This window comes from Simochromis diagramma, unplaced genomic scaffold, assembly GCF_900408965.1.
Source record: "Simochromis diagramma unplaced genomic scaffold, fSimDia1.1 OVJJ01000545.1, whole genome shotgun sequence".
Taxonomy (NCBI): domain Eukaryota; kingdom Metazoa; phylum Chordata; class Actinopteri; order Cichliformes; family Cichlidae; genus Simochromis; species Simochromis diagramma.
In genome coordinates this window covers 5,202,073-5,436,457 of record NW_024387371.1, presented here as the reverse complement: position 1 = coordinate 5,436,457, position 234,385 = coordinate 5,202,073, and the positions used below count along the sequence as shown (strand labels likewise).

Below are 234,385 nucleotides of genomic sequence, written 5' to 3'. Positions count from 1 at the left end.
AAGGAGACAATTTATTTAACTTGCACAATCTTTTGTATGAGATAAGTCAAGCAGGAACAAGATGTGACTTAAAAGTCTCTGCTTGCGAAAAAAGAGGCGGGAAAAAGCCTTCATCTCTTTGAGATAGTACTTCCCTGCCATGAATTGCATTCTAAATCCTCATCACATCTTCCTGGTGGCCCATCTCCATCCTCATTACTCACAGCTCCAAAGGCTCCAAGCTTGATTAATTCCCCCGGCTGACAAATAATCTGTGTGCTTTAAACACTCATACTCCGGCTTTCTGATTGTTCCCTGTGTACTCCGTCAGTAAAGCTACATTTGAATCGATGTACTTAGGATCCGACCAATCACAACAAAGCTGTTCAAAACTGAGAGCTTATACTTGGCCTGAATGGCATTCAGTGCAGTTTCCCTCTGCAAAAATATTAAGATTTTTAAACATGTGTCTAAGAGGTGGCCTTAGTCTTCATCCATCTAGGATCAACACCATACCACAGTGATATTAAAGAGCCTGGGACTGACATAAATATGGCACAGTCTTGAACAGCAGACAATACTGAGCTTGTGGTCTCACCACACTGTTCAGTTTAGATTGTTGGAATATCACTGGGCAGTTTTGGTAATGACTGACTCCAGCTGCTTTTATGCAAATTTTATTTAGAAGTACTAAAATGAAACTGGTTTCACCTACTTTTAAGTCCAAATTGTGATATGAGAATTCTAATTACGATACAGGTCTAACTCTAGCCTTCACTCTACATAATAAGGTAAATTCAGACGGAGCAAACCAAGAGTAAAGTACAGTCAAACGTATTGTTTTAACTATTAGAAAGTTTGTTCTAATGCCAAACAAGGTTGCTGCTATCTCTTTTTGCCACTTGTGATTAAATGAAACTCCTACAAGCATCTTCTTATGTTTTTAGAGTGATGTGTATCCCACAGGGTTAATTATTTGACCAGTACTTCAGATTATTAGACTCCCTTGCCATTTGGGATGTCTTTTTCACTATTGATTCCACAAGATGGCAGTAAATTTCCTTGGTTTATAGTCACAGTCTTTTGGAAGAATCAAAGTGAATCCTTTTTTACAGCAAGAATTTCTGACAAAGCTGTGACAAAACATTTGTATAGTTATTAGGCACTCAAGGACAATTCCATGTTTTTCTGGCATTTGACCTCTTGACATTGTGTTGTGACAAAGCCCATTTTCCTACATGTTCAGGTTATGTCTCTTACTTCACTAGTTAAAAATATAGAGTTATTATTAGTTATTTTCTGTTTTACCAAGGGAAACTGTAAAATAAAAATAAAAATAAGTAGTGTGTGTGTGTGTGTGTGTGTGTGTGTGTGTGTGTATCGAGATTTAAACTGTAATTTTCTTCCCCGAATTTCCCATCCACTGAATATTTATTTTACTGGATATGAAAATCACTATATGATGATATGCCCAGGCTATCTTGGTGGGATAAATGAAAAGGGTTCTCAGGAGACTGTAGCTGAGCAATAATCATGCCCACCCTCTGACATGCAATATTAAAAAAGTATTACTGCGCTTAATGAATTCATATTACTTATTGGTCAATTTTATTAGCATTTGCATAGGTTTTATCTAACTGTATTACAATACCGATGATAAATACATGTATGGAAGGGATTGGGATTGCGTCTTTCAGGGAGCTTTTGCTCTTTGAAACATACATTAATATGCAGTGACACTCCTTGACAAATGGCCCTCAAAATGTTGCTTGTTGGGAAAGCATCAAACTACTACAGCATCGTGTATCATCACCTTCTTAACTATTTCTTTCTGAACTAACTCAAAACTTCAAATTCAAAATTAAACGAACCATTGTCCCTAGGAGTCTGCAGTATGCATTCATGCGAGGCTGCTTGCCTCTCTGCATGGCTCCTCCTAATTTTAAAGCACCGTCTACCTTCTGTTCTTGATGTTGTATGACATCTGCACAGCATTTATGACCATGAGATTAGACCCACATTGGCAGTTAACGTAATGCATAATACACCCAATGTTGATATTCTATCAGTATAAACAGCTTGTGACCAAAGCATAGACAAAGGAAAAAGAAAGTGAACAAAGAAGAACAAACTTTTTTTCATGCACTATAAAATTATATAATCCAGATAATTTGTTTTGGATATATGCCAGTTAGCTTGTTGCTAAGCTTTTCTTTTGGTTGTATTTTAAACTCTTGAACTGCTGACCAGACAAATCAAAACATAGAAGTGTCTGAAAAATTGTAGTGGACACTTATATTAGTTTCCAGCATTCTATTCACCATAAAAATAACTCACCAAAAATAATACAGTAATTAGTTGCTTCCTCATTGTCCACATCTCTTAGGATTCCAGAATCAAAGACTTTTTGAATACAGAGTAAAAAAAGTGACTCCGATATTGGCTGCATGGAAAAAAAGTTATAAATGTCATTACACTTGGGTCATTACATGTGAATACACACTATGAGGTCTGCAGTTTTCTGTGTTGACTAATGAGTAAACCATCTCCAGTGGCAAAACCAGCGTACACACGAAGGATATATACACTGATACTAACCAGGACCAGGATATTACTAAAATCCACCCCAAGAAGCAGTTACAGCAGTATTTTGTTCAAGAGAAAAGACAGTCTTGCAATCCTGCTAGAGTTTTATTATGTTGTGCCAATCGCCATATAATAAAGTGGAAAATAGGTTCCTTAACCTCCTAAGACCTGAACTCTTTCATGGCATGCATTTGTAATTTCTCTTTGCTATTTGGGCTGATTGGGACCTGATGGATGTAAAAACAAAGAATTATCTTTTTACCTGATTTTACCCTACAAGGGCCTCATATCCACGTATGAGGACATTCGTTTAAAATTTTGTTAGAACAGTGGCAGTATAATGTCCTCCTAAGTGGATATCAGGCCCTTGTAGAGCAACATTTAGTATTGTGGTCTAGACAACCCAAAATGTGATGTCCACATATGTGAATGCCAGGTCCTAGGAGGTTAACAAGATAAATTCAATAGAAAATTTTCTCTTTATTATTTATATTGCTGGATTATACCAATATGCCTTAATACAGTCCAGTTCGAAACTTTAAGACCACTTGAAAAACGGCAAAAAAAAATCATATTTTGCATGGTTGGATCTTAACAGGGTTCCAAGTAGAGCTTCAACATGCACCAAGTAGAAATGGGAGCGAGACAGAACACTTTTTTGAGCATGCAATTTATTGAAAACAACCCTTAAAGTGAAACAGGCTGTTTTACAGCTGATCAAAAGTTTAGGACCACATGCCTTTATAAGGCCAAATCTGTTCAAAAATTTAGATTAAGTTCATTTTCTGTCAGGTAGTAACACTGTCATGATGGCCAAGTCAAAAAACCTTCCCTTCTTGAATGTGGTTGTTGAACTGCATAAGCAGGGTCTCTTGCAACATGCCAATGTGCTGTGTTGGGATGCAGTAAGTCAGTCATTTGGAATTTCTTAAATGATCCTGAGGGTTATGGAACAAAGTCAAGTGGAAGACCCAAAAAAAAATTTCACCAGCACTGAGCTGGAGGATTTAATTGGCTGTCCGTCAAGACACTGGATGATCTTCGACCCAAATTAAGGCTGTTACTGGTGCCGACTGCTGCACCATCAGACGGCAACTGAGACTGAAGGGCTTCAAAAACAAAAAACGTCTTCAAAGGCCTTGTCTCCTTGAACACCACAGAACTGACTGTTTGGACTTTGCAAGAGAACCCCAAACGTGGGACATTGAAAGGTGGAAGAAGGTTTCCAATGTTTCCAATGTTTCCAATGTTACTGGCATGACAATCAGATCCCACCTAAGATATTTCTACGCGCAACAGTGGAGGGGGTGCCATAATGGTCTGGGGTGCATTTTCCTTCAGTGGAACAATGGAGCTTCAGGAGGTGCAGGGGTGTCAAATGGCCACTGGCTGTGTCCAGATGTTGCAGAGAGCATCCCTCATGATTGAGGGCCCTCGTCTGTGTGGTAATGACTGGGTGTTTCAACAGGACAACGCTACAGTACACATTGGCCGCAGATCAAGGGACTTCTTTCAGGAGAATAACATCACTCTTTTGGACCATCCTGCGTGTTCCCCTGATCTAGATCCAACGGAGAACCTTTTGGGATGGATGGCAAGAGAAGTTTACAGAAATGGACAATAGTTCCAGACAGTAGATGCCCTTAGTGTGGCGGTCTTCACCACTTGGAGAACGCTTGGAAACGCTTGTATCAAGCATGCCGCAATGAATTTTTGAAGTGATCAACAATAATGGTGGAGCTAATCATTACTGAGTTCATGTTTGGGACTTTGATTTCTGTTTTGGGGGGGGGTTTTACGGGGTTTTTTGGAGACTTGGTCCTAAACTTTTGATCAGCTTTAAAACAGTCTGTTTCAGTTTGTGTTGCTGCCAATAGATGGCATGCTCAAATGTTTTGTCTCACTCGAATTTCTTCCTGTTACATCTTGAAGCTATATTTGGAAACTTGTTAAGATCCAACAATGCAAAATGATTTTTGCCATCTTTCAAGTGGTCTTAAACTTGTGATTGGGACTGTAGTTTAGATTATCAATAAATCACAGAGAACAGAAGCTATAAACTTAAAACTATAGAATGCACCCATTTTAATAGCTTATAATTTAGAAAGGACTTTATTGGCAACAGGAAAATAATTTAATTGTGGATACTGATTGTGCTCGTACTATCTTTTCCTAAGCCTGTGCACAGACAAACATTGGCAACCAAATTGCTTTTTCGCTTGGAAAAATGTCCTTTGAATGGATTTGAAGATTTGCAAGGTTTTCCAAAACCAAAATAAAGAAACGACAGCAGAGTATATATGTTTGTTGTTTGTTTTTGTTTTTTTATTATTTTTTAATTTTTTTTTTTTTTTTTTTTTTTAACCATAGTTACAACTTATGTAGCAATTTAAGCTATGATCAAATTGTTGAGACTGTTGCTGGTAATGCCTGGTGTCGTTGACTCCCTATCTCAGCAAATCCTAGTCCATCAACCAACAGAACATGCTTCAGCGAGACCATGATACTTAACCATCCACTTAACAAGATGGCACAGCAGCAGCAATTTAGGAAAAAAAGGGCCGTGAGTGCCTATCAGTCTTTCAACTGCTTCTTAACTGCACTGCAGCAGAGACCCACTAAATACAGAAGATGGTAGATAAGCCATCTGAAGATGTGAGGTCATAAGCTGACCATGTAAAAACTTTACAAGTATAGCTGATTTGTTGAAGTTGTGGGTATAGCAGTGGCCATTGTATTTATTTTTCAATTTTGAATTACTTACAGAGTTATTTTAACTGTCCCATCATATATATTCTTCCATATTAATATGGACAATAAAGTGTGAGAAAACTATGAAATATAAAATCAAAATATAAAATCCAGAACTGTATGCTTAGCCTTTTAGTCATTACTAAATGTTTCTTTCTTTTTTTAAAAAAATAATGGATTTTAATAAAAAAAGAAAATGAATGGGCAAACTGCACTACCCCCACCCTTTCCAACTATATGCTTGAAAGACTACGTTTGAAATGTCCAAGTAAAGGTCATCACTTAGTAATGAAGGTGATTGCAAATTGATTTTTTTTTTTCCAAATCAATTTCTTCCCCTATCACCCAGGGAACCATCAACCCTCCCATTACGGTCCATCTTCTGTTTCATGTTGTAATTTATGTTTTTTTACCATCTTCCATAGCTTGACAATGACTGTATGGCAGATTCTCAGATCTTTTTATGTCAGTCATTTCAAATGTAGGTTATATTGAAGAAGATGGACCCGACATAGGCACACCTCTCAAGACAACGTGTCATTCTCATCCTTTTCCATCATCCTTTTCTCATCTGCCAAAATCCAAAACCGCTGAACCTGCCAAGAAAAAAACTGTTTCAACAGTGCTATCACATCTTCCCCTTGCTCATCTGTCCCTGTTGCAGGTCACAAGGACTGGACCATTCTAACACTTTCTAATCAAGTGGTCACCCTTTATCATCTCCACCTGACAGCTTTAAGTAGCCATAAATAAGCGTGGGCCAAGCTCCTCATTTGTCATGTGAAGCTCTGCTTGCTGTATATCTCTCCCTTTAGTGACCATAGCTCTTCTTTACAGCTCCTTCCTTAAGTAGGCAATGCTGAGGAATGATGGCAAGAAATAATTCCATGATCATAATAGGCCTTTGCTCCTCAATGATGATGAAAGAAACCCCCTCATAAAGGTGCATTTTTAAGCTTTCATTTTATTAAACAACAGAGCCTCCATTAATTTTGGAGAATTTATTTTGTGGTAGGCCACAGTGGGAAATTTACGTCCTGCAGGCATAATTATATTTAATGTCACCTTCTACCTTACTGGAGAAATTTCTTCAGTAAAAATTCAATTTTTATATTCTCTGGTTTCAATTTCTCAGGTGAAGTAAAACCTGCTGTAGTATTAACATCACACAAAACACTTTTTACATCATTTCTGTTTCTCAACCATAATATATAACACACTACGTGAAAATAGAGAAGATAAAGTTAATTAATTTGACCTTTCAACATCCATGCGTCAAAGTTTGTACTATAATGAATTATTACTGTCTGTATAGCATAATTTGGGTATTCTATAAAAATATCACTTAGCACTTGAGGGTTTTTTTTATTAAGCTCCAGCACAACGATTTTTAACTTATAAATTCAGCAGACTAAATTTCACTAGAGTTTTACAGCCAATTTGATTGCTAGTCAAACACACTTGATGCCAGTGACGTCTTTGACTCTTATGTCTTTTTTGGCATTATGGTTCAAATACTGAATATTAGGTTTGTGAAAATTCTCCAAAAGTAATGACCTCTAATGTGGGGCTGTTTTTCTTTTATGCCTCAGTTATTCTTTTGAGGGAAGGGAGGGGAAAAAAAAAAAAAAAAAAAGGGAAACATATCTTTACTGCAGATCATGATTGTACCATGGGCAAAAAAATTAACTTCATTATTCAGATTTATTCAGATGCAGTTCACTTATTACTTGAGTAATGATTGTTATTAATTGTTGTTAAAATGTAACAATACAATTTTAATTAACTTTCTAAAGCTTTCAGATGTGTCCTCTTAATTTTCTATTTAACTTTTCTTAAATACAGTTATAACCCCATAAATAGCCTTAATTTGTAAAGGCAAACTTTCTGTGGTGTAATGATTAGACTGTTTGCTTCCATTGGAAGGTTGCTAGTTTCCAACACAAACTCGGTCTCAGGGAAGGTAGAAATACTAGAAATTAAAATTTTAGTCTTAAGTCAATAAGAATATTGTAATTGTGTGAACATAGGGTTAGGGTTTGGAAACTTTAAACATAGAAATCTCAAAGGGTACAACAACTGTCAAAAGTTGACAACATTCAAAAAGGTATTAATTATATTTTGAACTTTCTTAACTTTTATTCTTCTTTAAATTTTAATGCTAGATCACCAGGAAGCCCAAGTTAATGGTGCCCTGAAGTAAATGCCATTTATCCATCCTGAGTCACAAACAACATGAAACACAGTATAAGGGTCTTTTCCAAAAAGAGGGTTTTGTAAAAGAGCTCTTTAAATCAAAATCCTAGGTAATTATTTTGTTACCCAAGGTCCATCTTTAATATGACTGATTTTATAATCAGTCTTAGATATCTGTCAGAATAGATAAACTGATCTTTCAACATTATAGATTTGTTCTCAAATTAAATGAAGTGCGGAAACCCCCCAAAACAAACACCCAAAACAAAACAAGACAAACACCCAAAACAAAATGGTTTGACTCTAAAAATTGTTGCAAATCACCAAAAGTAATTATTTCATAGTTAAGTCAATAATAATACAATATTACAAAATATTGATATATTAAATGTAAACAGACAATGTTGATGATCAGTGTGTCTGTGTAATGCCAGTGCTGTGTATGATAGTATGTGACTGTATGAGGATTATTGTTTTCCAGAGGCCAAGTTGAAGTGGCTGAAATAAGGATTATGGAGGAAAATGGTAATCATCCAAGACTACAAGACTAGACTGCACCTTCTGTTCTTTTTATGAAGTGGATGGGCCTTAGCCCCATGAAACACCTCTTTAGCATGTACTGCTAATCCTTATTGTAAATTAAAAAGGCAAAAAATGAATCTAAACTTACTTTTACTCTGGCTGTTTCAAAAATCCACAGTACCTTTTACTAAAATAGTTATTTGAAGCTGAATGGCAATACAAAATAAATCTGTTGTTAAATTAAACACGTTATGCATAAACCTATACCTTGGTCGCAACTGGATTTTAATGGAGGTGTCATATTTATGCATCTGCACACAATGTGTCTGGAAATGTTTTGTAGAAAATACTTGGCTTTTATATTTCTAGATGCTACAGATAACTCAAAACAACAATATATCTCCAAGCTGTGTTCCCTTGGGGATTTATTTTTTTTCTTTCATCTAACCAGTGTAAGATATCTTTTTAACCCAATCAACAGCAGAGGAATATTGAAGTAAATGAGACTTGATAAGTTCAGTAGTGTACTGTGATCTTCAATATCTTGGTAAAAGGGGATTCTAATATGACTGAAAGTTTTCCAGGAATCCATGAAAGTATTTCACACCTAATATGAAAAATTTCAGGACAACAAACAAAATAAAAAAATAAAAAAATGCACGGGCTTAACAAAACACACATAATACATTACTTATGGTTATAGTTTGTCAATTCAAAACATCATCAGATAAGTTTTAACCAGTCCATAGTCTAGTTATGATAACATTCATTATGGTTTCCTAACCTTAACTTAGTATTGAAACCACAATTTAATCAACAATATTTACCTAAATTGAAGTTGTTGTTGTTGTTGTTTTTTTTGCAGGTAAACTTTAGCTAAAAAGAACTTGTAAAGAAATTGTTTATCTAATGCCCTTTTCATGCATATTCCCTGGCAACCTTTGGTCACTAGGAAAGAACGTGTGTTCCCAATTTATTGAAGAGTGGTTGCTGGCAGTTGCTGGTTAAAATAGTCACAAAGTAGATGCCGCACCAAAAACCTCCTTGTGAATGCTTTGGTCACTATTAGATTACACGCTTACCAATTGTTAGCCATACAGTTAACCATTCACAAAGTGGAGGGGAACACAAACTTTTCCATAGTGACCACAGGTTACCAGGGGTTTTCTCTATTCCCACATGACCAGAGCTTTAGCAAATGTCATAGCAACTGCTGCCTCCGAAAACCACTCACCAACAGAACAGGGAATGTACATTTGAATGAAATCCATCTGGAAACCAGTGATTGCCAATTGGTCTCTAGGCCAATGTGACTGGGCCTAATGCTGCACCTAATAAGCAAAAAGCCTATTATTGGGAAGTAGCTTCTCATAGAAATCTGCTTTGTTTTCAGATTGTTATAGTCAAAATTTCAATTTCAATGTAATTCATTTGTAATGTGTGATACCAAAGATTCCAAAAGTTCTCATTTCAAATCTGTGTTTTATGGAAGTCACCATGAGCACCACGTCTAGCTTTTAAACATCCACAAAATGCAAAGGTGTGGTGCACAGTCTAATGTTTAACTGTGAATGTGTTTGTTAGTGGATTGTGACAGGACCAAAAGGATGAGTGCGACTCAGTTGCTCATAGTAAAGTTCACAAGTAAGTTCCCTCACTGGAGTTTTTGAGTGGAGGTTAAATGAATTGTGATGGCACTCTACTGACCGGCAGACAAATGCCCCCATCTGTAGGTCAGGTGAAGACATCCTTCAGAATAAATCGACAGAAATTACATGCTGCTGTCAGTCAGTGAGAGCACTTCAGAATCACCAGGGGAATGTGTTTTGTGGCCTCCCTGTCACTTGGAGTGGATGCTTCCTCTACAGCCCATTTACCCCTCATCTTGGTGTGATGAGTTTGAATGCAGACCTAGTTTCAGCAGCATCAGTTTCTTAGGTTACTTGTGTTGAAGCTTAATGCTGATTCATATTTGTGCTGTCAAACATAATGTAGTTTATACTCGAAGCAACAGTCATGAAAAACATGTACCACGGATGGAAATTATTGGTCTGTTTTATGTATATTTAAAGGGGTTTCAGATTACGTACAAAATAATTATACCCATCTTAGGCTGTGACAGGTGGAACTTGTCTGATATAAACCTCATCATCACAACCCATCATCATGTTGGATCTAAAGAAGTCCTAAACTTCAGAGAAAAGGTCTCCAAATTATTTGAAAAAAATAGAATAGATTTTAAATTATTTGACTGGATTCAACAGCATATTCAGCCCAAGAACTTCCAAAAGCAAGATCTGTAAGATAAGTGACTGCAAATAGAATGCAAATCACATTATTACACATTTAATTTGCATGGTATGCCAGGAGTAAACCTCTCCAGTAAGAACATTACAGCAGAACTATACATAAAATAGCCAATAAACACTTAACAAAAGATCAAGCCTTTCAGAAAATGTATGGTAAATGGTAATCATATTTGGTGCAAACAGAGGACAGCTTTTAGGACATGCACTCCGTACTAACGATGAAGTACTATGGTGAAAATATTATGGTTTACAAAGAAAAGCATCTGGACTTCTTTAAGTTGCTTGAAGACGTTTCACCTCTCATCCGAGAAGCTTCTTTAGTTCTAAGGTATGAGAGGTGAAACGTCTTCAAGCAACTTAAAGAAGTCCAGACGCTTTTCTTTTCAAGCTCCTTTGACTACAATGACCTGGATGACTGAGAACCTTCAGACATTATGGTTTACGTTTTCTTTGCTGCTTCAAGGTCTGGACAGCTTGTAGACATTTATTCAAGTATAAATTCTACATCATATCAAAGAGTGTTTAACGATAGTGTGGCCATCTGTTTGAAAGTGTAGGTTTAAGTGAAAGTGGACTTTTCAGGATCATATTGATCCTGTGCACTGCACACTAGCAAGTCAACCAAGAGTTTCACATGAAATATCTTTACTACCAGTGTATGTATGTATGCTGTCATGACAGTTATTTTCCATCTTAATAACATACCATAAAATGGATTTAACATGATTAAAAGGGCAATTGTGATAATCGTCTTAGATAACTCATTAATACTTTGAGACAATAATGTCCGTAAACCAATTCATTGTTTAGAGTTATTGTTGTTTGAGGGTTGTAGTTAATTAACTGTCCTCACCTAAAGCATCCCCTGTGGCTTCACTGACAATTAGTGAAACCCCTCTAAGTAAGCACAAAAAAATACAGAGTGAAAGATCAATAATGATGATGGTATGTGATTCCTCATGCCTTTTCTGTCCAAACAATTTCTAACAAAATCTGTTCTTCAGCCAGATGTAAATTCTGTTTTAGTCAGAAAAGTAAGGCATCTTTCTGTGTGATTTCCCTTCATCTTTGTCTTTTTGTCTGTGTGAAATGTTTAAATACAGATATCTGTATATATGTGTATAAATATTACATTTGTATAAGTAGAGATAAGTGGCATTATGTAAGTCTGTGTGTCCACTTTGTTAAAGATTCAGAAGCTCAAAAACCCTGATGTGACCAAAAATCTATAATAAAGAAAGACCACAATGAAGTAAGCCTGAATTTAACGACAGATGCACTGGAAAGGACAAAAGATTAGAAATGTGGTATCCCCTGCTTACCAGTTTTAAGACCAGGGCCCAACTTTGCTTTTCTAAAAAGAGTTTCTTAATCTGTTCTGACAATGCAATTTACACACTTGACAGCGTAATCCTGACTTCAGTTGTCAACATTGCAAATCTGGTTGTTCCAGAGCAATTTCATTAATAAGCTGACTTAGCCCTTTTGATGTTATCCAGCTTGTCTGATTCTTCTCATAACCATATAAACTATTGTTCATCTCAACCAGTTTCTGGCAGCATCTGTGTCTGTTTTAATTAAACACATGGGTCACTTCAGTTGTTGGTCTGCCAAGCGGGAGAACTTAAGGCCAAAAGGGATAAAAGTAAACTTCTTGTGATTAATGTGGCCTTTTGTAACCTGAGGCAGTGGCATATAGTGGTGTATATTCCCTTGTGTAGTGCTAAATCCATGAATGTGTGAGTTTATCAATGTAAATGAGTGTACTGAAAAATCTTTCTTGTTACAGTATGTTACCGTGTCCCTCATGGTGTCCTGTGCTGGATCTACCAAGGAGATGCTCTGTCCCCACTGCTGTTCTGCATAGGCCTCACTCGGAATATAGAGTATATAGTCACTTATTAAAGACTGTTTTTAGTATTTGTAGCAAAAGCATTGTTTGCATTGCTAGCAGTAAGTCATACTCCTTGGTGGGAGTTGGACTTCCTTCACTGATTCTGTTCATAACTTTTATGGACAGAATTTGCAGGCATAGGTAACTGCTGGGTTTTTGATTTGCTTGTCACAGGATTATGTCTCTGCTTTTTGCAGATGATAGGGTTCTTTTTCTTCAATAGGCTAAGACTTCCAGCTCGCACTGGGCTGATTTGAAGACTACTGTAAATTGATGGTAATGAGAATTAGCACTGCCAGTGGTTCACAGATAGAAAAGGGTCTCGTGCCTACTACAAATCAGTGAAGAGTGGCTGTGTCAAACGAGTTCAAGTATTTCAGTGTCTTGTGCATGAGTGATGAGAGAGTGCCACAACAGACCGATCAACGAATTGATGCGGATTCTCACTGTCTGTTGTTGTAAAGAGAGGGCTGAGCGTGAAAGGGAAGCTGTCAATTTGTTGGTTGATCCATGTCCTTACTGTGACCTGAGGCTATGGCTAGTAATTGAAAGAATAAACTTGTGGATACAAGCAGCGGATGGAGTTTTCTTAGTAGCTTGTCTGTGGTCAGCGTCATTGATAGAGTGAGGAACTCAGAGATTTGGGGGAGGGGGGGGTTGTTGAGGTAGTTTAGGTGTTTTGGACACGTCCTACTGTAAGGAGACCCAGGACAGTTTGGAGCTATTATATCTCTAGGATGGATGCCTGGTTCTGCCGGAGGTTTCTTTCTGTTAAAAGGAAAGTTTTTCCTTCCCACTGTCGCCAAAGTGCTTGCTCATAGGGGGTCATATGATCGTTGGGTTTTCTCTCAGTTTGTACTATTGTAGGGTGTACCTTACAATATATAGTGCCTATATAGGCAGCAGTTGTTGTGATATGGCGCAGTATAAATAAATTTGAATTGAATTGAAAGTTCTTATCGTCACACCTGAAGTATTAGGTTAAAGACTACTGTGGAATACTATAATGGTGTGTAGTCTTAAAAGTTACATACTGGAGAGGCAACATTGCGTATCACACTGTTTTACTCTTTGAATTGAACACTTTCATTTTTTATTGATTTTGCACAGATTGATGCATTTTCTCGCTTCTTAAGGTAGTTTGAAAAAGTCATCAGGTAAAGATACAGATATACATATAATGGTGTGTAAGCAACAGTAAAACCACTGCTTGTTATAATAATGAGCTTGGTTGGCTTATACTACATTAAAAAATGTCTGAGTATTAAAAGTGTGTTCCATCGCAACTGGAAAAAGTCTGTAAAAAGGGAGAATATGTATGTTTTAATACATGCCTGCTGTGAAACCTCACAGCTACTGTTACGTGGTAAGAGTGAGGTGTAAATCTTGTAAAATCAAGTTTACTCATGTGGGAAGAACATTCAGGAGCTTCCTCACAGGCTGACACATGTAAAGCCTCAGGCCATTTTGAAAGCCATTTTGACAACAGAGTGGATTTATATAGAAAGCCATTCATGTGTATAGGACATTCATGTCCATTCTTCACTCAGTGTTGGCAAGACATTACATATTTGGCAGGTGTGCAAAAACTTTCTCCTAAATGTGTAAAACAGAAGTCCTGTCTTTGTTGTCTCAAGATGCACATTGACATAGTTACTTGTAAGGCCTTTGTGTATCTTTGAAAAATGGCTTCTGCTTAACTCTTCAAGGTGACTCCTTTTGAGCCAACCAAAAGAAAATATCTCAGTTGTCACTTCAGTTGTCTTGTTAAAATAAATAAGAAAAGCAATATGCTATTAACTTTTGCTAAAAGAACACAAAGAGACATTTGAGCTGGTGCATCAGGAAGCCTTTTCAAGCTAGATGCTGACTGAAAAGAAACTGCTCCAGAAATGCCTGGTAGCAGCTGACAAGCTGACACGCAGACTTGTGTGACTGCAGCTGAATATGAGTTTGCTTAAGTCAACATTGCTGTTATCTTCAAAGCAAAGAAGCACACCGATGGCCAAAAACCTGTTATTTACTTTCTGGTTTTATTTCCTTCTATGGACATGAGATAAATTACAACATTCTTTATTGCTATGACCACGTCTGTTAGTTGGAAAACAGAATATTTGCACATTTGGATTCTTCATTAATGAAAAACATTTAAAATATAGCTCAGACATTGCTCTCTGGAATCCTCCTGCAAGATGAGGATTTTGTCCGTCCACCTGGTGATTTGAAAAAGTTATGTTGGACTTTGGACCTCCTTTGGACCTCCTGTTTGTGGTTTATGTTCATTACTACCAAACCACTGACTTTCTGACTAGATATCACTGCTCTTTTTTTGTAAGGTAAATGTAAAAGAAATGGTTATTTATAAATTGTACTGCAAGGAAAGTGCCACATATAGACAGATACTGGGGGGACAAAGGGACCTGTCAAAGCATAGTAATGTAAAGAATGAGGAGCACAGAGTACTTTTCATGATGCAGTCTGTGATTTATTGCTGTGAAATCTTTTAGGGCCTTGTAATGCAAAAATACCTGAGAGAAAGTAACCATCTGTCTAACATCTGTAATCCTACAGGCAAGATAATACGGCCAGAAATGAAGGGAAGCCTTTTAAGCTCTTGTCATAGGGGACCTAGAGATGTCATTGCAAGAGGCAACAGTTATCTTTTTTATGCTTTAATCATATTAACCGCTGTGATCTTGCGTACCTGAGGCTGTTTTGGTTTGTTAGTACTGATGCATGAAAGCGTTATGTAATGGTTTCTCATGGGTTCTCATGGGTTCATACTGTAGTTTATTTGTTTTTGTTTCCAATCACTTAAAAGCAACAGTATGCAACAATAACATTTGTATTAATGTGGGATCTACTGTGCATCATTGATGGCCTGAAATATTTATTACAGGGAAGTTTTGTGCTCAGCATTTATTTAGTGCTGTACAAAAATAGCAGCGTCTTCACCGCTTAGATGGGATCATTGGGAGGACTTGTGAGAACCAAATGTTTTGTGCTCACTAACTATTGTTTTACTATTTCTAGTTTCACATCATATTAACATTTGTTATAGAATTATTTATTTCTCAATAGTGATTTTCTTTGCATAGGTTTTATTAATCATATGTTTATGATCCTTGCATAAAATTAACTTTTGCTTCAGAGGATTTTGTTTCATATTCTTTAATAGGGGGGGATTTGCTCTTTTCAGTTTTGATGTATATTCCATCAATATCAAATCCAATCACTTCTTGCATATTTTATGTATTATGCATGACATTCTTTCATTCATTAGGAGAAATGTAATATAAAATATAAAATATTATTTTTTTCCTGTTTGTTTCCATTGAAATGTGATATTGAATTTCAAATCTATTGAAGGAGGTCCTCAAATGTGTTTTTCTAAATGGGTAAATTTATGGGGACCCAGAGCAGATGGTTTATAGCTAAACAGAAATGTCACAGCATGAATATACAGCCATTTTATTGGGGCTGCTGAAATTATATCAAGGGAGAGGAGAGCTGCATTGTTCACTCAGACCAGAGGAGTGAACGTCCAGTGAGCCAGTTTTTCATTCTGTCCTGTGGCACTGTGCACCAGCAGGTTCATAATAGCCCTGCTTAATGAGGGCTATGATATACCTCTGCCACTTTATTGGCAGAAGTTGGATTCTTTCCCTGTGCAGAAAACCGTTATTCACTATAAAAGAAGCCTGGCTCCAAACAAGCCTAATGCACTGCATCTGTGAGGCCAAAGGACCTGACCACATGTATGAAAATAGAAACACAAAATTTAATTTACTCTGTCCTGTTTGTATAGTGTCCAATGGGGGGAAAAAAAAAAAAAAATCAGTACTTGTGCTATGAGATGATGGGTTAGGTGCTGAGTGAGTCACTTGGCTCAGGGGAAGCACAAAGGGTGAATTTTGGAATAAAAACACACCACCTTGGACAAATACTAATGTGTTTAGAGTGATTCTCACTGCTAAAGCCCCATTTAATTTTCAGCTGAACATGCATAGAATAAATTCTTGTGTATAAAAGAACACCTATGTACATTGGAGAGACACTTCATAGTCACAGCAAGTCATTCTGGAAACTGTTTGACTTGGAGCCTGTTCACCTAGCCCCTGGGGGCTGTTTTCTAGGAATTGCATAAAATGTAACTGGTGAATGAATTCCTATTCTCTCAGTTGGTTGCTATTTATGCAAGAAGATCAATTTAAATAAATTAATTAAACGCTAAATAATTGTGAGGCATTAACTTTAGGACTGCATTTCAAAAAATGCAATAACCATTTTCCTCTCAATTTTTAACATGAGTGCAATGACATCATGCTCAAACATGAGTGACTGAAAAGAGATTTTTCATCCCAGCAAGACTAGAAGCAGAAACCAAAAAACTTCTGATACCCCAGATCTTGTCTATTGCCTATATATTTTGAATATATTTCATGCTGATGTGTGCTTAGATTATTATGAAGATTATTATATTAATTGATGCCACAGAATATGAGAAGTTGACGTGTAACATTTTGATGTCCCTTAGCTAGGTTTAGCCAGGTACATGTCTAATTTCTTCTGATGTTGCTGTAGATGTCTTTGCTCCTGTATGCTACTGAGTGCCTTAGGTGCCATATGTGTCTTCATTTGCTGCTGTGCTGTCTTAAGCCTCAGGTAGGTATCCTCTTGTGTGGCATTGTGGGTAGTGTTTGATTTGGCAACATGTGGTAAGACATTTCATCTTCTCATCTTTCCTGGGGTTCAGGGCCAAGACAGGCTTTGCAAACACACACTAATCCACCTCCAGATACACAATGCAGTCCAAGACTTCCTGATCCCTCATATATCCTTTTGAACAACAATAAATTCCAGTTTTTTTCCTCTAAGATTAGACAAAGATTTGTGGAAAAGACTGTAAACCACGTTGTTTCTTTTTCAAGTTCTTTATCTTTTAAAATAGTTTAGTGCTTATATTTTTATTGTGTAGGTAAAAGTAAGACAGAATTACAAAAGGTTAGTTTCATATGTTGAACCAGTGAATTTAATAATGGCTCTTCCTTCCTTTAGTTGTTTGTTGTAACTAATCAAATAATCATTATTCTAATGAAGTCTGACTATAATGTTTAGATTCCATTATCCGTGTTTTTACTGAAACTGTTACACAAGCCCAAACTAATTGAGTTGGAATAGATATAGTATAAAATCTGTAACAGGAATCACATTATGTCTGTTATATATATATATATATGATATATGTATTATATAATTCCCATCTTGTTCTTCAAGCTCGTCTACCAGAGGCCTGGGAGCTTGAGAGTCCTGCGCAGTATCTTTGCTGTTCCTAGGATTGCGTCTTCAGTTCTCTGGTGTTGTTCCTGGAATCTGCTGGACCCACTTGCCTAGCTTGGGGGTCGTCTCACCAAGTGCTCTGATTACCACTGGGACCACTGTTACCTTCACTCTCCACATCTTCTCGAGCTCTTTTCTGAGCCCTTGGTACTTCTTGTGTTCCTTCTTCCTGATGTTGCTGTCATTCAGTATCACTACGTCTATCGCTATGGCCATCTTCCTCTGTTTGTCCACCACTTAGCTCTTAGCTTGGTCATTCTCGACCACCCTAGGGGGCGTCTCCCATGGACTTCCAGGCCATACTCAGCACAGATGTTCCTGTATTCTATGCGGCCACTTGTTTATGGCCTTCAATGTATGCACTGCCTGCTAGCATCTTCCACCCTGTTGTTATGTGCTGGATTGCCTCAGGGGCATCTTTACACAGCCTCCACCTGGGGTCTTGCCTCGTGTGGTAGACCCCAGGCTCTTTGGATCTTATGCTCAGAGCTTGTTCCTGTGCTGCCATGATTAGTGCCTCTGTGCTGTCTTTTAGTCCAACCACTGCTAAGACTTCTGTATGTATTACAACTTCCTAAAGTCACAACAGTTGGACTTTCTGTTTCTGACAGAAACATGGCTCCACCCTGGTGAGTCTATAGCTTTTTCGGAACTGGTTCCTCCTAATTTCTCATTCTTCAGCCTCCCTCGGTCTTCTGGTAGGGGGGGAGGCTTAGCCACAGTGTTCAACGCTCGATTTCATTGCCATCAAACATTACAGCACGACTCATTTTCTAGTTTTGAACTCCAGCTGTTTGAGTTACACCTAAACTCTGCTGCGCCTTTGCTGTGTGCCCTCATATATCGTCCTCCCAAGTTTAATAAGGATTTTATCAGAGTTTTCAGGTTTTTTGGCTGGAATTGTTCTTAAATTCGACAATTTTTTTTAATCCTTGGTGATTTTAACATCCATGTCTGCTGTGACTCTAAACTTTTGGTCAAGGACTTTTTAAATATTATTGACTCTTTTAACTTGACCCAGTGGGTTACTGGTCCCACGCATGAAAAAGGTCACACACTGGACTTGGTGCTCTCCCACGGGCTGGATGTGTGCATCACGGAAATATCAGAGTTGCGCATCTCCGATCATCTTCCTGCGCAGCGTTAGAGTTGTTCACTCTAACGCTGCGCTGCTTGGTAGATAATCCGTACGTCCCAGCGTGCAAAAAGCGAGCGCTTAATGCTCTAACAGCGCCCGCTTTTTCTGCTGCCTTTATGGATTCTGGAATAATAAACTCCAAATGTAAAAGTGTTGAGGACCTTTCGGACATTCTTCATTCTACCTGCACTGATATCTTGGACTCTATTGCGCCGCTCAGGACTGTGCGCGCTAAGCATTTATCAGAGCCATGGCTGAATGAACATACGCGCTCCCTCAGACGTGAGGGAAAGGGGAAGGAAAAAGGACAGATTGCACGTTTCCCTACAGATTTTAAGGACTCGTCTTTCTGCTTACTAAGAAGCTGTAAAAAACTGCAAAGACAAAATTTGTCTCAAACTTAGTGTCAGTAAACAGTCACAGGCCTCAGGTACTTTTTAATGTCCTTAATCGCTTTCTTAGTTCACGTGATAACGCTGGAGTCATTTCTTCACCAAGTATGTGCGATGATTTTTTAGCATTTTTTTTAATGACAAGATTCTGTCGATTAGGGCTCTTGTCTTGTCGTCTGCTGGGATACAGCACGCAGTTTCTCACACTCTTCATTTTGCACTTTATGGCGCTGTTGTAAATGGTGAAAATACTAGTAGTGTTATGAGGGATATATATCCCTCATAGGAATAGGATATACAGACATATAGGATCATTATCAAACATATAAATTCTAAGTCAAGTTACTAATAAATTAAGAATATTTATATTATATTAATATTAATATTAATATATTTTTGAATTGAAGGTCCCATTTACATGATGCCATGATGCCACACTGCAAATATAATGATTTGGTTGCAATTATCAGCATCCAATTGCAGCAGTCACATCTGTTTCTTATGGTTTGCCTTCTTTCCTGTGTAATTTCAGTATACAGTGTTACCACACAGTATTCTTTGGCAGATTGTGTCATGCTGAGAAGCATCAGACAGTTGTCACTTCCTCCCTCCTGCTGGTAAAGCATGTGGAGAAGGTTTACTATTTTCAAATGCTTGTAACAGATGCACTAAAAATAGATGGATACACATACTGTAAGTTTCTTTATTAGTACACAGAATACTAGTTTGATGTCAAAGAAAATGAAATTTTAATTTATTTTCTAAAAAATACAACCCCCCCTCCTTTTATAACTATCCTAAAAAACTGGAATTGTTTAATACCCTCCAGTTTCAGAGACAAAGGTTTGAACTAAGTTGCTCTTGGCAGAATGACTGTGTGATTTGTGTAGCACAGTTTCTCTTGTTTTCTTTGTTCCTTTGTAATTGTGTTTGGCATTTCTTTCCGGAAGGCACAATGATGCTTAACATGTGAAAATTATTTCCATTTATTGAAAGTGAAGATTCCCTAGTCATTTTTCTGCAAGCGTATTGCAAACCCATTGGCTTTCAGGCCTGTCCTGCTTATCCCAGCTGTCATATGGCAAGAGGCAGGGTACATCCTTAACAGGTTGCCCATTAGTTGCTGGGCTAACATAGAGAGACAGGCAGTTATTCATACTCATATTCACACCTACGTCCACTCTATACTACAAAATGGTACTAGGCAAATGCCTATAATACTATTATACCCAATCACTTATAAGCCAGATATTTTTATTTTTTTTGCAAGTACTTGAGGTTAACTAGTAAAGCCTTTTGTCAGCAGAACAAAGGTTAGTCATTGCCTTCTTTCTGTTGACGCAGCACCATGATTGCTACAGTTTCACACTGACTACAGGTGCCAAAATATATTGAGAAATAATCTTCAGGATAAACTCATTTTGCTTTAATATAGATATGTCAGCATAGCAGTGATGGGACAGGTGGCAAACTGTTTCACTGGATCGCAGCCACACAACTTACATGCAAGCTGTTGCATGCTGACATGAGTAACTGTGGCATACACCAGCACTCCAACAGGATTTTTCTTTTGTTTTTTGTGGTTGGCCATAATTTTCTTTTTGATTCTTTTTGGCTCATTTATTTCCCTTTTTCATTTCAATTATTATCAGATGAAAATAGTACTTCTGCTAATAACTAGTTTGGACCACAGAATCCCACTGGTAAGAGAATTACTAAACATAAAGATAGTGGCTAGCTGTGGCAGCAGATGCTTTGTGGAGAAACGGAAAGAGCAATGGATGTGGAAAGGATGACGTTACTGTGTGTTTATCTCTACACATTAACAACCATGATTTTATGCAGAAAACACTCATATTGGTACATAAAAAGTTAACACGATGCAGGAAATGAGTGTCTGATGCTCAGCATGCTGATAGAGGACCTACAAACACCCTGTTAAATGTATCCCTTCAGTTTGCAAGCTGAAACCTACACTTGTATTTTCCATTTGTGTTTGACATTCAGTCACATTCAGCTGGATGTTCACTTATCCTCAGTTTTTTTTTTTTTTTTTTTTTTTTTTTTACTTTCACTATCGATGCTTTGAACAAATTTTAAGTACAAAAAACTTTGTTTTTCAACAAGATAAATATCGGCAAGATAAGTATTTAAACATGTTATAATAAATGAATATATAAACAAAGATGGAATTATAACTTTATTCATCATTTAGTCCTGAAATATAATAGATTTTAGGTAAAACACTCAATTCTTTTGTTAATTACCACAGAAATTGCTACTTTTCCATGATATTAAACCTCACTCTGCCATGAAACACGGGCAGAAAAGATCCAAGTGAAGGCTCATGGGAAGACTGAAGTAAGCACAAGGCAAGTCATTATTATAGCTTGTGTAGATCCAGAATAAATAAATATAAAATTTCAGGGAAACACACCTGGCACAAATGAAGCTGGGACACAGTGTGACTCAATAAGGCACTAAGCCAAACTGGAGGCTTTAAATAATTTAGATCCAGGAGGTTACTAGATAGAGTGGACACACCAGGGTAAAACTAAAAACAAAAGAGAAGATTCAAAGGACTACCAAAATCAAACAGGAAGTAATTAACAGAGAATAACTAATGGAAACAGACACTTGGCAAGACACAAACAGATTCTGGGAAGGATAGAATAATGACAAAGGATCAAAACATAAATGCATAACTATACAGAAAACCAGATTACAAGGTAGCAAGAACAAAAAAATCAAGACAAGAGGTACAGTACCTGAAGGTTATATCCAAAAACTGGAACTGGTAACTAAAACTCAAAATACTAAAAAATATACATGAAGAAGAAAGGGTAATCAATGAATAAACTAGGAACCAAACAGAAAATACTAGACCATCATAAATTTAACAGTTCAAAACTCTGGATCTAGGATCATGACATCATAATCCCGCAAGGTTTAATTTCCAGGCTGTTCAAAAAATTAGACGCAGCCAAAGTTTAATACAAGTCTAGATATTGTGTACCAGTTAATGGATTGGGCTGTCGGTGACATAAAGTGAGAGGAAAAGTTTGATAAAAAGAATATGATGATGAAGAAACTAGCTTTTCCACACTGATGGGTAACAATATTTACACCACCTGCCTAATACTGAGATGGTGTCCCTCTTCCCGCCAAAGCTTTGCTCTATTGGGGGAAGGTGAGATGCACTGTTTTCCACTTGGAGTCCAATGAAATTAGAAAGTGTTGTTGCAACAAAGGTGTTGTCTTTGCTCTGCACTAATGCTTACTTGGGTGGTGCATGTCGCCTAAACATGAATCCTAGAACCTAAGGATTCCCACTAGGACATGGCATTGTAACACAGTTATAAATATTATACACATCACCTGTCAGTGGTTTTAATTTGGTGGCTGATAAGTTTATCTTTCACATACACTGAGATTCTTTGGTGAAGGTAAGTCCTTTATGTGGTTGTGGCAGGACCACAGCCTTCATCCACTGATCCAAATGGTTGGAGGCTGCTCATTAATATAGATGGGGTTTTTATAGGAATGGCTGTTATGTTAAATTATTTAGCGGGTTCAGGGAGACATATGGGCTAGCCCCTTCAGTAGCACAGCCAACTGAACACGTAAATACCTACTGTGGGGCAGGTGAATAAGAGGAACGAGCAAAGAATCTGGTGTATATGAGAAGAGGAATGGCATAGAGCCTTGACACTCCTAAATCAAAAGCTGTAATAGTGTCACCGGGATAGCAGCAACCACATAAACGAACACGCACACAAGTGTTGTTACAGTTGCAAATTGAAGAAGACTTATTTATGTAAATGCACATGTGATGCTTGCATATTATTGCATGATTCAGTGTGTGTTTCTGTTGCCAAATAAAATTGTATGTACACCATCATTTTTGCATTGTTTTTTAACTTTAGCATTGGTAATATTTTGTCCATTCAAAAATAAAGTAAAGTGGGAAACAAAATATTCTTAAAAGTTGTGCGCTATGATTTCAAAACCAGGTTTCAGGTTTGTTAATGTAGGAGATACAATAGTTGAGCAATAATGCAAACATGCTACAGTGCGTCAGAGTTCCAGCTGTTGACAATGTTAATTATAAATAAGAAAGTTAAATACTTTATCTGAGTCTCTTTTTTTTTTTTTTTTTTTTTTTTTTTTTAACAGTTAGCTTCATTAAGGAAATGCCCAAACTTAACAGTGTAAATGTCCTTCCTCTTTTATGTTGCTTTATTTTAACTAATGGCTTAAAGTGGTTAGGAGAAACTGAAACAGTATTACGATGAGACTTACAAAGAATGTGGGGCAGGTGTAAAGGAGGGTGTCAGTGAAGTTTATTTCACCTATTAGCAAGCCTGGAACTTTGGAGAAATGTATCATAGGGTTTATTTTTGTCATATTTCGGATAGTAAATGATTATTAAAACCTCTTATACATTTTCCACTTATACATTTTTCATGTATTTTTAGTTCCACTCTTGATATATTTTCAACTGTGACAGACAGGAGATTTTTAATGGCTGCATAAACTTGCACACGTTTTTCTCTGCAGTTTTAAAGTCGAAGCCAAGTGTGTTGCTGATTGCATATTTATCTTTTCTCAACTGGGTTCCATTATGCTGTCATGCAGTTTATGATTATTTGAGGTCCAAGAAAATGCTGCTATGATGCATAATGAGTTTCTTCCCAGGTGGTTTAAATGTTTGCAGTAGATATGTGCTTGTTTGAATTTCAATGATCAGATATCAGAGTAGAGACTTCCTCAACCTGATTGTTTGATGGAGCATGACCATAAACTCAACTTCTCAGGAATAAACACAGTAAAGTTGCTCTACACAAATAATGTATTCTAAAATCCTACGTGTCATCTTAAGATGTACAAGCCCTTTAAACATTCATAAAGCCACACACCAATGCTCATGTTCAAACAAACTGATCAAGCAGTTCTTCATGACAGGGGGCTTTTAGGATATGCATGAACCGTACAACGAATTTCCTGAAGCTGAATCCCTAATCTATGTGAATGTTATTGAGGTGTTACTGCTGTTGAGCAAAAACATTCATGTTGGGCTACAGTAACTGTCTTATCAACACACATTGCATAATTGTTGAGCTTCTCCACTTTATGTTACATGATGGTTAGAAGTATAGCATGGTATTTTTAAATTGGAGGTTGCTGATCTAGCTGTTTATTGTCACACACATATATGTGCCTGCTGGTGCATGTGAGAATTTAACAGTGATTGCCTGTTATTCTTATCCTCAGCAGATAAATTTGTTATTGCATAAAGTAATTATTACTGATACTGATCTAACTTATTTGCACAAGCATTTAGCACTGGAAAAATATATTTGGTTGTTTGATGGAATTTTTCAGTAATGAATCATGAGTTAATAAGAAATGTGCCAGGAACAGATCACAATTTTAATTTGTGCCTTGAATAGAATTCTGGTGGAAATCCATCTGGAACTGGAGCCTTTTCATTGGGTGTGCTTTTCAGGGCTTTCTGGAGTTCCCTTGACGTCAGCAGTAAATCCAGGGCCACTGGTTGACATTCTTATATTTTTGGAAGGGTTATGTTATCAAGAAACGGATCAATTTTGTCTTTATATGGGTTTATCTGTGGTGAATATTAAGTTTTGTAAAAGTCCCTGAAAGTGGTGTTTTTTTTTTTTTTTGTTTTCTTTAAGGATCATATTTTGTATTTTGTATGTCTTTAACAGCACATATAGTAGTTTTTTCTTTATTAATTTTAACTGGTTAGCTACAAATCAAAGTCTTTGTACTAAGAATTACATTTAATTCTAGTTGTGCTTGACGTATTTTGCTCAGCATTTTCTGTTCCTCAGAGGACGCATAGGGTTCTTCTAAGGATGTAATGGATTTCCTCTAATTTCTGAATAGGTTTGTTGTTATGTGATGAAATTATTTTACCTCCCATCACAGTTTTACCTTTCCTCCCAGATTCTGATGTTCCAGGCAGGTCATTACAGTCTAAATATAAAACCCATTATTTTTTAACAAATATTTAATAAAAATCTTCATCTTTAAGCTATGATGTATTAAGTTTCCAGTTTTTACTTAGGGAATGACCTTCTTATTTATTAGAATTAAAGACACAGGAGCATGATCGCTAACAGCTATAGGTTGTATCTCAGTGTCTGAAATGTCACTCAGCAGGGAGCTGCTGACAAGGAAATAATCCAGACAGAGTAAGAGTGGTGGACATGTGAGAAGTAAGTATATTTCCTGCATTTGGGGTGAAGAGATCGCCGTGTGTTGCAAAATCTGCCAATTGTGCTGAGTTCCAGCTGCACTGAGCCTGTCCATTTCTTCATTTAGTCCAAAGTTGAGGTCGCCCCCAAGAACAAGTGAGCAATCTAGGTGTTCCTACAGTGCGGTTTTAAAAAAAAAAAAAAAAAAAAAAAAAAAAGCGTGTAAGAATGAGGTGTCATCAACATTTGGGCCATATACACACAACTTCGTTACGTATGGATAGTTTAATTATTAGAAATCTACCCTCTGGATCTATAACTGTGTTGAGTACTGTGAAATTAACATTTTTATATATTAAAATTGCTACTCCCAGAGTTATAGCAGGCTGAGAACTCATTAAGAAACTCAGGTGTTTTAAGTTCAGCTGTAATTGTGGCAGGCCTTTGAGACTCTTGTAGTAAGACGTCTGCCTGTAGATTTTTAAGCTGGTTAAAAGTCTTTAACCTCTTCTCTCTGGAGCCAGCTCCGATCACATTCCTTGGGATAAACTTTAATGTGTCCATAGTTGTGTCTATCAAGCGTAGAAAGTGTGGTGAGATGTGCCATAAAAGTGCAATACATAGACCCGAGTGGTGCTTGGTGTCTGATTATGTGTGCACATTAACTTAAATGAGCAAATGGATGTGCTGACGCTGAGAGTATCACATCTGTGCATGATCATGCTGTGCAGGTGAAATAATCATTATACAAAGATTGAAAGGAAAACTCATTGAGAACAAAAGAGTAACCCATAATCTTAAAGAAAAGTTGCCTGTGACGACCCACTGCACAAAGTCATGGCAGAGTGACGCTCTTTAGGAGTCCATTTTTGGACGTACAGTTTTGGTCTACTGATGTGTTGTTTTGTAACTGCTACTGAACTTCTACAGTTGACGTCCATAGGACCTCCGTGTAAGGGCTATTTATAGTCCAAATGTAGTTGTTGTAGATGTCTTTTCAATGTCAAACTTTTTAGACATTGCTTTTATAACGCTTCTACATGTATAGGCTCTGTAGTCGCATCTTTCTAGAGGGTGGAGGAATGCTGAGTGATCAGCGGACCTTTCCAAATGATGCAAGCTCTTGAGCTAAAACAAAAGTGAGCAGCCGCGTGATGGATTTCGGAGCAGCAGTGTCCTCAGCTTCTCACAGTCAGTTTGCAAAGTGTGTGCATCGACAAAGACTGTTGAGCAGATAGTCCAGTTCATACATACTCACTCACACAAACTTGTACTTTCCATCCAAACTTCTCTCAGAGCAAGCTAATGATCACAACTACATTCACTTCCTCCTACAAAGTGCTTTACAATAACACAAGACACCAACCTCACTAAAATAAAATCAAACTATATATAATTGAAATGTTCTTTTAAACTTATTATACACATTATACTCCTTTTTAAAAGAATTCCCACACTTTTCTAAATACTTTAACCATTTTACATTTTAACATTGATTTTAACTTTTTTAATATTTCAAACAAAATTTAATAAATGACAGTTTTAACCTGGTTACAAACAAATAAGTTAATTAAAATAAGTAAACTAGGAAAATCTAAAATAAAATTAAAAAAACGTGCTGAATAAATCATTAGGTTAACACATAATAAAAACTGTTTGTTTATAAATAATCTGTATTCATATGTATCATGTTGATAACAACAATGCTAATATTGTTAAATTTAAAAAATGAATTTATTAATCTAGTAAATTCCCTGCAGCTCTAATGGACGTCCACAAAATTACTATTGAAGGTTTGAAAGTGAGGTTATTTGCCAGGAAGATCAAACAATTCAAGAGTTTGATAGTTATCATTCATAGTCATTTGGAAGCAGAACTGTATCACAGGTCCCTAAGAAAAAAAAAATAGTTTTCTCCAACTGGTTTGATGTGTGGTCGCTGTAGCTTGCTGGCAGTCGCTGTGAAATTGATTGCTAAAGCCGCAGTCACACATGCCTAGAGACTGATCAGTGATAAGCCGGTTGGCCGTGGCATCTGTTGTGACGCTTACACCTTTAATGAAGACTCACAAGTGGTAGCTTTATTTTGATACCAAGATGGTTATTACAGAATTTTTAATTGCAATGAAATACTAAATTTATTTTTGGCATGCGATTTCAACACAGGAACCTCAAAAAGAACCCTGGGGGTTTAGATGCCGAGGTAGCTATGTCACTAGTTTCTTCTAGGTATGTGTGTTAATTATGAATTGGTGCTAATGGTAGAATAATTTTTGTTCAGGAGGCTGCCATTTGCAGTTTTAAATAAAAATGATCAGCTAAAGTCAATCATTGTTAACCTAAGGTCTTTTAAATTTTGTTAAAACTTACACTGCTTTCATATTGTCCAGGCAACAATCACTCAGAAGAAATTAGAATCAAACAAATTCATAATTTCATAGTAATTACTACTACTTTCTCTGAGTCAGGTCACGGGAGGTCCAAATTAAATTGCTGCCACAGGCTTTCAGTAATGGGGCACACATATGTATAGGCTGTCATCATGATTTATTGTACTACACAAGAAATTTTCCCCCCTTCCAGTCTTGTCTTATTTTTTTCCTTTTTAAAGAGCTTTGCTAAAAAAGTTGTGTATGTGGCATAAACATTTCTGTGATTTCATAAAAGAAATATAATGAAAGAAATAAGAAAAAAATGTTGTTATTTTTAACATTCAATGCAGAGTTGCAACATTATTTTTATGCATCAAAATATGTTATATATTATTCATGTCAAGAAAGAATGCAGGCTTGATCCCCTTTGTCATTTAAAACTTGCTGCCTTCCATCTTCATCATTTACACTAAACCCTTGTGCAGTGATGGGAAGTAAAAAAGTACAAATACTTGTACTTTTACTCCCTGCATTTTTACACTAATATCTACTCCTTTGTTTGTTTTGTTTGTTTTTAAGTGCAGGTGTTCCAATTTGTGGTCATGGTACTCCACCCTTAGTGAGCATATAGGGAGTAAAGACTTTTAGGTGGCATTTAATTTCAAATGCAAGGTTTCTTATAGCTCAACAACTATCATCAAACATTCAAAGCGTTTGTGTGCAGCTTTCCCACACATTGTCTTCTAGCTAAACATTCAGCTGCTGTATTTCCCAGGGAGAGAAATGATTGAGAGATAACTTTACTCAGAGATAGAGAAAGATTAATAAAAAAATAAAAAAAAGACGGTTCAGGAGAGGAAGAAGAGAGGTTTCATTTAAAGGTAAGGACTGCTTAGTAGTATTTGATGAACTGAGATTTAAAGTTTACATGTAAGTTCTCATTTTTTGAAATTGAATATTGGATCTTTTTCTACGTTCATGTTCCACACAATTAATTCAAGCTAAGTACATTTAATAGAATTAGAATTTAGACTGACTGAAATAAGGTTTTATCCCCATGTACTAATGTAGTTTTATTGCACTAATATAGGACAATGTTCACTTAGCTTCTTCCAAAAATAGCTGGTCAAGACATCCTCAAAAGAGGTCCTTACTTTGAGCACATTTCAGAGACTGTATTTTTTCATTTACCACAGTATTTCTTTAACAGAAGTATCTGTACATCTACTTAAGTACAGAATATTTGTACTTTTGCCACCTCTGTCCTTGTGTAATGCCTGCATTAGCTCACAGAAACTGCATCAGTCACACAGAGTCCAACACGTGGGCAACACCACATATAGCTATTTGGACACCCTGAAAATATTTGAGCAAAAATAAGCTACTATCAACTTTCTGACCACAAATGTAAACAAATAACAATTTAAAAAAAAAAAAAAAAAAAAAAAAAAAAGTTGATGTCATTCCTCCAGCACTGCACCACAGGGTCTACACTGCATCTTATACATTTGTGTCTCCGGCACATTTAGAAAGAAACAAGCACCTCAGCAATATTTAACGCTTTTCTCTTGGGTACAAAATGAAATACCCACTCACTGGTTAGAGCAGCCAAGTGGAAATATTAACGTGATATTTCAAATGAGAAACACCTTTTTATTTTCAGCATGTATTCCCCCAGTTGTCTCATGAGCAGTAGTCTATTCATTAATTTGAACACTGGAAATGTTAAAGCAGTTATAATATTGTTAATGGGGAAATATTTAAATGACTTGGCTTTTCTTAATTATTTAGATGAAATAAGCATTAGAAATGGAACAAAAAAACCCCCCAATTACAAATCTCTGCGTCCTCGGTGAGTAGCATAAATGGTTGATAGCTAGGGATAACAGAGGTATAGAAATTATGCAGCAGTGCCGGGTAATTTGAAAGCCATCATCTTACATACAACAAACAAACGGGTAACACTTAAAATTAACTTAAAATTATATCTTTAAAATACTTTCTTCTTGCCTACGGTATACACTACTCTACAGAAGTCTCAAAACACTGTTTACTTCTTTATGTTTTGCTTCCAAGGACTCAGACTTTCTGTTAATGTTTAAAGTAGCCTTGAACAATAGTTTCCCAGGTTGTAGTTATTTGAACATTTTTCACAAGCTTTCAGTCTTGGCCTTTCTCAGTTCAGTTTTAAAATTTTTTTTTTTTTTTTTTTTTTTTTTTTTTTTTTTTTTTTACTAATTTCAAGCACAACAAAGGCACGTAAGTGAAGGGACGAACCAGTGTTGTGTCTACATCTAATAGGGAATTTTGTGTTAACAGACCACTCTGCATTGAATCATACTTATACTCTGGCTTTCCTCCACATCATGTCTTTTGTCCTCTCTTCTTTCTCTCACCCCAACTGGCTGCAGTAGATGGCCACCCCTCCCTAGGCGTGGTTCTGCTGATTTCTTCCTCTTAAAAGGGAGTTTTTCCTTCCCACTGTTGCCAAAGTGCTTGCACATAGGGGGTTATACAGGGAGTGCAGAATTATTAGGCAAGTTGTATTTTTGAGTAATAATTTTATTATTGAACAACAACCATGTTCTCAATGAACCCAAAAAACTCATTAATATCAAAGCTGAATGTTTTTGGAAGTAGTTTTTAGTTTGTTTTTAGTTTTAGCTATTTTAGGGGGATATCTGTGTGTGCAGGTGACTATTACTGTGCATAATTATTAGGCAACTTAACAAAAAACAAATATATACCCATTTCAATTATTTATTTTTACCAGTGAAACCAATATAACATCTCCACATTCACAAATATACATTTCTGACATTCAAAAACAAAACAAAAACAAATCAGCGACCAATATAGCCACCTTTCTTTGCAAGGACACTCAAAAGCCTGCCATCCATGGATTCTGTCAGTGTTTTGATCTGTTCACTATCAACATTGCGTGCAGCAGCAACCACAGCCTCCCAGACACTGTTCAGAGAGGTATACTGTTTTCCCTCCTTGTAAATCTCACATTTGATGATGGACCACAGGTTCTCAATGGGGTTCAGATCAGGTGAACAAGGTGGCCATGTCATTAGTTTTTCTTCTTTTATACCCTTTCTTGCCAGCCACGCTGTGGAGTACTTGGACGCGTGTGATGGAGCATTGTCCTGCATGAAAATCATGTTTTTCTTGAAGGATGCAGACTTCTTCCTGTACCACTGCTTGAAGAAGGTGTCTTCCAGAAACTGGCAGTAGGACTGGGAGTTGAGCTTGACTCCATCCTCAACCCGAAAAGGCCCCACAAGCTCATCTTTGATGATACCAGCCCAAACCAGTACTCCACCTCCACCTTGCTGGCGTCTGAGTCGGACTGGAGCTCTCTGCCCTTTACCAATCCAGCCACGGGCCCATCCATCTGGCCCATCAAGACTCACTCTCATTTCATCAGTCCATAAAACCTTAGAAAAATCAGTCTTGAGATATTTCTTGGCCCAGTCTTGACGTTTCAGCTTGTGTGTCTTGTTCAGTGGTGGTCGTCTTTCAGCCTTTCTTACCTTGGCCATGTCTCTGAGTATTGCACACCTTGTGCTTTTGGGCACTCCAGTGATGTTGCAGCTCTGAAATATGGCCAAACTGGTGGCAAGTGGCATCTTGGCAGCTGCACGCTTGACTTTTCTCAGTTCATGGGCAGTTATTTTGCGCCTTGGTTTTTCCACACGCTTCTTGCGACCCTGTTGCCTATTTTGAATGAAAGGCTTGATTGTTCGATGATCACGCTTCAGAAGCTTTGCAATTTTGAGACTGCTGCATCCCTCTGCAAGATATCTCACTATTTTTGACTTTTCTGAGCCCGTCAAGTCCTTCTTTTGACCCATTTTGCCAAAGGAAAGGACGTTGCCTAATAATTATGCACACCTGATATAGGGTGTTGATGTCATTAGACCACACCCCTTCTCATTACAGAGATGCACATCACCTAATATGCTTAATTGGTAGTAGGCTTTCAAGCCTATACAGCTTGGAGTAAGACAACATGCATGAAGAGGATGATGTGGACAAAATACTCATTTGCCTAATAATTCTGCACTCCCTGTATGATTGTTGGGTTTTTTTTCTGTATGTATTATTGTAGTCAGACTTTGATCGCTTGGAGAAAGGTTCCGTCAATTAACAGTTTGTGCAACTGCCTTGTGATTAGAAAGTGGTTATCCACAGGTTGTTAGTGTTGGATTTACAACCTCTGTCCTATTTTTTACTATATTGTGACTGAACCATAAGTAGGCATTCATTTAATCTAGAAGATAACAGAATACTCATAAAAATAATTTTAAATGTTGCTTTCTTTGCTAAGGAAATGCTCACTAAGAAGACACACCAACAACGTGTTAACAAAACAATCTTTTTATTAGAAATATCTTGTATAAAAATGAACATGCTCTACACAGCTTATTTTTTTTTATAGATAGTTCATAAATATCCAGGCACTGTAACTGTTTTTTTTTTCTTTTTTTTTTAATAATTTGGTACATAAAGCAGACATGATCAATCAATTTTAATAACATACATTAACTTGCCATTTAATTTCAGTCAGCAATTACATATTCTATTTTGTAACACAGACAGTGTTTTTAGAAAAATAAAAGTAGGTGGGGAGGGGGGTCGTGGCAAAAAAGCAGTAAAATGATCATATTCACAAACACAAACAATCCCACAAACAATACTTTATCAAATGAGAAAACAACATTTGCGCAACACCTTAGACTCGTTGAAGCTGAGAGCTGAGAGAATCATTGATCAAAAAGCAAAATATTTGTAAGTTATAATCCTCTGCAGTAGTCTGGACTTTATGCCTTTCTCTCCAATTTTTCCACACGACTTTCTTATGGGTTTTGACATGCAACATACAATTTTTGCATTACTGAGGATAACATTTAATGAGACAAAAAATCCAGAGAATACTGTTATTAGTAATATTTTAGAGAATGGAAACAGTAATGGTGTTTACACATTTTAAATTGTACACTGAATTCTTCCGTAATAATGTTTAAACTGAACAACTGAAAGGTAATACTGGCAACACAAACATGATGAAAGAACTATGGAACATTTAGCAGAAGTAGTTTAATGGATATGAGGCACAGAATGAAGGCAGTGGCCCTTATTTATCAAGCAAGTATTCATACCTTTGATTTTTTTTTTATGTTCAGTACTGTGAAAACCAATTAATTAGTAGGCATGGAGCAGTGATGTATCACTGTAGAGATTTAAAGCGGTACTTAGAGACTCTTGATCACTAGGGGGCAGAAATACTTCAAAGTAAACCTGAGAAACTACCGGCTGGTTAACAGTTAAACAAACAGTTCTTTTTGCACATCCTTTATACACAAACAAAGAAGTGTATCCTGCTGGTGTCATGTTTATGGCCTTTTGTCTATATTTGGGTTTCCAGCAATTTCTGTGGAAAAAAAAATAGGTGGGTCTTGTTAAACACAAAGTCAAATTGTTTGCTGGAAGCAAGAAATAATTAAGATAGCTGCCAAGTGGAAGGTGAACTTGCTACTACTTAGTACAGCGTGGCTGTATCTTTTATTGATATATAAAAATCAGACAATGGACTGAATGTTAATTTAAATTGTTACAATATATGTTGAAACAATATATCATATTGCTAATTATGTTTGAACTTTTTGACCAGTTGTCTGAACTAAGTCAATACCTTTTCAAAATTGGTATTAACGCCGGCTAGCTACTTGAGCCTTGTTTTAAATAAAAAAAAAAAAAAAGATTTTAAAAATATAATTTATCATTTCCACTTCAGGCTTGAAATCCAAGACCCAGAAGAGGAATGCATTTTTTCCATAAAAATCTTTTGCAAGCACACAAATTAGTCTTGTAGTGCATTTCTTCTATCCCATTTATCATATGTTGTCAGGCTTTAATAACAATATGTCTGGCATGACAACAGCTTGTTGTTGTCTTTTTTTCTTTAAAAATCTACTATATCACAATACCCTGCATTAAGGTACAGAGTATACAGTCTTTATTACAATCAAAACTCTTTTAGGCTAAATTTGTCAATTACTTTCAACGCTGCAAGTGAAATTTTGACAGTCTTTCAAAAGGCTTCAATAGGTGCATGATAAATAAGAGCCCCTTAATCTCAGATGTTTACAGTCAAGTGTCCAAGTCCTGACTGACATTTATGGAATGTGATGTCAACCATAGAGCTATTGCATGGCAATTTGTGTTTGGTTTGTTTGACTTATTTTCGTTCAGCAGAGGGATACCCCAAAAAATGACATCTCCACTGTGAATGACAATGATGACAAATGTTGCATTCCATAGACGTTGACAACACAGCACAGTACACGTGATGCTCCCATAAGCATGCTCTGGGACTGTACACTAGGATTGCCAAAATGGTGGTGTCCTCATTATTATGAAACAGTAAAAAAAAAAAAAACTACTGGGGAGACCCACTGCTTTATTTTCATGTGTTTCAGATATATTTAGTTCATGTAGGAATACTGAGTGTACTGTCGTAAGGCATGTACAGTCTGAAGAGTACTGCAGCTTTCAACTCCAAATACACCTGTAACCAAAAATAACTACTACATTTTTTTACACCACTTCATTTCATCAGCTGCATTTGATAAAAACAGAATGCTTTCCCCTGTTTTTACTGAAATGAGACAAACAATTCAGTATCAGAGAGAACTGAACTTGTGCTCTATACACTTCAGAAAAAAAAATAAAAAATCTGTAGGCTCCAGGTGGTTCATTCAGCCTGCATCTGGAAACGTCACTGATCAATGCTCAGGGTGGGAAGAGGAAAATTAACTGCCCAAGCTCCCTTACATCTCTTCTCTCCCTCCTACAAGCTACTAATTTATCATAAAATTTGCATCCAAGCCTTTACATGATTCCATAAAAAAAATATGACATCCTTTGGAGTGACAAATTCCCATCTTTCCACCCCAATCCTCTGATGTAGCAGCTTGAAAGTTCTCCAGTGTATCCCCAATATGCCCCCAGAATCAGGTGATTTCTCCTCAGGCAGGCCTTTTCTCCTCTTCCACGACTCATCTCGGTCTTAGATGGCATGGTTACTGTAGCTTATGTATGTCTGCTTTGAGGCCAACACTGTAGTAATAGGGAAGAAGAAAGAAGGGTTAAAAATGCAATGGGTGAGATTCAAATAGGCAATCATAGTGTTGGAATTTTGATTTTTGTAAAGTTCTCCTTATGAACGACTCAAGTAAACAAGCACAAGTGAAACTAATTTTAATAGCTTGATGCTAATGTTAAATTAGCTTAATGTCTCGCATGCTCACGTCTAAGATACAAAATAAACTGTTAGTGATGTGTAAAATGCACAAATTCAACAATATCTGTAATAACAGCCCATCTAATAAAAGCTGCAACCAAAATAAATATATATCATAAAAGAGGAACAGCTTGTTTTTATCTAACTAGCTGTCCGTTTCTTCTTTTTTGGATGGTAATAAATGTTCCCTTGTTTATGGAGGATGTGCTGGTTTCTATAGAAGAGGTTCTGTTCATTTTCTTATGGCGTATATAACGTTTGGGCTCAGTTATCCAAATGATTCGTTACTGTTAATCTTTTGATTTCTTTTTTTAATTAAAATAACAATAGTTTGAAAATATTTAGTAAAATTACTTTTATATTAAAAAGTAATATCTGTTAAATGTAAAAGGAATCCTCATCTAAAATCCTTTAAACCTCCAAATGACATTATTAGATCTAGTCTAAAAAGCCAAAAAATATATAATGTACATATGACGTGAAATGGAATTGTCCTCACATTTTACAGGTATATTATTTATTTTTGGTAACTGTATTCATTTAATGTATTAATTTGTATTATCATTTCTTTCAACAGAGTTTATCATGTCACCTTTCTCAACACAGCAGACACTGTAGTTTGAATGCATCATGGAATCTGTGATTTTCATTGGTATTACATTGGTATTGATATGTCATATTACTCTTTCATTGTTCACTTTTGATGCCATGTGCTTTATTTTTAGAGTTGACCACCACAAATACTCATCTTGGTTTTAGGCAGGAAAACTGCTTTGTTAGAATTTGGGTTAAAATACTACAGCAGCTTTTTTTTTTTTTTTTTTTCCAGTGCTTTGTTGTTAGTTTGGCATGGGTGCCTTGAGGGGTCACGAAAACATCTGTGGTGCCAGTATAAAACCATCTTCCAACGCTGACAGTAAATAAAAATGTAACAATTCCTGCCTGTGTATACATACAGATGCATCATATTTCCATGTTTTCCTCTTGTTTTCCCATGAGATAAGTCTGTCTGGTAATATTGCAGACATTTTAAAAACATAGTATCATAAGATTTGACAACAATGCAAAATTATTCAGAGTCACTTGAGTTTTGCACTCATATGTACCTGGTTCTACAGCATAGTAAAATCAGGAAAACGCTCTATTTTTTTTAGATTATACTATTAAATTGCAATTCCAAAATACAAACTACTAAACTACCAAGCAGTTCACAGCAGTAGCATAAAATACGGGAGTAACCATTCAAATGCAAGTATTTTAGTGCATGCAACGATCTGTGGTTTCTATGTGCATCAAGCAAAGCATGCAGCAGTCAATGTATTACCATTCTTAACTGTGGTGTTTTAAATGTAAAATACAATTAAGGCAATATGTGATCTGTCCCGGCCGTATAGCTTTTGCTATCAAAGTTTGATAAAGGTTCTAATTATTCTTTTCATTGTTTGTGGAAATTTGTGAGCTGTGAATGAAGCACATAAGTCGGATGACCAGAGGGCAGACCACAGCAATCATAACAAACCCAAACAACTGGTCAAATGTGACTGTCATACATACAGTACCTATGAGTATGTGTGCAGTCATGCTTGTCTGCACACATATGTCTGTGCAAATGTGAGTGTATGTGTAATTTTTAAAAGTAAAACTGTCCTCAGCGAGCATGCTCAGTGGTGGTAATCACACTACCAATCTGCCAATCTGCCTACAGCAGCCTTGGCTGATTGAATATGTCAGAAGGGATGAATCCAATCAGAAGACGGCTGAAAGCCAGAGTAGGGGCAAAAGTGCTGCAGAGGAGAGATGTGCAATGGTAAACGCTTCTGGTATATTTGTCAGGGCCATACTGGGTGGGTGAATGGGGGCGGTATTCTTGCCATTTCATCCAAAGCATATCTTCCAAGAAAAGCATTGATAAATGAACCTTATTTGAATATTTATATGCTGCGAGGCCAAGATAAAGAATAGATGGTCCAGAAAGAATTGGAGCTGGCAGACCCATCTGTCTTTTCCTGTTCACTCTTATTGTTGTTGTTGTCCCATTACCACAAATTCCTTCTTTTGTCAACAGGGAAACAAATTACAGGGGACACATGGCTATCGCTTGTCTCCTCTCCGGCAGAGGGTTGTCATCTTCTCACATTAACAGGCTTTACCATGCTGATTGGCCATTTTACAGCACCACACACCAATATTGTTTATCCAAGTTAATATCCCTTGGTCCAGGGTGGATTTGTGACTGTGTGATTAATGCTTTATGTCATTCAGGGTGCTGAATTTTAGCAGGGATGCTTTTTTGCATTGTGTAGGCAGGCACAGGGTGTTGTGAACATTAGCAGAAATTAACAGGAAAAAGTGCTCATGGATAACAGAAGAGCAAAGTTATTTTCTAATCAGGTTACCTGAGAGTCTAAAGTCCCTCACAAGGCTCCCCTCCCTCAACACAATCTGACATATAAGCACAAAGAGCAGTTGTTAGATTCACAGTTTAAACCAGAGGTTAAGTCTCAGCACCTATAAATGGGTTCTGTAATTGGATAAGATATACTGTAACAATTCCCTTTCAAGATAGGAAGAAAACATACACGTAAGTGTAAGTTGTCTTTTTTTTTTAGTCTGGATATATATCATGGTATATTGTTCAGCTTGTCAGAGTAAAAAAAATCAGTACTTTAAGTAATCACAACATGTGGGGGTGCTTGACTGGATTTATTCCTGCCCCCACACAGGCACTGCCTGTTCATACCATTTGTCTTGGTGATTGAAATATCCTCATCTCCAACACTGAGCTATCCTTGCTTTTATCCCTTTCAGAATAGTATGGGCCCCCTGCCACACCTTCTGACTGGCAAATCCAGTATCAATATAGTTTTTGAAAATTAAACTATTTTGCTATTGCATACTATAAAATTAAAAAAATAATCCTTCAAGTATAGAAAATTAACTTCCAGTCTTTTTTGAAGGGAACACTTAAATACTACTTCACTTATGTGCAAGTGAGAAGCTAATGTGACACAACCCCTATCACTTCTAATTATTCCCATCGTTCTGTTTGTCAACTGTTAAGCAAAAATGTAATCTTCACTTAAAAGGAGTTCATTATTTTCTGCATACAGTGTGCATTAACAGATGCTGGTTGACCTGTCTTTCCTTTGTTGCATGGATGGATGTCATCGTGTGATACCAACCTTGTGTTTCAAGACTTTCACAAAGTTCAGATTTGGCCTCTCCGTTGGGCCTCAGGCCACCTTTAGGGTTGAACTTGTTGGACATGGTGGCTGCAGTGACCACAGCCTTTAGGCTGCGTTTGCGCTTGGGTACGTTCTGCTCTGGATGGAAAAGAACCACGTAGACTTTGGGCATGTAGAGCATACCCAGAGAGACCGATGCACTGAGGCTTATAGAGATGGTTAGGGTTGTAGTCTGGATGTACATCTGTATTATAAAAGAGATAACAGAGACAAAATAATAATTTTTTTGGAAGCACTGTGTCATGGAAAGAAATGCTATAGTCTCAAATTAAACTGCGTACATAACAAGACCGAGTGTTGCTCAGAGCCTTCCCAGTTCAAGCTACAGAATGAAGTCACTCTCCTTTAGCTAAAAGGAAGTTTAGTGGACGATATTTCTATATTTCACATCTTATATAGCAAATTGTGATGGAACACAGGAACATTTATGTAAACTGGTGACTCCTGACTTCTACCGTCATTTCAGGGTTTGTTTATTTTATGATATGCATATAAAAAAAAAAGCCCCCCTGATGCATAGATGTTTTTACCCTGAGGTTTTAGACAACATCATTGTGTGTTTTCTGAAGCCAGTGACAGCTGCTACTCACAGCTGGGTAGCAGATACATAGCTATAGGCAACAACTGGGGAGTGGAAAGAAACATCCTACAGCATAATAAAAAGGCCTATGTCATAAATTTTTCATTTATGATAATCACCCTAGAACTCATACACAGTACATCTCTAATTTGTTACTGTAGAGAATGCGACGAGTCAGTGCAGATGTTAGTAGGTAGACAACATTTGGCATTGATTAATTTTTATGACATGCTTTAAATTTCTGGTTAAGGTGCAAAACCAGTGCAAAATATGAAAATACAGTGTCCTCGATTTAAATGTTAGTTTCATGAATTTAATAAAGAAACTGTGATCCCATCTTTTTCCCAATATCATTGTGTGAAAACCTTAATTGAATAAAGGGGAAGTAGAGAACAGCTTACTTTGCCTCTCTAAAGTTGATGAACACAAGGCAGTAAGTGTACAGTGAAACACAGCTGAGAAACATCCTTCAAAGAGATTTGCCCAAGGTTTTGTTTGACATTACATTTGCAGACATCACAAATGACTGAGCTGTTTGACATGGGAATAGCCAAAAGGGCTCTTGTCAACAGTTATAGATGATGTTTCCCAACATACAGTTGTGACATTCTCCAATCAGCCATAACATTAAAACCTCTGGCCTTATATCCACTAGATCCCTCTCATGCTGCCAAAATAACTGAACAATTGAGGCATAGTCCACAAGACCCCTGAAAATGTCCCATGGTATCTGGCACTAAGACATTAGTAGCAGTCTTTAAGCTCTGTAAGTTTGTGATGTGGGGCCTGAATGAATCACACTTCCTTTTTTTATTGTAGGGGTTTTGGTGTTATTCTTTTTTAGTTATTCTTATGTTATTTGTTCTGTACTTGTATTAGATTATATTAATATATTGTGTAAATGTTATTAATATCAATTTAATAATGTAGTAAACCAAGAAAAGAGGTGGCTCGGAGATTTTAGGGTGTTTTCCTATGGGCTACAGCCACCCCTGTGTAGTGTGCGCATTGCTTAATGTTGCTCTCTTTGTATGGTTTCTTTAGGAAAAGAAAATTACTCTGAAAATCTGGACTGCCCTTGCAATTTATTTCATCTCCATAAACCTCAAACCATATGGTTGCTAAAAAATGGTTTTCACACCCTGAAAACCCTTGAGAGACCCAGTTGTCTAGTCATCAGAGTTGTGTCAAAGGGCTTTACACTCATCCAGTTCTTCTGCTCACAACCTTTCTCTTACAGAATTTTAACTAGTCCAATGGCCATCAGTACAACTAGATGTCAGTGTTGTAGCACAAGACAAAAATAACATTGGAAGTTACAAGGTGGTTTGTGTAGCATCAATGAGTGTTTTGTTTGGATTCTATAGGTATTATATTGTAGAGTGTTCAGTTAGTTCAAGTGGAAAGGCAATGCCATGTCATGTTGATGTAAAAAAAACAAAATGTAGAGAAGCTCTGTTGAAATTAAGCTGCCTAAAGCCATGTCAGAAAAAAAGATGTCAGTGGAAGATGGAGGTGATAGAGCTTTGTGCTCCATCATTACTGCAAACAGCACACGAGCATTCCCTGGTGATAGAGGGGGAGTGTTGTAATCTCCTGAGAAGATTACACATGGCCTAGGGTGAGTTTGGAACCCTAGGCCTCTAGAGTACAGAGTGGAGTTACTCTGTGAGGGCAGCCAAGACCCCTGTCCACTTCTATCAGCCTTTATGACATAAATTTTCCCTGACGTGCCGAAATGGTCTTCACCACAATCTTCACCATTGGCACAGTGAAAGAACAGGACCAGACATAGAAAGCATTATGAACTTTCATTGAAGTCAGATTGCTCCTTTTTGTTTTTATGCATTCCTTGTCCAGAGGTAACCCTACCTATTTGTGACCCATGTGAACACGATCACTGGATCACACTCCCACAAAGTTGCCAAGCCTTGGTAAACTGTTCAGGCTTTTTGGTTTAGTTATATATTTATTTTTCTAGACTTTTGTGAAAGCAACTAAAATTATTTTTAACAAAAAACTCTCCAGGTGAAATACACAGACAATACCCACTGCTACTACTTCAGATAGGCCATCCATCTGCTGTGGTGACTCTTTGTGAATAAGGGAGCAGCCTAAAGAAGCTTTTACCTTCTTGAAAAATGCTCTTAATCAGTAGACTTCATTTGAAACATGCAGCTCTATGGTCTTTTCATCCCAAACCATATTCTAACTTAGGTTGTTTCCCACCAGCCTTTGTGTTTAAGACTTTAGGCTTTGGCTGTGAATATATCAAATTTAATGTTTTAATATGTCTGGTCTAATACTCATTCTTTTATGACAGGCCCATCCAGCGACAGCTTTGAGGGCTCCATTGTCTGCCGGTAGTAGCAGCTATACCAGGACAAAGCTGGATGGCAAGCCTCTTCTCTCATGAATAGGGAAAATGCATACTGACACATAATGAAAGGAACAGACTTGTTTCATGGCAGACATTTTGACGTCATTTTGAATCTCAGTAGGGAAAGCATAGGTGTGATAAAGATGGCTTAGTTCAGTGTAAAGAGCCAGCATAAGCACTTTCAGTGGAATTATACCACCTAAGTCCAATGCAGCGATCATTAACGGATCTAAACTGTGACAAGTTAAGATTTCAGCTGCAAAAAATTGTTAAATCTCTTCCTTAGAGATAACTGTGCTGTTACTAAGGCACTTTTTGTTGCTCTCTCCTTGTATTCATTTAAAAATAATGAAATTAAGAGCAGCATTATTCAACAAATCTTCCTATTACATAATATAAAAAATTGTAGGGTGAAGCTACAGCTGATAATGTATTTATGCAAAGTGAGAATCAGTTATAAATTTATATATAATGGGTGTAATTAGAATAATATTCGCTGAATAAATAAAACAGTTCATCTGTTGATCACTGTTAAAGTGAATGGCTGGCGAATACAACAATGTATGTGAAGGGCCTTTTTCATCAGTCGTCATAGTTTGTGATGCTTTTTTTGTTTTGTTTTTTTACTGTTAGACTGTCCAAAGATTTAGCTTGCGGTGTAAATCAATATGACCTTCAGTCGTAGAACATGCCTTTGATTTGTATATGTGCCAGTTCAATTTAATTAAAACCCCTAATACAGAGAATAATTTCTCCTATCATTTCATCCACCTGCTTTTCACTGTTGGACATACAAATGAAGGCCAGAAATGATTTTCACCTTGGCTGCCTCATCAGCGGCTGTGTTTACGTTCATGAATTACCATAGCAAATGGCAGCAAGTATGTTCACAAAAAAACTGCTATCCATTGTAAGACAACCATATATTTCTTTTTTTCAAACCAAACTAAGGAGCTTTTTTTCCAAAAAACTCCAGATGTTACTATCAGAATATTGGTAGCCAATGTTCATGCAAATTTATTCCCACCTTTTTATGATATTAACAACCCAAAGGCTGCTATTATGGCTATAGTACTCCCATATTGAAGCTTCTGTTGCAATTGGTGGTTTGACTTTTCCACTCTCTGCTTTTTAGATGTACATCTGCGCTGTGCAACCTCAAAATTAGCACTTGTAAGAGCTAATTTGCGATTCACTTTCAACTGACAAGCAACATCAACAGCCACAGTAATTTTATGCTACTTCTCAAACATGCGTTATCTATTTCTGTGTGCATGAATGTGCAGTGATTGATTCAGCTTCACTGGGTGCAAATACTGAGCAGTCAAACACACATAGAAAGACAATTAAAGAAAACATATCCAAGCAAACTTGAGGTGAATGAATTATTCTCAAGCCCACTTTAAAAGTCTTGTAATCCCACAGTGGAGCACAAAGCCCATCAGCTCATGATGAATAGCTCCACATATATACAGACACAAGGAGCTGATGCTTTACAACAAACAGTTTGAGTGGCCATTTTCTTCATAATAAAAAGCACAGGAAATATAAAAGAACTACAAATGGAAAACTGACACATGAACATGCACAAGTGAATTCACTAGACTATTGTAGCCTTAAATAGAGAACTGCTGTTGAAAGCATACAGACTGCACTGGCATCATACCATTCTAAACAAGTTACACAACTGGGACAAATTCAATTTGTGACCTTACTCTTCTAGCAAATTTAAAATTTGATATTTACCTTTTCCGCTGATTGTGAGGTCCCGAAGAAGATGGGGATAAAGGCAAGCCACACAATGCAGGTGGTGTACATTGTGAAGCCGATAGGCTTGGCCTCGTTGAATGTCTCTGGAACCCCTCTAGTCTTGATGGCGTAAACTGTGCAGGTGACCATCAGAAGCATGCTATAACCCAGCAGACAGATGAGAGACAGGTCTGATATATCACATTTCAAAACGCCACGGGCCATGTCGGGATTTGCTGTACGCTGGTCTTCATAGTCTATGATGGCTTGTGATGGGTCAACACCAAACCAGATGCACACTCCAAGGAGCTGCACTGATATCAGACTAAATGTGATAACTAACTGCGAGGCTGGGGAGATAAATCGAGGGGCACTGACCGACATCTTGCCCTGCTCAAAAATCCTGTAGATCCTATTTGTCTTGGTAAGCAGTGCTGCATAGCTTATACTCATACCCAGACCAAGGAAAATCCTTCGCAGTGAGCATACGAACACATCAGGAGCAGAGATCATAAGGAATGTTGTAGCATAGCACAGAAAGATACCTGTCAGCAACACATAGCTAAGCTCTCGACCAGATGCCTTAACAATTGGTGTATCATTGTAACGCACAAAGGTTACAACCACTAACAGAGTGGCCATAATCCCAAAGACTGCAATGAGGACAGGTATCACGGCCCATGGTGAGCTCCACTCTAGCTTGACAATGGGAATGGGAACGCAGCCAGTGTGGTTGTCATTGGGACGCAAATCAAAGCGGCACATCTTGCAGGTGTAATTGTCTGCCTGATACTGATAACCATCACAATTCTCGCAGTGCCAACAACAAGGAATTCCCTTCACTGTCTTCTTGCGCTGCCCGGGACGACAGGGTTGACTGCATATAGAGGAAGGGACTTCTTGTGTTTCACCAGGCCACTGCATGTCATTAGTCTAGATGGAAATGTGAAAGGAAAAAAAGAGCTTTAGTAACTCTGTCTACACAAAACATTTTTTCACATTTGTGTGTTTTTTAATCTATTTCCTATCTATATACTTGGCTTTTTCAAATGTAGTAGACACAGAATATGCATGAGTATTGTGTATTTTATTGACATAATTTACTATATCTTCCTATATTTTAATCATATAATTGTAAATATTTTCAGTTATTCATTATAGTACAATTGAAAGTACATTGAAAGGGTTATTATTGAAAGAATATTGACAATATTTATTAATAAAATAATTAAGATATTAAGACACTTACTACATGATATATGAGTTACATTGAGACTATTATTTTTAGTTATTAGCATGGTTTCATTGCATCTAAGTTGAGTTTTATTAACTTAAATGGGTGTGGAAATGGACAGGAAAGTTTAATTCAAACACCCAAATAGTTAAATGATTGTTCTGACATTTCAAAAATTATGGTATTTCTTATTCTTCTTAGAGCTCTCAGCTACTGATGTTGGTGAGCTGGTGTTGTGTGTACTGCCATAACTCAGCTTCTTGATGTCTATAATAATCCAAAATCCTATCTACAGTATGCATGTAAACAAAATAAGAACACACAGAAGGAGACTTATGAATCATTTATAGCAAAACATGATGGATACATGTTTTTCCTCAGAGGGTTTGGCATTTAAAATATAGTAGTTTTGACACTGCAGATTCTGTGCACTATGTATACATTAAAAAGGAAATTGGTATTATTGTGTAAAGAATTTCAGCAAATGTCAAAATAAGGTTGATGCAAATAGTTGAGTAAAAATGTTGTTTACTCCATTACACACCTACTGCTATCGCCAAGATTTTGAGTGTAAATGTGGTCACGCTGCATAATACTGTCTTTTGACCCAAAGCATCTGTTTCTATAAATTCTTGAGATTTGAGTCACTATTGTGTTGAATGATTCCCTATAAAGCTGCATATAAGCAAGATGTATTTAGCATAGTTTTGGATATTAGGGATAAGTTATGAGGAAGTGCATAAATTAAGCTTTACTACATATGGGTTTTCTGTTGCTGTAAATGTCACATGTAATGACCACAAGTTTAGAGACTGGTTTAGCATTGTTGGGATGGGTTTAATCCAAATGACACTATAAATTTTACAGTTACTTTAGTTTTTAGTTATTTATGTTAAGGCCCCAGTCACATAGGCCTAGAGACCAGTCACTACAGAAACTTTCCATCAGTAGGTATTTGCTGTTGATGGGAAGTGATTGCTGGCTATTGCCAGATGAAATTTTTCACATAGAGGACACCAAAAAAACCTTGTGATTGCTTCTGGAAGTCGCCTATAGTTTGCATGGAAGAGATTCACTAACTACTGAAGAGACCCAGGTCACTGAATAGTAGTGAAAATTAAAAAGTATGATGCAATAAAAAAAGGGAGACTTTGGAAAAAAAACAAACAAAAAAAAAAACAGTGCCTTTTTCCTTTCCTTCAAAATAAAATTCACAACTTTTACTCTGAAGGTGCCGAAAGCAACACATTTCAAAAGGTGCAACTTTTACTTTGAAAGCTAATGGGTTCTGGTTTGAATTAAAGCACCAGTATTCCATCCATTTTGTGGTCGCTTCATGTGAAACTGCTATATGGTGACACATTTAAGGTGCAGGTATCCACTGCAGTATTCTTCTGAAAGATAGATGTTGCCATTCAGGCAATACCGCCACATCAGCGCTGATACGGGGAAACCAGAAGCAAAGATTTGGAAAAACAGAGTGGGGATATATATATATATATTTTTTTAAAGCTTTCCACAAAGACACATGATTTCAAACTGTTGCAGCAACATCTTCCAATGTATTACCTCTATAATCTTTAAGGTTATGTGCTAATATATTATTAAAATGGCGGTAAAAAAAAAAGATGTGATTGCACACTTGTATTTTCAACCCAGCTGCTGCGGCACCGGTCCAACGCACCAGGTTACAAAAATAGAGAAATGAACGATTGTTCAAAGCTAAAAATTATGTCACATCTGTTGGTGTGCACTGCCATTGTGGTGTCGCTTGGACCGGCAGTGTGACTTGGTATACGGTTAGCATAAAAGTGTCTCACACACCAAAGTCTCAGTACAGTTTAGCAAGTAGTTGGTGGGTGTTTGTGGACAAATTAACATCTTCCATGAACACTACAGGTGACCAAGGCAATTTTCTATCAACCAAACCAATCATATGGAGGTTTTTAGTATATCACATATAACTTTGAAGTCAACTGCCAGCAAGCACTTGCAAACAGTGTTCACAATGTGGAATTTTTTTTCAGTGTCTCAGTCTGTCCAGTAGTTGAAACAAGTGATTATAGTTTTAAAGCCATGTGTTTTTGTTTTTTTTTTAACTTCAACTTTAAAAATTGAACTTTAATGTTAACCCATACTTTGTAGAACTTTTAAAAGTTCAATTATTAATGAAACTTTGAAATATTGCTTCTTTGAATCAGTTAAAATTCAGTTGGTTATCAGTTAACTGGGACATGACCACACAAAATCTAATCAGAAGAAAGCATACGATATTTCAGACATACCTAACAGTTTAAAAATACATACGTCTAGGTGGAGTTGATCTGTCCAGTGACCAATGATTTTGTATTCTGTGGTGTTTTTTGTTATCTGGTATTGGTAGATTTCATAACGACCAGGAGCATCTCCATTCTCATTGAAGACCACAGGGGTGCCAGCAATTCCTAAAGAAGATAAAGGCAAAAAAAGCAGTGTAGTTATTTTGTTTTAAAGAGGATACTGTTAAAGCTGAAATCCAGTGTTGAACATTGCCATAAAAATTCAAGGTTTGATTTTCATGCCCTGAAATTAAATGAGGTTGCAAGGGGAACTTCAACTTTGTGCTGCTATAGTGTTAATGACGGCAGCAAAATAGATGTTGACAGGCATGTTTTCCAGGTCCTCTGAGAAGGGCCTGGGCTGCTGTCTGTTCATGTTCCCATATCATTTCACACTCTTTCATTCTGCTTATTGCCCCATTGAGTGTTATCCACTAGGTCCCCACTCAGAGTGCTAACGAATGACAGCACTGATTTTGATTACCACTTTGAGGTCTCTCTCGTGTCCCTGCTTTTCTTTCCGAGCCAACCTACAATCCCCTCTTGAGCTTCAACTTGTTATAAAATTGTGTTTTAAGGAGTTGAAGATTTACAGAATTAGTGATGAGAGCCCGCCACCTCACTTATGAATGAACCAATAATGGTATCTCAGTTTGGCTGTTTGGTATACCATATTTGTTTTTTCTCATTTAATGAAATCTGACACTAGTCAGAAATTCTTTAACATATAACATAAAAATCATGCAGACACTTGACAGCGTTTTCCAGCGCTAGTGGGAGTTTATCATGTTCCACAAGTATTGACTGTACTGTCCTCTGTGATAACCAAAAAGGGAATTGTTTGTTTGAGTGTTTTGTTCTTTTTTTAATAAGTCACACTATTGATTGTTGATTGTTGTTTGAACCTGTGAGCCAGATTTGGAAACCTGTGAGTCAAGCCTTTCAACCAGATGTATTCTCTCCACCAGTGCAGATTTGTGTTTGTCAGAGGTCTCATCAAAATCCATAGAACGTAATTGCATTAGTGTCATTCTGGTGTATCATCCAGAGAGCATGTCTGAGACAACAGCAGGCAGTAATTGCAATTATGAAGATTTTCTTGCTCACCTCAGCAATAGAAGAAATTTGAGTAGGATGTGTATTTCCACTAATTTGATTGCCTTAATCAATTAGTTTCACATCTTGGGAGATCTACATTTTGAGGAAACTGAAGACTGAGTCTAAGTGTTTCTTACTAACATGGAGATCAAATGGATAATACATTAATGCATGGGCATGATTAACAAGTACTCACATTGCAGGTCATTTGAAACGTGGGCAGTATCCAAATATTTGACCATTCCAATATTCTTTTGTTGTGTCACTATGACGTTTGCATTTTTGGCATTAAATGCTTGGCGTCGTTGATGCCATCTTAGTGAACTTTATTTCTTGCTTCATCTTTTTTTAAATCACATTACAAAAAAAATCTAAGGACAGTACTGCTTTCCAGTTGCATGGCTTTCTGTACTGCAAGAACTGACGCTACAGTTCCAAGACCTCCTTTCCATGGTTATTATCGAATCAATTTGCCAGATTTAGGGCCCCAAGGTGTTGCTGATCATCTTTTCAGTATTTACTCTTCAGCTTTTATTGTCTTTTATGACACTGGGCTCAAGAATAATGTAGTCTTTCAAATAGTATCAGACCATCACAGTTTGGTGTTTTGCTTATAATCTGTTATTATGGTATATACACACTGCAAGCTTAAATTTGTTATATTTGAACATTTTTAAGAATACGATCCAGATCAACACTACATATGATTTGCTCCACATCTACAGTATGTTTTGTGAAATTTGTCATGCCTAGTGTTGGTGTATTCTGGCTAATAAACAAACAGAAAAATGAGCAGTCTAAGCATACATCAGTGAAGTTTAAAATTCCCTCCATACCACGCATGAACGTCAGTCCTGGATTCAGAGTAATATATTACTGTTTGTGATATTTTCTGGAATATATAAAGATATAAAATTTCCCAAGTTTTCGTATTTTAACTTGATATGTCGCTCTGAAGATATGAGACATGCTTTATCTGACAGTGGTAAAAAAATCCTCCCAAAAACTCATAAACTTCTGCATAATCCTATTTGCACCGACTAAACCTCCTAACAAATAGCATTTTGGTGAGGAATATCGACAGAGAGTCACTTCTCTTAATCTTTTGCTTTTAACATTCTCTTGTTCCTGGTTGCAATATTGTAACCAGAAGGTAGCTGTTCGGCCCTAGTGTATATGAAAATTTGACCTTTTCACCTTTGTGTTATTTGTTTATTTATTTGATTTTGTTACTCCACTGTTGACTTCCAGACCCTTGATACCATTGTCTCTGTTTAACACCGACATGTAAATAATACCCTCCACTGACTGTTGTGCCCTCCCATCCTCTTATGTGTCAGTGTAAATGCAATGCCTGTTGACTGCTTTTGGGTTATCTTTTCTTCCCAGACCCACTCTCTGGGCTGTTAATAGACACACCACCACAGGAGACCGTAAGAAACAGAACTTGGAGTAATTCCTTTGACAATTTGAAACATACTGTATAAATAGCTATGTTGAAACCCCAGACTAAAAGACAAATATTTAATTATGACATTGTTAATATTACTTACCTACTATCAGATTTATGGGCTGCAAGGTTTACTTTATAACGCTAAACGGAAAAATAGTATTAAACAGAATTAAGTTTGGACTTTTTCTTAAATCTAACCAATATCAATTTATTTCACTTTATAGTAGATAATAATCATGGATCAAAAAGTATCAATTTCATGTACAATATTTGTAAAGTTTTGGGTATCCTTTAGTCAGCATGTATGTCTATAGAAAATTCCCATAATACACAGGGATCATATGGATGCTGACATTGTTCAGAGCTTTTAGTCTCCGATTCTGTGAACTGAAAGACTCTTAAAAGCAAAGCGAGCTAGGCAGGATTCCGGTAATGTGAAGCATTGATTTTCTAGCCATTGCTGTTGAAAATTCGATGGCTTCAGTGCTGACAAACCTTCCAGTAACATAAAACCATGAATAAAATAATGCATAAAGATTTGAAGAACACTAATTTTGTACTGCACATCTATACATATAGCATTGCTGATTAAAGTTTTATGGTGCTATGAGGATTGATCTTTTAGAACTAACCAAAGATGACTCCTGGATACAAATCTAAACAATGTCTTTACTATTTCCTGAGTTCTGCAGTGTTTCCTTTCAGTGTCCATTAGGGATGAAAACTGAAAGCTGCAAACACAAGAGTCAAGTTAAACTTTACTATCCTTGACAAGAACGATTGAGTTCATGTTTGCTTAAGTCAAACAGACACAAAATTTAGGCCCTGACTAATCACTGGACAGTTGGATGCCTGTCTGGTATATCATATAATTTTGTCATCTGTTTTACAGATGGAGCAGATTGTTGGTCTTTTATAACTGCTGTTTGCTACTGTGTTTACAGTAGGAGGCTAAGGGGGTGTTTTGTGTTTAAAATCCTTACTTTGTACTTGGTTGAGTCAAGAAAAGGTTGTTAAAAGCAAATAATGGTTGTCTGTAGGAAATAAAAAAACAAACCAAGGACTTACATTCCTTTCTTTGGGGAATTTGGAGGCCAGGTTAACACCTTGAACTCTTTTTCATTTTTCTGAAACAATTCCTGAACAATTTTGCAGTATGGCAAATTCCATTACAAACAGGCAACTGCCATCAGAGAACACGTATGTAGTTATTAGGTAAAAATCACATAATGCATGGAAGGGAATCTGGCAAATCAGGAGACAGGTACAGCGAAAGGTCATACACTTGAAATTAAGGCTGGAATACTGTACCATTTAGAGCACAAAAACAATTGAGCAGCTACGACAAAAATACACTTGCCGGCCACTTTATTAAGTACACCCACCCAACTGCTTGTCAATGCGAATATCTAATAACCCAATTGCATAGCAGCAACTCATTGCATTTAGACATGCTCAAAATGAACTGCTGAAGTTAAAACTCATCATAAGAATGGGAAAGAAAGATTATTTTGCCTGGAGCTTGGACTCACAGCCTGGGTATTTCAGGAAATGCTCATCTACTGTGATCTTTCTGCACAACAAATTCTACAATAAAGATTATGGTCTGAAAATCATCTAGTAAAGGGAATTGTTCTGCTGTCACCAGATGTGAACAGAATGAGAAGAAGAGAATGCCTTTAAACTTAGATTCTTCTTTACTTTGATTTGCATCATCAGTTTACAGTGGTACATTATTTTTAGTTTACTATACATGGCATCCTTTATCTATTTTCCATTATCTAGGAATTCTCTGTGCGAAATACCTCACTGATATCTGCTTTGATAGGACAGGAAGACAAAATGAACTTAAATAACTACTTGTTACAATCAATGTAGGCGGAAGAGCATCTCTGAGAACACAACACATCAAAGCTTGAAGGATTAAAGCCGCAGAAGACCACACTAGATGTTACTTATGTCAGCTGTGAACAGGAAACAGAGCTCAGCAACAGGAGATTGGAAACATGTTGCCTTGACTGATGAGTTTCAGTTTTTGCTGCAACATTTGAATGGTAGGGTGTAAACAACGTGAAAGCATGGATCCATCATACTTTGTATCAACTGTATGTTTTGGTGGTTCTGGTAGAATGTTGTGTGTTATATGTTCTTAATACATTTTAGTACTAAAATAGTAGTAGTAAAGATTAAAGAAAGCCCCGAGTAGTGTTTCTGACAATGTTTATGACCACAGTGTACCTATCTTCTGACTGGCTTTTCCAGCGAGATAACGTGCATGTCACAAAGCTCAAATCATCTTAAACAGGTTTCTTGAACATGACAGTGAAGTCTCTAGTTTCCAAATCGCCTTTGGGGTGAGGTGGAATGGTAAATTCGTGTCATAAATGTGAAAAATATTGTGTCAAAATAGAACAAAATCTCACACTGTTTTGACTCTATGCCATGAACAATTAAAGCAGTTCTGAAGGTAAAAGAAGTCAAATTCTCTAGTAAGTGATTTTGCTGATGTGACACAGGTGCTCCTGACAATTGGTGAGAAAATAAATAATGGGTTGAGGTAAAAATGATTTGGTATATGTGGTCGGCAGCAATATTTATATAATCCACATGCCTCATGCCACATGCCAGGACCCAGAGTTTACCAGAAGGAGATTATCCAGAATATCACACTGCCACAGTCAGCTTACCTTTTTTGCAGTGCATCCTACAGCTATCTCTTGCCCAAGGTTTTCATTAAAATTTTATGGTGTGCAATAGTCCCAGCCTTTCCATCCTTTATCATTTATTGAATCTTGGGTGCTCATGACCCTGTAGCCAGTTGGACTTATTTTTAAAGGTAGTTGCCAAACTTGGTACTTCCAAGATAAGGAAAACCTAAGAATATCTTTATCTAGCTTTTAGAATCCGGTCCTTGTCAGTGCTGTTCAGATATTTATGCTTGCTCATTTTTTCTTCTTCCAACACATTAACTTAAAAAATGCGTATTTATTCCCCACCCCTTGAGAGGAATTATTTATAATACACGGCGGTGTTGTTTACTTCATTTGTAAGTGATTGAAATGTGTAACTGAACTGTGTAATTCCTACAGCCACTAGAGGTCTATGTGAATTGAATGTAAGCATTTTATGTGTGAAAGCATCCCGCTTATGAACACTAAGAGTAGGATTCATCGAAGCTACTGGCCAAGCTCCAGACAGATACGTTAGCAACTGACGTCTAGATTCCAAAGAAGTGGAGCAGATGTCTTTTGCTTCATCGACAACTTTCTTAATTGTGTAATTTACTGTATATTATTCTTGTCACATACTTAGCTGTAGAATGATTATCCCTGACCGAAAGATCCCACTCTATAATTGTCATAGAAATAAATGTGTCCATTACTATATAATTATCTGTGAGGGTGGAGCAGGTGGAGACTGTGTCAGACCACTCATGTTGCATTCTGCTTGATTGCATGGCCCTCTTCTCTTGTCATATAATTAACTCAAGCTGTTATAACTACTTACACTGACCTAAGGTAGACCTCAAATTTTCATATGTTGTTTATTCAATCTTTGCAAACTACAAGATTATCTTCATGCCCATGCTGTGTATATATGTACCTTTTTTTAATACGGTAAGGTCAGGTCTACTTCATAGTGTCATTATACAGGCTTTTGTGAAATTATGCAAATAACAGTGGCAGTTTTAATCACATGCTGAAACCAGATGGAATCCATTTTTTGTCTTGGGTCAGCTAGTGGTAAACAGTATTCCTCTAAGTTGAAGTATTACAGTTTTATAAAGAGACAGAGAGAAGCTGAACTTCTGAGTTTGAGAAAAAGCTACTTTATTAGCTGCTCCCTTCCTGATGAAAGGATTTGTTTCCCTGGCTAGACCTGATTCAGCAACCTTTCACTTGTTAAATGAATATGTTAACCACTACACTATGGAGGCAGTAGGTTGAGAAGTAAGAACAACTCGATGAAATATGTATTGACATTTGCTTACTAAAGTCTGAAAAATTCCAGTTTTTGTGACCTTTATAAAGTTTTATAAGCACAACATGATTTCCCTCAAATCATACACCGTCACAGTTCAGGGATAGTCATGAAGCTACGTTAAATGTAATCAACTCATATCTCTTTCTGTCTCAGAGACAGAAAGCATCCTGTTTTTGCCAGTGACACTTTACATTGGACAACTACTGGAAAACTACCGATGCCCATTTCTGTTGTGCCTTATGTTAACGTGCTTCCCACTCTCATTTACATATAATTTTAAGCAGCAAGTGTACTTAAAGCAGCAGATCTTCTGTGTGGGCAATTCAATGCTTACATGATAAGGCAGGAAATCTCACAAAGCGCAGTTCCTGCACATCATCAACCATGATAAAACATGCTGTTCTGCTGGTGATTGTCAATCCTCCTACGGATCTCAGCCTCAGTACTTGCTGGAAATAATTTACTTTCAGACGCCTGATAAGTTGAGACCACTGCATAGTATATGACTAAAGGCTCTGCACAAATATGCTAGTGAACCCAAAAATGCACCAAAAAGTTGTGTACTACTCACATCTATAAGGTATTCTGGTCCTGTTTTGATGGTTGACAGATATATTGACACATCCCTATGATAAATATTGTTTATAAGGAAAGACATTTCATTCCATTTGATACTTTAGCTGAAAATACTTCCCAGACTTTTTTGTCCATCTTGTTTTCACATGGCAAAATGGGTTAGGGTTATGTGCTTTATCAGAAGTAGGAATACATACCTGTAAAGTTGACACTGCGGATATATTTGAGAAGCAGTGTGCCATTGATAGTGTCCATCTTGGAGCAAAGGCCAACTTTTCCAGGACAGAGGTCTTTGTGCATATTATGTAGAGCGTGAGCCATTGCGTACACTGCATCTATAACAAACTGAACCTTCCCCTCCTGTTCATAGGATGAATCTTTTCCGATCCGCTCATGGTCTAAAAGAAAACAATAACAAGATAAAAAAATAAGGATTTGTTAAATCCAAACCTAAAACTAACTCCATAAATGTGTGTGTGTTTTTTAAAACCCAAGTTGATTATGCTCACTGCTTATTTTAATTTATGTTTTGCTTAGGTTTCCATGCTGTGTTTTACTGGCTGAGTAGCTGCAATCTTGAAAGACAGTCATGACTAGAATCTTTGATATGAAAAACCATCATATTTAGAACAAAAGAGCTGCTTGGCAATCAGTGGAAAAAATAAAATAAGAATGATTGCTAATGTTTAAATCAAGCAAATGATAACCTTTCAAGAAGCCGGAATGCTCAATTGTGAAAGAGTCTGTTTTCCACTGGATGGATTTTGAAAGAGATTGGCACTGAATTGTGCGTGTTAACCCTTAATTGTATAACATTTCTTATAAACATCAATCACAGAATCTCTTTCCACAGAATCCAAAATGCTCTCTTGTGAAGCCTTTCTCTTTACGGCCTGTTGATCACTGATTAAACCAACTCAGGAATATTCGGCAAGACTCGTATAACCTCATCTGCCTTTTGCACTGCTTTAAATAGACTTTGCATCATGCAAAGATGTTAATTGAAATGAGTTTTATCTTTTAAACTAAGGAAAAGTTTATGTTGCTTGATAAGGCAAGGTATGTTGCAGTTGTTTATCCATATGTTTTCTTAGTGTTTATCCCCACAACATTATATGTTACCTATTGCACATTAATCATGCGTTCAGAGTGGTTGAGTGGCAGGGAAGGAAAGGTAGAGATGGCAAGAGAGTCCTAATCATTCTTTAGTTTTAATGCAATTAGTTATGACGGGTGTATATCAATCATAACTAAGGTTGTTGTCTTCTCTGTAAGTAAGATTTCAGTTAGCAGCTTAATCCTTTTTATCATATTGATTGTAAATAAGGTTAGCACGTTGTTAAAGCAGGCCATACAAAAGGCGTCATACGTTTTGTTCATTACAAAGCTCATTACAAAACAAAGACAGCTTCTTCGTTAGCCCTCATGCCATCTCTTTTCAACACCAAAAATATTACTCAAGAGGACAGCAGCTGAAATACTACAAAGTAGGTCAAGCATAAAAAAAATAGCAGTTAGACACTGTTGCTGTTTTAAGTGAAGTGTGCAACAATCAGAATGTACAGGGGTTTAATTGCAAGGTTTAGAGTTTGAACCTTTAAAGGTATCGTGAGAGAAAAAAGTGAGTTTACAGCACATTAGCTTGTTTATCATTAAAGTTTTATGCAAATATCATGGAAGAAGCCTGTTGATAACTGTTATATTGCCTTGAGGTATGTGTCTTTGTTATGGGGTAACAGGGGAGCCAAATGTCTTACATTCACCTGCAAATCTAAAACTAACCCTCTAAACTTCTGTCCGAGCTGTTATTTAATTTTTAAGATGTGAAAATTGTGCGAGAATTGGGGAAATGGGAAGAAGACAAAGAGTCACAGGTCTCACATTTTGTTCCAATAGATTTTAGTGCTGCTCCGAAGAAGAGAGTTGATAGACATACCTCGTGTGCACTAATTTAACCAGCCGTTTATTTGAAACACATTTGAGCACATCTTTTCTCTTTGTGATGGCTGGTAATTTTCTGCTGCCTACGATTGAAGGAGGATTACTGTCTGAATTTTAACAACCTGAAATTAATTGTGTGCAGTGTAATTGTCCTCACCTGCACAGAATGTGACAAATATCTTTTAGGAGATGCTCAGCTTTTAAAAGAACATGAATTAGAGCGTATTGCAAAACAATCTCAGAAAATATGACAGGAAAGAAAAGTGACTGTTGAAAGTACGTATAACATGACACTTTATTTTTCTTTGTGGTGACAGCTTGTTCAAATCACACTGAAACCTGACAACCTTTAGTAGAGGTTCATTTTCATTAGCTCAGTAGATGGTTTGTGTCACCCCGTCTCTTTATGTTTTGAAAGGTTAATGCATTTTTTACAACAATTAGATCTTCTGGTTTTGAATTCTGCTCAGCATGAGAAGAAAATGTTTTTCAATCTCTTCTCGAAAAAGACTTCAAAGTATAATTCCCACTAATGGCTAATGACAACAACACATAATGTGGAAAATTAGCAAAAAAGTAATAATCAATTAGAGTTGCAAATGTGTGTGCTGCGCATTTGCAAGCTGTTTCACAATCACAGAAGAGTTGTTTTTGCTCTGACATTTGATAATAATTACATCAAAAATCTAATTTGAATTATCTGCTCGCAATCATTAAAGGAGAGGACTTTGTATACTTTGCGACATTTCTTTCAATTGTGGTTAAAGCACATCCAAGGAGGAGTGTCAAAAAAGTCACAGTTCTCTTATTTTAAGCTATTAATCATTATTATGCCTTATATTTTAAAAACCAATTAAGTAATCTAAAGATTATGATTATGGATCCAAGTAGTCATATTGTAGGAACACTATAGTAATTGTTTCTAATACTAAGTGCTTGTGCAAAAAAAAAAAAAAAAAAGTTTTTAAATTCCCAGACTCTAAAAGTTGTACCCATAGGTAATGCTGTAATAAGTAAGTTCCAAAACCTTTCTAACTTGTAATCAACAGTTTTTATGATTTGCTCCACTGTCTCCTAACTGCAGTACTTGCTAAAATATTTTCTCTTTGAAGGAGGTAAATGTTAATAGTTCAGTCTTGGTCGACCCTGACCATTGCTACTTGCAGCTATGTTTTACATGTTGATTCTGTGCTTTCATACTTTGTTCATACATTTCTAGAGGAGATTTGCAAATAATGAAAAAGGGATTGGAAAATGTATCTCTTCAAATGTGTGGGCATGGTATGTGTGCCTTATGTGATTTATGCAGTTTGAGCGGTGTTTTTCTGTGTGCACTCAGTGCAAAATATACACATAGTGATGTGTGATATGACACACATTACTATGTAGAGGACTGACTGTAATATTCCTATAATATGTTACAGTTTTTTTGTGATTTTTTTTTTTTTTTTTTTTTTTTTTTTTTTTTTTGGGGGGGGGGAATCACGTTAAAAATAGAGATTAATGGAGAATGTAGAGTTTTAAACAAAACAAAGACTTCTAAGTATTTTTTTACTGAAGTGAGAGGTAAAGCCATATGCTTAGTTTGTGGAGAGCAGATGGTTGTGTTTAAGGATTTGATTCAACATTATGAGACTGAACACACAGAGAAAAACAAGAACTTTATTGATGTAGAGCAGGAACGGACATCTAAACCTTTTCCTGCAAAGCTGCAGAAGCAACAAGGACAACAAGTTTTACACATCCAGGGATGGAGTGCTCAAGACCAACTATGTAATTTCCAACAAAATTACACAAAATACTGAGCTATTGTTAATGGGGAGCTGATCAGAGAATGTTTAGCGAACTGTGAAAAGTGTGCTGAGGAAAAAAAAAAAACAAGCATTTATGAATGTGCCCCTCCAGGTGAAAAATAGCTAGATGTAAAGATCTGGAACTTCAGCTGAAAAACTAAGTGGACAGTTTAAACTTTTCCTTCCTGGCTCTGCGATAATGTGTGCAATAAAAGAAAATTCTGCATGCAAGTTCAAGAAAGTAGCTGCATGCTTGGATAAGCTAAGGCTGAAAATGGTAGGTGTTACTACAAATGGTTTTTAAAGCAGAAATGACTAAAATGAGAAGTTAAATTGATATGTTTGTACTGTATTATACACCAGGTTTTCTGTTAGTGCTAAAATTTAACCATGTGATTGATGTAACTAAAATAGCTAACTTCGTCAGTGTAATAGCACTGCGTTACAGACAGTTTGTTGCATGTAATTATGAAACAGCTTGCATGGAGACATAGGCTACCATACAGCTGTCAGGTGATAAAATGCTAAAAAACCAAAAACAAATATATGCAACCTGAGAGCAGGAATTTAAGAGCTTTGTGAGAAGAAAGCCATTGACATTTCTCAGCTCTCAGATTGAAGGTAAATCACTGATTTGTTACTGATGTGCACTAATGAAGCAGTTAAATACCAAACTGATAGACAAGGGCTGCACATCAAACGTACAGCTTAGGCAAGGTTTTCATGAGAAAGTTGCCGTTTCTGTCAAGCCTGTTGGGCAGCAACATTCTTACTTGCATATCAACAGTGAAAGAAGCCATACCATTGGCTGATCACCACGGCTGGTACTGTTTTACGTTAGGAGCCCTTCTTGATGAGATTTCATGGGGATTTGAAGACTTCAAAACAGTTGAGAGTGAAATGCACATGATTTCCTCTCCCTTCACTTGCAGTGTGGATAATGCATCCAGTAATGTTATGCAAGACCTCATCGACCTGTAGTCAGAGTCACTGCTGGCAGAGCATTTTGAGCCAGGATCGCTGTTGGATTTTCATTCTTCTTTCATAGAGGAAAACTTTCCTTATGTAAGAACAAATGCACAGAATATGTTTTTTTTTGTTTTCTCTTTGGAAATAAACAAACATTCTGAGGAATGAAACAAATACAAATGCAGATACAGAGTCTCTAACAGTGACAATCATTTGTCCGCTGTCCTTCACTGAGCCTGAGTTTAAACAGACTCTCACTGAACAGGGAAAAAAAGAACTGAAGTAATTAACCTACAAACAAAACAGCAACAGCACTTTGTATAAAGTTAAGTCTTGCAATGGTTTTTGTAAATGTTGATTTTTACTATGCCTATTTTACATTTTCATTGCCTTACCAATAGTTTATAAAGAGATAAAGTTAACATTGAGCAAACTTGAGGTCAGTTTATTGGTGCTGCCCTCCAAAACAGTCACAGTTTCTCATGTGGCAACTTTGGAAAAAATCAATCAAAAATCAATTGCCCATTCCTGATTTAAATGGTTAATATAATGTATATTATATAAAGTCTGTTGGGGAAATTGCTTCCAAGTTCACTATCAGATCAATGAGTTGCTCACTGACATCTTTCTTTGTAATTTGGAAAGCGCAAATACTCACACATTAATTATTATCACAAAATAACTAAGTAATGTTATTGTTATCCATATTGCTATTGGTTAAAGCTGTTTGAACTGTCTGGGTAAAACTATTTGGGGAACTCATTTATGTCTCATTAGTCCCATCTATATAGAAATCCTTAATAAGGTAGCATATTTGATCTTACTTTAACAGATACCATTCCTTCACAAATATTATGATGTTTACTTTTAAGTTTTAGGCAGCTTTTCTGACTAAAAATTGAGGGGAAATCAGTAACTGCATGTTGAGTTGTGCAGCAGTAAGGTCACCAGTGCAAAACAAGCATTAATGCGAATGAAGATAAAACCTTGCAACTGTATCCTTTAATCAGTGCTTGAGGAGTTTCTATAAAGGCAAACCCTGAAATTCTGAAAGAATATTACTCAAGAAAGCTCCAGATCATCCTGTATGCTCTTGCTCACAATGTGCTTTTGATTAAGGGTAAATTTTCTTTTTTTGTCCTCTTTCATTCCAGGTGAAGGCTAAAGCAAAAATCTGATTTTTATGATCTGCTTTCTTTCATTATCATGCTAGTCATTAGTTGGGATATCTGCCCAACTAATGTACTTATTGTGCTTTCTTGCAAGGATACAGTGCTGCCCGCTATATATATTAAATATAAAGCTTTACAATTCAAGCAGCTTTAGTGCTACATTACTGTCTATATAGGATACATTTGTTTTTACTCTTTTAGCTACATTAGAGTACAAGTTATTAATTATGTCGCTTTTGTTTCTTGCAGATTTCTGCCCACAACACACAAAACAGCTGAAAAATGAAAGAATGAGAATGTATACAAATTTTGATGGCTTAATATAAACCACATGCTCCCACTCTAAAGTCTGACACAACACAGAACTCTTGGATTTCTTGCTTTTTTTCTTATATAGTTACTAACTGTATAGGTGTTGGGTGACTGAGGCATGTATTCCCTTGGAACTTATAGTCACTGTATAGGCTGCTGAGATCATTCGGTACTATTACGTTGTGTAAATGCAGTGTTTCACAGACTAAGAGTATTTGTAGTGGCAGTGAGGCATAGGCACACAAACATACTTGAACATGTGTGCAAAACAAGGCACACACACTCTTTTAAATGATCTAGCTCCAGCTCCAATGCCAACATATTGGACTGCAGCTGGCGACAGTAGTTATTGTTCTGCTCTGCAGCCTTGATGAGGTACAGCATAGCAGCACCATATTTCCATCAGGGGAGCACAAAAAAACTGAGATGCAACTCATACCTGGATGAACTAAAAACTAAAACATTGCTACCATGACAGTTTGAGGGTTTTCAGATTTGTTAATGTACCACAGACAGATAGTAAACCTAAATATTAGTTGGTTTTCAGTCATTTTTGTTTTTTCATGTCGCAGATACCCAGTTTTTAGTATCTTGGATATAACAAAAAAGTATCATAACAGTAGCTATCACATTTCTTTTCTAATCTAGTGTATTGCCACCCTCCTTATCTTAAAATATAGACTATATCTCGAAAAATGGCAATGTCCATGAAGGATTACAAACCTCTGCCAATTTCCTGTTCTAATTAAAAAGCATTGTCGTAATCACCAAATCACTGCCGCAGCTGCAATCAGTGGATATTGTAGTTCTCCCTCCCTATCATTCTTTTAAACAATAATTCAATATAACAAATTTGTATAAAAATGTGGATAAATTAAATTATTTATAAAATAGGATATCCCCTTTGGTTGTTTCTGAGCTAGTCAATATTTTCTCGACAGAGAGAAAAAAAAAAAAAAAAATTTGTTCCTGTACTTGATCTTTAATCCAAAGCTTGGCATTTGCCTATGACCCCAAGACAATCAAAGAGCTGTCACACACTGTTTAGTTGTATTGTGTGTTCTTGATGTTTTCATCGAGCAATGGAATTCAGACAATTGAGCAGGCAGGCAGGCAGGCAGACATGTATTTGTGGCTGCTAGCCTTGATGACTCATGTCTGCAGGGATACAAAGCAATAGAATGACTCAAGCCAGTTTGCCTCACTCCAACTGTGACCCTCAACATGTGCTGAAATGACGTCAAGAAGAAGCAGTGCACCTGCAGAAGCTGTTATCTTTGCCAAAAGCTCACTAAGAAAGAAAACATTAATTAGTGGAAATGCTGAATAAAATGTCTTAACTGTTTAAACACACAGACACACATACACACACACACACACACACACACACACACACACACACACACACATATAAAGTGTATATATTCACATACACTCTATTTCAGGTCTTGTGCAACTGCTACAGTTGTTTCTTTAGCTCCTAGGACTTGGAAGTGCATTAGGATTGCCACATCTATCACAACTGCGGTTTTCTGCTCCTTGACAACTGCTGCTAGATATCAGGTAGAGACATCCATGCACTGTGAGGAGTTTTCATGCCTTCACATCAGTGGCCTCCATCTCCTCTTGTAGCCAGTTTATTCTTCCACTGGGGTATCTGATTACTGGTAGAGTGTATGTATTGATGGCTTGGATCTTATTCGTACCAAAGACTTTCGGGAAGTATTTGGCTGTGACTGACCTTTGTACATCTTTATCATAGTTCCCACTGGCCTGTGGGATACTCAAATATGTTTAGATGTCCTGTCTATCTGCTCTTCTGCATTCTAGTAGCTTCGTCCCTTCAGTCCAAATCACCTCCACTTTCTTTGCAACCATTCAGCCACACATATCCTGTCCAAATGACATCCTGATGTACTTGCTGTAGATCCTTGTGAGCTGAGTCAATATCTCACTTCTGGAATGCAGCTTGATGTCATCCATGTGCAGGATGTGGCTGATGGTGACTCCACTCCTAATTCTATATCAGTATCCACTCTTAGCGATGACCTGACTTACGGGGTTAACGCCTATGCAGAACAGCAATGGGGGCAGTGCATCACCTTGGTATATTCAACTCTTGATGGTAACTTGTACCTTGGAGTTGTACAAGACAACAACTGTGTTTTATTTCACAGTTCCTGTTGAATGGATTGAAGCACTCTAATATACATGTGTGGGACATTGAATCATAGGCTTTCTTGTAGGAAATCCAGGCAGTGCTCTGGTTAGTTTGTCTGGTTGGACCTGGAGGGAGGTTACTGTGGTCTGCTTGAACATCTGCTTTATTCCAGATGTTCAACCAATATTGCTCAGTTTCAGCTCTGCCCTTGTATTAGTGTTCCCTTGTAGTTGAGAGTGCTTTTTGGAGGACAGGTCATTTATTCTGTTGACCTCAGCTTCTCTGGCATATCTCTTCAGCCTTGTGCCCAAAGCTGTGAGCCTTGGTTTGCCAGTTTCTTGAGTCTCAGTTTTGGACATCTTGTACCTCTTTTTCATCCTGGACCAATCTCTGGGCTTCCCTGACTTTAGCTTCCAGCGTTCTGATTTAACACCTTTCTACTCAATTTGAGCTTTTCACTCTTCAAGTCTTCTTCACACTGATGGATGCATCAGGTTCAACTTAGGGTTCAGTATCTTGCCCAGGGACTTAGCAAATAGACAAGTAAAGAAACAGTGCTGTGTCATGGCTTTGTAACAGTATTTGTGGCAGATTTGAGGACTAGAGTGTCTGTTCACCCTAAAGAAATTATGATTCATATTTCCCTGCTCATTACTGGTAAGTATAACTGTATCATACTGTGCAGTGTCTCTCTGCTATGACTGACTTGTCTCCTTTCACAAGTCTATGCTTTTTCACAGCCATTTCTTGTTCATCCTGCTCTGCAAAACAGGATCATGTTTTATGGTTCACTAGCATGAAATACTGTTAAGTACAGTGAAGTGTGAATAGCTCAGAAGGCAAAGTTGAATTCTGCACATTCAGCATTTCACATGTGAACCTTTCAGATTTCCTATGGGGTCTAATTAGTTTCTGTAACTGGGAGTATTATGGTGCTTTTTATGGTTGTGTGCAAAACAAACAACCCCCCCCCCCCCCCACACACACACACACACACACACACACACACACACACACACACACACACACACACACACACACACACACACACACACACAAAAAAAAAAACCAAAAAAAAAAAACTGTCCAAACTTTTAGTAAGATTTTTTTTTTTAAACTGGTGATTATAAAAATACAGAACCCTATGAAAGAGGATAAATGTGACCTAAAACGTATTCAAGTTTTGTGGAGACTGTAAAAAAAACAAACTAAACTGCAGCAAAATGTGTGCTTTTCCTCTTTCTGCGATATTGTTTTGAAGATTTTCAAGAATTGTGGCTGGTTAAATTTTCTATTGTCTGCCAACATCATTTTAAACTGCATTCTGTCAGCACAGATTGTTTTTCTATCTGCTGTAATTTATATTTGGTGGTATGGCGCTGTTCTGGGACCTCCAAGTATCAGTGACACCAAACATGGAACTGATAATGGCAGAAACAGTGGGAAACTGGAGGACAGTATAGTCTCAGTTTATCGGCTGTTTACAGGTAGCTTTCTATAAGGCTTTGTTGTTGAATGTAACAGTAAAATGACCTGTGGCTCGGAGGTGACAATGTGGATCTGAAGCTGCAAAATAAACCTTGTCCTTTGTGGCAACAGATACAAGAACACTGGGAATGAGGACAGCAGTAGAATGTGAATCATACCTACACTCTCCGTTGTTTTCCCTGCACACTAACTCAAATATCCTTTAATGCTTTGGTTGTGGAAGATGACCTACTACTACCCTGCTGTTATGGTACATAAATCACTTGTCAGTAACTTGCATTGTGTGATTAAATGCTTTGATATCATACAAATGGGATAATTACATGCTCAACTAATCATATTGATGGTTGGTTGGTTATTTTTTCACAGATCTTTTTTGAGTGATATCACATAGCTCCAATTTATAAAAAGCAGTCACAGGAACAACGGGGTTTTAAGGGTTAAATTATTTCCTTTTGTTTGTTGTAAGATGTTTCTTGATAACTCACACATGTTGATATGTTACAGTTGAGTGTTCCAGTGACTAAGAAACTCTTGAAGTGGGAACAGGAAATGATCGTTCTTGCAAAAGTAACAATGGGTAGTAGTGACAGTACTTACAAAAGAATCTGAGTGAAATTACTGCAACTCTTGCCCGTAAAATTTGCTGTACCTTGGAGGCTACTCAGAGGAAGAAAGGGGCAGCAGCAATTTAGCTCAACAACAGCCATCATGACAACAGATAAATACAGAAATCTCATGAAAGTGTGGATTGTTTGAAGCATCTCTCTGTTTTACCAAGAACACAGTGTTGTTAAGAGACTAGAAATAAGTCACCGTGGTACTGTTTAACTTACATGTTCAAGCTCATGTTCTGTTTTACTAATTTAGTGTTTTCCTTTGTTATTTGGTGGCATTTTGAGGTTGCTGCGTTCTACATCACCTGGAATTAAGACAAAAGCAGTCATCGCCTGGTGGGAGGGAAAATCCTGAAATTATATTGTTGAACTTTACTGTAACCACACACTTTAGAAATAGGTAGTTATGCATTATACTGCTAATGAAATACAATAATGAAATAACGAAATACAAAAATGCAGCTGTAACAAAGTTACATACTTTACAAAAAAGCATAAACTGTCTTTATCTTTCCAAATGAAAGAATTGTGTTTAGCTTGCAAAACGCTGACAGTCACTTTTTTCTGCAGAAAGCAGTCACAGAATGCATAATTGTGACCACGCAGGCATCTCGTCCAGAACAATTTACTGTATATGACATGTTTAGCATACTTCTAAATGAGGTGACCAATGTTTTAGACATTAATCTGAATTGTTATTGTTAAACTGATGCAATGAAAATAGGATAAGACGTGTCTACGTAATACATGAGTCTAATTTTGAATCTTGGTGCCATAACAGACACTTTTCAGTTCGTCATTTATAAAGAACCATCATTAATGTCCTGAAATTTGGTGGCTCTGAATTTGATTTTTCTCATGCACATTACAGTATTGAGATTACCCAGCTTCTGCCTTTTCCTGGTAATGGCACCTGACATGAATACAACCATTAAACTGACATTAGCATGAGACTGTTTCTATGTCAGATCTTGAGTCATTGATTCCACTGAGAATCTGATTGTGCTAGAATGAATTTTCCTCCTTCTTCTTTTTTTAGCATCCAGTTTTATATCAAATTACCTTCTCATTTTCCCTCACTCATACAAGTTTTTGGTTGCACTGCACTGATTATTTGCTAGAAGTTAAGGCAGTGTTTTTGCTGATTTTTTTTTTTACCTTGTTGTAGTCAAAGTCCTATATATCCTATGTTCTATACCATTCTATAACCTATAACCAATTCTACTGAATAAATTGTGATTCTTCATAACTTGTTTCTAAGGAAACGAGTCACATTTAATTAGGTAGTGACCATGCCTAGGACATATTTGATCACAATATAGAATTAATTGATCATTAGAAAACTACTGTTTTAAGAATAGTGAAAATGAACAAAACACAAGCTTGATTTAAAAAAAAAAAAAAAAAAAAAAGTGGAGGTTTTTCTCTGTGGGTTTATCAGGTTTCACATTTTGTCATTGTTCTAATGTTGTCATATGAAAATATCAGTTGAAGCTGATTAATAGGTTGGATTTACATCCAAGCTCTAAGCAGTTTATATATAAGTGGACTAGAAGTGTATTATGCTTACAAACAATTATTTTGTATGATGTATTGATCTATCAAAAGGGGACAGTGTTGTTCCAAGCAGGTACATCTTAAGGAGATTTGTAGGTTAAATGACAATAAAAATTTTTGGTTTTACAATTTTTTGGAGGTCATTTAGAGTGTTGCTGTAAATAAGAAACACGACAATTTTTTTTCTGTAATGAGAGAAAGAAAATGATCTTGTAAGAGACACTGAAACCATGATAATTTCACGCCGTCACACAGCTGGCCAATCACTGGGTAAAGGGGAGTTAATGTAATATTGCCTGTTTTAAAAGGAAATGACAAGACACAGCCCTCATTTTCTATCCCCAGCAGCAATTATCACTCACAGAGTGTCTTTAGTCATCAAGGCTCAATAGATGGGCATTGAACATATCTCAGTTGTACAGAACAGTCAGCCTTTTTAGTAATGGTTTTTTGTGTTTGATTATGTAAGATCCTTTAATATATAGGCAGCTATTTCAGAAACTGATTGCCTACAAGCATTAAAAGTGCCAGATTTAAACTACTTCTTTTCTGTGGCAAACAGGCCTGGATAACCTACTGATTTTAATGACCTGAAAGCTTGTTTCTAATGGGACAACTGGATTTAGTATTGATTATATTTTCAGCACATCTGGTGGTATAGCTTTGTGATTGCCATTGTCGCTCACTGCAGATTGAACTAGCCAGCCACATTAATTTCTGTTGGAAAATTAGAGATTCCCATTCACTTATCAACACCCATTACATTTAGCCTAAATTAGAAGAGTCTGATTGCATTCTCCCTGATGACAAATAAATTTAGCAGTGCATGCTACACACACACACACACACGCGCGCGCACACACACACAAACGCACAATGTATTCACAGCAGAACCAGTCAATAAACTTGGTCATTGATCAAGTGCTGTACATTGACAGAGTGCCCTCTCTGCCAATAAATGTTGACTCACTTGTACATTTTTTGATACCAGATCCTTTCTTCATAGCATGACGACTGAGCTTGCACTGGAAGTTATTCTCCCAAAACTCTGCAAACCAGATATTTCTTCTGTTATTCTCTAGCGTTCGGCTGATGAAGTAGCGATCGAAACCTGAAATCAAATCCAACAGCAACAGTGCAAATTCAGTTAATGGTAATCCAAAATTTTTCAAAAGTGAACATTAAGAGTTAACCTTTTACTGAGGTGACAAAGGCAATTATCAACACTGTCAAGCCCTGATTTTAAAAATTGTTTTTGTCAAATCTGGTATCTTCAAGGTAGAATGGAGATTACTAAAGGAGGCAAACATACACCAACAATATGCAGTAAAGTGCAAGTATTAATACAGAATTTACTTCAAACTAAGATTTTCTTCAAAGAAAATTGAATATTTTGAGCACTGAGGTAGAGTTTGGCAGTGCAAATACCTTTGATGGACTGTCGTTTGGGTAGAATGGTGACAGCACCCTCTGCCATCTCTTCTTGGTGCAGTATTGGTGAAATTTTGGATCCCCAGCTGTCTGAACCTACCCAGATGAAATGGCCTGTCTGATTGGCCTTCTTAGCTGCTTGAAGGAGACGCCTTTGAAACAAACAAAAAAATAAAGTAATGTTTACTTGTTCCATAGAAATAATGCTGTTCTCTGCTATATTTCCTACACATATGTTCATACTGTGTTTAATCAGGCTGTTTCATGACTAGAGTATTCTAAGACAAAGTTTTATACTCAGGCAGTTTAGCAAAATTGAAAAGCCATCATAGAATCACTATTCCTTCCCAGTGCAGTGGAATTCTTCTTGGCTGTGGCAGAATGATACCCCTGCCACATTTGTCCAGGCTTGTTGCCAATGGATGTAAGTTTGGGGAGTCATAAAAAACTGCCAATAAGCTCTGCTGCAGCAGCAGAGTTGCATCGAGAAAGCATAGTGACATAAAATTTAAGCACAGCCACCTGGCATGTGGAAAACTACCAACTCTTACACCAGCCCTTATATTGCACAAAAAGTGTCCACCAGCTTACTCAGATTTTCACATAGTGCATGTTGTTTTTGTATGAATTCAAGTTGAAGTAAAACTAAGGTATAATGTTAGCATTTTTTTTACTTTTGTAAAAAATTGACTTGGCAAGCAGTGACTCATCCATCTAACTTTATGTTTCTTTACTTTAGCTTTATGACTGCAAGGTTTTATGTTTGACTGGTAATGATTTTTTCTGAGTCTGGTCTCCCAACATTTAGTGAAATGAGCTTGTCTTAAAATGCAATTATGCCCACCATGTAGAAAAAAGAAAGAGAAATCTATTTTTTTTTTTCACTGTCAGGAGATTACAGTAATGGTGATATGAATACACAGACTGAGAAGTATAATATAAAATAATGCAGTATGAAGTAAGAGGCACTGATTCGTGATCATGAATGAGCACCTACACTTCCTATTTATTTTCACAATCCAGGTTCAGTTCTAAACTCAATTTAAATGGTATTTACAAGGTCTAAAATCTGAATTATGTTGAAGTAAAAATCTTTATATAGCTAGTTTGCTAACAAATCTGATATTTTGGTTGTTTATTCTTTGTTACTTGCATTTCTTGCTTTTTGATCACTTGGTCACATTTTACATTAAACACTGCCGTTTAATTTAGTGCTGATGTAAACATATTTATTATAGAAGCACTGCAATTTTATTTACCTGTGGTAAAGTCAAACATAAATTTCAGGTGTTGAAAATGACAAAATGGTGCACAAACTAACCAATTAAAAAAATTCAATGTTACATTTTTACAGTGACAATTAATTTTATTAGTTTTATATGTATGTATTTATTACATAGGTCACGTTATTTCCACACAGAGTAATCTCTGTATTGTGCAAGCATACCTACCTATCTAGACTGTGAAAGGCTACCCAGCAAATATTATTTCTTATACTTCTATGACCTTGAAATAGCAGTGTAATATAATTATTGTATCATATTAAAGGGCTTCATCAAAACAGCACAGTCTCCTATACCTTCTTTGTAGGCAATTTTGGGTTCCTATTAGTCTTCTGAAGGCTCACACTGCCTGAGTTCAAGGATAGAGAAGGCATGCCGTACTGTGATCCCTCTGGCTTTCTGTAATTACTATATATCCAGACTATTACCTGTTATCAGGACCGGATTAAGTCAATGAGCACTGGGACGTCTGCCCCGGTCATTATCAAGAGACTGCCCCAAATCACTGCCCTTTTCCACTGTGAATACACTGGCCTACTGAATGGTTGCAGGGAAACATTTCCCCTTACAAAGCCACAAGTTTTTTTTCTTTCTTAATTCAGCCTACAGCAATTTATTTCATTTAATTCATCTTGATAGTAGATAATACATTGTAATTGATACATTTGTTTCCCTGCAAATAAAAGCGGGGACACTTTTAACATTACTGTTGTATACTGTAATAGTTGGGGACAGCAGAACAGATGCCAAATTGGATTAAAGTTCTTTACCAGGATAGAAGGGATATGGGTGATTGGACGAAATATTCAAAATTATTTTGAAAATATTATCATAAAATGAAGTAAAGTAATCAATCCCTCCCTGACACACTAAGTATATAAGTACTTGTGATACAGAATCACCATTCATTGCTGCATTAACAAACCTGACTGGTTTTGTTGGGTATGCTGTATGTTGTTTTCCCTTTATATAGAAACTCTGGGCTTGCAAAGTAACCTGTACCTGAAAGGGATAAATAAACGTAGCTGGATAAAAAACATTTTGCTGTGAAAGGTGAATATATCTTTTTTAGTAAACATATATAATATTTAGATGTACAGACTTATTCTTGATAAAAAACTTTGGTGATTCAATACATTTTTACAGTTTACAATTTTACAATTTTCTCCTTCTATGTTTTTTTTTTTTTTCAGTCAAAACAATTCTCTGAAAAAAAGTGCTCCAAGTTACTTTACAGAGCCATTTGTTCAAATACGATTTAATTAAAAATGAATTTCACTTTATCTAACAAATTTTACATGTTACGGCTTGCTCTATAATTACATCTCCAACATGGTTTTTGATGTTGGTGTTAGTACCCACCGTGTGCAGCTTTTTTGTGTATCTCAAACAGCGCTGTGTGAGCTCAGTACATCATGTACGAGTTGGAGCTAATAAATGTTAAACACCAATTACTTTAAATTAAACTATTACAACACAATAAAGAGTGAGGATTGACTGAGTTTATACATAGATTGGCAGAGAGTTGAAAATGAGGAAACAGCAGAGGCTACTCTAAGCAATTATCGGCTACTGCATTAGCATTTTACAGCTGCCAGATACAATTACAGCCCTTTGCATGTTACATTTGTAATATCTTGTTTATATTTAATCACGAGCTTACACAGCATTTTGCTGCTGAGTGGAACAGTTAAGTTGATGTGGTCTGAATGGAGGCAATGCAGTAGTAATGTTTCTGGCCAGGTGCATGCTAGCTACGGCGGATCAATAGTCAATTGAATATACACTCAGCTGAATGGGCTGTAACTGGTCATGGCTGATCAGCTAAAAAACATCTGATTCTGGTAACTAGCAAGTTATTTCATGTATTTCTATTTTAAAATCAGCCATCAGCCATTATATTTTACCAAAATTCTCGAATAAATGTAGATACTCATGATTAGATTTTGTTTTAACTATTTCATTTGTCTTTTGTAGCTATGACAGCATTGGTATAAGACCAAGGGTACTGAGGGACCTCTGATGTTGCACTCCACACCTCTCTGATCCTGTCCTCTATTTCACTTCCTGTGCATTTGAAAATCAGTAATGCATGTCATTAACTTTGCCTTCTTTTTGTGCTTTGCCCTGTTTGCTGATTCTCTATGCTGTTTATTTTCTTCTCTTAGCTATTCCATTCTGACCAGACACAGAGGAAGTTTGTGCTCCCTCACCCACAGTCTGTGAGATTTTTCCTGCTAAAAGTGTGTGTGGGGGGTTTCCCATTCCTCACTATCGCCAAATGTTTTCTAATAGGCTCTCAGTCTGGTGAGCTATACAAAAAAAAAATAGAATTTTGTTGAACTGAGCATATTCAAGTATAACCAGATTTCAGATTTGTAACTCATAAATATCAACATCTGAGTAGGACATTATATTTAGAAAGGTAATATAATCAATAAATCTATAACACACATTCTAATACAGTCTGCAGTATTTAACACAGTGGTTCCCAAACTTTTTTTGCTGGGCCGCCTTTGTTTCACAAGAAAAATCCCCCCCAGCACAAACCCTCCAACCACACACACCCATATTTTATTTTCAAACTCCATTGCGGTTTATTTCACAACCCAAACATTTAGTAAACAATTAAACAAATAAAAGTAAACTGCAATAAATTACAGGTAGCAATATAATAAACTACTAACTCTTTCACGCTACGTCCACACCTACACAGGTATTTTTGAAAGTGCAGCTGTTTTTATGCGTTTGGGCCTTTCGTCCACACGTAAACGACATTTCGAATCAATTTCGAATCAAATTACTTTACTGTATAAAGAGTAGGGGTGCAACAATACTCGTATCAATATTGAACAAAATGTTTTATTTATTTTATCAACTTGTCTTCTGACGATGCTGTCTGTGTTGAGCGCTCAGTGGATCTGCGTTCGACTACTCCGCCTAGGCTGCACTGTCGAGCACAGATCCACTGAGCGCAGTGCAAGCTAGCAAGACAGAAGCTAAACTCGTTGCAACATGGCAACTGCCTCAACGCTACCCGAAATTGAACCCTCCCCCCCACCCTCATTCAGATCTGGCGTTTGGAACTATCTTGGTTTTCATGTGAAGCATGACCCTGATGGTAAGCGCGTCATGGACAAAAGTAAAACAGTATATGTCAGATGTGCCACGCAATGCTCAATTGGTGGGAACTAGTGCGTTAGCGCAGTTAGCTTGTTAACGTGTTGTCGCCGTCCAGCCCCAAGCACGGGGCAATCCGTGGTAACTCGTTAACGGAGATTTGCCGCATTATGGCGTTAATGTCATTTTAACGAGATTAACGCTGACAGCACTAGTGGGAACAAAACGAATATGACTGCACATTTACGCCGACATCATCCTAGTGCAAAGACAAGTGGAAGCAGACAAAAACAACAAGCACGCATGCTACAAACTTTACCCGCGTCATTTAGACAGCCGTTAGCACATTATTCTCCTTATGGGGACATGATATGTTTAATATGCTGCTGAGAATATAGCCCAGAAGAAGCGTATAGTATAGCTTTTATTTTGGAAAGAGCCATTTCTCTGTAATAAACTCTCTTTTCCAAAGATGAGTGATTTCTCCATCAGATTTTTTTTTATTATTATTATTTTGTTGTTTCAGCAACATTAAATTTAAAAACTGTACTTTTGAGTTAAAATATAAATATTTCTAATTTTAATAAATGACAAATTAAAAAGACATGAACATTTTTTTTGTATCGAAAAAATATCGAACCGTGACACCAAAGTATCGAGCCGAACCGTGAATTTTGTGTATCGTTGCACCCCTAATAAAGAGCTAACATCTCCAAAATGTCAGGAGTAGTTAGTAATTACAAGAAGTGTTTGTGAACTAAAAATCAAGAATGTGGGATTCTGTAGGTCCGTGATTTGGAGAGCCCAGTGCGTGCTCCCAACGGGCCCCATACTTTGGGAACCTCTGATTTATTAATAATAATAATAATAATAATAATGATATATACTTTATTGATCCCCGTGGGGAAATTACTTGTTTTTCTCTGCATTTCACCCATTCACTCAGTGAAGCAGTGGGCAGCCACTAAGCAGGCGCCCGGGGAGCAGTGTGTAGGGACGGTACCTTGCTCAGGGGTACCTCAGGGTAGCCGTTCAGTGGATTCAAACCCCCGACCTTCCAATCATGGGGCGGCCACTGTACCTACTGAGCTACCCACTAATTAGCCCGCTGATTTAACACATGCCTGCTCGTCGTGCAGCTTTGAATTTCTTGAAGAACTATATCTCATTTAAATTTATTTCCCATGACATAAAAATAGGTATGTGGTGTTAAGCAAGTGTTAAAAACAGTAGTTGAGATAAGTCTGGATAAACATTATGTTACTTGACAGTACTCAGGATTCTGCTGTACTCACCTGATGTCATCCTCATTGGCAAAGATAATGACTACTCGAGCATTGGGGTTCTCACTCAGCCTCCGGATAATCTTGTCAAACTCTCCAGATCTTGGTTCACGTGGTATTTTCACTGACTGGGAAATGCACAAACCACCTGATTGAAAGAAAACAAACAAAACAAAAACAATGTTTCCAAATGTTTCATTAGGAGAACATGTTTACGATGCAATTTAACTCAAATTTTGCCTTTGTCGTCTTTTAACCCATATCTTTTTTCAATCTTCTGGACTTTTTTTATGATAAATGCACTATTAAATGTGCACTGGTGCAATATTTCACGGAATGAGGGATGCAAGGCATTAAAAAAAAGGTTTTCCTTGGACAAAAAAAAAAGGCATTTTGGAGACGGGACTAACCATCAATTCAGGTTATGATTCTGACAGTGAGACCAGGGGGGCAGTAGCATTTGCTACTACACAAATTTTCTAACTGGGAACTGTTTCCTTTTGTTCTTGCATTTTTTTTTTTCTATTACATGGATTGTTTCAATTTAAAAAAAAAAAAAATAAAAAATCTGGTACTTGTCCCAGGATTGTACCACGTTTGAAAGGGAAGTAGAAAAAAAGAAACAGAAATGAAATACGTTACTTCAATTTCCAATTCAGTTAGTCAGATAATTGCTTCGGGGTAATATACAAGATTGTCCTGTGATATTGATTAATTATCTATTTAGATAATGACCAGCAGCAACAGCAACTAGCAAATTCCGGCCGTTATATTTTAGGCATAGTGAAGCGGAAAACTGAAACGCTGTTTCAAAATTGGATGCAGTATTGAAATTTGCATCGCTGACTCTTTGAAGCTAATAATTTGAAAAATCCCATTAGCTTATTGAAGTTTTGGCCAATTTGGCCTTTATTTCATCCTAGAAAACAACAGTTTTAATAAAAAAGTTTTAACCACTGAATACATTTCACGGGTAGAAATTTTGCAGTAAATTTCAAACTCTTTTCACTCCTCATTTATTTACTTTATTTATTTAAAAAATGTGGACTGTCTTGGTTCTACGTAAAACAAGATAACTGTAATGACACAGTACATGATGCTCTAACGGTTGAATGACAGTGCAGCTGCTTAGTGCTGTGCAGGTGGAAGGATTATTCTTTTACCACTTGGACACATACAAATAGTTTAATGAAATTTCCCCTTGTGGGACTAATAAAGGTATCTTATCTTATTTTAACATTCAACTGGTGACAATTTGTTCCTGTGTAATTTGGTGATTTTCATGTGTTAAATGCACAAAGATTTTTTTTCTATCCTTGGCTCAACTCTCTCATGCTGGTGTACACCCTGTCATCAATTTTTTTTTTTAATGTCATTTTTTGACAGGTTACCAGAGTGACAGATAACCACTTATTGTCACACCAACATTTTTTTAGAATCACTAATCAACCTAATAAAGAGGCCTTTCTCAGATTCAGACCTTCTTGCTATGAGACGTTCAGTCTCACAGCAGATTTAAACCATGTAACTAGACTATCACATTAGTTTGGTTTGTTAGTTAGTAACAGCTTTCCCTTTCCTAGTTTATTCCATGGTAAATGGATTATAATATAATGTTTTATTACTCCGACAGCACTTGAAACGCTTTCTGCTCTACAAGCTGCAATCACAGACACATGCACACATGCAAACCCAAATGGATGAATAAAGCGCTACTTGTGTTTCTTTATCTTGCCCGAAGACACTTTAACATAAATTATAGATGTAGAAACTGGGGATCAAACCACTAACCTTCTTAACAGCAAACAACACACTCTAAATTCTGAGGCACCAAAAATAAAAAAATAAAATCAAAGAAAAGAGATTTATGAGATTAGAATTGTGTATTAACTGAGGACTGTAAAGGGTGAATCCATTTCATCAGCAGCCATGATGAAATTGCAACAATGTGGGAATGGCTGATGGGTTTTGCCAAGGAAATTATCATGAAAGAATATATGTACCAATTTATAGCTACAGCAATTCTCCATGGATCAATTTAAAGAGCATCCACACCTTCTTACATTCTATTGAACACAAATCTAAAGGCAAGAGGGGATGTCCCCTGGTTACCAACAAGCTAAGGCTGTTTAACTCCCAATGCAACATTTCAGGATAACTGTTTTGTCACCCTGCCAAAATGCCACAGAGAATATGCACATGCTAATGAATTTCCCTTTCGGGACCCAGTACAAAGCCCGCCCAATGAGCAATCAATGCAGAAATAATACCCCCCTAGTCCAGTTCATGGCAGCCATACTCACACCATAAAACAAAGCCTGCCCCTGCTCAGTTACTAATAGGTTGTGAAAGTGGAAATATCAGTAAAAAATAGAGGATGCCACGAAATGAATGACGTTGGGCTACTTGACTCATGGTTACAAAAAGTCACATTTGGTTAAGTCAAACGGGAGATAAGTCAGTGGCTTGCACTACTGTTTTATTTTATCCTGGAGGAAATATAACAATGCTGTTCTACTGAAACTGTTTCTTGTTTTTCATGTATAGATTTCTGCTGGTCATGTATGTCATGAGTGCAACACAGCAGTTCCGGCTTACATTTAAATTCCCTTTTCAGTAAATGGATTAGAAGTTCTTTTACTGGAGAAACAGATTCATCCTGTTGTGTGCACTGGTTGATGTCTTGTTGTTAAGTAATGTTTCCTTCTGCACTCAAGCAATAGTTCAATCAAATCTGAACATCTAATTTACTTGTTTTTATATGCCAAAAAAGCACAACTTGAATATCACAATTAACCGAGTCATCATTTAGTAATCTGGAATTTCAAAGCTTCCAAAGCACATGGCATTATACTCCACATCATCATAACACTCCTAATTTATATTTTAGGCAGGTGAAGTTAAGTTTATTTATTTTACGCTTTGGCTTTTGAGCACGTTGTAAGGTAGGTTTCTCTGTGAAGAGTAATGATTACTCAGGCAAGGTGGCATAGGCATGTTTTCAAAGCCATCTGTTTGCTGTCTGGTGTTGCAAGATTACACAACAAATTACTTTATCAAGCCAATAAAACTTTGTGAGCAGTTAGAGCACACTGCTCACAAAGTGATCTGGAAGACTTTCTTTAAACACGTTTCACATAGTTGTTCAATATTGATTATAGTAGCGAGCAATACTGGCTGTTCTGTTGTTGCCAAAATCTGATGTGAAGTTATGATATTGTAATATTTCTGAAAATGTCTTCTCAGTAAGCCTTGTTAACCAAACTGTCATCAGTCTGTTTAGTCAGTATAACTGCAGTCCTAGAAGTAAATCTTGTAGATAACCACTGGGCAAGGTTAGTGTACTAGCCTGAATAAAAGGGCGAGTTCATTATGTAATAGTGGAGTGACAGATCTGTGTTTAGATGTGTTTAAGGAGAGGATTTGGAGTTTGTAGTAATGTTGACAGGTTGTCAGTCCATTTTGGTCCATTTATAGTTTGTCTTTAAGAGTAGGTTTTCACTAAAAGTAGTTAGTGTTCTGAATCTGCAGGAGATTCAGATGGCTCCTGCTATGTGTTTTACTGTCATGGAGGAAATGCATTCTTTATGAGCATGAAGAAACCTGACTGTTGCCGATGATGAGCTCTGTCCTCAGTTTTAACAAAAAGACAGAGAGTCAGAGTTACACTATGCAATTTTAAAACCTGAAGTGGCATTGCTGGCTTCAATCAGTACTGAAAGTAGTGAACCATGAACCTCTAATGGTTATTCACCGTCTCTCTTTGTGCTTCCCATCCTGTAGTTTTAATCATGGATCTACAAAGGTTAATGCGTGTAAATCTAGGGTTGTTTTAGTGAACGGTAAGTGGAATTAAATATTTAGAAGTATGTAGGAAAGGTTGTACAGTATGTTATAAGTCATGATATTTGCGTATCTTTTTACAAAATAAAAGCTCCTGACGGTTCAGTCTTTGATTAAAGTGAAACAGAGGTTTATCTGCGTAACTCGCTGTCGTTACACTCACATCACATGGGAAATTTTGCAGCAGCTCGGCTCTCAGAGACTCTATCAATCATTAGACTCTATGTCTTTGCCTCACTGGTACTTCAGTCCCCCATTCCCACAACATCTGCTATATCGAAGCAGAGCACTCATCCCTTCCTTTTCTTCTCTTCTCACATCACGGCGGCAGGCTGCAGCATTGTTTAACTTGCACAGAGAATACCAGAAGGACCGGATGTGCACAAAACTGGGTCCTCCACGGGACCACTGGTGTAACTCTGTTAGCGCTAGGGTACACATGGCAGTTTATTTCACCGCTGATTTATCTATGCATTTGATTTTTTTCCTCTTTATTTTTCTTTTTACTACTGTTATATAACATGACTAAAGATATGGTTATTTGACTAATGGACATTAGTCAAATAACCATATCTTTAGTCATGGCTCAAATCCTAAGACGGAAGCAGCCACTGAGCAAGATACTTTTTTTTTTTTCCTTTCCAAAAAGACTATAGACTAATGCAGAAAAATATATTTATATATAAATATATGATTCAGCTATGCCAGGCAGTTCATGAATGGCATTTTTACACAATCTAAGTGGCTTTTAATTGGCCTAATTATAGGTCTTGCTTATTGCAAATTTTATATTAATATTATTAAATTAGACCAGTCTCTACAAGAATCAGATTTTTCAATAAACTACTCGCCTGATTCCATCTTGCTATCAGACAGGATGTAGTTAGAGGGATGCCTTGAAGGACTGGCCCCTTCTTATCTGTACACCACTTTTCAACACTTTCCTTAAACTCAGCAAGCTGACCAACAACATGCAGAGACAGTTATGAAATAACTAAATGCAACTGTAGAGTAATCCTATGAAAACGATGAAATGTACTTCTCCAGGTACATATTGAATTATAGTTACATTTTATTGTTGGCTACATTAAAACTACCTGTACAATAACAATCAGTGAAAGAGCGAAAGAGACTGAGCTGCTGGGTTTCAACACCAAACACTGATCTTCAGTGTTGTAACTGTCCTGATGAATCTTTCAAATTTTCAAATACATGCCAGATGCAATGCTCCTACTTTTGATGCAGCTACTGTGAAAACCTTCAAGAGCTGTATGTGTTTCCTAACACTTATCCTATACAATTCTCAACTTCTGAGCCAAATTGAAAAATCACCTCTAAAAATATCCGTTGCTCAGGAGACTGCTGATCTCCTCTTGTGTCTTCCACTGTCAGCTCCGGTCTCTGTTCCCTTAATAGTTCGGAACACTAATATTCCCTCTCATTTGACACCCGTGGGAAAAACGTTGCTCCCATGAACATTAAATATTCCCCACCATCATAGCTGATTGCAGCTCAGCTCATGTGGCTGGTGAAGAGTAGCACAGAAGCGCACAAAATAGCCCCAGGCTGGCAGCGTGACAAAGATGCAGGTACATAAATACTAAGTTTATTGGGATGCCCTAACCAAACAGACATCATTTTCATATGGAGGATAGAAATACACAAGGAAAATAGAGAGAAATATCACCAAACTAATTTTTCTTCTATAGTTTTAACGTTGAGCCAATTTCTATCAATGGATACTTGACATTTTTTTCAGTGTTAAATGAATACATCAACACCCTGGGTGCTTTGTTGCATGGCAGCAAATTATTTATTAGGCTTCATACACAATCAGTTAATAATTACAAAACCAGCTTGAGTTTCTCAGAGCTTTGAAATCCCATCTGCTTTGAACAGCAGTGTTGTTCCATTATTAGTTCTCTGTACAGCTATGGTGCTGACCAGTAGTCTCTAAAGATCAGCAATGCTCAGCCTCCGTAGTGTGATCAAGGTGGTTTACGTCAACCAGATAATGGCACATGAGATCAAAGAATTAAGAAACTTAAAAAAAAACAAAAAACAAAACCAGCCCATGGTGATACCTGTACACAGAGATAAAAAAAATATACCCCATTGATTTAGTAAATTGTAAACAACATGATTTATGCAAATCAGTTCACCAAAAGCCTGCTATAAACTGGCAAATTGTCCTGCTTTTAAACCGGTGCAGTGAGAGAAAATGGATGGATGGAATTGGTTCTAAGCTAGAAAAAGAAGAGCACAGGTAGAATCGTGACCATTCAGTGGTGTAAAATGTTACTATAAATGAGCTGCAGCGCTTTGTTATTGGTACATTATCTGTTTTTACAGATAATGTTTCTCCTGTCTTATCAGAATGCAGTGAGTGAGTGTGAGGGAGAGAAGCACTGGGAAGAGAAAGAGGGAAACCTCGCACTGAAATCATTAAAGGGACTGACCCTGCTTGAAAAGGCTCACATTCAGTCCCATGTTAGAGCAACCACCATGCTAAAGTGTCCTGGAGCAAGACTCTAAATCTCCCACCCCAAAGTCCCTGAGGTGCTTTTCTGTCACTGATGCTGTGCACTCACCTCAGTGTGCAGGTCTGACGGGATGAAAGGAAATGAATTTCTCTTCAGGGGTTCAATTACAGTATAATATCCCATTATAATTATTATATACTGCAGAGCCGCAGAGATGGCCCAGACTAACAGATTTCTTCCATTTTTGCTATTTTCAGTAGATTGGGTGAATTAAAGACGACTCCTGCCTGTACCAGGTGTAAAACATTACAAAGGAACAACATGTTGACTAAGTGTATACGCGGTACATGATAGAGACTGCACATGAACATGAATGGCTTTTTTATTTGGGGGAAGAAGATGAATGGCCCCTATTCCCTATCTATCAATGCAATTTGTCTTGATTATGGCAAGCATCTGTGCCATTTTTCATATCTAAAGCTTTTATCTGCCCCATTTCATAAAAGCAGTCTCAGTTATTATACCTATATGTGGTTGTACTGTATGTGTGTGCATATACACATTGGTACACATTGGTAGGTTCCTGGACTCCCCAGGAACCTACGCCAGGATCCTGTTTGTGGACTTCAGCTCTGCCTTCAACACCATCCTTCCAGACCATCTCCAAGGCAAGCTTTCCCAGATGAATGTGCCTGATCCCATCTGCCGGTGGATCACTGACTTCCTGACGGACAGGAAGCAGCATGTGAGGCTGGGAAAGAATGTCTCGGACTCCCGGACCATCAGCACCGGCTCCCCTCAGGGCTGTGTTCTTTCTCCTCTGCTCTTCTCCCTGTACACCAACTGCTGCACCTCCACCCACCAGTCTGTCAAGCTAATCAAGTTTGCAGATGACACCACCGTTATCGGACTCATCTCGGACGGGGATGAGTCTGCCTACAGGAGGGAGGTTGAACGTCTGGTGTCCTGGTGCAGCCACAACAACCTGGTGCTAAATGCCCAGAAGACAGTGGAGATTATTGTGGACTTCAGGAAGCACACAGCTCCACTCCCCCCCATCATCCTGACTGACACCCCCATCACCTCTGTGGACTCGTTCCGCTTCCTGGGTACCACCATCACCCAGGACCTGAAGTGGGAGCCCACCATCACTTCCGTCATTAAAAAAGCCCAGCAGAGGATGTACTTCCTGAGGCAGCTGAAGAAATTCAACCTGCCAACACGGACGATGATGCAGTTCTACACTGCAATCATCGAGTCCATCCTCACCTCCTCCATCACTGTGTGGTACGCTGGAGCCACTATCAGGGACAAACAGAGACTGCAGCGTGTTGTGCGCTCTGCTGAGAAGGTGATTGGCTGCAGACTCCCATCTCTGCAGGACCTGTACACCTCCAGGACACTGCGGCGTGCAGCTCGGATCTCAGCTGACCCTTCTCACCCTGGACACAGTCTGTTTGACCTGCTCCCCTCAGGCAGGAGGCTCCGGTCCATTCGCACCAGAACCTCTCGCCATAAGAACAGTTTCTTCCCCTCTGCTGTCGGACACATGAACAATAACCGTATGACTGTTCCCACCACTAACACATGACCCTACGCTGTGTTCACTGCATCATTCCATGTTTGGCACTGATCACCACCTGCACTCATGTATATATCATGTATATATCTATCCACTTAGCACTTTTAATTCTTATTCTTATTTTTATATTTTTATGACAGTATGTTGCACTGAAGCACCGCAGCAATTTCCTAATGTTGTAAACCTCCTCAACATCTGGCAATAAACCCCTTTCTGATTCTGATTCTGATTGTTTCTTCTTTTAAAATTCATTTCAGATGCAATGATGTCTTTTTGCTCAGCCTGGATAACTCATCAGGGATTTGGTGAGTCTATAGGTTATTATCGGGGAGCAGCTTTGGGCTAGATTTTGTGACGAGTCCTGGCTTCACCATTGTGTACTGCTGGGAAAATTAGGCTGAACTGTTTTTTGTGTGAAGCTCGTGCGAATCAAGTTCCCCCTCTCAGATGTCAGTGAACACATGCTGTCTGTCTGACTTTTCTGTCAGAGTAGATAAATATCTATACTGGAGAACAGTATAGCAGTAGAACACTATACTGGAGAACAGTAGATATGTGCTAAGAGACCATAAAAATAGACAGTCCTGTACTGTAGATATTTTATACAAATATGTCCCAGAGTGCCCTGGGCCAGGACTTTCCAGGAACAGTGCCAGGGCACCTGGCCCAGGGCACTGTTCACATAGAGCAAAGTGAATACATTAGTCAAACAAACTGAACTTTGGGGGTCAAATGTGCTTGGACGCTGCACACATACCCTAGTGTGAGTACACCCACAGTTTCTTTAAGCCAGCCATAACAACTGGCAAATATGATTAAAAGGTCTACACACAGTACAGAGTTTGCTATGTCTGTGCCATAGGACAGTTTTCCATTACCTAGCTTTTTAAAACACTTTAAAACACAATCTTTTAGTTCAGGTATAACTTGGATAGATGAAACGATGCCGTGTACTCCCTGGCCAAAGTCTTCCAGAGAAAACATGTCATTTGAGACATGATGGACATGTCAGCTTGGACTTATGTTAAAATATCAGTCCAAACCCTGAAGCATCATGTTGATTCAATTAAGTAGCAGAAGCCACAGCAGCGTGCCAGGTCTTTTTAACATTTTGAGTTCTTGATTTTTCGGTTTTAAATCAACAACCCAGTAGCAATAGAGTTGCTAATCTATGCCATGTTACTAAAATGGTACTGTTGGATATTTGGGTATCAAAGAAGCATAAGATGAAACAAAATGATAGAAAGCAATTTCCCAGATTGCTGTGTAGTCTTATAATGGGTTTCAAACATACTCAAGGGGATATGCTCTGATGTTAATTAGAAAGACATCTGCATGGTGGTGTGTGAAATTAGATTGGATTAAAGAAGACTGTGGTGTATCTTCCTGTGTTATGTACTTTCTATAATGATAGTATACCACAAGACACCCCAAATAAAATATGTTGTAATCTAAATGGGATTTATCAAAAAGCTATATTCACATGCCACATATAGATACCGAAACATGTTTTTAAAAAAGCCTATATGAATTTATTCATGTAATGTTGGCCAGTACATTCTACTTTCACGTGACAGATCTGGCAGCATTTGTACTGGAGATCAGTTTTGTTTTTTTACAGAAACTATTTGATGTATTTGATGGCTGTAGTTATGTTTGATGTTGCATGCTTTTCCTTTTTGTAACAACGCAAAATCGAACCCTGCCACACATTTATTGTTAGAATTGTAGTCAGCAATGAAATGTGTCCTCCTTTTCTTTTAATGGTTACTTAGGCACGTTATAAAGTATTATATGCTGTTAAAAAAGAAAAAATAAATAAGAAATTGTAACATAAACTAGTTTTTATGTTATAATATCCATTAGAATATTTTTTTGGGGGTGAATTCAATTTGGTGAAACAGCAGAGGGATGTTCTGAAATAACTTTGACCAACTGCATGACAAAAATTAGAATTAAAACGTTTTGCACACCATGTCGAATCAACATGTTGCCCCTTTGATTCACTTAATTCATGATATTCCATTTAACTGGTGCTGTGCATCATATCGGTTATCAAAATTCATACACTAAATGGTCTAAACTAAGATGATTAACCTGGTACAGGTACAGATATATATTTTATTTCCTAAATATCAAAAAGAAGGTATAGAAAGAACCAATTTGCAGGGGCTGTACTCTCAACTAGTGGCTAAATTGACTGCAAGGCTCTAATCTTTGGCCTCTATTACAACGACAACAACAAAAAAGGTCCACTCAAACTTGTATTGATGAATCTGCTAACAATCTGTGAAAGTAGTATTATAAGGCCACAGCATGGTGGAACTTTTGTTACACTCCGGCCTCTAAGCTGATGGATCAACTGAAAGTATTTGTTGACATGGCTATTTTCTTAAGCCAAATGACAACCAGTACTGGTCCAACATCTGTCAGCAACTTTGCTCTGATATCAGCACACTGTAAGTCCCGGAGGGAAGTGGACACACTCTATATTTATCTCCACAGTGCAGGGGAAGCTCATGGAGGGCAAGAGGGCAGCAGTGACAGAACATGCTATTTTGTACATATTATTCATCCCACACTGTTTCTTCAAGTTAGTGCGTGCTGTAAACATGCAGTGCCTCCACTGCAGTGTACTTTTTAAAGAAAGCACAAGATGTTATAAAGGGTGGGAGGTATAAACATGGACGAAAAACACTTTGACCTTGTTCAATAAAAGCATCATTGAAATAACTTATTAATGCCTTTATTCATTATTTATAAGTAGGTTATTCAGTGTTTAGGGTCAATGTTAGTGGTGTACCCACTGAATCAGAAAGATGTGCAACAAAAGGAAGATGTACTGCTAAAAATATTTATTTTATTTTCCTCTGCATTCGTTTTACATTATTTATGAAATCATGTAATCACAGCACTTGCAATGTCAAGTCAATTTAGTAACAATTATCAGATATCAAATATTTTGTGGTAGGGCTTTTGATCTATTTGAAATTTAAAATATATTCATAAGAACCCTAGTTTTACATTTCAGCACATCCATTCTTTTTAGAAATATGTTTTGAAATGTTATTGCTACTGGAACAAGAGAGAGCACTGTTTATTGACTACCATGACATACATTAAAATGATTATTTCAACTCGGTGGTGTAAGCACAAATGATTTGTCTGCGTCAGCAGGAGGTTGAGAAATCCAACACTGTCCTATTTTTCAGCAACTGTGAAGTTCTAAATTGTATCAATCTGAGGGGGTTTTTGGTTTTGTTTTGTTTTTTTTCCATATGCAGCTGACAATTTGACCGAAGGTTGCATAAATCCATACGTAGATATTTGGGTAATGTGTTTCTACTCTTTAGAAAAGAACTTTGTCTTATTTTTAATTAAGCAGTTTTGCTGAATAGCATGTCGTCTAGTGAGTACCCAGATCTTGAATAAAAAGGCTCTGGGGTAACTATGAGTTAGATTTGAGAATGACTGAATGACATTTTCTTTCTGAGTGCAAATGATTTATAAATCAAAGGCAGGCCTCTAAGCACTGTGAAATGAGGTTTTCTGCACTGTGGTAAAATGAGTCACCTGACAAACGCGGGACTTTCCTCTTACTAAGGAGAATCTGCATAGCATGTCTCTTAATGTGAATATATCTCTAAGCCAAAGATGAAGAGTTTAAAGTATGCACTGCCTCCTCTTGCAAGGCAAACATTAATGGTGCTCTCTAATCATGAGTGGGTTTGGGTGAAGAGCTACAGAAGGCCTTGAGGGGCATATTCTTATATTTTCCAAGAATTTCTGAAAATGATCCTGCACCTACACACACTGTTAGACTATGTAATCGGTACACGCTTCAAAATGAAATAGTGGTTGACATTCTATCTTTTGGCATATAATCGTAGGTTATTTTGATCCTTTGGATGTCATAAATGGTGTGTTTGCTTTGCTTTGCTTTTTAGGAGCAGGTGCAGCACATTTTCATTGGTTAATTTGTCTATAAATTGTGGATTTCTTTTCTACTAAATTACACTATTTCTGATAAGAATTAGATACAGAAGGACTAGAGGCACAGTAATTAGTAAAGTGCTTGATTATTAGACAATACATTGACACTGTTCTGTGTTAAATGTGACTGAGTTTGTATAGGGTTTGGCTATGAGAAAGCACGGCTTGTTTTTAACAGTTTTCTCCAAGACACAATTACTAATAAACAAGATTTCTAATGAATAAAAAAAGGTCCTCTCCTACTTCCTGAAGAGTTAGCCTTATATTCAGTATTACTAAGTATTCACATTAACAGAAAATTTTACATGATAAAGTACTGTGTTACATTTGCAGTTCTATTTTCCCCAAGAAAAGATAAGAGGAATCAACACACGTATCATGATAGTATTAAAAAGCACAGATGTACTGTAGGTTTAGACATGTCTTTGAATTAGTTACTTAAAAGCAAATCAGGTTTCTACCCTTGAGTAAATGCATTATATTTTGTAGCTGCTCTTATAAATAGTGCAAAGTGCTCTTTTGTAAGAGATTTCAGTCTGAGAACATCAGTGAAAAGTGATATAATCAGAGATCTGCTTCTGGTTTGGTACATAAGCCCATTACAAATGGTCAAATATTTTCAGAATTATATTTCAAGTGACAGAAAATGTTACATATCCTTGCTTCTTTCAGAAATGTGCAGAGCTATTAAAGTATGTTATGGTTCAAAAGTATACCCTACACTGCAGCAGGACCCATCTACCTCATCTTTTTTGTAATTAAGCAGCTTTACTTTATATTGGCTCAGCCCTAGACTTGCACCTTCTCCGTGATGCAGTGATAAACAATTCTCAGATGAGTATACCCCATTTTTTAAATTTGCTTTAGCATCAGCATATTGGTCTAAATCTTTATACTTTCACAATGTGGAAAATGTTAAATTTCTCCATGAACAATTGGTATCTCTTTATTAACTCACTCACTCATTTTTAATAAAATCCACAAAATGTGTTCGTTTGCCAATTATGCAAACTTCTAAACTTTTAAATGCAAGTCCAGAAAAATTTTGTGAATTGCACAACTTCACTTTCAGTGCCAGGAACTTTAACCCGATAAAGAGAACCGACAGATTGAGTTTTGTGGCATCAGTGAAAGTTTGAGATATTCTGCAATGCAGGGTTGGCAATTCTCTGTGACATGATAGAGATAAAGCACATTATGCAAATACAAGATCAGTGGCAAAGTCTTGACAATCGTTCTCTCTCTGCGCACCTGCAGCTAAAACCCTTCATTGATTTTCAGTCTGAGGAATCAAGTTCCAGGTGGTTGAAAGTAACATAAAGCATCCTTTGAAAATGTAGTTGTGACAGCTGTAAAGGCATGAAACCATTTGCAAAGTGGTGCAAAGTGCTAATCAAACAAGGTAATGAACAGTGGAAAATAGGGAAGTGCTAAGTAGACAGAACAGCATAACGATGTAACTAAATTAAAATTGTCAAAAGCATTTGGAAATCCATCAAAATGTTACTGTATGAGTTTAATGAAATTAGATAACTTCATTTCTATATCTGTTCAACATGATTTATGTATGAATCCTGAAATCTAAATGTAGCTTTTGAATGGTTCTGTGGCCTCTAGTCTTGTTGTCTTTGGCCATTTAGTGCTGATAAGGTAGTTTAAATAATTTCAGTAAGTGAACAGTGCTGGGGTTTCAAGTATAATACCAAGGACATGGGTGGATGTACAGTTTACGAGAAAAATCCCCTAACGTTTTCTTTAACCCTCGGAAGCCCAATATGGCACTCATCAGAACTTAACAAGGCCTGAAGTGGAAGGAGCAGCTGTCTAAGTCCTCTTAAGGATTTCCTGTGTTTGACATGTTAAACCGGGGGTGCAGGAACACGTTCCTCCCTTGCGTCTTTTCTTCCTTCCTGTCTTCTGACTTCCTTTCTTTCACACATTGTATAATTGGAATAGTACACTTTATAATGTAAAGCTATAAATTTACATAATGCTGTCATCTGTTTTTGTGAATTGATTACCCGTTCTAGTAATTCTTACTATCACAGCAAAACAAAGCTGTATTAATAAGAATCAATTTGTTAAACAGACTATAGTATTCTGTCTTTGTCATAGTGATAGCTTAATTATAGCCATAGTATCATAAAATCATAAGGTGAATTTACATAAGTAAGTAATAGCCTGTGTTTATTGAAACATTTTCAATATTATTGAAAAACTCTTCTGACAATATTTTTCTCACGGCTTTTCAGGTTAATGAGTATTCAAATCACTCCTCTTGACATTTCCCTCATGACAAAGGGTGCAGTACGCAACTCTCATTTCTAACATTTGCATAATCTCCCTGTCATCCTGCGCCGTGCTATATTTGCTGCCCTTTTCCTCTGCTTCAACTGTCATTTGCAAGGAAATCTGATTAATTACAATTTTATACTATCCATTCAATTAATTGCAGATTGCAATGTCAGTGTCCAAATTTAGGAAAAGTAAAGCCCCCAGCCAAATGGGGGGCGGGGGGAAGAAAGGTTGTCATACTGACATTTAAGGTTTCGTCTTGTAGGCTTGCTTCAGATGAAAAACAAAATAATCACCTTTCATTTCAAATACTGGGACCGTCTGATTCCATAATACTCACTAAACTTGATTATATAAAGGATACAATAAATAGGTATACAATATCCACTGAAAGAAAATGGCACTTCTTTTCACAAGGTGAGAATAAACTGACACAGACTGCACCTTCCATTACTGTAGAAGACCTGCGCTCTCTAATAAGGACACTAGAGGAATAGCAGCTTTTCGGACAGAATCACAAACACAACAAAATCTTGTGAAGGACCAAAGACTTGTGCATCAAGGACGGTCTTGCATTTCAATTGTGTCTATAACAAGGCACCGTACTTTTATCCCTCTTTTCTTTTAATCATTTTCCATAATGACACTCCAGCCTGAATCCCAGGAGGCAGTTTGAGAGAAAGGATATGCCCAAATGAAAACAGCTTTTGGAAAACAGCTCTGTGTCTGAAATGATGGAAGTTTTCATTCACAGTCCAGCAACAGCAGATGAAATGGTTGCCTGACAGGCTGTCATTTGACAAACTGTCCTGATGATGACACTGTTTATCATGCCCCACATGATAAACAGGGGCTGACATAGTTAGGAGCCTCATGCAAACAGGTCCTGCATGTGACATTTGAATAGTCTAGCGTTAATATTTTATGCCTGAATCTTTCTTCTGCTGTGTCTCCTTACAGTGAAAATAAAGTAGTGAAAAAAAACAAAAGCTTTCTTCTTCTTTTATTATATTATTTGTCATTTCAGAATATAATGTATTTCAGCATGACTAAACAAATTCCTGAGTGGCCTTACTTTGCAGAAACTGTGAGTTACTCTTTGTTCAAAATTAAACTTTGAGATTTTAACCAAATGTGGTCTAAAATTTGCTCTTCATAACTTTTAAAGAAGTGCCATGGTTACATGAAGGGAAATAGCCTAGTTTGAAGCTGCTTAGGAACTATTTCCCCTAGTGCAGTTAATCTAGGAAGAGTAATATGTGTTGGTTGGTAAACAACAAATATTTCAACAGCTACTGGGTGGATTAGCACAAATCCACTGTCATCATTGGAGTGAAACCCACTCACGCTGGCAATCTCCATACTTAACATTTATTATTATATTGTGGTTGATACTTGTAGGAAAATCTTGACAACTATTTTAGTGAGTGCAATGAAATTTTTATTAGATATTTATGTCGTCTGTGTATGAATCCCAATAACTTTGGTCATGATCTCACTTCTCATTTCTTTGGACTGGCATCAATTTAGTCAGGGGCGTAATTTCAAGGGGGGTTAGGGGGTAATCAGACCCAACCAATATAAACCCCCCCCCCCCCACCCCCCAAATAAAATTATGAATTATCTTGCATAAATAGGCAGTTGTTTTTCTTTACTCATTCCAGGTATTACCAGATTATAATTATATTATATCGCCGATGAATTTAGTTGATTACCAGATTGCCTAGCATAAATAGTATTGACAACACTGTATAGTGGTTTATTTATGTAATGGTTTTTAATTTTTATTCTAAGAAGCATGAAATAATCACAGAATGGCTAGCATAGCTGAAGCTTGATAAAGTCAACATATTTCGTGTGCTCAATCAGAAATTGCATTACTGTAACTAACAAGGTTTCACATCAATGTAACACAAAACAAAATAAGGAGTAATTCACAAGTTCCAACATGTTTTTAGTATCTACAATTCTTACCTATGAAAAATAGAAGTCATGGTCTTTAATAATACTATTTCTCATTCAATGCAATTGTAATAGAGATCTTTAACTTTCTATTGATTACTTTCACAATTATACATGAATCATCCCAAAGAATCTTACAGTGAAATTACCTGGACCCCAGAAAGGATATAGAAATACTCATGATGTTTGAATGATAGAACAGTAAATGTGCCTCTCTTTTAGAGGTTGTGTTACCAAAGTGAGAGAAGGATTTGCAAATGTGTTGTGTGGTTGTTAAAAATTGACTTCATGATGCCTTTTTGAAGAAGAAAAAATGTTGGAAGTAGTAGACGCTGAAAGGAGAGCTGATATGTATCCAATATGGTTTTGACTGCGTAGATGATCTGTATGCAATAGATGCAATAAATGCAAACTACTGGAAAAGCTACTGGAAATTACTTTTTTTAACACAGTAAAAACAAACAAACAAACAAACATAGAAAACTAAAAAAACAACAACCCATTAGCATTAGCAGCTGTGTATATTCTATAATCTTCACTTTGATTTCAGACTTCTGGGCCATCTGGAAAGGATTGGTCTTCTTGTATATTAGCGTCATTAGGCATGTAGTAAACAATCGCATGCATTTACCTGTATTGCCCTGCATTGGCAGAGTGTTATTCTTTGATTTGTTGCGACAGAAGCAGAACTCTAAAGAGGCTGTTCAAACTGAATATAGGAGACTCATACTTGATAAAGAAAGTCTAGATATTTCATGTGAAACTGAACAGTCAGTTTGAAGTTTGTTGTGAAATTGAATTTTGTTCGATTCAGTTGTAAATTTTGCCTAGTAATACTAAAACGATGCTGTATTTTGAAACTGTTTTTAAGGCACCTTTTTATTTTGTTAGTGGCATAGTGACAGGAAATGAGGGAGGTAGACCAGCAGGATAACACACAGCAAATGACCCCCAGGGAGATATTTGATCAGTGGTTACATCAATAAAGGGATATGCACACATGTGGTATATACCCTAACCGCTCTGCTATTGGAACCACAAGAAGCATTTCAACCCATCTCAACTCAGTTCTCATCTTACTGTACAAAGAAGGCCAAGGTTAGGTGAAATACATGCCCATTCTTGAGGATCTCTTAGTTGTGCTCACCCGCTTGTAGTTCATGCTTGCTTTCACAGAAACAGTAAAGGTTATTTCCTTTCTGATAAGTCCAGCCAGTCTGATCAAATGCTGTGTGAAATCAGTTTAATTCAGTTTCCTCTTGAAAGTTCAGTGAGCTTGGATCAATGATACCAGATTATTTCACAGTAGGACCTTGTGTTATCAAACATCTAACACAACACTTTAACACCTGTGCCGCTGCTTCCAGCTCTGCCAAATCACCCAACACACACGCACGCACACACACACACACACACACACACACACACACACACGCACACACACACACACAGTAATCCCAGGACTTACACTCCTTTGAATACCAAACAGCAATGCATTCGTTCACTTCTATTTTGCTTGGAAGCAAACAAACATACAGTAAAGCTCTGCAGATATATAAATGGCCGAACTACTTTTTGTCGCATTATGGTGGAACTTTTTACAGTTGTCCTCCAGCTAGTCTTAAACAGAATCATAAAACAGCAGGGTACTGCTAGAGAAAAATTATAAATATCCATTTATGAGGCTGAAACTTGCTCGAGACTCAGTAGAGATATAACTGTCTGAACCACACCACAGAAACATCTGGAGCGTGTTGACAAGAGGACCTTAACATCATACAGCTTGAGGGTCAACACAACTGCCTGATTCTCATCAACATCATAATTAGCAATATTCTCAATGAAAAAGTAGTACTGGGCATAAGTTTCAATTCTACTCAGATTTTATGTATGAAACCTGATGGTTTTGTTGTTTTAACAGAATAAACAACTAATTCTAGTAATTGAAATTTTATGAATCCAGTGATTGTGTAAGCCTAATAAAAGAATATTTTCATTTTTATTCAATAGGACTACACTTTATTTTTAACCTCCTTCAGCATGGAAAATGTTAGAGGAAAAAAGCTGATTTTCTCCACACAAAACAGCACAGCAAAGGGCCACAGTGACATTAGGCAGGGGAGACTGTTGCTCAGTATGGCCTTTGGCTGTTTAATGAGACAGAACATTTGGCCAGTTGTGATCTGGCTATTTTATTATGTGAGCAGACAACTGCAGAACCCATTTAGCAACCAAATACCTGTGGATTTGATTTTGACAGAGCTGTCTGCTTCTCCTCTGTCTGTCTCGCTCACATAATCACTCAAAGACCTGAACTGGACCAAAGGATTGGATTCAACAATTCTTTAAAAGCCGACATGTAAAAGTTTTGCTCCAGTCCAATTTAAAGCGTATAGATGGGCTGACTTGACAGGACTTTTCATGCATAAAATATATAAAAATATAAAATATATAAAAATAGATCATTTGGAGTCAATGAAAAGAGCAGTACTTGTCTTTAAACACTGATTTTGTGTGCGTGCTTGATGGTTTCTGTCACACGCTGTCTCTTAGGTGGTTAAATCAAGTGACAGTTGAATTTGAGAAGGTGTTTCAAAAAAATGAAAGTCAAAGTCACCCCCTTTCAGTTCCTTCAGCAAAAACAGTAACACAAGGTTTTTTTGGATGCCGCACAAAATGTCTGCAAAGACAGATGTTGCAGATGTTCTTTCTCTTGACATGTCTTAACTCTCAGTGACGTTTGTGACATCAAAGTACACAAGACTAAGAATCAAAGAATTCAAATTTATATAAGAATAAACGCTTCTTTTTTTTAAACACAAGTGGTACTGTAGATCTACATCAGTGCATATACATGGATATATAGAACAATGATAGTTGAACGCAACTTGAATATAACCAACTTGGAACAGGTTAGTTAATCTTTAGGCCTAAAAAAATGTTGATATAATAGCATTTTACCAGTTCAGGTAATGTCTGTTCACAAATTATCAGTTGTTATCAGTTATTACAGTTGTTTAAAACAATCATTGCTCTAGACTATTGTCTGTTCCACTGTGATAGCCTGTCTTCTATCATTGTAGTGTATTTGATAAATGAGCCAGTTGTCTCAGTGTTTGAACTGTTTTTACGACAAAGAGTGATTGAGAGCAATCCTACCGATGAAAGTTAAAAGATATAGATTGAAATCTGAAGCAGCAGAATGACAGTTCTGATAGGCTGTTAGCTGATAAACCTGTCTGTTCCCTCTGAGAAACAGAATGCTTGCCCATACCATGTGGTTCAGGTTCCAGCTGAAGTACCAATATTCCTAAAAGACTTGTTAATGTGCTTCGGGAATGATGCAAAACAAGATTACACTTGAGCACTGAAGATGTGGCAACAGTGGAAATGGTTTCCTCAAGACAGTGCAAAGTAGCCTCAAGACTGTTTATATTGTTTTTCATATGACAGCTGTTAATAAAAAGTGTTTCAGTTAAACCAAGATGGTGTAAATTTAAAAAAATAAAATAAAATAAAAAAAAAAAAAGATTTCAGAAGGCTATCATTTTGATTATGTAGATTAATATAGATCATGGATTACTTAAGATTCTTTCAGTATATTATCAAGTATATGTTAGTATATTCAAAATGTCATTTCACATGACATAAATTACAGGTTTCATTCATTATGTTTCATATCATAAACTCAGAATCCCAAAGATTTATAAAATAGGTTTTTCTAATATAGGAAAAACCAATTTTATGTTAACACATTGAAGCTAATCATTTACACCAGCTTGTGCTCAACATATTATCATGTGCAAGAACATTTCTCTGAGATTCATTTTCCATTCATTTAGAGCATGATTCCACTCTTGGCATGACTTCAGAACTCATTGCCTCTTTTTATGTGTAGTCTGGGATTTTAAAAGATGTAATATGTTTTTTTTTTTAAGCTGATACAGTGTATGTGCAAGGTCAGTATTAAGTAGTATTAAACACATAATTTAAAGTATGTGGGGAAAAAACATCATTTTCCAAAAAAGAAGAGGAAAAGTTTAAATCTCCCTGTGGGGCTTTGATTCCCCCTTTGTGTGGACTGTTCAAAGAGGTAGCTGAGCCGGACACACAGGGGGCTCTGCTGTCGGTGCCTTTCCAGGAAGACTGATGATAGGCAGCAGCTTGAATCTGGCAGAAACTGAATGGACGCAGTGGCACAGAGAGTACTGGACATGTCTGTAGTGATTACATTCTGCTACAGAAGAAGTTCAGGGGTCAGGCTGACTGTGTACCGGCAGCTTGCTGCACCAAACTGACTGTATTCCCAGCACTGTGCAGTGCTATCTCCTTATGATGCCTCAGGCTAGCTCTGCAGGTTCACTGCCACTCCGTTGAGCCTTCTCAGAATTTGATAATCAAAATTAATTCCCTCAGTGCTCTGACTGCACACCTGTGTAGCTCCTATTATTCCATGGAGATAACAGTTGCAAACGCAGATTTCGCTGAAATGGTTCAAATTTACAGCATTAGCCATTAGCCATCTCTGCTTAAGATAATCAGCTAGTTAGTGGTAAAGCCAAAACAAGAAAATTGAAGCCAGACTCTTGATCCTGTCTGAGAACTATTTTCAGATCATTTTGACAGCATTCATTCAGTTTAAGAAATCGAAATAACCAGTTCAAACCTTACCCTGTTTTATGAACATCTCTCAATAGCACGCAACACAAAGAATAATGCAACAGCAACAAAACCAGCTTCTGTGTGAAAATGATCATGTTTAAAATCAATCTTTAAAGTCAGCAGTTTTTTTAAAAAGTTTTAAATATCATACTGTTTAAAATTTCAGACTTCAGAGGCTGAATTTCTTTCTCACTCAAACGGAAACACTTTTGGTGGTTGACAAAATGAGATTCAAAAACGAGAACCACTTTAACATAATTTTAAATACCTGTGGATGCTTGTGGAAATGTTTGAAGAAGGACTTACCGTCCTCTCGGGACTTCTGAATAAATGCATCAACCCCGCTTTCTCCATAGTTTCCCTCTGAAGCGACAGTAGAGACATAGTTCCAGTTCATAGCTTTGACAATGTCCACCATCGCCTGTGCCTGGTATGTGTCTGGAGGCACCACACGGGAAAAGAAGTCGTAGCGGGTGTTGTCACTCAGCTCTGGAGCTGTAGAAGCGTAGCTCACCTGAGGGATCTGCGAGAGAGGAAGAGAAGATAAAGAAATGTGATGGTTATGCATGATGAAATATATAAATAATATACTGTGTGCAAATTAATTATATATACAGCAAAAAGGTTCCACAGTTTTGTGTACAAAAAAAACAAACTGCTGAATAATATGACACCTAACATCTGCTGATATCTCTCATGTACTTATTGTAGATTATTCTCCCTCGGCAGTTCGCACACTGTTGCTTTAAATAGTCCTGATGATCACAGGCTTAGCTACAATACTTTCTGAAAATTATTTTCCACACCAGTCAAGCAACACTAATCTCTTCATGACTTCACAGCAAGATTTATTTTGGTGTTGAAAAACATATAAGCACAAAAGCAAAGGTGTTGTCTCCAGAGCTGAAATAATACCCCATGTTCTTGTCAGTTTCCATAAAGATATTATTGTTTCTTAGTATAGTTTACAAGTAGAAAACGAGGTGTGGGTGTAGCTCAGTAGAGGGAAGATAATCAAAAGGAAGTCAAGCTCATTATTGTGATGGAAACAGCTTTGGTTTATCTTGAGATAGTTATTAAAAGAAATGATTATGTTCTTTAATAAATATCCTTTAAAACATCCAGGACACATAATAAGAGCTTATACTGGCAAGTGCAATTTTCAGAGTCTCTACATGCGTCTCTTCCGAAATGTATCTTTGTTCTTAGTTGCACTACAGAAGTCTTTTTGCCGCCTCTAGCAGAAAACTCTTAGTCTCAACTTTTGCTTGCTCAAGTTATTTCAGATTTGTGGCTGTCATAGCTTGTGTGATCTTCTTATAGGATCTGTGCTGCACAGTTTGAAAGTTAACTGACCAGATTTTATGGCATTCAGTAATGTGGGTCCATTTCAAATATGGACACTCTTTTAATGTTGCTCCATTTTTCCCTCATTGTGATCGAATCGGCTTGTAGATGCAAAAAGCATCATTACATTTGCTGAAGGCCAAAACAGTGTTTAATTACATTTTCCTACATCCAGTGCCAAAGTAGAGCGCATGTCCTAAGGTCAGCTCTGCCTATTTAAGTAGTCTTAATACAGGAAGTATTTTACATAAAACCCCCACACAAAATGTCAAGATAATAAAATAATACACAACCAAAAGATCCGAATGTTGACAAATCAATGCGATATTGCATAATTTTATAATTATAATAAGTGAATACATTTCTATTTTAATAAAGATTAACCGCAAAAAACATTCATTTTCAGTGAAAGTTGGGAGGTAAAAATATCTGAATTTGACTGACACCTGAATAAAATGTCATTCTTTCCAAATACTGTTTGAATGCTATGCTGGGGTACCATGGGACCTCAGCGTAGCTCTGGGGAGTCTAACAAATCATGACACTCTTGAGCATTCCTAATGACATGAAAGGATGCACAGATGGAGGGATAACCTGACACCAACCACTTAAAACCATGTAGTATTTAAGAACATAAAATAGTTACTGCTTTAACTTAATGATAGCTTTTTTAAAAATTGTTTATGTTAACTATCCACCTATAGTCCTACTTCTTATGTTCTGATGCGCTTGTGTTCTGACAGTGCTACATGAAAGTAAACGTTACCAGCTGAAAGTCCTGTTTTACCAATATTTGCTCCACAAACTGGAGTAAGACTGCTGTGGGAGTCATACTGTCCCTTCCTCTCTCCCTTCCTTCCCACAGCTGAGGCCTTTGATGTGGTCAGCTGCAGCGTTGCACTGATTCTGCTTCCACTGTGCGCCCTGCTTGTAGCTGCAGCCTGTGCTAGGAGTACAGCTGTTCAATCTGTGCCCGTGACCTACAGCTCCTAGCAACTCATTTTACTCCACAATGACTTTACTTTTGTTCGTTTGTTTTTTGTTGGTAAAACTGGAACGAGAGGTGCATTAAATCTGCCTACCTGATAAGCTCAGAACAGACTGTATTCTGTGCAGACCTGGCTTTAGGAAGTGAATTGTGATGCAGCAAGCGAGCCACTCAAAACAGCCTTGTTAAGTTGATTTTCTTCAAAGAGGAGAACATGCAGAAAAGGGAAGTCTGTGTTGGTTTATAATGGACTGTCTGTGTGTGTTGCATGTTAGCCTCCTGGAATTCATTTGTCCTAAGCTATCACACTGTGTCTTGTCTTCAGAACATTTCTATGTCACTTGTCTTGTGTCGAGTTAGTATTGCTTGTAGAAACTGCCCTGCCCCACAAGTTCTGATCACTGAATAAATGTTAGAGACTAACATGCGACTTACATGTGTTTCTGCCCTCTTGTAGTATTTGGCTATTGAGTCTGCACCCTGCAGACTGGCAGCCCTTTGTTGCTGTAACATAAGCAGGTCAGTGTACTTTTAACCACTAAGTCTGTTCTCTTCACTTTTTTTCCACCTTTGTGTTTCTCTCCCTCTTGGAAAAAATAATCGTGTGAATCATATTTTTTTTGTCTCTCACTCTTTTGACGTCATGAGACGACAGGCGAGATTCAGCAGGATGAAAGTTAAGTGTTGTACAAAGGTGTTTGGAAGGTGTTAATGATGCCTTGTTTTAGATTATTTTAGTGCTCTAACATACAGCGAAAATGAGCTTTTTAGCCATTCACACCCCAAATTTGCTCCCCGAGTTATGTGTCAGAGTGATAGATGTTATATCTTAATAATTTTCCTAACACAGTATGTCCTTCCAGAATAAAATATGAGGTGATAACACATGTATCATACTGCCTCTGGCATCTGCCTTATAGTATCCTGTCTCTTTTAAGCTCGTTTTCCAGATGTTTCATTTAAAACTCAGATTGCATCTAATCAACCATCTCCTGCTGACATTTATGGCCGTACCTGCTATTTATGCTCTTGCTGTTACTGTATTTTCCAACTGATGTTTAGTCTTCTTAGAAGAAGCTGACATAAAAAGCTAATTTTCTAAAGATAAAATGCCAATTTTGAAGCTAATTTGCTGAACTGAGGAAGTCTTATAGCAGAAAACAATAACATATATGGATCTTATGAATAGTATATGAAAATTGGATTTCAAAGAAGGTCTTTTAATTTTGCTGTTCCCATGTATTGCAGTGCTGTTGTGACATGTCCAGACTCCTATCTGCCAAATAAGTGTGAGGTGCTGTGAAGCTACGCTGTTGTATTTTTCACCTGAGGGATTTTCACTCCTGTAACAATCACACAATTTCAGCGTTCTGTCAAGATTCAGGAGAGGCAGAGCTTATCGTGTTTGTCTTGCCAAGATTTCTTGCTCACTGGACTACAGCGATGGTCCTGAACAGTGTGCTCCCTCTAATAGAACAGAGTCGCTTCTTAGCATCCGCCGAAGAAATTAAATTCTTCGGCACAGGTGCCGCCTGATGTACCTCCAGTGAATCAAAGATACCGGGAGGAAAAAATACAAACGTGATGTGTGGCGCTTTGATGGGGGTTTTGACGTAAGAAAGGGGTTTGCTCTGAGCAGATGAATTCAGCATGGATTACTACACTCGTAAACACATTCAGTGATAAAGATCTTAGTAGGTTGTTTAAAAATGACTTGGTTCTAGTAATGCTGTGTACACTTACCATCTGTTCAGGCTGAGATGAAAGCGGCTGAACTTGCTGTCCTCTCAGATGAGCTTTTTGTGATTCAGTCAGTATAAGGAATGCCAGTACATTATTCCCTCCTCTCCAAGTTTATAGAACTCTTTTAATCAGCACCTACCCTACCCCACCACTATCCATTTAATTTCTAATGGGCTTAGGAAATATGTTTAATTGCTGTGATGTGAGTCTCAAGAAGATATTTGATGCAGATTTAATGTTCAAATCACTTGCTTTAAATAACTGTGCCTTTTTAAAAATTCAATGAGCTCATTTGGCACTGCATCAATGCAGGAGTAATGATGCTCATTAGAACTGTACAGAAATATTATACATCTACAGTGTTTGCTGGGGAAGAAAAATCAAAAGCTTTAGTCGGGCTTTGGAAATGTTTCTGCAAATACTTCCTATGAAAATGTAAAAGGAGTATATTTTTAATCTATGAAAGCAGAAAAAAGGTTTCAGTTCACAGGAAGAGTCCATATTTAGGATTGGTGTTACTGTGTACGAGGTGTTGATGTATTATTAAAATGTATTTTCACTAAGCGAAGAAAACAAGAAGAGAAAAATAAGATAAAAACAATGGTTCCAGATACATTTGCAGGTTTAACTACTAATTTCAACTAAAAACATCCGTCGTCTAATTAACTTGTCACCAGAATCCTATGAACAGTTTGTTTACTTAAAAGGTGCAATAGATATTAATTAAATGAACACTTATATTCATAATATAATATGCAAGATTTAATGATGTGTAAGCTAATTTTCCTCTTCAGTGTTAGTCGAGTCAAACCTTAGCAACCGAGACAATGAACAACAGGCCTCTCAAGCCTTAAATGATGCGTGCGTGGTTGCAATGACTTATTTTTCCAAAACTAAATACATTTTTTCACTATAAAACATGACAAAAAAGGTGATAAACCTTATGTAAGCATGCTTGGTTCATTAGTTAACGGACACAAATCCCTTAGAGCTTGTGTCAGAAAGAGCAATAAGTATGTAAAATGCATGTACAGTGGGGCAAAAAAGTATTTAGTCAGCCACCGATTGTGCAAGTTCCCCCACTTAAAATGATGACAGAGGTCAGTAATTTGCACCAGAGGTACACTTCAACTGTGAGAGACAGAATGTGAAAAAAAAAAATCCATGAATTCACATGGTAGGATTTGTAAAGAATTTATTCGTAAATCAGGGTGGAAAATAAGTATTTGGTCACCTCAAACAAGGAAAATCTCTGGCTCTCACAGACCTGTAACGTCTTCTGTAAGAAGCTTTTCTGTCCCCCACTCGTTACCTGTATGAATGGCACCTGTTTGAACTCATCATCTGTATAAAAGACACCTGTCCACAGCCTCAAACAGTCAGACTCCAAACTCCTCCATGGCCAAGACCAAAGAGCTTTCGAAGGACACCAGGAAAAGTATTGTAGACCTGCACCAGACTGGGAAGAGTGAATCTACAATAGGCAAGCAGCTTGGTGTGAAAAAATCAACTGTGGGAGCAATCATCAGAAAATGGAAGACATACAAGACCACTGATAATCTCCCTCGATCTGGGGCTCCACGCAAGATCTCATCCCGTGGGGTCAAAATGATCATGAGAACGGTGAGCAAAGATCCCAGAACCACACGGGGGGACCTGGTGAATGACCTGCAGAGAGCTGGGACCAAAGTAACAAAGGTCACCATCAGTAACACACTACAACGGCAGGGAATCAAATCCCGCAGTGCCAGACGTGTTCCGCTGCTGAAGCCAGTGCATGTCCAGGCCCGTCTGAAGTTTGCCAGAGAGCACATGGATGATACAGCAGAGGATTGGGAGAATGTCATGTGGTCAGATGAAACCAAAGTAGAACTTTTTGGTATAAACTCAACTCGTCGTGTTTGGAGGAAGAAGAATACTGAGTTGCATCCCAAGAACACCATACCTACTGTGAAGCATGGGGGTGGAAACATCATGCTATGGGGCTGTTGTTCTGCCAAGGGGACAGGACGACTGATCCGTGTTAAGGACAGAATGAATGGGGCCATGTATCGTGAGATTTTGAGCCAAAACCTCCTTCCATCAGTGAGAACTTTTGAAGATGAAACGAGGCTGGGTCTTCCAACATGACAATGATCCAAAACACACCGCCCGGGCAACAAAGGAGTGGCTCCGTAAGAAGCATTTGAAAGTCCTGGAGTGGCCTAGCCAGTCTCCAGACCTCAACCCCATAGAAAATCTGTGGCGGGAGTTGAAAGTCCGTGTTGCTCGGCGACAGCCCCAAAACATCACTGCTCTCGAGAAGATCTGCATGGAGGAATGGGCCAAAATACCAGCTACTGTGTGTGCAAACCTGGTAAAGACCTATAGTAAACGTTTGACCTCTGTTATTGCCAACAAAGGTTATGTTACAAAGTATTGAGTTGTATTTTTGTTATTGACCAAATACTTATTTTCCACCCTGATTTACGAATAAATTCTTTACAAATCCTACCATGTGGATTCATGGATTTTTTTTTTTCACATTCTGTCTCTCACAGTTGAAGTGTACCTCTGGTGCAAATTACTGACCTCTGTCATCATTTTAGGTGGGGGAACTTGCACAATCGGTGGCTGACTAAATACTTTTTTGCCCCACTGTATGTACATGTTTATGTATGCGCTGTGTTGACCTCTTATGAACAAGGGAGTGGCTGAAACTAGCTTCGTAATCAAAACCAAGGCAATTCTTATAAACTAGCAAAACATGTACTGATTAAAATAAGAAAATAAAGGACACTAATTGAGAACAAATATATTTGATGTGTGGGAATTATGATGACTGGAATTTAGAATATATATTGATGTAATGCATATCTACCTAGAAAATTAGTCTAAAATATATTATTATGGCATAAAAAATTTTTATGTAATTCTCAGACAAGTTTTCAGCTATCTAGCTAGATAGCTACAGCTGATATAATCTGATTTTCATTTTAGGCCTCGGTCACACAGGCCATGAGACCCTTTGGAAAAACTATGGCCAACCAATCAGTGTATTCCCTAACTAGAGAATGACTGGTTGCTCGGTGAAATTGGGCATAAATTTTTGTACCAAAAACCTCCTTCTGATTGCTTTGGTTGGAGGCAGATTGGTGTGATCACCTGTAATTTACATGGAAGGCGCAGTGACACTTGAAAAAGGGAAATGCAAACCAGAGAGGGAGAACATTTCCCTCTCAAAGTAATAGTCGTGACTTACCGCTGAAACCAACGTATTTCAAAAGGCACAGCTTTTATTTTAAAGTTTCCAGTTTCCATATTGCAGCTATGCCCTAAATTGTGCTGTTGTCTCTAATTTACAAAACACTTTTGCCTCTACCTGCATATAAAGAGTTTTGTAAATGTAGTTACTGTGTTGTTTCACAGATGCTCTTGAGAGCCATAGCACCTTTAGGCATACAGCTGTAGTCTTCAATTAAAAAATAGCTGAACATAACACTGGATGTCATCCAAGGTGAAGCATCCAGTCAGTAAATCCTGTCATAGTAGATTTCCATTCTTAGCCAATGGTATGTTAAGCAGTAGTGTCATGCTTAGTGACAGATATTGCTGTGCTAATGACATTTATATGCTTTCTAATATTCAGTTACTTTTCTTATCATTAAGACACCTTTCCTGCCAGGGAAAAAAAACGTTATCTATAAAGCTTGGCTTGACCCTGTGAATAACTACTGGACGAATCTGCTGAGTCATAAAGCCCGCTGAGATCTTTCCACCCATTGTTACTGAGATCAATATAGTGAGTATAAAGAGAACAATGCAAGCTCCACATAGATGCTTGTGCCCAGGATCAAAATCGGATCCGATACTACAGGTGCTTAATCACTTCTACTCTTTATAGTTTGCCAAGTATTTTTCTCAACAACATATAAGCGGACTCTGTATTGCCTTTTACTAACTCAATTTTACATAGAATCTTAACAATGAGGGTAATTATCTGAAGAAATTTTGTAACCCTTCACCCTCGGCGACAGTATTTCCCCCAGATTAACTGCTTTGGTTTCAGTAGGAGTGGAGAGAAACTAGAGAAAAATCCCCACTGTCTGTTTTGCTCTATTTTGATATGGATCAGTTTAGTCAGTCTGCAGTTTCGTATCAAAGTGGTCAGAGCAAACATGAATGTTGTTTTTGTGTGTGTTTGTATTTGTCTTGCATGGGTCTGATGTAAATGAGGTAAATGCTGATGTGAAACTATCTGTCTACCCATCCATCATGTTTTTTTAACCAGTTACCCTGGTCTATGTTCTATGGAGTCTAAGCAGACTTGGCCTCCCTCTCCTCCGCCACCAGCTCTTCTGGGATATGCCAAGCCAGCAATCCCCCCCAGCATGTCCTGGATCTGCCTCAAGGTCTCATCCCAGTTGAACATGCCTGATATGCCTCACCTAGGAGGCACCCAGGAGGCATCTTGGCCAAGTGCCTGAACATTATCAACTGGCTCCTTTCAATGCAGAGGAGCAACAGCACTGCTCTCGGTCCTTTCTGGATGAATGAGTTCCTCACATTGTTAGGCTGAGCTGGATACTAGGACCACATCCTGGACCCAACCCTGGGGCAGAGGCTTGTTGGTGAACACCTGGTAGGCAGGCGTTAGCTCATCAGACCACATAGATCCATCCTCTTGTGGACCTAACACCCACAAGACCCACAAGTCCAGTGCTTTGTGACTTATGCAACAGTCGACACTTTATAATTGCCACAGTGTCTGCTGCACTCTTGGCAAGGTCGCTCTTGTGAGTCTGATTTTGAATTTCAGTGATAGTTTTACTTGGATAAAAGATATAAAAACACTATGTTTTAAAAATAATTTTTAAAAATTGGTTTTTTTGTGTGTTTCTGTCATAAAAAAATGAATACACAGGAAAAAAAATGTGTTATGCAATAATAATAAAAAATTCCTGCTTAAAAGAAACTTTAATTGGATTTAGAGCAGCTAGAATGTTAAAGGAAAAAATGGCACTGGCAAGTCCAATCAGCAGCAAGGTAATTAAAGCAATTGTCAACTAACACCTGCATTGAGCAGATTGGCTTGCTAGCATCTCAGTATTTGTAATTTTAATATACTAGATTCAGACCACTGAAAATCCCAAGATAGACAGAAACTGTCAGACATTTCTATCCAGTAGGGCACTCATTGCTCTCAAGAGATGGAAGCAAAAACAGACATTAAGAGCTGTGTAAGAATACTTTGGCACTGCTCCTAGCTTCAGTTCACAGGAAGAGTCCATTGATAACTCACATTATATAAAAAGTTCTGATTTTTTGTCTTAAAGTTTGAATGAAGCAGTCTCACCTGCTACTAACCTTACATTGATTTATACAACACCACCCGTGTTGTTATATACTAGGCTCAAATAGTATAATGTATATTGTTTCCGTATGATAAGGTGCTTTATGTGAATTACATGGGTGAATACTGATAATACTGAGATTGAAGTTATGAGTATTTCATATTCAACATATATATTTTATATGACGAAACGTGCTGCCCATGTAAAACCTGTAAGCAATGATCTTAGTTTAAATAATGTGGAAACACAAAATAATGTGTCTTGATGCATGCTCAGTCATCCAGGTAAGGAAATCCCAAAAAGTTGATTCTGTTCATCTCGACATAACGTTTTCAGTGGGAGAAGTAACAGCACATTTGCGTAATGACTGAAACTAGCACCACTGACGAATAATGGGCTGTGAGCTCAGTTTCATGATTGTTAATAAATACATTGTAATGACGATTGATCAACAACCTGATCAATGACAATTGACAATTTTGTCGATGCTCAGTGAAAAAAATACTTACGAGCCGCTGAAACAAGATTGTCTGAGGCAGTTAGAACAAGACAATGCTATTGACTGGACCTCACACTACAGGTCATATCCAGGGGAAGCTACGCCAAGTCTGTATGGTTCACCAAAGATACATAAACAGCGTGTACCTGAAAGATCAATTGTTTGTATGATCAACTTGGTCATCTATAACATTTCAAAGTTTCTGGCTTTGATGGTAGGCAGCTCTGAACACCACATCCAGAACACTTTTTTTGAGAAGGTGAAAGATGTCATTATGCAGGCAGATGAAACAATGGTCTCATATGATATTACATGTTACTTGCTGAATAAATGAGCTCCTTAGCCAGTCTTTGACGATGGCTCCAGAACCTTCAGAAGTAACTTGCTTCCCTTCCTTGGTTCAATGATCAGTTACTTTTTTCAGTTACTACCCATAATTTGTGGCTATAGGTGAGGATAGTAATATCGATTTGCCAGTAAATCGATAACTTTACTTGCGTGCTCAGCCATGAGTTCACCACAACAGAACCGCACAGCACCTGCATCACTGCAGATGCTGCACTAATCCATCTGTCAATCTCCCATTCCACTCTCATGAACACTACTTAAACCCATCAACTTGAGGCAGCAACTCATCTGCGATCTGAAGTGGGCAACTGCCTTTTCTGACTGAAAACCATGCCCTTGGACTTGGAAGCATCAATTCTCATCCCAGCCACTCCACACTTGGCTGCAAAACTCTCGAGTGCAAGGTGGAGGTCATTACTCTTTGAAGCCACCTGGACCACATGAAAATCAAAGGTTTGATCATCAGACCATCAAACTGGATGCCCTCTATCATTTCTCCTATAAATTATGTCCACAAACTTATGAGCAGAATCTGTGACAGCTAATCAATATTTAATCATGCTGAATTTAAGGAAGTTGTTTTAAAGAAAATTACATTTAAATAAAACATCAGACAAGTACGGAAGTAATTCCTGCATATGTTAGTGTAGAATACTTCCACTGCCTTTATCACATCCTGGGCTATTACTAATTTTTCCATGCTGTCGCTGATAGCTAAGAAATGTAGGAACTGGTTCGTAGGTTAATTTTTGAGAATGAGAGTTGCCAGTATTTTATGTTAAGGAGCCAAACCTTACAGCATAAATCTTTCCAATTTTTGCCAGGTTAGTTGTTTCCTGCAGAACCCAAAGGTAATTAAAAATAACACTGGGCTGCTCCACAGTGCAGGGTTGCATAAAGTTGTTATGGGGAAACAGCTTTTGAAAATACTTTTCCTTCAAGAAGTGGAGCAATATGGGGGGCTTCTATATACCTGAATACTTTATGGAGATCAACAAATTTAGAATTTTTTCATTTTTAGTTTAATAGATTAATTGCAAGACACTTTCTAAGCTCGACTTTATTTTGCACCATAACTAGCAACAGTGTCACTAATTGGTTTGCATTTTAGAACCAAACATTTCTTTCTATTTTAGTGTTCCAGGACCTGATTTACAGGTTTTTCAGTGGTGAAAGCCCTGGATCTGACATGATATACAAACCAGTCTACACAACTCGTTTTGTCATTGTTCGTTTATTCAATTCGAAACTCACATGCACACATGCAAGCACCCACTCACTCGTGCATGTGCGTACACACACACACGTACAAACACACATGGGTGTAAAACCCATAGATGCACAAACACACCAAACCCAGTGCAAAACAGTAGCCAGAGGCTATTTCTGCATTGTTACAGTTTGCATAAATCTTTGTATCTCTGAAAAAAAAATAGAGCAGGCAGGCAATACTAGATAAGAGTGTATTTCCCATTCTTGCAGAGGTGGGCCGTTCCACTCCATTTGCAGCCTTTTGTCAAAATAGGTAGCTAATTTTTCATACTTTGCCTTAGCAAAAACAATACGAAAAATCTTGCAGCCAAATTAAATATTTGATGGGCCTCAACACTTGTTGTTTACTCCCTGTTTCGAAAGGCACTCTGTGTTCCTACACGTGGCTTTTGTTCTATTTGTTAAGCAGTGGCAATCATTAATTTGAGCAGTGGCAACTGTGATTAATTATCTCATTACAAATTGAATTATTACTTGCGTTAAACATGCAAATGAGCTCAACTAAAGGTTGAGAATGTTGTGAGATTTGAACTAAATGACATTTGTGATTAATGACTCATTGCATAAACAACAATGCACTTGTTTACCACAAAAATTGAAGGAAGTTGTATAAAGTGCAATTAATGCTCAGGTTTTGACTAATCTTCCCCTGGGTTATAATGAATTAGCATGATAACCCCAGCATTAACAACCACATAAAAAAGATGAATGTGTGATCAAAATACCTAACTGATGCTTCATCAAGTATTGCCTAGCTATGAAAAGCCAGAGTATTTTATGAGAGCTCTGGAAGATGTAGAACAGATGTTAAAAATTGTAATATTATGAAATGTCTGGGTGTCTTCACAGTTAGCACAATGGATATCCCTTTTGTATTCAGCAATCCTGAACTGGTGCTCTCCTCTGTCTCCTCTTCTAAGGCAACTAATACATACCGCATTGGTGCAGAAGACATCAGTGAAGTGAAAAAGGGATATTCTTAGCAGTGCCTTGGGATAGAAATGGATTTAATATCTCTGGGAAGGTTCACAATAAGTCTTGCACGTCACATCGTATTCAGAGTTTATTCACTGATCTCGCTCAATCTCAAGTGTCTTAAAGACCATGAGGTCAGTGGTGTACAGGCCTGCAGTGTATTGTGATGCCTGTTGTTTCTGCATTAAAAAGAAATATCATTATTGGACAGCTCTACTCAATATTTACTGCAATGCTTCACACCAGTGATGGAGCCACACCAGAAACAGCCAGGGAGAGAGCCAATAACTGCTTGTTTTTGTATTTATTTATTTATTTATTTATTTGGGGGGGGGTTCCCTCTGGGCCAGTTCACAACTTCTTTGTATAATTATATGCCCAATTCATTCTTCTGCATCACTGAATCATGACCTAAAAGGATTTCAGCCCAAGACACTTCATTAAAGCTTTTGTATTCAGAACTCTTGTTGGCAGCAGCCATAAAAAATTATCAGGAGGCACAAATGTGACAGACACCAGTGTTAGCAGTAAAACTGGTGATAACGGACTGAGAAGATGGAGCTAACTAAAAATAATGAGTTCATAATAAATCTAGTTTTCCTGAGAGGAAACCGTAACCTGAAGGGAAATATCATGTTTAAAATAAACGTGATTCATTTACAGTATTTCATTTCAATGCGATTTATTTGACCAATTCTTTTTCCTGATAACCATGAAATGTATGTTTTATTACATTCCTTTATAAGAAAGGAAGACTAAATGAAAAAAAAAATAAAGAACAGTAACTTGAAAAATTAGCTGCCATTTTTTAAGTATTATGATCAATCAGAAAAAGTCACCAAAAAAAAGCTAATTTGATTGTTCATTGTAATGAATATGTAACTTGTGTATATAATTTTTTTTTTTTCAGTTTTCTAAAGAAAATAAAAAACCTGCACTGTATGTATGTTGTCAGTGCCATGGCTTTGGTTCTAGATGGAAAGAACTCATGATACATAATAGACAAGAAAACCAAGGCTATTGTCATTTTTTCCTAGCATTGCTCTGTGCTCTGTGGCACTTTTGGTCTGTCACTTTGGTCTAGATTAAATCTCTGGATTTGCAATGTATTGCTATTAATTTTTGCAGACATTCATAGAGGAACTGCCATAAATTATAGTATTTAATATTTATGTTCAACTATAGAATTTATATTTTTTGCAATGCCATATTAGCATTTCATTAGCATTTACCTTAAAGTATTTTTTGTCATCATGGCTGTAGAAATAAAATGTATACAAATACATTAGTACCACATTACGGATGTGTAATGCATTCACTTGATGAATAAACTCAGAGAAATCTTTTCATTTAACAAAAATCTGAATTAATGAGATAATTATCAGGGAAACTACAAGAAAACGTCCCCCTGCTCAGTTTCAATACCACTTTCTTTTGGCTTACTTTTAAAACAGTGAGAGATACAGGCATCTCTCTCTTGATTTCTTTTTTTCTTTTTCTTTTTTTCTACATGCATCGTCATATATCCTGAAACCCTCCTGGTTCCAATGATCAAGGAAAATCCTGTAACACCGGGAGACAAACATTACCATTTGTATTAGTTAAAGATGCCAGTATCTCTCAGTGCATCTCCCTAATGTACGTTAATGGTGGGGCCATTATTGCTCATGAAATTAGACTTTCAAGTCAACAGAGCATCTTTGGGGATTATAACTTATGTCATTAATTCAGAAAAACAGAGCAACATTTTTGCAATTAAAGAAATGCTCCTATGCAGTTATCTCATCTCACAATTATCTCAAAACAAATAATTTGAAGACCAAAATTTAACAGCTTTTTGTAGAAACTATGATTTCTGTTTATTATTTAAGATGTAAATTATGTTATGATGGCCTACGTGCATCTCAATCTAAAGCCATTGGGAATTCAATCAAGCATTCCCTGTGGGTGCACTACTGGAAGACACTCCCAAAATTATCTCATCAGCTCCATTTACAGAGGGTACTTCCCAAATCTTTCACCACTGCTCTCATTCCCTTCCCTCTAGTTATTCTGCTTCAAGAATCAAGCTGTGTGAGAAGTAGTGAAACAGAATGTAAAACTGAGCGAGACTAGATGTACTTATCAGCTTTAGCATGAAAGATAAAAAATCAATTAATTATGACTGCTTCTAAGGGTTTTTAATATGATTATTTATTTATCATTGTTCAGTACTGATATATTAAGGTAATTTTGCTTTATTTTCAGGCTAGTCGGTCTGATTTAGATTATCCAATTTAAATATAATCACACACTTGTAAATGCATTCTAAAGTTCTTCATAACCATCTTCCTCATCATATTGATAAGGAGTGTCTCCCAGTAGTGCACCCTCAGGGAATGCTCTTAAACAACAAAATACAACAAGGTATCTGAGCAGGTATTACTCATATGTACATGCAAGCAATATTAAAATTTCATACAAATAGTACAAATACAGTAGATTTGGGATTATTTGCGAATTTAAGCTCCATCTTAACACTTCCCAGTTGGCCAATTACTGAGTTTCACGTTCCCTGCTAATGGTCAGAAAATATGAATACTGAAATGGTCTTTCTCTGCAAGCATATTCTGTTTATTCAGCATGCTTTAGTCAGCCAAATTTATCACCCTTGAAACTGGGTAAACATGTAATAAAATGTGTCAGTGAAGCATTTCCATTGAGGAATAAGGAATCTAGTGGGGATAAAAGGGCTTATTTCAGAAGGACTAGAGATGAATAGAGGTCAGAGAGACCGCTGGTGCCCAGTTGTTTTGCTCTCAAAGTCAAAATAAAAAGCCAAGCAAAATTGAAGCCAGTGTGTAACATAAAGAGTTGTCCCGAGTGAACAAGGTAAACAAGCGTTGTTGATGTGAAGAGCAGAAATTGGAGCTCGCTTCTATCAAACAGCAAGCCAACCTAGCAAAGTTCAAGCATCTCTAAGTAAAACAGTATCAGGCAGGGAAATTAAAAGCCCAGTGGAACACCTGCGAAAACTGAGGGGGGAAAAAGAAGAAGATAGGAGATAGGGCGCTGACTTAATTATTCCCATCAGTGGAAAACCAGCACAGAAGTGACATATTAGATATTTCTGTCATTTCTTGCTTACTAGTAGAGACCATGACAGAGAGTACTAAGGTTGAGTGTGACAGATGAGGTGAAGCAATGCACTCTCTTTCATGTGCTGATATCTGAAAAGGTTGATTACTACATGCCTTATGGTGCCATGTGTAGATCTGAAAGAGAGCAAAGAACACAGTTTTGATCTAATTCCATTCCATTAATATGTAAAAACTTACTAGTTGACAACTTCTTGCTCCTTTAAGCTTAAAGTGTGCTTGTTTTGCACTCTGGTAACCCTTAACGTTGGTAATTAAGGAGTTTGTTCAAGAGAAGCTGTTTATTCCTGCCTACTGCCTACTGCACTGTATTAGTGTACATTTCTGGACAGTATAGCCCCACTCATAATTTTGGTTTATCCCCCAAAGAATTATACACTGTTGTTTATTGTAGGGTCTTTACCTGACAATATGAAGTGCTTTGAGGTAACTGAAAAGAGAGAATTTGTATTCATTGAATGTAATCCTATGACAAATTGTTTTGTTTTTTTTAATCTTTTCTTGAATACATGTATGCTTAAGAAACAGCCCAGAACCAGAGCACAAGGCTTTGTAACAGCTTAATGGCTAATATATATTTATAAAGTTATGAAAATTTTAAATAGCTTTTAATTAATATCAAACACATGAAATGGGTGTGTAAAGTTGATCCGAGCAGAGGCCAGGAGGCAGAAGGGAAGGTGGGTAATGTTTTCTGCTCCTCTGATTGGTGAATGTTAGCCAAGTTCATTTTAAGGATGATTAAAAGCATCGTCACTTTTGAATAAAAGACTTTTTAGTCAAGTCAGACTTCCTTTTCTTGCTGTGCTAATGGGATGTGATATTTCTAATTAAAATTACTACTGCCAGTGCAATTACAACTACTAGTACAACTAGTTATATTAGTAAGGCTGGCAATTCTGTTATTTATACTGCAATTGCTGTCACTCTGGACATTGCTCCAGGGTAACATCTATTACACTGTAATTACACATCTTTTAAAACAAGCACAGGTTATAATCAAGTACAAGAAGTTTCTTCCTAGGCATTAAGAAAACAAGTCACCAGGTATACTTGGGTTGCCTAACTGAGTAGCCTGTATGTGGGGAAACTCTAATAGCAACTGTACATGCATTACTGATAAACTCTCAAAATCTCAAAGTCAAAGTGTTCAAGGACAGAACAGTTTGTTGTTTTTATTGTGTGTTCATTAGTTCACTTTGTACTTTTGATACTGATATTTATGCTTGCTAAGAGACATTATGTATGGTATGATTACCCAATATTACAGTCCTCTTTGTGTGAAAACAGACAAATGTGCATCTTCTACGTCCTCTATTTACAATGCAAAGAAAACCAAAACCTATCCATACAGTCAATTTCTGTCTCTAACTCACAGGATATTAGTATTAGTAATAGTCAGTGTGCTTCAGTCAGTATAATTTGGTATCATTATCTACTTCTATACCTTTTTACTCTTCTTGGTATAAGGCCACAGTCTTTAAGCACTATTTCGTATGAGATGATGCAAATTTTTTACAGCTTGTGTTTGCAAGCTACCTGGTCCCTTGTGTTTCAGTCCCAACAACTAAACCCTAAACTGTGACCCTATATTATTGCTTGGGACTTCTTATTAATATTACATTGAGCTGCTTGATACTCTTGGGCACTGCCCTTTATTGCATTTTTACTCCATTTTTTAAACTCTAGTAACTTAGAGTTCGATTTTTATAGGATTTTTGGTGTACTTTTACCTGTGGTAAATCAACCTTTTCGTTTACATATATTCCTATGTGTCTATTATATATGTTCTCTATAAGAAACAAAAATACATTGCAGTCCATGACTCATAGTGAGAGTAAGAACTGAGCTCTGTGGGGTTCTAACAATAATTAATCAACTATGGAAAAGAGTATTAGTAATGCATAATCATTTAACAATACGGAAATGAAACCTTTTCTCTGAGTTTTAGTCTTTCTATTCAAGAGCTGGCTGATCAATACTGAATAAATCAACACTGAATTGAGTCTAACTCCCAGCAGTTTTCAACAAAGAAGCCTTGTGTTATAGACCAACAGATGCAGTTACTTCATGCAACCAAAATATTTTTAGTGTATTATGTTCAATTTTGCTTTCAACACTAACAAAACATTTCCTTTACCTCAGATGTGACTCATTGTGTTTGCTGTCAAATTTAGTGTATCAGCAGGCTGAGAGTATCAGGGATTACTGCTGTTTTATGGTGAAATATTTTCATGCTCTTCAGACACTCCATAGCATGCAAATATCAGCAAATGATATATCTTTATACAGATGAACTATTCACACCTCTGAGGCTTTTCAATTCGGGAGAAATGCCTTAGCTCAGCAAAAGCCAGCTGAGATATGGCTGTAAATAAGAAAGTGATGCAGAAACTGGGAGGATGGATAAGTGCTGATGGGCAAGCACAACTGTCTTCTTACAAGACAGTTCATTAAACACCTTTCACGGCCACCGTGGCGCTGTGCCTGAAATACAAAGTGCAATATGAGCGTATTCAGGTCAAGGGGTCAGTGCTGTAAAAGTTTCAATGCTGAGACAGGAGCAGGGAGTAAATAGTCACGGACAGTGTGTCCTAAAGTCATCAGAGAAACAGTACTGACCACTTTATCTCCACTCCAGAGATCTGGCACTCTTGAAACAAAGCGCAGTAATGAAGACAGATATTAATGGAGTATTAACAATGTGGAGTGGCAACACTAAGTAGATTGTCTGTGGGAGGTAATGCACGACAGTGAGCTATTCCCCCAAGATAAGGTAGCTTTGCCCTATTTTTCAGAGCTGTCAGATTTAAAATGCTGTGAGTGTGAACAATGTTGAGTGTAATTAAATTTTGTCTGAAACTGAAACATAAGAGAAAAATAAAAGGGTCATCTGTCTCATGTGCTCCTTAAATTTGTCAGGACACTGTAATTAAACGACCTCTTTCTAATGAGAATCCATGCGGCTATAATTTCTAATGTAGCAAATGTAGCCATAAAGATAAGCAGCCAGCAAGTTTTGATGGACTTTTTGTGGGGCATACCACTGACAGAGAGGCAAATTAATGACCTCCCTGGAGAGTAGGATTGGTGTATGGGGAGGCTTATAAATAGAGCAGTGGTATGATGGAAAGTCTCTGTGATATATCTGTGTGACTGACTGATTCTAGATGACCTAACATGAGTGGAAAAAGAGATTTTAGGCTGAAGCAGGTGTGTATTGTCTCAGACCTGTTTAAGCCAGGCACACATTTAACAACTGCGAGGAGGCTGTAAGTGCAAATGATAACTGATATCTCTAGTTGGGCTCAGTCAGTGTTTACAGTCATGTAGGTTGTAAAAGCTAGTAACTGTAAGGTGTTGTCATAAAAATTCAAAGAGAAAAGTTTAATATTTGCATTGCCAGCAATTGATGTTGTTACTGTTGCCCAGGAGACAGTAAACTGATGGAAGCTGGAAAAGTAAACAAACAAAGCGTATACACAGGAATAGTGAGGGGAGGGGGGAAGAAGTATTGCACTATTACACTGGATAACTGAAAATAAATAATGATGTTGAGATGCTCTATGGAGCTGTACAGAAGAATGATGCTTATCACAGCAATTCCATTTTCTGTCCTCCTGTGTACATTTTGGTCATGTTATGGACGAACAGGTGTAATCAAAAAGTTCTGGGAATGGGCCTATAAAAGTGATAAACCTGACCTGATTAAAATTTGGCTGATCTACTTTTCGAGATCTTCTTCTCTTTATCTTTATCTTCATCTTCTCATGGACTTCTGGACCACATTCAGTGTGGCTGCTATATTTAATTCACACTCTAATCCCACTGCCTGGCAGTGGCCCTATGTCTGAAACAAGACATTTTAGCCCCTTCGTCTTCTCTTTAACATAGTTGTATTGTGATTGGCTATCCCACCTGTCTTCCGTTTGTCTTCAAACAGAAGGCAGGTGGATGGGGCGTCTGTGCTCAAAGCCAGAGCTTTGTGCCTGAGATGATTATATCATAGACACAAGCAAAGTGAATCAGCCCACTCCTAAAGTGCAGTGGACTGATTCAGTTATTAGGCTTGGGCTCATCTCTGGAGACTTGTTTTTTTGGGGGGGGTTTTTTAAGAATCCCGTGTCACATCTTTAAATGTTTTAACTCAGACATGAAGTATGTGCCTACTTTTAGTTTGCTAAAAAAAAAAAACCAACAACAACCTTAATTTAGATTGCTGTTAATCTCAAAGTTTTAGAGATGACAAAGAGAGAGTTGATAACATGGGTACATCTGTGTTTATTTTCAAATGTGAAAAGTCTACATAGTCTCTATAAGAGAGCTGTTGAGTGTGAAAAGCACTCATATTTCTTGCCTGGCTTGTCTATTTGCAGTGAGCTCACCAGCCTCATCACACAGATGAATCACACTGCTGGTAGGACGGCACAGATGTATTTGTTTCTGTCTCATCAGTTGTTATTTGAGTATAAACTACATGTTTGAATGTGAAGATTTATAAGCAGTTGAATTCAGATAGCCAGTTCTACTCTACTGTGAAGTTCCAAAAATCTTTAATGAAGTGCTTTTCATTAAAAATAAGAACACTCGACACTCCTCTTTAGCACTTGACTTGAATCCCAAAAGTCTAAAACAATCTAGCCAAGCAACCTAAGCCTCGACGGAGGCACAATTCTTGTGATGAATCAATATACTTACAGATGGAGGACAGCAACAAGGTGAGTTCCAGTTATTAGGAACAAGAAATAAAAGTCTCCTTAAGTACCTCTGTATGCAACACCACTAAAGTGGTCCCTGAAGAAAGTTTATTTCATCAACTATTCTCTGCCTTATTTGACAGCTTGAGAGAGTTTTACTAATTGTCTTAATCATTAATATGTATATGTAGCTCACTAATTCATGGTTTGCATTCATTAGATAGAAACAACATCACTGCGTATAATTTGATTTGTGCTTTATAAAAATGACAGGTGAACAATTTTTGGCTTCTTTGTTCTGGATCTGTTTTGGTTGCACAAAATGTACTGTCTTTAGTACACTTTACTGGTAGAAAGACAAATTTGAATAAGCACCTTTGAAAATGTTCTTTCTTTTTCTCTTGTTTCATTGAATAAATGTTTTTTAATAGATAATTGTTCACGAAAAACTCTCCTATTAGCGCTGCTAGTCTGTACTTGTTCAAAGTGCAACGGCACAATGGAAATTAGTCATGTCAAAGCAAGTGTTGGTGATAGATATGAAATAGGTGTTGCTTATTTCATTTCTAGGTGTCATATGAGTGAAATGGTATTGGCTTTCTGGTTATTTCTGTCATTAGTTGCACCTGAAAAAGGTTTCAAATTGTTCTCTGGCAACAATATTCCTCTTTATCCAACATGCAAAAAACAAAGGAGCACAATAATGATAGTTTTTGTGCTGAGAGTATAATATATGGAATTAAAAAAACAACAACTTCTCTAATTAAATCTTTGTTCAATTTGATTAAACAAGGTTCTATTTGATATTTACTTGCCTAATATTGGAATGGATCAAGGCTGGCATAAACCACTTGCAAGTCATTAAACATGACCTTTTCTTCAAACCGAAATCAATCCTCTCAAAGTCACTGCCCTGCCTTATTGACACTTTAAACAAAGTATACCATCCACTACCAAGCAGTTTTCTATGGACCCCAGTTATTTAAGTAATGTTACTGTTGTTTATTGCTGTATTTAACATAAAAAAAAGTCAATGTGTGATCAGTGCGACTTCAGGAAATAATGCACACATAATTCACCACCACATATTACTGGGCTGTCTGTCAATAAATAGTAACTCAGGATTGTGTAAGGTAGGCGGGGGTACCCTGAGATACAACACACTAGATGGATTAGAAAACCACAAATCACAATGAAAGGCAGGACATACTTAAATGATGTTGATTAAGGTTGCAGATGATTACATGATGTGGGACCTACACTTTGTAATCACAGCCAGGAAATATAAAAAAAACAGAAGGTAGACTCAATCTGCTATGTGTGATTTTGAAAGCAAAGTTATTAACCATGACTGTGTTCATCACAGCTCAGGCAATCATTGTATTTGGATTACATGTGCTTTTGACACCTTTCCATCAGTAAACAGAAAATTTGCAACGAAAATCAGAACCTATAATCCTGCCAGTCTTTTATAACTCACTGATCCTTAATGGAAGAGACCTTCGTGTGAACCTCGGAACGTTTTCCTTTCCTATTCATTTCACATGACTGCACTTCAGCCAGTAATATCCCTTGATATGGTAATTGACCGTTGGTAAACATTATTTATCATGCAGCTCTGCTGGGAAATTGCAATTTGAGAAAATCCTTCTCTTTAAAAATCTGTTTTCATTGTACAGATTTTAGCGGGCGAGAAATCACTGAGCTTCAAATGAAGTTAAAAACCCCTCTGCATTTAGAAAGTATGATGACAGAAACGACGTCTTTCCCTACTATTCCTTTTGGAAGTGTTAACTACTTGCAGCAAAGTTTTTTCTTTCTTTCCTGCCCTGTCTGACTTTAGGGGATCATCGTTTTCGTTTTTTTCCTGAAGTGTTAAAGGGAAACTTAAACTAGAGTACTGATACAGGCTTTGTCATGGTTCCTGATTTTGGTCTGTGGATTTTGAGTTTGTTTATACTATTTGGGTTCATGTTAAGCATCCATCCACTTCCACTTATCTTTTTTCAGGGTCGCGGGGGACGCTGGAGCCTATCCCAGCTGTCTTAGGGCGAGAGGCGGGGGACATGCTGGACTGGACAGGTCGGCAGTTTATCGCAGGGCTAACACAAAGACAGAGACAACCAGCTGCACTCACACTCCCCCATTCACACCTATGGGGAATTTAGTGTTTCCAATTAACCTAACCCCACTAACTGCATGTCTTTGGACTGTGGGAGGAAGCCGGAGTAACCGGGGAGAAGCCACGCAGACACGGGGAGAACATGCAAACTCCACACAGAAAGACCCCTGCCTGATGGTGGAATTGAACTTAGGACCTTCTTCCTGTGAGGCAACAGTGAAGGAATTCAAATTTAAGCTTTTCTAATAGCAAGTTTGAAGTATTTTATTCTTTTTTTATTTATTTTTTTATTTTTAAACCTGATGAGTTTTCCAATAATTTTCTGGTTTGGGTTTTGTTTTAATCTTTTGCTAGTATATTGGCTTGAACCTTAGACCCCGCCACCATCCTGTTCTGGAGCAGGTTAGGTTACTTTGGCAGTATGCCCCAATTAAGAAGTGAACCACCTTAATAGTTCAGAAAATCCATCATTAACACTGAATGTTCCTGGATAAGCACAAAGCCTGCTTCGCAGTATAGGCCTCTGTTCTCGTTCTCAGCTTCATTAGCAGGAGGTGTTATTTCACTAGAATTAAGAAGAACAAATATAGACAGACACATAATATGATTGCTAAAATCTCTTATATATATATATATAACTACGATATACAGCATATAACATTCAAATAAATATTGATAAAAAATCAATTGTACAAAAAAAACAGCTGAATTTATTAAATTAACTATGCAAAGTATGAGTCAGACAATGAGTCAGAAGCAATCAAAGTTACAAATGGGCATTTGTTTTATTGGAAATCTAATCTTGGAGTTTATTCACATTTATTTGTGTATGCCAGATCCATTGCTGTTCAAGTACAGTAGTTAGGAGTTTGAAGAAAGTGACTGGTCACATATTAAATCCCCAAAGCAGACATTTAGCAAAGAAATGGGAGGCAGGCAGGAAATTTGCAGTGAACCAATACTTACAGAAATCACCATGGTAGATTTCACATACTCACAGGATGTTTACACTGTACATGAAGCATCCATTTTTTTCAGTCACTGATTTTTCCTCCGTGTGATGGAACAAATTTCCTCCATTTCCACCAGGCAGCTGTCTATACCAGGTGTGTAATGACTTGCACTCCAACTCAGTTTCTCAGTCTATTTGTCTTTCACTTACATTTGGCTCTCTATTTGAAATATCAGGAAAGTAAAGTATTGCAGTCAAAATATAGGCAGCTTACTTTTTCTTCCATGGACATCCTTGAAATGTTCTTTCAAAATTGACCAAGGGGATACACAATTTCTTGAAGGAAATAGCTCTTTTGTTGTGGGCTAGAGAAACATGTTTCCTTCAGATCACTTCCACATAATGTTCCCTGACTGAGACTCATTGCCCTACAGTTATCCCAATGTCCAGCCAATGTGTGTGTATCTATCTGCCGTTGATTCCCGTCTCTCTTTCTCTCATCTGTTAAATCAAGGCAAATAAAAACGTTAAAAGTTTTTAGTATTTGTAGTATCTTAGAAATGGAAGTGTTGTTAATCAATACACGTCCATGATTCCATGTTCCCTTGAGTCATAATGCATAGTAATGTATTCTTGGTATTGATGTGCTCAAAGCATTCCACATATAGCAGATACTGACAGCAGCAAGCTGTCTGTCTCGGTTGTGTCGAGCAGCTAAGTGATGCTGTCCTTGGTTACGCTATTATCTCAGGCACTGAAACCATATGTTCTGCACATGCTCTGTATCATTAACATGTTAAGAACAGACACGTCATGACATGATGGATTCTTTTTTTAACAGTAGTTGTATCATGCACCAAGAGTAAAGCTTGAAAAATACAGTGTACCAAAATGACAATGTGACAGTGTGAAAGGGATTACTTGGAGTGTTGAGTCCACAGAGCTTTTTTTTTTTTTTTTTTCAGTTCAGTGCTTAGCTGTTTGGTCTACTACTTTGCTGTTCTGGTTATCTTTCTCTCACTATTGATGTTGGCTGCAGCAGATAGATGTTTTCAGTGAAAAAGTTCAGAACTTGAAATTTGCAGTGCAATTGATAGATAACTAGTTGGTGAGCATACAGAAGTCAAGTAAAGATATATATATTTTTTAAAAATAAGCTGTAAATAGGGCGAATAATTGAATTACGTTAGCCGTTAATAACAGCAACAAAATGAAAGAGATAAAAGATTTGCTAGTAGGTTCACTGTATTAATTTAGAAGATATTGAAAATGCTTTGTTCATAAGTTGTTCACACCGCTTGGCCAAAATAAAATTAATTCAAGCGTTAAAAAAAATAAAGGTGCTTTTTTCATATTTATAGAAAAGTACTTTCTACCTAATGTGAGCTTTACTCAAAAAGACAAAAATAAATATTTTATCAAAGGGAGCAATAAAGTGGCTCCCTCATTCACTTTTCTGGTCTAACCTCCCTGTGACCTTAATTACTCTGACTGTTGTGTCATTGTTTATGGAGCGATGAAGGGGAGAGACAGAAGGAAAGACAGAGAGAGAGCGAGTAAGAGAATTGGGTACTGCAAGTCTGTGGTTAGAGAGATCCCTCTACAGCTACAAAGAGCAATGACATGTTTGATTACATTTATGTTTGATTGAGTTTAGTGCTCCCTTAAGCTAGCTTGGAGAAAATGAGATTTCCCCTCCCAAAATATTACTCTGCATCCTTCTTCCAAGTTATCCATCAAGGTCCTATACAGTTTACCACTTTGCCAGTTTTTACAGATCCCACAGGGCGCTCTCTGCTTTACCTCTTACCTCTCCCACACATTGCACTCATCTAACCAAAATAAGGCACTAAGACATTCTAATGATTGTGTTTCAGTCAATGAAATCATTGGAGCAAGCTCATGCTGCGATACCAGCTTTCCACAGGTTCTCGAGCACTGCAACAAACACAGCTCTTTAATTATTTATATAGCAACATAAATTTTAGTAGTAACAAGACACTGCGCACGTACAGATCAGCAGAAATGCATTCTGCCGGCCCGCAGCAATACATTACATTACAGTGTAGTAGCAATGTGATACAGTTTGAATAAGGCACCCTACTCACAACAAATAGCAAGAACCACCTCATACTGGCTATCTATCATTCAAATGAGCAAGGAAAATGGTGTTTTTCAGCTCATGTGGTGTATATTTTTTTTTATTTGCACTTTGTTTGGCTCTTGAACTGTGATGAGCAAAAGAAGAGACACAGATATATTGCCTTTGATTGCATCAGACTATGTAAGTGTTCCCAATCTGTCAAATTTATTGTAAACATCCATCAGTGTCTAATGGCATGGATGCCGATTGGATGTTTCTTTATTTTATGTAGTAGTGCACATGCTGGGTAAGTACACTATATTTTACCTTGCTTAAGTGTTAATTGATTCTTCAGTTTTACAAATGTGTTTTTGTTACATCATTGTGTTAAACTGTACTCATCTGATGCTGACTCCAACAAGTAGCCATGAGTGCAAATTAACACCTGATTTTGCATTCAAACACCAGAAATTGTCACTGGCGTGATAATCAGCACCCATTTGCTTCTGGCTTTGTCTCGCTTTAGCATTGTTCCCCCACAGCAGAGGATAATTTATTCAACAGTACTGTTGCTTTTTATCAAACCACGTAATTGCATATATGCATATAGGACTGTGCAAAAGTCTTGAGCCACACCTTGTTTACTTATATATTTTTTTTTATGATGAAAGGAAATGGGTAGAGAGATTTATGGAAACACATACAAAAATACATGGAAATGCAGTATTTTGTATGACTGTCTTTAATCTTTAATGCAACCTGAACTCTCTTAGGCAAATTTTCTTGCAATTTCTTTAAACAGTCTTCAGGAATAGTTCTCCAGGCTTCCTGAAGTACACTCAAAGCTCCTCCTTAGAGGTTGGCTGCTTGTGTTCTGTTCTCTGTCAACATCATCCCACTCTGCTACAATAATTATACAGTCCTGACCGGAGATGGGCAGTAACGCGTTACTTGTAACGCATTACTGTAATCTGATTACTTTTTTCAAGTAACGAGTAAAGTAAGGGATTACTATTGCAAAAACGGTAATTAGATTACCGTTACTTTCCCGTAGTAACGCTGCGTTACTGCGTTACTAAAACCGTGATTTTTTGCGAGAATGTCAACATGACAACAGCTGTGTGCAGATCAACAATGGATCACATATCGATTGTGGGAGAGAGTATGAGCGTGCAGCGTTTAAAGCGTGGAAGTACTGACCTTACTTTGAGTTTGATTCCATAAAAAGTGACAAAAACATTAGCGTCCATCGTGCGTGGGAAGAAAACTTCTTTTTACAGCGAAAAAAAACCCCTAAACTTCCAAGCAAGCACCGAGTGCGCAACGACGTAATGGGAAACTCACAGAGAAACTCGCGGATACTTCAACTGACCGCGGCACGCCTGCACCAGGGTAAACCTCCGCCTACCACAGTCCTGCTTTACAAGTGAAAATAGAGCAAAAGGGACCGCTATTCTTTGACTTTATTTATTTTCTGCTGTGTTTTACTTGCATCTATTTGAAAGAGTGAGTGTAAACACAAAAAATATTTTATTTTATGTGCTGGACTGTGTAGAAAATAGGTTTAAATGTTAAACTAATTTATTCAAGTCAGAGAATGTTGCATATAATTAAATTTTTGCTTGATGCATAAAGTTAAAAGATTAAAACTGATAAAACAAGTTTTAAAAATAGACTTTTCCATTTGATTACATTTTGTATGATGGATTATGTAGAAAAAGTAGAATTGGGCTGAAAGATCTATCGCTTTATCACCTCTTCAGGTTGTAAATCGTGTTTTTAAAAAGTAACTAAGTAATTAATTACTTTTGAAAAATAAGTAATCAGTAAAGTAACGGGATTACTTTTTTGGGGAAGTAATCAGTAATTAGTTACTGATTACTTTTTTCAAGTAACTTGACCAACACTGGTCCTGACTGTGGGGAGGCCAATACAGGCATACATTGTGGGTTTTTCTTTCCAGATATGCTTTTGCTGCACTAGCAGTGAGTTTGGAATCCTTGTCATACTGAACAAAACACAATTGGATGGTATTGCAATGGTGGACAAACATCTCATGGTACTGCATTCATAATTCCATTAGTTTTGACAAGATCCTGAGCACCATTGGCTGTAATTCATACAAAACCTCCAATATGTTGCCCTCTTGCGCACACACTGATGACAATTTGAACCAAAGATTTTAAACTGGGATGGATTGCTTTATAAGATCTGTTGCCACTGAGTTTCAGTCCGTAATGTGGCATACCTCAGTCTTTTCTCCCTGTTTCCCCCTCCTTTGTGACAGCCACCCTTCCACTGAGACCATTTCTGCTTTTACTAAAGCATCTACTGTTTGACTTCAGCAAACAGTACATCGATCAACTGAAGGCCAGATGCATCTGTCAAGTCCAGTTTCAGGTCTTTGCTGGAATTTTCTTTATTTCTCAAGGATGTGCTTTTCAGACACATCTGGTGTCATCTCCTTGGAAGCAAAATATAAAGGAATGAGAGTTGCCGCAAGACTTTTGCACATTCGTTTTTGCCAATATGTGATTGATCTCTTTACCTAGCAATGATTTATTGTCCCATATGTGTATGGCTTTTATGACGCAATGCTGACATTTTTGGCGTTTCCCAATAATCTGTTATTAAACAAAAGGAAATAAAAAGACAGGCACTAAAGAAAATCTAACATAGCCACATTTACTTTTTGATACTCATTTTGATACAAGTTAAAAAACCTTCTGGCCAAGTAAAATCAGTGGTGAAAAAACAGGAAGAACTCTAATTGAAAAGGCTCAATGGCGTGTTGGACTGATATCTAACATGAACTCTCAGTTGGATTGCCCATCTCGGCTCTGTTCTTTCTAGCCCAGTGCGTCTCTCTCCACCCATAAAGCTGGATGCTGTTGGTTACCTTGACATGAAGGACGTACATAAAAAACACATTAGTCTGGGTTATTGGTGTCTGTTCTCTTTGCTACTGCAGGAAGTGTCATTCTGACATTAAGCCTCAAAAGATTTTCTTCACATGAATCAAATCTAAAAAAAAGTCTTACCTTTCGGTAATATAAAAAAGGAGCAGTAATTGTGCTCGGCAGTTATGGTACAAATTACTGGATAATAAGCAGACCTGACAGTGCCAGTAGCGTCACGATCCTTTGTAAAAATAACAAAACAAACTGACATCAGTTTTAAGTTGAAAACAAGAGCAGTCATTATGCAGTAAATCACTTTCTTGTTTTTTAGATAAAAACTACAAATTGGGTCTCTCATGGACCCCTCTTTTCATCCCTGGTGATTGGTGAGTTTGTTGTGGTGCAGCTCCCCTACCTCTTTACAGCAACCCATTTTGAATTCTTTTATCATGTTCTCAGCTGAGGCTCCTTGGCTTTTTGCTAGAGATGCTCACAGATTGCCATCATACTGTATACCAACTCCATCTGGACTACTTTGGCAGAGAAATTGATTATCTTATAATCTGTGTGAAAACTGCCATGCAAGTTGGTGTGATTATGCCACAGTGCAGCAACAGCCCTGGGTGACATTAGAGAGGAACGATCAGATGCAGCCCACATGCTACAGTATAATCTTTCCACTGCCACTAACATCTGATGTTTACAGTCAAGTCAAGACTTTTAATTAGCCTGTTTTTCTACAGAAATAACACTGACATTTATTTCCGAAAACCTATATGAGTTTGAGAAAGCAAAGCCCACACAAATTTTATTTCCTCAGAATCAGCTTTAACATTGTAAGTCGTCCTATTAATCATATCCAATTCCCGTTCTGTTATTTTACACTTCTACAGAGGCGAAGTAGCACACACAAGACAGACTGGGTAAACAAATGACTGTAAATTATGCAATCTATCAATACAAGAGGGACCTGCAAATACCAAGCTGTCAGATCCAAATGAAAGCCATTAGTTTGCAGCGATCAGAGGCTTTGACTACTTCCAACACAGACAACCTGCTGTAGTGCAGTCAGCAGCTATTCTATTAATAACAGCGATGATGGCACCTGCCACAAAGAGACAAAATCAAGGTCATGGAGCTTACAGGTGTTCGCTGTAATCTGTTATTCAGACTGTCTCTCAATTCCACACATATATTAATTCTCATTTATTGCTGAAACACTGGCAAAGTGGCAAAACTAAGTGTACTCAAATGTCCATATGCATACTGACATGGAGGCTGGAAAAAGACATATTTATGGATACCATCATTGAGAAACTCTTTAAACTTTGAAAAGAGCACACAGTTGATCTTTAAGCTATATCGCACAGCTTTTATAGTAAAATAGAGAGCGACGAAAATAATTTAGAATGGCCGGTGGTCGATAGTCACTTAAGTTAAAGCCTGCAAAAACATGTAACATGCAGACACTGAACATAAATTCAAAGCACATCCTAATTGAAATATCTACTCCTTTTAGGGCAGCGAACCTCTTCATATGGCTAGCTTTGTTATCTGTAATATCTAAAGCTTACATTGTTAAAACATCAAATATGATGCACGTTGCACTACTGGAAATTTTTATCTAAAAATGTAAACCTATAAGTTTGGCAGTGGAAGCCATTGGATTCCACTGTGGATTTTGGGGTGGGGCTTCTGTAGATTGGGTTTGTGCTGGCAAATCCTGCAGTGTGTGTGTGTGTGTGTTTGTACCATGTTTACATATCTTTGTGGGGAGCAAAATTTTGGAATGTTACTATATTTGCGGGGACCAACAGTCCTTATGGGGACAAAATTCCTGTCCCCACAAGTTTGAAGGCATGTTTGAGACTCAAATGTGTTTTTAGTGTCAGGGTTATAATTAGGTTATGGTTAGGTCTAGGCATTCATTTTTGATGGTTAGGATAAGCAGCTAGGGAAAGCATTATGTCAATTGCATGTCCCCACTAAGATATGAAAACATGTGTGTGTGTGTGTGTGTGTGTGTGTGTGTGTGTGTGTGTGTGTGTAAGGAAATGTGTATCTGGTCAATTATTTCTTTGTTGTTCTTGGCAATAAATCTTATACCGTTGGACTGGGTACATTTTTAATCTGCAATCACATTAGATTTTATTGGTAAGGCAATAATGTAAAGCTTTATGATATTCAGTAATTACATTACATTTACAATAATTAAGTGACTTGCATTACAAAGGTTCTTTAGTTATCTGCATGACTGGCAGATAGAAACAAAATACATGTTTGATGTTTTTTTGTTTCTGCACATTTGCCTACAGTCAGTTTATTACAGTCCATGTGCACAGAAAAGTAAAATAAGAGAGCAAGATGCAATGTTTGAGTAGTGGAATTACAGACAATACTTTTATACTACTTTTTAAGACCATGATGGGTAGTCCCAACTGTCCCCCAATCAGAAACAATTATACTACTAACACAACATCAGCTATTCAAGCTAATCAAGCATCTTTACAGAGAGCATACTAACACAAAACTAGCAAGAGCCAGAATGATGTTAAACCTGAGTGTGCCTGCTGACCCCATGCCAGCAGCAAGACCCTGATCTTTAACAAGTAACAAAGGCGATGATGAGCCTCCATTTCTAGAGGTGCTTTTCTTTGAAGTCTCTTTGGGCTTGTTTTCAGATTTGCTTTGTGTTGTCAACTGTTCATATTCCTCACTAGGATGGAGATTTGTACAGGTATGGGACTGTAGCCTGGGGTTTATCGTGTTAAATGTTAATTGTGTGACAATCCATTTGAGAACATGAAATGGAATTACAATACCTTTGTGTACATAAAAGTAATCTAATGAGTAATGCAATGTACTACTTTCTCCAGGGAGCATTTAAGAAAGGCGTGGCAAAGTCTCCCTGGGACACTGCTCTTGGAAAATGCTGATGGTTTGCAGATTGCGTTGTATTGTTGTGGCTGATTAGGTGTATCAACTATGTATTATCGAGAGATGAATTCGATTAATGTTATATTTAGGAAAATCTTTTTTTGTTTGTGTAGATGTTCTATCTTTGAATTAAGAGGTTATGTGCCAATTGACCAGTACAAACATTGATATTAGTATAAAGTCATCAAGTATTGATTTACAAATCAGCTATATATTGTATACTGATAATGATGAATGAAGGAGTTCCTGTAAAAACAGCAACCTGTTTTGCTTGTCAGTGTTTGTTCATTATTTTTTGTCCTAAAATGTGAAATGGGAAAAAGTATGATGTTATTTGAACTCATCTAAATAAGAGCACAAGTATTTTAGGAGATTAAGTAGAAGAATCAAGTGCGAAATTTTTATTTTTGTTAATTGAGTGTTAATTTGATAAAACTCTGTATTTCAAAGCAACTTTTAACTCCCCGCATAGTCTATAAAAATCTACCATCACCCAGATATCCTCCTAAGTGTGGATCTTAAATGTCTCCTGGGCTTTGCTGTTCAGTATCCAGTTCACCATTCTGAGCTTCTCGTCTAACTGAGCTCCTATTTTCTTTCCACGTTGTTTGATTTAATTATGTTATCTATATTTGTCTTGTCTGGATTTTTGTGTGTGCGCTGCAGAAGATAGATTCTTTGTTAAACTAGGGCACCTCTCTCATTATATTCTCCCAGGGAAAAAAAAACTGCAAGAGAGTTTTGCACTTTATTATCATTCTTAACAACAAGAAAGTACTCTTCTTTTTTCCTAAATGATTAAGGGGTCCTCTCTGGCTCAGCGTATTTAACTGCACCACTTTCAGCTGGTTGTTGTGAAGCCATTAGAAGAGGAGGAGAAAAAGTAAAGCTTACATTTAAACGAAAATGGTACACACTTATAGCACCATGTTGTCTGTTTCACCATTGGTTTTCACATTTTTTTTATGACTCTCACACTGCAGTCCCCCAATGCATTCCATTTAATAGAACAAACACAACTGACACGAGCTGTAATTACAGCACTTATGATTCCAATTTATTTCTCATTTAATGAGCAAACTGTTGGCATAAAAAAAAACAAGAAAAATAAAATCCCCTGTGAATGATTCCTCAATGCAAAGGGTTATGTTAAAAACACTGGTAGAGGATGGAAGGAGAATTTTAATTTCAGTGTGAGCCTACTGGCTCTTGTTTCATGAAATCATCAAATTCATCCTCAAAGTCAACCACAGTTTGCTCTTTCTATGTGTCAGACCAAGACAAAAATAAAATACTGAACCAAATTCAAAATCTTACTTCTGTGGCTCGTTAAAGAAAGAACTACTATGGTAGGCAATTTTCATTTTTAACTAGTGCTGTCAATAGTCAAAAAAATAACAAATTAATCTCACAATTTTCTGTAATTAATCACGATTAATCGCAATTACTTGATCAATAGCCTGGCTGCAATTACACTTTTTCAACTTTATATTTAAGCTTGTAACAGACATTACGCAATATAATGAAGTAAATGGAGAATAAACACAAAGAATGTATGCTTAAATTCAAAGACAATTTGAATTGTTTTCTTCAATCTTTTAGCACAGGTTATCTCCTGTGAAATGCAACTTTTTAAAAAACCTGTATACTAATAGGTAAGTATACACTAATATACAGGGTGGGCCATTTATATGGATACGCCGTAATAAAATGGGAATGGTTGGTGATATTAAAGTCCTGTTTGTGGCACATTAGTATATGTGAGGGGGCAAACTCCTCAAGATGGGTGGTGACCATGGTGGCTATTTAGAAGTCGGCCATCTTGGATACAACTTTTGTTTTTTCAATAGGAAGAGGGCCATGTGACACATCAGACCTATTGGTAATGTCACAAGAAAAACAATGGTGTGCTTGGTTTCAACGTAACTTTATTCTTTCATGAGTTATTTACAAGTTTCTCTGTGTTCACAGCCATTGACATGTCGAAGAGCTTAACACGTGAGGAGTGGATCGAAATTGTGTTGATATCTGGTGAACGCAGTAATTGCAGCAGATTTCAATGCAAGACACCCTGGATTTGCCAAAATGTGGACGCAAGAAAACTGTCACTAATGAAGAAACATCAGTGGCTGTCCTAGCTTCATTCAGCAAGAGCCCACAGCGTAGCACTCAGCGCATGTCACTGGAAAGTGGCATTAGTCTTCTTCAGAAGACTTAGAGACTTCCATCTGCCACTGAAGGTGCTCAAGAACTTCTACTCCTGCACCATCGAGAGCGTCCTGACGGCAAACATCTGCACCTGGTTTGGGAACAGCACCAAGCAGGACAGACGAGATCTGCAAAGGGTGGTGCGCTCGGCAGAACGCATCATTCAATCAGAGCTCCCTGACCTGCTGTCCATCTACACCAAGCGGTGCAAGTCCAAAGCTAGGAAGATTATGATGGACCTCTCCCATCCCAACAATGGACTCTTCTCACTGTTGAGGTCTGGGAAGCGCTTCCGCTCCCTTAAGGCCAAAACAGAGAGAATGAAGAGGAGCTTCTTCCCCCAGGCTATTCGGGGCCTGAACCAGGTGTAGGACTGGACTCTCCCAAACACGTCACTATAAGACTGGACTCTCACACACGTCACCACACGCACCACCACACATTTCCTATAATCCTATAATTCCTATAATTTATAATCCTTATCTTTATAATCTCTTCTGCTATTTGCACATTCTTTACTGTAAATTCCTAAGTTAATTTGTCAATTTTTGTAGTAAACTGTAAATTGTAAATATTGTAAAACTTTTCTTCTGTCATTTAATGGTTGGGCATTGTACAGCTACAAGCATTTCACCCCCATGTCATACTGTGTATGGTTGTGTGTGTGTGTGACAAATAAAATTTGAATTTGAATTTGAATTTAGTCGAACATCCCTTCTGCAGATATTAGCTACTCACAAATGGCACCCTTACAAACTCCAGCTACTGCAGCATCTCAACGAGGATGACCCAGATCAGCGCACAGAATTTGCAGAATGGGCAAAACAAAAATTGGAGCAGGACCCTCAGTTCACGCAGAAGATTTTGTTCAGTGATGAGGCAAACTTTTAGGTGAATGGTGAAGTTAACAAACAAAACCACTGCTATTGGTCTGACACTAACCCACACTGGATGGATCCCTCCAAGACTGTTGGAACAACAAAGTGATGGTTTGGTGTGGTATATGGGGTACAACGATAGTGGGTCCATTCTTCATCAATGGAAACCTCAAGGCCACTGGATATTTGAAATTGCTACATGATGATGTGTTTTCCTCTTTATGCACTGAAGCTGGCACGTTCCCTGAGTTTTTCCAGCAAGATGGTGCACCACCACATTATGGGTGCCAGGTCCAAGCATTCCTAGATGAACAGTTGGAAAGTGGATTCGTCGTCATGGGCCAGTTGAATGGCCCCCAAGGTCTCCCGATCTGACCCCCTTAGACTTTTATCTTTGGGGTCATCTGAAGGCAATTGTCTATGGTGTGAAGATACGAGATGTGCAGCACCTGAAACTACGGATACTGGATGCCCGTGCTGGCATTTCTGCTGTGGTGTTGCTATCAGTGTGTGAAGAGTGGGAGAAGAGGGTTGCACTGACAATCCAACACAATTGGCAGCACATTGAACACATTTTATGAGTGGTCGGAAACTTGTAAATAACTCATGAAAGAATTCATGAAAGAATTCATTTTTAATCTATATAAATGGTATTTCATTTTGCATGAGCAAACAGACTCTGGGGGGGAATATATGCACTTAACATCTTTATTGAACATCTTGAACATTCATGTTAACAAAAAATTCTGCAAGCATTTATCCACTCTCTCTCTCTGTCACTCTTTGGGAGGCACTTCAAGTCCTTGAGACGAGGAACCAAAACTATGTAAAGCGCATGTTCTCAACGATATTAATAGGTCTGCAGTTTGTTGCAATCCACTTGGCATTGTGTCAGTCAGTATGTCCGAGGTAGACTTACTGAGTCCCCAGTGCTCCGTGATTTGTTTATAGCAAGCTGGGTGATGTGTTAGCTAAAGTGCTAGCAGCATCCCTGGCTAACGTATGCATTGCGTCAATGTGATATTTTAAGCTGGAGGTGCTTCGGTGAAAAGAAAAGAAAATTCCTTCTTGCGCAATGCGCTTAATACTTTTTTTTTTTAGTCAACTGTTCCGTCTTGTTATTTTTTTAATACACAAATTTCCCATCGAGAGGGCCAATGTGCATTTATCATCTTCCAGATTGAGTTGATTGGTTCAGCTGCCCGTCACTACCAGATTAACTGCCCATTTGAGCATGTGCAAAGGTAACTCTACTTGGACAACTACCCGAAATGTGTTGACGGAAACATTTCAGGGATTTTAAGTCATTCTGCACTCCAGATGCATTAATAGCATTAAATTTTATGCTTGACATTAACAGGTTATGCTCAGTTCTGGTTTTCAGTCAGTTTTGTTTTTTTGTCTTCCCAGTAGCATATCCAAAGTGTGATATGTGGATGTTCGCTGTCTTAATTACTGATGCCATCAAATAAAGTTGTACAGGGAAGTAAGAGCAGTGCAACATCTGCTGCACAGTAAGGAATTTGCATGCAATTGGGTGGTTTTGCAGAAAATGTAGAAATGTCGTTTTGATCCATGCTAAAATTTTACAATTTCCTTGGACAAAAAAAACTGAAGTGATTTGTAAATCTCATTCGTTAGGTTTATGGGACAGTGTCAGACTTGAACGCACCTGTTCATCACCTGATCCACTGGAAATGTCTCTTCAGTGCCTGAATGAAAAAGCCTGAGTTAACAAAGTTGATAATCACAGTCGTGTGTTGCCCTTGAATAGGGGTTTTGATTTTGTTGAGCCAGTCAAAGTAGCAAAAGTCTACCTATGTCAAACCTGCTTTGTAGTACACCCGTCAGGCTTCCTTTTTAGTTTTTAGTGGAAGCTCTAGTTTGTTCATGTGTCAGCAACTCTACTGGTCATTCTCATTATAATGTGTGATCTAGTGGATATTTATTGAGAGGTGACGAAGTTACAGAACTCAGCAGAACAGCAGTTTGAGCAGAACTTCAGCTTTCCCAATGGTATAACCCAAACAGGAAACAACCTAATTAACAGTAGAAGATGATAAATAAACTCTTGGTGAATAAAGCATTGTGTCTTCCGTAAGATTTGTGCTGTGTTTATTAATTATGACTGACATGAACACCAGTCTGAGAAACTAAAGCCAGTTTCTTATGAAGCGTCATCCTCGATGTCCTCTGAAGATTTCCTACTTTGCGTTGAGCAATGTTGAGCCAGAGGGCACACAGCGAAAAGTTACTGCAACGAGGGCCTTATAGTAACTCTATGTGGAACTGATACTTCACACAGCAGCACCCAGGGCTACAGAGACTGGCTGCTGGATCAAAGCAACCCTGTCTCAAACTGCGCTCCAGGACATCCATCCCCTAAGCCACATATCCCAAGCATATCCAAGCTAATGGGACTTCCCAGACAGAATCATGTGAGTTTGAAAATCTCTAAATGATGGGAGAAGCAGGGCCACTGCACTGCCGTCTAAAAGGTTTAGATCTTGGCTCCAGCAGAGATTTAAATTCCAGCAACGGCAGCGTGCTGAGTCAAAGAAATGCCTGAGTAGCAGTTGCTGTTATCTGAACTTTGGTAATACCCTGTGACTGTAATTTAAAATGTATCTTATGTATTTTTTTTTCCACATTTCTTTCATCATACTGTGTGTATCATGAGGTCTTTTACTGCATATTTTTAGATAGGGATATCTCTGGGGCAGACAAAATGAAGAGCATACATTCATTTCCTTTTGATATGCTATCTCTGAGTCTATCTGAGTGACAGATCCTGTTGTGAGAGGGTAAGTACTGTGGCTAGGGGAAATGACACACAAAATATGCAATATATGCTATACATTGCAGCGAATTTTTTATCTATGTAGTGCAACATGTTCTTACCCTTTTCTTTTTTAGTTATTGGGCACTCCTTCCTGAGTACTAAACCAGAATCACTGAATTAAAAAAGAACTGGTAGCAGTACATAAAAAAACAACCATCATCTGCAGATTTAGGAAAGATTTAAGACTACATGTTTAGTTTACGTGTTTACTCTATTAGGAATAGCAGGACGGGCAAAAAATATTCAGTTAACAGCCATCCAGTGTGCAAAAGTGCCTCATTATGTACAGGTCATAGGAGTATGGCAAGACCTCTATTAAGGATTCAAGTAAGAGCACAGAGGCATTTAATCCCAAACACTGCTTGCAACTTTGGTATTCATGACTCATCAAATATGTTTGTTTTTTTTGGGTTTTTTTACCATGTCCCACAGGGACCAAGGCTCAGCAAGCCCCAGACCCAGGCCCAGCCATGTACAGACACACACACAGACACCATTCACCATGCACACACATTGTCGTATGTGGATAGGCATTCGTTTAGAGCTGTGGAACTTCACTGACACACTATATTCATGTGCTTAATTGCAATCAAACAGCACCAACAAACTAACTGTAAAACTGGCATGCCACTGACAACCATCATATGATGCAATGCAGAACTCTGTGGTTAAATAACAGTGGAGATTCGTGTTTATGAGTTGGACCAAAGAGCAGCATATCACAAAAAGCAATGACAGGGTGGATGTTTGCAGTAGGTAGTGAGTATGAAAGTGGAACATGACCTTAAGTTTAAAGTCCCATACAATAGCAAAATGTTGATAGCATAGGAGAAAACTAACAGTGACATGCTATCAGCCACTTTTTGATTTCGAAGTATAGAAACACTGGAGCTAATCTCTTTACAGCAATAGTTCAAATTTTTTTAAAGGGGTGCCTTCAGCAGGAAAACCTGCTCTGTCATGAGTAGCCCAGAGGTATTGCTTCTCGGTGCTTATTATAAGGTCAGCTCCTTTGTTGCACAGTGCTGTATACTGCAGTAAAAGGAACGAAGTGATTCTCAAGAGTGTATCTGTTGATAAATCAGTCTGTATTTAGAAAATCTGCTTTTATGTGAAAGTGTTGACCTAAAAGAAAATCACACTGAGCAAATGAAGATTTATAAGAATATTAATGCTGCTATTTTGTTTAGAAATTGAAATGCTGCAGATGGATGAAACGTTCAGTTACTTCTAGATGCTAGAGGATTTTATCATGGCTGACGCAGCCACCTCCCAGAAATCCTCAGAAGCCCTGCAATGTTTGTCACAAGGTTTGCTTGTTGTTGTGTGAAAAATGTATTTTAAATGTATTTTTAATACTGCATGATGCAATGGTTTTCAAGTGGTTTATAGTGATGTATGTGTCATTATGTATGTATTCTTTCCAAACTTTTCAGGCTAAACATAACCTCCTTGTCACAAGCAAAATCTCAATTGATCATATAATACTGTGTGTTTGTAGTTGTCAATGCTAGAAAAATGAAAGAAAAAATGAAGAATTGTTCTTCTTCAATGCATGTTTCAAACCAAAATGCACCACATTTTAACCCCAGATTTATATTCAGCACACCCAAATAAGAAAAAAAAATATTCTTGATTAAATTTTTATTCATCTCCATACACAGATTTTGTGTTTGAGGTTACAGAATTTAACCAAGGCTAAATCATTTTTCAGTTGCATTTCTGTTTGAGTACCTCTGTATGACTATGAGGACTTTCTTCACTAAACTGTGTTTGTTATTTGATTAATTGATTTAGATAAAGAGATTTACTTCCTCCCAGCTGGTAAATAGTGCACCGGGGAGGGGAGGAAAACAAACGATAGCTCTGCTGATATTTCTGCTGAAGGGTAGAGAATATAAATCCCTTCTTTGGAATGCATGACTGCGCATTTATTTCAAATCATAACTCAGCGCTGTTTACATTTGTTGAACATTGCTATACGCTCATCAATAATGCTAAAGGAAACATTCATTTATGAAAATGAGCTGATTATCTGTGAACGAGCAAGTCATTATTGTATTTTAGAACTGAACCTTCTGCAAACGCTGCAAATAGATTTTTCTCATTTATTTGCTGACAGGTATTGGGTTTTGTATTTGGTGCCTTTGGTATGTTACAGGTGCCTCAAAAGGTGATTTTCTTTTGCACTAAAGCTCCTACCCATCTGCCAATAATCAACATATTACTCAACGAGGAGTAAACAATATTGTCACAGTGTACTGAGTGTTTACCAGTCTCAGTTCAGCTGAAAACTGCCTCTCAAATAGTGGAAAAACAAATTTCTATCATTGTCACTGATTAAGCCCCACAGGGGTGGGAGGTCTGTTCATCAGTGCCATTGTAACTGCAACTTTTTTTAGCATTTGTCCAAAACAAAAGCAAAATCACTGAATTAGCAACAGAAACAAAACTGTGGAGTGGTGAGATTGCATTCATGTGTGCTACTTTCCTTTTTTTAATATCAAGACTTGGAATTCTCTAATATTCTGCATTTTTCCATTAGCCAGCTATAGATAGTATGTCTGCTGTGTTCTCCTTTCTAAATTTTAAATCTTTGCTGCGGGTATGTAAACAGTGATGAAATCATGTCTTATTCGGTGAAATAGATTTTGTACCATGTTCCGTAGTGTTACACCCTTTGAAATACTAAGATCCCTATCTCGAGAGCCTGTTATGTCTGAAAGACACTTATATTAGCTTTCTGATGTGAGAATCTTCAGCTCACTACTTGTTGTATGTGCTTATTTATTTTTTTTATTTCATGATTTATGAAACTGAGTTTACATGTAGTACCTGCAGAAATGTGGGACAAAAAATATCTTTTGCTTCCACAGCTTAAATGTTGGCTTCAAAGTGAAAGGAATAATTATTATAATTTTATCTTACTCTGTTGAACTATTGTCAAAACAGTACAAGAGGGTAAATTATAATTCTTCCAGTAGTTTTGGTTGTGAGTGCAGTGATTATCGCTGATGCTATCAGCATAAAAGGTGTATGTTGGAGCACGTCTGGAGCCTTTCTGTGTGGAGCTGCATGTTCCTGCAGGTGCTCCGATTACCTCCCACCGACCAAAGACATGATTGTTTAATTTAAGTTTAATTATTGATTAGAAATTGGCTATGGGCACTGTTTGAGTGTGTGAATGTTTATCTGTCTCTTTTTGTTTGCCCTGTGATGAACTGGCCACCTGTCTGGGGTGTACCCTGCCATTTGTCCAAAGTCATCTGAAATAGCCTCCAGCCCCTGCAATCCTAGTAGAATAAGCAGTTAAGGGAATGAATGGGTGGACTTTTTACTTTGTGGCCATGTACATACCTGTAAAATTAATGAAAAACAGAATCGGCTGCATTTTCTGTGCAAAGCTTAACTGTTTGGCACACAAACTTTGAGCACAGCTATGCCCAAATCGCTTTGTTACTGCACCAGAGCATACAAAAGAGACATAGACAACAACAAAAAAGCGCAAACAAAAGCATAGCTGACAGCTTTCTTCATCAATGAAGCATGTTGAGCTGGTCTGCTGCTAACAATATTGCCTCTGCATCTGAGTGTAATGAGCCTTGAGTTAAGCAAACATCAGATCACAGCCCATGCAGTGCAACAGAGGTGTGTGTGCTGCCATGCCAACAGATGTCCGGAGCCAAAGCCAGGTACTTTTATAGTGATAATTATAAAGATGAGGATGATGATGAGCAGCTTCAAAACATGATAAATGGCATTGTATCTATTCATATTCATTGAAGAGTATCATTAGTTTTTCAAGTTGGATGAACGACTCCAGGGTTGATGCACAGCTGTTACTTTGTACCTTTGGTCCTTTTATTCAAACACAGCTCTGAACAAGTTTGAAGTTAACAACTTAAAATATTGCATTGGCAAAGGGGGCAGCTATAAAAAAGAGCTGTACATTATTAATCATGAAAAAAAACTGCTACAGGACATTCAGCCCAGATGTTATTTGTAATGAAGACCATCTCCCACAAGCCTATCACACTAACATGATGTCAGGCATACAGTTGACCGTGCGTCCATGACCTTTTGAAAACTTCACACTAGCCATATCATTTGTTATGGTGGAAGTTTTTAATATAAGGTATTATATAAAATATTACACTCGCTATCTCGGTGGAATCGCTATCTCAATTTGTCCTTTTAAATGTGTGTGCGTAGGAGTTGTGCACTTTAAAACAGAATAAAACATGAGACTTAGAAGAGATTGCAATTTCCTGAGCAAAATTATGTTGGTGGGTTGCCATTTTCTGTATATGCATATGAACACCTGTGAAAACACTTGTATAACATACTCTCTTGTGGAAGCATCAACCCAGAAATTATATTTTTTAAAGATGAAAATCAAGATATGTCTCAAGTGAGACATTTTACAGATGACAAATAAATTAGTCAGTGCTGCCAGGTGAACAAAACTTAGTAATGCAGCAAATGTTCCTAGCTTCCCTTAAACCAACTTTGGCCTTTCTAAATTAGTTTTTAATTACTTACCAGCTGACATTTTTAAGCCTGCTTTTCATTGTAATTGTAATAGGGAAATTCTATGATCTAGTGATCTGAGACATTGACCTAGGGTATAGACTAAAAGTTTCTTATTTTTTCCACTGGATCGCCAGTCCAGCAATTTGCAGTCCCGAAAAATAACTTGATTATTACATAAAATAATCAAGTCTTTATCAGGTTTTAAAATTAGGTAAATGAAACCTTAGATGAAGTACAAGACATGGCATGTCATTCTTTAGTCAACAAAAATTAAGCCAACACGTAGAAGCAGTCTATAACTGTGACCACCTCTGTGAAAGTTTTAGCAGTTTGTTGATCTGGAGAGTTTAGGTATGTGTCAAAAACATCAGCATTAATCTTAAGAAAGCAATTGTTGCTGCCCATCTATCTGAGAAGGGTTTTAAGATCATTTCCAAACATTGTTTCCATCATTCTATAGTGAAAATGTTATTCACAAGTGGAAAACATTCAACAGAATTGCCAAACAGACAAGCAAATTAATCGAAGGTAAGATCATGTAATGCTTAGAGAATTTTCTATGAATTAATAAATAAGGATAAATAAGAACTGTATCTCAGAATATAGGACCTCATCTAGCATGCTAAATGTTAAAGTTAAGGACAGTAAAAGAAGAAAAGAAAGTACGGTTTGTTTGAATGTTGCCAGGAGAAAGTGTCTTCTCTCTAAAAAGAACATGGCAACACAGTTTAGGTTTGCAAATAGACATCTGAACAAACCTCAAGACTTCTAGAACAATGTCTTATGGATAGATGAGACTAAACACAAGAGGTTTGGCCATAATGCCCAATGCCATGTTGCATACCAGCAACACCTCACATGGTGGTAGAGCGCTGATGACTTTGGTTGTTTTGCAGCCATAGGACATCAGCACCTTGTAGTCATCGAGTTGATCAAGAACTCCTCAGTATATCAAAATAACCATTTAAAACTCATGTTGCAATGGTCCAGTCAAAGCCCAGACAACAACCTGATTTGAATCCTGTTGCACACTACCCTCAGTGAGCTGAAGAACATTCTGAAGAAGAGGCCAAATTCCTCCACAGCATTGTGAGATGCTGATAAAGTCATACAGAAAATGATTACTTGTGGTTACTTCAAGCATTAAGCTAACTCTTTATAAGATAACTCTTTGATGTCATTGCACAGTCATACATAGTATACTAGTACAATGAAATTGGAAAACTGTCCTACGTTGGAACTACATATAACACAACACGACCCGATACGACACATCACAATGCAACACAACACAGTATAATAACTATATATATAATAACTATTTGTATTACACACTGTTATTATTGCACATTAATTGTTATTGCACCTTGTTATGAATATAAATATTATTATTGTGACTGTTTTTACTGTTGTTACCTCCCCCCCAAGAAGTCCAGGTAGGTAGCCAGTCAGGTCAGCTACAGTATTTACATTGATCAGGGCTGTTGCCCTGTTGTAAAAGCTGTCCTTGAGTCTATTTGTTCTGGACCTCAGCAGCCTGAACCTCCTGCCAGACGGCAGCAGCTTAAACACCCGGTGTCCTGGGTGTGTACCGTCCCCTAGGATGCTGCGTGCCCTCTTGAGACAGCGAGTGCTGTACAGGTCCTTCAGGGAGGAAAGAGGATGTCCAATGATTTTTTGGGCCATATTGATGACCCTCTGGAGTGCCTTTCTGTGTGCTGTGGTGCAGCTGGAGAACCACACCCCGATGCAATATGTCAGCACACTTTCAATGGAGCAGCGGTAGAAGACGGTCAGCAGCTCCTTCTTCAGGTCCATTTTTCTGAGGATTCTCAGAAAGTGGAGATGCTGTTGGGCCTTCTTTAAAACCGCAGAGATGTTAGAGCTCCATTGGAGGTCTGTGTCTATGTGCTCACCCAGAAACTTGAAACTGGAGACCCTTTCCACACACTCGCCATTGATGCTGACAGGCAGCAGCTCAGACTTCCTCCTTCTGAAGTCAACTACCAGTTCTTTTGTCTTGGTGGTATTGAGGCTCAGGTTGTTAATTAGCCGCTAAACGTAGTTCTACAAATTCTTGAGTCATAGGGTGTCCTAAGTTTTTCCACACACCAATTCTACATTTTGACTGTTTGTAAAATAAGCAATGGCAGCTGTAATATGCCATGTGCTGTTCTTGAATTGAGGTTGTATTTACCTAATTTTAAGACATTTTTGTGGCATCCGGACATGCTTGGCCAGCCAAACCTATTTTTAATATTAACTGGTTAATTTCAGTATGTCACTAAATTAAAAGATCATGGACAGGAACCATTCTGCTTACGAAGCATCAGCAGGTTACCTTTGTTGTCATGGACATTGTGTTATTCTCCTGCTCACATATTTCTAAAGCACTGTGCCTCAGTACAGCCTCCCTGAGCTGCCAGCAGGGCAGGAGCCTCGTTGTATTGTTTTAATTTGTCACTTTTCAAAATTTATGAAAGGGAATAGTAAATCACTTCAGTACCCCTTTAATTAGGATTTGACCTCCTCTCTCGTTAGTTCATCCATCACATAACATAATGTCTGCCATAATTGTTATTTAATTCTGATGAAAGTTTTACAACCAGAAAATCAGCAAAGCCAAGTGTAAGCATTATATATCTTATTAATAGTAGCATTTAAGTATTAGATTCTTAGCTGTGCATTGCAGACAGTCTGTTTTATTTGTTTTTTTTCTGTATTTCATAAAGAAGCGCATCTACTGAATAAAGATTAGCATTTGGGAAACATGCACCCTGAAATGACTCTTTCCTGAATTTAAAACCATATATTCTGTTTACTAAGCATGAGAGAGATTGGAATTTATTATGCTTCCTCCGAGAATAAGCCTGTGCGATTCATCAGACAGGGTATCCCTTCCTTTTGATTATATAAACTATCAACTGTGAGCAATCCACAGTCAGCCTCACTACAGTCTAATTCCTACTCACCTCGTCCCTGATACAGTTTTATCTGAAATAAAACCAAAAATCTTAGCATTAGAACACTTTGTTCTGAAACTCAGAAAACAAATTTGTGAATGCATAACTTCCTTAAATGTGCATCCGCTGATGAACTGAGAAGCACAAGGTTTATTATGAGGTTTTATTCATGAGGCAATAGTAGCGTTTGCGTTCTGTCCATAACAGATGCAACATTGAAGACTATGCATATCCTAACAATGATCAAACCCTGTACCAGAACAATGTCATCCATCTGCTTATAGTATGAGTTTAAAACTACTGTATGTCTCCCACTTCCAGTTCCACATCTACTCTACTATATGTTGGCAAATACAACCTCAGATGAACTAAACTACTATATGCTGTAGTATTGTTGACAAGAACATCAGCGCTAATTAGCGGCAGAGGGCTGCTTAGGCCCCAGTGTTTACCTGCAGGTTAGCAGGATCTTTCAGGTTCCTTCACAACAAAGTATCCATATTTCTCCAGCTGTGAAGTTGCAGTGACTGAAGTGACTAAAATCTTCACAAAGAATTAATGAGAAGTACCAACTTCATCTGGCTATAATCTGTAGTATAAATATACCAATGTTCTTAGCGTTGAAATGTCAGGACCAAAGCTTGTCTCTTTGGGAAGCTAAAACTCTTCAAGCCTGCTTTTTTATGTAACTGGTGTCATGGGGTGAGAGGCCATATACACCTTGCCAATCCATCACAGGCTCAACATAAAGGGATGATCTCACACTTTAACATTCCTATGGCAACAGTTATGCTAGTTGTTAGGTGTGTGGTGGAAACCCAAGCACACGTACAGGGTGATCGTACAGAAAGGCTGACCGTAATGTTTGAACCCACAACCTTCTTGCTATGAATAAAAAAAGACCAAGAGTGCTAACCACTGCACATAACCAAGGATTTTTCCTTTGTTTTGCTCAAAAAGACTGAATAAGTATGGCTTATTTGAAAGGGTTGGAAGATTGTAATAATAACATGGCAGCACAGCTCAAGTTTGCAGGACCAGCACAATAGTGGTGGGATGATGATTTGACCTTGTTTTGCAATCACACGACCTGGACACCTTGCAGTCATTGAGTCGACCATGAACTCATCTATATACCAACATAATCTGGAGTCAAATGTGAGGCACTCTCTCAGACGGCTAAAGCTTGACCGAAATTTGGCCATGCAACAGGACAATAATCCTAAACATACTAGCAAATCTACAACAGATAGAAAGAATAAAAGAATCACGGTGCTGTGATGGCCTAGTCAAAGTTTAGACCTCAATCCAACAGAAATGCTGTAGCGGGACCTTGAGAGAGCTGTGTATAAATGAATGCCCACAAATTTCAATGAACTGAAGCGACATTATAAAGAAGAGTGGGCCAACATTCCTTCACATCAATGTGAAAGACCAATCGAGCCATGCAGAAAATGATTACTTCAAGTAATTGCTACTAAAGGTGGTTCTACAAGCTACTGAATCATGGGGTGCACTTCGTTTTTCACAGTACTACACAGGGCGCTTTGAAAAACAGTACCTAAAATGAAATTGACTGTGAGATTATACACAGGATTTTGTTAGTAATGGTTTATTGGCTTGAACGTCTAGCAAAGTAAGAAATTCTTCTGTCAGATTATGAGGACCACCTCAGTGACTTTTTTGAATATGATTGGTAAATGCAGGAGCTAATACTGATTGCCTGATGGAGAGCATGATTGCAATGTTCTGCCTGAACAAATCCAATGCTCCATTTCACTCAGAAGCGGTTGAATTCTCTGCTCTCTGAGAGACTTTCTCAATGAATCCAAGCTTGTTTTTTTGTGGATTATGTAGTGAGCACAATAGAAAGCACCAAACAAAACATTGTTCTGTCTCTTGAGTTCGCAAAGGTGCACACTAGACACAATCTCAACAACAGAGCCAATACCACAGCCCAGTGCTTTAGACTGGAACAAGTATAGTCATTCTTGGATGCTTATGAATCTTTTCTCACTTAAAGTTCGAGCTCAGCAAACATACTGGACGCCCTCAGTGGTCGGGATTGCAGCAGTATAATTATTCAAGGGAGACTTTCTGAACAACTTTTGAGCTTAGTTGCCAGTTTGCGATTCAAGTGTTACACAGAATGTTAAGTGGTCTCAAGCATGATACCTGAAAGCCACTCTGTGTTACCACATGTTTCTGTCTTGTTCACTCTTTGCATTCTTTCTCAGTCACAAGTGGGCTAAGTAGAGCTGAGAATGTACACAAAGCACATTAAGGACACATTAACATCGCATTATACACAAATCTCTTTGGTCACATTACATTCCTGCATTGAAAAGAGGTTAGAAAAAGTTGTGTAATAAGGCAAGAAAAGTATAATTTTCTAAAAAGAACTAATAGCTTGTTTCTCCATTAGAAATCACAAATATAGTAGTATAGTTTAGACATTTAAATAACTAGCCTGTTTGCATTTTCATTAAACCTAAATTAACCACTGCCGGGACTTCCAACAACATATGCTTTCAATGTAATCATATCTGTCCAAATAACAAGACCACAGTGACCAGACAAATGCTTCATGTTGTTACATTTCTTTTTACGCCATTATTATATGAACCCTTAAAGTCATATTTACTCATCTTAATATCAAAATTAGTCAAATGTTTTGTTTTCTTATTTTTCAAAGAAACACCACCAGTTATATTGAGAATCTTTAATTGCCCTTTTTGTATAACACTCGTTTTGCTTTATAAGACCACATTGGTTTAATAAAAGCAAATGTAATAAATCTACATTGACGTTGCTGGATACTGTATTTTTAACATTGGGCTATTATTAGGTCATTAACTGATGGTGAAATGTTTAAGTAAAAATAAGCCCTTAAAAAGGAGTGTGCAGTCTTTAATCACCGATCCAGATGTCATTGTTTCAATTGACAAGCTGGGACTGAATAATAATTGTAGGTAACGATATTTTCCAAGGTTGTCATTTTCTTAGTTTTTCAGTATGTTTTCTGCTTGTTACCTGTTACTGTTTTCCTAAGCTGTGTTTAGAAACCTGCATTTTTTTGTTCTGCCTAGCCCTTGTGGATACAGGGGCCTTACTGTGACATACTCCCATTTTGATCTACTTGTTCTGCCCCCGTTTCAGCATTTTGGTCGTTTATTCCAACATCCATACACACAACTGCCACACACTCTCCATATTATACTCATACTGTTATGAAACTGAAAGTTAGCAACTGTGTCAATATATCCAAAGGCTAAGTCATGTCATGGCAATGTTTGATATGTTGTCACAATTGTGTGAAGGTACAAACAGACTTAACTATCATGAGTTTTAAATAGGTTTTCAATGATGAATCCAAGGTCTGTCCAATCTGACGTCACAGTACAGTACAGTACAGGAGGAGGCCAATTCTCTGTTTTATTTTTTAGCTAACACTATGAATAATGCACACATTGAGATGACACAAATTTAAAAAAAATAATAAAAAATTGAACTGAGTTGGTCTTCATCAGGATTGATGTAGCTCTAAGACCGACAGACTGATGATTCATGCTGTTTTTTTTTTTTTTTTAAATGTGAGTGAGTCACACTAAGCACCGTGTAACAGGCACAGGTTAAATGGGGCGGTTGAGGCTGCTTTTCCCAGCAGTCTTTATTAAAGGTCCTGGTGTGTGCCCATATGGAAAAGAACTAGTAAAATCATAAACAACTCTGTTTTTTCTTCTTTCTTTTTTTTTTCCAGATGGGTAATGGATTAAAGGGGAAGTGCTGTCTTCTATGAGTTTCAGTGTTTAAGGTCCAATTCATGTGTGGCTGTCACTGGAGCTGGATAATGAGCAGTGTCCAGTGCCTGAAGCAGACATTTATGACTGAACAAGGCCTTGATATAATGAAAGGTCACTGGCTTAAAGTAATCCAAGTGTGGACTCTTGGCTTCTTAGCCGGTGTCGCGACAGCCGCTGACAGCGACTTAATTAGTTACAGCGGCATGTAACAATGTAGTATTGAGAAGCAAAACTAGAAACGGCACGAGTGTCACAAGGCATCAGCGGGGTTAGTTTGTGCTCTCACATTTTAGAGATGTGAGATATTAAAAAATTGAGTTGGTGACTATCAGCGTCATCTGGCAGTGATCACATGCCTTCATTGTTTATCCCTCTGAGCTTCCAGGACCACAGAGATGTTTTAAGTCAGCGTTAAAGCTGGCAGTGATTTCTGATGTCACTTCCTTCAATAAAGATCCCAGTGAGATGCTGCCCTGCGTTGTTTACCAGAAGCTTTCTATTTGATAAACTCCAATTCATATACATGGGCAAGCCCGTAATACAGTATTCCACAAGGCTTCATCACGTCAACAAAGTCAGCATAAAACTGTCTGTTTTTATGTAATAGAGGAGTTTATTTTCAGGCATGTTTATATCTAGATGGTAATTATTAATAATTCTAATTGTAATTCTTATTTTTAAATCAGAATTCTTATTCAATATGTATGACATTGTTTGTTTCTTCTTTTAACTCCAGCAAAAACAGCAACTTTTCTCCTGAAAGTTTGGCAAGGTGTCTTAGAAACAAATACTAGCTGGGGGATGATTTTACGGCATTGTCTTTGAGAAGCACCTTCACACTTTGAATCCTAGGTGTGCTGCTATTTCACATTTTAAAAAGACAAAACAAAGCTTGACACAGTATGACTGAAACCGTTTGTAAAAACCTGTCGTTTGTCAGTGGACTTAAAACTCCATGAAAGTGTAATTTCACATTGTTAGTTTTATTATGTAACTGTGTCTTCAGTGGTGTGGTGGTCCCTTATAGTATCAATAGTAGTAACTATCAGATAATTCTGGTATTTTAGCTTTGTTATGAAGAGCTGATTGAAGGAAGGAAACCAGTATGCCCACACATGTAGAACAAAATGATAATGGAAAATTTAGTAGGTTTTCTGTTTTATACAGCCAGGCACTTAAAAGTATGAAAATGCACAGTCTTTCCGAGCTACAGATAAATTTGTGACGGTTTTTCAGGTTGTCTTTTAGCTCTGTGTGGGCAGTGCTCAGCGTGGACTCGAGGACTTGAGATTTTTTTGTGACATAAATTTCCTTTTCAGCTCATTCACTGCATGCATGAATGTGAATTTTAAGTGATGTTCTGTGCTAACAATTGAAACTGTATTGTCAATATAATATTGATGGCATGCAATTTTTTTTAACAAAGCCACAGAACACAAGCTGACAACATCTCATATTAGATGATGCTCTGCTGGAGAAACAGTTATGTAGATTCAAAGAAGCATTAATAAAGATAAAATGTCAATGAACAGCTTGATCTTTTTTTATATTTTAATATCAGCTATCATTGAATACATTAGTAGCTGGCAGTAGAAAGCAATGGACACCCAGGAGTTTCTAGTGCACATTTCTATGTTTTTGTTTAAAAACAATCCATTGATGCATTTTTAAAAATGATGTATTACACTGTATGTATAATGATGCATTAAAATATGTATACACAAGAGGTCCAATGTGGGCCAAGAAAATATAATCTACACCACTACACTACCAACATCAGCCTGAACCTGGACCCATGCTTTCATGTGTTTACACCAATTCTACCCCATTATCCAAATGTTGCTGCAGATATTGAGCTTCATCAGACAATTTTACAATCTGTTGTGTAATTTTGGTGAGTCAACATGGATTGTAGCCTTCGTCTCCTGTTCTCAGATGATAGGAGTGGCACCCGGTCTGGTCTTCTTTTGCTGCTGCCTATGTGCTTCAAAGGTGTTTAGAAATGCTCTTCTGCATACCGTGGCTGTAGCAAGTTAGTTACTGTTTACATCCTATCAGCTAGAAACACTGGCATTCTCCTCTAACTTTAGAGAGACTTGCCACTTATTGGATTTTTTGTCTTTTTCAGAACTTCAGCATGTTATCTTAACCATGCATACATGCACATTGTGAGTTGCTACCATGTGAATGAATGATTAGATATTCTCATTCTGAACTGGTCATATCTGATTCCTTACCTTGTTCTGCCAGGGGTTTCTACCCGTTAAAAAGGAATGTTTCCCTTCATCTGTGATTAAATGCTAACTGATACGGGGATAACATAAAGTGCCTTCAGGCCGCTGGTCTTGTGAGTTGGCACTATATAAAATTGAATTGAATATTTGGATTACAGGTGTACCTAATAAAATGGCTGGTGAGTGCAGACGTAATTTGTTTCATTGGTATTCACAGATCAGCAGATATTGTTGTCCCACTTTCCTTCCATTACAACAAACATAAACTTTATTTCAAGCATCAAATGTTTTTCATACAGTTTTAACTGAAGTCATTACTGATATACTGGCAGGTAGTATACAATAACTGCCAATTTTTAATTAAAACTGGTACACCTGGCTGGATTTTGCATGCAAAAGTTCCCATACTCCTGTAGCCACAAACTAATGTTAAATCCTCTTTGGCCAGCTTGCTACCATTCTTTAACACCCTTGGGTTTGCCACTGTTGCTGCCCTAAATTATACTCACAGTGGACCACTATGCCAGGGGGCATATCAGTAACAGTCTAACTTGCAAGCGGAATACATAGGCCTCACATGAAGACAAAGAAACTCTAAAATATGCAGTTCCTTCTCAACCATGATATCACTGGCACCAGCACTCTAATCCATTACCCCAGACGCCTACACTGGAAGGGATCTGTGGATGCCTGATAAACAAAAACAGAAACAAAGCCTGAAGACTCTGCCCACATTTACTCTATGTTTTTCTAGCCATTATCACTCAGTGGTTAGGAGGAGGTGAAATACATGACATTATATACACCCTCCTTTTCTTAGAAGAATTCGGGGTTATGTGACCCCGGGAAGCTATTTCACAGGCTGCTTAAGCTCGAGTTTTAAGGACTTGCAGGTGGCTCCATTGAGCATTTTGCCCTTTTCCCCCTGCACCACCGCAGCACATCCATCTCTTCAAAGTCATCCACTTTCTCTCCCCTTTTATTTGACTCGCCTGTTCTCTGACAAATAACTTCTCTAAGACGGCCTCAAGCAACAAACAATTGAGTCTCCCTTTCTCGCCTTTTCTGACACAACTAATTTTCCAACCACTTTATAATTGGTCAAGAGCCATTACAGATAGCTAATAAAAGTGGAAGTTGATAATTACTGTTCTGCCTCGGAGTATCTGAAAATTAGGGATAGTTGTGGTTTGGAGATGGTAAAATGGAACATAAGATTCCTACTAAGGTTCAGAATAATTAGATGTGGTCTCCCAGAGCTCTAGCTGGCAGCTCTGTATGACCCATTCTTTTGGAATAAATAGGAAAAGGTGTTAACTTGAGTAGAACTGAGTGCATATCATATAGCTACAGTGGCATTTCATATAGCAAATTTAGTTTATTTTTTAAGGGGTTATTGTTACATGAATTAACTTATGTAACAATATGAAGTAGCTATAACCAGCTTTGAGGTAAACACTAGAATCAAGAAAAAATGTGCAGCTGCAACCGACATCCTGTAAAAATAACAGAAGCTCTTACCCAGTGCACTGCTCTTGATGACAAGCTGTAGATAATATGGTACTTTGTCATCTGCTCAGCGTACAGGAAAGTATGAGCTGTCACCGTATCACAGAAACCGTACTATCAAAGTCACACAATGTTGTAAAAAAAAAAAAAAAAAAAGCCCATGCGTATGTTTGCCGGGCATTTCAGCCATCAGCTTCACTATTGATGTTGTGACTAGCAGTGTCAGTATAATGTCTCTCATCAGTTTAACTGTGCAGTGGAGAAAGTCCTTCTACATGCAAAACACTTTTGGGGTTCGCGTGCAGGCCAAGCAAGGGGAGGCGTGTTTGATGATATCCTTCATGATCAACTGGGGATAGATTCCCTAGCCTGCTGAGTGTCGCTCAAACCTTCCAGCTTTTAACAAGGTTCTTAGAAATGTTGCAGATGAGATGAGATCAAAGTGGGACTCAAAATAGGTGGGCATTTTAAATGCTCCATCTTAGCCTTTTCACACCTGGAAGACATTCGGGTGCAGATCAACCAGCCTATTAAAAGACTGCTGCAACAAGACATTTCAACACACTGCAACAGCACTTACTGCATGCTACAGACCCTTATTGAGGACAGCACCATAAGTACTCATATTGGAGGTTGTTCATAAAAAGTACTCGGATATAAGTACTTGCACTTGGCCTAACAAAACATGGTAGCAGTACCTACTTACTCAAGGGTACACGGAGAGGTTTTGCCTTTCTTCATTCTTGAACACTTGCCCATTTACACCCTGCATTTCATTCACTGTGAAAGAGAGTTGGAGTTGCAGAGTGCAGAAAAGCTCACTTTCTTTACGGTTTAACTTGTAACAGGCATTCTTAATTGTAGGAAGAAATATGTAGTCGAGTCTAGTCATTTTTCTATAAGCACATTTCAAAACAACATGGGCTGACTAAAGTGCCGCACAGCTAAGCAATAAAGTGTCAAGACCACAAAGTTCTGTTCCAACTGTTTTAATGCACTTTTTCATGTTATGTATGAAGAAACTCAATTGTAAATCTGAGTGCATCGGAAACCCGGAGAATAAAACATGGCAACAAGGGCGCCGGGTCAGCTCACTGCATTGAGCAGCTGACCCAATCTGCCATGAAGCAAATGCAGAGGCTCGGGTTTGGGGCCATTCGCTAGGTGTCTTTCTCCCAGCTTTCTTGTGTTCTCGTCACTGTGGCATCACAAGAAAACCTAAAAAGCCCCCCAGTGAATGTGAAAAAAACATGATCTGAAGCGTGTGGCTTAGAGGCTGCCCTTGAGGCTTACCATCCAATGGCAAGACATAAAAATAACAGCAGATGATAACCTTGCTTAAATTATTACACGAGTCAAACATAATTCTGTTATGTTTCCTACATTGTTTACTTCTGCGACTGCTGCTTCTCTTGTCATGTCATCTCCATTGCAACAGAACCCTAATATGTATTGTAGTTTTGGGGACAGAAAGCTATGGTTTACAGTAACTACTACAGCTATATATAGAGTTTATGACTATCCCCTCTACAATGAATAACATAATCTGAACTGTCTCTTGGTTTTTGCATCTTATCTTATTTCAGAAGCAGAACATTCAGTTTTGTTTTTATTCCATTTGGCTTCTTTTAGATTCTTCTCGAAGATTTAAGCCAAATTCCTGTCTCTTTTGTTGCATTCTTTAGCTAAAATCTGCGTTCCTGGTACAACCTGCTTGTTATTAAAAAGGGAAAACGAACTGCTCATGACTGCAAATACACTTGCCATTATGTTACATTCAATGTCAGAAACAGGAAACTTGGAGTCCCATATTCCATTAGCTAACAGCAGATTGGCCCTCAAGAGAAGAGAATCATTTAAAAAATTCATAATCAAACTGTGTACCTTATGGTCGATGAACATCAGTAAATAACTGAGGTGGATAATCTTATGTCTATAACTATGCAGAAAATAAAGATCAGTTGATCTTAACTGCATCATGAAGCACTGCTTGCTCCAGTCAGTATACTTTCAAAAATAAAAGAGCACACTCGTATTTATTTATTGTGTGCTTTTCACACTTATAAATTCCTTGTTTTGAGCACATCTATAATCTATTATCTGCGCAATTTACCTTCGCTTTTTCTCCAGATGCTGTATCCTTCTTATATGCCCCCTTTTGGCTATATCTTTTTCTTACATCCTTTTCTTTCACTTGTAATGTGCAGTTTTCTCCACACTGCTCAGCCTCCATACACTAACTAATACAACCACTCACTTTTGGTTGTGGGGCAGAAAGCATGCCATCAAGTTAAAAGCGGGCGAGGCAGCTGACGGTCCACATTTTACACATTTCATTTTTCATTTCTAACACGGGCCTGACTTTCAGCAGCATTAGTGACATTCTCTATGTGGCCTAGTAATAACACATTTGAGTCCTTATTTGTTAAAAACCCAAAGCACCTCAGGAAAATCAGTCTGCTCCCGCATGCTTATCCTGCCATTTGCAGAAATCTGTCACGTCGACAGGAATCCTTGCTTTACGCTGCACTGTCATGACCTCGACAACATTCTCAACCTCATTCTAATGCAGACATGTGGAGCCTTGGACAGTGCAAAACATATAATGTAGTGTGAGGACTGACAATAGGCTGCAACTTGGTAGACCTTTTTTCTCCTCAATCGACCAGTTTATTTTATTTTTTTCTAAAAGTAGTGATTGTATGAGATTTTTGGGGGGTTACCTGTAATTGCCGCTTGATAATACATTGCACTGTAGCTGTACTGTATCTGTTCTATGATTCACTTTAAAGTAACACCTGGATTTATTCCTATTAATTTTTGTAATTCTAGGCAAAGAAATACAATCTCTCTGGAAAACATAACAGTTGCATTCATTGTGTGAAATGTGTCTTCATTTCAGTAGCCCAATGGCTGCAGAACCTTGTTAACAGCTGATGAGTCCTGGGCCCATCTTGGTGTTTATTTGTGTGTCTTACTTATTCTTGTCATTAGGTTGCCAAACGTGTGAACTGATTGCTGTAATTGACCTGAATGCAGTTTAGCTACAGGCATTTTTTACATGTGGCAAGGCTTCCCCTTTGTCTGCCTGGGCAGTTAACACAATCCTCCCACGTGTTTCTAACTAGAATGAAATTGGCCTGGCATCTGTTTTTGTTTTCATTTGAATATGATGATGATTAGTTTGTCTGTTGCACTGGCAAATATTAAAAATTGTAGTATTGTCAACACCGTAGTGTTTATTTAAAACTGATTTTCTTTGAAATTTATTCTTTTTAATAGGGGGACTATATATTTAGCATATTTGTATTTATATTTGTCTTTTTTTGAGTGATAATACTGACAGATGAAAAGTTATGAGTAAAACATATCTGTCCAAGTACTTAACATCTGCTCTTTTGAATGTAACGATGTAAACAGTCCTGTCAGCGCAAAGGAGGCTGACAAATTCACCACACCACTGAATAATTCAAAACACTCAAAGATTCCATTCATCCTGCCAGCTTTTAAACCTTCTGACTTCACTATTGATCTGTGTACTTTAGCTGTACCCCATTGAATGCATGCTGAATGACCCCAGGCAAATGAACAAGACTGTTGAGGACAAAGGAAAAGTTTAATCTTTAATGCAACCTTACTAAAGACTCACTGTAGTCCGATTAAAAGTTTCTCAGCTAAAACCTACGTAGGCCATGTGTTGTCATTCGGTATCTCTTAGCAGAATCTAGGGTAAGTTCATCTGTTCTTTTAATGTTATGGGATTGAGTCGCCTCTAAATATCCCTTAATGGCAAAATAAGGAACTTTAGGCGAACACATGTCGACACTGTTTCCACGTAGGATGGAGGACCGCAATGTACAGTAGTGAATGTAGTGGACATCCAAATAATGTCTTCTAATAATAATAATAATAATGGATTGCATTTATATAGCGCTTTTCGGGGCCCTCAAAGCGCTTTACAATTCCACTATTCATTCACTCTCACATTCATACACTGGTGGAGGCAGCTACAGTTGTAGCCACAGCTGCCCTGGGGCAGACTGACAGAAGCGAGGCTGCCATATCGCACCATCGGCCCCTCTGGCCATCACCAGTAGGCGGTAGGTGAAGTGTCTTGGCAAAGGACACAACGACTGAGACTGTCCGAGCCGGGACTCGAATCGGCAACCTTCCGGTTACAAGACGAACTGCCAACTCTTTGAGCCACGATTCTCCATATAGACAGACGAGTACGTGTTCAAAAACACTTTTTGTACATTTACATGTATTTCAGTTGTTGGACTGTGAACTTAACACATCAGATTCTTACAATTATCTCTGTCTGTGTTGTCAGTATAATAAACTCTGTTATTTATATATGAAGTCAGTTACCTCAGTAGGTTAAATGATGCCCCCCCAAATGTAAAGTTGTGCGTTTGAGGCACCAGGGAGGTTTGTGTTTCTTTTTTAACTCTCATTCGTTTTCTTTTAAAATTTGTTGTATTGTGAACCAACATGGCTTTTCGACCGTAAATAGACTAGACATTAAGAAAAGACTGTCAGCCAATGGCTATTCAACATCGATATAAAATGCCTAATTATGGGGTCGTACCTTTATCTCCCATGGTAGACTGTGAGAAACTGTTTTACTGTACATTAAAGAAGGGAGTCTTTAAGTTGGTTTATGGATCAGATTTTTAATGTCACATCAATGTGAGCACTTGCAGTATGAACCAAATGAAATGGGAACGAATTACATTTCTTTATGGCTTCAAATGCTTTGAGAATTATGACCGTTGTGTGTTCATGGTGTCTTGTATGGGCTCGTCTGCCAGCAAATAAGTGTTGAATTACTCAAAAGTAATCCAAATAAATATCCCATTTGCATATATTGCTTAATGAAATTAGAGCCCATCCCACAGAGTCTTGTTCAATAGAATTTTCTGGCAGCTTTATCTCAACAGCTGAAACAATAATGTAAACAAGTGGGTGATGGCCCACTCTCAGTGGCTCAGCTCGTGTTACCTCAGCCAGAATATGTCATAAAAATCCTAATTAAGTCACACCGTGATTTGTTAGCATGAATTAAAACCAAGGTTAACCTACACTTAAATGTTTGACTTGTAGATAAGGAACAAACAGGCACTCCCCTTCAAACTCCAATAGTTGGATTGTAAATATTTCATTACTGCTTTTTTCCAGCTTAACTTGCAGAAAAGAGAAGTGGGGCAGTGAAAAGCATTGATAGCACATGCAGTGTGCAGCAGTTATGAGACAACAGAGTGGTTTGAGTGAGTGTGCCTGCAGTCTCTCCTGCTCAAAATCAAGCTGTGCCTAGCTAATGTCTGTAAGCAGTGCAGCCTGATTGCCTGAGTGTTTCAATCTAGTCGTTCCTGTGTGTACTTTGACATTGATGCCAACAGACAGCTAACTTCTCCATGTGTAAGCAAACCGGGTTTTTTTTTCCCGAGGCAGATCTTTGAAGTTTAGGACCTGCAAATGGAAATAAAAAGAAACATGGGGGTAATACTCGTGATGTGGCTTTTACAAAGACTGATGGCAACATGAAATATTTATAACAAAGCAAATTTGCTGAAAACCATAAAACTCCACAAACCCTCACAGGATTGTTTGAAAGTTTCAACTGATTAAGTATTTTAACAAAACTGTTCCAGTTCACAGTTTACTCCTGTTTGATAACTTTGCTTTTCATCGTAATAGTTGCAGTGATATAATACTCAGTAATAGTTGTGCTAGTTATGCTTTCAGCACACTGCCGAATACACTAAGAGTACTTAATGGCAGACACAGCACTTAAAGAGACACTAGTGGGCTGCTGAAGGCCTCATTTAACATTGATATTCATTAAAGCTAAAGATAATGGACATTGCCCTAACTCCACTTCCCTTTTTAAAGCTCACATTGGGGCATATAAACCATTTTCCCTTTAGAAACAGTGACACACAGTACACAAAAAGTAGCCAATAAATTTTGTTTTCATTTGTGCTGCTCAATGCCAAAAAAGTTTTGTGAAAAAATAAGGCATCTGAGCATGACAAATTAATTCCCCTTAGAGAAGGAAATAACTATAGATGGCTTCATTTCACATGCGCATCATATAGTTTATTATGCAGCAATAACCAACCAGGTAACCAGAAGCATTTCCAAAGAAAATGAGTCTGTTATATATAATACCAACTAAAAATGTTACTTTTAGACTATTCTAGGAACTATTTTTTCCAAGATTTTTCATTGAAGACACGACATTAATATAATTTTGTCTGACCACAGTTGTCTTTTATGCTTTTAAAAAATTTAACAGTGAGGTAAAACAAAAAAAGCACTCCATTCTAGCTTCAAAATCACTTAAGGTCCGTGTCAGGATCTGACGTCTCCATTAACTCTGACTAGTTGATTAACAGCAGAACAGGAGACGGGCAGTTTACCGAGTCGACAGTTGTGGTTTTCACACAGTGTCACTCTGTGTACAGGTTATTCTGTTTACACATGCTGTTTGAAGATGAGTGACTGGATACATTTGCTTTTCTAGAGCAAAGTCTGCCTTTGCTGTTTAAATATTTTTCTCTTACAGTAAGTGACTCATATTGTAAAAAAAAAACAACAAAAAACAGATATAAACCATGTGATCCTCCTCATTCAGTCTATGACCTTTTTCCTGATGATTCAACAGTAAGAAGACGCACAGTGATTAAACTTAACGTTTCCTCAGGGTTTATCTGGGGGGGGAAAATCCAAGCACCACTGAAACTAATTTCTGTTTGTGTAAAAGTAAGTTTCACACTCACATTGGGCATAATTACCTACTTTCTTTAATTTAATATAATTATCTGAAGCTTTCCCCCCTTGGCTGCCTAATTGCTTATCAAGAGGGATATTTTCAGTTATACCATAAGAGGTGTTACTCTCATTTATGAGAAACATGCTGAGGGAAAGGGTTTTTTTTTTGCTTTCTATATTCTGCTTTCAACAAAAGTCTGAATGTGAACTTAGAAATGTTCTAATACATAAATAAAGGGCAAACACAGGGAATAAATACGGAGTGTGTCTCTCTTTCTTCTAAGGCACTTAACAGATTGTTTGACACACTTTCTATGAACAACATTTGTATTCTACACATGTCAATGCCAGAATTGATAGAGAGTTTAATTTGTAATGCTCATTCACACATATTGATTTCTCTCACACAAATTGCACTATCATCTAATGGCACAACATCACTGAATGACTTTGGAACAAGTCCACCCACCCACTATATTCATCTCCATGTCAATACTCTTCAGGTTTTAAGTAATGTGACACTCCAGCAGGGGTCAATGGGATATTGTGGATTTACCATCTGTACTCTTGACATTGCAATGTCATTGAGACAACGAATACAGTAAATCCAGGGTCAAACGAAAGACACAAAGTTGTATTATTAAATGTAGTAAATCCTCTTCCGCATTTAGAAAGGCATGTATGACAAAATAAGGAAAGTGACTTTGTTAATGGGATTAAACTGCTGCTCTGTTGACATTTCATTTACTACAAATCAGCACTGTTGTGAGCTTCCAGTGGCTCATAACAGAGGCCATGGCTCGTGCCTCAGTTTATGTCTTGAGTTTTATTGAGGAGTTCAGTGGGTTAGAGATCTCTGCCCTGAGATGATATCAAGGTATATGAAGGCACTAAAACCAGCTTGAGTTGTGTAGCTGCAGCATCCTTCACAATGACCCCAGTTGCCTCTGCAGTCAAATCTGTATAACCTGCAAAAGTCACGTGCAAACAGGCAGAAACTCAAAGTGAAATCAATTAAATGTTATGCAGTGACAGAATTATAATACGCAATGATAATTTTAACTACCAAAACTGTTTTGTATTTATGTAATATATAGGTGAACATGTTTGATAATACAAAAAAGCTTGCTTTTTGCATAACTGCAGTAAGTAACAGAAGTAACAGGAAAAAAAACACTGTTAGTTGTTTATCTTCAAATGGCAAATCCCACCAGCTAGTCAGAGGGGAAAATGTGAAAAAGCCATTCATTCTTTAAAAGAAGTAGTTGAATGTGCTTCAAAAACACTGGAATCGAGAATGCTGTTTACTGGCCTTTTTAAAATAAGAGAGTCAAGGTTGGTTTATCTAAGTGGCAAACATTTAGTGATTTTGAAAGGCACAGACCTATAATGGAATCAGGTCAGGAAAAAATGTACCTATTGAAAGATAAATAAAATGCAAAACAACACTGGAAGCAACTGTTTTATTAAATACTTTATTGCATTTTTCTGAACTGAATATTCAGAGATAAAATGGTAGCACACCCACACACACACAAACAGACACGCTTCGGGACAAAGTTAACTAATTTCAATGTCATCATTTAACTTAAATTATTATGTCATTGTGTTTAAATTTAAATTAATATAAGCGTCAGTCACATAGGTTGAGAGACTGGTTAAAAGCCCCCTGGCAAACTCTGGTTGCTAGGGGAAAATGCGTATTCCCTGATTGGTTGGCGAGTGATTGCTGGAGGTTTCTACTTGTTGCATAGCAATAATGTCTTTCTGTACTGCAGAGAAGGCATCAACTTATCTGCCAATATTCTCTAACTAACCAAAAAACAGTAGTGAAACTTAAAAAAGGAGATATAACTTCCAAAAAAAAATGTATCACTTAGTGTGTAGCTGGCAGATGTTTGCAGACAAGTCAAAATCTTCTGGGCAAACGTGGCAATCTCCAAGTGAACTGCAAGGAGGTTTTCAATGCAGCTGCATATACCTTGTTGCAATCAATCATTCAACCCAAATGCCATTTTTGCTGTAGAATAATGACACTTGATTACCTGTCGAAAGGTTTCCATACTTAATTTATTTTGCTATTTGGCAGTACTTTTTTTTAAAATGTTTTATCTCATTTTACAGAAAAGCGTATTCTAAGTATTGTAACCACAAACAATGTCTAGTTAAAGGAACAATTACCTATCTTAGATTGCAACTCATATCACTTAGGCACAGATAAAGCACTTCCATATTTCAGAGTGAGCCATGAGTGCAAAACTGTCATCTATATCTGTAATGTAGTAAAACTAAGATTAGATAAGGTGACCTACAAGATATCTTGCATCACGGGGCAAACTGTATATTTAACTGCAACAAATGGTATAATATGAGACAGATAAGCAGTGACTAACACAAAGCACCTGAGGATACAAAACAATGCTTTAACATGAAATGGAAAACACTGGTGCCTCAGAACCACATTTCATAAAGAATCTGTGGATGAAAAGCCTCATGAGAGATGACTGTCTTTCCTTCATATTAATATTCTTATTAGTGTTTCTGTCAGAACTGAAGAAACGCAACTATATGGGAAGAGCCTGCTTCCGTCACAGACAGATTATATAAGAACAGATCCAGTCGTACACTGAGCTATAGAATAAATGTTTTCTGGTGAACCGCTTCATAATAAAGCACACGGGTTAGGAAGCTGGCCTCAAGGGACAAAGATGTTTGTCATTGTTATGTAATTTAATAAAGACAGGGTGAGACAATAAGGTGTTATCATATTGAAAATGTGTTTTGCACAGTTATTAACATTGGGCTTGAAAATGCGACATAAGTTGACATAAGTTTAATATTAAAAATAAATAATATACATTCTTATTCAAATTTAAAAAGAAATAACAGCAATCTGTTTCAATTTAGTACAAAGCGCACCCTCTGTCAGATAGTCCTGATACCTCACAGGACTATCTGGTCGTTACCACATCAGAAAATTTGGTAAATACAACCTGACAGCCACATATAACCAAAATACAGAAGCAGGGTATGAAAAAGTAAATATACCCCACTACTGTGGAACCTCCTTTTTTTCCATGGCAGCTTTTAGCCAAAGACGTACAAGATAAATATGTGAGTAAATGAGGCATGTTGTCACACCAGCTTGACAACAGTGGGTCAATATCCAGGTGCCGGATTGTAATGGAAGGCCATCAAATTTTGATAGCTTAATGACTGAAGGTTAAAGAAACAAGGTGATGATGGTGACAAACAGACAGCTAGTCTGTAAGGATTTATTCTGTTTTTACTGAGTGAGGAAGCTCTTGAGACGATAATTAGCCTGTAAATGAGAATTGATCCTCATGTGCCAGCTGGTAATCCGAATGTGTGTAAATATTTGGAGAGCGTCTATCTTTGGCTATATTTACAGCTACTTTGTACACTAATTTTAGATATCGGCTGATTTCATAAAATGAGAACCACTGTAAAATCATGTAAATAATGCATTTTTTCCTAGACGATAGCGATCCACCTTTGCACTGACAATGTTTGAGGGTATCACAGTATAAGAGAAACATAATCAAATTCATGAGACTAGTGCGACCATCTGGTGTAAGAACATTAGACATGCATGCTAGAGCTTTAGAAACCAAGACCCAAGGAGTAAAACTGTTTTTAAACAGCTTTAAAAAGCTGAACAGATGAGTAGTGTACTGCCAGTATATTTTTCCCAATACTTTCATTTATCCTTATTCCATTTTTGCCTGTTAGCATAAATAAATATCAGCTGTCACAGTCACTAAAAACATCTAAGTCGTGCTGTTCTGTGTCTGCTCGGTTTGCATCTATCACTATTTTGTCAGCAAAACAACCCCTCAATTGCTTCTCTTGGCATGGATCTGAAAAATGACCTCTCTTTCCCATAACAAATTTTCTGGAGCTAATCAATGCCAACTGATCACACTAGCCTGCTGTGTTGGGGAAAAAAAAGTCTCTGGAACAAGTAAAATTGTTGTAATAATTTGCATTTTTTTCTACATGTAATATAATGGAGATAATTGTACAAATTCACAAGATGAGTATTTGTGTGTTAAGCCTAGCATGGCAAAATAAACTTGAGCTCTTGTTAAAGAAAAAGAAACAAACAAAGGCATTGGTAGAGCATGCTAATCACACTCAGAAAGGCCACCATGTTGGTTTTGCTTGTAAGGAAAACATGCATAGCTTTCTAATTAACTTTAATTACACACCATGTGAAGCTAAATATGTTCAGTGCACAGCTACTAAGGCAACCAGGCTCATACGCATACTTCCTATTTTCTCATAACAAATATGAGTGACAGCTTGTTTGATGGATTATAGTGAATATACAGGGAGTGCAGAATTATTAGGCAAGTTGTATTTTTGAGGAATAATTTTATTATTGAACAACAACCATGTTCTCAATGAACCCAAAAAACTCATTAATATCAAAGCTGAATGTTTTTGGAAATAGTTTTTAGTTTGTTTTTAGTTTTAGCTATTTTAGGGGGATATCTGTGTGTGCAGGTGACTATTACTGTGCATAATTATTAGACAACTTAACAAAAAACAAATATATACCCATTTCAATTATTTATTTTTACCAGTGACACCAATATAACATCTCCACATTCACAAATATACATTTCTGACATTCAAAAACAAAACAAAAACAAATCAGCGACCAATATAGCCACCTTTCTTTGCAAGGACACTCAAAAGCCTGCCATCCATGGATTCTGTCAGTGTTTTGATCTGTTCACCATCAACATTGCGTGCAGCAGCAACCACAGCCTCCCAGACACTGTTCAGAGAGATGTACTGTTTTCCCTCCTTGTAAATCTCACATTTGATGATGGACCACAGGTTCTCAATGGGGTTCAGATCAGGTGAACAAGGAGGCCATGTCATTAGTTTTTCTTCTTTTATACCCTTTCTTGCCAGCCACGCTGTGGAGTACTTGGACGCGTGTGATGGAGCATTGTCCTGCATGAAAATCATGTTTTTCTTGAAGGATGCAGACTTCTTCCTGTACCACTGCTTGAAGAAGGTGTCTTCCAGAAACTGGCAGTAGGACTGGGAGTTGAGCTTGACTCCATCCTCAACCCGAAAAGGCCCCACAAGCTCATCTTTGATGATACCAGCCCAAACCAGTACTCCACCTCCACCTTGCTGGCGTCTGAGTCGGACTGGAGCTCTCTGCCCTTTACCAATCCAGCCACGGGCCCATCCATCTGGCCCATCAAGACTCACTCTCATTTCATCAGTCCATAAAACCTTAGAAAAATCAGTCTTGAGATATTTCTTGGCCCAGTCTTGACGTTTCAGCTTGTGTGTCTTGTTCAGTGGTGGTCGTCTTTCAGCCTTTCTTACCTTGGCCATGTCTCTGAGTATTGCACACCTTGTGCTTTTGGGCACTCCAGTGATGTTGCAGCTCTGAAATATGGCCAAACTGGTGGCAAGTGGCATCTTGGCAGCTGCACGCTTGACTTTTCTCAGTTCATGGGCAGTTATTTTGCGCCTTGGTTTTTCCACACGCTTCTTGCGACCCTGTTGACTATTTTGAATGAAACGCTTGATTGTTCGATGATCACGCTTCAGAAGCTTTACAATTTTGAGACTGCTGCATCCCTCTGCAAGATATCTCACTATTTTTGACTTTTCTGAGCCCGTCAAGTCCTTCTTTTGACCCATTTTGCCAAAGGAAAGGACGTTGCCTAATAATTATGCACACCTGATATAGGGTGTTGATGTCATTAGACCACACCCCTTCTCATTACAGAGATGCACATCACCTAATATGCTTAATTGGTAGTAGGCTTTCGAGCCTATACAGCTTGGAGTAAGACAACATGCATGAAGAGGATGATGTGGACAAAATACTCATTTGCCTAATAATTCTGCACTCCCTGTATAAACCTTCATATCCATTATTACAACTATTACATGATTAATACGCTGAGAGTGTGGTGGTGTCTCCCAAGGCACCTGGTATTAAATACAGCCATAGAAGGGCACTGTTATAAAAGGGCTTGTGTGGTTCATGCTTAGCCAGCTACATCAATGGTCTCATCACACACGACAACAACATCTTAACATATGGGAAGAGGTTTCTCTAGAGAGAAATATATATTATGTTATATATGTTGATGATTTGTTTATATGACAGCATTTTCTAATTATAATGTTGTTGTAAATACCATAAATGGTCACATCATATTGTTCAAGGTGATACAACATAAAATGTGATTGTCACCAAAAGAAAGTTGGAAAAGAGTAGTGACATTCAGCACAGCACAAAGCTGATATAACCAAAAAGGCTTTCTTAGTTACTGCCTGGTGCCAACATACTACCAAAAGTGTAGTGGTACTGCATTCTGGAATTGGGTAGATTTTGTCAGTAAAGAGTTCTGCTGCTTTCAGATGGCTATGGGATTTAATGTACGGAGCTAAAACCTCTTCATGCAGCTGGGCACGGGTACCGTACTCAACTGGCTAGAGGGCAGTGAGTAATTTAAATGGCAAATTAAATTTTAGGTGTTATTGTGTTATTGCTTTTTATTTAGTTGGCTTTCGTTGACAAAGTGGCTATATTGGGAGTAGAGTCGCCTTGTGCCAGAAAGACACGTGGTTTTGGGGTGCGTGTTCTCGGGGATTTCACCAAAATAATAGCAACTCATTTCGCACAGCTACATCTGCATGAACCACCAGCCTATTTGCTCATGTCAGTGACTCACCATGAAAAAACACAGGCCATATTTATTTTTCTTTAATGCAAAATAATGATCGAACACACTATTTTGCAGAAAAAGTACAAATAGAAAAAAAAAATATGTCTCAAGATTTTGATTCCTCTCCTTGTCATTTGAGTATGACAGTGCTTGACACAAGGCAGAATCACAACTTTCCCTAGTCCTGTTTATTTCTCAATTATAGCTTGAATATACTCTTTTCATGGTAAATCCCAACTGTCCCTGAACAGAAAGCGAGTCCTTTTGTGTGACACAGCAGTGACTCACGAGGAGCTCCATGTTGTCTCATGTGTTAGAAGGCTGGATGATGTCCAAGCTGCTTAGCCTGAAGACGGCCAGACTTTTTCTTTCCATCCCTGCTGGAGGGTAGTCTGAGGATATCGCCTGGCATTAGGCTGACAGAACAATTCCTTTAAGATCTCAGGCAACTTTACAGTGGCTCTATGAAAATTTTATTATATTGACCTTTTCTTCCTCATATGTTTTATATTTATTAGTCTGTGGAAGCTGCTGTGCTGAAATTAATAAATAACTGAGCTCTCTGTTCAGTCATATCTCAGCAGCTGACAATGTCACTTTGCCTCCTCAAAATAAAATAATAAAAAAAAAATTGCTCTCCCACAATCAATAAGGAAGCTGTCATGGTGCTATTGATTACTCTTCATTTAAAGCTGCTTGAGTTACTTAAGATTTTCTGTTTTCTCGTTTTTGTAGCTTTAAACCTTTGTTAAAGTCTGAGTAAATTTTAAGCAGCGCTGCCTCACACAGCAGGACAGTGATGGACTGGTGGGCTGATGGTGAGATTATGCAGGTGAGACAGCTCCGAGCCTTTTATCCCACGCTCTTTTCAAGAAAACTATTTGATGGCTGTGCTCTATTTGTGGTGCTCTGTGTGAAGATGTGAGGTTTTGTAAACTTTTATAGAAAAGCCAGAGCAGGGAACAGACACATTAAAAAGCTAGAAATCGGGATTTTGCAACCACTAAGGTATGGTGACAGTTCTAACACGGAGAACATAAGCAAACCCCGCTGGTATTTATATTGCGCTTTTCATTGTCAGTCTTGGCTTCTGGATTTTTTTCAGCAGTGCTCAGCAGAATAAAATGATACATTTAAAAAAGAAACAGCATTTTTTCCCTCCTCCTGCTGTTATTTCCTCAGTAGGTCTGCTGGTGCACACTAATTAAAGGAGAGTAATTAATTTGAGTGAAACCTAACATATCACCAAAAAAAAATGCACAAGAACAGACAGCCACACAGTAGCTTTTTTGTCACTGTGCTCTGTGATTACCAGCGGTGGTTCGTGTTTCCTGCAGAGGGATTTTCAAACAGCAGGAGGACGGGGATAAAGTACTGCCAGGAATAAAACACAAGGTTCTGGGCAGCCTTCACTCATGAATGTCCTGGGAATTGACCGCTTGGGCTTGGGTGAACAAAGTGAGTTGAGTTGGAACTAATCCCGAACTAAAGGAGCTGCTCCTCTGTTGTTAGAGCATGGTGGATGGTGGACGTCTGCAATCTGGGGTCAAGAAAGACGGCTTCACAGATTTGATTTGCCCAGTTGTAAAAGCCAAGTTGAAGGGTGTGCAAAAAAAGAAAACATGGAAAGCTCACTGGTCTTTGGACACATTCAGAAACATTGCTTCCTGTTTGTTTTTAAGGCAGTTCACCTTTCTTTTGGTTTGTGTTGGTTAGAGTTTAAGGATGCATCGAATTAGTGCATGAGATTTGCTGGGTGCGGATGTGTGGATTTCAAGGAAAAGGGCCGCGTGAATAAGCGAATATACTGTGTTGTGCAGCAAATTACCCTCGGAGGTGCATGAGAGCGAGTTTAGTCAGAATGAGTTCTCGTGTTCAAAGCCTTCTCTTCTTAATCATCACCTAGTTCCAGGATGTTGAGCCTCAGGGAATTTGTCAAGGCACACCTGAGGCTGCCCGCGAAATAAAGCACTGACAAGTCAAAGTGTCACATGTAGCCATACCACTATTATTTTGTGGGATGACTTATTACACCAAGGTTCCCATTAATTTCAGGCATTTAAACCATTCTCATTATAAAACCATCAAGCGCTGAGAGAGTCATCTTGTCCATCAAGTTAGAGACATCCTACGTTTCCCTAATCATTGTGTTATTTGAGCAGTGGGTCAAATGGCTACGGTAATGTGAAATGGGTAAGTTGTAGTGATAAACCCTCACAGAAAGGTCACCATGCTATAAAGGAAAACTTCATAACAGTCACATCTTGTCCTCCCAAGAAAAAAAATAGCAATTTTATGGAGCATTTACTAACTAAATAGCAAATTATGTCCAGTGGCAATGAAGCAGAATCAGGTGCTTCTCAACGCTATAGGTCAAACTGTCAAAGGAGGAAAGAAGGTGGAGTACACTGATTCAAACAGGCTGATGTTTCACAGTTACTCTCTCCTTGAGATTTATTATTATTAATACATTCAATTTCCTGTTTAACCAATTATAACCTGGTGGAGAACAGCTTATTATTAAATGTTTCACTTTAAGAGCTGCTAGAGGCGCCATATTTTTACTGAAGCTTTTATTTAGAATAGAATTTATCATATTCTTTTAGTGCAATATAGATTCTTTGCTGTACTAATATGTTATGTAAATGGCCTGTATTTGTATAGCGCTTCACACATCCAGTCATCCACCCATTCACACACTGGTGATGGCAAGCTACATTGTAGCCACAGCCACCCTTGGGCGCACTGACAGAGGCGAGGCTGCCGGACACTGGCGCCACCGGGCCCTCTGACCACCACCAGTAGGCAACGGGTGAAGTGTCTTGCCCAAGGACACAACAACCGAGACCGTCCAAGCCGGGGCTCGAACCGGCAACCTTCCAATTACAAGGCAAACTCCCAACTGTTGAGCTACATTATGTGTTAAGCCATATCTTACTAATACCACTAAATGATGCCCAGCTGTACAAACGGTAGGTGTCGCATAAGGTTGGTGGTGCAGAAAATGCATATCTTTTCATGCTTGGTCTTGTTTACACAGTTGGAAATGCATATATATAATAGAGCACAGATTAGAACACCAGTTTCCTTTGTAGTCTTATTTATCATCAAGAATATCTTTTCAGTCAACATAAGAAATTTTACTTCAATCTGATGACAAGTTACCGTGATTTCCAGATCTCGTCTATTAGGATGGAGGCTGTGGAAACTGAATGTACTAAGTAGCCCGCTCTGTTTAAATATATAAAATAAAGTTTCAAACCTCCAATGTGTAGCTGTCATATTAGAAAAAAGTTGTATCACTGAAAGCACACCAAGCAGTAAAATAAATATAAAATCTTGAGATTTATTTTGTCCATTTTAGTTGTGATGATCACATGATTCACATGATTTTCTGCAGCATTACCAATTTGTCTTATTTGTTGCACACTGTTTGTTTGTTTTTTACTGTTTTCATAGATGAATATCACCTGTTCCTAATAACGTCTATGATTGGAGTAGGCAGTGCTCAGCTTGATTTGGGGCAGACAAAGAGTCAAATGACATGTAAAATGCTTTTTTATGTGAGCGCACACAGAGGCAAAAGCAGAAAGCCTGGGTTTATAACCACCACTGTGATACCAATTATCTTTCGATGGGGTCAACTTTTTTTATCAACCCAGCTGACACAAAGAAAGCCTGGCTTTGTTGAACTTGCTTTATACCCCTCAGGTATGGATTGTCACAAATGGTTTGCTATGGTCTCCAGTGTGACTGATGATGATATAGTGGTGTCTCAGCCTTTTTGCACAAATAAAGGCTTTAAATTTGTGTGCGCTCCTTTTCGTCTAAAATATGTGTAAATAATATTTTCACTTACAGCTCGTCTTAACATAACAGATTAATCCATTATTAACATACAATACCGATTTTTTTTAATGCCATTTTTATTCAGGTCCGACAGTGACATTAATAAATAATATATACATTAATGTCTGGATGAATAGACGGGCCATTAACAAGAGAAAGTAAAAAGCACGTGCAGATTTTTGAGATCCTTTAAAGCTTTCAGCCTATCGTCACTGTGGGCTGATTGGGTAATCCAATAAGAGCCCTGTCTCAACAGTGAAATGCTGAGGGGGAGTAAGGCACTGTGCCTGAGGGGCTCTGCCTCTAATGAGGGAGGAGAGAGGCGGATGCAAGGTCTCTGCTTCACAGACAGCACAACAGGCAGCTGCAGAAGGATGACAAATTACAGGAAAAACCAACATAAAATATTTTAGTAGCAGCTTGAGTTTGCCTGGTACTGATTTTTGTCAAGTATGTCGACTGAACTCTGCTTAAGGAATGGACCACCATCCTTCCAAAAGATATTCTATCGTTTGATGTTTTGCTAATGATGGTGAAGAGTGCTTTCTAAGAAACTGGTGAAAAGCATTTCCCATCAGTAAACCATTTAGTGACACCTGTGCATTCTATGGATTGGGTCATAGTTATACTGACAAAGGTCACTCCCTTAATGATACTTCCCAATAACTCAACAAATAGCAATGATCCGTCGGTTTAAACTGATTTATGGTGATTCAAACTATTCAAGGAAAATGCCCCACACAATATAAAAATCATCAGATCCCCTCACTAAAAGGGTCAAGGATTCCGGTTATTCCCTTGATTTGTCACCTGTCAGTAGATAACCTTCTTCTTTGAGCTGCTTTCGCAGTATACCCAGCTAACGCCTCTGCTCTCTTCCTTCCATCTGTCTCCACTGTTCCAAACTCACATCTCCACCATGGAAAGTACTCCAGACTGACTGTGCTTGCTTGTACCTAATTTAGAGAGCTGCTGTGCGGAAGTTGCCCAAGCTTCCCCCTCTTTGTCTAAAAGCTTATGATTGTCTCAGCAAGTCAGCTTCTATACCTGAAACAAGGTGCATGCTCCTGCAGTTTCTGACTGCAGCAACTATATTCCTCAAGCCAGTCAGTGGGGCTGTTTTTCATGATGTATAAGAGATACAATCAAAAGCCTGGGGCTTTAATTACACACAGTCTGTCTTGAGTATCATAAGCAACCAACCACTAATTATTTTCAAGTGCTGGTGCACTTTGCTCCTGCTTATATGGTAATATAAAGACCCGACAGATGAAAACACACCAAGAGCTAGACCCAGTGATGAGGGAATGAATAGAGAGAGCTTTCAACCCCAATCCCTGGGCGTAAATTACGTAACAATATAGTAAAATATTCATGGAGCACCATGGGGACGGAATCCTGGCTGCTCTGAAGTGCTGAGCAAACACTACACCCTCAGCCACTCCTCCACTAAGGAGGATAAGGAAAAACCCATAAGCAACGAGCTGAGAAACAATTGCAGTGATCAAGATTGCAAGCAGCACCGGTTCCAATATGTTGAGTCTGCATTCTTTCATTTGTGTGCCCTGTCAATCAAATTATTAGGAGAACGCGATGAAATAACTTGAGTTACACATAAAGCCGAAAGTAGCTTCTGAAATGATCACTCATACACCAATGTACACGCTGTACTGGAGGTCAAAGGGACTCATCAGCATCATCATTCAGCTTCAGCCCAACATCTCAGGTGAACATAAAAGAAATAAGCTGAAAGAAGCTACACCGAGTGTTTGAAGTCAGCAGAAATGGTGATGTGGAACCTTCCTTACCACACAAAGGTGCCCCACTTGTATTTTTATGTGACGTTAATGATGGAGAAAACAGTCTGAATGTGACGAGCAGTGCTGTGCGAAAGTACTACGTTAGCTTTACTTACCAGTAGTCTATATCCTTAAAGGAAGAAAGAGAGTGGCTTCCGATGGACCTCAATAACTTTTACACCCTGATTTTCAACAGTTTAAAACACAAATAGTATTTGTTCGAAAAAGCTATGATGAAAGTTTATAGTTGCAGGTTTTTAATAGAACAACCAGCCTATGGCATACATACATGTTGCTACATGTTACATACATACTGTTTCTGCACCTGTTTTTATTTTTTAACTACAATCCCACAAACTGAATTGTCCACATCTGCCTTAATTAATTATTGCCTGCATGTCCCACACAATGCCTTTGAACAACTTTCGGGCAATGAGATTATTTTTTAGGGGTTTTCTTTTCCACTGGCACTATGAGAACATGAAAACCAATGTTTCTTAAATTGCTCTACTTTGCCTTTAATCTTGTTTTAGCCACAGTAGTAGTACCTTGGAGCAAGTATCAATTTTAGATACTATACATTTGTATTATTTACGCAGACAAATATGCTAAAATTCAGATCAACTGTTTTATTATACTATAACTTGCTTTATTTAGCTAACCATCAGTTAACAGAGGAATCAAGTAATATACTGCAGGGAAGTATTAAAGAGGATGGTGGATATGATGGAGTAAAATAGGAACATCCTGCTAAAATCATTTAAGTATTAAACACAAACATTGTTTAATACTTATATATAAGTATTAAACAGAGAGAGAGAGAGAGAGAGAGAGAAAGAGAGACATATGCAAAACCATTTTGTGATCTGGTGTAGTGTTAATATTTTTCAAAATATTAAACCCTGTGTTATTTTTTTTCACCTGGGGCCACTTCTGGGCCCCCTACAAATCACATTTCCATGGCTTCCTGTTTCTCTATCAGTGTGATTCATGAAAATTTGTTCCGCCTGTCAAGTACAAAATAGAAGATGATTAAAGGCTTTTAAGTCTTCCCAGTTCTCTACAATATATATTTGAAATGCTATACACAGGAATATATTTAACAAAAAACTTTAAGAAGCTTTGCCACTATTATTGAAAGAAACTTTTCTTTTTTTTTAAATTTGCAGCTCCTATAAAGCATTTGGTGGGGGGATAAGCATCATCAAAGACAGAAACACAACCCAAGGGGAAAACCATATTTACCTGTTGTTTCTGTTATATATATATATATATTTATATATATATATTTCTAATTTAGTCACACTGATCAGTGCCTATTTTCCAGACTGTCTTTCAGTGTGCTTAACTATCTGCCATATTTAAGGTAAATACAAAAATAATAATAATAGTAATAATTGTCCCTATAATTGATCAGAGATGATCCAACATGTAAAAGGATTACAAACAAATCAAATCAATCAATTCGTTACTTATCTGCACTCTGTTTCCTTTTCTATGAAGTAACAGCCCTATGATCAGCCTGTTTACTTCCCATGTTTTTTGTTTTTTTTAAATAAAGCAGGAAATGCAGTGATAGAACACCTCCTTGTTTTTTTGCCCGTTAGTCGATGACTATTGAAGGCTGACGCATTCACATGTGTTCCATTACCTAAAAGCTTTCTCTCTTCCCATTTGGTTCTACTGCCATAACAGAGAGCTGCACTAGAGTAGGTCATGGTAATTCAGCGTCAGCACTGTGATATACATAACATGCTCAGCTAATAGCTGCTCCCAATACCTCACATTACATGCACCATGTCAAGGACAGACTGGAGATTCTAGGAATGCACATAAAAGTGGATTTGGCCATTCAGTGCTTGTGTGAGCATTTAAAGATAATTTCCTTGTGTAGGAAAATACAGTAAAATACAATATACAAACTCTGTAATATGTCCACTGCTCTGTTTCCAGCTGCCTTTGTTATAGACATGTTTGTCTTTTTCAAATATCAAAGTGTATGTCTTATTATCTTTGCAATGATTTTTCTGTAAAAAGGTTGTTTTTATCAGCCATCTCTTGAAATATTGTATAGTGTTTGCTACTTGAAGTGCACTAGCAGCATTCTGTAGTGTTCTCCTCTGCCCCTTAGAGGGATTTGCCAAGTCATTCTCAAGGCCCTGTCAAGGAGGCTGTTCGAGCCCACTGGGCAGATACCTTTAAGGCCATTGTCCGTCAAAAAGGATTGCTGCTTATTCTGGCTTAAGCCTCTAGGGTAAATAATTTGTCCACCCCAGCCCATCCAAGACCTATCAAAAATATGAGTTGCACTACACTCAGAGGAAACTCTTTGCCCAAGAACACTGTGTTTTGGATGGTGCAGCTCTATGCCCTTTAGAGGAGGAAAAAAGGAAAAGGCAAAATAATTTATTCCCACAACAGGATTTGGCATGCAATTTGGAACACACAACATCTCACTGGCAAACTCCTGTCCAAACACAAGCTTGCCAATTAGCTGTGTGAAGACGTCTCACAAGCCTGTGAGTGGACAGGCCCTCCTCTGGCAGTTCGTGCGCCCTCCACAAGGAGTCCTGGCAGCCTTGTTTGGTGGGAAATTTGCTATTGGAGAGCTGTAGAGCAGCATGAGGTGCAGCAGTCATTGGAGGCTTTTTGGCCTCCCTGGATACACATCTTAGCTACGTCTTGAAAACTGTGTCTGGTGTCTTTGTGCTTGCCATCTTGCCCTCTGCATGAAGTTTAAAGGTGCATGTGTTGGTGTATTTCAGCTCTTGCTTTTCAGTGTTTGTGCTCTCTGCTAAGAAATGTCTCATAGTTGTCGTGTTTTGGCTTGAGCAGAAAGGATGATGATGAGTGCTGTGGTAACATCTCATATTGACTCAGTGCGTACAGAATGGAGTCCTGTACAGGCTGAACTGATGTTGACACATGTCGTAGGCTGTTGGGGCAGTGTACTCACCAAGCTGTGTTGACTGCTTTCCTCTGCCTTGCTGTGCAGTAACACAGTTCCTGTGTGAGCTGTGTCACCAACTTCATATTGCTCAGTGGGTACAATAATTACAAGGTTTTGTGACAGATTTTAGCATGGCACCAGAAAAAGAAGAAGAAGAAGTCACTCCAGAACTTTGGAGAATTTGGAGTCTCATTCTTTGACACCAATCAGGCTTCTTTAGGATGGAATATTGTACTATGCACCTTTCTACTCTTTCTGTTGAGACATTCGTTGACCTTGGCGGCTGGCTGGTAGAACTTAAAAGAAGTTAAATCAGTGTCACAGCAGGTGTTACTGACCTGATCTTCTTTTAACAGATAAAGTCTGTGTGAATATCACAAAGGCTATCTAAAGTATTACCTATAATTTGAACAACAGTGGAAGCTCTAACTATCTTCTCTGCTCCTCAATAGTCTCTAAAAGCTTAAAGGATAAGGAAAAGGAAAAGTAAGCCCCTCATATAGTATATGTTCAGTCCTCAGACAGTTACAATCATACAGATTGACTTGCAAATTGTTAGTCAGTGAATTCATGAATAACTAATTAGAGATCCTCACTTGTCTTCATAGACTGAGGGTTTCAATGCATAACCACTGTTTTCTCACTGCTACCAAGTCTAAAACAAAGACGCAATCCTTATGCTCATTAGTTTGGATGTCGCCTGTAGTTTGGTTTGACAGCATTAAGCAGGTATTATATAAACTTTGTCAAATATTGTTTATGTTTTGTTCTCATTCGCACATTTCACATCTGTTAACCCAAAAAAATGCAGAGTCTCATTTTATACTCTATGTCCAATAGTAGTGCAGGGAGCTCACGATGCCATGCATGGCTTCCCTGAATTAATTAGAAGAGGGCTGACTGACGACCATTGGCAAATTAATGTCATTAGTGAGCAGAATTATGGTATAATGATTAGCGCCTAGTTTTCTGGACAGTAGGAAAATGTTTGAAACTGATGTCAGTTAGACTTGTGAAGAAAAGACAGATAGGAAAGCAGGAGGAACATGGCCTAGGAGAGGTTGTGTTTACTTTTTTATACTATATTTACAGGGTGGTGATGCTGATGTGGTGTAATATTGGTTATACTGTTTTTCATTGAAAGTTTAGTGAAGTTTGCTGCACAGGATATGTTTTTGAGGTGTTCCATGTAAAAAGCACTTTCCAAACATGATTAGAAAAAGGAAAATAGGAAGTATATACTGAAGAGCAAACTGACCTTGAAGAGACGCAAAATGTTGGCTACCATGATTGACACGGAGCTGGCAGATGCACCAATTACTCCCACCACTCTCTCGGGCTTAGTGATGATGGGCGGCCCTCCGCTGAGACATTTGACATCAGTTGAGTCTTTCTCAATCAGTGCCTGAACAAATGTCAGTGACTGTTCCAGAGCGTGGGTGTCCCGTGAGCAGGTGTCTAGTATGCGTGCCCCCAGAGTGATATTAGGCAGCAGCTCATTGTCATTATTGATACGATCCAGGGCAAATAACATGGCCTCCAGCCTATGGATTCCTTTCTCCTTCTTCAGCTCTCCACAAGCTTTGCCGTCATTTCCTCTCGCGTGCACCGGAAACAGCCCGCCTAGGGATATGTCCCCATCAATGCGTATTGAGTTTAGGTGTGTATGGCCCGGCATTTTCGGTTTGGCAGCCAAGGAGATCAAGACATAACAAGCCAGCAGCAACACCCAGCAGCAGACACCTTTGTGGCAGCCAATCCATGCTCTCTCAAAGCCTCTTTGCAGAGTCATAATGAAAGGCTAAATCCGCATCCAAATACAAATTCAAGTCCTTTGAAAATGAAAGAGGTGTGCACACATATACCCACACACACATACAAATGTCCTGAAGGTTTAGCCGCAATATTTTTCAGAGCACAGTTGTCTTCAGAAGTCTCTTCTCATGGTTTCTAGCTCTGCAACAAATTCGCTAATACTAATTATGCAGCTGTGCTCTCTTTATCTCTTACCCTTTCTTCTTTCCTCTTTGTGTTTCACTCACTTTTCCTGCACCTTAGAGTTGTGGATACATGCAGTAACTAAACAGTACAGAGTGTTCTGAGGTGGAGTCCACAGAGAGCAGCTCTCATAAGGCAAGAACAAAGGTGGGAAGCTTGCCTCTCTTCTCTGGTTCTCCAGAATCACTCAGGTGCATTTAGCTTTCCTCTTGGTGTGTCAAACAGGCAGAAAGTTACAAGGCCAGCCAGTGGGCTCCACAGTGGGTGCCTGCAAAGAGAGAGAAGAGGTGTCAGAGGCCCTGAAGAAAAGAGCAGGAAAAGCCACTTTTGGAAATAAAAGGAAATGAAAGATGGAATGGAATCTCAGTCATTAAATTTCAATAAAGATGGCTTTATGCAGGGTTTGGCCTTTTATTAGTGTCAGTCAATGTTAAGGTTTTCTCTTTGTAGAATCTCCTAGAAAAGGCACACTTTATGGTTAGTGTGTGTTAGAGAAGCTGCAATGTCACGCACGCTTTTTTAATTGACATCATATTCAAAGGGGCACATAATGCTAGCTTTGGACAGCCAAAGCTCTAGTCTAGTTTGTAGATTCTTAGATTCAAGCAGAAATAATACCAGAACCCAGCACTATACACAGGAAATCTATTCTGTGTTGCACCCATGCCTCAACTGCTTTCAGAGTACTGCAATGAATTATTTCTATGTGCCTTGAGCATAACTGATTTGCTCCTGGTTGGCAGTGTTCCATAGGCTTTATAACGGCACACTGCTCTCTTCATGTAGATCGTCTCCAGAGCGTTATACCAAAGGTTATGAAACACGCTAGCAAATTAAGAGCACATGATTCTGAAAATCAAAAACCACATTCTTTGACTTGTGAACTTATTCACTCTTTGCACATCTTATCCCTCATAGCCTTTCCAATCCTTTGTATCAGCTGTACTCTATTTATATATGTGTGTATGTTTGTGTCTGTGTGTGTCCTTGTATATTCTTTCAAAGACAACTGGCTTCCTCCACAGCGCCAGACTAATAGAGCAATGGATCTGGACACAGTGGGAGAAGCCTGCAGTTGTCCCTCTCTCTCAATTGACCATCACACACACACACATATCTGTCAGACTTTCCTTCATGCTGGTTTTGTATGCTAACATACAGCCCCCTGCTGTGTTTCAGCCTGTAACAGAGGACACAAAGGGCAAAAATTCTCTTAGGATCACAAAGTTGCGCTACAATGCACCAGCTGTCAGACCATCACTTCCGATTGGTGATATCTGAAGTTATTTTAATGCAAATGGAAGTGTAGTGTAGTAACAGCTGTTTTTTATTTTAACATTTTTCTCTAATTTTGCAAAAAAAATTGGCTAGCTGTCTCAGAAGTGGAGGGGTCAAGAGATTTGCTGTGTATCGTGAATTATAGACAGCCTTGTTTGTGCTCGTCGCATGTTTGTGTTGCTTTCTTTTACTTTAGACTTCATATCAAATTATAAAGATACAGCGCTAACGCTGAACAGTGGCCTATCTTGTTCTGCCTCTCCCATCCTGCTGGGAACCAAAAGGAGATATTTATATCATTCTGCACAGATCATCCTTCTAAAACATAGCATTCATAATGGATGAAAGCCTACCAGTCACTGCAAAACATCCCATTCTGGGGGAAAGCCTCGAAGAGAAGGCAGAGGGAAAGGTAGCTACATGGGTTTAAATATGAAAAGAGTTGAAAATAGACAAATAGGTGGAAAAGTAACCTGACAAACAGTTTAAAATGGGGGTAAGGATAATGATGATGGAGTAATGCCTGCTTTTTCACCACTATTAACATGCATATTTTGCACATTTTTATCACCTTTTTATCAGCCATATCAATATATTAATATCAAGTTTTCTTCCACATTCTTTTATGTCTGTATTTGGGTCTACTATTCACAATTCATACAGTCTGCTTCGACACACTGTGACAGAACGAGCTGACCATGTTGGACACAGACTTTCAAAATAAAACAGGAAACAGCATGGAACGACATAGACATGATAGCGCAAGCTTGACAACATGAACAAGAAGACAAGAAACATGACAGACTAACACAGAAGAGTGAAACATAGCTAGACTTAACTTAAGGCAACCAAATGATAATCCTATTACTCAACATATTTCAAGGAATAACTTAAGAACTCAAAATATAAACTGGAAACGCTGGGTCAGAGACCCATGATCGTGACAATTTTTAAAAGATTTTAAGCATTGGTGGCCCAAAATTCAACAACTGTATTTATCTTTGTTATATTGTAAAACAAAATTCCATGTACCACCCCATAAAGTGGGGACAAAAGCTCCAGGCTGGGAACTTCTTATTTTAAATCAGCCCATCCAATTATCATTTTGATTACACACTAAGCAGCCACAATCAAGATAATTACAGTGCACCTCTCCACAAAACAACCAGATAAATGCCTTGAGAGCTGGACAATACTCTGGTAATTGAGTCACATTCTAAGAATAAGCCTTGAGATGTGAAGATGAAGTCCTGCCTACCTCTCAAGATCTTTTTAGAAGAGGTGGACAGCAGTACCTTCACTGTCATCACTCTGGAACACGGCATACACAGTGGCAGCTTTACCAGATGTTTAGTCACAAGGCCCAGATGGGCAGAGCAGACAAACATCAGCTGTCTGCTCAGAGTATGAGTTGGGGGTAAAATGCAGAATCCACATAGCGACTGTCTCCCCTCGCTGCTATGAGGAGGAGCTGTGGTTTCCTCTGCACTCAACCAGAGTCCCCTGCTGCTGTAAGCATTACCACACTGACAGCTGACAGGGCTAAGGTTTTACTCCAGTAAAAGTTTCACTTAAATGGAATTACACATTTCTATGGACTAATTTGTAGACAATATTTACTGAAGTGTGTCTCCAATTCAAAAGACAATGAAGCTTTGTGAAATGTGCAATGTACTGTGCAGAAGCCACCCCTCATTTCTTTATATTTTGCTAGGAAAATGGGAAATGGGTGCAGTGTTTTATTGAAATGTGCAAACATACCTGGAAATACAGGGTTTGTTCAATTCTAACAAGTTTGAAAGTTAGTACTTGGTATGATCACCTTTATTCTTCAGCACAGCCTGAAACCTCTTTGGCAGGCTTGTAATTTCTTCAGGAATAGTTCCCTAAGCTTCTTGAAGGACATTCAAAGCTCTTCTTTGAATGTTGGCTGCCTTTTGTTTCAATCTCTGTCAAGATGATCCCACGCTGTTTCAACAATGTTAAGGTTTGGACTCTGGGGAGGCCAGTCCATGACTGACAGCGTTACACTATTTGCTTTTCTATCCAGGTATGCTCTTACTGCACTGACAATGTGTTCAGGAATATTTTCATCCTGACAAATGAAACTGTTGACAGTCCGACACTTTCCACTGGTACTGCTTGACCGAAATCTAACTTTTCTGCACTCATAATTCCATCACTTCTGACATGATGCACAACACCACCAAATGAAATGCAGCCCCAAACCATGACAGAGTCGCCACTGTGTTTTACTCACTGCTGTACTCCTCTATACACACTTACAATGATCTGAAGAAAAAATGTAATTATTTTTAGTAATTTTAGTGCAGTTGATGTTTTGTATGGCTTACTTCAATTTAATCTGCCTGTTTCACTTCCTTAAGACTGGACTCTTGTTAGCCACCGTTCCTCTGAGACCATTTCTTTTGAGACCATTTCTGATGATAGATGGATCAACTGAAGAGCCAAATGCATCTCTCAGCTCATGTGGCAGGTCATTGCTGGATTTTCTTTTTCCTGATTCTTAAGAACATGACTGTCAGATACTGTTTATCTGTTGTAGATAGTTATTTTTTGACCTACAACTTCTTTCTTTTCTCCTTCCCGTAGCTAGTTACCTCAAACCTTTTAAGAAGACAGTGACCACCATGCCAAAATATGCCAAGCTTTTATCCAATAGCTCTTTAGGAATCATCTTGTTGGTGCAAAAATACTGTTTTTGCCATTTCAGCTAAAGAAATGGAAATAAATTACAGGCTGCCAGTAAGATCAGGATCACTTTAATAAATAAAAGAAAGTCTGGTTCATAGAATCAAAGAATAATGAAATGAGGGGTAACTCAAGACTATTGCACATTATTATAAATAAAGCAATAATTTTAAAACAATTTAAACCCTAACTTCCAAAGTTTTATTGTTTTTAAATTGGCTTAAGGGTAAGTAAAGGTAATGGAAAGGGTTATCATTTTTTGTTTTCAAGTCATTTCGTTTTCAAGTCATTACAAAATTATAGATTTTGGCTGCCATCAAATGACACTTAGGACTATTTGATGATGTCACATATTTATTTATTTATTTAGTTATTAGTGGTTGAATTTTACTGACATTTGTTATGCAGCAAATGTCGGGGAACTGAGTTGCTCTTGATTTAAGTAATGAAGAGCTGCAAAAGGATTAAATACTAAAACGGAGGGACTCATATACACTGTCTCAGAAATAGTTTGGAAAAGTACAAATGGCCAAACGATCAAAGATTGTCAACAGCAATTCAAAATTTTGAATCAGCCGTTGGCTACTTGCCAGCCACGACAAAGCCAGACTGACAAGCAAACTCCCACTGAGCCAGACTGTTTGAGGAAGCACAGCCAAATCAGCAAATGCCTTGCTATAAAAAGATCTTTGTTTGTCTAATTTTTAAACCAAGTCTGGCATTAGCCGTAGTTTGAGTTTCACTTCGCACTTTATACACGAAAAAGACATCACCGGGATTATAACAGCCACACACAACCGCACCTTCCCACCCCGAAACCACATTCACAGTTAAAATGCAGCTTTCAAATCGTGTGAATAACATTTCAGCTATTCATAATAGCTGAAAAACCACTGCCGCTGGTGAACCTGTCACATGTCTTGAGTTTGTGTTGCATGGCCTTTTTATTAAATAATGATCTCCAGTTTTACTATTGTTCAGCTTCTTTGAACATCCTGTAAAGCTCAAAAGAAATGCAGCGAGACACAGGCTCAATTTTGCATTCAGTTGTAACTGCGAAGCCTCACAAAAACATGCAACCTGCTAATAGGTCTGTCAAAGCTGTACTGGGCACTGCCTGACAGTGATATCCTAATCCAACGTGGAACTGCTGTTTTGGCCGTTATGCTTCAGCAGAGGAGATACTTAGGCCCAAAAGACCAATATGATCACAGCCGAGAGTAGCGATAAAGTCCTCAGAATGGAGAACGTCACACTCTCTGCATGTCTGTGGGTTGGTTTGCTCAAAGTGTTTTTTTCGAGCCCTTTGTTTATACCTATTTACATCATCTCAACTGTGTTTTTTACAGTAATGTTTTTCAACTGTGCATATAAATGTGGCTGCTTGAGAAGGATTGTTTTCACATTTTCGCTGGTGACAAATGTTATCACTTGCTCGCTTATTTTCAGAGGCAACATTTTTACACTAGAAGTGATTAAAGTCCTTCCTCTTTGAACCACAAATTATAAGGAGCTGGTTGGGATGGATGGAAGACATATAAAGCCCAAAGACTTTGAGAATCATGTCTATAAGTTGGCTCTAGAGTTACATCTGTGATTTTTTTTTAGGCACTATTGTTAAGGTTACATCTACTATATTGAACTACACCACAATCTTATTCTACTCCTACCAAAGGGCTGCTAGTACCAAAGCGCAATTATAATTTCAAATAATGTTGGATATTAGCCTGGACTATTTGACGCATACGTTTGGTACAAAACAATTTTTGCAACTTCCTAGGTACATATTCGAAAGCTTTCCTCTTTTACAAAACATAATCTGTTCCACCTTATGTTTCCTTCAAAACATGTAGGAATTTAGCTTCTTGCGACAAAGCGTTTGAAAGCTGTTTTTAGGTTTTTAATCGTCTTTTCAACAGGAGTCCATTAGAGGAGAGAATTTCTTTAGCTCTCTCTCTTCCTCACTCTTTTATGACACTAACATTTTCTACATTAGTTTCTGCTGAAAAACTGTACAAAATAAACATGAGCCTAATGGTTATTGACGTCAGCCTCTAATACCTATTGTTTTTTGACAATAAAGGCACTGGCAGAAAAACAGCCTCTGCTTTTGCAGAGCAGAGTAAAAACTGATCTTCTAAAAACAAAATCTCATTAGTTATGGTTTTCATGATGAAACTAGTTTATTTACACCTCAATCTATGATAAGAGGCGCATGTTAGGACTTGTTAAATAGTCTCATAAAAAAAAGAAAATTGATTGTATTGTCTTGTGCTGAGTTTACTTCTTTGTGCCATTTTACTCTTGCACAAAAATACTCAGTATCCCCTTGTTAAAAGCTGCTATACACAGTAAATAAAGTTGTTCTGTTCTTTTCTTTTCAGAACCTAAAAATACGTGTATCGTGTCCACGTGTTTAGATTTTATAAATTGTGACTCTGAGAAGGAGCCGACACTGACTCAAATTGTGGCCATTGGGCATTATGGGTTTTAATACCTTAATTGTCTTTCTTCTCACGCAGTATCCCCGCTTGACTCCCCACCCCCCTAACTCTGCTTCACAGTTTGAAAACCTCTGTGCAAGATGATGGGACAGATAGAGCATAACTAGTTTCCTAGTAAGAGTACAGAATAACCTTTGTGGAAAATGTTACACAAATCTCTACAGGTGCATCATAATTTGAATAAGTGTCACATTAATTCAGAGTGAAATGTTCCCTGGAAGATGAGTCATTGAAGGAAGAAGACAAAAACAAGGGTACAAGAGTGCAGGGCCATAGAAAGTGCTTGAAAGAACTAGAAAGCAGAGGGAAGCAAGCACGAAGCTTCATTACATGCATAGTAACTTTATATAGTAGGCTATCTGCATTCATTCCCTCTTTATAACAGACATCAGACACCCACCTCAAAGCTAATTCCTCTTTGCTCCACTACCTCCTTACCCCTCTCCAGGGTACTGTCCATTAGCTCACTCCAACAGAGCTGGAGATTCACCGATTCACGCTCGCTCATTAACACTTTCTCCATGCAATATGCAGATTCCATTAATAAACAGTCTATGTTGCTGTCCTGGGGTAAAAGGGAAGATGTGGAGATCTGTGGAGAATATCTAACAGGAAAAATGCAGAACGGGACACAACAATTCTTTAAAGAGGTCATAGTTGGATAATAATGAGGTTTAAGATTCGCAGGTCTGTTTCTTTCCTGTTTCTACTGCACTGATCTGGCAAAATAGCATCTTTGTTATGAAAATGTTGTGATTTATTTATTTATACATTTACACATCAGTGCAGACTGCATGTAGACACTCACACACAAAAAAATCTCTGGTCTGGTCTGAAAATAGTGAGTAATATCCTTCTCTCAGCTAGAACCTCTTTGCTGTCTCTGAAAATCAAGACGATCCCTGAAGAGAATCCCCGAATTAAACTGTTTGTCAGTTGTAGCACTGCAGTAGTTAAATACCCTTTATACTTAAATGGGTTACAAGATGCAATTTCTCGTACATGTCATTTTAAGCCATGTCATGTATGTAAAATCTGAATTATTCATGACCAAATTCTTCAAAGCTCAACACACACACGTACACACGAGCAATTAATCCTGGCGGGATTGTAGTCGTATAGAAATGATAAGACTTTGTCCTTGTGTTTCAGTTATATCTAATTCAAAACAGATTTTTCTTCAAGAGAAGGAAAGATAAGAAATGCGTGTATAAGAGCCAGCTGAGGCTTTGTGTGTGTCCCATTTTGCTTGAACTAATTTTTCATGACACGCTGCAGTTTACAACATCAACAGACAAAAAGCAGCCTTTGAGCTTTCCTGTTGAGGAGCTAAGCGCGGTATTTTGTAAGTGCTTGAGTCAGAATGTCCTTAATGTGCTAAACGAGACAGACAGAAGGACTGGACAGTATGAAGATTTAACTGCAGCTTAACTCGATTTACTCAAAACAAGGGTGCAGACACTCAAATAGCAACTCGCAAAGCAATCTATAAAATCACTGCGCTATAATGCATCCCACTTCAAAAGTGATCTTTAACCAAGTGAGAATGAGCACAAGTGATTGAACTTATAGATAAGGAAAGCTGTGACACTTGTGCTGCAGATCAATGCACTATTCATTCAGGGCGAGATGAATAAGAGACAGAAAAAAAGCTAAATTTGAAATATATTGTTCTCAGTAAGGACTCAGTCTAAGCCTTTTTGGTAGTTAGTACATTAACATTCTTTCTCCTGCCCAAAGTGGAAATTAGATGACAGCGAAAAAGCTAAAAACTAAGCTAACCGGCCAATTTCTTTTTGTCTTGATAACAAAATGAAACATTTCTTGTGTCTGCTACATAGTAATCAAATGAAGGAAGACTCTGGCAGCTGCCATGTTAAGCGCTGTCTGAATCCAATAAATCTCTCCCCAAGAGCAGCACCCTAATAGTCAAGTAATAGCTGGCTAACAGAGCTGAGCACATTTCAGAGTGTGCAGACGAGAGAGTTTTGTCACCAAAAGCAAATGCTCCAAATGTACCTCCTTCTGTGGCAACAATAGGAGGGCAAAGACGTATTTGTGAAGAATCACATATTTCAAATCACACATTGAGCTTCTAAGTATAGCCTGGGTTTATCTGCGCTCCCGGAGACAGAAGCTATGAATACTGCATCCCTCTGCTTGCTGCCACCCTGTCAAAGAGGGTTTCAATGTTGAGGCATGCTTGAATGGTTAAAGTGGAATTTTTATCATGAGAACACCAGTCACTTCTCCTGTGCATTTCTTTACATACAGGCGTGGGATGCAGAGGGGAGCTGACTGTTCCAGGGGGACTCAAAGGCAACATCATAGTTGAAAAAGATAAAGGATAAACAAAAGCATTTTAAGCTCTCTGAAATTTTTACAGCCAAAAGTTATGTATGATCCATCAGGTGAAAGTCACAGTTAAAATGAGGTTTCAGTGTTCAACGGGGGAATCAGGACAGGAGGCTGTTGGCTTACTGCTTTTTTCCTTCAGCTGTTAGAACCTTGTCATTTGTGCTGTATTCTTTAAACCAAGGTTGTCCTTGTAATTCCTGGTTTAAAAAGACACAAGCAAACAGAGCTTCACCCATTCAACAAGGAACAGCTCTGCATCCCTGCCATGATTTCACTGTGGAACACCTGGACCCCATTTTCACTGGCGCTGCTGTGGTGGAAATAATCTTGCATCACTTTCTGATATATGATTTATTTGAGGAAATGTAGGATGAACTCCAAACCTAACTGGCACAATTATGCTTCGTGCCAGATGGGTGTGGTTTCCACACCATTTACGTTTGGCTCTAAAAATGGCACAGGCTGCATGTGACAGGATGGAACATTGGCTTGTGTGCTGCAACATATTCCATGTGAAGCAAACAATGGCAGACACTAAAATGTAGTAAATACATTTATTCCACTCCTTGAATATATGCCAACATTTGGAGACTGCATTGTAAGACTTAAATACCTCATATTTATGATAGCAACCTAATACTTCATGCAACCTCTTTGCTTTAAGAAGTGCTCTCAGTGCTTTGGCCAAATAACCTGAGATTTTAATGATTTTTCTGGCTCAATGGCATTCAGTGTAATATCTGGCACTTGTAGTCTATGTAGCTCTCTAACTCTGTCACTGCACAGTGTGTGGGATGCTAGCAAGGCCAAATAGACTACACCCTGACTGATTTGAATAAGTGTCAGCAGGTCACAGTAGCACAACCGTAATAACACATTTTCCCCAGTGTGCAGAACAACGTATTGATGCTCTGGTTTGATTTGTCCTCAGTGGAGGAACCTCGGCTGAACTGTCATGAATTTTAATTTCTGGCTTTGTACTGTGGTTTAAAGTTTTACTGTTTCCTTTTCACAAACAACTGGCTTTTATGGATGTAATTGATTTTTTTAAGTGTTATAGTTTCATCTGAAATGCTTGCTGTGTTTTGTAACCTATGCAGTTTTGTCCTCGAATATTCTGTTTGCTGTTTGTTTTTGTTTACTTTTATTTTTTATAAAAAACAAACAAAAAACAAGTAATGTGTTGAAGGTGTCAGTGGGCCATGCCATCATGAAATATGAACTCATTTATAGTAATATGTATTAACCTGCCTATTGGATTTAAATGCTTATAAACTGAGGATGCCAGAAAACCATTCAGGTTAATTCCCGCCCACTTTAACACCTGAATACTTCCTTGTTAAACAGCAATTTTCAGTTTTGCATTTACATCATTATTACTATTATAATCATTCTATGAATTATAAAAACGTGGGCTTTAGAGGGACTTCTATGCTGTTTTTGTTATGTTTGGAAAGACCCAGGTTAGCTGTTTCCCTCTCATGCTTATCTTTATGATAAAGGTAATAATTTAAATACAAAGATATAGCAGCTATACCAGCTCTGTCTATCACATCTCAGCAGTAAATAACCTCAAAAAAATTGTAAAAAGCTCCCTTAGCTACAGACAGCAACCCAAGCGCTCTTTCACTAACTTGGTTACCATTTGTGCTAAAGACAAAATTGGTTTCAGAAAGATATTTGGTGTATCACAGTAGCACAAAGCATTCACAAAATATCAGCCCCACATACCAATTACCACGAGCGCTTTCTCTACCTTAACTCTGCTACCTTAACTCCTTGACCGTTTCATTTTGGGCTGGAGAGAAAATTCCCTAGAAAAACTCTGGTATGCACGGCCCTGCCTTTTGTATGCCTACTATCCCACACATCCACCTTCAACTTCGAAGAGTCAGTAAGTGCTGGAACAAGAATACAATCCATGCAACACGGCTGTAATGAAAATAAAGAAGTTGTGTTTATATCACTGCGTATTTCTTCTAATATAATTTCCTTTAGTCAGGCTTCTGCAGACGTGATTCTTAGAGAATGCGCACGATTAGTTGCAGCACACTAACTCCACTGTGTGTTGGACAATCTTTGATGTTGGACTTTTGGCACATCAGGCTACATACTTGTTGACACTCCTGAAGGGTCCCTATCATTAAAAACCATATACCCTCTTAGGTACACTCTCTTCCTCACGCTGTCATTTTTACTTTTTAGTGGCATTATTACTAAAAAAAGAAGAAGAAAAGAAGAAGAAGAAGCAAAGCCCAGTTTGTTTAATGCTATTTGCCAACACTGAAATCTCTTCTATTTTGCCATTCATCTCTTCTTAGAGGGATCTATCCAGCTTCAAAGGGTATCCCGTCAGCCTTTGGTCTGATGACACGGATTTAATCCCCAGACTAAAGATTTTATAAAAGTGATTTTTTTTTACCCTTCTCCTTGTCAGATGTGCATGCTGGGCAGCTGGAGTGTGGCTGAAAGAGCGTGTTATGATACTGCCAAGAGGAGCGGGATTGAGGATAGAATACAGGAACACAAACAGCGAATCAAAGGGTATTAGGTTGTAAGCTTTGCATCATTGGTAATTGGGTTGCCAGAGCAATTTATTAAAATCTGACACTTTTTCCCCTGTTCCAAGCAGTTTTCTGTGATATTTAACAGATGGTGTCTTGCAAACCAATAACTAGGTATAGCCAAGCTCAGATACAGGCAAATGAATATTTCAGTAGCTTGAAGAAAGTATTTGTGTATCACCCAAAAGAGACACAAACTAACTAACAAAGGAATAAGAGAAATTTTAACATTCTGTAATTGCTTAATCTGTGCTGGTATACCTATGACAATTTTCTCTTCCCTTTTTTTAATCTTAAGTGATTTGTTTGAAAGCAGTATTCAATGCTTCTAAAGGGGTATATATATATCTCAGTTTAAGCATTAAACTCTTGTTCTTGTACTATTTAAATTAGATACATTATTTCGAAATCAGTGCATTACATTTTTTTTTGCAGTTACTGTAGAGAGATTCCCAATTTTCATGAAACAGGACTGGAGATTTGCCTTGACTTGCCTTAGCTGTGAACTCAAAACCTAAAATTTGACCTTACAGCTGTTTTTAAATTCAAGGAGAGCTGAAGTCAGTCATAATGCATACATATATCTCTTAGAGCTGGTCTAACACATGGCTTTGTGACAGTTGCCCCAAGCTTTGCTACAGGGCCTGTCCACTGTGATCCTGCTGCCTTTAGAAGCCTCTGACCTGTTCTCCTACTGGGGCTGTTTGAGGACTGAAAAGTAGTGGCTCTGACTTTTGGGTGATGGGGGACCTTCTTACAGTAAGCTAAGAATTAGTAGTGAGGTACAAAGACTGGATGTGTTAAACTCCAAATGAGATGATGATGGCCTGTCCAGCTGTCCATCAATCACTCAAGTTCCAAGAGCTGAATAGCAGTATTAATTAGTAGGCAGTGTGTGTTTCTTTTTGTTTTGCCATTTTCTGCCTTTTTTATGCTAATAGAGTGGACAAAGATATGAAATATGGTAAAAGAGAAGGGCAATGAAACGCAGCAAATGGTTTACCCAGCAACAAATCGAACATTAAATCCACACTTAGAGTAAACTAAGCCTTGCAGTTTTGCAGTGAGACTGCTGAACATAACACTAAAATGACTTAAGATGTATGACAACAAATACCTTAAGACAACAATTTTGATAAATTTTTACTGAAACAGAGCTTTTACCTGACTTGATGAGTACTTTACAAGTATATGTACATTTTTCTTTGTAAAAAACCCCAAACTTTGCTGCACACTTTTTAGTGTAATGCTAAGAAGACAAAGAAACACACACACACACACACACACACATATCATAATCTAATCATGGCAGCACAGGAACACAGAAAGAGGAACAAGCTCTGAGCACAAGATCCATAGAAGCTGGGATCTACCAAACCAGGCAAGACCCGAGATGTAAGCTGTGTAAAGATGCCCCAGCACATAACAGCAAGGTGCAAGATGCTACCAGGTAGGACATGCGTGGAACGCCATAACCAAGTGGTCCGGCATAGTATGCAGGAACATCTGTGCTGAATATGGCCTGGAAGCCCCGAGGTCAAAATGGGAGATGCCCCCTAGGCTGGTCCAGAATGACCGAGCTAAGATCCTGTAGGACTTCCAGATACAGACGGACAAACTGGTCATGGCTAACCAACGGAACATGGTAGTGGTGGACAAGCAGATGAAGATGGCTGTAGTGATAGACAAGCGATACGGAATGACAGCAACATCAGGAAGAAGGAACACGAGAAGTTGTGGAGGGTGAAGTGGTCCCAGAGGTAATCGGAGCGCTAGGTGCAGTGTCTCCCAAGCGAGGTGAGTGGCTCCAGCAGATCCCAGCAACAACATCCGAGATCTCTGTCCAGAAGAGCGCAGTCTTTGGAACAGCAAAGATACTGCGCAGGACCCTCAGGTGGAAGAACAGACCGACCGCAGGGGTGAAGAGGAATTTTTTATATCACTGTATACTAAATAGTAAATATATAATAAATAGTGATATAATTCAAATATAATGTATAATTAATGTATTTAAATGTAAAAAATAATAATATGATCAACATAAATCTATGTTTTAAAACATGGCTTGGCAAAAATTGCCCACAGGGCAGGTGTTTGCCATTAATTATTAAATGGTAAATTTGAAATGTAAACATTCGCCCATATTTTAAGATTATAATAGCAAATTAAATATTCAAGCAACAGTGAATCAAGAAATTATTTAACAGATGCATAAGCAATGCAAATCACTATTTGTTGTTACTACTGTGCATATTTTAACATCTTACAAATAATTGTGGTTTTAGGCCAGTAGCTAAGTGTGCAGATCTCAGGAATTCACTTTTCTTTAAATTAAAAGTACAAGAAAGTCACTAACAAACATTCCAAGATGTTCTTTATGTGCCTGCTCTAGTTTGTCAGAGTCATTTTCCATAACAAAGCCTGAAATGAGATGACTCACTGTACTCCCCCACTGACTGCAATAGAATAGTAAGTATGTCTTCCATGTCAATACACAGTACCACTACAGCACCCTAGGCACGGCCTTGTGCCTCCTCTGTAGCTTTCAGCAGGAAACATATTCTTCCTGTATAGTCTCGACACAGTTAAATCCACATGTCTGAACTTCAAGGTCTTTGTCTCACAAACATCATTTTCCCAAGGATAAAAGAAGCCACCTGAAAATTTGACAGACTTAAATTTTGAAATGCTGTGATTCTTCTCCCCCCCAACCCCTCTCTCTCTATGCAGCATCTGTATTTACAGGCATCCTCTGTGCATCCTGGGGTTTTACAATTGGATACAAGTAATTAATAATTCACCCTTCCCTGTTCTGTCTTTACTCGTCTTTATCCCTCCCTTCAGTCTCTTTCGCTGAACTATCAGTAGATAGTTGGAGAATATGAACCGCTCTTTGTAGCAAAGCTTAGTACAAACCAAGCTCACTTTGTTTAAGACCGTGCTTTAAGTGAAGCGTGGGACCTCATAATTGTTCTTTTCATGTGTCTTGTTATTTTTTTTAAACAAAGTAGTTGATCACTGATTGCGAACCAGAGTTGGGCAGGAGAGCAACCCCACATCACTGCCATCTCTGCTTGGAGATCAAAGCAAAATATTTTTTGCGATAGATGTTAACAGTCCCCAAAAAATCACCCTGCTGTGCACAAAAGCGCCAAAACACAGTTTCAACAAAAACCTGTGCAGGTTTCCAGGCCTCGTGTGCACCTCTGCAGTGATCTTACAAAGCTGATTTAATTTTTTTTGTTCCAGTAACTGTGGTTAAAAATTAATGCAAGTTTTGAGAGCCGGTCTAGTGCTGGCATTCATCATGTTCTGACAGCTTCCACTGAAGATTAAGCATTCACCCTCAACGCCAGAGGAAAACAGGGAGGTGCCCAGATGAGAAACGGTCATTAACTTTAGGCTCCTCGACGGAAATAGGTGTCTGATTGCGCAATTGGGATTTTCTCTGAAGAAACCTTTGAGATAGACTTTGATCCATAAAGTAATCATGCAAAAGATTTGTCTGAGTGTCTCTGTGGAATATGGGACAGCTGAATACTGGATGTGAAACAGGAGTGACGATTAGCACGGGAGCACTATTTGTCTCCTTGTGATGCACTGATCTTTTGGCTCTTGATGAGGAAACAAAAGCTGATCACTAAACCCATCAGGTGCTGCCTAAGGGCTAATCTCAGGTGGTTTTAAATAGATTCATTACACAGCTGCTTATTGGTCTAATGTTGCAGTCGACTTATTCAGGAGATAAGCTGTTCGAGAGTGGAATGATGACACTTGAAACAAGTACTTTCATTTTTTCACATTGGAAGAGACGAGTATTCAAATTAATGCAGGATTTAAGAAGCACTTTTTCTGACTTTGCTCTCAAACATTTACCAAATCTTGTCCACGTTTTTTCATTAGGTCTTTTTAAAAGCTGTTTTTCTGAGTATCTCACCAAGGAACAATTAAAGTGTTCCTCTAATTAAATATGAAGGAGACAATAACAATTATGTTTTTATCCCTGTTGGATTATGAAGATGATTTGTATTCATAGCAATCACGTACCCTAAGTCGAGACTGAGGAAAGGGTGGCTTGGCTAAAATATCAAATTAAGTAGTGTACTGAGTTATGGATGTATTGCTTTATAAAGTTAAATAAACAAGTAGGTACTCCAGAAACCTAATCACAGTGTTAAAAGCTGAACACAAATCTAACTTTACTTCACTTTCAGTCTGTTGTGCTACACATTTGGACTTGAAGTCTATCAGCACCCACAGCATGTTTTTATAATGAAAAAAAGATTTCAGTATCACATTTTACTGCACATGTACCTCTATTTTCTCAGTTTGCAGGTTAGATGAGTATGTATGCTTTTTTTTTTTTAGCTATGCTGCAGCACACTCTCACACTTGCACACAGTGACAGCTGGATTCTGCTCGGTACACTCAGAGTTTTATCTATTGGTCACTGGGCAGCCTCACTGGAACCGTAGCTCTTGCTCCTATTACATTTGAAAGTAAAACCTTGAAAGTAAAACAACTTAACACAGAAAATTCCATGTAGCTTTTTCACAGGGTTGCTGTTGTCATCAGATATTTTGCAGAATGGCAAGATTTCTAACAAATGCAAACCTTATTGCATCTAAATGTAAAGCAGTCATTGCAATCACTTTTGGTTCTATACTAAGGTGCATTCTAGCATGCAGTAGGTATGGAGTTCAGTGGGCACTTGGACGCAAACAGAGTGAGATTCAAACCTACAGGCAGCTTTGACTTTCCAGCTCACCTAATCTGCATGTCTTTGCGATCTCAGCATACAAAGGTAGCTTCAAAAACTAAAGCCGATGGCTTCATTTTTGATTAAGCTTATAGTTCCAGCTAAATGAGGTGACGCTGAAGCTCCCAGGGGATATTAATGCATGTCATTAAGTGTTTACTTGTCTCCTGTAGTTGTTGGTTTTCTTTGTCTGTTATTCGTTTTCTCTCTCCATGCTTCTTTTCTATCTTCTCATTCTCCTCAACTTCAACAGGCCGGTCCTCCCTGAGCATGGTTCTGCCAGAGGTGTCTTCCTGTTAATAGGAATTCTACCTTCCCGCCTTGACTCAACCTCTTAAGAACCTCGCTCTTAAAGATCATCAGATTCTCTCTTTAATACCGTTGTCGCTTTGCAGTTGTTCCCTTAAATATAAATGCCTTGACATAATTGCTGTTGTGAACTGGTGCAATAAAACAACACCACAACAAGTCCATAGCTCATCAAAGGTAAATATAGGTTTACCCGACAGGATATTGATCACAGGGTGATGATGCACATCTTTGCCCAGGCAAGCTGTTAGAGCAATATACTTTATTTTTTTCTTGATTTCAGCGGTTAGTTCCTCAAATATGCAGTTGATGTACTGATGATAGTAGATAGATACACCAAAGGCAACAGCGAAACCTAGCCCTCCAGTTGCAGAAGGTAATTAAACAAAAACAGCCAAAGCTCCTGGTAAATGTTTTTTTAGAATTAGGAAATATATTCAGTGTTTTTGTTGGACCTCTGGGGTATAAGGTAAGCTTTTACTCTCAGGTTAGAAATATAACTAGAACTGCATTTTACAATTATAAATTTTGCCCACGTGTAACAATTGTTTTCTGAGGACAACACAGAAAGGCTTATTCATACTTTTAATGTTAGCAGACTTTATAACTGCACCGATGCATCATTAAAAAAACTTCAGAGGATCCAAAATACAGCAACACATCTTCCCATGAAACCTAAATTGAGAGAAGGAAAGATTTTGCTCGGGGTCCTGACTCTCTGTCTGATTGGCTAATATAGTACGCTCATTTTACATCACAAAGATCTGCTAAATTTAGTCTCTTAAAGCTTCCCTGTATAGAACTAAAACATATTGGCAAACGAGCATATGCTCTATTATTGGTCCTCATCTCTGTTATAGGCAAAAGGGATTAGTATCCAGTTCAAGAGATCAATTTAAATAACACATCAAAACACATTTTGTAAGGCTTAAGTTATAAACATTTTTTTTAATTCTTTGATATCACTTATTTTCTTAGTTATATGGCTTTTTATTATTATTATTTGGTAGTTTATATCATTTTTACTTTGTTCTCACACACTTTATTTACCAATGCTGTCTTGTCTTCATTATTATTATTAAGCACTTTGAGTTGCAATAAAGCCATTACTATTATAATGTAATAATTTGCTTTTGATGAGGAGCATATCACAACTCGTAGGAGTCTTTTAAATGTAGGCCACAATGTACAGAAAAGCATGTGTGTAATTCAGCAGAGAATTTTAACACACACGAGTTCACATTTTGAATAAATTAGCCCCATTTGTGAATGCTGAAAACCAGTCACGGAGTGTGGAAATGAGTTTGGCTGCACTCTGGCTTTGTCTCTTAATATACGGTACTGTATAAGTTTCATTGCTAATAAAAGTCCTGTCAAGCTCTATGTTTGCCAGGGGGCTGCTTTGCTGTGCCAGTGCATAATTGTACAGGTCTCCCTTGTCAACTCTCCAAAGCTCCCTGGGCTCAACATGAGGCATCACAGCAGGAGAACAAGGGTCACAACCACTCGACATATCATTAATCACACAATCTTGGGGTTTTAGCCTGGGATTATCCATCCCTTGGGGGACTGAGTCAGTTATGGAGTCGCCCATAGGTGCAGCAGCTACAGGGAAATGTCAGTCTAGTGATGCCTGATAGACTCTGCCCTGGTTGAGGCAATCTGCAGAGAGGATGAAAGGGCTGGAACATTGATTTCAGCTGAAGAAGAAGGTGAGAGGAAAGGGGAAGGGAGTGATTCTGAAGGCCTTTAAAATAGCAGCCTAACCCCAGTTGAGGGAAATACACATAAAGTATGGCAATTCATGTGTGGGTTCGGGAAAAAAGACCTGCAGTTAAAATGATTTTAGTTCACTTCTACCTCTTTTTTTTTTCTTTCATTAACCTTGCAGTTTGAAGTAAGGGGGAGCAGCTGTAAAGCTGTTTTTAGTGTTGAATAATTTTGGTAGATTTGTAGAAAATGTTTGCTGTTTACAGGGTACAGAAAGGATTTGGCTTCTACTGGAATCCTTATTTTCATGTGGGAGTATCAAAATCGAAATCATGCTGTAATAAGGATTACAAAGCTATACATATTTAAAAAGAATTAACTTTCAGACCCAGAGCTACTTTCATAAACACCTTTCTCTGCTTGCATGCAAGAGACCCCCTGCTTCCTCCTCCCACTTGGTAGTTAAAAGGTAAAAATGGACAGGAATTGTTGAGAGTTTAGAGAAAAAATATAAAACAGAATCATAATCTTCATACTTGACGGCGTTTTAATGCTCCAGGTGGATTCGACAAGTGCCTGGGACAAGAAGAACAAGTGACCGGTTTTCTGACCCCATCCCCTAAAGAGAGGGGGGGTCAACTGCCCCCGAGGCTGTTGTCTTAACCTGTGTAATTAATGGTGCATTAACGAGATGGCAGGTCTTTGAGCACATCGTGGCTCTTGCATTGCCCCTGCATTATTAATGCCAGCACAAAGAGCCTGTTTAATGAGCCCGAACTCTCTCAGTGGATGTTGATTAGGCATGCGATTGGTGTAAAGGCTCAGGCTTCTAAATCTATGTACATTTTAGGGGGAAACAAAAACTCAGCAGTTTAACTCTGCAGTTATAATAGATATATAGATATATAAATATACTCTATATATGCAGCATCTTTAGCTAGGTCACAGGATTTCCAATTAACTTTTGTCTCAGTGTAGCTAATGATTGTGTGGGCTTATAATATGCATTTTCATATGATAGTTAAGCTTGGTGTAATCAAGGCTGACTCAATTAGGTTTGTTTCACAAAAGGAACATGTTTTATTTTGTCTGTACATATCATACAACTGGTTTTGGTCACAGTGTTTGAGTTAGTTTGGAGGTTTGGGATTCTTATCTTTTATTAAGTGTTCTCTGTGGTTTCACTGCCCTTCTGGTGAGTTTTTGAATATTGTTAGGCTTTAAATTCCCTTCTTTGATTTCATCATCATTTTTCTAGTATTCTGAGTAATACTGGAGTGTTTTGTATCAAGTCCTAGTTTTGGTCTCTTTTGTTCGTTTCAATCTTTGGGCTCTTTGGTCTTTATTTAGCTTCAGTTTCTATTCCGAGTTTGTTATTTTTATGTGTTTAGTTCCCTTAGTGTTTCACTATCTGCCTGCCCCATCCTCAGTCTCCTCTGTTTTTCCATCCTTTTGCTTTTTATCATTTTGGTATTCCCCTGTCTCTGTCTTCATGTTCAGAGGACTTTTCCGATTTCTTAAATAATGGATCTTTTTTGAATGTGTCAAAAAATGGTTTTGATTATTTTCACCTGTGTCTCATTCACCTTCTGTTCCTCATTCTCAGTCAGCCTTCTCTGTATAATTGGTCCCATTATTTCTATTTATCCGGTCTGTTGTAACACCTGTTTTCTATACTGCAAGTTCCCTGTGAGGTGAGCTTTTGTACCCTTTGAATCCATTCCTTTATTAGACTTTTATTATCACTTTTAATGAAAGCTTGTCTTTTGTTTTACTCACATCTTCTATATTTGGGTCCATCTAAGAACTGAACCTTAACAAATATAGCTGGAAAGGCAAATATCTCTTTTTAATGGACTCATAGAAAGTTGAGAACATCTTCCACACATTTATTTGACACTCAGTAAATATTAGTGATTTGTCGGCGTTAATAGAAAAAAAAACTGTGCGGTCCTTGTGTAATTTCCAAATCTGTAGCAATTCATTTTCCAATGATTAAAATAAGATAGATTTTTTTTTCCTCTGCTGTCACTTAGTCTTTATATGATGATGTATTTGTAGTGATACAGCACGGCTGCATAGCTGGTTTATAATATTTTTCTGATGGTGCCAGACGATTGATTTAACTTGGTTGGCTTTGCTTCTGTAAGGTTAGTAAAACATGATTCCAGCCAGGCCAGATAATGTGTGCCATCTCATTATCTCTGAGGCTCTGACAGGAACAGCGTGGGAGGGAGACCCACAGGCATGGTAATCACTGTCATTGACCAGCAATATCAATTTCACAAGGCAAGATGCAGGTCGCTACTAGCTTTTCACAAGAAAGGCTTAAAGGTATACTTGGTAGTGAACAAATTGCATTGTGCTGCTATTTCTTCTGTAACCCAAAATCCATAGACTTCATGCAAATTACTCCTTCGCTTGAAATGATCAGAATTTCTTTCTGGAGAAGATTAGCATATTTTTTGTCACGCAACATAATTTGGCAGCATCTGTGCAACAATGCAAAAGCTTTGAGTGCAGAACAATGAGCAGTTTCTAGGGGGAACGTTCCAGTACAACTCAACAAATGAATTCATAAAGCAACAATTACTTTGACCGGCTGTTATTATCCTTTCAAACAGCAGCAATGTTGCAACAAAGGTAGCAATTAAGAAACATTCTCCTTAAAGACTAGGGTACATTTCTGAATAGCTCTAATTACCACAGAGAATGAACCTGTTCTATCTGTGGCGCTCCCATCGAAGGTACACACTGTCGTAACTGCTGTGAGGGCTAGAAAGGTTTTCACATCACAGTAATAACTTTAATTTCTGTTAATAATCAGCATAATCAGAGCTCTCTCTAGTTTTCATGTAACAAGGTTAGGGAGGAACAAGACCTCTCCCTGTGTCAAGTAATTCTACGTTACTGACAATGTAATAATTACAATCGTTTTCCTTGATGAATACAGTCTGAGTTGTGTTAAAAATCTGAATTCAGCAACAATCTCACCCTGTATTGTTCTCTGGGGCTTTATTAATGGCCCACTGATGATGCTGAAAATCTGAACGAGGCGGGCACGGTGGCAAAAGTGACAAAAGAGCTCCAAGCGTCATTGTCCATCTCTTTGAAGTGAGGTTGTTAGCGATTCTCAGCTCTTAATGGGTTCTCTTGTCCTTAAGCATATGGGCCACAGCAATGTTTTTCTCTTTTGTCACTTTTCACTGGACACTTGAATCATACTGTCAGACTCAGTGATTACAGCAGATGGATCAACCAATCTGTGCCAGACACAATGAAAAACCAAAATGCTTCCCCAGTCAACTAGCAGACCTCAAATCTGTCAGTGTGTATGTGCTTGTGTATGCATTTGCTTGTGATATGTATCTCTGCCTTTTGGAAAAATCCATACACGCAGTATATGTAGCAGTGGGTACATATACCTAATATAATGCTGTGCAACAGCAATACACACACAAATAAGGATTGTTTTTTTTACCTTTTAATAATAAACAATTCACTCAGACAATGTTAATTTTTGGTGTTTTGTTTCGTTTTTTTACTTCGAACCTAAATTAGAAAATGACTGATAAATAAAGATCGATGACAGGACAAAGTGTAAACTATCAGTGATAAAAGACACAACCGCATATATACATGATACTAAATTGTAATATTACCACAGATTAAGCAGTATGTTACATCATATTAACATGTTTCAATTTTGAAGCATAAATAGTTTGATTAGAATAAGCGATGGTCCTTGTGCAGCACAATGAGCACAACTAGTACTTTTAGTTTATCGGCACAAATTTGGTATTTTCAGTAACACTCTAAATGTGCGTGCCAGTGGAAAAACTGCTGTTTTTCAGTGACAGTTTTGCCTTCAGCAGGGAAGTGCAACAATAAAGGCCTGTTGGAGGGATGCATTAACTGGTAATGTTAGTGTTACTTGTCCTGTGTTTATATCTTGCCTCTGGAAACAGAATCCATTAATAGTTAATTTTTATATCTTCCAAAATCTTCCACAGAATAACAACATAATAGACACTCTTTTGTCATCAACAATTTTTATTTATTTCATTTTAAACTTCAATAACAGAACTTAAGAATAACTACATAAATAAATAGTTTAAAAAACAAACAAACAAACAACATAATAGACACTCTTATAGTGCCAGATTGCAACTACAGCAAAGAAATTGAAATGTACTAAATTGAGTGTTATCTGAGCACAGATATTCTTAATCATTTATCCAGCTTAGTAGGAGCTGAAGCCTACAACAGGTGACAGAGGGTGAAGTTTCCCAGCTGAGACGACATGATCTCACATCCACATCTACTACCAATATCATCCATTAACATAAAAAGCATGTACCTGGACTGTGGGGTTTAAACTTGCAAAGGGAACATGTAAAAACCGCTAAACAGGGTCAAACCTGAGAATCTTGAGCTGTGAGTGGACAGTGATAACCGCTGCACTGGCATGATATACAGTATATAGTATCAACTGGTAATATCTATAAACTTGAGGTGATGAAGTAAACTTTCCATTTATGTTATGTTTGAGGGTCAAAAGTCACAGTGGATAAGTGGGAAAAGTTTCCTGTGTTGAAAATCAGCTGTCATGTTGCATCTCTGGTGAAAGGAGCCCCTGTTTTGAAGACCTCTAATGCAACGTACAATTTTCAGGCAGCCTTTTACACAGCTGTCCAGACAATTTATCTCAGGATGGGAGTGTTTCAGTGACTTGAAGCAGGTGTGTAATTAGAGAACGAAGTGAGCTAGGACAAGGGGAGCCGGGTACACACACTAACCAGCATGCACATGGTAAAAACACTGGAGATAAAGTTATTTGGAAAGATTCTTTTTTTTTTTTTTTGCAAATGGATTTGTCTTTATTATAAATGTCTTTATTCATTTTTCTGACTAAAGTATTTTGGATATTTTCAGTGAAAATAATCTTTACTCAAAAATAAAAGATCATTAAATCATACATCGGATCTTAATGAACAAAATATTCAAGCTGAAACCCTTTACTGCCTACTGGTTTTATGCATTCAAAATAACTTATGGGTATTCTCCTGATGAGATGGTTGATGTTGTCCTGGGGGATCTCCCCTAGATTTTGATCAGGGCATCAGTGTGCCACTGGTGAGTCCGTGACACTGTTTGGCAGAATGAGATGCACTGAAACAAAATGTTCCAGAGGTTTTTAATCGGATTCAGGTCCGGGGAACATGAGTGCCAGTAAGTGGCACCAGTGCCTTCATCATCAAGAAGTTGCCTAGACACTTTGGCCATATCAGGCCAAGCATTTTCCTACACCAGGAAGAATCCAGTGCCCACTGTATCATAAATTTATGCAATAGGTTTGAGGACTTCCAGCACGATACCTTGCAGCGTTCATGTTCCTGTTGGCTTATACATGGTGCTCTGTGTGACTCTCCAAGGATATGCCTCCCCATTCTATCACTGACTCGCTGCCAAATTGGTTATGCCGAATGATGTTGCAGGCAGCATAAGGTGCACCGCAGCATCTCCAGACTCTCTCATGCCTGTCACATGTACTCAGTGTGAACCTGCTCTCATCTGTGAAGAGAGTGCGGTACCAGTGACAAAACTCCCAGTTCGAGTGTTCTCTGGCAAATGTCTGGCGATCTGCACAGCACTGGTCTGTGAGCACAGGTCCCACAGAGCGACGTTGGCCTTTGTGCCACCGTCATGAAGTCTGATTCTGATAGTTTGGTCAGAAACACGCACACGAGCAGCCGCTCTGGCAGCGCTTCTCCTGTCGCTCTTCGCACAAAGGAGCAGATAGCAGTTCAGGTGCTGGATTTACACCCTTCTGCAGCTCTCTCCAGGTCTCCTCATGTAAAGGCCAATCTCCTGGCTCCTCTTCAACACTCTTGAGACTGTGCTGGGAGACACAGCAAACCTTCTTACACAAATAGTTGTGCAATTCTAAAAGAGCTGGACTACTTGTCTAGCCTGAAATGGTGCAGTTGCCCCCTTCTTTTGCTAGGAGCACCCCAAAAATTCCCTTCTGGGGTTGTCTTGTTGCTGTTTCTCCTTTGCGCTTGTAGTCACTTTCATTTGTGCCAAAGCAGATGAAACTGGTTCAGAATCACTTATGTTTCTTAACTGCACAGATTGATACGCCGTAAGTTTAAATGACTACTGTGATGATCAAGTGCTCTCCTCTGGGTTTATAAATCTGTCAAAGTCATGACATCCCATCATTCAGACATGAGTCACTCTCACTGTAATGTTCCTCATGACTTCATTCAGACATTGCCATAGCATGGACAGCGTGAGCCACAGAACTTTATTCCTTAATATGCCTGCATGCTTTCATATTTTTGCTGTGTTGAAAAAGGGCTTAACGTTGGTGGGTCTAAGCTTTACTGTTATTCAAAAATGTTACTTTACCAATTAGCGTTGGATTAATTGCTTTCACTGTAGTCAGATTATCAAAAAAGTTTTTCTCAAGACTATAAAGATTTCACATCAATATACAAGTGCCCCTGTTACATCAAGGAATAACTGGGTCTATGGGGAAATACAATAATGTGGGATACAAATATAGGTAAAGCAATAAAATGTGACATGTATTCTCCCTATCCACAGAGGAACTGTATCTTCTAGTTTCAAAAATTACACACTTAGCGCTCGCGGGGTTTAAAAATGAGGTTCAAATCATGGATCATACATTTAGCATTAGCCCGCTCTCCACAGAGACTTGAAGCACTCGCTGAGACTTCAGCGTTTCATCAGATTCTATCTATCTTAGCATGTTCTGGGAGAAGCCACGCGCTCATGGGGATACTGTGGAGGACAGACGCGCTCTTAAAATACATCAATAAGTATCAGAAGCCTAGCTTGGCATGCTATAACATGGAGAATGTTATTTACACGGATTCCTGGTTATTAGCATACTGACATTTGACAGTAGCAGAGAGCTAATGTGCTCACAGTAACATTTCCCGGTGGACCTGTCAGATGAATTCTCCTATCCCCTTTAGCTTTTCTCATCTCTGAGAGTGCTGCTAAAGTGAGGGTCAGGTCACTTCTCTCCTTATCTGTCTCAGAGACACGGGATGATTGAAATAGGCAAACACAAAAACGATTCTCTGGGTCTTTGTGTTAGGGAGCTACTGTTTTACTGGACAGCTTTCACAGGATTTGTGACTTCTGTCGAAGGGACAAAAATGTAGTGTTTTGTGAACAAAAACTGTCTCTATAGCAACAAAAAACCCACGATTTGATTAGGTAATTCTCAACAACTAATCTGCTCGTGAAAGTAAAAACACAGTGTCTATTTTTTGAGTTTTGCCAAGGAATCAGCGAGACTAGAAGCTTTTGACCCAGAAAATGAAATATCCACATCCCTGTAAGAGCACTGTCACTATCTTTGTGTGACCTCACAGTTCTCAACAGAGGTGACAAATCGTGTGCTCTGGAAGGCCAAGAGGGTGCTGACTTTACTTCCACCGCCACTGCACCATGGCTAGTATTCACACAGCATTGTGTGAGTAGTGAAATCCAGAAAAAAATCATCTTAAATGGAGATCAGCTCCTACTGAATATGAAAGTCCTATTGAGATAACAGTGCAGGACTTAAGACTTCTTACAATGCAAGCAACTTTCAGGAGTCGTTAAGAGGACGTTTTTTTAATCTGTAGATCTTTGTAAAGATAGGAGAAACTGGCTGACCACAGAAAACTGCATCAAACCCTGAGAAGCAAGTTTGAACTTCATCTCATTAGAGATGAGTTTGGATTTCTCACTCAATAAATCAATATCGTTACACCATTAACACTGTTCTAAAGCTTCAATTAATTTCATTACTAGACAATTTATCCATCTTGCGAGTGAATGAAGCTCCATTAATGGGTATAACAGACTTCTCAAGTGTTGCAAAAATCATTGATCGGATATACGTCTGCATCATTAGATGATGAACATATTTATAGTAGCTTGCCATTTACAGGCAATAAAACATTTAATACGGGTAAACTTTTGACCTTCTTTCTTACCTTCTTACATAAGAACTATAATTATATGTCTATCAGAACCACAGAGGCCATATCATCCTGTGTGCGCTGCAGGTTCGAGATACTTGCAAAAGGGTCTTATGTGTAGTTTCTTTTTGTGAAGAAAATAATCTGGATTGATCATCTTGACAAACTAATAAAGTGACTACACAGCTTCACCTTTGTCTAACTGAATCAGCTTTTTGCAATGGAGCACACTCAATGGCAACTGAGCCTATGAAACATATATACTTCCTCGTTAAACACTTATCAGAATCCGTTAAGTTTGTTGTAAATAACAGGCTGTTGAGCTCTTCACCCAATGTCCAGAGCTCATAAAGGCTACCATTAGTACTGGAATGAACAGATTTGTACTAGCAACAAACTAGAGATACTATTCAACTAAAGAGTGTAGGTTTGTATTTTAAGCATTTAATATAATGTTTATTTTGTCTGAATAGAGGTTTTTGTTCATATTTTGTATAAAAAAAAAATGCATTATGCTTGCACTTTCCCTTGACCGTGTCACAGATCGCTTTTTCATACAGCATCAGCCTTGGATGAGTAACTAAAGCAGGTTTCATTGACAAAGTAACTTGCTTACAACTACTGTTAAACAGAAACATAAAGATGTATTTGTGGACTACAAGTAAAGGCAATTTTTTTATTTGGATGCATTTACAATTTTTGAATGTAAGGTTGCAATCCAGTGTAAATGGGGTCTTATATGAAAATTGGGTATATTTTTAAGTTAGTTATTCTTTTTGAATGCATGAATTTCCCAAGGTACGCTGATTAAGCCTTGTTTGCTATTATGCAACCACACTGACGACGCTAACGGCGTCAACGCGTTAGCATGGTTAGGTCTTTGACGCATTAGTGCGTCCAGCCCCACGGACGGGGTGATCCGCGTTAATTCGCTAACGGAGATTTGAAGTGTTAATGTGGTTATGGCTGGTTAACGCTGACAGCACTAATTAACATATATACAGAAAAAGTCGCACTGATCAAGTGAGAAGTCCAGCCTTCAAGAGAGCAGTGATGTTTTGGGGCTGTCGCCGAGCAACATGGACTTTCAACTCCCGCCACAGATTTTCTATGGGGTTGAGGTCTGGAGACTGGCTAGGCCACTCCAGGACTTTCAAATGCTTCTTACGGAGCCACTCCTTTGTTGCCCGGGCGGTGTGTTTTGGATCATTGTCATGTTGGAAGACCCAGCCTCGTTTCATCTTCAAAGTTCTCACTGATGGAAGGAGGTTTTGGCTCAAAATCTCACGATACATGGCCCCATTCATTCTGTCCTTAACATGGATCAGTCGTCCTGTCCCCTTGGCAGAAAAACAGCCCCATAGCATGATGTTTCCACCCCCATGCTTCACAGTAGGTATGGTGTTCTTGGGATGCAACTCAGTATTCTTCTTCCTCCAAACACGACGAGTTGAGTTTATACCAAAAAGTTCTACTTTGGTTTCATCTGACCACATGACATTCTCCCAATCCTCTGCTGTATCATCCATGTGCTCTCTGGCAAACTTCAGACGGGCCTGGACATGCACTGGCTTCAGCAGCGGAACACGTCTGGCACTGCGGGATTTGATTCCCTGCCGTTGTAGTGTGTTACTGATGGTGACCTTTGTTACTTTGGTCCCAGCTCTCTGCAGGTCATTCACCAGGTCCCCCCGTGTGGTTCTGGGATCTTTGCTCACCGTTCTCATGATCATTTTGACCCCACGGGATGAGATCTTGCGTGGAGCCCCAGATCGAGGGAGATTATCAGTGGTCTTGTATGTCTTCCATTTTCTGATGATTGCTCCCACAGTTGATTTTTTCACACCAAGCTGCTTGCCTATTGTAGATTCACTCTTCCCAGTCTGGTGCAGGTCTACAATACTTTTCCTGGTGTCCTTCGAAAGCTTCTTGGTCTTGGCCATGGCGGAGTTTGGAGTCTGACTGTTTGAGGCTGTGGACAGGTGTCTTTTATACAGATGATGAGTTCAAACAGGTGCCATTCATACAGGTAACGAGTGGGGGACAGAAAAGCTTCTTACAGAAGATGTTACAGGTCTGTGAGAGCCAGAGATTTTCCTTGTTTGAGGTGACCAAATACTTATTTTCCACCCTGATTTACGAATAAATTCTTTACAAATCCTACCATGTGGATTCATGGATTTTTTTTTCACATTCTGTCTCTCACAGTTGAAGTGTACCTCTGGTGCAAATTACTGACCTCTGTCATCATTTTAAGTGGGGGAACTTGCACAATCGGTGGCTGACTAAATACTTTTTTGCCCCACTGTATATATAAACTAACTGAAATAAAAGTATAAAAGTTAATGTCCTAAATAATCTCTTAGCTATAGTCTTAGCAGTGACTATTGGTAGAGTTTTTCATGCCAAGGTCTCTATGAAATTATTCCAATTGTTTGTGAATTCCCTTCCAAATGACTCATTCGTTGCTCCCTCCTCTCTCTTCATCCACTCATCCTTTCAGTACAATCACCAGGTATAATCTGAAAACTCCCTGCCCTTCATGGTACATTATGTGATATGTCTTGGACTCTGTAGTCTAGTTTTTTAGTCTGTTGTTTTTTTTTTTTTTTAGCTGCAGCAGTGTTCGCGTGGAAAGAAGAAGTGGAAAGAAGTTCTCCTGGGAAATGCTTTAGGAAGTCTGAGGCATTGTTACTTTGCATTTCCACATCACGCTATGCATTCTCATAGCATGCTATGATGTCTCAAAGTGTGTACTGCGGAGGAGCTCTGTTAGTTTAATATTTGATATTTCCTATGGGGTCCACTGTGTGATGATCAAAGATGGAGACAACCTTGAAATGCCTCCCTCAATTTACACATGGAGCGTATCAGTGAGAGAAAGTAGGCTGAAACTATGGAGGCAGAAAGAGATTATAGTAAAGACAGCCTGTATTAAAACTGAGAAAAAGGAGAGGCAGAAACTAGGGAAGAGAGTGAGTTGTGTCTAAAGAGTGGGGGGAGGATTCACAACCTCAGACCCCATACTGACAGCTAATTAAAGCTGTTAGGTCCATGATTATCACTTTTTGATTTTCACTATAAGGCTTTCAGCAAAATGTAGTCTTTTTCAATCCGGTTGGTCACGCTGATCATCCTTACTGAAACAAAAACACACTGTCTTTGACACATAAACTTAAGGACCCATGTAGAAGTTCTTCTGCCTTCTGCATGAGCATTAGTTTGCGCATATTGATGGAATTTGAGCTATGACTTATTCATCCTGGTTCATCTCCTAAAAAACACACAGTAATAGAGTTCTATGACCCGCTAGTGTTTGCTGAAAAGTGCAAATTTCCAAATTAGCTGAAATTTGGCAGGGCTATTTATATAGGATGAGGGCTTTCAAAGCTATGAAAATAATTCAGTTAAATCGACAAAAGTATGTCTGAATGAAACTGGTTTTCCCATTGAAAAAGGTCTACTGATGATTGTTTGAATGAGGGGCACGGTGGCGCAGTGGTTTGGACTGTCTCACAGCAATACATGAGTTAAGATCACTCGTCTTTTCTGTGAGGTGTCTGCATGTTCTCCCCCTTCTTCTGAAGTAGATAAAGTAATAAAGTAGGCCTTATTCAGACATGGAAAAATGCACATTACACATCTCTTTAAGTAAGGCTTGTTGATATATAATCAAAGTTTTTTTTATAAATATATAACATAATTTAAACATAACACCAGCCATTTCAAATAGTTCTCTGGGAGGATATTCATAATGTTGAACTGAGTTTTTGAGACGGAAATTGACAAAAACAGCTCAAACTCTGTTCCCCGTCTGCCCCCTTGCAGAGGCAGTACGTTGGTGTGAACTAGTAGGAGTGATTGTAACTAAAAGTAAAGGAATTATTGTGCCGCAGTCCTGAAGTTTTGAGAGAAGGTGATTCCGACGGTATTCAATCATCCAACAAGCAATTCTAAAGAAGTGTACTAACTGCTTATAGGAGTTCCCGAGTATATATTAAAGGAACGACGTGCTCACACGGTGTTTGACATCTGGCAGGCAATTGTACAGAACAGCGGGGAGTAAAGAGTAGGATATTCTTACGAGTCCTCACACGGGTTGTATAACTGATGGATTTACAAGTTGAAAAATTACCATTGTGGGAATAAGGCACACACGCCCACCTCTTATAGCAGCTTTTATATGTTTTTGCATCAGTTACCTCACTTCCTATAGAATACTGCTGCCTGTGTTTACAGTGCCCTAAGGACTGACAAGTGATGAATTCCAATTTGTTTTTTTACATATTCACTTTTTAATGCAGTTCACACGAATAAAAATGTATATATGCAGTACTATGCCAAAGTCTTGAACCTTTTTATTTTATTTTATATTATATCTTTATATTATGCTTCCAAAGAGCCAAAATTTCTATTTATTTTAAAGTGGTCTCGAGCACTTTTTCAGACTATCTGAAGTTTTTTCTTTGGCTCCTTTTTCACTCATTTGCAGTCCAGTCCTTGTACTTTACCATTTCCATATGAAGCTTTTGTGTTTGTATTCAAGCATTTTTTTGTATCATTCAAGCAAGTTGTTCCAAAATCCAAAAATACCAAATATAACAGGTTGACGGTCATAAATATATATTTTTTGTTTTATTATAGTAGCCACTTATAGGATTTTAAGTTCAGTTTTGTGTGTTCAGTTTAGTATTTATAAATGATAATGATCATTAATGATTATTCGTGATCATAAGGTGTTACCGAGACATTTGTTAACCTAGTCATGCAAACAACGCATGACCTTAATTTATCTACATTTTGCTCCAGTCTCTTTTATGTTAATCAGATTTGTTTGCCAGTACATTTATGCAATTAGTGCATGTCTAATAAGCGGCTCTGCCTTATTATGCTGCTGTGTCTATGCTATGATTTTTCTTAATTAATTATTTATTTTGTAGAGTTTAAAATTTGCATCACCGCTCTCCAACTAAAATATATCGATTACCTGGTAAGGAACTGAACTGACATTTTACTTCAGTCCTCTGAATGCCAAGTTCTGCAGAAGTGTGTGTGCCATGTGTAGTGAGATGTTTGACCTTCCTTAGAGAAAGAAAGCTTCCAGCTGTTTGCAGAATGAAGTAGGTGGGTCTCTGCTTTACACTCTGCACTCAAGAACATCTCATAAAGGTTTCATGCGGTTGTGGAGTTCACAAGAGCCGTTTCACTTCATCTTGGTGTTTGTGAAGGTACTGCAGAATTTGCTTTGTAGTGTGAATGGTGACATTTTCTTAGGCGACATGAACATTATGAGCAAAGAATGTGTCTAGGACTACTTCTGCTTGCTGTTGTAAAAATGCCTAATCATCTTTGGCTTGTACTATGTCACTAAGCTAAACAGCCAGTCTGACTAAACGGCTGCCCATCATAGATCCAGCGCTGTTTTTAACTTTCTGCATATTATGGTTTCAAATCATTTTTCTTCTTGTAACTCTAAACCCTGTGCAGTAGCTTTTTGTTCCTACTGTTAAATGATCCAGATGTTTCGCTTCATACACGCATTCACATTCAGTGATTGCAAAGCAGTTTTTAAATCGCTGCCATTTGGTTGGAACCAACTTTGAGTAACTCGTGTTTATAGTATGTTGCAATTTCTGTTCAGTTTTTGTTCATAGTGTAACAAACAGGTGCTGTTTAAATTCTGTGTTGTTTGGCGGACAGGTTATGGGCTGTCCTGCCATTTCTGCAATTTTTTAAACAAAATGTTATGACTCCTTTTAAGTTATTAAGTTTATTCATGTTTAACCCTTCATTTTCCTGATCAGCTGATGCAACCATGCCACAGTGTTAGTTTTTATTAGATCTGTAGATGTAGAACTGTCCTTTAGACACACTTTATTAGAGTCAAAGTAGCTTGCAAAGAAAAGCGTCTGGACTTCTTTAAGTTGCTTGAAGACGTTTCACCACTCATCCGAGAAGCTTCTTCAGTTCTAAAGTCAAATGGTGGGGAGTCCCAGATTTAAACCTAGTGGGAGTATCCCCCCACAGAGGGACAAAAGGACCCCCTGATGATCCTCTAATCGCCTGAGCCAAGGTGTGAAACTGGGTGTGGGTCCCAATCAGCCAGGGTTTCGGGTGAGCTCATTGTGAAACCTGGCCCCACTTTATCATGCGAATTCCTGAGATCAGATGGCCCAGGATGTGAGTGGGCATTAAGGCGTCTGGGGAGGGATCTCAAAACTGGATTATAGATGGCAGACAGTTGGTGTCCTAAACCACCGCCTCTGTTCAGTGACTGAGAGCCTTCACAGACACAATTTATTAGAGTTAAATCAATTGTTTCAGTGTGGATGGAGTGATATTTTGGAAATTTATCTGTTGGAAACTGGCGTATAGGTTGCTGCCCATATAGTTCATCCTAACGCATGGTTCCAGTGAACAGGATGCCTCTTAAACCTGAATTAAAGTCAGATTATGTCAATACAGTAATTACTCCAAACTTGCAGGGCGTCATCTCCCAAGCCTTCATATTATTGCTGCACAATCACTGTCTTTATCAATATCTGTTAATTAAGAGATGAATCAAAAGTGTTGGTGGAAATGAGCAGTCAACTCAACAGGAAAACATACTTTGATCAAAATATATTCCACCTGCACAGTTGTGCATTGGTTAGCACTGTTGTCTCACAGCAAGAAGGTGCTGAATTCAGATTTAAAGGCTGACTGGGACCCTTCTGTGGGTATTTTGCATGTTCTCCCCCCGTCTATGCGGATTCTCCCTGGGTACTTTAGCCTCCTTTACTCAAATATCCTCCACAGTCATCAGATCTGAATCCAATAGAGTGCCTTTGGGATGTGGTGAAGCAGGAGATTCACTACATGGATGTACAGGCAACAAATCTGCAGGCCCCGTGTGATGGTGTTGTGTCAATATGGACTAAAATCTCTGAGGAATGTTTTCAGCACCACAAACTGAAACAGCTGTTTCAACCACTCACCTTAAGATGGAAACACTTTCTTTTTTTACTTTCACTAATGATTTTCACTGGATCTGCACTTTCACTGTGCAGTTGTATCACCAGATATGAGATATCCCAGGAACATAAATACTTGTGATCTATGGCACAGCTGAAGTGCATTTGCTGCAGACACCAGAGCTCTTCAAACGAACAAGTAACGAATAAAAATGTTGAAAAGTTGCCTGCCGCCACTTTAATTGGACTCATCTGTAAGTCAGGGTAGAGGATTTATTTAGTTTAAAAGTCAAAACATTTCTCATCTGACGTATTTCACCCTCCCTATTCTGCTGGCGACCAGATGCAGCATAATTAAATGTTAATCTCTCAAACACTTCTAATGCAATATGCTTTAATATAAGCCCTTTAGTTAGGAGAAACAATAGTGCTTTCACACAGTAAATATCCCTTGCTGAAACTTCTTATTGTATTAAAATGGAAATGCCTTTGAAAAGATAAAAATCCTTAAATCTAACATCAAATAAAAATAACATTTTGGAACAATAACCGACTATATGCTGTGAATGGGGCTAACAAATGTAGGAGTGACAAATACAGTGTTTTCAAACTTTTTACTTGCTTGTTTCACAGTTCCACAGTGAATAAATGAATGTATCTGCCGACTATAAATGGAGCAAACAGATTATGGCAGAGTAGAGAGAGAGCAAGACAGGCAATGTCTTTCGACTTTTAACCAGCGTAGCAAATAGCTCTGTCTCCGTGGCACCTCTGAAAAGCTAGACTCAATCCATTAAACTGGCAGTTTGGTGAACTCTGCACAGCCCTTCAGAGCTTCAAAGCAAAAGATATATCCTGATGCTCCCTCATGGCTCAGATCCCATGCCTGAAGTGAAGAGCTGGTGCTTATCCTTAAAGACTTCGAGTAAGTTGAAGACGCTGGATCCTCCAAATACAAATAATACGAGACTCACACTGTGCGCATTCAGGAAATCACTCCACTAATTTAATTAGAGTGTAAAACAATAAAGAGCACAAAGAATCAGTCCACAGAGAAGCTCTGTTATTACATGATAACGGCACAATCCATCCCTTGGATAGGCATAATCGCTTCATTAGTGTCAGATCTCTCAGTGTTAATTTGCAACTCTGGCTGTTATGAAGACTGTGTGAGGGAGAGGAAGCAGCATTTTTTTTATAAATTAAAAAAAAAAATCGACATCTGCCTACAAGTGAACATGACATTATACCCTCGAGTGGTTCTGGTTGAGGGTTTAGCTGTCTTGCCATTTTTACTCACTGTAGGTGGCTGGGTGGAGAGAGGTGACAGACTACCATGGACTCACGGTGCACTCTCACTGCTCCCGGCCAGCCATTCAAGATGACAAGTGTCACTGCGCCATACTGATCTCTTTTTCCCCAAAAACAACAGCCTTGACCGCCTACAGGGAATATTGTCCAATTTGGTTATTTTATCAAGTTCTTTATTGTAAAGATGAGTAAAGACACAGAAGAGACTATCACACCTTATTATCCCTTAAGTACCTCTTTGACCTGTGTTGCAGTATACTCTGGCTCTTTGTACAAAAGAGCTGCATCTGCAGCATCTCTTGCTTTTGTCAGACCGTTGTTTGCGATCCTGGTCATTAAATCTTGTGTAAGTGATTTTCATTCTAAGCCTTTTCCTTGTAACCCCAGGTTTTCTTTCTTGGCACTTACTCAGAGGAAGAGAGGAGGGTCTCTTGTGTTGGCCAAACCTCTGGTGACAAGCCTCATTACATAACCACTGGCAAAAAGTAAAATATGCAGCAATAGGAGAGAGGCAAATATGCTGCAGTGAAAATGGCCTTTGATATGTCAGACATGTGATATAATGTTTCTGTGATTTTGTGTATCATTGGATTCATATTAGATTTTGTAGTTGTGACATTATTTTTTTTGATTAATGCTTTGATGTTGTTGTTTTCCTTTTTGTCTTGATCCTTTTTTAAGTCAGTTGAAATGTGTCTTTTAACTACATTCTCATCTATATCACATTGTTGATGGCTATTGAAGGTACAGACAGTTAGTTATACTAATGGCCTAAATAATTAAATGCCCACTTTAGCCTAATATTGTTCCTTTTGTTCAGTTTTCTCTGCCTCATAGGCAGCTCAGTGATAGTACTATTGCAGCTAATGTCCTCACTTCAACCCACTGCATCAAGTTCATCCTTTCAGTCCTCCTCTTTTTCTTTTTCTTCTTCCTGCCCTTCTTTCTTTGGAATATTTTGATCTTTGTAAATCTAATTTGGATTTTATTTTAGGTCAACTTAAACTGAAATTTTAACAGTAATAGTAATATTTTTGAAGCAGAGACTTACCAAAACATTGCACTGCTGCAAGATCAGTGCTTACTTTAGAGATGACTAATGACATTTTCACTACTAAAAGCTGTTGTGAAATTTAAAGACTACACTCTATATGAAGCCAGTCCCCAAGAGTGATATGAATACAGTGCTTGAGTCGGTCCCCTCTGTCATTGTTTCTACTAACTGCTAATTAATCTCTTCTTTCCCTGAAAAAATGTAAAGCATAACCAGTTTGACGAAATCACATTTGACTGCATACGGGCATAAAAACAGCTTTTGTGCATCCAGTGATAATCCCTTAAATGTCTGAGTAATGCGAGTCAGTGTCAGTTGAACCAAGCAGCAACTTGCAGAGTTAGAAAACTAAACCAGTGTGGAAATATCAAAACCTACAGTTCCTTGAATTTCTTCAAAAAGCCAACCCCAAGTGGCTTACATACCTTTGTTAAAAGGTCCAGCTATGCTGCAGATATACCGTGTTTACAGCCAAGCAGAAAACATAGTTTTGGTTTAAAGATTGCACAAACCACCGGGTGACATGATGGTGGCTTGGTCCATTTTTTTATACACAGTCCACTTTAGCTCTGGCAGAAGACTACAAGTTTGTGCCTGCAGAAATCTGGGAGTGTGAATAAACTAAATTAAGCAAAACTCTGGGAAATAGCTGTATGCATGCAGTACAAAAGCTGCTTTTATGTTACTAAACTAGCTACCAGCCATGTAAGTAAGCATACACATTCTTTGCAGGCACACTCATGTACTGCGTGCCAGATTTTTGCTTGCTTAAATATTGCAGGTAGTGAATAACTGAATCATGTTTTCCCATCCCCTTTAAGCCAGAAATGCAGAACAGACTCTCTGACACTCTGAGGCATAAGGGTTTATCAGTTTTGTTACTGTACCAAAGTTAGGTGATAGATTCAGTACTTGTTATCTTGTCAGCCTGTAGATATAACTGCTGATTCCTGATTCATGCAGCCTGCAGACTTTAGAGAAATCCTCTGCTGAAGTTACACACTTTTTTGTGCTGTTAGTTGTACCTTTTTTCAGTTTGCTTAAATATTGAGTTCAATAAAAGAGCAATTGGATATATTAAATCTCTCGAGTACCGTTGATGATATGATGATATAGATGAAAAAAATGCACAAAATACAACAATGAAGTTTAACCGCTGGTGCAGTTCCAGCATTCAGACAACAGTCTAAGCTTTAGGCTATGATATGTACAATTAGCACCCTTTTGATTTGGTGGCAAGATCAAAATATTGGCTCCTTGTTTGTTAATTAGGACAGTTGCCTCAGAGGAACAGAGCTATTAAATCAAGATAATTATCAGACAGTGCCCCATGACGAAGAGGAATGACAAAGGAACTTGTGGCCAGTAACCTTGGCAATGGATGAAGCAGCCCGTTGTGGTCAACAGGCAGGTTTTTTTTTCCTTTAATGATGTCATACCTGTGTATTCGTCTTTAAATTCAGCATCCTGTCTGCAGAAGCGTAGCTCAAAAATGTATCTTGTGTGTAATTTAATAAGGTCAGGCGAAAGTAATGAGCCCTTCTTTCTTTTTGAAAAGCCATTGCTTTCCCCCAGAGAACCATTTTTAGCTGCAGATGAGTTAAAAAAAAAACAAAAAAAAAAACTTTATAGTGCAGGTGTGATAATGGCATATGACTAATTCAAATACTCTACACGGATGCCTGAAATGAACAGAAGAGTGTTTTTATGAGCGGTGCTGACTGGCTGATTCATAAGATTAATGTGACAAGGACAAAAAAGAGAAACAAGAAACAGATAAGAAAAACATAACAACGAGAATTTTCTTTCAGAAGGCTCATGACCTTTAAATTGAATATTCCACATGACAACATCGTGATATTTTGAACTTTTCAGTTCCATTATAACTGTAATTTACTGTCAGTGTTGGCAAGATACGCACATGGTCCTCCTGGGGTGCGCTCTAGTGTTGTTATCTTTAAAAGAATATTAAGTGTTGTTACTGTTGCAGATGAGGTAAAAAAAATGTAATGACCCAAATCTGGGGAAGACCTTTGATTGTAAAGAACAAAGGAAGGAAAAGGAGCAGAGAAGAGAGAAGCAGTGCAATCCTTCTCTGTTTTCAGCCAGGAACTCACAGAGGAAGTGTCAATCTGTCAGAGGCTGGATATAATCTTCTACATTGTGACGCATGGGGAGATCATGGTGCCCTGTCACCGGTAGTCCTTGTCGTTGATTAAGGCTTTTCATCCTCCATTGGGCTAAGCTCTGGGCCGCCCGCACTTTGTCTTGTGACATGCGTAATTTCCTCCTCACAGTCTCCCCATCTTGATAGTGAGCTAATAGAAACTCTGTCCAGATCCACTTCTAATGAAGACAGATCCTCAGATGGCCAAGCAGTCTCATTTATATTACTAGTCTTTCAACTTGTTTTAAGTAGATTAGACATGTTCTATGCGACAACCAAAGAGAGAAGGGTGGGGGGTGTAAGTGTAGGAAAAATAATTCATAAAGGGATTTCACAGCGCTTCATCATTTAAGCAACAACATAGCTTGGCTAAGAGTTTGCTTGATGTCTTTACAATTACGAGGGCTGTCATAAGAGATTGTAAATGTAATCAGAGAGTTGTAGATGTTCATGGAGCAGATCAGTTTAGTGTGGCTCAGTAGTTGAGAGAATTGTAGAGGTGAAAAGTTACAATTATCATCACGACTGACGCCACATTAGCCTCACATTAAAATATCTAGCACATCTTTTTTGAGGGTAGAATGAGGAAGTGGGCAGCATATTCTTCTTCGACTTTGAATAAATGATTATTCTTATTTTTAAATAGGTGTTGATTAATTTTCCTGGTGTCCTGCAAACACTTTCAGAACTGTTTTGGGTTTGTTTTTTTTTAAAATAAGATGAGAAAATACTGAGATCAGTCATCTAATAACATTTCCTACGGACTGTAGATTTTTGTGTAGGTGGTAGATAGAAAAACATATAACAGCACAAATATAGATAAAATCCTACACAAGTTATCTAAAGCTTGGCATGTTGTGCTTTAAGGTTGTATTTTTCCATTACTGCAGCAACTGACCTCAACCAGACTTACATTAGCCTCTAATGATCCTGTGCATCCCACTCGAGGCTCGGGGGAACGGGCAGCTCTCTGTCACAGACACTCTGGTTTAATGAGTTTGTTAACCAGTATTGCAATTAATAATTAAGTACAGCAGGTTTTAGATAAATCTTTGTATAAAAAGTATCTTCGCTGTAAAACAAACAAATTATACTAGATGACTAATCTGGTAGTCATTAGTAATGTTGCAGTTTTTTTGTGATTTGTACTCAGCTTTGCAAATTTTTTGGTCATTCCATTGAATTGTATCCAGACATCTGGATGTTTAGACATTGTGCTGAGCCTATCACCTTGTCGCTGTTCCATTATCAGTGCTGTGATGCCATAAGATCAAACGTTCTTATTTAAAAATATCTAATGAAAATGTAAGTTTGTCTAAAATAATCTAAGTCTAGACAACTGTATTTGTGTTGGCAGAATCTATTTTCTAAACAAATCTGATGGTGTGCTCAAAGTCCTCAAAAATTTGGACTCAAACAGTCCTGTAAAAATCATTATCGGATTGGTCTGACAATGTCAACGCTATCAGCCTCAGAGAAAACTGATGAAACAGATGTGATTTCTTCAGACTCTTAACCTGTGGATTAAAAGCTGTCACGAGATTACTCTGAAGTGTACTGCAAGAAAACTAAGAGTAAGACAGAAGTAAAACATACCCATTTACACCTTAAACATCAAAATGTGGAATCTGAGAAGATTAAGAGGAAATATCTTTTTGGTTGAAGTGCCCTGAAAACCTGGACATCCAAAATATGACAAGGGACCCTTCTAAGGTGTTACAAGCCAGAAAGACCAGAATCCAAAATTTATAGATATATGCCCAGTTGTCGTACTTGTGTTTTTTCATATAAAACTTTTTGATCTGAAAAGAGATCTATAAAGGTGTCAAGTGCAGACTACCAGCATGGATTGGAATTAAAAAGAGATAATCAAGTAACCCAAAAGTTATACATACATGTAGTTTTTTATATGCTTTGGAGAAAAGTTGGTACTAATAAGGAGATTTACGGTTACTAAAATGTATTACTCATTAACTTGTATGTTGAGGTTTGCAAGCTAATATTTTTGGTTCTCCGTGTTGTCACATTGGATGGCCCAAGTAGCTCTAAAGTTGCAATTTATTTTGTACCTTGTAGGCAAATACACTGGTCTAAATTCCAATAAACATCTAAGCTATTCCATTACATGCAGCACCACCAATCTGTCGGTGGAGATTATTCCAGAATTCAACCCTGTGGTCATTTATGAAGGGTGCAGCTTTAGAGGAAATGTGTTGTGCATTGGACTGGTGGATGCTAAACCCCGCAAACACATTAACATCAAAGAAAACTAAACTCACCAATACATATGCATTAAACATTAGCCACTGATCTTTAGTTATCATTGCTGCTACAGAGAGAAGGCCACCAAACAAGGTGGTGAAATTACCCAGGAAAACATGCTGAACTCCATGGGGGAAAAAAATCTATAAAATGGAAAATAATGAAATGACTTTCTGGTGAAGTTTCAGAAGTAACCCCCTTCCTCCTCATAATTAAAACAATGCAGCAGGATAGCAGAAGTCAGTGGCATATAATGTATACCAGAGCAATGAATGTATAAGGTGTAATAGATTGTGAAAGGAGCAGTCTGATGACAGAGATGGAGCATTTCATTAGAAAGGTCTGAATCAAGTCTGTACAGGTGGGTTTAGTGCGACGCTTTGATGGAAGACTGGAAGTTAAGAGTGCCTACACAGTACACCTGGAAGATGGCCTTTGGTTCACACAATTAGAGTTCCTTAGAGTCAGCACTATTTTGCATATTATTTAAATTTGGGGGGGGAAATAGCCAGACTTGTTCCTAGTGTTCAAAATTCTAATATAATCCATTGTTGTCTACTATTGTTCTTAGTATGCAGAGATATACAAAATACCAATACAGCCATTCATTTAAATATCTAATTCAGTTCAGGTAGGAGGAACTGACTGTGGACTCAAGTGGAGACACCAAGGAAAAGGCAGCTGAAGATCTGCAAGTGAAAACAGCACAAAACGGATTCATATAGGAACAGAAGTCATGTCACTTTGGCTAAAAGCATTTCTTTTCTGTACTGTGCAGGAACTTGGTTACTATTGATATGCAAGTAAAAGCCTAACTGACAATTATGAGAGCTGACCTTAGTGCATTATTGGTTCAGATTATATCAAATATGTTATAATGACTTCCTACCTTCTTATACATGGGTTTTAGAAACTGAACATTTTAATTCAAAGAGAAGACTGGTTTCATGTCTGTTTGTAGTTTCATGGCTTTTTGGTTAAAAAAAACAAAAACAATTTCTTGTTTCAATTTCTTTAAGAAGTAATTTCTTTTCGAAATAGTTCTTGATGCTTTGTGATGCTTCATACATATTGACATTATTTTGAACCAAACACTCAAAATTCAATAAGACCTGTAGCCACTTTGTTGTTGTGTAATTTGGCATACCTCAGCCACCCGTCCGCTCAAACCATTTCTGATGAGGCTTCGGCGAACAATAGCTGGATCAGCTGAAGGGCCAGATGTATCTCCCAGGTCCTGTGTCAGGTCTTTGCTTTGTTAGGCCTGACACTTTTGCTTTTGTCACCTACTTTTTTGGTTTCTCTAAAATTTTTAATGGCATGCCATTCCAAGATATGCCAAGGTTTTGGCCAACAGCTCTTTAGGAATCATCTTGTTGGTGCAAAAATCCTATTTTATGCCTGTCAAACTGTGTTATGTTTGGCATTTTTCATAGATTCAATGAAAGAAATGAGAGCAAATTATATGTTTTTCCCAAAGGCTACTAAGAAGAAAGTGTCTAAAGATACTATTTAAATGGGTACTTTGCCAAGTTGTCTGTTATGTGTAGACACAACACTGATAACATCCCTGAGATGGGTGGATTTTTTATGCTTTAATGAAAGATCAGCATCAGTGGTTCAACAGATAAAAAGAAACTGAAAATGGTCAGGTACAAAGACTGGACTGAAAATTATGGACAAAGCAGCCAATGTTGAAAGAAATACTTTGAAAGACCTTCAAAACTAATGCCCAAGAACGCTTTAAAAATGACAAGTCTGTGTCTTTAGAAGCAAATTATAAAGGAATAAAAAAGAAGAAGCATTATAAAGAAATAAAGGTGGCTCAAGACTTTTGCACAGTACTGTATGTCCTCCAAAACAAAACTAGAGCAACTTGTACAGAATTTGCCTTTTATGTGCCTTTTTATGCTTGTTTGTTTTTTCAGAAAGACGATGTATATTTTTATTCTTACAATCGAGTATGTTGGTGGAACCAGTAGTACTTAATCTAGCGGAACACCCAAATATATCAAATGCACTGCATGCCACGCACCGATATTTCTCTACATGGGTAAGACATCCAGAAAAGAAAAGCCTAAGGCATTCTAACAGTACCACTGAATGTGTGTGTGTGTTTCGAGTATTGCTCATATTATGGGGACCTAAATCTGTTTGCACAGTCAGATAATAGGAACAAGAAAGCAAGTAGTGTAGATAATTAAACTTTAATGTGAAGCCATGCCCACTGGGGTAATATTAGGCTATGGTAACGTTAAGTTATCAGTAGTTAGGGTTAAAGTTAGACTAAGTCTCCATCATACATCAGTGCAATGTCTTAAGAGATAACAGACACACAGCTGTGTACGTGCATTGTTCGGCTTCATGCTGCTGAGTTGTGAAGCAGCTGGGGTCTGGAATAGTGTTTGTATTGACTGAGGAGAGTCTACAGTGCCCCCATTAAAGTTGTGCTGTAAACAAAGACAGGACACGGTGTGTAAGTCAGATGAATTTCAGGTATCTTGAATCGTGAAACTGCCCACTGAAAATGCAACACACACCTGTGTACAAATCTGTAGACCTTCTTGTAGTAAGCAAGGAGTTTCCTAAAATAAACAGTAGGTGGGCATCTTTTTAAAACATTTAAGCACTGTTATTACAGTATAAGTAAATATGTCATATTTCCTTTATATTTACATGGGATGTTAGGCAATTAGGCATCTTAATTAAATGCTCGAACCAAGTAGAGTGGCTGCTTTTGACATAGAGAGCAGCTCTACTCCAAGGCCCTCTTGAATCACTGAACTCCTCACCATATCTCTAAGGGAGAGGCCAGCCACCCTTTGGAGAAAGATCATTTCTGCCGCTTGTATCTCCAAGCGGTTATCTGCAATCACTACCCAGAGCTCGTGACCATAGGTAAGGGTAGGGACGTAGATTGACTGCTAAATCGACAGTTTGCTTTTGTGCTCAGCTCACTCTTCACCACAACTGACCAGAACAGTGTCTGCATCACTGCAACCGCAACCTCAATCCGTCTGTTAATCTCTTGCTCCCCTAACTCATGAACAAGACCCAAGATACTTAAAGGAAAAACAGACCAGAACCTCCGCCAGATGTTCCCAGCACACCTTCATTATAGGTTTGGGTGTGCCAGGTCTTTCCAGCATCCTTCCCCATCACCTGATCCAACTCACCACCAGGTGGTGATCAGTTAACAGCTCAGCTTCTCTCTCTCTTACTCAGTTGTCCAGAACGATTGGAAAATCAATCATTGACCCGCAATATTGGGTGTCTTGGTCCCACGTGCACTTATGGAGATGCTTATGTTTGAACACAGTGTTTGGACGAACTGTGGTTTGTAGAGAAGTCCAATAACAATACACCAGTCAGGTTCAGTGCCATTGATCACATGAGCATTGAAGTCTCCCAGTAGCATGATGGAGTCACTGAATGGAGCACACTCAAGCACACCATTGCTATGACCGCACAGACTTATTAGGGCAGCTAGTTAACAAAGGCACCAGCTGCACATGCTTCCTCCAAATGGACTAGGAAGTAGAGCAAAAGGAACAACTGGGCCTACCTGATGCTGAAGCTGTCCGCAAGGGAATATACTCCTGGCCTGAATCTCCAACCATCGTCTGTAGAAGACATGAATGAAATTACTTACTTATTCCTTTCTTCTTTTTCTTATTTTCAGGAGATAAAATCAGGAGGTCCAGTTCTTTGTGTGTGTTTTAAAAATTAATTTACCCGACACATAGATATTATACATGAAAGCTGGGACTAGTTGACATGGTATTCCTTGTGTTGCTTCTGCTTTAGTAATCAGGACTTGGTGTAGATACAGACATCTCATTACCAGTGAACTGAAGTGTCATATTCAGGAAGGGCAGGGGCAATGACAAGGATTCTCTGACTAATGGCTTCTAAAAGATCAAAACACCATTAAGTGGACCTGCAGCGCACATAGTAGCCCTACAGACCCATTATGAAGAAAAACACAACAAGTGAAACAACTAAAGTCTCTAATGGCAGCCTGCCTTTACAGTTTAATGTTGTTAAACACAGCTCTATGGATGTTGTTGGAGGGTGCAATATGATTGCTGCGCTGAACTGTTGACAAAGAGTGCGGGAGACGTTGAATAAAACATCATCCAACATGTTTGTTTTTTTGATTGCTTGCATGTTTTACTTGAGCTCATTTGCACCAGCCAATCAACTGTGAGCTGAGGTAGCTTGCATGCACTTCTGCAAAGTCAATATGTTAATGCATTTTGCTCAGAAGCAATACTACTGTGCTGCCTCATACTTATCCTAAGCTTCCTGTCTTGCTTCGTTTATATTAGATTGTGGAGATTTGACTTAGGCAAAACAAGCAGAGCGGGGGATTGCAAATAAATCATTTCCACTGTCTGCTATCATTATACCTATGTTGGTCTTTGAAGGAGCGTAGGGTATAGGATGAGCGCTTTTTACGTCTGCCTTCCTATGAGGCATTTTCAGGCTAATTAGAAAATTTGATCTGAATGGTGGATCTATAAGCATTCCCTGTAGAACAGAACAGGAGCAAAAGGAATTAGTGCTTGGTTTGCAATCTTTTTGCAAGATTCGCTATGACTTAACAATTTGTCACGTCATGAAAACTGGCCAAAATCAGAACTATTTTTAAAAATCTTTTTTGACATTAAATGAATTTAGAATTTTCTCAGTCGCTGCAAAAGGCTCATCCATCCCACCCCGCTACGCACATAATTGAATATCTCCTTGTGGTTCTTTCTTTGGAGCCAGTCACTGTGGCACACAAATTGTAATCAAGGCCAGGAATAGTTCACATAGAGATGGGTGGCTGTTGACTGCAGGATTTAGGAACTCATCTGAGCCTTCCCACTGCTGCTGGCAAGAGATTTCTAGCTGGCGCTGGTGTGCAGAACAAGGACTAATCTGTAGTGGTCTGTTGCAGCTAAAAGGAACTGGCCCTGAAGTCATGTATTATGGAAAGAGTGGGGATCATTTTTCCCACTCATTTCTTCAATCATCTGCTGTAGACTTATTGTATCTAGAACATTTATACTGAATACATTTATGTTTGGATTTTATTAATTTTATTGTTTGGTTTAAGATCAGTTTGACTGTGCAAAAGAATTTAGTTTTTAAGGCTCATGGGGGAGTTTGTAGACTAAAAGTCTTTAGTCTAAAATATGCTCATACATATTCATGAGTAGTGGGCAGGCTTCGACAGACTAACAAAGAAAGCGGGAAAATTCCTCAACTCACGCATTGTGAATATCAATGAAAAATGCAGAAGCAGCCCTCCTTATTAAACACAAGCCTTGTGTGCCTTTTTAAGAGCATAAAAACAGGGCACAGCAGAGGGTTAATGTCTTGAATGCAACAAAGATTATGAAACCATATAAGGAAAAAAGCCTTGTTATAATTGCCCACGAAGCAGCATCACAACCTCTGGCCTCCATGTCAAAGTTTTACAGATTGTGAACTAGCCTCTTACCTCTATTATGCTTGCATGTTAGAACTAATACAATTAAATAGGGAATGTGGAAAAGGAAGCGGCATGTCCAGTGTTACAAAAACTCCTAACCAAAATACCATTAAAGCTGATATTTCTGCTCTAAGCAAATAAAGTCAAGAAGATTCAAATGACCTGAAGACATCATACCAAACAACAGGTTAAGTGCTGACTAAGGCTGCTAAAAGAAAAGATGAAATAATTCCCATGGACTCTGTGATTGAAATTAAAATTGAAAATTGAAAAACAGCGCAGCTTCACCGCACGCAGCCGAACAGGTAACCGATTAAAAGTTTGTTTAGTTCATGCTGACTGCTGGGAGAGCATGAATAAAAACATGGTTTGTCAATGTTACTCACACCAAACAACAAGCTGATTACTGACACTGTCCTTCCAAGAAAAACAACAGTAGCACTCACTCAGCAAAATAACATTTGTTTAGATTCTAGTGACATAGTTTCCTGTTGCTCGTGTCTAAGGCAAGGACGATAATACTGGGTTATTTCTCTAAAGCCACAAAGGCTGCAGAGGAGGAAGTCGGATAGACAGGACAACAAAACGCTGAACTTAAGCACCCTAGATTATGTTTGTTTTCCTTTTTGCACTGACATTTGACATAGGTTTTTATGTAATCTTACCAAAGCTAAAAACAAGCGTTTTATTACCCAGATGGCTAAGGTCCTAAATCTCCTCTCCTGGTACTGATTAAATCCCTGAAAACTCATCTCTGTTCATCAGAAATACATATTTAGAAGGTTTTTTTATTTCAATCAAAATTATCCCTTGATGCTTTCAAATGGCTTAGATGTAATGCCACGCCTTTCCCTCTTTTAGTATGCACAGATCTATAAATATGCAAATTGGTCACTGCCTGCAAGCTCGAGTATACCTGTTTATCTTCCGCTCCGCTCACACGTTAAGGGTACAAACACATAAATACGTTTTCCTTTTAAAACTTGTAGCTTTTACTACTTTTATGACTGGTGCTCATTCCACGACCCCCAAAAACCCAGCTGACAACGTTTTGGTATTCAGACTACAGCAATGAGCTCCTGTGTAGTTGGACAGATTACAGAAGAGACTTTTGTAAATATCAATGCAAACATCCATGTTTTCTTACTGACAGTGTCTTATAAGTCACAAAACCTTTATAGCTAGGCTTACATAGCCAAACAAGATTTTAACTGGGGGTACCACCCAGTTATATTAATGCCCACTTAAGTATGAATATAAATCTTTTTTTTTATCTGTCCGAGTCCTAGGCCATTTGTGATTGGTTTACTAGTGGACAATCTTCTCACTCTCACTATGAAGCTGACGCTTTCTTTCTCATATTTACCCTCCAACAAGCTCGATCGTTGTGGCACTCCAAAGAGTCTCTCACCCCTCGGTCAGAAGAATTCCAAATAAACCATCTTGGATGGCACTTGGTGACAGTAGGTCTGCTGCTTTAAAGATCTGATATGAGCTGGAATACCATTTTAGCCGGAACCTGCACCTAGTGAAGAAGCAGCTCATCTGCTGCATCGAGTTTACTGGGGCTGCTGAACATAATTATTATCACCATGAACATAACTCTCTCCAACATGGGGGAGCAGGTGTCTAACCACGAGATAGGATACACTCAGAAGAGGTAGGTGATTAGTGCTTCATTGTTTATTTGTCACAAAGTAGAGCTACTTATATTTGCCAAGGAGTGGTTCATTATGTATGTGTGAAATCCTGCCTGTGTGAGGCATGTTACATTTCTACACTGTACCCTGCTTCATGCACCATATCAGCAAGTCATGGGACTGACTCCAGCCCTTCCACGACTCTGACTGGAACAGCTAAGAAAATGTATGGATGAATAATAACAGCAGCTACACAAATAAAATGATGAAGACGAGACAAGATAGCCTTTAAGGTTAAACAAATGCAGGATCTGCACATCGTTTGTGCGCATCACACTGTCCCAATTATGTGTGTCAGTGCATGTAAACGCGAGACTGCAAATCTTTGTCAGAATGATTTCCATGTGCATGTGAGTTGGTGTCAGTTACTTAAACAGATTTATTTCTTTACAGTGAAGGGCCATTTCCTAAACAGTGAATTGTAAGGACAGGACAAATGATGTCCTGACGACACATCGGAACAGTTGCATGTTATAAGCGCTAACTGTAGATTGTGTGTGTGTGGCTAAAATGAGGAAATAGACATATTTATTTTTTGGTGTCAACAACCTGATTAATTATAGCATCCACCTAAATCTGTAGTCATAACAGCTAAATATGAGATGTTCTAGATGCTTGGTTAATTTAACGCTATCACTTACAGTTTGCCTAACAAGTGAAAGATGCCCAGTTCGATCCCAGGGGGAGACCCCTCAGGAAGGGCATCCTGCAGAACACTCTGCCAAATCAAACATGCACAGCTACCTGCTGTAATGACCCCTCTTGAATAAGTGAGCAGCCAAAAGTAGCTTCTTTTTACTTTCAGTTTAGAGCGTGTCCTAATCTTTGTCTGTCCTTTATTTCTGTGATTTGGATTTAGGTGTTTGGAATATGCTGTGAAAAACTCAGCCAAATCTTCCCCCGTGAAATTACACTTTAATCCAACACTAATCAACAAATCTGTCAATTATACATCATAACCGATGCCCAAGGAAGAGCACCATGTCCTACTTGGAAAACATGAGTGTGACGAAACCATTTGCAGCCCTAGTTTCATAGAAGTTGCGTAAAATATAGGCTAAAAAGGAATACAAGGGAGGGAGAAAGAAAAATATGAGAGAGGAGTCCAAAAGTTTCGAGAAGTTAAAATCCCACTTTAAGCAAAAAAAAAAAAAGCATTTTTGGTTTCAGAACTACAATAATTGGTCTCTGCAGAGTCTTGGAAAAGAAGGTGATACCACGCAGAGGAAACGCACCTCCGTTCCAACATTCATTAAATTCAAAGTGAGCAGTTATTTTTCAAATAAAAAACAAAACCAGCCATCATTGTTGAGAATTATTTATCAATTTATTAAAAGAGTGTTATTAAAACACATATATTATACTATTAATTGTTATTCACAGTGTTCCACAAAGACATGAAAGGTACCGCTGTTTGTGTGTTTTTACGCTTTGTTCAGCAATAATGGTGACATAAGGATCACAACACATTTTCAGAATAATTAGTGCTGAATCGATGATCAGTCCAAAGAGTTTGTGAATGTTTTCTTGCAACTTTAATCAACTTAACTGATTTTTTTTTTTTTTAAAGGCCTTGATGACTCTACGTTTAAGTTGGATCATGAGCAATTCTTCATCTTATGACTCTGAAGGCTAAATCGAAACCCTGTTGTCTGAGTCATAACAAGTGCGTTGTGATATGGATCCATTATGCTCTTGACTTATTTGAATGAGTTCCTCCTGTCAAGGGGAACAAATTTAAGCATCAGTTTAAACTGCAGTTTGATGCCAGTTTTGCTGAGGCCAGCAAGTGGCATTACAACATTTGATAAGAACAAAGATTAATTCGATGCCTTGTCAAATACGTCTCCATTATGAACAACACGCTTGCTGGAATGGAAAGATTATTTCCTTTATTGTTTGTGTTGTAAATCTTGTAAATTAACCAGAGTGTCAGTGGCTGTCATCTCTGATTAGTGTCAACAGGCTTCTAATGAAGATGTTCCAACTGTAGGCGGGTTATAGCTCTTACGCACACATTCTGTGCTAAGACAGTTTACTTATAGCATGGTGGTTTTACACAAGAGCACCTGGACTATAAAATATCATCAAGAAAAGTACGCAAAGCTTGCGACAAAACTATTTTTTACCAGACAAGACACACGTGGAAGAAATGAGACAAAAACCAGAAAGCTTGTTAAAAGATCGTAGAGAAGAAGAAGCAGCAGTTTAGAAAATAGGAATGTGTGAGGAATGGCTCTGCTGTTGTTTTGGAGATCATCAGACTGTGGTCAGCACAGCGAGGCCACACAGACGGCCCCCCGATGAACAGATGGACAGCCAGGAGGAAAAGCAGAGGAGGTGATCCAGAATGTAGACACTCCGTGATCAAGAAGCAGTGATAAGGAACAACAGTGAAATGGATATCTAAAAGTCTTCCAACAGGCAGAGAGAAGCGTTGTCTGCCTGCCTCATCTTGTCTGTCGGTCTCTATGCACTGCTGGATGTGAATTTCAGCGCTGACGTACGCTCTTGCTTTCAGCACAGTGTGAAAAGGAAAAGGAAGAGAAGCCAGTGAGGAAAATGATTTTCTCTGCCCCGTTCCTCTAATGTCATGCTAACTCCTAGCAGCATGAAAAATTAATTAACATAAGATGAGGGAAATGACAGTAAACATGTCCTGGATGATTTTCTGGGTATAAAGGCAACATTATCAGATCTGAAACACTTAAAGTACAAGAAAGCCCATTTGGATGTAAAGTTTGAAACTAACAGGTTTTATATAACCAGTGAGCTTTTTAGTTGAGTTTCTCTGGGATTTCGATCTAAATTAGAGGAGTTTCTGTGTGTTAATGAGTGGAAATACTGGATGTTGTCTCGCACCATTAAACATGCATACTCTGAAAGTGAAGTGTAAAAAATATAGATGTTTTTAGATTTTTTTTTCTTTTTTTCTTTGGAAAGCAAGCTTTTTTAAACTGCCAAATGTGTGAAGGAATTGTTCTTTCGCTGGGGTTGGCTTCTGGCACGGCACGTCTTCGGTTGCATTAAAATTTCACATCTGATTGGTAACCCCCAACTTGAACAGTGAATTCTGAACTAATGTAAACCTTTAATCAGTAGGTCTTATTAGGGGTGCTGCACAGCTTCACAGGGTTCAGTTCAGGGTCAGTAAATGTCATCTTTACACATTCTGGGCTCAGGTCTTTGGGAAAATTATGAGACGTGTTTGAAGAAGTGCACTTTATTTAAATCCTATTATCTTTGTTATGATAAAGACAATTTGATATTATTGTCTTTAAAAATAGCAAAGCCAAATGGTAACTGCAACACAGTCGATAATACCGGTCAAACATTCAGAAAGCCAGGATGACTCTTTAATACTTTATGTTCTGATTAAGGCCGCAAACACATGAAAACAAAAAGGGGAGGTCAAAAATCTTTGTCCCCACTTGTGGATCTTAGTGGGACTTGTTGGGATTTAAGATTAGCACATTAAAAACTCCTGTTGGGCAAATACTCTGGTGCGTTTGTCGGTAAGACTTGATCTTTCCAAAAAATTCACCATTTCTGTTTTTGTTTATACTATAATAAATCTAAAATTAAATTTTAAAAAAGGCAAAGAGTTGTTGCTGTTTCTGGTTCTGATGGGTATTTAAAAGTGGTTGTTTGGGGATTTCAAAAGACCCATATGCCTTTAAAAAAATATTAAAAAAAATACATTAAATGCTTCAGTTTCAATTTTATTGGCTCGGTGGAACATGTCTGCATGTTTCCAGCCGATTCAAGAAGTGCTTAAGGAGCATCTAATTGGTCTTTAAAGACCCACCGTGTGCAAATACCAAGTCATTTTTATTGTTGTCATTTGCTACCACATGCCTTTCACATTTTGTGTGAGTTTTGAAGAGTATCAGCTCAAATTAAATCATTCTCACTAATTGAAATCCAGTGAGGCATTTGAAGTAGATGAGGAGGTTAGGCTCTGGAGAGATTTAGAGTGGAACCTAACAAACCTGCAAAAGCCAGACTGTCATAAAAATTAAAAAGAAAGTGGAAACAGAGCATATCCATTAAAACCTCTGTGTGGAACAAAAAAAAAAAGGATAAAATAATACCCTTCATATCAGAACAGTGTTTAAGCAGATTTTCTTCTTATTTCTTTATAAATCTAGAGGGAAATTGCACTTCTTATCACTTACATTTAAGAAAAATCTTTAAGAAATCAATGTATACTTTGTTTTGACATAATGAAACAACCATCATGTGTAACCTGCGCGTAGCAGAAACGTGAGCTCTAATCAATGCATTCTCCAACAGAGGTGCATTAGCCTATCAGAGAGGCGTCACCATCACCCACCAGAGCGTCAAGTCTCACTTGAAAATAATTAAATGCAAAGATGGATTGGCACCTATTCTTCCAGACAACCATGTAAAAGCGGCATATTCGTCATTAGCAGCATCTTCATATCTATCTTAAATGAATACATTACTTTAGGATTACCGTGTGTGTTCACTGATTACTCCTATAGACTTCCCCGATTTGCTTCTGCAAGGATCTAGCCAAGTGGAGCGGAAAAGAGAGAGGGGTTTGCAGCGGGAGCTCCTATAGATACAGCTGATGAAGGGCTTCATTGTACTGCCAAGCCCCCCCTCCAATCAGCTCCACGATTACCACCAGCTTCGTTCTTCCTCCAAAAGCCTTTCAGCAAATGTGATTCATCTGTTGAGTATGTGACCGGACAAAGACCACGGCCTCCCCAAAACAGGACTAAATCTTGCAATGCACGCATACACACCAGGAGATTTGTAAAGTCACTATTTGATATTGGGTTTAGTCAAAAGGCAATGAAACAAGATACGACTCCCTTAATTGTTGGTGTGTGTTCTTGATATAATGGACTACTGCTTCCAAAGCACACCAAGATGCCAATTAAGTAGCTTAATAGGTTAGACTGTTTGTGCAGCATACTCTCACAGGCAGAAACCACAACACAGCTGCGTAACTCTGGGATGCATGGCTGTCATACCACTCCTAAAGCTCGCTGACGCCAGTATAAGAGTGTAAAAGAAAAGAATACTGGTTACCTTTAAATCTTCCTGATACAAGTGAGCCCAAAGTGGAGGAGAAGAACTTCTGCGAGCTGCGATGCCGTCCAGGTTTCTTTTTTCTTCCAGCGTCTTTGTTTGGCGGCACCAGCTCCAGTCAGTTCTGGACTCCCTCGCTGTTGAAACGCTGCTTGCCGCACAGATTCAATTCAAAAGAAGAGCATGACAGGTGTGGGAAGTGAACATACCAATGTGGATTGTAAGTCGTGAAGAAAATTAAGCGCCCCGTTTAAATTCAGTGTTACTCCCAGATTGGATGTTTGAACAAATCCCCTGTTTCTCGATCAACTCCGCCGCTCAGACGCTGTCCAGGAGCGAGCGGTGCTGAATGAGACTCCAGAGGTTGCAGAGATTTCCTACTTTTTTTTCCCTCCTCTTCGTCTACTGATTCTTCTGTTTGACTGCACAAATCTTCCCTCCCACCGCGCACGACTGAAAATTATCTCTCCTCTATCTTTTTTTAAGCGCTTCAACAAAACGTTGTCAAGCACTGACACTATTGGCAACGCAAAAAGCGACAGGGGGAAAAAAGTGGTGGGGGAGGGACAGGGACTGAGTGAGTGAGTGAAACCGTTGCTTGATCAATTGAACTGAAATCAGCTGCATTTAAAGAAAAACGGATCAATAAGTCAAACCCCCGAGGTGGACACTTAATTTGAGCAGAGAAAAGAGGAGGCGGATTTCAGGTTGAAAAGAGTCCTTGCGCGCTCGATTTAAGCAGCTGACAACTTATGTCAAGAGTTGTGCCGTTTCTCAAATGCACCTGGATGATGCATGAGCAGGTGATTTAAAAAGATCTGTCTCCATCCCTGCTGTCAGTCTCCTGTTGCAAAGATTTAGGCGTAAAACTGTAACTGCGCTCTCGTGTATTTGCATCACACTTTCCTCACTGGAAGCCCCGCTGGCTCTCCCTGCTGCTGGCGTCTGCTAGGGTGAGATTATTTACTGTAAGGCAGTGACGCATCTCATCCTCACACACACACACACACGCATACACACCATACAACAAAAATATGCGCGATGCTTGCAGCTGTGGAAGCATATTTGTGTGCGTTATCGCCATTTCAGACTCTCTGTGGACATGATTGTTGCTCGTGGATACACCACGTTAAGCAAACCCGTGCAGGGTGGGCTCTCTTCCAGGTTTAAGTCACTCCGTCTTCCTCTGAGTGCACTGTTGCCTGAATTCACATGCAACACGCAGGCATTAAATTTCATTCTTAAGGCGCCGACTAGCGCATATTAAGCTCCACTGCCGTCGCTCCTTGGCGCTGTTCGTTTGTCTTTTTGAGCACCTGAGGAAGTTCTTAATCACAGTCTCCATTTTTTTATGCTGCCATCCCACCACACGCACAAGCACGCAATCTTGTGCACACATGCCATGTTCTGGACTTTTATGTTCAGCGATTACCTCGGACCCTCCCATGGGAAGGATCATTTTGCTTGTTGGAATCGCTTTTCTTTATAAGTTTTGTCATTACCGTGCAGTTATTGATTCATCAGTCTAATCAGCTGCACCGTTCTCTCTCTCTCATTAGTGAAAGAACAGAGCCGATCGAGCTGCTTCAGTCACAAACTCGACTTTCATTTTGGTTCGGTTTGTTGTGCCTGTCAGAGAATCCTTTTTAGGGGTCGCGAGCTTAAAAACATGAATTGCCCGCTTTGCACGAGTAAATATCCACGTGTACGTTAAGCTTAATATTCAATAATGAATCAATGAGGAAAATCCTGTTTCAAAACTTGAAATGGTCAGCTGGTCTGAATTTTTTAGTCTATACTGAAATGCACAGAAAGGCTAATAATAAGTGCGAGCCTATGAGGAGGGTTATTCAAGAATTTATTAATAATTGATAGTTTATTTTGACTACTAAATGACCTACTAACATTCACAGCAGTGTACTGGGTGGCTGATTGTTTCCATTCATTTAATGGACTTTTCAGCCCTAAAATCCATTTGTGAACTACTTGTTAATATTCACAAATGCAGGCTTGATAGATTAGTCTAAGAACCCTTTAGCTTAATAATTTAATAACATAACTGAAGACAAGTGACAGAAGGGAAGCTGTGGGCCATTATTAAAGCCGTAAATTACAGTGAAACCTTTCTCATTTCTTGTTCTTTAACTGTATTTATAATTTTTTTACTTTATATGATGAAACAACAGTCAGCATTTCACCTTTTACAAAGTGTCATCTTCACATGAAGTGTCAAACAGCTGTTGTCAAAGGTAGACAATGAATTTGGGCTTTAAGTAAAACTTTTCACATCTGAAGACTAGGGATGGGTACCGGTGTCCGGTGCCATGATGGCACCGGTTCTGACATAAACGGTAGTAACCAGACCGAAAAGCAGCGCACATTTCGGTGCTTTATTTCGGTGCTTTTTTTTCCTGAGCTGTGATACACTTCTAGCCAATCATTTTACGTTTCCGAGGATAGTAGGCGGGGCCAGGTACGTACGTTCTTTTAGAGCAGAGCTACAGATTAAAAATGCCCAAGGCGAAGCGGTCAAAAGTCTGGCTGTACTTCACAGCAAATATGCAAAACTCAGCAGCCTGCAACAAGTGCTTTAAGCTGATACTGTGATACTGTCAAAGGAGGTAACACCTCAAATCCGATGAAACACCTGGCGACGCATAGCGTTTTTTTTTTAAAAGCCAAGAAATGCGCTGTATTTGATAGCTTGCTGCCAGACCTCACACCGAGCGCATCTACCTCGGGTGTGGTGCCTGTTATCTGACCCGGAGTTAGCAACATCCCCAAAAACACGAAGAGGAGAGTCCTGGCCCCTAGCCCTGCCAGTGTAGCAGAAATGATGAGGATGATGATGCAGCAGCAGCCGTTCTTCTCTGCGTGAGTAGCTTAATGTTGTCCGTGTGTAATTTATGTTGAGTAGGCTAACCACGTTATTACATTAATGCAGGTAAGGTGAACTAGCAAACATCATCATAGCTACATGCGGCTGTCTTCTTGTTTGATGGCAGATACTCCTTTCATCCTGGCCAAAAAGGCTAAAATGACCAAAGAAAAAGTGGAAAACAGTTAAACATGAGAGGTTTTTGGACAAAGTTTGTGTTTTTTCCATTGTTTAAGCACTGCTTCCAGCCAAGAGTGATACCATATATGCCCCATAGCTGCAGAAAAGGCTAACATTGTTATCTTTTTACAAAACAAACCAGCTGAACATGAGAGGTTTTTGGACAAAGTTTGTGTTCTCCATTCTTTAAGCACCGGTTTGAGCACCGTTTAAGCACCGGCACCGTTTCAAAAGTACCGATTTGGCACCGGTATCGGATAAAACCTAAACGATACCCATCCCTACTGAAGACTTTAATCTGCTTTATTATGTTTTATATCATTGCGAGTTTTCAAGTGTTGCTCTATTAGTTTTGGGAAGTGAGTAATGGGAAGACATTGCCTGAGGGTCTGTAAAAATACAACCAGCATTGATCACAACCTTCTAATATTTTACCAAACAACTGAATAATTGATGGAGAATCTCCCCGTATATAACTTAACTTTTTTTTCTTTCAAAATAATGATTAGCAGCATTCGTACACCTATACAAACTCTTTGCATGAGAGGATCTGAGTAGAAACAATCAAAGCACCTGTCAGGATTTTTGCACTTAGTAAATCTTTTATTGACCAAAATAGATCATCAAGTAAATGTGGTTTTTTTTGTTTTTTTGTTTTTTTACAATTTTAATAATTTAAGAACAATGAAGCTTTTGACTTTCATTCGTCCTTGGCCTAAGCATCTCGATAAATGAGTAGGCTGTTAAGGACACTAAAACCAAGAAAGCAGTCGTAACCATTGAAGTTAGAAAATCTATAAATGGATTTTAGTTCAGATGTCATGCAGCCCTGTTCAAGAAGCATTTGGGAGTTCTTCATAATATTTTGAAGAGCAAGCTGAACTAAAAAAAGCAGCAGCCTAGTGGAAGATTCTGCACAGCCTGGAAATCCAACGTTTTATTTTTATTTTGTTGTTTTTTTATTACTGACTGAATCAAATAATTAGTCTATGAAAGGGCCCATCAACTGCACGCTATAAGCTCCTTCTTAGGTGTGGTTTATTAGAGAATGGCATCAAACTTACCTAAAGTCATTAGTGGTGGTTATATGGATGCTTCACCCTCCATCCATCCTTTTTTTTTTTTTTTACCACTTATCCAATTTAGGGTCATGAGGGGCCTTGAGCCAGTCTCTGCTGTCATAGGGCGAGAGGAAGCGTACACCCTGCATAGGTCACTGCTGTATCACAGACCTAACACAGAGAGACAGGCAACCATTCACGCTCACATTCACACCTACAGTCAGTTTAGAATCAACAGCTAACCTAACTTGCATGTCTTTAGACTCTGAGAGGAACACAGAGAACCCAGAGTTATAAGACAGTTATAAAATACTGGTTGGAAGAAATGCACAGGGATTCTTTTCTTTATGTAAGCTTTTACATTTGAGCTCCAGCTATAGATCTTTCTCACCTCTTGACTACAACAGTTATAGACTAAATACATTTTTTTTCCCAAATAAGCGCATTCTCACTTTGAAAAATAGTGTCTAACACAATGACACATTAAGTCTGGAAGGCATAACAGTGTTCACAGAAGTTTTATAAATTTTGAAGTGTAAAATGTAAAACTAACTATAGTGCTGCATAGTCTTAATTATTGAATTGATGAAGGCCAAGGCGGCATTAATAAATAATCATGGTTGCAATAAAAGTCTACTGATTTTCACCTTGGCCAGTCACTTGAGCTTGGGGGGTCCATGAATTATTCTGTTCTCCCCTAACTGTGATCCATCTCAATTGGGTGGGCACCAGGATTTGATTAGCTCTGCTTTTGCACCCCAGTGACAGACTTTGGGATTCAGAGAGTGATTCAGTCTGAGCAAAAGTAGAATCACACCTGGGCTTAAAAGCCAAATACGAAGTAAATCATAATGAATTGCATACCTTTAGAATAAGACTGGTAATTACTGGGTTCGGTGTTGCTCGCAGTGGAATGAAACCCCTTACTTAGCAGATGACGGGTGCTGGTATGTGATATTTGGTATTCCTGCTCACATTTGCAACTATCTATGCCCTGCCAGAGTTGTGATTCAGTGCAGGCTAAAGGAAAGGCCAGCAAGTCTTCTAATGAAAGCACAGAGAGAGCTGCAACTCAGCATAGCACAACAAACAGAGCATTTTAAGCTTCTTGAAAAAATTCATAGCATTTCATGGTTCTAGGAGAGAGAGAGAGCCTGACAGATGAAAACCTGAAACAGGTCGCATAACCTCATAATGAGTCAAAACGTACCGTTTCACATAAATTGTCACTGCTCATCATTGTTAGTTGTCCCAGTTTATTTAATCAGTGATCGTCTTTATTATCTTTAGACATGTTTTTACACATATTGTCAAAGCAGAGAAGGGTGAAAATTACACATTTAAGACAGCAAAAACCTTAAATCCAATTACTCACACTGTAAACACACATGGCGGTTGGGCAATGTTGTGCTACCAGCAGATGAAAGTATCCATCTGTGACTGCACCTTACTGTAGTCACAGATGGATCAGGAATGTGCGGCTCGTTACATAACCAAAACATCAACAGTCAATTAATGAGATGCCACGGCTATGAAACGTTAGAACAGCGACTGATTATGTTGCAGTTTTTCTGTACCTTCGCCTCTCACTCACTCACACACACCTTCAGTCATGCGTACTGTGTTAAGAGGGGATGGAGAGGTTACATTAGCAGCTAGACTAGGAGTTGCAGTTTGAGCCTTGGGACTCTGAGTAGCAGAGTTCTGGGCATCAGGCCATAGATCTGTCTGGCCCATTGTAATGCCTGGCAACACCACAGTTTTCTACAGATGTAAATGTAACTGTAGGTGCACTTCACAGCGTCGAGCATTGCTTAATAGCATGGTAACCCCTGTTTTCTTTGATGCAGACTTTTATTACTACTGGCGCGTGTGTTTGTCAGTTTCTGTGCTTCCTGCTACCACAAAGATTTTTATATTGTTTATTGCTTCAGCATGAACTACTGACGTTTTCTGTTATTATTACACTTTTATGTAGTATAAACAAAATTCAGTAATAATTTATGTGCAGAAAGCAGTTCAGCCTTCCCAGTAATATAGTCTCACCGTGACTGATTTCAGGTGTACATGGCTATGATTGATATGTAAAGCTGGCAGTAAACAGCACTCGAAGGATCAGTTTTGCAGTTTGCCAGGTTTGCCTTGAAACAATAGTCAGATGCCCATATGAACACTGAAAGAGTTTGTGAAAAAGGTTTTAATGCATGAGAATATGACTAAAAGAAAAAGAAAGACTATCCAGTCTGCAGTGGCATTAGTGTTTTAGAATAACAAAAAAACATCATGATATTTCTTCAGGCTTAAAAGCTGGGAGCACTTCATGAATAAGCAGATGCCCCTTAATTTCCTTGTCATTTTAACTGCTTGACAGTTTATTCTGCCACCTGCTGGTGAGAAAAAGCACTGTGTACTTCAGTAATTGAAATATAATAACTTGGATTTTACATTAAGGCAATCTGAAATATATTTCTAAAACTTAGTTTTTCTTTTTTATCAGGTGTCACATTTATTCTGGTCTTCAAAAACAGAGTAGTACAATGCCTAATTTAGAATTTTGGTGACTAAAAACTGGACACGGCTAATTTATTTATTTATTTTCATTTAAAAATATATGACCAAAAACCTTTAATGTGACTGTGCTTACAAAATAAACAAATAAAACATGACAAAGGATGGAAAATGGAAAACAAGCATAACACCCATGCTAAAATTAAATGAATGGATAAATGAATGAATTTATTTATAATGCACTTTCTCTAATAGGACCACTTTAGTTTAAAAATAGGCTTATTATACTATCATGGCTCTGTTCTGTCCTTTCCATGTTCAAATATGAAAAGCCTGTACACTGTAAAAAATGTAATATAAAAGTATTTTCCTGTGTATTTTACAGTTTTGTACTGTTTTTCTAGAATATCATTAAATTTACATGAATAGACTGTGATTTTACATTTCAAATGTAAAATAACATAAAATCACTGTAAATGTAATAAAACATAATTTTCTTGTTTTTTAAATATATTTGTCTGTACATATGCATATTTAGATTGTTAAAATACATTCACAAATGTAACATAATTTCACAAATATTTGTCCGTTATTTGAAAGATTGAACTGTTAAATTCAAATGTAATACTATGGAAAAATATATAAAATGATTCTTATAAACTTTTTTTACATCAATTAATATTATTTAGGGCGATCGTGGCTCAAGAGTTGACAGTTCGTCTTGTAATCAGAAGGTTGCCGGTCCGAGCCCTGCTCGAACACGCTCGGTCGTTGTGTCCTTGGGCAAGACACTTCCCCTACCACCTACTGGTGTTGGCCAGAGGGGCCGATGGCAGCCTCGCTTCTGTCAGTCTGCCCCAGGGCAGCTGTGGCTACAACTGTAGCTTGCCTCCACCAGTGTGTGAATGTGAGAGTGAAAGAATAGTGGAATTGTAAAGCGCTTTGAGGGCCCCGAAAAGCGCTATATAAATGCAATCCATTATTATTTAAACCAACTGTTAACTGTATATTTCTGTACAAGTATTATTATTCATGCTGCATTCATTGAATTGTTTATAGGTAATTTCATCGTTTAATCACTTTAAAATGTTCCTAATTTAAGCACTTGAAAAAGGTAAAATCCCATGTAAAATTAGGGCAACAAACTGTATTGTCATTTCTGAAAATAACCGTATTTTTATGAGAAAGTTATTTTCTGGTACTATTTTGGCGCCCCAGCTGCCGGAATATTACTATTTTTTTTAGGATTTTCTTTTACAGTGTAAAGGGAGGCTGAGAAGCAGCAAGACCCCCTCACAGTTCAGAGCAGGCATCAATGACAACTAACGTGACGCTAATTAAGTGAGCATGAATAGCATGAGATGGAGGAGCTGAGTTGGAGGTGGGTTGTAAGTGTATGCAGGGTAAAGTAGATTAAATAGCATGCCAAAAGGATGCACAAAAGGGAATCAGCTGAGACATCAGCTGATGTGGACTGCCTTGAAATCTGCAGGGATTGCTGGTTTAGCTTGTCTCTGTAGCCTGCCAGAACGAATGCTATGCTCAGTTTCTGTTTGCCCTGTTTTCCCTGGTTATTACTGGCTTCGGTTTCTTCTCCTCTTTGGGGGGTTTTCAAGACCTGCAAAAGGCCAACGCTGTAACGAAAATATGTTTGTTGTAGTATGCTTTGTCACACTGCTATTAACACTGCTGCTGTAAAGACAATGATGGCACTCTCTGACATTTCCCGAAATTTCTTATACCCAGTCTGACAGATTGGACACTACAACCAAACTCATTTATTTGACCCATTGCACTCAGTCCATTTAAATACTTTGCCTTTCAATGATATATCAGTGCAGGAGCTCAGACAGTCCCAAATTATAGAAGGCTTCAAAAGATTTTTTTTGGACGAAGTCTGCAATATTTTTGCTTCCTGTTTTCTTCTACAACCAAAGAGGTAATCACTGGTTGTACAACTGTGAAAGAAAGTTTACGTACACTCATCAATTTGGGGCTTTTTATAATGTTTTTTGTAACTGTTCTTTTTCCAATTATTGTGCAACATACATTTAATAACTTTGGGTGAACAAGTGTTATTTTGGATTTTCTCTAATCCATATAGGGTCACAAGTATACACACAGGTTCAAATATATCCATACATACTCATCAAGATTTGGTTAAGTTGCACCTCAGATGCTTTTGGTAGCCATCAACAAGCTTCTGGCATAATTCTGGCTGGATATTTGACCACTCATCTTATTTCACCAGTCGTCTTGGCAGAATTGGTTGAGATACGCCAAACATGACACTGGCAAGAATGCAATCATCTAAATCTCAAACTAAACACCATCTTGTGTCAGTCTATAGACAGACGTCTTGATGCATTCTCAATCATCCAGGTAAGTAAATCTCCAAAGGTTGATTCTGTTCATCTGGACGTAGCATTTTCAGTGGGCGAAACGTTTCGTCTCTCATCCAAGTGACTTCTTCAGTCTCAGCTGACTGCAAGTTTCCCCAATCTTAACAGTATCAATGATCAGTGGTCATGAGAATTTGTATAATCATGATGAAGGAACTGACCTCCCAGCCCATTTTCCTATCAGTGGGTTGGTGTCAGTCATTATGCAAATGTACTGTTTATAAGGCTGAGAAAACCACAGTCAGCTGAGACAGAAGAAGTCACTTGGATGAGTGACGAAACGTTTCTCCCACTGAAAACGCTACGTCCAGATGAACAGAATCAACCTTTGGAGATCTATAGACAGACACACACATGAACACCAGCCAAAGAAGTCAAATTCACAATTGTCACTTACCATGACTACATGCACACACCTACACACACACACACACACACTTACAAGGTGAAAAAAATACCATCCACACTGCCATGGGTGGTAAATATCAAACTAGTTCTTTAGTTAATTTTTTCTATACTCTGTTTTTAACATAAAATCATAAAGTGTGATTTCCTGAACTTTCCATTTTATGCTAAAATGAATTACTTCTGCCCTCGGAGATGTGCTTTTTCCATCCCCTCCTCTATCCATTGCCACAGTTTATCTAGGATGAGAATGTGGCCTACCATGTATTGTGAGAATGTAATCCAATTCAGAGAAATGTTTGCAGCTGCAGCCAAGAGTCATTGTTATACGTTGAGACACGCTATCTGGAAAAAGCCACCAAACAGCCTTTACAATCACAGTGTGCAGGATAAGTCATGTTTGGTTTTAATCCCCAGAAGCAGCTGCAGTCAGAGCACAAGTACAATGCATTTTATTGCAGATGAACCTATATTGTGTGGGAGCGGAATTGTTAAGATGAAGCCACAAAAATATGTACACGTGGAAATGATGTTTATTCAACAGGATTATCAATAGCCAGCTAGAGAAGAGAGAAAACAAGCCTTTGAGGTTATATTAGCAAAATACACGAAGATTTAGCTACTGTCGGAATGCAAATTTAAGTGCAGTAGCATTTGCATGGACTATCCCGTAAAGACGGACCCTCGTGGTCACAAAGAAAAAAATTAAATGGAGTTATGGCTTGGTTTGAACACTCATAAAAGTACAGTGAGCGTTCCAGCTTATCTTAATTGCTTTTGCTACTGATTTGCCTCACCAGTCCATCAAAACTAAACCGCCTTTAGTGTTGCAGTGTTGAGGATAACTCCGTTTGTGTTGTTACCTCAGCAGCTTCTGTGAGGATTAAAACAGCTAGAAATGTGTTTGTGTACTGGAAATAAATCTTCAAACTGTGTGAGACCAAAGAGGTGCACCTGTAAGATATTTACACATGAAAATATTTATTCCTATGCATAACTAAAAGCCAGTATCAACAGAAAAGGAATCTGACTGCAGATCAACTATCGTCTGAGATCAGGTGTGTGTCTTTCCAAGATGTATGAAATAGTGGAAGCACAAAAACTACTCTTTGAACATGTGCAAGTGCTTTTTATGTTGTTGTTGTTTCCATTTCCAATGTACTGCCATCTCAAACAGTCTTAAATACAGAATATAAAAATGTATTTATTAATTTTAATAAAATTGTGCAATGGTGATTGTGGTGTTCTTTATTCATGAAAAATAATTGGTAAAAGACTTGAATGTTGACGTATCTATTTGTTTACAATTTGGTCGCATTTAAAAATTAATTAATTTGTTAGGCCCCTTTTGTTTTTCTATAAAATGCTTCATAAGACTCTCAGATCAACATAAGCCTATATATTTTTGATAAATTTTATTGATGGACTGTGTGTGTGTGTGTGTGTGTGTGTGTGTGTGTGTCTGTTTGTTTTTCAGGCAAGTGTGTGATTTCAAACGCTAATTAGTGCATCTGTTCTTTTGTGTGGTGGAAATACAAGCTGGGATACATTACAGTGTTCTCCAGCTTGTCTTCGGCAATAAAAGCAAACGCTAAAAAATAAATCCAGCTTCAGCACCATCCAGTTAATATGTATTCACAGCATATTTCAATCGTGCATTCATGATATGTTTCAGTGTAGCTGGCTTTTAGCTGCTCAATATACTCTTTTCTTGAAACACTGAACTGAGTTTCTTACCATTTACAGTTTTTAAAACAAATCATCTACAACAAGTTAAAAATTCAGATCCGTTCTTTTATCAAAGTGCTCCACTCAGTATACTTTGAAAATAAATACATTGTTTGGGTTTGTCTAGATCCTGAACAGAACTACTAGTCTCTAAAGAGATTTTGCTGCCACTATATTGTGCAGTTACAGCCACACGTTTTTGGACAGGTGATGCTAGTTTTTTAATTATTTCATTATTCACTGCTGAACTTTAGCTGCTGAATACTGGGCTGCTGGGAGCAGCCACATGTTGATGTTGGAAATGGTTTTAGATGAGAGTGGTGAGAATGAACTGAAGAACTGCGTTTTAAATTGAAAAGAACGGGCTAAAAGAAGCTAAGGTGTGGCGCAGTTGCCAGCTTGTCATCACTAATGACAGCTTTAAGATATTTTGATCCACAGTTAATATAGAATACTAAGTTATTTATTCAATAACAGAACTTATTCAAACCCACATACAAATGCTGCATTTCTAATATACTCAGTAAGCAGAGAGCTTGCATAAGTTTTCATTTGAAACTGAATGTAACCTTTAAACAGACGTTGGCTGTAAATGTCAAGTCCATGTTTAACTTCTTTCTTTTGCTCTGCTGAAACAAGCCACGCACGCTGGAAATAGAAAGAGCGGGATGGTGTGTGCTTGTGCTGCAACATCAGCTTTGTTAAAAGTAAACAATGGCTGAGCGGTCTTTCTCCCATTGACCAAAGTCTCCTGCAATTACGTCCTTGTCTCGTCTTTCCTCTGTTTTCATTTGTTACATCCTCTGTGACCTTTCTGTTTGATGTGGCAGCAGTCAAACGTCAGCGTGTGAGCGGATCATTGATAGAAGGATCGAGGCCATTACCAGCAGTTGTCTTGGAGAAGGCTTTAATCCTCCAGAAAGCTAAGACCAGAGCCATGCTACTGGACTTCTCTTAATTACTGACCAGGCCTAATTGGTTCCTTGTATGGGCTGTGATGCAAGCAGGATGTGACACTTAAGGCTAGACTTCTTCTGCTGTC

The 234,385-nt window shown here is 38.0% G+C and overlaps 1 protein-coding gene across 3 annotated transcripts; it reads right to left on the bottom strand.

Moving 5' to 3' along the window:
* Window positions 1–32,125: 32,125 nt before the first annotated feature.
* On the bottom strand, window positions 32,126–223,146 carry LOC120718938 (metabotropic glutamate receptor 4-like). 3 transcript variants are annotated; one of them, XM_040007702.1, is made up of 13 exons: window positions 222,182–223,146; window positions 213,501–213,558; window positions 169,249–170,256; window positions 93,885–94,101; window positions 72,771–72,906; window positions 67,070–67,224; window positions 66,612–66,752; window positions 53,829–54,029; window positions 46,510–46,646; window positions 42,966–43,901; window positions 38,197–38,443; window positions 37,411–37,456; window positions 32,126–34,830 (listed from the first exon to the last, which is right to left on the bottom strand). In XM_040007702.1, exons 3-12 carry the CDS (start codon window positions 169,780–169,782, stop codon window positions 37,419–37,421), a joined length of 2,742 nt encoding a protein of 913 aa, XP_039863636.1. In that variant the 5' UTR covers window positions 169,783–170,256; window positions 213,501–213,558; window positions 222,182–223,146; the 3' UTR covers window positions 32,126–34,830; window positions 37,411–37,418. The 3 variants fall into 3 exon arrangements, with proteins under 3 accessions (XP_039863636.1, XP_039863634.1, XP_039863635.1); XM_040007700.1 differs by lacking the exon at window positions 37,411–37,456 and having other exon boundaries at window positions 222,182–223,143; XM_040007701.1 differs by lacking the exons at window positions 37,411–37,456; window positions 213,501–213,558 and having other exon boundaries at window positions 222,182–223,143.
* Window positions 223,147–234,385: the final 11,239 nt, after the last annotated feature.

Excerpts from the sequence above, each read along its gene's own strand:
- LOC120718938 (XM_040007700.1), bottom strand. The coding sequence starts at position 169,782 with ATGACTCTGCAAAGAGGCTTTGAGAGAGCATGGATTGGCTGCCACAAA. Across the intron at positions 54,030-66,611 it reads TGGTATCAAAAAATGTACAA|ACCATGAGCGGATCGGAAAA; the intron begins GTGAGTCAACAT and ends GTTTTCTTTTAG. Across the intron at positions 43,902-46,509 it reads CAGATCAACTCCACCTAGAC|ACTAATGACATGCAGTGGCC; the intron begins GTATGTATTTTT and ends ATTTCCATCTAG.